The 207,012-nt window shown below is 35.4% G+C and overlaps 3 protein-coding genes across 4 annotated transcripts; 2 read left to right on the top strand and 1 right to left on the bottom strand.

Moving 5' to 3' along the window:
• The first annotated feature begins 40,481 nt into the window (after positions 1-40,481).
• LOC136036186 (protein dachsous-like) lies at positions 40,482-131,156 on the top strand. Its single transcript, XM_065718262.1, has 20 exons — positions 40,482-40,605; positions 45,700-47,653; positions 69,550-69,730; positions 72,060-72,524; positions 77,401-77,573; positions 80,011-80,839; positions 84,388-84,666; positions 85,767-85,987; positions 91,365-92,382; positions 96,105-96,449; positions 98,817-99,018; positions 101,712-101,879; positions 103,424-103,672; positions 113,629-113,911; positions 116,120-116,437; positions 118,630-118,915; positions 119,682-119,981; positions 120,710-121,010; positions 124,764-124,904; positions 128,504-131,156. The coding sequence occupies exons 2-20, from the start codon at positions 45,776-45,778 to the stop codon at positions 130,890-130,892; spliced, it is 10,026 nt and encodes a 3,341-aa protein (XP_065574334.1). The 5' UTR covers positions 40,482-40,605; positions 45,700-45,775; the 3' UTR covers positions 130,893-131,156.
• Positions 131,157-139,141: 7,985 nt separating this feature from the next.
• LOC136036190 (UPAR/Ly6 domain-containing protein crok-like) lies at positions 139,142-158,175 on the top strand. The gene is made up of 3 exons (XM_065718266.1): positions 139,142-139,250; positions 150,949-151,110; positions 156,634-158,175. The coding sequence occupies exons 1-3, from the start codon at positions 139,190-139,192 to the stop codon at positions 156,861-156,863; spliced, it is 453 nt and encodes a 150-aa protein (XP_065574338.1). The 5' UTR covers positions 139,142-139,189; the 3' UTR covers positions 156,864-158,175.
• A 1,959-nt stretch (positions 158,176-160,134) lies between these two features.
• On the bottom strand, positions 160,135-193,186 carry LOC136036189 (sialate:O-sulfotransferase 2-like). Of its 2 annotated transcripts, none has more exons than XM_065718265.1 (6): positions 190,821-193,186; positions 187,402-187,497; positions 180,119-180,261; positions 173,660-173,731; positions 165,597-165,784; positions 160,135-160,762 (listed from the first exon to the last, which is right to left on the bottom strand). In XM_065718265.1, exons 1-6 carry the CDS (start codon positions 191,051-191,053, stop codon positions 160,280-160,282), a joined length of 1,215 nt encoding a protein of 404 aa, XP_065574337.1. In that variant the 5' UTR covers positions 191,054-193,186; the 3' UTR covers positions 160,135-160,279. The 2 variants fall into 2 exon arrangements, with proteins under 2 accessions (XP_065574337.1, XP_065574336.1); XM_065718264.1 differs by having other exon boundaries at positions 173,516-173,731; positions 190,821-192,693.
• Between the last annotated feature and the right edge of the window lie 13,826 nt (positions 193,187-207,012).

Below are 207,012 nucleotides of genomic sequence, written 5' to 3'. Positions count from 1 at the left end.
TGGGGGAACTTTCCATCGATAATTTGTCATGGGGGAAGAAAATCTCCATGAAGGGAGCACAGGATTTACTAGCATTATTTAAAAACACAATGAAAAAATAAATATGAAAAAGTTCTTTCATCTGGAAGTAAGGAACAGCATTAAAACTTAAAACAAACAGAAATTATTACCCATTTGAGGGGCTCACCTCCTCCTAATACCTCGCTCTTTTACGTTAAAGTATTTTTAGTAATTTCAACTATTTATTCTACGGCTTTTGTGATTCTGGGGTCATTCTTAATGAATTGGGACAAAATTTAAGCTTTGGTGTAAAGAGCGAGGATCTGACAAGGGGGTGAACCCCCTCATATATGTAATAAAAATATGAGAATACAAAAGTTCTTTACGTAAGCTAATTTATAAGTTACGTAAATCTTTTACTAATAAAAATATTCGTAAAAAATTAAAAGTTCTAGTTGCCTTTTTAATTAACCAAAAAATCGGAGGGCAACTAGGCTTCCTCCCCCGCTCTTTTTTTTCTCAAAATCATTCGATCAAAATTATGAGAAAGCCATTTAGCCAAAAAAAAATGCCAATTTCGTTTTAATTATTCCTCTGCTGAGAGCCAAAATCCAAACATGCATTGATTCAAAAACGTTCAGAAATTAAATAAAAAAAAAACAAGTTTTTTTAACTGAAAGTAAGGAGTGACATTAAAACTTAAAACGAACAGAAATTACTTCGTATATGAAGAGGCTGCTTCCTCATCAACGCCCCGCTCTTTACGCTAAAGTTTTTTACTGTTTTAAAAAGAAGAATTGAGCGACAGAGTCAAACTTTAGCGTAAAGAGCGGGGCGTTGATGAGGAAGCAGCCTCTTTCATATACGAAGTAATTTCTGTTCGTTTTAAGTTTTAATGTCGCTCCTTACTTTCAGTTAAAAAACTTGTTTTTTTTATTTAATTTTCGTTAAGATGGTATGACTTTTAGGGGGTGTTTTCTATTTTCCTATTTTCTAAAATGAGGTAAATTTTCTCAGGTTCGTAACTTTTGATGGGTATAACTGATCTTGATGAAACTTAAATATTTAAAATCAGCACTAAAATGCGATTCTTTTGATGCAACTATTGGTGTCAAAATTCTATTTTTTAGAGTTTCGGTTACTATTGAGCCGGGTCGCTCCTTACTACAGTTCGTTACCACGAACTGTTTGAAAAGAGGTAGTTATATAAACTTGGGAGGGAGCTTGTTCAATCGCCCTTTTTATGAGCAAAAATCTTCAAAATAATGTGTATGCAATATCTCAAAAACGGCTTGGAGATGGAGTTGAAGATACGCCTTTCAGAGGACGGCTTGGGAGGAGAAGTTTCAGGTAGTTTTTCGTGGTGAAGGCGAGATGATTTCAAATTCTGAGCTAAGGATAGGAGGGACTAAAAACGTTTTATTACTCCTCCACTTAAATACTTTTGCATAACAAGTCTATAATGCTATAAGAATTTATTCACGGTTATACAGATATAAACCAAAAGACACTGTTCGTTGTCCGGTTATCCCAATAGAGCATCTGGTACATCTCGGGAATGGCTCTGGGATGAAGTTAAAACTTTAAGAGACCGTTGGGGGAACAATGGGACCTTGAATTCTAACCTAGGGAAGGGGGGTCTATATTGTGGATGGGTGGACTGAGTGGACCTTAAATTTCGGTTTAAGGAAATAGGCGGCGATGGGGGGAGGCTAAAATATGTTGTCTACTACGTACCTATGAGCGTTGTTGCTGTAACCCCATCTGGAACTCGACTTGTTTCTGGCTATGTAACAATACAAATCTATAGGCACTCTGCCCACCTCAATTACCAAAAGAACACATTTGCAATATGTCGAGACCACTTCGAGGATCAAGTTCAAATTTTCAGCGAGCTTTGGAGAGTCTAAGGGGACCTTGATTTGGAATTGAAGTGAAAGAGTAGAGAGGGTGCAATAAAACTGTTTGTCTCAGATCCTTCTGAACGGCTTCTACTATGAACCTTTGTGGCTTTCAGCTGTGGCGTCAATTTACAAAGATTTAGTAGGAGAAGCAAGGTGTGTTTTTAAATATCTAGAGTTCAATTTTTTTCGGTTCTTCAAAAAAAAATACCAAAAAAAAGGACATTATCAGTGAAAATATCTCCGAAAAAAGTTTATTTTTTCAAAATCCAGGGAGGGCAAAACAATTAGGGACACAGTTCGGTATCCCCCCCCCTCTTTCCAATTTACGCACTGGTTTTTAGATTGTACGCACAGTAAAGTCGCAAAATAAGCCGAAATGTTCCAAATGATCTCGTTAAATTAAAATAAGGTACATACAGGATCGAGGAAACAGCTTAAAGGACTGATATAAACTTCCCGGAACCGTTGGGAATTTCTAGTTTTGTGTCTGTGGCGGGGATGAGGGGGATAGTAAAACTTGGTCTCTAATAATACCTAATCTCTGTTTGTGTTCTGAGTCCCTGTGGGAATTTTTTCAAGGTAAAGCTGTAAGGTAAATTGAAAAATATTATGTGTACCCAAACTAATAAAATACCGTATCTACTATATCTTTGGAACAGTTTGAAAGTTTCAGGAAGTCTTATTGAAGGGGAAATTAAAGTGACTTCAAATTTTATGTTTCGGGAGGGAAGGATCAAGGCCAATGTATCTCTGTCCCCAAAATATAGATTCGCATGAAAAAGAGCCGACCACTTTTTCTAAAAAAATTTAATTTATATCCGCAAGTTTCAAGTTTATTTCTATACTTGGAATAAACTTGAAAAACAATTTTGTCTTTCCCAAATATGAGACAAGGTTAAAAATTTTATTCTTGCCCAAAACATGAAACTAGATCAAAAATCTTATTTTCTGCGATTCGCTTAAACTTACAAGGCATGTAAGACTGGACGAAGAGAGGCCCCCATGGTTCAAGGAAGGAAGACAAAATAAGTATTTTCAAAAATTGATTGCATCAATTCGAGACACAACGGTGGTGGATCTAGAGCAAAATCTTTGGCGGGGGGGGGGGGGGGGGTTGTAATGTGACAAGGGCAACAATAAAAAAATTTCTGGAGGGGGAGTAATGTGAAAAGGGTGCCAATAATTTACCAAATTGACCATTTTTTAAGAGTGAAAAACAGGGGGGAACAAAGAATAAGGGTATCAGAAAAATCTTGGGGGGACTGTGCCTCCTCGGCCCCCTGGATCCGCCACTGTTTTTGTCTCAGAGGAAAAACATGATTGTTCATGAAAAACATGAGTGTTGAGACACCACTGGATCCGCCACAGGCCAAAATACTAAATTGTGGTAATTTCCTGAGGCCTCATCTATTTCGTTGCTCAAGAAGGGCATTATATACTTAAATGCCATCTCGAATGAACCATCTTCTAATAATCTATAACTACGGACTATGGATGGTCACATGCGTGACCGTACTTTTCAGGAAAAATAATAAATGATAATCATCCCTGAAGAAGTTCACGCCTTCAAATATTTATTTGAAGGGAAAGGGTCTGAAATATCAATAACTAATTATAGGTACATCATTTCTATGGTTTTTAAGCTGATTTCTTCTAAAAAAATTTAGGATTCTCCCATGATCCCTGGAAGGTGGGCCACGAAGTTTATGCCCCTGGGTAATAAGAAGATATTAAAAAATACATATAAGTAGGAAAATGAGACAAATTTCATGTAAAATTATGATAAAACAAAGCTCATGATCCCCCCCTACCTCTCTAGCATTTGTGCCGTTTAGTGTTAGAATATAATCTCTGAAGATATACGTATACTTTTTTTTAAGGAAAAAGTGTTGGCCTCCGGTGGCTTGGTACTACTGTGAGTTCTTAATAGTACCAGCGATATAAAAAGAAAGCTGTCACCCCTCATCACCTGTGTTACAAGCCAAGTCCAGAAGTATCCCTCCAAGTGAAGGAAGATTAGCAATAGATTATGACCCCCTGCCCTCCCTCCTTTCCAAAAAATTGTATGTTTATGCGAAGGCTCATTGATACTTAGAAAATTGGGGTATAAAAATAGACTCCTTGAAATTTTGTACGCAAAATCCCCCCTTGCCCCCATTCTGCACAAAGATCCCCGGCAACGCTCCTGCATAATGCTACTACTAGCACTAACAATACACTGCAACACCAAGCTGCCTGATGCCATCTACACGTCTACATATGGTCTCCTCCGTCCCAAGCTATTCAAAGCCTCTGTCTTTACACCCTCTTAAGAAGTTTCAATTTTTCTTAAATTTTTTCTTACGACCTCCTTCTAACCCATTCGGGGAAAACCTTCTTTTCGTTTAGCCCTATGTGACTGGCGGAAAAGACCGATCTTTGGGAATCTGCCATACTTTATCAGTAGAACGTGTCCTAGCCATCTTAAACTTTCTCTCATTGTAGCCCTTGAAAGCGGGATAGAACCATATCTTCCGTACAGCTTACTGTGGAAATACGGCCAGTCGGACGGATACTCACAACAATCTAGAGACAATTCCTCTGGGAAACAGGGAACAAATCCTCCTCCGTCTTCCGGAGCCCCCGGGTTTAGCTGATGTGCATTTATATGTCACTATAAACAATCTCATCAAGCGTCAAATGAATCGACTTAGTTAAACGAAGCTTTGAAATAAATTTCCATATTAACCGTTGTTTTGTACGAAATTTTGGAGTGAATATGCCACTGGGAGAGATCACTACTTCTGCAAAGCGGAAGCTCAATTTGTAACTTCTCAGCAGTTTTGAACCGTTGGTTATATTGGAATGTGCAGTCAATAGCTCTTTCTCCCTTTTTGGGGCAAAACCAATACTTTGTACCACGGAATGGCAGAAACCACCACTTTGCTGTGGCACAATCTGTTCTGCTACTTCAAAGGGTCAATATAATACTTGTAAACCTTAATTAATATTGTCCTTTTATGTGTTTTGTTGTGTTGTTGTAACCGTTTTGACAAATAATAAATACATTTTTCAAAATAAAATTGTTTTTAGTAAAGTGCAGATCGTGCTCTGGCGTTTGGAAAGGTCTGGGAGGCCAGCAACCCCACGTTTACTTGGTGTAGGCCTATAGCTTTGACTTAATGAGTCGTTTATATTTCTATTCGTTTTAGGTACGGTCTAACCATCATATATGTTATTGTTATATTTGATGGGTTGTTCACAGGGCCATATCCAGGATTTTTTTTTCTCGGCAGGTGTTTTACACAAGTATTTTTTTTTGGGGGGGGGGGGGTAGCATAAAAAAACTTGAAAAACACAGAAAAAATGTGTTTATATCCGTTTTGTTACGTTTTTACGAGTCAGACAAACATTTTGGGGGAGGGGTTTCAAACTCCCTACCCCCCTGGATATGGCTTTGGTTGTTCATTTTAATTTTAATCCGTTTTAGGTTTAATTAATTCATTCTTTTTAATTTTTGTTCGTTTTACCTTTGAATTGTAGTTTACTAGGTTGCAGCTACAACTGCAACTGCGATAATTAGCCTATATCAACGCAGTATTCAAGAGGGGGCTTATGGGGTTTGAAACCTCTGACCTAAATTTTTGTCCAACTCGTAAAAACGTAACAAAAACGGAAATAAATAAAATTTGATGCGTTTTTAAAGATTTTTATGGTACCCCCCCCCCCCCTCCGAGCAAAAAATCCAGATGCATCTATAACTTTATTTCAGCTCGTTTCAGGATTTAAAATTGCTGTTTAATTTTATTTGAAAAACTTTTTTGTCGAAAATATTTTACTATAAATCAAACAGCTCGTGATAATAAACTTTAGTAGCCTAAGGAGCGACCCGGCTCAATACTAAACAAAACTCTTAAAACCGGATGCTAATAGATACATCAAAAGAATCAGATTTTTATACTGATTTTAAATATATAAGTTTCATCAAATTTGGTCTTATTTTTAATTTGAATTAATAAATATTGATTGATTGATTGACCCATCAAAAGTTACGAGCCTGAGAAAATAATTCTTTGCCTGGATGTCGGGATTGATTAATAATAGATTTTAGTATGTATTTTGCTGTGGCGTTCTTGCGCTGGGGTGGCCTCCTCTATGATCTCCTACCTTGTATGTTTTTTTTCTCTCGTATGTTTTTTTTTGTCTTAGTTTTTTCTCTCTCCTTTTGGAATTATTAGTATCACGAGACGTTTTTTTTGTTTTTTATGCATTTGTGCTGCCCCAGCCTTACGAGCTCTGCTCTCTGTTGGGGCATAATATTGTTTTGTATATTTTTAATTTGAATTAATTTGATTGATTGATTGACCCATCAAAAGTTACGAGGCTGAGAAAATATGCCTCATTTTGGAAAATAGGGGGAAACACTCTCTAGAAGTCAAAGAATCTTTTCCCTCCTCAACGCCCCGCTCTTTACGCTAAAGTTACTTACTGTTTTAAAAAGTAGAGTTGAGAAAAAGAGTCAAACTTTAGTGTAAAGAGCGGGCGTTGAGGAGGGAACTGCCCTTTCATATACGGAGTTATTTCTGTTCGTTTTAAGTTTTAATGTCGCTCCTTACTTTCAGTTAAAAAAAAAACTATTTTTTTTTATTTGATAACAAAAGAGGGACTGAATATTGACAAAATATTTACTTCATTTTGACTTGTTGTAACATTCAAATTGCGTTGATAGACCCAAAAAAGGCTGGTTCACGAAGTCCGTTTAACTTCACAGCACGAAACGCTTCAGTAAATTGATAGATAAAAAACATTTATTCATTCTGCTCTTTAGGGAGGCACATCAAATCATTTCTGTCGATTGGAAAAGACTGTGCGAGATTCATTAGGCCCCCGCCTGGCAAGATATCATCTCGCTATTGCATATTTTACAGACTGACGAAAGATGAGGAAACTGTCATAGGTTTATGACAAATGATTGTTTTCCATTTCTCCCCCCTTAAACTTTTCCAAAGTCAAATGACACAGAGAGATAAAATTTCGTGGTGAAAACAGGTCCCAGCTGAAATAACGATAAAAAAAACAAGTATGCTTCCGACCTCAATTTCATGACATAAGTGACAGGATAATTTCGAAGTAACGATTGTTAAAGCTCCTCAAATATTAAATTCTTCAGGACAGATGTAATGTGTCAAATTTCGTTTTCTTGTCTCTTTGTGTCTTAACCGATACTTCCATAAAGCAATTAACCTTCGTAAGATGCTTGTAATCAGAAAGGCCATGAATAAAACACAACTTCCGTTGCTAATTTTGTGTTAAAAGTAATCAAGTTCAAAATAATGAAAAAATTCAGTGCAAGTTGATTTCAGTATGACCCCCAAAATGTGGCTTCAAGGGTTCTTTTTTTGCACCTTGAAAAAGTAGCAATAATCAATAAGGTTGCAATTTTGTAACAACAAAATTTTGAAACTAATAGAATTGTACTAAAAATAAAAATAAATACGACCGAGGGTGCAATCAGGATTTGTATTCAGGGGGAGAGGGATTACAATAAAAAAAATGTCAAAAATACATGAAAAGAATTTTCATATGCATTTTTGCTTCGTTTTACAAGTCAGACAAAAATTTTGGGAGGGGGTTCACACAACACCCCCCCCCCACCGGATACAGCGTTAAATACGACCTAGTAAATTATTCTTGAAAAAAAAAACTAAATTCCGAATACTTGATTTAAAGTAACGTCATTGATTCACTACCTATATTTCACCACTAACGTGGGCTTATATTTGAATGGGAGGGGGGGATTCTATAGTTCAAACTATCTGAGGATGGTAATGGATTGTATCATCGACCACGGATTGTATATATATATATATATATATATATATATATATATATATATATATATATATATATATATATATATATATATATATATATATATATATATATATATATATATATATATACAATCCGTGGTCGATGAGCCTAAACTAGAACCTAGTCCAAAATAGAGGCTCAAGGTGCCAGCTAAATGGAGTGGAAAATTATCTGTTCAGCTATACTTGGTGGGAACAGCACGAAGCCTGTGATTGACCTTTGAAGAGGTAGGGTGACGTGTTGCGACACTGTAAGGTATATACATTTTCACAATCAAGACAAGCCACCTAAGAAAATCGAGGGTGCAAACTAATGAGCAAACTAATTTTTCATATGCGAGTTTCCACTATTCGAGACTGGATGTTTAATTTCTGGAGGCTGCAAATCTGCAACAAGTGCAGAAATCTCAAGCTATGACTAACATGAAATTAATTGAGTTTTCACTCACAGGCCACAACAGTCAATTGAAAGTAGACTCAAATACTGAAATCTTGGCAATAGTATTTGACCTTGAAGAGGTATGATAATTTGTCGAAACAACTCGCATTAAATAAGTTCAATTATTGAAGCGTTATTTATTTTCAACAACTGTTGGCTAGAATCCCCCCCCCCTTGTGAGAAAAGTGAAGACTCATTTTATGGGGAACGAAGGCCCAAGCTCTTAACCGATCTAAGCGGAGTGCGAGATGCAGTTCCTTGTCCGAACAACCAAACACTCAACAAAAAAAAAGAAAATGGTGAGTGCCAAAAACAATTTGAAAAGTCTGATTTTGTGTTTGAGCTTAGAATAAAATAAATTCTTTAGCAATCACAAGCATCATAGTTGTAGTAATAGCTGCAACCTAGTAAAGATGGATTCCCGGCCCATAGTCCCTGAAAGTTAAAAAAAAAGAGTTTTAAAAAAATGGTCTAGTGGGAGCAATTCTTCGTTTAAAGACGAACAAGAAATAATAAATAACGTATGGGTTTTTTATTAATATTAGACGTTTTAAAGACTTTAAAATTATCATAATGCAGCGACTTTACATTGGCGATGGAAATCTATCGATCGCCTTTTTAAATTTAATGGAAAATGCCTATTGAATTTGGATTTCTTGTCAATTCGTATCCAGAGGGAGAGATTGAACCCCTCCCCCCAAAAAATATTTGCCTGACTCGTAAAAAACTTAAAAAATGAATATAATAAATTTTTGATGCGTTTTTTAAAGTTTTTTGTAAGACCTCTCCCCAGAGAAATTTTTTTTTCTCGGGGGAGAAAATATTGTGTTCTGGTCTTAAGAAGGCATGGGAGTTATCAGCCCTACTCATGTTAATATTTGCTCGTTTTGAGTTTGACTAGGCTATTTATTGTAATTTCTGTTCATTCTGAGTTTCATTCATTTATTGATAGTGATTTGTGGCAGTTTTACGCTTGGAAGATTATTTGACTTTAATTTTGCTCATTCTTGGCTTAATGGGGCTCTTCACTTTTCTTTGAAAAACTTGTTTTGTGGAAAAAGTTTTTTAAACTCGTTTCTGTTCGTTTTTTTACTGACATAGTCTTTTTAATGGAAATGATAATATTTTATATCTTTTAAGCTTTTTTCATAAGCAGGGCAATAGCGCTGCCTATGTAAAGAACGATATGGGCACAATGTAATTTTTTTTTTTTTTTTTTTTTTTTTTTTTTTTTTTTTTTTTTTACTTTTACTTTTAGGCCAGGGCACTTTGAATCAAAGGAATTATCGTAGAAACTTCGAGAAGCGTAATAAGAAGTGCCCTTTCTTAGACTCAGAGTGATCGGAAGGTGTATACCACCCCACCACATCTTGTAATTTATCGAAATGCACCTTATAGAAATTTTGAGATGGCCATTTGTTGTCGTAGAAACTTCGAAAACAGCTCATTTGATTAGAAACTTAAAGGGCCAGTGCCGTTTTTAATAGTCGAAAGTGAACGGAGGGTAACTAACCTTCCTCCCTCACCTACCATTTCCGCAACATCCAATCAAAATTTTGAGATATCTATTTTGTTCAACGTAATTCAAAGGACCTGTAATTGTGTTTTTAGGTATGACACACCCGCCACAGGTCTCAGGGCAAGGTAAGTTATTCCCTGAGGGTATATAAGTTATATATAGAAAAGATGATCGCACAAAATTTGGAGGGAGCTCGTTGGATTGGTAATCAGAAGTTCTAGTACCCTTTTTAAGATTAAGAGTGATTGAATTGTGGATAACCCTACCCCTCATAACCTCGTATTTTTTCGTAATGGATCTGATCAAAATTTTGAGACGGCCATTTGTTTTCGTAGAAACTTCGGAGATGGTTCATTCGCTTGGAAATTGAAAGGGCTAGTGCCCTTTTTATTGATTTACGCATTTAAGTTTAAGTTTCACGCTTGGAAGTTTAGTTGACTTTATTTTTGGCTTAATGAGCTCTTTGCTCTTCTTTGAAAAAGTTGTTTTGTGGAAAAAGTTTTTTAAAGTAATTGTTACGAAAACCCCATTTTTAAGAGGTTCGGTTACTACTACTCCTTTTCGCTCCTTACTCGTAGTTCATTACCATGAACTGTTTAAAAACTTATGCTAACTATCTGAGTGTTTCATTGAGTTTAACCTTGGGCAGTGGGTGTACGGGACAAATTTAGAATGAAATATACAAACGCAAAGCTTCGTAGGTGTGAAATAAATGGACTTAAATGTGAATGCGCTTTATATCCGCCCTCTTCTGATTTTCTTAGCATTTTTAGTAATGAGGCTTTCACATTTATTTTTAAAATTACTAGTTAAAATGAGTATGCACTTTAGTCAAAGGCATAAAAGGAAAGGCATGAAAAAGGCTGATTCGAGCCAAATAGTACCTATAGCGTCGGTACCTTTGACAAGAAGAATGAATCTTTTTTTCAATAGTGAGTATAGTTTAAATGAAGTAACCTTGCTTCTCCATAAAAGGGACGTAAGGTAATCTAAGTTGATATCAACATCTGTCTATAATTCTTTAGGTCTGCACATATGGTGTGAAAAGTAGTTAATTTGACATTTTTTTTTCTAGTGAATGGACGACGCAAGTAATTACGGCGGCAATATCAGGACATTCTAAAGGTGAGATATTGAATTTTGTCACGTTTAATGTAAATTGTTTCGCTGGGCTCAAGTGACGTTGATTCTGATAAATGCATTAGTGACGGTTTATTTTGAAAGATAGGAAAACAATGGAGCCCATCGGTCAAACATATTCAGAGATTACCGGGTTTGATTCAATCCCCTGAAAAAAATACCGACTACCTTTGCGGCTTTTTATGTATTGATTTCGATATGAGGATGCAGGGACCCTGGTGAGCGAAGTCACTAAAGCGAAAATGAAAAATCTAATCTGGATTTTGGCGTAAAGATGCACGAAATTACTGTGTTTAACTGTGTATATGAGCATGGTAAATGAAATTCTTCTGAATGACAAAAAATGAGATTTTTAGCAGAGTAAAGGCTAAAATAGTTTTTGAGCTGGTATATTATTCACTGTATATTATCTTTGTCCAGTTTGAAATGAGCCTCAATTTTATCTCATATTGTGTTGAATTGTGATTCAACACTCTCTAAAAGACATCCCTCGAGATCCAGCTTTGCTCGCCATGACTGGAACGTGTATTGAACGTTAGTCATGTTTGAAGATATGTTGAGTCATGTCCGACTCAACACTCCCATTCATTCGTATTTCAGTTGTTAAAATGCCGAGTTTCAGAAAAAATTTATGTTAGGTTTTCTAAGACGTGATAAAACAATTTCGGAGCCCAAAACTTCATTCTCAAAGTATTTCTACAATTAAGAATGTTAGACGACCAATTTCGGAAAATTTAAAAGATATCGAAATATCTTGAGAACTAAATGAACGTTAGTCATGTTTGAAGGTATGTTGAGTCATGTTCGACTCAACACTCCCATTCCTTCGTATTTCAGTTGTTAAAATGCCGATTTTCAGAAAAAAGTTCTATGTTAAGGTTTCTAAGACGTATTTCAGTTGTTAAATTCCGAGTTTCAGAAAAAGTTCCATATTCGGATTTCTAAGACGTGGTAAAACAATTTTGGAGCCCAAAACTTCATTCTCAATTCATTTCTACAATTAAGAATGTTAGACGATCAATTTCGGAAAATTTAAAAGATCTCGAAATATCTTGAGAACTAAATGAAAGAATCGAAAGAACATAAAGGACAGAACAAGAAAATAAAGAAACTTAACATAAGAACAAGAACCTAATGTAAAGAACATAAGATAGGGTGGTTACATCTGCCGACTTTCTAATAATGTGTCATTACACTCCTTAAATTGTTGCCGGAAACATCAAGCTGTAGAGGTTCAAAAATTTGTTCTTTTTTGTGTTTGCCTATTAGGTATCCTGGAAAAACTGTTGACATAACCCCAACCCATCCTTATATAGTGATTTTGGGCACTTAGGCACGGTTATACATAGCAGCAAAAACTGATTTACAATATGAGTCAGCTGCTCAATAAACCACGTTTAGGTTTATCACCACTCCAAATTTCATGATGCTATTTTTTATTCTTAAGCTAAGCCACCGAATTAAATTTATTAAGAATCAGAAGGTAAATTGAAAAATAATATATAACGGCTTTTAAATCATATAACAGTTGCAAAACTAAATAAAAAAAAAAAATTGTTACTCAGGAGTCCCACACCCTCCAGAAATCTTAATATATTTGGATTTTTGGGCCCTTCGTAGTACTTAAATCATCAAATACTTTTATTTCCTTTAAATATAAAATTTTCAGGATTGCATTCTTTTTGCTGCTTTTTTTTATACGAATTTCACTCAATTAAAGCAAGTCCAGTAGCAGACGGTACTTTTCATAGCTCTGATTATTCAAATATGTCCCTTTTTGTTGAAACTTCATCCGAAGCAAAATAGAAATAAAATTATTGCTTAATCTGATCATTGGTCGAAGAAATAAAAAAGAAATCATATCATACTGCTTCCCATATCAAATTTGGCATGTAATAAAATGAGGATTCAATTCTCGCACAAGTTGAATTGGCTAATTTCCTTTATATTATAGTTCCTCACAAAGACGCCCGTGCTGGATACTCTGGAAGAGAGCGGGATAGAAATGGCTTAAGACGCATTGAGTGTCTAAAGCCAAATAACCAAACCATTCATTTAACTTCCCTTTATTTAACTTATTATTTTTCCAGCATTTTCATCATTAAACATATGACTCTATAAATAAAATGGTGCCTTTTAACTAAACTATTTTAAACTATCCTGTATCATTGGGCCTTGTCCAAGAATAGCCTTAAAATAAAACTGTAGATCATCAGTAAATTTTGAAAATTAAAAAAAAATAAATTAAAAAGGGTTATTGAAAAACAAATAATATTAAATAATAACCTATCATAAATAGATCCATTTTTTAATGCAAATTTTGACCTTCTAGGGGCGGGGGTAGCCTTAACAACCACCTCATTGATCCACCCTTGACTAGTCCACAATAAAATTAGAAATTAAAAACTGCATAGGAACTGAAACAGAAAAAAACCTCGAAAAGGTTTAAATTAAGATAGGACTTGTTCATTAATACACATACAATATAATGATACATCAATGTAAAGCCTCCGTAGCCTGTAAGGACAGATCAAACATTGAATTAAACTTGGCCTCTAAACACTGAAGATTCAATAAGAATTATTCATAATGAAAAGCATATACGATAATACACTACACTAATCTCCTCAAGGGCTCCTCGACCTATACAGGCGTAATAAACGTTGAATTAAACCCAGTCATTAAACAACGAACATTTAGGTACAATTTTTTTATATAATAATATACATATACACTATTCTATATCTTCCCCCCCCCCGTCACTTCGTAGGCTCCTTGGCCAGTAAGAACAGATTGAACAGAACTTGTCCGTTAAATTTTGGAATGAATACCTTGTGACAGCGCAGTGGTTCGATCCTGCCTATTGCAGGAAACAAAATAAATTGTTTTTTTGTCTTGTATTTCTATAAACAGAATTTCTTTGAAGCCTATATGTTTAGATCATGGTTGTGAAAGAGCCACTGTTGAACTCTCAGAACTCTGAAAAAAATATCGCTTTCAGTTAATCAATTAAAATTCCTCGGTAAATTGTATTTATCTCAAATTCCTCTCTATATCTAATATTTATTTCTAATAATATTTCTAACAATATTTCTAATATTTATCTAAATATCTTCTCAAATTCTTAAGTTGTTACCGCTGTGTTGTTTCTTTGGATTTTTAAGGTTCTTTTGTGTGACTACCTCAAAGCTAAAGATTTAGACTGCTCTCGAGCATGGAAGTTTGCAGATTTATCTGTTTCAAGACTAAAATCTCTGCAAAACAAATTCAAAGAAACATTGGCTGCAGCTAAAACATTTGTCATGATATTAATAGAAAAAAATTAAAGGGTCATCTTAAAAATACACAATTAAGGAAATAACCAGTAGAATGGATTTTAGGAAAAAACAAGTAAAGGCAGTAAAAAGATGGCAGGCAAAGATTGTGATGCAAATTCGATTATCTGCTGATGTATTTAGAGTCAATGTATTTGACTGCATTGTAGATACAATTACACAAACGACCAAAACACGATTCATTAAACAGAAATGCTAGTACTTTGGTGGCATTGTCTGATCTAAAAATTTTTACCAAACTCAAAGATAGATTTCCAGAAAATACATTATACAAAACTACTACTGATAAAGGCGGACGTATAGAAGAATTGATGATCATTATGTTTGTTTGGCCCAGTGTAAGCAGGAAATCTACAGTGCAAGACTGTGCCTCTACCGCGTTTAAGGGTTTTGTATATTACCAGTACATGGAGGGCAATAAAATTGAACACAATGAAGCTGACGAATTTGATCGTAAAACGGAAATAGACGAACGGAATAGAAAAAATGCAATTCATGCATAAAATCTGCATTCTTAGCGATTCTTAACTATAATATGTACAATTTTCAGTGTACGAAAAAATCCAAAAATTGTTCCTTGTCGACCAACCTTCTAGGCCAAACTAAAAGCAGGTTTTCTCCGAACGGGGTGGGAAGATGTCGCAGTGGCAAACAGTGGCATCGTTTCGGCTTCGCCAACGTGTGGCTTCATTTATTCCTGAATTGTAAAAATGGTTTTCTTCATTATACATCTGTCGCTTTTTAAATAATTCCTTCAAAATGACTCAGCTTCTTTCAGAAAACCAAAAAACAAAATAGTTGACGGCAGGATCAGTGCTCCATCACAGAGTACAAAGTTTAATATTTGTGCATAATAATACCAAAGCATGGAAATGGTTTAGTAAGATGTTCGTTATTTTCGTGGTCAGACAACTATGGCCTCCCCTCGTGTTCGATGCCTTGTTAAAACCATTCGCTACGCAATTTTCAATGGTGATTCCGACCTCTTCAAAAATATCTCTTAACGAAGCTAGAAGTACTTTAAACCAATAATCATGTGACACGTTTTAAAGATAGCAATCTTTCAACTACTTACGGCCCATGCATAAACCAGACCAATATTACACACATTTTTAATGATATCGCTCCTTCCATCAAATTTTGAATAATTGACGGTTTTTCCGTCACTTTTAGCTTCTTGTTCTTTTGTAACTGGTTACATTGAAGCAAATTGTAAGTTGATTTTTTCTCCTTTTTGTGTTTAACGGCCATAAATAAAGTGACAGACTCTAAAAGTGAGTTGGAGGCTTCAGTGACTCTGATTCTTCGATGCACATATTTCAAATCGTCCCATCTAGTGAAAAAAACTTGACTTAACTATTTGAACTTGTAAAGAATTTTTTTTCCAAAAATGTTTTTTTTTAAACGAAGGGTGCAATTAGCTTACATAAGAAGGGGTGCACCGGAACTATGCCCGGTGTCCCGCCAGGCCAGCACGGGCCTGATCACAAGTGTAGGAAAGACATGATTGTCTAAGTGGGTCTATAATACGAAAAGAATAAATTTTCGGAGCAATCACACCAGACCTCTAAGAAATAAGTTCCAATCCATTTAGTATTCCTATCTGCAATTATATTTTCGCAATCGAGACATCAATGAAAAATGAAGTTTTTCATTCATCATTAATCATTCGCAAATTATGTATGAAACGCCATCTAAGCAAAATCAAATGTAGGTGCTCTTGTACATTAATGAAATATAATGTCTTATATACACTTCTTCATCGAATTCAGCCCTACTTTCTCTTATCTTCTTTGTTTACAGATTTATCTTGTTCGGGGTATTTTCGTTCGAAATTTAGTCCCGTATTTTAAGATGGGGAAACTATAAGATTAATATCCTGCGTTATAATCGCCTTTTATTCCAAAACTAGTTTATATAAAACTTTTCTTTGGCACAATTCTGTTAAATTCTTCTGTAGATATTCCTTGGGTTTTTTTCTTCTGGGAGGTAGGGGTTGATATTGGAAGGAGATTACAATTAAATTTCTATCTAAAAATATAGCTGCAATGCTTGTTTCCCTCAATTCAGCATGACGTTAATATGGGGATCAAGTGTTAAATTTTGGTTTGCTTCATATTCTTATAAATGTTATAACTATTTTTTTTTTTTTCGTTTTACGTAAGTTCCAAAATCAAATTATAAACAAAGTGTTCAAAACGAGTAACATTGAAAGTTCAAAACAGGTATAATTTTACACAAGAAAAGGCTGCTATTTCCTTAAATTCCCTTTTTTACGATGAATTTTCATTATTGCTCTCCTGAAATTTTTTGAGAGAGCGCCAAATATAACCAATTGATAATTGCATTTTTTTTTTTTTTTTTTTTTTTTTTTTTACCAATCGAATTTCAAAATCCGTGAACTCAAGATTTTATTGTTTAAAGCCAAAATAATATAATATGAACAATCTCAGTCGCCCACTTGCCTATGGACATGGTCGGTCATAAAACTTTGAATTAGGTTCCAATTACCTTCAAATGGCTCAAAGAACTGATAGACTATTTGAAATGTTCTTGCTATATTCCTATTTGCCTTAGTTCTGCCCAAAGATGAATGATGGACTACCATCAAGAAGTAAAAATAATCATGTTTTATAAAGCTCTGAAAAAGTTATGCCAGCTTTGCCTCTCACTGAGAGTATTTTCCTTGGCTTTCATTTAATTATCCATGGCTCTTAAGTCTTTCATCACTTTCACCAAGTTGATAAATCAAACTTTGTTCTCCAAGTGATAAAATCTTGAAATTTTCTTAACATCACTTTCGTTTTAGAGCATTCATTCTTAAAGTATAATTTTTGCTTTAAAGGGGGCCGAATTTCAGCTTAAAGAGTCTGCGGCTGAAGAGGTGGCAGCCCCCTCGTACATGAGATAATTTACGTTAATTTTATATATCAATGTCAATCTTTACTTTCACAAGAAAAATAAGTTATTTCTATTGGACGTAAGTTCTTTTCATGATCTTTTTCAGAGCTGTCTTGTATGTCTCGGTAGTAATGTTCCTTTTTCATAGAAAACAGGGGTTTCCTAAACATGAAAGATGCTTTCACTCCCCAGAAAAGTTTGTGTTCTAAAGTTAAACTTTTTTTTTGAAAAATGCTTCAATATCCAAAACTACAGTCTTCCATTACAAACTACCACTTCGAGAATAAGATGACCCTCTCTTTATTGACCTGAAGGCTATTGAAAGGAAATTTTGAATCACCAATTTTTTTTCAAAAATATTTGTTTAAACTTTTTAAAATTTTAGCCTGAAAGTCCACTTTGTGAGTTTAAAGACACCTACACAAAATAAATCTGTTGACCCCCCCCCCCCAACAGTTGGTACAGAGCCATACAATACCTAATAATTGATATCATTTACTATCTAGATTTTTTAATAGCAATTTATTTTGTGTGGACCGGATATTAAAAGCTTACATGCGGCATGAGATGTTGCACGGCGGCATGCCACATTGCATGGCGGTATGACATATGAACCTAGAGTTAGGAGGGGGGATAACAAATAAGCACGCATCTCTTCTTCTCGGAAAAATATGATATTTGATTTTCTTAGATAGGGGCTGAAAACCTTAGCTTCAAGATTCTCAGGCATGTTCAACGTTGTGGTTTAATTTTCATCGATACTGTAAATCTTTTGGGGGGGGGGGCTCTTGTGTATAAAATTAAGCAAGATCTCTTGTGTTAAAAGCTTTTTTAGTAAACTTAAAATTTGAAATCACATTTGAAATAAAGATAAAAAGAAGATTTTTTTTTTTATATATGTTAGTATCGGAGCCTCATTATACAGTTACGGTTTTCAATTGAGAAGGGAACTTTCTGTATTTATCTCAGATTACCGTGAATAGTTAAAAAGAAAAATATTACTTGGATGTTATTTCTAAGTCATGGGTAAGTTTTAGCTTGCACTTCTCATCTGAAACATTTTAAAGTAAAGAAAAAAAGCAACTTACGAACTGAGAAATTTTAAACAGAAAAAATATTCTTGAATAAAATATTGGTAAGAGAATTTCAAAAATTTAAGAAATCATTATCAGATAATACATGAAGTTAGTATGCTTTTATGCTTCTTTTCGGTAATTTTTGAATGAAATAGAAAAACATATTTATATTCATTTAGTTTAGGATTAAGACTGTAATATTTTTAACATTAACTTAATGTTAAGATTGTGATATAAATATTATGGTCAGCAAGATAGAGCTTTCAGGACCATATCGGACTGATTCTGGGCCGTCAGAAAAGTATATTCATTTTTATCAGACAAAAAAACTTGAGACAAAGCAAACTTCATATATTGTTGTTTGAGTATGCAACAACCTTTGTTTATGTATTTCTGATGGTACATTTTTTTTTTCTAAATATTGTTACCAATAACCCTGCAAGCATCTCTATAATTTTACAGCCAACACCAAGCAGAAGAGTTGTTTATTGACACTCTCCTAAGAGTCGGGAAAATTTACTTGTGGGTTCTTATGAGTTAATGAGAACACATCCTCGCGTCAAAGGGTCGTGTGATTTTGACTGAGGCTGAAGTGTTATCTTAACTGACTTTTAAATAGATAGCACTAGTTTACTAACAATTTATTTACCTTTTGTCTGAATTTCGACCTCCTGCTGTGGCCCACCATTTCAACGGCTGAACGTCAAAACAAACAATGTAAAAATAGAAATACTTCATGTATTGGGTTCAATGCTAAATACTAATGATAAAACTGTTTTTATTGGCTATAAATTTTAAACACACTTTGCTACAGCTTTCAAGTTCAGTGTAGCACCTTCTGAATCAAGCTGGATTCTCCAAGTTTTAGCTTAATACTCTCTAGTATTAGATTACTACAGGGTTGATCCCGACACTTTCCCTAGAAATTTGTTGCCAATACTGATGATTACAGTGGCTATTATTTTAAAAAATAACAATAGCAAATTGGTTGTGTCTTAGTTTCTAATTTGAAGATCCAGTTTAATTCTACCATTGTCATTTTAAAATTATAGATTCAATCACAACTACTATAGTATTGTAATGGTTATCGAAGCATCATTCTGATGCAGTTTAATCTATCCTGTACTATCAAGCTAGGAAGTTATAAGGCGTGATAATCCCAGTTGACTGCCCATGATGACAATAGTAACTCATCCCTTTCCATGGAGAACTGTTCGACCAGTCGCGAATAAAGAGAGCTATATTTATTTAGAACAGTCCACGCACCAATAGATGTGTGTCACCGCAGTGTCACATCACTTCATCATTCTATATATTTTCAAGTGATTCATCAAGCTCCATTATCTCTTTGTACAAGTCATGCATCTTCCTCTTTAACTTCCATCGTGCACAAACAACCAATTTTTTGTGAATAATTTTCATGTTTTTCTCATTGTTTCGAAGTTTGAAATGTGGCTTTCAGGTGAGGTTTATCCCCTCGCCATATTCTTATCTATTAATTTTCGCTGAATGCATGTTTTCCCCTTGTATTTTTTTCTTCTTATTACTACTTCACCTTTATACTTTTCATGGATGTGTGGGTTACAAATAAATAAATAAATAAAAATTAGGCTTATTGCCAACCACTTAATGCATAGGCTGGGGGCAGGCCATGGCGGAGGCACGTCCACCGAAGGATTTGATATTCCGAGAAGAAGGAAAATACTTAATAAATTACAGTCTATAATCTAAGTCTGATTCATTATGTAGATTAATGAGCCTTAACTGCCACATCAAACAAAACTACTTAATGCAGAAGCTCGGGGGAAGGGGGAGGCAGAACCAAGGCCATGGCAGAGGCAAGTTCACCGAAGGATTTGATGTTTCGAGAAGAAGGAAAATACTTAATAAATTACAGTCTATAATCTAAGCATGATTCATTATGTAGATTAATGAGCCTTAACTGCCACATCAAACAAAACCACTTAATGTAGAAGTTCGGGGGAAGGGAGAGGCAGAAGCTATGCCATGGCAGAGGCATGTTCACTGAAGGATTTGATGTTCCGGGAAGAAGGAAAATGTTTAATAAATTACAGTCTATAATCTAAGCCTGATTCATTGTGTAGATTAATGAGCCTTAACTGCTAAATCAAACAAAATAAAAGCTTTTCCAAGTGAAGACTGGTGTGCATAAGGAAAAAGAGGTAACTCTTGGCCGTAATTTTCACGAACGGTCTTTAGGACAATCTCTAGAGAATCCAACTCTTGTTTGTCGGCATGTAAATAAATGAATGCTCAACTTTGAAACATAGCAAAATATTAATGAATTTGAAGGCCACTAGGAAATTTCGGCTTAGGGTCTACAGGTAGGTAAATCAGCCAATATAACCAGTAAAATTCTGCCTTATGTTCAAAGGTATTTAAATTCTAGAGTGTTGACTAAGCAAAGAACGATGCGTTTCGCAAGTTTTTTCCAGTCATCTCGTGGAAAAGAGGCAGTTATATAAACTTGGGAGGGAGCTTGTTCAATCGCCCTTTTTAAGAGCAAAAGAATTTCAAAACAATGTTCGTGTAATATCTCTAAAACAGCTTGGGGGATGGAGTTGAAAGATGTGGCTCTGGGAGGACAGCATGGGGTAAAAGTTTCAGGTAGTTTTTTTGGGGGGTAAAGGCAAGAAGATTGTACAATTTGGTTTGGGGAAAGGAGGAATTAAATGTGTCTTGTTACTGCTCCACCTAAATATTTTCCATTATGAATCTATATTGAACTTTGTGTTCCCTGGTTATCAAAATAGATTATCCAGTACATCTCAGGAAGGGTTCTGGGATCAAGTTGAAACTTTAATCGAGTGTTGGGGGGTGTGTGGAATGAGAACTGGAATTTCAACCTAGTGGAGAAAGAGAGGGGTTTGTATTTGAGAGGGGGGCTCTGAGTGGAACCTTAATTTTTGATTTGAGGGAATATGCAGTGGGGAGGGGGTTAAACAAGTGTTTTGTAATCTGCCTAAAAGCGTTGGTACCATAGGCCCTTCTGGAACTCGATTTATTTCCTGTTGCGTAGCGATATTAGTCGGTAGACACTCTGCCCAAGAGAATTTTAGTATTTAAAGAAATCATTATCAGATAATACAGGAACTTCGTATTTATTTTTTTATTTATTTACAGATTTATTGTCCATTATAAATGTAAAAACACATCACTGATGGAGTTATAAAGAAAGAAAAGGAAAAGAAACACATAACTTCTGGTAAAGGCAAACACAACCAAAACAAAGAAGAAATGATAAGAAAAATACAAATAAGGGCAGTAATACATAGGAACAAACGCATGATCAATGAAGGACAATTTCAAAGGTGCTTTCACCAATAATCTGCCTCCGATATCTCTCATTTCTTTTCTGCACCGCGGACACTGGACTAGCAACTCCGTACCACGAGGTAAGGGAGCTGTTCTTAATACAGAGAGGCAGCCATAGCAAGAACTTCACATACTTGTAGAAACACTTCTATATAACCTTATAGTCGAAGCAGTAAGAAGAGACAAAAATGGTGCAAGGGCGAGCAGATGCAGTACAACAAATGTATTATAAACTCTAGCTAAGATACGGCGGTTAAATCTAAACTTTAATGCAACTAGTAAGCCATACGCTTTCCTAGATTTCCTGGAAAACAATTCTTTCTGAAGTTGACGCGTGGCGCGAAAATTTGACCCAATCCGTACAGTAAGATACGTCACTGTATCTTGTGCTTTAATAACACGTTCACCCTACTGAACATTTTCGGCAATCTGAGTGGTGATTGAATACCAGGAATTCAGTCTTACTCTCATGAAATCGAAGACTAATATATTTATACTCTCTATCGAGAACTCAAAAATTTTCCTCAATTCCAAGGCTGTTCTACAAATATCGAGGATGTCATCCGCAAAGTTAGCTAGCAAAACATCAATGCATTTAAATGTACATCTGGCTAGAACTTTCTGTTGCGGTAAAATGACAGTATTATTCAACAGGGGGCGGAGAATTAACAGCACACTGTCTAACACCTTTTTACTGGAATTAAAGCTCTAAGTTCCATCGTACCAAATGATATGGTGACCTTTACTCTGGCACTTAGCTTTTTATACATATCACGTACCGCTTTGATGGCAGAAGTATTTACTCGACGCTTAATGAACTCGACAACAATACTTCGGCAGAAGTATTAACTTGACACTGAGGGCGAAAGTAATATAATACACGAATGTACCTTCAAGGTGAACGCTATGTCCATATACGTCTAACCCAGCAAAACATAGTACCTCTTTATTTTCATGAGCATGCAGAAGTAAATTAGCGATCAAATGGTGAGCATGGTGACGGTTTACTCCTTTCTTGAAGCCGAATCGGCTATCCGATGTATAGCACTTGCCAGATATCTTGTCAATAATAAGTGACTCAAAAATTCTGGACAAAACTGCTGACATCGTAATTGTCCTAAAAGAAGAATATTGATCCAGGGGCTTTCCCTTTTTTAATATTGGCGTTATTACTCTAGTACTGAGCAAAGCAGGAATTATACCACAATAGAATATCATCTGAAAGAGTAAGGTCAGACGTTCAATTAGGAAAGGGGAAATATTTTGCACAGAGGCCATCAACACCACGAGAAGTTCCTTTTGTAGCTTAGAAATGCACTCGGTAACCCCTGATTGAGAAATAATAAACCAATCTCATCATTTGATTAGCCCAAGCAACCCTCAAGCTCCCTTTCACATTGATTTGACAGTGATGGATCAGGCTCGAAAAAATCACTTTTAAAGTAAACATACCACTGGTCAGTGGTAATTTTGACAGAATTACAGGCTTTTGAATTATCTTTTTTGAGCACTTTCCATACGAAATTAAGATCACTTGTGGCTTTACTTGATAATTCAGCAACTGATCTAGCCTGGTGTTGCCTAAGCACTTTCGCGAAATGCCACTTTGTTTTCAGACTAGTTTCATTTACCAAACCTTGACGTGGCATACTACAATCCTTCCAGACATGAAACCAGGATTTCGATTTAGCACAAACATCAACGAGGTCAGGATTACTTGAAGAGCCATACTTCTCAGTTGTGAGACATACTCTTCGGGTGGGAACACTAGCACACTCAGCAGCGCGCAGAGCGTTAATGATCTCAGCGTAGTATATATTCAGCAAGATTTACTTTTCTACAAAGGTTAATTGTTTTTTTTTTTGGAAAGTAGATGAAACGGCACTTTGACCTTTCTCAAAGTAGAATCACAAATAGCCTGGAATGCAAAAATATCAAAACAAGCCCAATCAGTGCTTTCATGTCATTTACTATCATTGTCTTGATTTGGATGACTTGGAGAATAAAATGAACAAGAATATATTACTGATAGGTATGGGGTTTCAGGTTTGGAAAGTAAAGATAACTAAGGATCCAGAGTCTGGTTCAGAGTTGTTCGAATTGTCTTTCTGATGCAGCATTGCGGTAATCGTTGAGTAAATTTAATGAGACCACCAAAGAATTCTGAATTTGAGTGAAACAGTGCAACTTTGAGTGAAACTGTTCGAGCATGAGGACACTTGTAGCAAGAATAGCAGTGCCTCCACTCGTCCAACCAGCCCCGGACTATCTAGCGTACGATTTATTACGACAGTAGAAGCAATCGTGCTCAATGAACTTAGACTGTCAGTCGTGAGAAAGTGCTCTTGTAGGCAGAAAACGTCATTTGTGTCACATAGTGTTAGGGTTACGGGTAATTTCACTGATACGACTCCATTAATATTCTATGATTTAACTCGCAGACCAGTGTTCATTTTGGGGGATTCGTAAGTTCCTGTGCGACAGGGCATTTAGAGAAGTTCAACAACGGAGACCATACAAGCTGATGGCTTTACATTGCTATATGTTAGACAGCTGTGGGAAGTGCCAATACCCAAAAAGCCTTTCCCCAGCAGTTTATGGATCAACATCCGGCCGTTACCGATACGGCTCTTGTCTTTGGTCCCGCCCTCTTCAGCACAGGCTGTCACTGAATTAGTGACAGTTTGGATGAAATTTGCCTAATAAATAATTTTCTAAATTCCAAACTAGAAAATCTTCGGAGACAAAAAAATATCGTACCTGTTGATGCTATTGTTTGAGTGTGGGCCTGATGCAGAACCTTGCCCCAAAACCAACAATGTCCTTTGCCTGAAATGTGCACTCGTCGCAGACTAAATGAAGAATTATACATCAATTATACAGTTTTCAATTTTGTAGAATGGAAAACTTTGGTCTATGTTTAGTCTATCTGTACGATTATTTTTCTTAATAGCCGTCTATCTTTTCTGTATTGTCGAGTTTAATATAAGTTCATATTTATATTTACGGAATATACATTCGTATTTATATTACATTCATGGATACTATGCATTTATATTATATATAAATACACTTTGTATATTCCTGGAATATAAATACATATTTTTATTTACTTTGTTTAGGAATAAGCCTGTAATATTTTTAACCTCGACTCAATCTTAATATTGTAATATAAATATTATGGTAAGCAAGATGCAGCTTTCAGGACTATGTAGGGATGATTTTGGGCCAAGGGAAAATTTATTCGTTTTCATCAGACAAATAAACTTGAGACAAAATAAACTTCATTCATTGTTATTAATTTGAGTGTGCAACAACTTTCATTTTATGTATTTCCAATAGTACCCTCATTTTTTTTTTTTTGTACTAACTTTTTACTATTTGCAACCGTTGCTACCAATAACTCTCCGAGCATTTCTGTGATGTTCGAACCAACACCAAGTAGAAGAGTTATTTATTGACACTCTCCTGAAAGTTGGAAAATTTACTGTTGGCTTGCTCTGAGTTAACGGGAACACGTACTTACGTCGAAGGGTCGTGTGATAATTGTAGTGCTACCTATAGAGTTACATTCTTTGATATAAATAGATGGCGTAAAATGTACGACAATTTATTTACCCTTTGTCAGGATTTTGACCTCCTGCTGTAAACCCGCCATTCATTATATGGCTGAACGTCAAAATGGACAATTTAAAAATAAAATACTTGAATTATTAGGTTCAATGCTCAATAAGCTATTCATAAAACAATTTTCATTGGCTATAAGTTTCAATTACACTTTGCTACAGCTTTCGAGTTAAAGTTTGTGGTTATCTGCGATTGATTAATCTATTTTAGATCTTAAGTATTTTTTTTTGAAAAAATATTCTCATCTACTATCATTGAGTCCGTCAATGGCACCCCCCCCCCTCTAACATAATATCTCCAAGGGTTCAACGTGAGGAACTTTTACATAGTTCTGTTGTAGAAACAGTTCACGTGATCTTCAAGTTTCTTCCATCGATGGAGCACCTTTTGAATCAATCTTGTTTCTCCAAGTCTTAGCCTAATATTCTCTAATATGAGATTACTACTAGGCTTGATCCGTGATACTTTCCCTGGAAAGATGTTGAAAAAGATGACGAATACAGTGGCTACTATTTTGAAAGTAACCTTAGTCAATTTCTTGTGTCTCAGTTTCCAACTTGAAGACCCGATTTAATTTAGCTATTGTCATTTCCAAATTATGCATTTAATCACAAGTATTATAGCAGTGTAATGGCTACCCAAATGTCATTCTGATACGTTTTATTCTACATTATACTATCAAGCTAGCAAGTTACAAGGTGTGATATTCCCAGTTGACTGCTCATGATGACGACAACAGCTCATCCCTTTCCATGTTTAGAACGGCGCATACACCAAAAGCTGTGTGCCACTTCAGTGTTGTGTCACTTCATCATTCTCGATATGTTTTCAAATGATTTATCCAGCTCGATTATCTCTTTATGCAAGTCATGCATGTTCTTTTTTGTCTTTCACTATGTACGAAAAAACAGTTTCTTGTGAATAATTTTTATGTTTCTTATATTGTATCGAAGTTGGTAATGCAGCTTTCGAGTATTGGTCATAATGGAGTCATCAGTCTTCAGAATAGTACTAACTCCCTGTTGTATGAGCCGTCATTGTCAGAGGTGTAGTAGTGGTAGTAGTGGTTAGTGGTGGAGCTTAATTTTAGTATAGGAAGTAGTTGCAGTAGTAAGATTACTAATTATAGAGGTGGAGTAGCAGCGGCAGTAGTAGCATTATCAGCATCAGTGGTGACAGTGCGAGTAGTTTCAGTAGGGTTAGCCATAATCATTCGATGGGAGACATAGAACCAAATAGTTTTCACCATCAACCAAATATGACAAAAAATGACGTTTTTGTTTCGAGGCCAGGCCATGCGGCTTAGCTGAAATATGCTGCAATTTTATATAATAAATAGTTTAATAAATAAAACAGGGCTGAGAGCGCCCTAATTGTGACCAAGTAAACAAGAAACAAGAATTTTAATGACAATATTTGCACCGAAAGAATCGGATTCTATGATGATTATAAATATGCAAAATTCATTAAATTTAAAGATGCTCTCCGAAAGTTGAAAGCTTGAGAAAGTTTGCCTTGTTTTCTTTAAAGGGGGAACACTCTCAAAAATGCGAGTGATCTTGATGAAAAAATTAAACCATAATACAGAATTTCAAAGAACCTCAATGCAGCGTTTTCAAGTCCCTATCTACAAAAATGCAAAATTTGGTGAATATACTGGAAAAATGCTTTTTCCAGTAAATATTATCACACATTCGTGTCTGCTTGTCTGTTAGCTCGTTTTTTGTTTCAACCCAAGGCTTGATCGTATCAAAGTATCGTTCCTAGTATATAGAATTTGGGCATAACCGAACAGAAAGTAAAAGTTGGAGTGCCCTTCTAATACAGCAAAAGAGATTGCGACACAGCAATCTCTTGGGCTCTGCCAATTTGCGTTATAAAACAACAGTTTCGACCCGAGGAAAGCCAAATCACCAGAATTTCTGAAAAAAAAAACTGTTTCAGAGGTCGTACCACAAGGTGGAGCACTTGTTTCTAAAGATAAATGTAGTCCACACAAAACATACGGTTGACATACACAATTATTTTATAGTTATGAGTTGCTTTATTTGATGCTTCATAAAACTACGAAATGTGGTTTATAATTCCACGTCAGCTATAACGGAGGACGGGTAGTCGATCTTTCTTCGTGTGTGTAGGAGTTTTTGTCTGAAACCTCCAAAAGGGTGTTTTTTTTACCCAAAAGTTGACATTTAGTAGGATATCGTGTCTCAGAGCTCTCATTTTGAATCATAACCGGATCCGGTAGTATTGGGGGAGTTGGAGGGGGAAACCTAAAATCTTGGAAAACACTTCCGACAGGGGTCGGTATGAAACTTGGTGGAAAAATAAGCACAAGTTCTAGATACGTAATTGACATAACCGGAACGGATCTGCTCCCTTTGGAGGAGTTGGGGGAGGGTAGATTCTGAAAAATTAGAGAAAATGAGGTATTTCTAACTTACGAAGAAGTGACCGGATCTTAACGAAATTTCATATTTAGAAGGACCTCGTAGCTCAGATCTCTTATTATAAATCCTGGCCGGATCCAGTCTCATTGGGGGTAGTGGGGGGGGGGGACTTGAAATCTTGGAAATCGCTCAGAGTGGAGAGATCAGGATGAAACTTGGTGGGAAGAATAAGCACAAGTCCAAGATACGTGACTGACACAACCGGACTGAATCCACTCTCTTTGGGGGAGTTTGGGGAAGGGGGTAATTCGGAAAAATAAAAAAATGAGGTATTTGTAACTTACGAACGAATGATCTGATCTTAACGAAATTTGATATTTAGAAGGATCTTGTGCTTCAGAGCTTTTATTTAAAATTCCGACCAGAGCCAGTGACATCGGAGGGAGTTGCAGAGGGAAACCAGAAATCTTGGAAAACGTGAAAATTGAGGTATCTTTATCTTACGAAGGGGTGATCGGATCTTAATCAAACTTGATTTATAGAAAGATCTTCTGTCTCAGATGCTCCATTTTCAATTCGAATCGGATCCGGGAAAATAGGGGGTTGGAGGGGTGAAACAGAATTCTTGAAACCGGAAATCTTCGAAAACGCTTGGAGTGGAGAGATCGGGATGAAACTTAATGGGAAGAATAAGCACAAGTTCTAGATACGTTACTGACATAATTGGAATGGATCTGCTCTCTTTGGAGGAGTCGGGGGAGTTCCAGTTCTTTGGCGAATTTGGTGCTTCTGGATGTGCTAGGACGATAAAAATTGTTAGGCGTGTCAGGAACCTGCACAAATAGGAACTTGCAAAAATTGACTGGATAAGTCGTTTTCCCCGATTCGACCATCTGGGGGGCTGGAGGGAGAGGAAAAAGTGAAAAAAAGAGGTATTTTTAACTTACGAATGAGTGATCGGATCTTAATGAAATTTAATATTTAGAAGGACCTCGTGTCTCAGAGCTCTTATGTTAAATCCCGACCGTATTCGGTGCTATTGGGGGAGTTGGAGGGGGGAAACGGGAAATCTTACAAAACTCTTAGAGTGGAGATATCAGGATGAAACTTGGTGGGAAGAATGAGCAAAAGTCCTAGATACGTGATTGACATAATCAGACTAAATCTGCTCTCTTTTGGGGAGTTAGGGGGGGGGGAGCGTTAATTCGGAAAAATTAGAAAAATCGAGGTATTTTTAACTTAAGAAGGGGTGACCAGATCTTAATTAAATTTTATATTTAGAAGGGACTCATGTCTCGAAGCTCTTATTTTAAATCCCGACAAGATCTGGTGACATGGGGGAGAGTTGAAGGGGGAAATTGGAAATCTTGGAAAATGCTTACAGTGAAGAAATCGGGATGAAACTTGGTGGGTAGAATAAGTAAATGTCGTAGATACGTAATCGATGTCACCGGTTTGGGTCCGCTCCCTTTGGAGAGTTAGGGGGGTCCAGTGTTTTGGCGAGTTCGGTCCTTCTGGACGTGCTAGGACGATGAAAATTGGTAGGCGTGTCAGGGATCTGCACAAATTGACTTGATAAAGTCGTCTTCCCGATTCGACCATCTGGGGGGGGATGAAGGGAGAGGAAAAACTAGAAAAAAATGAGGTATTTTTAACTTACAAGTGGTGGTCGCATCTTATTGATTTTGATATTTAGAATGACCTCGTGTCTCAGAGCTCTTATTTTAGATCCCGACCGGCGTTAAGCCTCTGATTTTCCTTTTAAATAAATCTATTGATTCTTAGAATTTTGCTAGAGCTCGTCCCGCATGAGCTCTTGGCTCTTCCGACATAGTCACAAGTGCCATATGAGCCCTTAGCTTTTTTTTTTTTAACGGGACTCCAATGGGTTTAAATTCCCTGTCCCAAAATAGGTCTTTTTAATCAAAAATTCTAATAAATTTAATGCATACAAGATTTAGAAATTCTGACAACAAAGAGAAAACTACTTCCACATGACTTGCTCCAATAGTAACCGGACTCTAAAGACTGACATTTTGACGACAATAATTATATAAAAATTTCCTTGTTACGCTAATTTCAAACTAATTCAAAATAATTAATAATAAATTAAATCAAATATTAATTTTGACCCGACCTTCACAGAGAATTAGGAAATAGCTAATTGGTTTGGGACTTCTGAAAAACTCTATGAATATCGTCCTAATTTTAGAATTGACATTTTTCACTATATTTTTCGCTATAGTAACGTAATTCACTATTGCACGCAAATATTGGGAAATTTGGGAAGGTCAGTGGATCTCCTCTCTTTGGGGAAGGGGTTACAGAAACTCTCAAAGGTGTAATTTTAGGGCCAAATTTTCGTGAGCGCCTCTTCCTATCGATATGGAGAGAAGATTTAATGGAGAGATCTCTTCAGTTGGAGGAATATATTTGGAGTATGCGTGTGATTAGGTTGTAAAATGAAATTTTACTTCCCTATTATTGTGAAGTATTTTTATAGTCAAGTAAACGACTATATTTATATTATACTATTAGGTAGTTTTTATGCAAATCTGTTTATTTTGATAAGATCCTATGTAATTATTATTTTTTAATTTTATGTTTTGCCCTAGCCCAGAGGGTTCCAGTATTACACATTATGGAGGATTCGCTAGGAATAATATTTTACCAATGAATAATCCTCTAAAAATATAGACGTAACAGTCTGAGGCTAAATAGAAGACTGTAATCTCAGATGGAGTTGGTGGATCAGCTACCCCAATCAGTTTGTGAATGTGACTTTTGAGTTCTCTTAAAAGAGCATCAACTCTAAATTTTCTCATGGTTCATGATCATACATCAAAGAAAAGGAAGCTGATTGATCAGATGATGTCAGGGCAGTGAAAATGTAGAACAGTGCGTAAATGAAAGAGGCATTTAAGACCCTCTTTTAAGAATATTGAGAGGAAAGTTTTTTCATGGGCTTTTTTAAGTTTCGAAGCATTATAAGTGCAAAAGTTAAACTTGGGCGTAAAAGCTAAGGGTGTATTAAATGAATAAGATAGTGAAAATGAATGGAAAAGAAATGAAAAAAACTGTGGAAAAGTATGGAACAACATTGGAAATAAAATAATTACTAATAAATCTACATAAAAAGGGAGTTGATTCTTCCCAACATCTCACTCTATACGCTACAGTGACTATTGTTTCTAATTGCTTTAAAACTCCGGGTCTTAATTTTAAGTATTCTACGTAGCATGTAGCATGGTTTTTAAATCCGTTACCAATTTTGAATTCTGAAGCTTAATTTCAAACAACTTAATCTCATTCATTTTGTTAAGCCCCGAAATAGGTATTTTGTTTTAAGAAACATTTTTGGTTTACAAAGACTCAACAACTTTAGCCCAATCTTTCTTTCTTGTAATTTCTGCTTATTCATAGCTTATTTTATTTTTGGGGGCTTAGGTGTTTTTCATTTTTTAATATCTGCTTATTTAAATTTTTTGTTGCTTAGATTTTTTCACTTTTTGTAGTGTCTGATTTATTATTTGATTATTTATTTTAGTTTCTGTAAGTTTTAAATTAAATGTATTGACTAAAAGCCAAGCTTATGTATTAATTTTAAGACAATTGACTCCTAGATTGTCTTTATGTATATCAAATTTTTAAATAAAAAAAAACAAGTTTTTTTAACTGAAAGTAAGGAGCGACATTAAAACTTAAAACGAACAGAAATTACTTCGTATATGAAAGGGGCTGCTTCTTCACCAACACCCCGCTCTTTACGCTAAAGTTTGACTCTTTCTCTCAACTCTTCTTTTTAAAACACTAAAAAACTATAGCGTAAAGAGCGGGGCGTTGGTGAGGAGGCAGCCCCTTTCATATACGAAGTAATTTCTGTTCGTTTTAAGTTTTAATGTCGCTCCTTACTTTCAGTCAAAAAAACTTGTTTTTTTTTTTATTTAATTTCTGAACGTTTTTGAATCAATGCATGTTTTGATTTTGGCTCTCCGCAGAGGAATAATTAAACGAAATTTGCATATTTATTTTTTTTCTTTGGCTAAATGGCTTTCTCATAATTTTGATCGAATGATTTTGAGAAAAAAGAGCGGGGGGAGGAAGCCTAGTTGCCCTCTGATTTTTTGGTTAATTGAAAAGGCAACTAGAACTTTAAATTTTTTACGAATCTTTTTATTAGTAAAAGACATACGTAAGTTATAAATTAGCTTACGTAAAGAAGTTTTGTATTCTCATGTTTTTATTACATATATGAGGGCGTTCGCCCCCTCTTCAGTACCTCGCTCTTTAAACTAAAGCTTAGATTTTGTCCCAATTCATTAAGAATGACCCCTGAATCACAAAAGCCGTAGAATAAATAGTTGAAATCACCAAAAATACTTTAGCGTAAAGAGCGGGGTATTAGGAGGAGGTGAGCTCCTCATATGGGTAATAATTTCTGTTCGTTTTAAGTTTTAATGCTACTCATTACTTCCAGCTGAAAAAAAAAAATTTCATATTTTTTTTTCATTATTTTTTTTAAATAATGCTAGTAAATCCTGCGCTCCCTTCATGGAAATTTTCTTCTACCATGACAAATTCCTCAATGAAAAGTTCCCCCGGCCTATCCCCCTCTTCTCAAACCCTCCTCCCAACCAAAAAAATCCTCCTGAAAACGCCTGTACACTTCCCAATAACCATTACTATATGTAAGCACTGGTCAAAGTTTGTAAATTGTAGCCCCTCCCACTGGGACTGTGGGGGAGTAAGTCGTCCACAAAGACATAGTTTGATGAATAGAAAGACATAGTTGAGGTTTTTTGACTACGCTGAATAAAATGGCTATCTCAGAATTTTGATCCGTTGACTTTGAGAAAATAATTAGCGTAGGAGGGGGCCTAGGTGCCCTCCAATTTTTTGGTCACTTAAAAAGGGCACTAGAACTTTTCATTTTCGTTAGAATGAGCCCTCTCGCAGGATTCTATGACAACTGGGTCGATACGATCACCCCTGGGGAAAAAAACAAAAAACAAACAAACAAATAAACATGCATCCGTGATCTGCCTTCTGGCAAAAAATACAAAATTCCACATTTTTGTAGATAGGAGCTTGAAACTTCTACAGTAGGGTTCTCTGATACGCTGAATCTGATGGTGTGTTTCTCTCTATTTTCTAAAATAACGCCAATTTTCTCGTAACTTTTGATTGGCAAGACTAAACTTGATGAAACTTAAATATTTAAAATCAGCATTAAAATTCGATTCTTTTGATGTAGCAATTGGTATCAAAGTTCCATTTTTTAGAGTTCGGTTACTATTGAGCCGGGTCGCTCCTTACTACAGTTCGTTACCACGAACTGTTTAATAAACGAAATTGGAAGTCAGTTAATAGCATTGGTCTTAAGATTTAAAACTGAGTTTATAGATTTAGCTTCTCAATGGTACAATAAAACCATAAAGAGAGTCAAACAGCTTGTGGTAACGAACTGGAAGTAAGGACACCAATAAGAATACCAACTCGGCTCAGTAACAATCGAAACTCTAAAAAAAGGAATTTCGATAATGATTAATACAATGAAAGAATTGGCTTTTTATACTGGCTACAAATATATAAATACAATAGACTGTATATTATTCACCAAAGGCTACGAGGTTGAAACATTCTGCCTTATTTTCGAAAAAGGGGGAATAACCCCCATGCAATCTCAATAAAAATAACGCCATCAGATTCAGCATGTTAGAGAAACTTCCTTCAAAGATTTCGAGCTCCTATCTACAAAAACAGAGAGTTTTGTGTTTTTCACCAGAAGGAAGAATACGAATGTGTGTTCTTTTGGCTATTTTTTTTTTATTGTCTTTTCCCTAAGGGCGATCACATCAAACCAATGGTCTGAGAAGGTCCAGAGATGGCTCATTAGAAGAGAAATTAATAGTTTTAGTGTCCTTTTTAAATGACCAAAACTATTGTGCCACGGGAAAGCGGCGTTTTCTACCATTTTGTGGCACCAAACTACGGTTATACCCCAAAAAGAACCAAATTGCGTTTGATTGAAAATTACGAGATAGTCAATCGATTCAAAAGTATCAAAAAACAATATTTTCAGCTTCCCAACTGCAGAGGAAGAAATAGTGCCGGGTGGTGTATTCGTTCCTGAGAAGTTATGGAGTCCATAGAAGGTAAATAGTTGATATGGAAATTTATCTTAATGTTTAATTTAACTATGTTTATTCAGTCGATTTTTCATAAATTATGTTTGGTTTTCATAAAATTACGCGTAATTGGGCACAGGGCTGTTCCTAAGGTTGGTGACACCCAGGGAAACATTATTTACGGTGCCCCCACTTCCTGACAAAACATAAATAAGAAACAGAAGTCCCAGCCGCGGCACCCTCCAGCCACAGTGGCTGGGGCAGCTTGCCCTGGTACCCCCAGGCCCTAAATGGCCCCCTGAATGGCCCTAAATGGACATCAGCTATTATGAAGGAGGAGCAATGGGTCATTGTGTAGGCGGGAGGGCTCAGATTCGTTCAAATAAAACGGAATGAGTTTTGGGGATGGGGAGGGGGAATTTAATATATAATTCCTCTTGATTCCCGGGAAAACTTTGATCTACACCTTTATTATTGGTGCTAGCGGGGGTATAATAGCCCCCCTCTATTATGAAAATATTTTTGTATTTAACGTAAAATAAAACATTCATATATCTAACGACACAGATGTGGTAAAGATGATATGGGAAATCATGAGCCTCTCCGGAAAACTTCTTGAGGAGGTGGGGGCAAGCAAGTGCTACCAGGAGCTATGTTTTCAGTGATTTGAAATGGTATTATGTTTCTTCAGCCGCTTCAGCCACGTAAAAAATCCAAATTTGTGCAGAATTGGCATCCATGTAAGCAATAATGCCCCTTTCCGTCCACCCGAAGATCCGTAATAAAAGTCTTATTAAGGACTTATTCAAAAACTACTGTTCATCCAAATTTTTGACTAAAGATTTAAAACTCCGTTCAAACTATTAGTAACAATCCAACATTTTAGTCCCAAGCTGAACAACTGAAAAAACAGAACGCTATATCAATCAATTTACAATTATTTATACCTAAAATTTAACAGCAAGAAATCAGGGGTGCGGTCTATGGGGCTAGTAGCCCGCAAGTTTTTTTTTAGATGAAATTAAGAGCATTATCGAAACTTAAAACGAACAGAAATTATTCTTCATATAAAGGGGGTGGCCTATCCTGCATCCCCCTTTTTTCACTGAAGTTTCACTTTTGGTCTCAATTCTTTAAGAACGACTGCTGAAACACAAGGGCCGTTGGATTGGAATAAGAAAATGTTTAAAGAACTAAAAATTTAGCATAACGAACGAAAGGATTGAGAAGAGGGCAGCCCCCTGAATATGGAATAATTTCCATTTGTTTTAAGCGTCAATGATGCTCCTTACTTTCAGTTGAAAAAACTTTTTTTCCCTTTAATACACTCGAAGATGCACTTAGTTCGATGAGCTTTTAGCATGTGAACAGCATAAAACTAAAGATGTAACAATTACACAACTAAAATAACAAATTTCTCGCTTATTACCATAAAAAATCAAGTTTCTGCTGAAGTTTATTTTGGTGCACAAAAAGCCAATTTACGAAATTATATTTTTATTTATACGTCTTATTTTACAAAGCAGACTTTTGCATGATCTAAACCAAAAATCACTACTTAAAAACACGAAATAAGATAGCTTGCCGACGAAAATTCTGTAAAAACCAACAATTATTGTAGGGTTCTGGATGAATAACAGTTTGTAATTATAACAGTAATTTTGATAATTTTCTCTTTTTTGTACATATTCTCTGGCCTCTGGCCCTGGACACACTTATTACCTTTTTTATATTGTGAACTGGAATGTCCATCTTTAGAAGAACTATAAGAATCAGAGAGCCATATTTAATACTGGCTGGTTTGATGCAAGGTTTTACAATCAAAGACTACATTTGCTAAAGGGCCTTTGCTTCGGCCCAATTTGGTTTAAGAATTTGTTTGGGTGAACAAATTTGTGCTATAGTATTTACAGATATTGTGTCGACTGATTTTGTTTGGTGGTTAACTACTGTTGGAAATATGCATAATTATCTTTATGTTCAATGTTCGAGTGTTTTCGCATGGTTTTGCTTGTGTCCCCAGAAAAATCATCTAAAAAAATCAAGCTGGAAACGTGAAAATGTATTCTGAGTAATTTTAAAACTACGATTTGAAACCATTGCGCTATTCAAACCATGAGGATGGACATATGCTATCCAAATCCAAATAAGAAAAAGAAGAAAAAAGCTCGGAATTTGACGTCATGATAACAATTATGTTAGGTTCAACCGAGCCTGAGGACTAACCAAGCAAAACCAGGCCGAAGGCCTTGCATCATTTTATCTCCAGGAATAAATTTACCTACGCAAGGGGCAAAAACTAGCGCATCCCTCACAGATAATATTCTATAACTATCAAGCTCAGCAGCAACATGTTGTAAATGATATATCTGGTCAATACGATGTTTTTGGTTTTATTTACTGAAGGTAATAAAAAAAAAGCCTAAGTGGATACAACAAAATAAATTGTGTCCTCGGTTAATCTTAGACAGTTCGTGGTAAAAAAAAATGTTAATAAAAAACTATTCGTGTGCGGTACAAAAACAAGATTTTTATAATATTAAATACTAGAAATTTTTTATAGCAAAAAAAAGTAATAATCAGAAAATTCTCTGATATTCTGAACTCAATGGTATAATTTTCATCAAGTGTACTTCTCTTTCTGGGGGCATTACTTTTCTGTAATAAGGCAAATTTTCTCAGTTTTAAAGCTTTCGATGGGTGATTTGGAGCTTAATGATTCTTAAGTGTTTGGAGTTATAAAAAGACAATTTGGTGTAAGGTATACTTCTTCTTTTTTTTATCAAGATTCTATTTTTGTTACTGTTTACTGGTTACTGAGTTTTGGTTCCTGTTAGCACGAGATACTCCTTACTTAGATTTCGTTACCACGAACCGTTTAACTTATAAAAAAATGTTTGGCTTCAATGTGTTTTTTTTTTGCTTTTTTGTCTCCTTTTTGAGTAGCATTGATTGGAGTCTATTTAATCTATTCAATTATACTCAATTTTTTTTAATATTTTTAACTTTTTTCATCTATTGATTCAATGTTTAATTGAAACGTATGTATTCCCCCTCTTTTACATGCCTAGAAGAATTTGGGGGGATTAGAAAAATGTATTCATTGAATGAATGTTGCTCTTACTGGAGGGTGCATCCTCCATTTTGCAAAGGGCACACCTGCTTTTTAAAAGTTTAGTAACAAAATATTTTACACAAAGGAAAAATATTCAACTTCTGCTTAACTAGAAGATATTGAAGAACGAACCGTCGTTAATACTGACTGTACTGAAAAAAAAATGAAAAACAAAAACAAAAGTCTGAGTTGGCTCTAGTATTTGGTCTTTTGTTTGTGGTTTGTTTTGTGTCTCTTGGTCTTGGTTTGTCTTGGTATTGTGTCCTTCCGTGTTTTTTTTTCTGTATTTTATGCTCAAATGTTTATCTTTTTTATGGCACTTGGTATTTACCAAGTGACACATAGTGATTGCAATTTCTGTAGGTCTGTCTGTTGGTCTGTCTGTCCCGGTTTTGCTAGTTTGGGCACTTCCAGATAAGCTAGGACGATGAAATTTTGCGGGCCTATCAGGGACCAGACCAGATTAAATTAGAAATAGTCGTTTCTCTGATTTGACCATCGGGGGGATTGGGGGGATGGTTAGTTCGGAAAAATTAGAAAAAATGAGGTATTTTTAACTTCCGAACGGGTGATCGGATCTTAATGAAATTTGATAATTAGAAGAGATTCTTGTCTCAGAGCTCTTATTTTAAATCCCGACAGATCTGGTTACTCTGGGGGAGTTGGAGGGGGAAACTGGAAATCTTGGAAAACGCTTAGAGTGGAGAGATCGGGATGAAACTAGGTGGGCAGTATCAGCAAATGTCGTAGATACGTGATTGACGTAACTGGACTGGATCCACTCTCTTTGGGGGAGTTAGGGGGTTCAGTGCTTTGGCGAGTTCGGTGCTTAAAAATTGGTAGGCAGGTCAGGAACCTGCACAAATTGACTTGATACAGTCGTTTTCCCCCATTCGACAATCTGGGGGGCTAAAGGGAGAGTAAAAACTATAAAAAAATGATGTATTTTTAACGTGCGAATTGGTGATCGGATCTTAATGAATTTTGATATTTAGAAGGACCTCGTGTCTCATATTTTAAATCCTGACCGGTATTATGCCTCTGATTTTCCTTTTAAATCTGTGTATAGATTTTTAGAATTTTGCTAAATCTCATGCCATATAAGCTCTTGGCTCTTCCGACCTCGTCAAAAGTGCCATATGAGCTCGTTTTCCCCGATTCGACCATCTGGGGGGCTAAAGGGAGAGTAAAAATGGGAAAAAATGAGGTATTTTTAACGTGCGAATGGGTGATCGGATCTTAATGAAGTTTGATATTTAGAAGGACCTCGTGAGCTCTTATTTTAAATCCTGACCGGCATTTAGCCTCTGATTTTCCTTTTAAATCTATGTATTGATTTTTAGAATTTTGCTAGATCTCATGCCATATAAGCTCTTGGCTCTTCCGACCTCGTCACAAGTGCCATCTGAGCTCTTAGCTCTTGTTATTCCTGGGTTCTTTCCACTTTGCTTAGTTTTAATATGCTTTTACAGTCGCATGATGTCGAATTAATTGCTAGCTATTTTCATAGAAATGAAATAGAGGACGAAGTAAAGAACGAAGTAGGCTCTATGAAGTAGCACTTCCTGGCTGAAGGGCCAAGAAACGGAGACACACTTTTGCATTCAGGTTGTTACAAACATACATAAGCAATAACTCGGGAATTACTAAGGGTATCAGGTTGAAGCTTTCAGGGCATGTTCAGGGGGATGTTAACGTAACCAAAAGGCACTACGCGCATACTACTAATATTACAATAACAACCACTGCTACTCTTACTGCTAGTACTGCTACTACTGCTGCTACTGTTATCTCTAAGTTCTAAGTCTAAGCGTATGAAGGTAAAACTCTCAGGAAACTTGAATGGGATGTTGAACTATATCCAAACACACTATGTGCATGTAGGTTGTCAAAAAGGCAATATCTCAGGAACAACTTAGAGCATTAAGTTGAAAATTTCAGGGCATGTTGAGAAATGGTAAACTAACCAAAAGGCCTTATGTGCATATTACTACTATTACTTCTGCTACTACTGCCACTGCTACCAGTACCTCTACAACTACTACCAAGTTTCCACCACTACTATTAAGGCTACAAGCGTGAAACCTTCAGGTTATGTTGAGACAGATGTTGAACTGAATCAAAACACGATATATACACGGAAGTTGTCAAATGGGTGCATCAGCAATATGTCAGGAACGGCTTACGGTAGCAAGCTAGGACTTTCAGGACAAGCTGAGAGTGATTTTGAACTAACCAAAAGACGCAACTTGCATACTATTGCTATACTGCTACTTCTACTAGTGCTCCTACTATCACCACTACTACAACTGCTGCGGCTGCGACTACATGTGACTACGATTACTCACGACCAAGAATAATTGCGACTGTGACTGACCTGTGACTGCTTCTGACTACGATTAATCACGACTGTGAATGCTTGCTACCACGCCAAATTGCTTCTGTGATAGCTTGTGACTGGGATTGCAAATTCTTGCGACTGCAACTGCGACTATCTACGGCTAATATTATGACTACTTACGACTATGGCTGCTTGTGACAGCAACTGCCTAAAACAGTAATTACTTGCAGCTGTCACTCCTTACAACTGCGACAACTTGTGACTCCGACTGTGACCACGTGGTACTGAAACTCCTTGCGATTATGACTACTTGCGACTGCGACTATTTGTGTTTGTGACTGCAATTGGTTGCAGCTGTGACTGTAACCACTTGCTGCAATTTTGATTACTTACGATTACATCTCCTACAACTTTCCATTGTATCTGCAACTACTCGCGATTATAACTACTTGTGTCTTACAACAACTACATGTTACTACATGTGGATTACAACAAATAATATGACTACTAGCAACTGCGAGTACTTCTAACAGTAGCGACTACTTGCGATTCCAGCTATTTGTGACTGTAATACTTAAGATTACGACTACTTGCGACTGCGACTATGACTGCTTGCAATAAGGACTATTTACGACAGCAACCACTTGTGAGTGTGACTGTGAGTGCAACTACTTAGGGCTGTGACTGTGAATTTTTCGAACTACTTGTGACTGCGACTACTTACGACTGTGGCTACTACTAGTATTACTGCTATTGTGGCTTTGACTATGACTGCTACTGCTACAAGTATGGGTACTGCTTCTACTATAACTAATGCTAATGCTACCAAAAGTATTGAAATAAATCAAAAGAATTCATGTGCATTCAGGATGCGAAAATAAAACATGGATGCAAACATCTCAGTGGCAGAATAGGAGAGTGAGTTGAAATGTTCAGGAAATGATAAGGGAGATGTTAGACTAAATTAAAATTTACACTAAATTTTTGGTTTATCCTGAGTTATCCTAAATATAAGGAGGGCTACCTCCTCATCAAACCCGAATCTTTAAATGAAAGTTTAACTTTTGCAGAATAATGCTTCAAGTAAAAGGGCTCACTTACATGGTGACTTCTATGCAACTTCTGTTACCACGACTATTCTAAGAAGAATTCCATTTTGTGGCCCAACATTTGCCATGACTACTTACTCTGGCATTTATTCTAGTAATCAAACATTTAGGACTTGAAAGGCAAAAATAGATGGCATTTGGTAATTATTTTGAGTAAACTTTTAGCATGTACTTTCTGGCGCCTTAAAATCCTCTCGGGTTGCCTGCTTTGCGTGTACCAATTTAAAGCTTAGGGCGTTTTAAAATACCTTCGGGTCGGTGCAGGTAAACCATCGGGTATGATGGGTAGTGACTGATACGCTTCTGGTTAGGTTGAGTGTATAAGATAACGGATTAATTTTTATCGTTGGATGCATTAAAATGGAATTTCAATTAATAAAAATATCTAATAAGGTAAAGTTCACAGGTTTAAATGCCTAAAAAGACCAAATATTGAGTTTATTTGTGGCCATTTTTTTTTGTAAAAAAGTGTTATCAAGTTGGCCCAAGACAAGTTGTATGTGGGCTATTTGAAAATGTTTTTTTTTCTCAGCCACGTTTATATAGGTTAGCGTAGTAGGCTTAACCCTAACTCATTAATCGCTAGGCTTCATCACCCCTGTTCATTCACAGTGGTATCGATAAGCCGGGGGGAGAGGCAGGGGGACATGTGCCTCCAAGATATTTTAGTAAATTTGAAGAATACATAGTTTTTGAAAAATGTCACTTTAGTGGTATTTTCATTGAAAAAATCCATGTGGGATATTTTCATTGGACAAAAGTGGAAAAAGTCTACAGTAAAAGTCGACTTTAGCTACTTTTGGTAGGCCTATCTTGGGAAAGGGCTATGTTAGGAAAATGAAACTTTCAGGGATGGGTCGATAGGATAAAATATGTCCCGGGAAGGTATTTTGAAGGGTAAATATTTGATTATTCAAATTATTGACTTACCAATAAAGTGAACATACCATTCAATACCTTTTTTTATGCTCTTTACGAATAAAATAATCGCTCCTATTGCAAAACTCATATTTAAGCACTTTTTGAGCCCTTAAAAATGACGAATTTTCAATTAAAGTATGAGTTATCAGTCGTTCGTCAACAAAATAATACTACGTTTTCTCAGCGCCGTTTTCCACAAAATAACACTACCTTTTCTCAGTTCCAAAATTATTTATAATAAGGTTAGTTTAGGTTGGGTTAGTTTAGGTTAGATTAGGTCAAAAAGTGCGGAAATTTGAATTTGCGATAAAACTCATATTTAAGCACTTTTTGAGCCCTTAAAAATGACGAATTTTCAATTAAAGTATGAGTTATCAGTCGTTCGTCAACAAAATAATACTACGTTTTCTCAGCGCCGTTTTCCACAAAATAACACTACCTTTTCTCAGTTCCAAAATTATTTATAATAAGGTTAGTTTAGGTTGGGTTAGTTTAGGTTAGATTAGGTCAAAAAGTGCGGAAATTTGAATTTGCGATAGAAGCGATTTTTATATTCGTAAAGAGCATAAAGAACGGCATCGAGTGGTATGTTCACTTTATTGGTAAGTCAATAATATGAACAGTTATATATTTACCTTTTGAAGTACCTACCTCCACACCTTCCCCTCTAAGGGGTCCTGACCTTTGATGACCTTTGAAAACCTTTGTGTTATAAAAGTAAAATCTTGCAAAATAGATCTTACAGATCTGCAAGTTTCAAAAGTAGAATTTTACCGAAAATTAAGTTCAAGCCGGCACATAGGAATTTCAGGATATTTTGTAGACTTACTAGTCTATAAAAAACTCTTGTCTGCCCAAAAATTGAACCTAGCCTTGAAGATTTTTGGTACCAGCCATGTGGATGGCCTTTTCTGAACTATACATTATACCAAATACATTATAGTCAAAAAGTAGTAAAAGATGACTGCCGTTCAAAATTGTTTCCAAATAACCAGTAATGGTTGCTACCTTGTTAGTTGCATCCCGGCCTCCCATGGGGCAAGATATAGCCCCCTAGACTGTGTAAAAATCGTTGCTGATTATTTTTTTTCTTCAAATTGTCATAATTTTGGAATATAAACCAATTGTTGATGAGAGATAAGCGGGAGTGTAGCTCCAGAATTTATATTGGGGGGCAAAAGGCATCCACATCCAAAAAGTCAAGGGGCATGGGATATTCTTCAGGGAGGAAAGTGGCGTTGGAATAATTGTGGAAAACACTAGTCTAAATCTATTTTCAAGATGTCAAAAACTTGTTTGGGAAATATTTTCCAATGGATACTGAACACCCAATGAAAAAAGTATAAAAGTGGCATGCGCTAAATCTTAAACAGTTTTTTTTCTTCACGAGGTGATGAAGAAAAATTACTGTTTAGCAAATACATTACTAGGTTATAATTTCAAGATAATAATTCAAACTTAAAATAAACATAAATTTACTATCAACAAATCAAGGTATCCAAAACGAACTTAAATTAAAATGAATAATCGCCTCAAACATAAAGGTAACAGATACTGCTTTAAACGAATAGATGAATCTTAAAACAAACAAAAATTAAAATGAGTAATCCAGTCAAACTAAAAACGAATAAAAATTAACACAAACAGGAGTAGGGCAACCGCCCCCTAAACCTTCCAAAGGCTAGAGTCTTATTAGAGCTTCACTGAAAACAATCTGTATTCCGAGCACATATTATTTTATTTGTCACGACATCAGCAACAACACAAAAGAATAAAATTATAAGACTTAATCTTGTTTATAAATTAAAGTGGTGCTATACTAATATTTTTTCCAAATATTAAAAATCACTGCGATCACAACAATATTGTAATTTTGTCAAAGTCCTGGGGAGGGGCAAAGTTGGAGCCAATTTTCCGAATTAAATGAGAATGACAGTGATAACTGAAAACTGAGCCATATAGTACCATGAAGGTAAAGATATACTAAAGAAAACTGACCCGTTTCTGTGGATACATGACTGAGGTCAAACTGACGTCAAGGAGGGGCAATTGCCTCCCTGCACCATAGAAAAATTACACTCCTGCATCAGAATTGCATCCTAGTCCCCTCCTCTGCTCCGTAGACCTAATGGGACTAGATATATTCCTAAGCTATACGCTAAACTCTACTAATTTTGTTTTTATTTCAAAAATAGTTTTATTTTGGACTGTGAACCAGCTGCTGATCAGAAGTAATCACAGAAAACAATGCAAACCCACAAAAATCAGTAAATTTTTGTATTTAATTTACTTTAATGTTCAGGGGAGGCGAAGTTGCTGCAGCAGTAATTTTATATTTTGAAGGAGTATTGATTGAGGAATCGAATTGTTTATTTATTTTTGTATATGATTTTCGCCCTCGAGTCATGTATCGTAAATTTTACGAAAAAGGTACATAGCCGTACAGATTAGAATTGTATCAATGTGTCATTCCACCTCAATTTGCTCACGGGCCGTAGAAACTCTTCGGGGTGCATGCTATCTTTTGAACACAAAAAACTTCCAGTTCATTATCAAGCCGGAGGCGATAAAAGAAGGCAGTGACATCTGGTGCTTCTGCCAGATTTATTTCCATGGAAGGGACAAACTGTGAAGAAAACAGGAGATGGTAAAAACAGGCACTCCTTTAATATTCAGAACACATTCCAGAAGTTTGCTGAATTGACGATCTATGAAAGCAGGTTTCATAGCCATAAAGACAAAGAACGGGTGACAAAGTCTATATTTTCACCGTATTTAATTGGGATTAACCTAACTTCACTTCTCGAGTGTGTTTTGAATAATACAGGAGTACCAAAAATAAAACAAAACAAAAAAGGAGGAAAACAGCAATAGTCCTGAGACTTTAAAAGTTCAAGTTTCTCACTAATAATGTGGACTTTTTGCATAACCCTAACTAGTGATACTTGCCTTCCATTTGCAAGTTGTGTTTTATCGCAGATGCTATGATTAAGATTTGTTCAGTTAGTATTTGCAATGTATTTAAGTTTGGTCTAGCTCAGCAATTGAATCTTCTTGCAAACTGTCACCGATCTAAGGTGCGTCCCATTGTACTATCAGTATCACTCCCTATATTTAGTTTGTCTTTCTTTTCAAAATCCGAATTTCACGCTTAACGACATACGAATAAAACGCTTTGCCATTTGACAATAAGTTTCAGATTTTACCCATTGCTGCTAGTCTACGCGTCTATGGAGGGTTTGAACAATTTGACCCGTTGTAATGGTCTGTAGATGATGGATCTATGGAAGTCGGGCGCGACAGAATAGTCATTAAGATCTGGTAGAGCTGAGCCTGTTGGTAGGGACTGTCTTTGCCTTAAGCTGTATCTGGTTCGCTCACAATTAAAATATCATTAGTGTTTTGTTGCCTGTAGAAAAGAAATGGTTAAATTGAACAGAATTGGGATTCCGTCGCCGGATTGCTACTGACGGACATGGAGGAAAAAGTGAACAAAATTAGTTTTGTCACGAGATATTCTCAATTAAGAGAGGGAGGAAAGCATGATACGAATCAGTATTTTACAGAAGATATCTATGTGCGCACAATATAATAATTTTCACAACCAACTCTAAAAGTATGTGGATTCTCCCGCGGTTGATGCTTGAAAACTGATATTTTAGGCCTTTCATTAGTGCGTGGTTCTGAAAACTGCGTCGTTTTCACGAAGCTTTGCATGCAAAAAAAAAAAAAAAAAAAAAAAAATCTCCTCTATCTTGCTTAGTGGAACGAATGCTCAACTCCTACATTCAGCGATATTAATTCAACGGTTTGTATATACTAAGCATAAATGTACCCATTATTTGATTGAGTTTTGGTACCAGTATTGAAACTGAGGCTGCCAAAATTGTTCGAATGTTCTTGATAGAATAGTTATTTTAGAGGCCGTATTGGATATGTAGTGCGGCAAAGCGCAGCCTGGCTTGTAGGCTTTTGATATGGTTAACAAATATTTTAATTCCCTTTATCCCATTTTATGCAAGGGCTTGTTGCTAAATACTATTCATGAACTGCATCCTACCAATGAATATAAAAATTTTCTCGAAAACTGTGTACGAACAATATGATAATTGAAAGTATATTTTCAAATTTTTCAGCAATAACATACAAAGCTTGCAATGAAAGCTATTATTTTGTTGCGTAGTCTATACAGAATTACAGTAAAAAGAACAGAAAAGTTAGACAAAACACGAATAAGTTGTAAAAGAGGGTGCATGGATAACATCCACCCTCTAAAAATTATTAAAAAAAATATCTTCCTAGCTTACGCAAGATCCTTCAAATATCAATTTATTTGACATTATCATTGTCCTATAAAAAATGAGCTTGTTTTCTATAAAAGAAGATGCTTCCATTCTTAACCATTTCTAAATCTTTAGCTATATCTCAACTTCTTTTTTCAGCATCGAATTCCAATGCATGTTGTATCTTTTCCACAAATTTCCGAGTACTACTATCCATCATTTCAAAAAAAAAAAAAAAAAAAAAACACCTTGTTATTAGTAATGATTTATATTTTGTTTGTAGGCCCTTCAAGTTCATGCACCATAATGGATAATAAGCGTGTCGTCGAAGACCAGCTGTCAACCACGGTATCTCTAAGATGAAACAGCAGGAATTGATAATTATCTTAGAAGAACCTATTGACAAATTGACATGGCGGTCGAGTAGAGGTAATCGGCGAAAATGTGATCAATCACAGATGCAAAGTGACCTGATTACTTTCTGTAAATGGAGAAGACAAGTAAGTAGCAGGATGACATCCTTGCTACTACTAATGTCTTTGTTTGTGCCAAGTATTTGTGAATATGTTAGAGAATTTGAAATATCAGAAGGGGTACCTATTGGGACTAGTATAGGATTTATTGGAGATTCCAACCCTGGTTCTCCAAAACCACCGCCACCTCCTTATTTAATTGTGCCAGTGCCAGGAAGTGCAGTCGACTCTGACTTAAATATTGAACAGTCAAATGGTGAGATTCGAAGTCGAGTGGTCCTTGATAGAGAAGTACGTTCCTCTTACTCGCTTGTTGCTATTCCATTGGCAGGTGAAAATATTCGTGTGCTTATAAATGTTAAAGATGAGAACGATAACGCACCTTTATTTCCTCAAAGTCATCTACATATTGAATTTCCTGAAAATACTCCGCGTGACGTTAAAAGAACATTGCCGCCAGCCAGAGATTTGGATCTCGGTATTTTTAACACTCAAAGATATACTATCGCTTCTGGCAATACAAATAATGCATTTCGATTATCAAGCCACAGAGAGCGAGACGGCGTCCTCTATTTGGATTTGCAAATTAACGGCTTTTTGGATCGAGAACAAACTTCTTTTTATAGCTTAGTGATTGAGGCATTAGATGGGGGTAATCCTCCCTTAAAAGGGCAAATGACTGTCAATATCACTATCCAAGATGTAAATGACAATCAACCAATATTTAATCAAAGCCGATATTTTGCAACTGTGCCAGAAAATGCAACTATTGGAACGAGTGTTATGCAGGTTTTCGCCACAGACACTGACAGCGGAGATAATGGGCGAATAACTTACTCTATAAATCGCCGGCAAAGTGATAGAGATAGTATGTTCGTGATTGACTCACAAACTGGAGTGATTTCAGTGAATAGGTTATTGGATTTTGAAACAAAGGAAGTGCATGAGCTTGTGGTTGTGGCCAGCGATAACGGGCTTCAACCCCTCGAAACTACTGCTTTTGTTTCCATTAGAGTCAGTGACGTAAACGACAATCAACCTACTATCAATCTCATCTTTTTAAGTGATGATGCTACTCCGAAAATTTCTGAGGATGCTCAACCGGGTGAATTTGTTGCAAGAATATCAGTAAATGATCCCGACTCAAAAGAAGAATATTCAAATGTCAATGTCACTTTGGAGGGTGGTGACGGCCACTTTGGCTTAACAACAAGAGATAATATTATTTACCTAATGATTGTATCATTACCGCTTGACAGAGAAATTATGCCAAATTACACACTTTTAGTGACTGCAACAGATCAAGGTAATCCTCCTCTTCATGCTACAAAACAATTTCAATTAGTTGTAACCGATACAAACGACAATCCCCCTGAATTCGATCGAACGATATATTATGCTAATGTTCTAGAAGTTGCAGATCCTGGAACATCAGTTTTTAAAATATCAGCTCTTGATAAGGACGAAGGAAACAATTCTGTTGTTACTTATTCAATATTAGATACCCCGCAAACTCATTCTGACTGGTTTCAGATAGATCCAAAGACAGGCCTTATTACCACCCGGAAGCATATAGATTGTGAGACAGATCCCGTTCCCCAGCTTACTATCTTAGCAGTCGACAGTGGGGATCCACCATTATCAGGATCCACAATAGTCCGCGTGACGATCCGAGACGTTAACGACAATGAACCAATTTTTGACCAGAGTTTTTACAACGTATCGATTGCTGAGGATGAAGTTGCTGGTCACTGCATTCTCAAGGTAAGTTCAATAAAATCATCTAATTCGCATGATGTTAAAAAAAAGTATTTTTTAAATGAAAGTAAAGTGAAGTTAGAACTTAGAATGAACAGAAATTGTTCTATGTTTGAGGAGGCTACCACCATCAATACCCGATCTTTCTTTAACGTTTGACTATAGCTATTCTCTTAAGTATTTCAAAATGTAAAAAACATTGCCAGTTAGTTATTAAAAAAATGCCATCTCTTTTTGTCGATTTAAACCTCTATTTTTTAAAGCAAATACTTTTCATTTCAAGTAACACGGTGTATAGAAACTGAAATATTAGGTAATACTCTTCTTTTTTCAGAGGGATGGAGTTTCTCGATATTCTTGTTCTTAGGCGATGCTCCAATCTCTCCCACTTCTGTACAGACATCCATGTGAATGTAATGTTTTATTTTACGCTTAAAATATTTCTACACCATGAAAGGAAAGTGTCACCCCCCTCAGGACTCATGTTACTCATTTTGTCCAAATAAATTATATCTTTTCCGAATTAATCCACTTAGAGTGTATATACCCCTCCTTGTATATCTGACAAACCTTTCATAGAAGTTTGAATATTTGGACATACAAATACACTTTCTAGGGCTTTAATTCTCCCCCCCCCCCACAACAAAAAGGTCAACTAACATCCTCTCTAATAACTTACTCTTAACTATCTAATACTCGATAACCGTTGGCTTATTGCAAGGGAATTGGCCGAAAGATCGGAAATGATGGGATTCGTTTGAAATTCGGTAGGTAGGCTCCTCCAACCATTGAAACCTCCCTCAATTAATGATAGACCGCTGACCTTTACTGCCAAGGTATTAAAAGGCTTCAAAGTGTCATCTTTCGAGGAATCCCCGACCTATAGATATGGTACTTTGAACCCTGTTAGCGCCTAGACCGGAAAGAGCCAGCTCTGGGATTGTAAAAATATTTTAACTAGGTGCAAAAAACAGGAGTTTAAGTGTACAAGCTGCTTTTTTCTAACTCCAAATTTTCATTGTGTTCTTAAAAATACTATTATAGACGGCAAATCTTTTAAAATAAAACACCAGTAGCTTGAAATAGGTTCTGATAATATAAATGGAGAGGAAGGAGTTGGCCATATAAGGAAACCCTTGAAAAAAAGTGTTTCTATAGGTTTAATAAAAAGTCAAGTAAAACAGTGTTGCGATATTACTATATGCCTTTGAAAAGATACCGCCAAGTCTTCTGCTCACTTAGGATCAGAAAATCTTTCGGGTTGACATGGCACACTTCGACTTTTGGACGTATTAGCACCCACGCTGTGAATCCTTTTAATCATTCAAAGCATGCTGTTAGGAATAGATTTAACGATTCTGGTTCAGCATACTTACCTACTAAAATATGCAATGCCTAGGTAGTCTGCGGATGGATCAACAAGCTATTCAACTCTGGCAAAACTATCTAAATAACAGATTTCAATCACTTGACGAAGCCAATAAAAAAAAAAAACTACATTATGGCTTTTGTCATTGTTGAAGGACGAGATTTATTACAGGTGATGTTGCAGTCTTCTTTACGCATTTTTTTTCAACTGAGCGAGTATGCCTCCAGTGGATGCATTGAGTCTAAAAACTTGGAAGGACGTGGAAAAATTTCATATATTAAAAAATAAACCACAAGAGAGGAACTTCTCAAAAGCTGGGACCAAAAATACTAGATGCACAGTGGAGCATTAGACCTTCTCCTGGCATTCAAGGATTGGCAAGAAAGAAAGTGACATGGGCTTTTTGATCAATCAATGTTATATTTGAAGCCTCAACTTTTCCCCTTGGGCTGTAAATGGCGATTACTTTCCCCCTTTTTTCTAAATAGGTTTGTATCAATTTAAGCAGTACCCAAGTCAGATTAAGGGGTTTCTATCCCAGATCTGCCAATATACGTCTCTGATAAGGGACAAGAATGATGGCACATAGATAAAAACTTGCTATTATTTAAAAAAAAGTTAATAGAAATAAAAAAAAGTAAAGAGTAAAATCAATACCTAAAGGTACGAAAATTACCGTAAATGAATAATTGAATTGGCCAATAGTTTTCTATGCATTCTAAAGGCAAGAATTTAAAAGGAAGAAATCTTCTATGACAAATTGCAGCAGCTATTTAACTGATTTTGTCCAAGATACTAATATGGAAAAAAGGAATTCCTAGAAGTTTGAGTAGTTTTCAGTTTTTGAATAGTTAGAATGAAAAAAAGAAAAACTTGCTAAACGGTTTTTTAATGTGGGTAAGTAAATGCAGTTCTACATAATTCTTTAAAAGTAGTTTTGTTTTGTTATCTTCAAACAAACTATTTTCTTTTAAATAAAGTTTTTTGATGGCAATGGAGAGCGAAACTGAAGCTTAAGACCAAAAAAATTTTTGTTTTTTAGCCTGTGTAGCGTACATCTATAAATCGAGTGCAAATTAACCGACTGATGATATTTCAATTTGTCTGTAGTATTATGCAAATACGTTCTAAGACCACTCTGGCTATAGATAACGTAAGACAAACAGCAAAGAAAAAAATATAATGAAAAAATATAACCGAGAGAATTAGGGTAATATCGGCCAGGGGTTAGAAAATAAGCAATAAGGACAACAACAGATAGTTTGGCAAGGACTTCCACCTAGCCGTCTTCAGTTAAATAATAATAATAATAATAATTTATTTATCACCCACTTAACAAAACAGAGGTTAAGTGGAGTAAGATACAAAAGAAAAACAGCAAAAGTGATACGAAAGAAACAAATTTAATCACATACAGAAAAAAGACGGATAAGGCGATGAAAACATCCTAGCCTATAAAGCGCTTCAATAGCTAGCTTCGGAGATAATTTTTCGAAAGCACCACTAATATCTGTTGCACAATACTTTTTAACCAGTTTTGTAAAAAAGGGAAAGAAAAAATAACTTTTTAAAGTGAACTCCAACAGACAAGGAGAGACACCGAATCAAACAAGCAAAAAGCCATGCCTGAATGAATGTGTGCAAATTTCGTTGGATAAGAATTCTCTGCTTAGTGAATGACTTAAGTTTGACTACTGACTGAACCTTATGAATAGTGCGATCAGATAATCTTGATTTAAACTGAGGAATAATGTTATTTGAATCTCTTAATAGTAAGCTATTATAAATTGGGTCTATAGTAAAATCTCCAGTATCTCTATTAAAAGCAAGGTATCTACGTATTTTTTTAAAATTTAAATTGTGGTAAGCCATTTGCTGTGGATATTAACGTTGCCTCATAAAAATAACAAAATGATGTGGGTTTTCAAAAATGTGGAAGGCCAAGGCAGAATCAAAACCATCATTTTTATTTTCACATCTCAGTGAGTTATCTATTAGAGAGTCTTTTGTTCATGTAGTCGTTCCTTCAGCTGTTTACGGGTTTTGCCTGTAAAACTTCCCGCAAGAACGCGGGACTGTAAACACAGTACTCAATAAAGTCAGTTTTATTTTTCCCAAATTTAAAAAAACACGTTCAACATTTAGTTCATTTCTTAAAGAAGCTTCGAAGCGTTAGCCCAGAAAAAACCTAGATACATCAGTAAATACGATTGTCTCTATTTTTTCAAGGTGGGGGACAGTAAAACTAGTCAATGGGTATGTGACAGTGGTAATTTTAAGGTTGTACTTTGATTTCGATTTGACGTAACATCCTGTTTGAACGGTTTTAGAGAAAAAAAAAGTATTAAAAATACTCTTAATAATTAAGAATTGTTATTCTGTTGAATTTATTTAAGATTTACTTTTCTTGAATGGTGGCAATTGAGAATATTTACTACAGGATTTCTTTGAAAACGCGCATTAAAGATCTTGTTTATTATGGGCTGCAATTCACTCTTTACTAGGCTGCTTCCACTTCTGCAATAATGATGGGCGATGGTAAGCCTCCAGTCAAGGGTTTTTAACGATGACGATTTCGATGGTATCATTTTCATGTTTTCTTGCACTATAGAAATGGCGCAAAAAGTGCCATTTTTGGTGCCACCTGGAACTTCACTCCAGCACCATCAAGACAAACTTAAAAAAACAAAAAAAAAAACAATTATATATGAGCATTAAGTTTCGACCGAGCAATAAACCATCTCCCTACACCCGTCCAATAACCGGCTAGTGCTGGCAAAAAGAAAAGAAAAAAAAGGACGCAAAAAAGTGATTTTCCTAGTTTTTCAAAACGGGGGACTGTAAAGCTCCTGTTTAAGCTTTTTAACGATGATAATTTCGATGTCGTAATGTTCATTTCGATTTGAAGTCATGTTTGAGGGGTTTCCGGCTCTTTCGAAATTCTCAAAACATAATTTTTCACAATTACGAGTTATTGTTCGGTTGAGTCTAACTTCTAAGCCATCGTCTATTAGAAAATGTTTCTCACTGGATAGTTTGTGGAAAATATGTTTTAACTCTCAGTTACTATGGACCTTTGTTCACGCTTTACTTCATATTTTACTCAAATTTTCTTAAAAATGGTAACCTGGTTAGCTTTCACAGTTACAGGTTTAACTCAACGCAACAGGGTCAGTAAGTTTTTAACCATCTGTGGAAGAGTTTCGCTTGAGGCACCTAGGGTAGTAAAATGCCGAACCCACTGGGTGGTCTCTCCTTTATCGAGTTGTTGATAGCGAAGGTTATTTGTCTGTTGTGAATGACGGTCTTTGTGGATAAAGTACTGGCAATGGACAAATGAGGGTTGTGCTTTTGTGCGATATAACCGAGATATTGTGAGGCTTTAATTACGAGAAGTGCCTGTTGACGGCCTAATTTACATCCTCGATGATCATCTTAAAAAAAAGAATATGATTCAGATCATTTTTTTATTACAAACAATATAAACAATTTATACAAACAATATGCAAAAACAACTTTTGAAATTACTTGGCTTCACTCCAGAGGCTGATGAATTAGTCTAGTAGCCACAGTGCATAATGGAAATGCTAGACGGGCTTCTCCAGAAGAGCGAAAAAAGGTCTATTCAAAAAAATGAAACTATTCAGGCAAATATCCAAACTTGCGTATGTATAATGACAGAAAAGTAAAACTGCATGACATACACTATCTAAGTATGGGAATCTAGAGACGGTTCAAAAATAAAGACTTAACCTTTGTTAGAAACAGAATTTCAGGAGAGACAGAATCCATCTTACGGCTGTTTAATTTTTCAATGGAATAGTGCTTCTCACTCACACAAAAACAAAGAAAATTTTCCCTATGATATAGACTTTGAAAGATAGTTATTGTCAGTATAATTATGTTTTTTTTTTTTTTTATTTGTCCAATTATTTTTTTTTAACAATGTCAATCTGCAGATCCTCTTATCATGGTTGCAGCGGTAGCTTTGATCTAGTAAAGAGTGAACAACAGCCCATAGTAGCCAAAAGTTGAAAATTACGTTAGAAAAAAACTGCCTGGTAAAGAAAATTGCCACCTGACACTGATTCAGAACTATTATTTCGGTTCGTCTTAAAAGTTCATTGCGAAAAGAAATTTATAATGATTTTGAAGAAAAATCTAAAACCCCTCGAAGTCAGATCAAAATGAAAAGTGTACCATTGGAATCAGCATAGTCGAGAACCTAGTGCAGGGAAATTACAGTCCCCAACCTTGAACAACAAGGAAAATCACTATTTTGCATGGGTAGCTGTGATCTGTCTCCTGATTATTATTTTTTTTTTTTCAAGGCTAGCGGTTTACCAGAACGTCATAGAGAGATTCTCAATGGCTCAATCAATTTCTTTTTCTTATCTACGTGCTTTTTATAAATTCCACCACCTGCAAGTGCCCAATGGCACAAAAATGGCACTTTCTGTGCCGTTTCTCAAGAGGCAAGGCTAGCGGGCTACCAAAAAATCGTAGATCGATATTTAATAGCTCAAATAAAGACTATTTCTCATATTTACGTTTTACCTATAAATTCCACCAACTGCAAGTGCCAATTGGCACTAAAAATGACACTTGGTGCCATGTCTTAAGTGGAAAAGTTGGGGGCTGGTGGACTACCAGAACTTCTTAGATAAATGTTAATGGCTCATTTGAAAGCTATTGCTCATATGAACGTAATTTTTATCGGTTCTACCATCCGTAAGTGCCATAAATCACTAAAAAAGGCACTTTTGGTGCCACTTCTTAAGTCGAAAAGATTGGAAGTATAAAATGGTACCATTGTAATAATTATGGTCCAAAATTCGCTACTAGAGATTTACAAGAACCCTTCCCATATACTCCCCCTCTCAGCCTCCATAGTAAGTAGGCCTATCATTAGTTCGTTGGGGGAATTCACTATGAACTCTCTAACACGGTCAGCCGACGTTGAGGCTCGCAAAATGATTTTTAAAATATCGAATGTTCTTAAGAGGAAGAAATTCATAGAAGAACAAATAATTGAATCTCGAAATTCCAAATGCCTATTCATTGACGTACCCCCTCCTCTCCTCCTGTTCGCAAAAGTTCCGCTTCACCAAATATAGTTTAATGCTCTCACTCTTTATAATTGAAACTTTAACTATCTTATTGCTTTGTAATAGCCGATTACAAATGTATTTGCTGAATAAGCTCCAATAACTATGCTTTTGGTGATGACATAACTCTCCATAGTCTTTGGGGAAAGGGCTGTAGGCTAAGTTACACAATTATTGTCCTACAACAACAAATATACTGAAGTTGATCGTCAGCAGCCGTAGTTCAGGTACTAGGGCGTAAGCCTTGCAATCAGAATGGCAAGGGTTCAGTTCCTTAATCAGGCTTTTTTTTTCAATCGCGGTTTTGTGCCGTATATAGGATTATTGTTCAGCTAATTCACTATTTTTATTTTTTTTTGTGAATTGAGAAAAGTTCAATACACTATTTTGGAACAAATTGCGCCCCGGGCCCCAACCCCTTGCCACATAGAGGTTGGAGAAGTGTAGGCATATGGTTCTGGAACCAATCAAAGTTATATCTTCAAGAAGGATTACTTATTGTTATATTCATTTATTCATATTATTCCCATTTGTTTAGAATCTAATATACAGAATGAAACTATTTGTAATGCTATTCCACACCCGTATGTCAAAAGTTTTTCAGTGTTTATCGGGGGGGGGGAGAGATGTTTATTGAAATAAGCTAGACACACAAACATTTTACTTAGGTTCTGGAAACCTTAAAAACCTTTTTTTGTACAAATAGCTACTCTTTCCTAACTGTCGAGGCTGCCCACCCTCAAAAAATGTGTACACCATTTTCTGTAGCATAAATTTCTTGCAATTGGAATTAAATATTTTGCAATTGAAAGTAAGGAGTGACCTTAAATCTTAAAACGAACAGAAATTGTTCTGTATATGATGCCCCCCCCCCCGTCTGAAAAATAAAAACGATCATTGCAGTGTTGCTTCTGCATTAAATTTAAATTAAAAACAGGCAAAGGTTAATTTAAAAAACAAAGTTTTTGAGGGAAGTAAAGAGCGAAGTTGAAACTTAAACGAACAAAAATTATTGCTCCACAGTCTATCTAACAAATATCAATAGAACTAGTACAAATAAACCAAATAATAATATTTTCCTATGTTTGTAGGATTATAGAAAACTAGGGCTTTACTGAAAACACAAAACAATATAGGAGTTTTGGTACAGTAAAAGCAAACCGATTAAGGACACTTTTTAAAGTATAAAAATAAAGCATTTTAGGATTGTTGCTTAATTTTCCTTTTCGTTTAATTTGGTAACACTTCTGCACAATGGTTCAATCCATTGATTGGCTTTCGGTTTGGTTCTGAAAAGGATATGTCATGAGTAGTTTGTAGACAAGTTCGAAGTGAAACCATCTTGATAGTTTTAGGACTATAGACTAGCTTTAAAATTTTTGTCATAACTTGAAGTTTTTTGTTGTATAGAGAGAAAAAACCGCACTCCCGGCGTTCATATTATGGCTTATTTGATTTTCATTTTGAGTAACACTAAAGCGTATTTCTTACAATTTAGGATTATTTATTACTCACTATTGGTATTATAGCTGGTGACACCAAAATGTTATCTGATAAATCAATTCAATATTTCTGAATGCTGTTCCGTGACTTTGCGGTGATTAAAAAAGTATTTATTTTTATGCTTATGTTTGTAAGATAATTTTAATTGTATACTGAATATTACTGATATCACAGCTGGTGTAAGAACTACAAAACCCTTCATAGATTAATTTCTTGTTGTCAGGCTACATACTCACTTTAAAATAACAAATCAACATTTTTGTTTTTTATACTTGGTTTTTGTGTTTCCAGTAAAGCGCTAGTTTTCTATAATCCTACAAACATAGAGAAATATGATTATTTTGTTTATTTGTACTAGTTTTATTGATATTTGTTAAGCAATTGTGACTGTGAAGCAATTATTTTTGTTCGTTTTAAGTTTCAACTTCGCTCTTTATTTCCCTCAAAAACTTTGTTTTTTTTTAAATTAATAATTATGAAAAGGAGAGGAATATTCTTTGCTTTTAAATGACCAGTCTAACTGGTCCAGTCAAAGGAGTATGCACAAAATTTCATTTCTCTCATTTGGGGGAGTCGGAGAAATAGCTAAAAGATATTTATGCACTAAAAATACTATACACTATTATAGCATTATACACTAAAAATATACATACCATTATCTGAGTTCCTAAATTTGGAGTGCTGCAGGATATCCAGGCTCCGGCAACAACTTACTATTGAGGGTACATACCATTTTATTAGCCCATTTTCAAACTACGGCTTAAAGCAGAGCATGATAATGTAGAAAAAGCCATACAAATCGCTTTTTTCATGAAGTTTAGAACTCCCGCTACAGATGCCAATCTACTTCGTTGAAGTATAGTTGACTGGCTATCCTTGGGAAAGAAATGTTTCAGTACCTATAGCTTGAAGACTGGGTTGGCCTAAGTAGTCCCACATAGCGTAATTATATGCGATGCACCCCACCACAATGAAGCCGCATAATTCAACTGGGTACTCGTGTATTATCCAGAACCCATTCAATAAGTGAAGTTAGGTTCTTTCATGAAACAAACTACGATGCAGGTACATTTAAATAAATATTTTATACATAGAGGTGGTTAGGTTAAGTTAGGCATTTGATATAATGCACCCCCCCCCTTAATGTGCAAATATATAGCCCAAACTTTTGATAAAGCTAATGAAATAAAACAAAATATGATGAAAATATAATACTTTATTAGGAAAATGGTAAAATTACAACTTAGAATTCTAACCTGACCTAACCTAACCTTTTGTCTTTGTGGCTATGAAACCAGATCTTCTCATAAAATGTACCTGCATTGTAGTTTGTTTCACGAAAGAGCCTAACTTCACTTATTGAGTTTGTTCTGAATAATACACAAGTACCTTCAACCGTACACTGTAGTTTGAGTTTTTTCATTATCATTGTTTCAATCCTCGAACATGAAACTGTTACCATGAAAACCTTTAAATCCTCGAACATGAAACTGTTACCATGAAAACCTTTAAATCCTCGAACATGAAACTGTTACCATGAAAACCTTTAAAACCTTGACTTGGCCCTGCTTTAAAATACCGAAAATATTAGATACTTCCTTTCGTTTTGAGTACGGCGATATTTATATTCAGATTAAAAATACTATCGTGCAATATACGATACTAGATATAGTATACATTTATGTTGACAGATTCTTTTTTTACCATCCACGAATCATCTTTGATCAGCCTATGCTCTGAGATAACTTGTTTTGGTGTTAAGAATGGTAGAAGCCTTGGGGTATCTGTGTGTGCAGATACTCAGCGTTTAGCTCGGAATGTTTGGCGTACTAATTTAGAAGAGAGACCTGAGGCGGGGTTGGGTTTGAACCGGCCACATTCCTTACAACTAAAACTGACTAATGGATGAAACCCTGTTCTTTGTTCGCTCAAGAATTGTATGTTTTCTATTGAAGACTTTTTGTAAGCAAGCATCTTTATTCACTGTCTCAATTTGTCTAATTAAACAAAATGAGTAAAAGAAGAGGAAAGTATGGAAACAATAATTCTTTAAATCGTCCGCTCAAATCGAAACACATTAAATGAAAAAAAAAGCTCTCAATTACGGCAGTTCCATATTACTTGCGTTACATTGATAATGCTAGTGGCCTCCTGTCGTTTTATATTCGGACAATGAGGCATATAGGGACATCTCAGATCCTCTAAATCGATCTTTAGGGAAAGGATATCTAATTCGAACCCATGAAATTTATTCTTAATATAATCTTATTTTTGATAGATAAGATATAGACTGACAGCTTCATTTTCAAAAAGTAAAATTTTTGTTATCATGTTCGAGGCAGTGATACATTTTTGTTTACTTAAATTCTATTTGAGATTCAGGTCTATGGATTTTAAACTAGGCCTTTTTTAGGTTTTTGGGTCTTGTGATCGGTTTTATTTTATTTTTAATTTTTTTTTTGGTTTCAGCTTCTTCTTTTTGATCTTTTTTTTTATTGAAACGGCTGAATATTTTCATTACTTTTCGTTCCTTTTTGTTTGTTGTGCTTTAAAATCTCAGGAATATCTTCGCTTAAAAAATTAAACTTATTTAAACTTTTGTTACAAAACGAATAAGCCATGGAACGTAAGAAAGCAAAGGATCAGGAAAAAAGTACACGAATTTCATTTCAATATTTATTTATTTTTAAAACTAGTATTAATTGAAACTCAAGGTGTACGATTGGATGGTTTCCTTAGTTAATAACAATAGGCACAAAAAAAAAACGAAAAACAACTTGATGTGTAAAGCAGCTAAGGTGCACAAAAAAAAGGGAAGTATTTTTAGAAGATTTTCAAAAAGTAAATTTTTTTTTATCATGTTCGAGGCAGTGATACATTTTTGTTTACTTAAATTCTATTTGAGATTCAGGTCTATGGATTTTAAACTAGGCCTTTTTTAGGTTTTTGGGTCTTGTGATCGGTTTTATTTTATTTTTTTTTTTTTTTGGTTTCAGCTTCTTCTTTTTGATCTTTTTTTTATTGAAACGGCTGAATATTTTCATTACTTTTCGTTCCTTTTTGTTTGTTGTGCTTTAAAATCTCAGGAATATCTTCGCTTAAAAAATTAAACTTATTTAAACTTTTGTTACAAAACGAATAAGCCATGGAACGTAAGAAAGCAAAGGATCAGGAAAAAAGTACACGAATTTCATTTCAATATTTATTTATTTTTAAAACTAGTATTAATTGAAACTCGAGGTGTACGATTGGATGGTTTCCATAGTTAATAACAATAGGCACAAAAAAAAAAAAAAACACAACTTGATGTGTAAAGCAGCTAAGGTGCACATAAAAAGGGGAAGTATTTTTAGAAGATTTTCTTGTATGCCTCGAGGTCCTGACAAAAAAATGCTACTATTTTAGTTATTATGCATATATAGGCCTATGCATTTATTTTCATTTCTTTTAATTGCATTTTCTTAAGGCTTGAAAGCTAAAGAAAGATAAAATACTTTTGCCTATATCATAGCCTCTAATCACAGTTTAGTTTGTCCCTTCTTTTGAACTAAAAACTGTGATAACAAAATTCTCGCTTCATTGTATAAAGAGATTTTTTTTTTTTTTTTTTTTTTTTTTTAGACTTTCAAAGTTGTTTCCAGTTTAACTGCATCCCAATCTTACAGTTTTTTAAAGTATTTCTCATTGAAATTCAACAGCCCTTGTGTTTCAGAAGTCGTTCTTAAATAATTGGGGCAACAAGTCAAACTTTTACTTAAAGAGCGAGGGATAATGAAGGAGCACTCCCCCTCATGTAGGGAATAACATATGTTCGCTTTGTTGCTCCTTAATTTAAGTTGTTGCTCCTTAATTTTGTTCGCTTTGTTGCTCCTTAATTTTAATGTTGCTCCTTAATTACAGTTGAAATACTTGCCTTTTTTTATTTAATTTCCGAAAATTTTTCAAATCTTGCCAGTAGTCGCTCCATACTTACAGCTCGTTACCATGAACTGTTTGATACAAAGTCTCGTGGTGAACCTCTTGCTATAATGTAAATGCTTGGTGGTCACTTTTAGCCATCGAACCATATATTGTGCAGGTTCGGGAGTATGATATGGCCTGAAAAAATAGGTGACAAATTTCCATTTTTATAGGTTATTCGTAGCTCACTATTTAAAATTTAATATGATCCCTATACTCAAAGTATTATACTATACTCAACATTTATTTCTTGCGTGAATACCTTAATTTTTTTTAGCTGTGGCTCCTGACTTGAAAGTTAACCTAATACTGAAACCGTTCCTTGACAAAGATATCCTCAATAGTGGGAGAGAGACTCGTCTCTTATTCTACTGAACATACTTGTCTATTATCCCGACCACACTCAAGACGTGAAGTTAGGTTAATCATCATGAAATATACCAAAATCTGACGAAAATGTAATACTTTATTTACAAAATTATCCAAACTACAACAGAGAATTATTGAAAGCAGGCCGCCCAGAACGCGTTATATTAAATACCTAACCTAACCAGCTCTATATATTAAATATTCACTCTATCTAAGCCAATTATAACCGAATACAGACAGAGAAACCGGTTTTAAACAGATCAAAGTTCTTGAATGTGGTAGGGATAATAGGCAAGTAGCCATATTTTAATTGCGCAGTATTAGCCACATTCTCTTTGTCATCATTTGGTCAAAACACCGTTCCGGTGAAACTTTCTGTCTGGCATCTGCAATTTTTACCAAGTAGGGTTCAAAACATATTACACTTTTGCATGTCATGCCAATGCAAGTTACAATTGACATTGCAGTTGCCCAAGGCTTGTTCACATAACATTCTTTTCTGTAATAGGTAGGTTACCTTTGATTGCTATTCAATCGGTTTCTAAACGCAAATCATAGTGCACACAGTCAGACAGCAGCACCAAATTTCGTTCCCAGAAGTATTGTTGTTGAAAACTCACTTGAACGAGCTATTAAATTAGTATTTTGTTTCACTCTACTTTCCCAAGGTATTTATTCACATGTCGTCCTTTTCAATTGCTCGTTAACATGCGACAAACTTTCTGTGATAATTTCAATTTAGTTCTATCATTACTGGGCCATTATGATTCACTAAAACTTTATTTTTTGGTCAGTTGTGTTCACCGAGGCTTAATATGAAGGCTTAGAAGTTTTCTATGAAAATTCAAAAACGAATTTAAAACTTGATAGGAACAGAAATTGCATTATATAAGATTTCAAACTTAGAACGAGCATAAATTACTATGTATGAAGAATGAAAATAAACAACAAAGACACTAACTGCTGCAGGATGACCCAATCGACAGTGTCGATCGATTTGAACTCAAATCCTTGCAAAACACAGCAAATTCCATGCCAAGATCATAACTGAAGCTTGTTGACCAGGTTTGGTTTTGAATGGCTTGAAAAGGGAAGTAATGAAAAAAGATTTTGCCCCCTGCTACAGAAATCAGATTGTATGTAGACCATAAGAAAACCCTGCTGTACGAAGCCTAGCACTGGCTTCACACTAAGTTTCGTTTGGATCTGGCATACCCTTCTGGTAGAAACGCTTATGATAACAATTTAGGGACCCGCTCCCTTCTCCACCAGTAGCGGAAGTCGGATCAGTCCCTGACCCTGAAAAGGAATAATAAAGGAGTCTACGGGGTGTTATGCTATCCTCAAAGGCAAGCTATTAGACTTTCCAACTCTGCTGAACAAAAATGGCTTTCTCAAATTATGATCAGACGACTTTGGGGGGAGAAGGGAATTAGGGGGCTAGCTGCCCTCCAATCTTTTTGTTTACTTAAAAAGGGCACTAGTTAGAATGAGTCTTCTTTCTTTTTTACTTAAAAAGGGCACTTGGTTAGAATGAGTCTTCTTTCGATGTTCTAGGATCATTGCTTCGATACGATTATCCCTGGAAAAAAACACGCATCCATGATCTTTGTCCTGGCAAAAAAAATACAAAATTCTACATTATTGCGGATGGGAGCTTAATAACTCTAGAACAAGGTTCTTTAATATGCTGAATCTGATGGTGCAATTTTCAACAATATTCCTTGATTTTTTGGGGTGTTCCGCCCTTTTCAAAATCAGGCAAATTTTCTCAGGCTCGTAGTTTTTGACGGGTAATACTAAACTGAATGAATCTTGTAGGCTATATTTGGGATCAGCCCAAAACGCTAATTCTTTTGATATATCTATTGATATCAAAATTCCGTTTTTTTAGACTTTCTTGACTATAGAGCTGTTGCCGCGAACTGTCTGATAGCTAGTACGCTAAAAAAAAGTGCACTTAAAAAGTGCACTAGAATTTTTAAAATCCGTTCCAATGAGCTGAATGAGATATATTACGTTTCTTTATCCCTATCTACCACTTAGTCATAAGCATCGTTCCCACAACACTCTTTTGTCTGGTCATGCATGTTTCCATTTCTGCACTCCTAGCAAAAGTATGGCCTAGCCTTTTGCGGACGAGATCCCTTAGGATTTTATATTCAAATCTTCATTGTAATTTTTAATTGAAACCAAATTCTCTGTTGCTGTTAAAGCTGGTCTTGTTTTGGTTAAATGGGCGGTATTAATTGATAGAATAATGAATCTCCTTACGGTTGAAAATTACTAGGCTTGAACCAACCAAGGGCAGACAATTGCTTATTTAAATAAGCCATGCCAGAGATTCTTTTTTTATGATGTTTGATGCCTACACTATTGATTTCTAGCAACGGTGTAAAAAATCGCCAGAAGCCTATTGGCTGGGGTAATCCAAAAGACATCGTGAGACATTTGTTATTAAAAATTATATTCTGTATAATGTTATTAAATAAAATAAAAACAAGTCTTTTTCAACTGAAAATAAGGAGCAACTTTAATACTAAAAATGAGCAGAAATCATTCTGGTTAATAAGGGGTTGTCCCTTCCTCAACACTATGCTTCCTGCTAAATTTTTAGCAGTTATAAAAAAGATTCTTATTCTAATTAAACGACCCTTGTATTTCAGGAGTTGTTCTTAAAAATTGGGACAAGCAGTCAAACTTAAGCGTAAAGATCAAGGTATTGATGTGGGGTTAACCCCTTCATGTACGGAATAATTTCAGTTCGTTTGGAGTTTTAATGTTGCTCTTTTCTTTCAATTGGAAAAAACTCTTTTTTCTATTTAATTTCTGGTCGTTTTTCAAATAATCCCGGTAAATCTGGCTCATCTTCCATGAAATATTCCTTCCCCGCACGGGAAACTCCTCTCTGAAAAGTTCCTCCCATGCAAAAGAAACCCCCACCGTAAAATTTCTTCCAGGCAATACCTTCCTCGCTGAAAATCACCCCCCCCCATCCATAAAATTTCTTGCAGAAGATCCAGCCTGAAAAATTCTCCTTGACTTACTTTCATTTGAAAAAAAAAGTTTTAATTGTTTTCCCAATCACTCCAGAAACACCCCTTTCCTTGGAAATTATTTCCTGTAATCCAAACACGCAAAAAATTTCCCTCGGACAATTGCCACAATATCCCCGGACTGTTCCAAAATGATGTCTTCCAACTTTTCTTAGTTGCTTTTCGTTATTAGAATCGTTATTAGAAAACTAAGAATGATTCCATGATTAATGCCGAACCTATCTGGAGAATTTTTATTATAATTGTAATTTTTTTTTTTATAAAATCTTAAGCCTGCTTGTTGCAACTTTATTTTTTTATATTATTGTTCTTCTAGTCTTGTCAAGGCAACTATTTTTTTCTTATTTGGTCCCCCATTGAAGTTGTAACATAAAATAACGATTCATAGATAAGGATTTAATTCAAACCTGAAACTAGGCCGGTATTGGCAAGCAAGGGCTCGGTATCATAAGCATGTGCTATTGACCTTAGGCCCTGGTCCCCTGACTTTTGTGTTTTTTCTTATTTCTATATATCTTTTATATGACTTCCCTGTTTATGCTGTTTGGTGTTTTCATTCGTGACATTTGGGACACTGCTAGATGTCTTCGTTTTGATTTTTTTTTCTGAAACACAGTATTTGCGATTACTTTCTTATAAACTTTAAATTATATATTAAAATAAACTCAAAGACCTTATATTACTAGAGGTCAAGTATGGGTAAAGTTAGATTGAGAAACTGGAGATTTTTTAAGATTCTGCAGAAGCCGAATGATTTCTGGTACTGCAACTCAACTTCCCACGGGCTATATGTGTTTTATAATGTTGTGCTCTCTTCTAAGATCTTATTTGCAGGTCAGAATTTACGCAGAGGCCCACTAGGTCCGGGCCAGGGGGCGCAAAAAAGACTCACTGAGTGATATTTATTGCTTTAAAAAACTGGACTGATGTGATGCATTGTCAAAGCGCTAGATGCACTTTGCTGCTGCGCTGCCTATTCACAGAAAAGTGATTTTAAAACAACACAGGAATTCCGTAGCCGCTTATAAACTGTCAGATGCATCACAAGAATGGCAGCTGAGAGATCTGTAGCACTTCTCTCGCATTATTTTTTTACTCCTCAGTTTCCTTCTGTTCAGGGCTTCCACTATCCCCGAGTTTTTGGGGATTTCCCCGTACATCTCTGTGTCTCCCCGAAAAAAAACATTATGGCTAGGGGCACAAAAAAGTTTGGGCCTAGGGGCGCCAAAGATTTAAATCCAGCCCTGCTAATATGGAGTTTATAGTATTGTAGAGTCTTTGAATAAACCTCAAATTGTAATTAAACAGAATTCGAGCTCAACATGTTTTGATTGTGTAAAGTAAACTTAGACCCAGCATTATCCATACGGAAAGTATTTTAAGACCTTTAAACACATTCTATGATCTTTGAAATTGTTCAAACTTCTTATTTACCTTTAGTCCGCCTGATGCCTTGAAGGTTTGTCTAGTTCACAGCAATTCTAGGTTCGTCTGCCGGCTGCTCATGAAGCTCGAAAGAAACTCCCTTTGATTAGTCTGTCAATTGCCCATAATGACATAGTACAAATTACTACAATGGCACCAAACTTAGACGTATGGTATTCATATGTTCAGTATATATGCTGCTTGTAGACTTTTGACTCCACGGGTGAAAGTTTTGTGTAATTATTCAAATGCTTAACTTGAGGCTGGGAGCGTATACAGGTGCCCTCTATTGCATAGGTGCATAAATATGTACAGGCATAATAGGTTAAAATTTAAAAGAAACATCAGGCAATGGAAATCATGATAAACGGAAGTAAGCGGATTCATACATATCTAAATATTTTATAATTGGAGCCGTTTATTTCTTATTTGATATATTGATTTTAATTGCTTAATTCTTATTATCGCCCAATTAGTCTTAATTCTTAAGTATATGACGTAGTTGTTTAGAAACACTGTTTTTTTTTTTTTATTTCGTCACTATTAATTCACTAGGATAAAAAAAAGAAAAATCAAATGCACCATTTAAGGAATACAATTTCAAAAAGTCAAAGGACAGGTCTGATCTTGAAATTTTTTCACAAGAAGTATTTGCTCAAGTAATGAAACGAAGGAGGACAGAACTGAAAACCAACTAGCCACATTCATGGTGCTTAAACTCCGACGAATCTGGTTGACAAGGGATCAATCTGAAGTGTCAATCTTCTAATTATTGACGATATTACTAGAATTGTCTTAACATTTGGAAAATTTATCAATATAAAAGTTAATTCCATCGAAATGTGGTAATGTTTTACGTTGTTGTATCTGAAGAAGATTGCCAAATCTGCCTTGGGTCTTGGATATGCAGTGAACCAACGGTCACAGTGACGTAGGAATAATGGCTGTATATTGTTCATCTGGTTGGCGACTTGACTCCTTGGAGTCTGCATGCAATACTGAACTTTATTCAATAGTTTGAACAGGTTTCATTGGCCAGTTTTTCAGTAAACGAATTTTCTGTTGGTCTCTTGTCAGTGAAGAGTTAAATCGTTGCAATTTTCTATCATTATATCAATTTCTAATCAAGTTAAGGGACTACGTGCTTAGTGCTGTCGTAACACTAAAGCTTCGGAGGCATGACGAGAGGTACAGAAGCCGAACCAGACGTACCTCTGAGTGGTAGAAATCCAGTGCTGGATGAACAGGATACAGGCTGGACTATGAATATCACTGACCATGCAGCCTTTAAACTTGTGCTGAAAATACAAAAACTTGCTTAATGGAGGGAATGTGTTTAATCTTGATGGCGACTGAGGCTGGAAACCGAGCTTGTCACATATATTCTTTTAAATTACGATCTGAGTGACCGAAAATATGCTAAAATTTTTCAGGTGACCTTAACAGAAATCTGTTTATGAAACGATTTTTATTTGCTTATCAATTCCTTGTTCAGCAAGTCTAGAAGTCAGTGACAAAATAACTATATTTAAGAAATATGGCTGCAAAATAAACAAGAAAGAGTACAGATCAATGTCGCTTGACAAACCTGAGCTTGATTTAGTCCAAAACTTTCACTTCCTAGGTTCGGGCTCAGCGTGTTAAGATAACCTGCTAGAAATTGGTGGCAGCTCAGTACGAAATTTTTGTTGAGTTTGTGAATTTCGCTTTAAGAACTATGAAGTAACAAAAAATTCCAAAAGCAAACGCCATCAGAATTTTGATTCGTATTGCTAAAACGTGCTCAATTGCAAGCAGTTTATTCTGTTGTTCATTAGCAAGGCCTCTCAACTTCAAATTCATAAGCCTGCCCATTAAAATATTTTGAATTTGAGCGGGAAATTAAAGATTTTTGAGTGAAAAATTGCAACAAATGGAAAATCCCTTGCTGAAACTTTGTTAACTATCACAAAGTTTGGATATTAAATAAAATTATCTTACTTGGCAAAACGAAAATGTACTAAAACCTTACAGATTTCGTAAAACTTTATAGATTTCGTCTAATTTAGGAATACCATTCGGAGGAAAAGACATGACCAACACGTGTTACTAGTTCAGTTGTATTGTTTCTGGCAACCCTGATGGAGGCAGAGGTTCATGTAAATTTACGACAGAGTATTCAATCCCTTGGCCTGTTGCTGAAAGAGTGGTTTTCCTTCGAAAGACGTAAAATTGAGTTGAAACACTTGCAAAACAGTTTTTTTTTGTAATGTGGCTCGGTAGCTGAATTTCCGCTTGTGTTGTGCAAAAACTTCAGAATTGCAATTATTGTGATTATTCCAATTACTTGCTTTAATTAACGCTTGTTGTTAGTCTTCTTACTATGAAAATGTAATTCAAAACGAGGCAAGGATAATTTAATGTTAGATAGCTATGAATTCTTGTGCTTTTTACGTTAACGCTTTTCTAAGGAAAATTCTGAGCAAATAAAGAAAAACGTGTCGATTATCCCTTGTGCGTGGCTTTTGCTGAGAAATTTGTGTTTTGTAGATTTTTTTATTCTGTGTATTGCCTAGAAAATTCGGCAATGTTTCAAACAGAATAAATCGTCGTACCGAGCTCAAACGAAAATGAAATTACTTGACACTTGCTAAATCTCAACACTTTTCTTAATCAGTGCATATCAAGTACTAATTTTGGACTAGTATTTGTGTTGATTTGAACACAATTTAACGTTTGTTTTCAAATACCATGAAGTATACTTCACAGAAATTTGTACTTCATGTCAAACGGTTCAGCTGAGCTTGCCCGAATCTGTTCCATTTAAAAATTTCTCATCAAATTCATGAGAAAACTGCCCAAATCTGGAACAGCTGAAAGTCTAAACCAAGTTCTAGGAACAGTTCACTTGCTAAAGATTGGATCCAATAAAATTTACAGCTTTGAAGTCGAAGTTAGAAACGTGGAGTATACTAGGGAGCCAATGAACATCGGCCAACCCTGTATCCAGTCTTCTACAGTTTCAATCTTTCAGTCACCTGTCAGTAGACTATGAATTGAAAATATGGATTTATTCTTTCAGACTTTTGCATTTATTAGTGATGAATTTGCGCCTTAAAGCAATACATGCACAAGAGAATGGGGCCCAAATCGTACTTCTGTAAACTGATAATCTTGCGTCAAAGGATCACGTTGTCTTATGTAAATTATTCAGATTGTATTTAGCCAGGGATTAATAAATTGTCAAATCGATTGACGTCAAAAATAGATCGAGGGGAAAGCTGAAAAAGATGTGTTGCTGTTTTTTTTTTTTTTTCATTTAATGTACCAATCATCTGCAAGTGTAGTGTAGTCAGCTATATGTGGTGTTACATAGGTGTTAGTACAGGTGATATACTAACACCTACAGGTGATAGATATACAGGTGATATACAGGTGATAGGTGAGTACAGAATTTGTTTCAATGCATTTTAGCATTGAATTAGGTAAATGAGCTACGAAAAAGTTGACTTAGTACCAAATACTATATATAAGAAAAGTTATTCACATAGCACAAAGTTTTTTTCTTATGAAAATAGAGGAATACGAAGAACTTCTTTGTTTTAGCACAAAGTGCTGATCTGAAAGTAGGATGATGATTCTGGTATTGTCTTATGTTTTAATTCCATCCATTTTCATGAAAAAACTTTATCTGGTTTTATTCGAATAAAAATTAAAACAAAGCAAAAACAACCTACGATTGTTCTACCTAAGCCAGTCTTAAAGTATTGCTTGACTTCTTTTTTCTTTCACGAAGCAAGCTCGCTCTTCGCTTAGCCTCCTGGGGTAAGATAATCACGCTCAATCGGGGTTTATACCTAAAGCGCCCCATGACGATGGATCTCCCGCCAAAACATTTTCAGTCAGTTGAATCTTTCTGAAACCTGCTGTGAATTGAAATAGGTACTCACTTGCAATATCTGCTCCAGAGAATTTAAAGAACAAATGAAGCAAGAGCGATCTCCCAATCCCATTTAATATATTCTGCATTGTGTTAATCACAGATGGCTAAAGATTAAAAATTGCGATATAAAGCCACCGGAGCATTTGCGAAAGTATACGTATTTGTACTTCGCACGAAAAAGTGTCAATACCTCAAGGCACCAGTGCTACATTACATAATTGTATTTATTACAGGTAAAAATCCAGCATATACTTGCTAGTTTTGTTGTTTACCTCGATATTCCACCGTGGTTGCGGCAATAGTATTTGTCGGTTATTGGAAACACACAACCAAGGAGTGAGTTCAGGTTAATCATAATGAAATATATCAAAACGTAATGATAAAATAATATTTCAGAAAAAACATTATGGAAACCTAATCCAACCTTTACGTAATATAACCTACCCCCCACTCTCCCTAATGTGCAAATATTTAGCTCAAATTGTACAAGTGAAATGCATTCTGTCCAAGTTCAATGCATTGTATCATCCGTCACTTTTTCTGTAGCTACGGAACCGATTTTCTGAGATGGAACCTAAGCGTAATTCTTGAATGTGTGTGTTTCCATAACCGACAAGTACCCGTCAATAGCTGCAACTTAGTAAAAGGTAACTACGGCCCAAAATAACCGTAAAATGAAAAAAAAAATAATCCGTTTAATGCTAATAGGAAACAAATAACTATTGATGACATCCTACAGAATAATACTTTCTAATTGTGACTTTTTTTTGAGAATTTACAAAGAGCCTTCAACCGCTCAAGAATGACGTTAACTCGAAATAAAAAAAAAAGTATACTACTGCAATACCAACGTGGAACACTCTTAATAGGGGCTTCAACAAATGTGTGCATGGACAGTGCTAATGTTTCCCTTTTATTTTCTTTTTTCCCCCAGCGCTAGTAGCCACTGAAATAGTGTAGAGCTTCAAAAAAGTATTTTCATTCTCCCTTGTAAATTCTGTATCTTATCATACGCATGAGGTGGTATGAACAATGAAAAAATATCTGACTAAGACATTTGAGACTTTCGTGGATTTTCTAGAGCAATTCTTTCGTGTCCGCTGCGATTTCTGTTTTCATTGAATTTAGTTGATAAGAAGCTATTTTGAACTTGGGATCATGTATTAATCATCACCGTTCTCCTTTTTAAGGTTTCTGCAACCGACCCTGATTGCGGCGTAAATGCTTTGGTCAATTACACAGTCGGAGAAGGGTTTCTCAAAAATGGTGAATTTGAAGTGAGACCTACTACTGGTGAAATATGCATTGCATCTGAGATTGACCATGAAAGAAGATCGCTTTTTGAATTTCCAGTCATTGCCACGGACCGAGGTAAGTCTTCACTGTTTGTTTCTTCTTCTTAGATTTGAAAATATGAATTTTTGAATTCCAATCGCATAGGTTCCATGTTTGAGACAAAGGAGGTAGAGGAAAATACTCCTTTGAGGTGCAGCTTTGGCTTGCCGAGACCCTTTGAATTTAGAGTGTGAAAAGGTTCTGAAGGATTAATATGTTTTTATGTTCTGCTTCGGCTTCCCAAGAGACTGTGGATACAACCTATGAAATTGTTTTATATAATTTTTAGATTATTTCTTTCTGAAAAATACATTGATATCAAACATTTCGCGAAGTAAAAAGCGACCCTTACCGTTACTGACTGAAACTCTGAAAAACAAAACTTTTGGAAGAATATTTGCATTAAAAGAATCTCTATTTTATGCTAAATAATCTAAATAAAACTTTTTCTAAAAAAACATTAAACGAATAATCAAACAAACTTTAAAAAACGTAGAAGCTATCACTAATAGAACTAAGGCTACCACCATATCAGCCTTTCAAAGGCTAAGGCGGCATTTGGGTTTTGCTGAAAACATTTTATATTTTGAGTTATGTGCTTTATATTTGTCATGAGATTAACATATCAAATACAATAATATTAAAAGGCTAATCACGGTTTACAGGTAAGAGTGGTGCTACCTACTCCCCTTCCTCTTAAATCTTCTAAGCGGCTTGAATGTCATTTGCGTTTATTAAGAACCTTATTTATTTCGAAAAGTGTGGTTTTTACTTGTCGAAACAAAGGCAAGAAAAGAAAAAAAAATATTATGATAAAGACAGAACAACGTTTTGAATATGATTTATGTATAATAATTCGCTAATGGCGGCTAGTCTTTAGAAAGTTTAGGGGGTGGTAGTCTAACTCCTTGTTTAAGATTCATTTATACATCTATATTTATCAGTATATCCTTTATCTTTATATTTGGTTCTATTATTCATTTTAATTCTGTTTTTTTTTGGTTTCATTTGTTCCTTGATAATAATTTGTGTTCGTTTTAAGTTTGAATTATTTATATGACCTTATTTATAAAATAATTTCTGAGACCACATTGGCTAAGCATGAAAAAACGAAAAAAAAAAAAAAACAGTAAAGAAGAGAAAATGAAGATATTAACAGTCAGTGAAAAATAGAAGAGGATTATGCAAATATTTCGGTCGAGGCCTCCGTTTAAGCGTCTTCAGTGCGGAATAAAATAATAAAAAATACAGATAAAAGTCCACAGGGTAATATAAAAAAGACAAACCTTAAAACAAACACTAAAATTAAAAGAAAACCTAGAAGAAATAAGTCAGGACAACGTCAGGACAACGGCTGCAAGCCTTCACTAGCATCCAATAGTTCGCCAACGATCGAGCTCTATGTTTGGCGGTCTATGGTCAGTTCCTTAGTGATTTCGAGCCAGTTTTTGTCCCATCATCGGCCAAAGTGGCGAAAACCCCCCTTGGGCTCGAGGTTCGCTTGGAGGCAGGACAGAATTATTAGCAGGACAGAACTAATGAAAATAAACTGAATATTAAAATATAATTATGTTAATTCCTGGAAATCTTGGCAATTGAAGATTTGAATTCGCTGTGTTTTACTTTTCAATGTAATAAATGTTTTTTCAATGTAAAAAACATTTGTAACATATTTAGAACATTTATGATTGTGGATGGAAGACAGGGGCAGTAGCCAAACTTCTCTTTGTTGTTAACGTACCTTAAATCCCTCCAAATCCATAATTTCTGAAAAAAAAAACATGAAACTACATCTAGCTATTGCTGAAGCTACTTTTTATTTTGAAAAACTGAGGGTATATATTTTGAGTGCCCCTAACAAAGGATACTCAGTGAGTTCTTTGTGTTGTGCAGTTGAAAGTGCAGCTCGCTTGTAAGCGAATCATAGTATTGGATAATTTCCTGGTATCTAATCGAAGCAAAATGTACGTTTTCAACCAATCGTTGCATAGCACGTTGCTGAGGAAAAGACTAAAGCTTTGATATCGGTTCATTAATCGATGCCGAATCTCCGAGAAATCATGGGAGACTTTGATTTAGGAAGAAGTTTAGAAAAGGATATCTCTTTGTGAGTCTTGTGGAGTCTTATATAGGAATACTAGCACTGCTTTCCAATTAATAAATGCTTTATATTAGGTCTTCCAGGAAAACATTTATTGCAGCGGTTCATCTTCAATAATTATTTTTTTTTGTTCCTCTTAATTATTTGTGTAAAAATTTATTTAATTACGCTCTTGATCCTTCTGAAAATAAACAAATATCTTTTACGACACGTGGGGTTTCTTTTTCTGTCCTATTTATTTAAACTTTCTAATTTGTCTTTTAGGAGGCTTAAGTACAACGGCAATGGTAAAAATACAAATAAGTGACATAAACGATAATCGACCCATATTTTACCCTCGGGAATACAATGTTAGCCTACGAGAGAAGGAAAACTTCCCAACCCCGATTGTGGTTGTAGTGGCTTCTGACAAGGACTCTGGAAAATATGGATCTGTTCATTATGCTATTACAGCAGGAAATGATAATAAGTTCTTTCGAATTGAGCAGTTAACCGGTGAAATATATGTCCAACGTCAGTTAAGTAAATCAAAACCGATGCATAGGTTAAACATCTCTGCAACCGATGGAGGGGGCTTGCGATCAGAAGTGGACGCTGAAGTCTTGATTAGTGTTATTGATTCTAGCCATCAACCGCCTACATTTGAAAGAGCCCGATATACTTTTTCTGTCTGGGAAGATGTTGAAAGAAATACTGTTGTAGGAACTGTCACGGCTTCAAGTGTTACGGGTAAGTACTAGGCGTTTTTTCTTAAAATATATATTAAGCTGGATCTTGGCCAAGTTAAATTTCTCAAAATTGATTTTTTCATTTCTTTCCCTGAATTTGTATGTTATAGATCACGATCAGTTCTCCGAATCGAACGGAGAGGTCTGACACGTATGGTAGAACTTATATATATACTAGCTGTTGGGGTGGCGCTTCGCGCCACCCCAACACCTAGTTGGTGGGGCACTTCGCGCCCCCAAGCCCCCCCCCCCCCCGCACGCGTAAGTTGTTACGCGCCATATTAGTTACGCACCATTGCAGTTGTGTCCCTGTGTCCCACCTGTGAATAGAGATAGATATATATATATATATATGTTTTTAACTACGTAAAACATGCGAATATACAACATTCTTCGCTGTCCCATTGTCTGTGCATATAAATAGATTGTCAGGTTTACTGACTCTTGAACATGCAATATATAATTGTCCATGGGAAAACAATCCGTATTCAGATCTATGCCTCATTATTCTAATGATGTGTCCCTGTGTCCCGGTCGTCATTTATATTCCCTGTGTCCCGGTCGTCATTTGTGTCCCGGTGTCCCAGTTTGTAATTTCTCTTTGAGTGTCCCGGTCGTCATTTATATTCCCTGTGTCCCGGTGTCCCGGTCGTCATTTGTGTCCCGGTCTATAATTTCTATTCGAACAATCCGTGTGTCCCGGTCGTCATTTATATATCCCTCCTGTGCCCCCGGCGTCCCCGTTGTAGTTGTGTCCCTGTGTCCCGGTCGTCATTTATATTCCCTGTGTCCCGGTCGTGATTTGTGTCCGGGTGTCCCAGTCTGTAATTACTCTTTGAGGTTCCCGGTCGTCATTTATATTCCCTGTGTCCCGGTCGTCATTTGTGTCCCGGTATGTAATTTCATCAGTGACAAACATGACGTCAGTCGACAAACAACTTCATGACGCATACAGCTCAATCCTTATAATGACGTCAGTCGACAAACATGACGTCAGTCGACACACAAACATGACGTCACTCGACACACACACACACAGACAACTTATTTATATCTATATATATTAAAAAAAAAGACAAGTTCTTTTTAAGCTAAAAGTAAGGAGCGACACTAAAACTTACGACGAACAGAAATTATTCCGTATATGAAAGGGGCTGTCCCCTCCTCAACGCATCGCTCTTTACGCTAATGTTTTTTATTGTTTTGAAAGGTAGTGTTGTTAGAAAGAGTCAAACTTTAGTTTAAAGAGCGGGGCGCTGAGGAGGGAACAGCCCCTTTCATATGCAGAATAATTTCTGTTTTCATTTTCATTTCATAATTCATTTTCAGTTTTAATGTCGCTCCTCACTTTCAGTTAAAAAACTTTTTTATTTAAAACGTTTTTGAATTAATGCAGCTTTTCACTTTGCCTCACCGTACATAAATAATTAAAACGAAATTTGCATGTTAATTTTACTTTTTTGGGCTAAATGGCTTTCTCAAAATTTTGATCGGACGATTTCGAGAAAACAGGGGCTGGGGAGGGGGGCTAGTTGCCCTCCAATTTTTTCGGTTACAGAAAAAGCGCACTAGATCTTTGAATTTTATTTACGAACGTCTTTATTAGTAATGAATATGCGTAACTTACGAATTAACTCCCGTTACGAACTTCTATATTCTTATATTCTTATTACTTATATGCGGGCCCCCCTCGTCAATGCCTCGCTCTTTGCGCTAAAGATCGAATTTTGTTCTAATTCTTTAAGAATGACCCGTGAACCGCCAAGGGTTTAGTTAGAATAAGTAGCTCTTATGAAAGTACTAAAAAAAAACTTAGCGTAAAGAGCGAGCTGTCCCCTTCTCAATTCCCCACTCTTTACGCTAAAGTTCTTTATTGTTTAAAAAAGAAGAGGTGTGAAAAAGAGTCAAACTTTAGCGTAAAGAGCGGGGCGTTGAGGAGGGAATTTCATATACGGAATAATTTCTGTTCCTTTTAAGTTTTAATGTCGCTCCTTACTTTTAGTTGAAAAAAAATTGTTTTCATGTTTAATTTCTGAGCATTTTTGAACTAATGTAGATTTTAAAATTGGCTCCCCGTATACGAATAATTAAAACGAAATTTGCATATTAATTTTACTTTATTTAACTATAAATAACCTTATAATAACCAAAGTTTGATTTTTGTTCTAGTTATTTGAGAATGACTCTGAATCACAGAGGCTGTTTAATTAGAATAATAACCTCTTTTAAAACTTAGAAAAAAACTTTAGCGTTAAAGCGAGCTATTGAGGAGAGGCGATCTCCCTCAAACACATAATATTTTCTGTTCGTATTAAGTTTATTACCGCGTATTGAGCTACCTGATATAAAATTAAATGCTAAAATTGGCCGAAAAATAACACAAATAAATTATTGTTTATATCGGACATTATTTAACAAAATTTGAACTTAAGCGTAAAGAACAAAGTATTGACGAGGGGGTTAACTCCCTCATATACGGAAAATGAGGGGGTTCATCCCCTCTTCAATTCCTCGCTCTTTACGCTAAAGTTCGAATTTTGTTCCAATTCTTTAAGAATGACCCCTGAATCACAAAGGCCGTTTAATTAGAATAAATAGCTCTTTTGAAATTACTAAAAATACTTTAGCGTAAAAAGCAAGGTATTGAGGAGGGGATGAACCCCCTCATATACGTAATAATTTCTGTTCGTTTTAAGTTTTAATCTTACTCCTTAATTTCAATCGAAAAACTTGTTTTTTTTATTGAATTTCTGATCGTTTTTTAAATAATACCGGGATATCCAGTGCCCCTTCATAGAAATTATCTTCCCCCATAAAAAATTATTCCATGGAAAGATCATCCAACGTAGCCCACCCCCCGACCCCCCACACCAGTAAAAAAAACCTTGAAAACGTCTTAAACGTCTTTGTACTTCCCAATAACCAGTACTATATGTAAACAATGGGTAAATTTCAGAACTTACAGCCCTTCCCTCGGGGAGTTTGGGGGATTAAGTCGTCCTAAACGACATGGTTATTATAAATGGCTATCAACAAATTTTTATCCGGTGACTTCGGGAAAAAATGAGCGTGTGGGCGGCCCTAGTTGCCCCCCCCCATTTTTGGGTCACTAATTAAGGGCACTAGAACTTTTAATTTCCGTTCGAATGAGCCCTGTCACGACATTCTAGGACCACTGGGTCGATACGATCACCCTTGGGAAAAAGAAAAAACAAACAACTGAACACGCATCCGTGGTCTTTCTTCTGGTAAAAAATACAAAAGTCTACATTTTTGCAGATAGGAGCTTGAATTAGAAGGGTTGTCTGATACGCTGAATCTGATGGAGTTATTTTCATTAAGATTCTATGACTTTTAGGGGGGTTTTCCTCTTTTTTTCGAAATTAAGCCAAATATTCACAGGTTCGTAACTTTTGATGGGCAAGACTAAACTTGATGAATTCCAAATGCGCAAGATTCATTTAATTTTAAGTTACCATTCAAATTGTAAGCACAAGGAAATTTTTAAAATCTTTGTAAAAGGTGGAAACACTCCTAATGGAATTGATATTGAAGAATGTTAAACAATCCAGTTTACGATGCACGAGAGCCACATAGCAGAGGTTTTCTGGCCTCAAAGTAAAAAAAGAACGAACTTTTATATTTATTTCGAAAAGGATGGTTACGGATGTGTGTTTTTTCACCTGGATTTTGTCATCAAGGATGACTGTATCAAATCAGTGGTCCAAGATATCTTAAAGGCTTCATTTGAACTGAAGTTCGAAGCTGTAGCGCCGCTCTTCATTAATTAAAGGGATTGTGTTACAGCAACCAACCCAATTCTAGTATTTGTACCACAAAACATTTTTCTAGCTCAAACAAGGCCAAAATACAATCGTACTAAACTTTTGTTTTTTTTAAGGTTTTTGATTGTTGTAATCCCTTGTCAAAATATCGAATCATTATTTGTAAGAATTGCAAATTTTCGGTTTTTGGGCCTTTCTACTGACATTATATAACTGGTTTCGTTCAAACCTGTAAACTTAATCACGTAGCGAATGGATTTATCTAAAAAAAAAACTAATTTAAAAATGTTTAGGCATTTTTCTAGTTTGAATTTAAACACTAAAATTATTGCCCTGGCACCCCAAATATTTTTGCAGTTTACGTAATAACTTTAGTGATTTTGAAGTGAACTTAAGAAAATTTTCAACTTTTTGCATATCTTAAAAAGACATTGCTTATACTTATAAGAAAAGAAATTCGGTAATGATGTTTTTTTAACAACGATTTCTACTAAGCTTCAAACTTTCGATTTTCTTTCTTGAAGCTTTTGAACAGTTATAATCCCTTGTTAAAATATATACACAATATTTTTGCAATTACCAGTTTCGTGCTCTTTACGCAATTTAGTATCTTTTTATACTAGGGCTATTCAAATATATTTGGTTATTACCGCAATTCCGATTTCTATCAGCGATTTCTACTAAGCTTCAAACTTTTTTTTAGGGTTTTTGAATTGTTGTAATCCCTTATCAAAATAAATTCAAATATTTTTGCAATTACCAAATTTTGGATCTTTAAGCAATTTAATATAAACTTCTCCATACATGAAAAATTCCTCCATACATCAAGTGTGACAACGTCATTGCAATGCTGATGTATATGCTGGTGATGCAGTTAGCGTTAAAAAGATGTAAAAAACAGAAAAATTAAATCAAAAAAAAGGAAAAAACTGATATCTCGGGGATAGGTGAGCATGGACTCGAAATTTCCCTCGCCCCCTATAGCCATCATGCTTGGAGTATGCATAGTTGTTGAAATGAATTGCTGATTATAGTAATAGCACGAATATTTGTCATACCTGCTTAAAGTGATATTTTTTGCTTTTTTTTAAGACGATAATATACGGTATTCTATATATTCCGGAGATCCCGACAGTTACTTTACGATCAATGCAGAAACAGGTACTATCAGAACCAACGCTCCATTGGACCATGAAATTCACCGCTATGTTCTCTTGAATGTTGCTGCCACTTCTGGAGAACCTCCTTCTTTCGGGCACACTCAGGTAAGTCCATTTCCTGGTTAAGAAGATTTAAGGGGTTTGACGGCCCTAAAAGAGAAGCATTCCTTACTTTAGCACTTTATAACATTTATTGATTTTCTATGACTTTAACGTTTCCTCTTCCTGCGTCCAAAACGTTTAACCCATTTCCTTACTATTGTGTTGAATTGTTTTAGATGCATATTAAGACGATTGTGTTTTCTAAAAGAGAGTAAACGCTTACCATAATTCACTTCTGTAGATTAGAAACGTTTTTTTTGTTTTGAATCTATGTTATAACTGCTAATTTTCAGTTAATATGTCCCTAAATTCACGTTCTTAAATCCGCGTTCTTTTTTCCTAAATCTGCGTTCTTTGTTCCTAAATCTGCGTTCTTTGTTCCTAAATCCGTGTTCTTTGTTCCTAAATTTGCAGCGCTAGGTATGATTAAATTTCTTTTTTTTTCGGTAGTGTTTTATCGAGGTTTCTAGATGATTGTTGAATCTTCTTTTGAAAGAGTCAATAGAGACACTTTTTGTGGTAACTTCCTCAGGAAGATCATCCTTGACCGAGGTGCAACTTCGGATGAAGCTGCTCTTCAAGTACTTTGTTCTCGGCTTACCAGCCTCAAGATAATTGGACCGAGCTGTGTGCTTTTGTTTCTGTCTTGTTGGTTGGACAATTAGGGGCACAAGACGAGAAAGCCCTAGAGAAGGAGGTGAATTTAGGTAATTGTAGAAAACAGTCATCGACGCTACATCAAACCTCTCACTTACAGACTGGAGAGGCTCATGGGGATAATTGGACCGAGCTGTGTGCTTTCGTGTCTGTCTTGTTGGTTGGACAGTTAGGGGCACAATACGAGAAAGATCTAGAGAAGGAGGTGAATTTAGGTGATTGTAGAAAACAGTCATCGACGCTACATCAAACCTCTCACTAACAGACTGGAGAGGCTCATGGGGATAATTGGACCGAGCTGTGTGCTTTCGTGTCTGTCTTGTTGGTTGGACAGTTAGGGGCACAAGACGAGAAAGATCTAGAGAAGGAGGTGAATTTAGGTGATTGTAGAAAACATTCATCGACGCCACATCAAACCTCTCACTAACAGACTGGAGAGACTCATGGGGAACAACTAAACCTGCCCTATTAGCCCTATTTTGGGTCTTTTGGAGTGGTGTCAACAACGTTTTCGGAGCACCGGCATACAGTAGCCATCTTTCCAAGCTTCTGGAATTTACCCCCAGCTAATAAGTTCAAGTAGATAAAGAATTGTCACAAAGCCATCTGTCTAAAAGATGATTAACTTTAAATCACTTTTTATGAATATACACTCCCCAACCCTTTTTAATTATTTTTTTTTGTTCAGAGCTTTTTTTTGTCATAACCATTATTTGTGCAAAAATTTGGTTAAAGGGTTTTCAAGCAAACGCTAGTAATAACTATAGAATGTCAATTATATAGAGATATGTCAATTATATAAACTTTGGTAGAAACCTGACCACACATAGTCAAGGAATGGCTCCCAAGCAATTGCAAAAACAAATTCTTCTGTGAATTTATTTTATCATCCATTGATAAATTTTAAACTTACGAAGTAAGGCCAAAAAACTGAAAACAACAGAGGAAATTATTTAGACAAATACTCTGATAATTACTTTTCGATGTCAGTCGTTACAAACAATACAGCATTACGAATTTGAATACCATTGGCCTCAATACACAAACCCAGGGGAGTGTCTTGCCTTCTGAAAAATCTCGGTGTAGAATAATTAACAAGTCAAACTAAGAAATTATTTTTCTGATTAATGTTTCAACAAATGTTGAATTGCGGATGGAAGTGAGAAGAAAAATTACAAGACTTTTTTTGTGCTTTTTTGCTCCAGGTTGGCAATTTGTAAATGTCTGGATCCTAAAACTTGGCACAAAAAGTTTACTTTTGAACCTCATCTGAAATGCGGCGGCACTGTATTCTCACTGTCTCATAATGTGGGGTCCTTTTTTCCTCCGCATATTTTAACTGTTTTTATTATTATTTTTTTTTAATGCCTAATTCATCGGTTCACGAGCTAAAATAACCTACTATATTTCTTGGTTACTCTTCATTTTGTCTCTTTTCCAGTTTGTCAAAATTCTTCTCGGCTTTTTTGTTGTTTTCGAATTTTTTTCTCACATTATGTGAATTTAAATTGATTTTATATTGGCCATCCTTTAAAACTTATAAAAACAAAACAGCAATCAGTTTTTTTTTGTTCAGCTATTCTGTTATTATTACTCATAAAATCCGAAATAAAGGGAGAGTGTAAGAGAAAGGGACACAATAACACCTTCTACATCAGTTTTTTTTTATTCACCCCCCTCGAGATTCGTCAGTATACACTGATCCCATTTTAAACCCGTGTTTTGTACTTTTTACCTATTATACTGAACTATCTTTATAAGTTTCTAACTATTATTATTCCAGGTCAATATAACTATTGGCGATATTAATGATAATGCTCCTGAGTTCGATTCCCCAGTTGTGAAAATTTCAGTGCCTGAGAACTCAGAACTAGGTTCTGCGATATACGCTGCGCACGCTGACGACTTAGACAGTGGAGACAATGGAGTTGTTAAGTTTGAACTTTATACAAATCCAGAGCAGTCATTCCGCATAGATCCTAAATTTGGCTACCTTTCTCTTGCTAAAAAGCTTGACTATGAAAGAACACAAAAATACTCATTGATTATTGTTGCTGTGGATGGAGGAGATCCTCCACTACGGTCTAATGTGACTTTAAATATAGAAGTTCAAGATGTGAACGATAATGTTCCCGTATTTGAAAAGAAAGAGTATGATGTGAGTGTTCTTGAATCCTTGCCTTCTAATACTCAATTTTTGCAAGTAAAAGCAACAGATCAAGATACAGGCAATAATGCCCGTTTAACGTACAAAATCAAGGATGAAGAAACAGAAAGTGTTTTCGGTATATTTCCTAACAGTGGTAGTTTATATTTGAAGAAAGTCCTAGACCGTGAAACCCGGGATAAATTTGTGTTTACAGTAATTGCAATGGATAATGGCTCCCCGCCTGGTAGTGCATCTGCTAGTGTCATTGTTCAAGTCTTAGACGTGAACGACAATGAACCAATATTTTCTAAGCCCCATTATGAGTTTACTGTAGAAGAAAATACAGACAGGGGGACCCTTGTGGGACAAGTAATTGCAGCTGATTATGATATGGATATGAATGCTGATATCAGATATAGCCTAGAAAATGCAAATGGAACATTTCAGATTAATCCAACAACAGGTAAGTTTTAGTGTTTTAACTCATTTCCTTTACTTAATGTGGTTGCTCCTTTTTCTTACAAACACAATAGTAGAACCGTGTATCGAAAAACTAAGCTGTAATCAAAGTTTCAAGAGAACTGACTTCCACTTTTTTGTGTATTTTTGGTTATCCTCACTTGACGAAATAATAATATTTAGGTTTGATTTTGAATCATGCTATTTTGTTAAGACTAGAAAACAAGTTTGCTTTTAATACTTTTACTAAAGGTCTAGGCTAGGGGCTATTGAGAAGGAGACATTTTAAGAAAACAATTATTGCTTAATAATATGCAGAATAATTGTATTTAACGGGCTTTGACTGCAGCTCCACTGTAACTTACACCCTATCCCCCCCCCTAATGTTCAAAAATATATAGTTCAAATTATATGTTTCCCATGCATTCTGCCAATGCGTCTCTTTTGTTTCAGCTCGTGCAACCGTACATTGAATCAACTGTGACGAAACAAGAACCGGAAAAATAAGAGTGATGGATGACCTAAAAAGTGAAGTTAGATAAGTCCTAATGAAAAATAACGAAACAAGATGATAAAATAATACTTTAGAAACAAAATCATGGAAACCAAACCTACCCTCTCCGTAATTTGCAAATATATAGCCCAAATTATACAAAGGACTGAGAAGGTCCTTTGTATAATTTTCATCAAAATGATTGTCCGTCTCGGGTCTTCTTAATTCATTCTGTCTAACCCCAGTACATTGCATCACCAATCGCTTCTTCTTGGAGCAACGAAAACGGTCTTCTGAGATGTACCGTAAGCGTAATTCCTGAATGTTTCTAATAACCGACACGTAGTCTACCCTTTTTTATATTTTTGTTGAAAATGCCTTTTTTTTGAGTTTTCATAAAAAAATACCTCCCTCTAGACTTTGAGAAATAAATTTTACCCCCCCCTACATTTTTGGGAATTAACGCCACGGCGAGTTGTGTATTTGAATCAGGTATATTTTGTTCTTGTATTTGGGTGCTTGTCATATTTCTCTGTACTAATGACTTGCTGATTCATCTCATTGCTCTATCAGCTATAATCGGCATTTATTATCTGTCTATAAGCCGTATTTAAAGTGCCACATTCCTCTGAACATTACATAACTCTACTTGTCTTGTCATAGTAAAATGTACGTTGTTCAAATGAAAGGAAACGTAAATTCTTTCACTGAAGTCTTTCAAATGGTTTTGTCAAACCTGCTTCAGATCTGGTGCTTGCTTTTATTAGGATCAAGCTGCTGACTAGAAAAAAAAAGATTCGATTAAACAAATAAATATTAATGATCAAAGTGTTTATTCGTGTCCACAACCTTTAAATCCACAATAATGTTGGTGTCACTTTAATTGCATGAATGGGAGAGGGAGTGGGGGGCAATGGTAACCTTTCTTTGGCCTAGGACATTTTATCCCCGTTTTGCGTTTTAATCTCAATTTTACTTATTTAATTTCAGAATTGTTAATATGATATTTTTTTTTCGTTTCTCACATTAATAAGAGGACTATCCTTCGATAAATAAGTCATTTTTGCTTTATTGGAAACTCAAAACCGTACAAGGAGCGACTTCAAAACTTAAAACGAACAGAAATTATTCCGTATATGAAAGGGGCTGTCCCCTCCTCAACGTACCGCTCTTTACGCTGAATTTTTTTTTTTTATCGTTTTAAAATGTAGAGTTGTGAGAAATAGTCAAACTTTAGCGTAGAGTGGTGAGTTGAGGAGGAGACAGCCTATTTCATATACGGAATAATTTCTGTTTGTTTTAAGTCTAAATGTCGCTGAATACTTTCAGTTAAAAAAAAACTTTTTTTTAACTTCTGAACGTTTTTGAATTAATGTAGATTTTGATTTTGGCTCACCGTAAATGAATAATTCAAACGAAATTTGCATATTAATTTACTTTTTGGCTAAATGGCTTTCTCAAAGTTTCAATTGGACGATTTTGAGAAAAAAGGGACGGGAGAAGAGGCATGGTTGCCCTCCAATGTTTTGTTACTTAAAAAGGCCACTAGAACTTTTGATTTTATTTACGAACGTTTTTATTAGCAATAAATATACATAACTTACAAATTAACAATTCTTTAAGAATGACCCCTGAATCACAAACGCGGTTTTATTGGAATAAATAGCTCTTTTGAAATTAGAGAATTATTGAAATTATTGAGGAGGGAACGAACCCCCTCATATACGTAATAATTTCTGTTCGCTTTAAGTTTTAATGTTGCTCCTTACTTTCAGTTGAAAAACGTGTTTTTTTAATTTAATTTCTAAACATTTTTGAATTAATGCAGGTTTTGATTTTGGCTCACCGTACATGGATAATTAAAACGAAATTTGCATTCTCAAAGGTTTTCTCAAAGTTTTAATCGGGCGATTTTGAGAAAAAGGGACGGGAGAGGGGGCCTAGATTCTCTCTTATTTTTTGTTACTTAAAAGGGCAACTAGAACTTTCAATTTTATTTACAACGTTTTTATTAATAATAAATATAAGTAATTTACAAATTAACTTACGTAACGATTATATTTTTATACATACATTACGTAACGACTCGCATATTTTTTATTACATACATGAGGGGGTTCACCCCTTCGTCAATACCTCGAACGCTAAAGTTCAAATTTTGTTCCGATTCTTTAAGAATGGCCATATGAATCGCAAAGTCCGTTTAGTTAGAATAAACATCTCTTCTGAAATTACTAAAAATACTTTAGCGTAAAGAGGGAGGTATTGAGGAGGGACGAACCCCTTCATATATGCAATAATTTCTGTTCAGTTTAAGTTTTAATGGTGCTCCTTACTTTCAGTTGAAAAAAACTTGTTCATTTTATTTAATTTCTCATTGGTTTGTTTCTCCATGGAAAGATCCTCTTACGTGAATTCCCCCCCCCCCCGACCCCCTACCACCAGAAACAATCCCCCTGAGAAGGTCAGAATACTTCCCAATAACCAGTGCTATATGTAAAAAATGGGCCAAGTTCATAACTTGCTGCCCTTCCCTCGGTGACTGTGGGGGATTAAGTCGTCCTCAATGACATAGTTATTAACTTTTTCGACTATGCAGAACAAAATGGCCGTCTCAAAATTTTCATCTGGTGACTTTGGGGAAAAATGAGACTGGGAGGGGGCCCAGTTAAGTAAAAGAACAAACATAGCCTCCAAACAATTTAAACCCTCAAGGCCGAATCTAGGGGGATCAGGGGGTTTGAACCCCCTCGAAATGTTGGGCCGATTCGTAAAAACACAACAAAAATGAGTATAAATAAATGTTGATGCATTTTAAAGCTTTTTGTAAACCCCGAACCCCCCCCCCCCCCACACGAAAAACCCCGGATACGTTCCTGCGTACCCGTCCTCTTCCGTTTTGCTTTGCAGGTCAACATTAAACTAACTAGTCTATTTAACTACCAACTGATTTGAAACAATACATACTTATTTGAAGTGTAGATTTAAATTTTAAAGATTTTCTCTTTGAAAGCCAAAAAATACTTAGACATTTATCTAAAATCCTTGTTTATTTTTAGGTGAGATTGCTATCCGGCAACCAATTGATAGAGAATTAAGCAGTTTTTACGATCTTATTGCTGAGGCTCGAGATCTTGGCAATCCCCCAAGGTCTTCGAAAGCTAAAGTTCGGATCGTCATAACTGACACAAATGACAACAGTCCGAATATAGTGGAGCCGGAAGATTCTGTTGTGACGATTAGAGAGGAAATGCCTCCAGGGACCGAAGTTACAAGAATACGTGCTGTTGATGTAGATGAGGGAGAAAATGCGACTATTTCATACAGGATTGTCAAACGTAAGCATATAAATCTTCACAGCTACTGTTTTCACTTTCTATGTACAAGATTGCTCATATCAAAAACCACTTGTCGCCGCCTGAGGGCAGCCACCACCCTTAAAACCCTCTTTAAGCTAAAGCTTGACCCTCGCTTCCTTATCCCCTCCCTCCGATGCTACAATAACAAATGCTCTTTTTGTGTGCTTTTTTATACATATGTTACAGTGAAAGACCGAATTCTGGTAAATGTCGACTTTCACCGGTGAATGTCCGATTTTTTTTTTCTCTTCTTGGATCCAATCAGCTTTGTCAGCCTTACGCAAAGTTTGATAGTAAAGGTTAAAATTCGATTAGGTTAGGTTAAATTTGGTTATAAATCTCAGAAATGGGTTAAAAATCTAACCTAAACTATCACCATCAAACCTTACATAAAACTGAAAAAGCTGACTGGCAAAGTTGACTAAATCCAAGGAAAAAAAAAGTAATTTCGGACATTCTCCGTTGATGGTCAATATTCTCTCCCATTTCAATATTTCACAGTAACATATATATATAATGCCTTGAAAATGAAAGGGCTTATTCATCCGCATCGGCTTCAACCAAGATAATTTTCTGTTCACGAATATTTTCGTGAACAGATAATTTTCTGTTCAAGATAATTTTCTGTTTGACGGGCAATCGGTAGATGAAACCCTTGCATTCACCAACTGGCTGTGTTTGTGGCATTCTAAATTATTTTCAGTTAAGCGCTAGTTAAAGCTTTTGCTTTAAGAGCGTGGGCCACAGTCCCCATCATATAAAGGATAATTTCTGTTCAGTTTTATTTTAATTTAGCTCTTTACTTTTATTCGAAATAATTTTTTTTTTATTTTGTCTGCATAAATATTGACTAAATAGCTATATTAATTATCGTAACAATAAAATGGATTAGGCCTATTTGGCTTTTGCTGAGTCTTCCCCTTGAACACGGTGAATCCATTCAATGGTCTGCCTACTATCAAGTTACCGACAAACATGTTTTATTTTCTTATAAATAAAATAAATTCAGTATTTCTTCTATTTTTGAAGGTTCAATACTAAATTGATTTTCTCAGAAAAAGGACACATTTTCATTTTAGAAGACGGAGATTCTTCTGGAACATTCACTATAGATGAAACTACTGGTGTTATAAGATCTCGCGTCACACTTGATCACGAGGAAAGGCCACTTTATCGCTTAACCGTGGCTGCACGGGATGGGGGAAAACCACCAAAGGAATCGCAAAGGGCCTTGCAGATAGAAGTTCTGGATTTGAATGATAACAGACCCACATTTTCTACTACAAAGGTAGTATTTAAGGTAAGTCGGCCTTTCGTGAACATACTATAATTGTTAAACTACCCTTAGTAATAGAGTAAGCGTCCAATCGTTAGGGTAGAGCTTCCAAGATTTTGCTTAACTAGAAACGTAACTGCAAACAGCGCTGCAAATGGTTACAGAGGACTTTGGGAGTGGCGCTTAAAATTATGCTTTAAAACGAAATGTAGATATTAAATGAATACGGAGTAATTTCTGCTCGTTTTAAGTTTTAATGTTGTTCCTTACTTTCAGTTGCAAAAACTTGTTTTTGTTATTTAATTTCTGAAAGTTTTTGAATTAATGCATGTTTTGGTTATGGCTCTCTGCACATGAATTATTTAAAAAAAAAAACAATGAAAAAATAAATATGAAAAAGTTTTTTCAATTGAAATTAATAATTAAAACGAAATTTGCATATCAATTTTTTTGTGACTAAATGGCTTTCTCATAGCTTTGATCGGATGATTTTGAGAAAAAAGGAGTGGGGTAGGAGGCCAGATAGATAGGCCTATAAATAGGCCAGAAAAATATAAATTGTTGTTATGATCCTATCGAGATTACCTAGGCTCCTGAATTCTTGTTTTAATGGCTAAAAACCTGAATATCTAGATTTAAAATTTATCGGATTTTCCTGTAGAGAACAAACTAAAAATCAATAGTTATTTTAATATATGACATTCCACGGGGCAACTAGTTCGATTTCGATATACAAACAATTCATATTATTTTTACTTTTAAATTAGGTTTCATTTTGTTTTTTAATCAATTGTTCAAGCCTTTGATATAGGAAAAAACCCACTGCGGTACACTTTTGAAACCCAGCGATTATTAAGAAAGTATTTTTTAAAGATATTAACGGGTTTGTTAAGTTGTACTTTTGTGGTTCATTCATCAATCTTTCATGAAAGATTGATTTAAAGTACAGGAAACATCAAAACGATTATTTTTAAAGAATTAGCTTCTTCTATATAATTCAGCCAACTCAAGACGTGGGCCGCCAGTGTAACTTAATAGTTCCTCGAAGTGTTTCTTCGTATCTGAGCAGTCATTTTCAGACTGCTAAGCACTGAACAGACTGCTGTCTGCTTAGGCAGCAGAAATAGAGAAAGAAAGCAGTTTGCTTAGGCAACGGGAAGAGAGATAGAGAGAGGCTGCAAGAACTTGGAGAAAAGTTGAAACCACTTATAAATTTAAAATGTACGATATTCGTTTTAAGTAGATTTTGAGATTCAGGCTTTATTTGGGACTGTTCAAGTTTCAGAACCACCTTTTGTGTTTTGTTTTTATTTGTGGCAATATTTAGTGGAGGTGCTACAGCTTGGTGCCATGGGTACTCAAAATAATTTTTTTTTTTGGGGGGGGGGGGGCAAGCCTGTACCCTGTAAGAATTTTAAATAAGTTTGAAAAAGAGTATTTGCCAGAAAAGTGTCACATTCATTCGATTTCCTACGAAACTTTGTCATTGCTGTATATTTTGGTGCTTTAGGGCTGGAAGGAAAGGGTGGGGGCAAATGCCTTGTCTATTCCCCTTTATGAGTACCCAAACAAGTTTTTACGTTAAATTGTGACTTTAATTCAATTAATTTGAAAAATCATTCAATATTCAAATATTGGCTTATATAGTCAAAGGAAAGATCACATATAAATGTTTGGGCTATTCTCCAACCTTTGTGTGATTTTGCTCTGATTTGAGTCATTTCGTGAGATTTCGTGTTTAATATAATGCGTTCTGTACCCCTCCCCCCTTCCCGCCTTAATTCTTTGTTGTAGTTTTCATAATTTTACTACTAAATTATTGTATTTCCATCATATTTTGGTATATTTCATTACGATTTACCAAACTTCATTTCTCGAGTGTGTACCGAATAATGCACAAGTGCCGTAGTAATAATAGTAGTAGTGTTCATCTTATTTTTTGTATGTCTTAGGTTTCATTCGTTCATCCATAATAATTTCTGTTCGTCTTAAATTTGACTTAGTATGTAACTTTTTCGAACTATTTTAGCTCTTTATATTGCTTTCTACTTTCCTAGGAAAACTTCTTGTTGGGGAAATTTTTCCTAAAGTATTAATCAAACACAAAGAGGAGATTGGAAATTTCCTGCGCTATAACGCTAAAATAAAGATTTGTGAGGGAGCCTAATTTTCTGTGAGTGAGCACTTCTAATGCTAATGCTAATAAAGACTTGTAAATGTGAAAAAAGAAGTCACTTCTTCTCTAGAAGCTATTGTGTGTTAATATCTGATTGTGATGCACACTCGCTCACTGTTACTTACTTTGTTGCAACTCGATATTAATAGTACTTCTTATTGTTACTTTACGTTCATTTCAAATATTATATGATTCTCCAGTTTAAGAAAATAGAATTCATTGTAGTTCCTAGTCTTGTTATTTGTTTATACAGCGAAGGAAACATTATTTTATGTTTTTTTTTTTAGAAAGTCATAAACGCCTTCTAAGCCAAAATTTTCACAATTGAGTCAGACAAGCTCTTAAGATATCTTTTGATTAAATTCCACCGACTACAGCTACTTTTTCTACTTTTATATCTAGTGGTATTTATTGCATTAAAGAACCTTAGGAAACTTCTGTTAACCCGAAGGCGTAATCAACGTGCGGTTGTAAAATGTTTAAGATTCAAGAGCCTACCTGCATAGCTCACTGTAGTAATTAAACCAGCAGCGTGTCCCCTGGCAATTCCAAGGGGGTACAGACTCTTTGACGTAAGCGCGTAGGATATTTTTTGCTCCAATTCTTTGGCGTCAGATGAAGCTCATTGTCCTATATCGAACATGATATATTCTAATTGGGAATTTGAATTTCTTAAATATCTAAATTGCCAAAGGTATGAAGTGACTTCGAAACCAGGTACTTTTATTTTTAGTAAGATTTGTTGTTCAAATAAAAATTCTGGTGCTACCAAATAATGGAGTTTGGCAACAGTGGTTCAGTGGTGCCTCTAACCATTTCTATGTGCCTACTCCGGTATATTTTTTGACGCCTTTGGGAGGGGACTTTGGGTAGAACTTAACAAGGCATTGCTGATTTTCAAATAATGGTTGCAGCGACCGCTGCAGGCTAGTAAAGGACTAAGTTAGGCGCATAGTAAGCGAAGATTTAAAATGCTTTTTGAAAAAACAAGGGAGAAAAAATTCTCATTCGAAGCTGATTCGGGAATGGTAAGTGTGACTTCCAATGATCTTAATGGATAAAAAACAAACAAGTTTTTCAACTGACAGTAAGAAGCAACATTAAAACTTGAAACGAACAGATATTATTACGTATATGAGTGGGATTCCTTTCTCCTCAACACCTCGCTCTTCACGAAGTTTTTCCATACTTTTAAAAAAGTTGCTTGTTGTTCTAATAAAACGAATCTTGTGTTTCAGGAGTCGTTTTTAAAGAATTGAGACAAAATTTAGATTATAGCGCAAAAAGCGAGGTGTTGAGGAGGGGAAACCCCCTCATGCATTTGATAATTTCTGTTCGTTTTAAGGTTTAATGTTGCTTCTTACTTTCAGTTGAAAAAACTTATTTTTTTATTTAGTTTCTGAGCGTTTTTTAAATAACGCCATCAAATCTGGCTCCACCCCCCCCCCCCAATGGAAATATCTTTTGGACAATTCAATCCTGGTGAAAATTTATCCCGGAAAATTGCCCTTAACACGTCCACGTGTAAAATTGAGCCGTTAAAGAGAAAGCAATACATATAAAGAAATTTCATATAGGACTTCTGGTAAATTCCCTCAGTCTACTAAAGTTCACTTCTGGATATTTCCTTCTTCCTCGAAAATTCTCCCCGTGCAAAACCCTTCAAGCAGAAATTTCGTCCTCCCCTCCACACTCCAAAAATGTATGCGTACTTCCCAATAACAAATACTATCCGTAAACAATAGGCAAATTTTATAAATTAAAGAACTTTCCCTAAGGGCTGTTGGGGGTCATGTTATCTCCAAAGACGTAGATATTGGGCTTCCAAAGATAGCCTTAAAAACCCTCAAAAACGGTGTCGGATTGAAATGTAAACTGTATTATTGGAATCACTATTGTCCAAAACCCCTGACTGGAAAGTTACAGCCCCCACGTTGAATAACAAGGAACATTACTTTTTTTGCGTCAGTAGCACTGATTTGTCCCCTTTTTCTTTCTTTTTTCTCTGCTAGTGGGGTACTGGTAGCTCCCGAGAGCTAAGTTTTCACCTATATTAAAAATTCTAAGGGACTGTTAAATTTAGTTGCCGACTGCACGTAACCGGTCGGGCTGCAGGTTATGCAACACTGTATCACACTTAAGATGGATTGTTTTTGCGGTCAAGTGTAGCCCTTATTTTGACTAGAAGCATTCGAAAGAAAGGAGCTTGAAAATGATCGATTGTCCTGACACAAATGAGTGATTAAGAAATAAAGCAACTCCTGTTGATGTAATCACCAGCCTTTGATGATATGTCATGCACAACCAAATTCTTTTTCGTTATAGTTGATAAAAATAGGACTAACTTAGTAGTTTAGATTGGCTTTGAATCTATCTTGGATTTTAAAACTTTTATTTGTTTTATATTAATTCCTTTTACATTATTATTTGTTTCTTTTCATGCAACTCAGCTAAGTTAGATAGTACTACCTTTTTTCACTTGCTTCATATTTACATATTTAATACAAAATATTGCGTCATATTTTATCTCACAATAAGAGATAGGATTATAAAACTTTTTAGAGGAAAAAAAAACAACTTCCAAACAGACTGTCTCGGAAACCAAATAAGGTAGGGGCAGACAGAAGGGGATTAATCGAAGATTGTTCTGACATTCAGGGGATAGAGACTATTTGAATTCAAGGACGAACATTGGATTATATGACATATTTCTATTATTTCCCCATCCCTTTCAGTCACAAAAATCAAAATAGGCATACATATATGCTAGCAAGTTTGGATCTCTGTGGGCCAGTTATTTCACCATCCTCATAATTTTGGCCCCATTGTGTTTTGGGCATGCACACACAGAGGATTTTTACTGAAGGGGGGGGGGATAAAAAACACTTTTTTTGTTATTATTTGAATAAGAATGCCCAAGAATCCGGTAAAAATTAGAATAGATGTGGGGCTGACCATGAGCCCCACCCCCGCAAACATACCTGGGGTTGGTGTAAATTATCAAGTTGTGATCCTTCATATAATATAGTTAGGAGTTGAAAAAATAGAAAAAAATAAGTGTCTTGAAAGGTCATTAACATAGTATTTATTCCTTTTTTTTTTGTTTATTGGCTTAGAATAATGGTTTTGTTACAAAGGAACTTGAATCCGACAGCATATTGTTTTAAACTCATAAGAACATCACCAGAAGCGAAAATTTTGTCCAAACTGATTTCTCCTTTTTAGGTTCCAGAAGACATTACTGTGGGGACAGAAATTGGGACTGTTCTTGCCGAAGATGGTGACCTTGGTGAAAATGGCCGAATCTCTTATATCCTTATTAGTGGTAATACTTATGGGTGCTTTGACATTAACAAATCAACTGGTAATTTGTACACAATTCGTGAGCTGGACAGAGAGTTGTCAGCTCAGTTTAATCTCCAAATAAGAGCCATTGATTCAAGTGCGACTAATCCTCAAAGTAATGTGATAAATGTCAAAATTGAAGTGGAAGATGTGAATGACAACGCTCCTCTATTTAAAGAGGATCCCATCATATTTTCTGTTTCAGAAAGCCTTCCTGTGGGCTCTCCTGTTTGGAATTTTTCAGTGACTGATCCTGATGAGGGTCAAAATAGTATTGTTCAGTTCTCTATTACACAGCAATGGCCTTTTAGTGCATTTAAAGTTAATTCAAATACGGGAATATTGTCAATTATTGCTCCGTTAGACTATGAACAGCATCCTGATTTTACTTTAGTAATTGCCGCCACTGATCAAGCGCCAAGAGTAGAAGACCGGCAAACAACTACAGTGACTGTTCGTATTTTTGTAGAAGACTACAACGATAACCCCCCAGTGTTTGTTTCTCGGTCTCATGTAGACATCATGGAAGACGAGCCTGTAGGTTTTCCTATTATACATGTCATCGCTATAGACCGCGATTCTCGCGACAATGGAAGGGTTAGTTATAGTCTATTGAATGGTAACGATGGTAATTTTTTCGTGATCGATTCCAATACTGGAATGCTTTCTCTAACAAGGCCGCTGGATAGAAATGCAAAAGCTATATACAAGCTGAATATATCTGCAACTGATCACGGAAAACCTGCCTTGTCTTCGTATACATTGATAACAGTAAGCATCGAAGGCATGAACGATAATCCTCCACGTTTCTCTCAGACTGTTTACCAAGCAAATGTCCAGGAAAACGCTTCACCAAACACTCTGGTCATTAAAGTCAAGGTTGCTGAGAAAGAAGCTGGTGAGTTTTCCTCTACTATTTAATTCATTATGTAGGTTTTAGTGTGCCTAAAAAGGATACATGAACATTAAAGGCCTTTCTTTTGAAAATTGTGGAAAGCATATTAAATTGCACAATAATTCAGATTATCTAGTCTTTATTTTATTTTTGTTTTTTTGTAGCATTAGGTTATCCTGAAAAATGTAAAATCTTACTCCTTAAAGATTTCGACTACAGTATGCATGCCTATTTTAACAAAATTACCTGGTTCTGATATTTACTAGGGATTTTATTTTGAGGGTTTGGATTTTGTGTGCAAGCTCTTTGAAAGGCCTTAAAAGGTATACTTCTGTTTTTAAAGACTCATTTTTCGTAATAAAAAGGTTTTCGTTAATTTCACGTCTGTAATTTTAAAAAGCTTGAAATCTTCTATAATATAAGCTCTTTCACAGACTCAATATTAAAAGCGCTGCTTTTTTAACAAAAGATACGTTTAGAAAATCGAGCATAAGTCTTTTCGAGTCCAAATGGGCGCAAAAATCTGACCTTTGGGGAGCGAAACAAGAGAAACAAGTGGTCAAAACAAGAGAAAAACTCCTTTTTTGGCAAAAGTTTGGATTGTTTCCAATAGGGAGGAGTCCTCTACCCCATATCTTCCTTTTTGTTGGTATATTTAGGTCCATCCCCCCTCGCCACTGTGCATGCCAGATTATGAGTCATGCTACATTTTTTCTGTAGATTAGTAACTGCAGAATCTTCCTAAGAGTCATTTAAACTGAAATAGTGCTGTATGTAAACGAGCTAAAAAAAAAACATGTCTGCTAGTCTATGTTCTTGAATTTTATGATCTATTTCGCCACAGACATTGTTTGAAGGCTAGCTCATTCTGTACTTGAGCTGAAGACATTTATTCCCATAAAATGTCTAAATCTGTGGGGTATTTAATGCCGCTTTAATCTTTCTAAAGGAGATATGCTAAATATTTTTATTTTAAACAAAGACTTTTAAACCTCGCTATTTTATAGTGAAAAATGACTTTTATGGTTAATGATAAACTTTTTTTTAGACCACGCTGTCTTTTCATACTATAAAATGTAAGACAAAAAAAATTTATTATAAGAGCTTAAGTATGCAAATATTTATGCTGTGTATAACAATCAATACCTAGTATAAAGTAAATATATAAGACTGTATATAAAGTAAATATTCTTGTCTGTGTCTTGGAACCGTCATGGTTTAATAAAGAGATAACGATCATTGAAGGGAAAGGAAATGTCCGTCCGAGTTTACAAACCGATAATCTTCAAATAAAAATCTTTAGTTTTTTTCTGTATAAATGAGGGTTCTTACCCTCGAAACCTGTCTTTACAATGCTACGATTTAGGTTCAAATGATTTTAATTTTTATCGAATGTTTTTACTCAAAGAATATTTTGGTGAGCACAGCCCCCAGCTTTTTCTTAGGGAAAGTGTATGAATCCCCCTCAAGTTTTGTTCTTTTGTACTTGCAATATATTAGATGAAATATTAACAGATTTAGATTAGGTTCAATCGGATTTACTAATATAAAAAGAAGCAAATAAATATAAATTTTGCTTCTCTATGCAAAAGCGAAATATAATGCAATTTATTAGAGCTCGATTAATGCACAAAACCAACGAATAATATTCACCGGTGTTAAAAAACATTTTTGAAGGCCTAGAAAACCCTGCAGTGTCAGATACGTCCAAAAAAGACAAACAGTGAACTCCTTTTAGATTTGAAACACATTACTATCACTCGCGACTGCTATTAATTTAGTTTTAGCCACTTATGAGAAGTCCCCTATTCCCTTATTTACTTTACTACCCTTACTAATAGTGGCGGACACAGTTTCCATAAGAAGAGAAGGGTTAAGACGGATATTTATTTTAGCCGAAATGGGTTCCAGTTTGCATGGATGCAGACAGGAAAACAACAGCATCATGTGGATGTGGATAATTTCTCCCCCTAAAAAAGAAAACAAAGATCCACTTGGGTTATATTTAGAAACATGTTTTATCACAACGCTTTTGATTTCTCACTTTTTAAGCGAAAAATGCTCATCAATAACTACTCAGTTATACAGTTTTTTGTGATGACTTTTAACTCAGTCCAAGGGGAGGGGCATAAGGTTGCTTCTTGGGGGGTAGTAATCCATTTCTCCTCTCCCATTCTGCTGCTGCCTACTCTAGATTGAAAGAAACTCAAAAAGTGATGCGGTTTGACGTGACTACAATTGTAAGCGCTACGAGTTGCAGAAATTCCTTTCCGCTCGATTCTCCTGAATAAGACAAGATCAGGCTCACTAGAAATGATGGGAAAGGTCCCAGACCCAGTACAAATCTTTGTCAATATTAAAGTGTCTCCAACCTCACGAATTTCAGGATTTACCCAGTAATTATCTGCAGTTGTTTTACAACTCACATGTTTTTTTTGCTCTTTTGACGAATCTTCACCTCTCTCAAGGATCAAAAGAGTTTATGTGCACATACTTTGACTAAGTTGCTGTTTTTTTTAACGATTTGAAAACAACTTTTTTGCCCTGTATACTATGTAAACGACAAAAAGGGAGTGTCGTTCTATTACCAATACAAGTATTACGGGCTTGCGCGTCCGCGTTTTCTAATTTAAGCGCCAATTATCTGTTCGTCTATCTAAAAATACAAGCAGGTAGTAGTAATTGATGCGAACCACAAGAGTTGGCCACAGTGTACAAAACGGCACAACGTGATGCGGACACAACCTTTTGTTCATTGTATCAGCCTTTAATCAAAATAATTACTGCACAGCGGTTGAATGTTGGCCTCTGTGATTCTCCATAATTGCTAGTGAATTTCGCAGGATTTTTGTTCTCAAATTAACAGGCGCTAGCTGGGTTTTATTGCTAATTATAAAACATACAGCTAAGACTTTCGTATAATTATTGTTGAAAAATGTCACTCTTCAGTGTTGGATGCAACTTATAATTTAAGATCTTCCTTCACTTCCTAACCTACTTTACACAAACAAGAAGGCATAATAGGTTTGGATATGTAATTTGTGTATTCACAATTCTTGTAATTTACAAGCAAATATAATTATCGTTATCGTTTATGTCTTTTTATCACGGCTGTGAAAACATTATCAATTGACGTTTTAACGAATTGCTGTACCTATGATATTAATACCGATACTTTTTTCTCAGCAGCGTATGCTGCAAGCAGCTTAAATTTTCAGTGGAATAAAAAATTGACCTCTTAAAAAAATACATTTATTATATAAACAGATCTTCTAGGGAGTGCAGAGTATAATATGTTGTTATTCTCAAAATAGGGTAAACGAGGGGGCATGGCGAAAAAGCAAAAAAAGATAAACTGTATGAAAAAGACAGAAAACTGTAGGTAAGTTGGCACAATCTGAGCATCAGGGGTTCTATGAGCCCCATGACTCCCCTTTGTGTGTTTCAGCAAATCCCCTCCTATATGTTTCATGACTGAAATTTGGTTGCTAGTTTGAAATGGATGAAGCCTCTTAAGATTGGGTATGGCTCGTTTCAAAGGGGTCAACTGTCTTAATGTAAAGGGGAAAATCATCGCTGGTTCACGCTTAAAATTTAGCCTATCTAAATCTCTATGACGTTTCTAGTTTTTGTTTTCTGTAACTGACAATGCTATAAGATATGTTTTGAAGTGTTGGTCTTTATATTGAATTCTGACACCCTATTCGTGTTTTTCATTCGAACAGACTTGCCAACAAACGTCACCTATAGTCTACCAAATGGGATCGCGGAAGGGAAATTCAACATCGATCCTTCTAGTGGAAGCATTACAACTACAGGAACTCTGGACAGAGAGACAACTGCGTCATATGTCCTTACTGTATATGTTCATGACACTTCAATACCAATACAGTATGATACAGCTACTGTTACTATCGAGGTGTTAGATATTAATGATCATACCCCTGATTTTGGTGATTCCTGTTATATGCTCTCAATACCAGAAAATAACGGATTTTCTGTTATTCATACGGTTGTTGCAACTGATGCTGATAGTGCAGTCAATGGAGAAGTTACCTATAGCATTGTTGGTAAGTTTCATGTTTGTTTTACTTTCCTGTAGACATTATCTATTACAGAAGGGTCACATTTCAACGACGAGAAATTCACATTGCATTTTGTCAGGTACAAACAAGTCAAATACCAATTTTATATTCCACACAATGAAACTCATACTCCTTGCAGCTTCGGTTGAAGAGTAGGTAGTGGTGTTAGTTCACGCAAATTTAGGGGAGGAGGGAAATATGTTTTTTGAATTCTTGGCTGGAGGGGGGGGATTTGTATACAAACAAGTCAACTGTCCGTTTTATTTTACAAACATTGATTTAATGAAGACCATACTCCTTGCACCTCTTGTTGGAGAATATGCAGTGGCATCAGTTCACAAAAAATTGGGGGGTGATGTATTTTTCAGAATCTGGAGGGGGTATTTTTGCCTTTTTTTCAACTTCTAATTTTTCAAATCTAGGGGGGTGCATTGTAAAATCCTCCGCGTCGAAAAAAAAAGGTGTACATTTTCTATATTTTACATCTGCTATACTGCTTATGCTACTAGTGTTGTATGTATTTTTATCTTATGCTACTACTTATGCTACCAGTGTTGTAGGTGTTTTTATATTCTTTTTGAAATTCAGTTGGGGACCAATGTACTATCTGTAGCACCAGCGGTCTTTAATTGTTGTCTAACTCATTTTATTAAAAGGCCAAAGGGCACTTGTATGTTATATCCTCGACCTAATATTCTTCATTTAAGTGGAACATGTTTCTCCGACGCTGAATCCTAATGAAATACACCTAAGTATGATTAAAATATAATACTTAAAAACAAATTTGGGCTATATATCTGCACATTAGGGGACAGGGGGTAAAATATAGCGGGTCTGCATGCCTAAAGTGTTATGTACAATTATTCTTCATATTTTGTAATAAGCATTGTTTTCTAACTTCGAACCGTCCAAATACTTTACCCCCCTCCCCCTAATGTGCAAATATGCAGCCCAAATTATATATTTTTCATATATTCTTTCGCTTCTCTTTGTATACGGTAAGCTGAAAGAAGCCAACGAAAAAAACCGGTTCTACAATACGTCAATGAATAAACAACTTTAGTGGTCAGGGGTATATCATACAAGTACCGACCGAAATTTCGGTTTTTCTCAATCTCCTATTTTATTGTCTATTTTCAGGTTCTAATTTTAGTCAGTCTGATATATTTTTGAAGATATAGTTATTGACTCCCTTCTCATAAAGAAGAGTTTCTCTTTAAAACTTAAGCAAACAATTTTTAAGACAATTAATGCATTTCCTTCGGTGTGCTAACTTATGTTTATTTTAAGCGGAAGTTGTGCGAAGTAAAACATTTTTTATTGGAAGTTCAAACCGCTGCATAAAGCTTTTATTATTTTTCAGTTCAATTGAAGTTTTCCTATATATTATGTTTAAACCATTAACACATAACACTTCATATTTGGTCCCTGAACTTATAATAATTTCAAATAACCTTAAATCATGCAAACAGTATAAAATTTCTTAGAAAGAAGTTGTACAGTATTCACCAATCAAGTTCTATACAGTCCTCCATACATTAGTTTTGCCCAACTATGGACCTTCAGCTATTTGTGTCTCGGATGATAAAAATAGCACCCCCTCTCTTCTTAACCTCAATAGTTAGACGAATTTTATAATATTTAAAGTCTCTTTTTTTTTTTCTCTTTGTTTCTCCCCTATTTTTTTCCCTTTCCAGAACCTTATGAGGGAGAATATCTTGAAGTGTTTGTTGTTGTTGCTGTGCTTACGCTTTATTGCTGTTTGTTATATTATTTTCTTTTTTTAAAATTAAGATTTAAAAAAAATCTTATTATTAAATCTTTATTAGATTAAAGAATCTTATCTTATCTATTGTAACCCGTTTTTATGAGCAGAGCTTTAGCTACAACATGATTGTGAACTACACACTGGGAACAATTCTTAAGATCCGTTTTTTTTTTAATGCAAAAGTATTATTTTGGGGGAGGGGTTGTTTCAAAGACGCTAAAACGCGTCGGGGCCTATTCTGATAGTAAGAGTTAATGTTTAGTTTTGTAAGTATTATATGGAGATGTCAATGTTGCGTACCCAATTGTTAATAAAAACAAAAAATAAATTTGAAAGAAAATCCTTATATACGAAAGAAAAGGGTAAATATTGGTCGATTGAACCCCTCACCCTACTTTAAACAAGAAGCCGGTTGAATTTGGTATCTCTCTACTGCCTGAGATCTGCCGTATTATTGGTTTCATGGCCTTACCACATTGGGTTTAATTCTCTCGCGTTATATTTTAGATCGCTTTATTCTGTAGTAATTTACATTCTCCTAACTCATTTAGTGCCACCCTTATACATTATTGTTACTATTCAAGGTGGCAACTTTGGAAATAAATTTAGCATTGATCTCCATTCTGGTCAACTTTCAAGTCGTCCTTTAGATAGAGAAACTAGAGATCGGTACAACCTTGTAATCGCAGCTCAAGACAGAGGAAATCCTCCTCGTCAGGGTCTTTGTAATGTTACTGTGCTGGTGGAAGATGAAAACGATAACGACCCTAAATTTACACAAAGCAGGTAAGAAAAACAACAGCAAAAAAGTCCGAACTTTATTTTCCAAGAGAATAGCTGCTTATTGTTTATACGTGTGAGAATTGTTTGGGAAGTATCGGAAGTCTTGTCGTGTCTCCTATTATAATAATACAAGGATTTTGTCATAATCATTGCTATTATCAAAAATTCAGTTTCCCGAAATTTCATCTTTCTTGTTGCCTAAGTTGAAGTTCTTATAAAAAGGTTTATGTGATATTAATCCTTTATTATTTGAAATATAGAAATGCTGAAAATTCCAGATACGTAAAAGGTACCTTATAAATATTTTTACCTTTGGACGGCTATAAATTCAGAAGCAAACTTATTCCACTCTAAACTCACCGTAGTGGGGAGAAAGACCTTTTCGTGTTCTTTGGTTCTTCTCTTTGCGATGTACCTTGCACCCCCAGAGCATTGGAATGGCCACTTGTGAGGTTTGAAAGCCTGAGCTGCTGATCGGACGGGATTGCGAGGAAAATACAAGACATTATTGCAAAAAAAATCGTCCATGTTGGGGGGAGGGGTGTATCCCCAAAGCACCTTTGCTTTCAAATGTGCCCGGGAGTTTCAACTAGCCGAAGTGAATTGAGGGTTGATGATAAGCGTCCCTCCCACCAGAAGCAAGAGCCGTTTGTAAGTATTGAAGGCCCATGTCGCCTTGGGAAGCGGGGCATTAAAAAAAAAAAAAATAGAAAGCGGTAAAGCACCGGGACGATTTTAGGCAATCGAAAAAAGCACACGCCTCGTAATCCCCAGCCCAATAGGTTTGCACTAATTAATGCCCCCGGTATAAAACATACACTTAGCGCATCTTTCTTTGTATACACATACAATTAGCTATCTCTCAGCGTTGCTATTTTTTTTTTCATGTTATTCTTCTTTGTGGTAGAAAAAACTATAGGCAGGAAGAGACGGGTGTGTGTTTAATTTTTCATAATTAAGACTTTGCTTGTGAAGTGACAACAAAGTCTAAGTCATACAGGTTAATTGCATTTGGATTTGACGTTTTTAGTTTTTTTTTTCTTAAGCTTCTATTCTCTTCGTTGGCGGTAGATTACTATGTTCTCGCTTTGAGTTCGATAACCGGTCATAGATATTGCTATGCTCAGCTAGAGACATCGCTAGGTGTATTGAAGCCAAAACAAAACGTGATTTCAAATATTCTCCAGATTTGGAAGTGGGGTTTTTGTTTTGTGAGCGATTGTTTTAGATTATACTATAAAATCCGTCAAAAGTAATTACTTTTTCAAAAGATTTTATGATAAGGAATACTTTAGGAGAAACCTAAGAACTGTGTGGCATGCCGTCATCTTTTATTATGCTTCTTTTATCAATAAATAAGAAAAAAACAAACAATACTGCTTGATTCTTTTCGTATAATTTGGCTGATACAAAGTAACATGGAATTAAAGTTTTTGCTTTTTATTATTTCGTTGAATATTATATTACTAAGTCGATACTCTCCCTTCAGTCAACTTTTACAAAAAAAAAAAAAAAATGATTTGCAAATTGGGGAAAATTCCTTATTTCTTGCGGCTTTTCCCCTTCAGATTCTACTTTCCAATGTGTATTTACTTCACAGGAAGTTAGAGTCTACCTTCAATATTTAAAAAAATAAAATTGTTTCAATGCATGATTCTAAAAGATTACCTGACATAATTCTATGTATAACAGGTTTTAATTTAAATTTTTGAAAAAAAAGATATTCCAGCAAAATGCTGAAAAGCTTCAATTTTGCTCTGTTCTCGAAAAAGCAAACTAAACATCTTCATCAAGAAGGGCAGAGGAACGAAATTTCGAATTCCACCTTCTTCTTTTGTGACAAAGTAAGCAAATTTTACTTATATAATTTCTTAAACCAAATTGGCCTGCCATAATGTAAAGAAAGAAAACGATCAAAAAGGGTTTTTTTTTAACGCCAAACGAAAACACTGAAGAAAACACAGAAAGCGAATATTTCGAGAGAACAACAGCCTATCTTCTTCAGTGCGAATAAAATAATATAATCAAGGAAAAAACAAAAACTAAAAAACAAGCGCGGAAAGTACAAAAAACCAATGAAAAAAACACGAAAATATTATTTTGGCGGTTATAATAGCCAAATATAATTATTTTGTTCGCGCTGAAGAAGAGAGTTGATTGTGCTCGAAATATTCGCTTTCTGTGTTTTCTTCAGTATTTTCACTTGGCCTTTAAAAACCCCATTTTTGATCGTTTTCTTTCTTTATGTAAATTTTACTTAGTTAAAACGTGGTTATAGAGGATAAGGCTAGTCCGGGGCAAGCAGCTTTTACTGCTAATAAACTTGCTTCATTTACAAAGTTTCTCATTAGTAGCGTCTTGTCACTGAAAGTCTGCTTGAAACCCATTTCTTCAACTCTATTTTCCCACAGATCATCTGAGCATTTAGATTATAATCAAATATAATTCTTCCTTGTAATCAAACTTTTAGTCGGCTGCTAATATCTTTCTCCTATCTTCACCTGTATGCAGATACATGAAACCTGAAGAATGCCGATATAATCTGCTCAAGTTTTCCTTTCAAATTTTACATGACTGCTATCCTTCTTTCTATGAAAGGGGTTTCATTTTACAGAATGTTTTAAAGAAAACATTATTTATAAATATGGAAAAGATCAGAATAGATATTATAACGGGAATTATTTTTTCCCTTTCAGATACTCAGCGACTATATTAGAAGATGCTGCAGTTGGTACTCCAGTATTGACTGTTCAAGCTCTTGACCCAGACGCAGGTTCTAATGCAAAAGTAACTTATGCTCTAAGCAACGAAACCCATTGGCTCTTCAAAATTGACAATATCACAGGAGTAATTTCAACAGCGGGGTAAGACACTTTAGCAGTGCTTTATAATAGGCTATTTTGCTGAGATTATAACCATTGGCTAATTCACTTCATTCTTATAGTAGTTTTGTGTGGAGTTTGATTAACTCCACTGTAGGATAAATAATAAAATTTCTATGAGCCATTAGCTTTGAGTTCTTTGATTGGGTATTCCGAGTAAAGCTTGGATTGACCACGGAGACCATCACAGCAAATTAAAAAAGCCATGCTGTTTGACCTGCTTTCAGGTTTTTCTTCTTTTTTCTTTTCTCATTTTTCTATATAATTTGTTGTGCTTATACAATTGCAATAAACTAAACAAAGAAGAATATGTTAAACATTAAGTCGTCTCAGAAAACAACATATAGTTTAAAATTTGGTTTGCTTTACTTTTTCTAGTCTTGAGTGAATGATTTGAAAAAAAATGGCCTCGTTATTACACAGGTAAATACCGAAGAAATGGCCCTCCATACACTTTTCACGATTTCTCCTATATTTATTTGCTAATCACCTCTATTCCACCGGCAAAGGTGAAAGCACAGTCTCTAAATCTCACTAAACCTCATTTGGGGCTCCAATAAAAGGTATATTGTGTTTAATATTGCAAAAAGATTTATGAAACTCAGTGTAAAGCAGGGAATTGCAAGGGACCCCAAATGAACTCACCTTAAACAGTTCATACTGATTAAGACGTCCCAGGAAGCGTAAAGCTGAGCTAGTCAGGAAATGGAGATATTCAGTCCAGCAACTCCAAGATTCTTTGCACGACAGCAGAGTAAGTCCCTCTGTATATATATATTATAGACTTACATGAGAGTGCTGATAGCTGTCACAACGAACTTCTTGCTCCCGAATGAATGATGAGATTTTATAGGTAAAATACATACAGATAAAATACGTTCTGATAATGGCTGAAAAGGATCTTTGAAGACCATCTGATCAGTCTGAAGGTTTATTTTGAGTGGACATTCAGTGTCTCAGATCTAAGTCTACGTGATTTTTTCGTTGGTGGTGCCTAAAGGAGTGTAGGGACTCTGAAGACCAATGGTAGACTCAAGGAAGCAATCAGATGTAATCCTCAGTTGTTTTATAAGAAACTCATGGACAGGTCTGAGCTGTTCCTCAAGAAGTGCACGGAACTGGATTGATGCCATCCCGAATTTCTGCTCTAGAAAGAAAAAGAGAAAAAAGCTCTAAGATTCTCAAGTTTTAACTAATTTATGAAAGTTTACAACAGTTTAGGTAACTATTTCTCCTAAGCCAAGCACTGAAGACTACTCGAAGCTGATGCCCACTTCTTTTGTCATTCTTTATAAAACCATTGTAAATTCAGTACGACAACTCCTAATCTTGGTCCAACATTTTTCCAGACGTGAATGTATTTATATACGAGCTTGAAAGTTTGAAAATAATTACCCCTCCCCTCTTGTCATACAGATAAACTAGAATAGAGAAAAGAAACATATAAGGAATGTATGAATGTTTGAATTCTGCTATCATGTATGGATACTATATATTATTTTTGACAAATCATAAATTTCTTTTAGTGTATTTGACCGGGAGCAGAAGGGATCATACACATTCGAAGTCAGAGCAACGGATGGTGGACGTTATGATGCCCGTTCTGAGCATGCTCAAGTCCATGTTACCATTGGTGACGTTAATGATAACAAACCTGTGTTCACTGAGTATCCATTTACGGTTGATATTCCAACATATCTCCAGCCTGATCAGCAAATTGCTCGTGTCTTGGCAGAAGACAAAGACGAAGGAGTGAACGGAGAAGTTATTTACAGGTATTATTAACCACTTCAGAAAACGCCTATGAATAGAAAATCATAATGGGAATGGTGTAACCTTTAGCTTTAGATAAATCAGGCCATTGTGATCCTTAAGGCTGTGATTAAGTGAACTTGAAAACTTCGAGCTTCAAAATTGAAGTTAGGGTAGCCTTCTGTCTCTCAATTCTCTAGAGACCATCGATTGTCAAAAACCTTCAAATAGCACTTATTCATGGGCGGAAATAGCAGGATAATTATACCAGCTTGTCAATTTGGTCTCTAGGGGGATCTGAAACGACTCTTTCTGGCAAAAAAACTTGTAAAAATTTCAGGTAGCTGAAAACATTCTATGGGACTGTTCAAAAACAGAAAAATATATCGAAAAATGGTTGCAATCATCTTACAGGTTATTGTCTTCTGCTCATGATAGCACCGATTTTGTTCTAAAAGCAATATCCTTCATAGAGGACACTTGTGAAAAAGAGCTAGACATTTTCTAAGATTTCTAAGCAATTAGAGGAAATAGAGCAAAATCCTAGCAAACATTTTGTAGCATCTTCAAGAAGCTACGGCCTGATATTAAAAGCGGTATCTTCCTCCAATGAATACATGAGTACTTTTTAAATATAATTTTTCAATTTTAACATGGGATTTTCGAGCTCCATCAGTTCACTTAATCAAGGCCTTAAGCAATAGTCTCAACCAGTCATATGCTGGCTGTCATCAAGCTTTTTTGAATTGGAAATTTTTGCTTTATGGTCAACATTTGTATACTTTCCAAAGTTGAAAATGACCTTAACACTATCCAAATAATAGATAATAATCGCGCCACCCTTAGAATTTAGAGTAAGAAATTACCAGCCCTTATGACTTGCAATATCCCTTGTATAATTAAAAATTAATTTATACAGTACTTTAACTTTAGAATGTCAGGGCCCGGAGTTTATATATATATATATATATATATATATATATATATATATATATATATATATATATATATATATATATATATATATATATATATATATATCTATATATATATATCTATATATATAAAAATAAGTTGTCTGTGTGTGGATCTGTGGATGGATCAGGTGACGTCATGTTTGTCCGCATATGACGTCTGAATTATTTCACACTAATACAAAAGAAGAAAAAAACTAAAAAAGCTAAAAAACTAAAAAAAAAACTAAAAAAAGGTAAAAATCTAATAACTAAAAAAAAACTGAAAAAAATAAAAAAAGGCAAAAACTACAAAAAAAATAAAAACTAATAAAAAAACTAAAAAAGCTAAAAAACTAAAAAAACTAAAAAAAACTAAAAAAAGGTGAAAAACTAAAAAAAACTAAAAACTAAAATAGAAAAAAACTAAAAAAAAGGAAAAAACTGAAAAATAAAAGAGAAAAAGAAAACTAAAAAAATATGAATAAATATATATAAAAATAAGTTGTTTGTGGGTTATGTCTGTCTGTCTGTCTGTCGAGTGACGTCGTGTTTGTCCGCATATGACGTCTGAATTATTTCACACTAATACAAAAGAAGAAAAAAAACTAAAAAAGGTAAAACTACAAAAAAAAACTAAAAAGAAAAAAAACTAAAAAAGCTAAAAAACTAAAAAAACTAAAAAAAGGTAAAAAACTAAAAACTAAAAAAAACTGAAAAAACTAAAAAAAGGCAAAAACTAAAAAAAAACTAAAAACTAATAAAAAAACTAAAAAAGCTAAAAAACTAAAAAAACTAAAAAAACTAAAAAAAGGTAAAAAACAAAAAAAAACTAAAAACTAAAAAAGAAAAAACTAAAAAAAAGGAAAAAACTGAAAAATAAGAGAAAAAGAAAACTAAAAAAATATTAATAAATATAAAAAATATAAATATAAATATAATATAAATTAGCAATCAACAAAGCACCGAGACACAAATGACGACCGGGACACAGGGAGTATAAATGACGACCAGGACATAAGTAAAAAAAAAACTAAAAAAACTAAAAAAATGGTAAAAACTACAAAAAAACTAAAAACTAATAAAAAAACTAAAAAATCTAAAAATCTAAATAAACTAAAAAAGAAAAAAAGAAAAAAGGAAAAAAATAAAGGAGAAAAACAAAACTAAAAAACGAATGTATATACAGACCGGGACACCGGGATACAAATGACGACCGGGACACAGGGAATATAAATGACGACCGGGACACAGGGACACAACTACAATGGGGACGCCGGGGGGCACAGGGGGATATAAATGACGACCGGGACACCGGGACACAAGGAATATAAATGACGCCCGGGACACAGGGAATATAAATGACGACCGGGACACAGGGACATAACTACAAAGGGGACGCCGGGGTGCACAGGGGGATATATAAATGACGATGGCGACTCAGGGAATGGTCGATTAGCAATCACCATCAACAAAGCTCAAGGGCAATCATTAGAATCATGAGGTATAGATCTGAATACGGATTGTTTTCCCATGGACCATTATATGTTGCATGTTCAAGAGTCGGTAAACCTGACAATCTATTTATATGCACAGACAATGGGACAGCAAAGAATGTTGTATATTCGCAAGTTTTACGTAGTTAAAAACATATATATATATATATATATATATATATATATATATATATATATATATATATATATATATATATATATATATATATATATATATATCTATATTCACAGGTGGGACATAGGGACACAACTACAATGGCGCGTAACTAATATGGCGCGTAACGACTTACGCGCGCGGGGGGGCTTGGGGGGGGCGCGAAGCGCCCCCACCAACTAGGTGTTGGGGTGGCGCGAAGCGCCACCCCAACAGCTAGTATATATATATATATATATATATATATATATATATATATATATAGAGAGAGAGAGAGAGAGAGAGAGAGAGAGAGAGAGAGAGAGAGAGAGAGAGAGAGAGAGAGAGAACAGTTTTTTTTTTCAGATTAATACCGTCTTGCTCTTTTTGTTTTAATTTTCCATGGAGACAAAGAAAATGACTGTCATCTTTCTCCCCATTCCCATCGAGGTCGTCCATGTATTTACTCTATATATTTTTTTTTTTACTCCAATAGCTATTCTTAAAAATCCAAGGCTAAGGAATTAATCAGAAGTCATTCGAAAAAAAAAAGTGGGTAAAAAAGTCAGTGTTAGAAAAGAGTGATTTTAGTCGATGATGATTTTGCTGGCCAAAAATCACCCTCGTTTGATTTGTTTTTTTATTATTATTATTTTTTTTCTTCTTCTTCTTTTATAGAACATCATGTTTTTGCCAGTGTGGTCTTGGAACGTATTTATATAATATTTTTATCTCGAAGAATATTCAAGCTATTAGAGGAGGGGACTATAGGCATTGAATGGTCGAGAAAAATAACTCATCTGGGGGGTGGGCTTCAAAATAAGGATTCAGACTTTGTGTAGCTACTATAAATTAGAAAAAATATATATTAATATGTAACGTTCTATAAACCCGTGGAGAGAGATAGGGACACTCCTTCATCCCTACTTTTTATACTATTCACGAAGACCCTTAATTCATTATATCATGTTATAATTTTTTATTTAGTTTAAGAATATTTGTTTGTCTGTATAACAGGGCATCAACCTTTCTTATCATATCAGTATATTTCGTTGATAAAATCTCTTACTATTGATTTTACGTAATTTTCCAGTGTTTGCATGACATGCCACTTTTTAATGCAAGTGTTACACATGTATAATTATAAAAATGCATTCAGGGCACTAATCAGGAGACATTTGTAGATGCCCTCTGGTAAAACTACAACTTGGCACTCCAACAAGCGTAGGGGAGCTGTGACTGGTATCAAAGTAAAACACAAACTATATTTTTTGGGAACTCGTAAGAATTCCAGGAATTTGCATTTTAGGTAGAAGTGAAGTCATATATGTCTGACCTGAATTTAAATTCCACTTCTGTCTAATTGTTCATTTATCCACCTCTACTTTTGTCTAATCTTACTGAGCTGCGCAGGCTATAAATCAATAATTTATTGGACAGCATCACTTTAGATAGTCCTGTGTAAATTAGTGTTTTTTATGGAAAAATTAAATTAGATTTAATTAAAAGAAAAACTTGTGTAAGCAATTACAGTTTTGTTTCACATGAAACTAAGTAACCACTACCATATGGATTGATGAAGTTCGGGAAACGTTTTGGTGTATTTTAGGTTACGAGTCAACATAGTTTGAAATTTTATTAAATGGGATCTCTTTTAACATTCTTTAACTTGTTCCCAGTGCCTTAAGCTTGGGAGTGGGAATTTGTCCCCCAATACTTTTTCGCCCGCTTCTAAATTATAAAAAAAATATCTTTTTTGTGGTATTTTCATTAAAAATGCCTTTGTTTGGTACTCTCACCAGAAAATTGAAACACAGAAATTTCTTCCCATCCAGCTCTAGATTTGAATGATGTGCCCCTCGTACATTTTGTGAACCGACGCTACTGCGTGACTCCTAAATTACATTTAAAATTTTACTGACTCAAATAATCACCAAATAATGCAAGTTCCAGCTTTGCTGTAGTAATTCAAAAAACGTTGCGTAACATTTACTGTAAAACTCAGGTTTTTATCCCATTCCACTAAAATTGAGCATGCTGAATCGGCTGGTTCATTTATAAATCTTATATTTTGTTCTCAAGTTTTCTCCCCTCAAAATACACAATTTCTCCTTTTCTCACTTTGAGAAATAGTTGAAAAATCGATTATTTTTTTTATCTTTTTTATTTATCATCATTTTTACTGCCTCAAAGACCTGAGAAAACCATTTGTGTATACTTTCCTTATTACGCCTAACAATTGATAACCCAAAAGCAACGTGTCGGTTTTTATTCACCCTCTTTTAAAGATCATGTCTTGCATCATATGAATTGCCGCAGTCGAAATGGCAATATTAATATTCCCAAAGAGAATGTATTCCGTGTGCATAATGCTATGAGTTTGAATTCATACCCTTTGAAACAAAACACCCAAAAACCACTATGTTAATTACTTGGATCAGAAAAATAGGGTTGCCGAAAGCCCAATTGAGAACGCTAGGTAATAACCTAGCTTTAGGCTGTTATCCGCCCTCTGAAGAATTAATTGCTTTGTGGTTCCTGTTTTCGCCCTCAGATTAAAAGCTGGGCCTACGATTGATAGCCTATCCGGGTTTTATTGACACTTGAATCGGCTGTTTTAACACAAACCTTCGAAAAATAGCAGACGGGCTTCGGTAACGTCTTATCATGTGAAGCCTAGCTGACAAAACTGTTAATAAATATAAAATTTTTACGCCATTCAAACATTAAACTGCTTTTTGTTTTAAAGCTAAAGTGGTACATCTTTTGTATGCAAAGACAAAAACCATGTGGATATTATATGCATTTGTTAATGCTATCATAGCCACAAAGTGAATAACTGTTATACGCGATAATACTAGTTACGACAATAAAGTTTGTGGACCAATGCTCTGAAATTATTAAACTAATTTACAATCTTCAAAAAACTGCCCTTGAGCCATAATGTACTTATTTCCATTTGCATTTTCAGCCTCCTATGAAATTGTTCCTTATTTATCCTTAACATTGATTATAGTGCCGTGAAATGTCTTTGTGATATTTCATGAATCAAACTGCCCTGGTATCTGGCCTATTCCCCTCTCCTCTTTGCACGATATCGTCATTTTATTGACCGCAGCACCTTACCTGATGACTTAGCTGCTCAGTTTTTAGGTGCATGTTTTGTCTGTAAAAAAAGAAGAAGAAAGAAATGGCCCGTCTCTTGTTATTCACCGTGATGCTTGGACCAATGCAGTTTATTACAATTGACAAAATAGATTTGAGAACTGTGCAAATGACTGGACAAGAGTGACTCAGGCTACTAATAGCTTGGATATTACAACATATTATTTGATAACAATATGCACATCAAAAGAATCTTCTTTTTAAAATGAATCCAAATATTCAAAATTCATCAGTTCAAAACTCATCCAAAAAACATTATAAACCTGAGAAAATTTTCAAATAAAAAAAGAAAAAAATGAAAAGACGCCCCCAGAAAAGGGAGTGGTCTTGGTGAAAATCAGGTCACTAAATTTAGCAAATCAGGGGACGAAATAATAGAGGTTTTAAAGACCTATATACGAAAACTAAGATTTTGTAGTTTCGCTGAGACGAATGTTTACGGGTCCCAGGGGTGATCGTGTCGGATTAGTGATCCTAGAATATCGGTAAAGGGCTTATTTAAACGGAAAATCTCGAAATGCGTTAAGAAATGAGGGCCGAGGCGTGCAAGCCTGCTTGCAACTTCTCGTAAACCAGCTACTTTTTCTGTCTCCCCTAGCTATTCTAAATTATGATCTAAATGTGTATTTACTTGTGCCTTCTTGGTGAAGCCAGGATCCGATCATAAGTTGAAAGGTCCAGAATAGCCTTGAAACATGAAAATGATAGGTAAGCGTTGACTTTTTGATTGTATAATTTTGACCAATATTTTTGATTCGGGCCTTAATCGAAAAAAGCAAACAATTTTTTTCAACTGAAAGTAAAGAGCTACATTAATACTTGAAACGAACAAAAATTATTACGTGTATGAGAAGGTTCGACTTCTCTTCAATACCTCGCTCTTTACGGTATTTTTCTAATGTTGTTTCAATTCTTTAAGAATGATCCCTGAATCACAAAGACCGTGTAGTTAGAATAAATTTCTCTTTTGAAAGTACTATTGACTTTAGCGTTAAGAGCGAGGTATTGACGAGGGGACAAATCCCCTTATACACGTAATAATTTCTGTTCATTTTAAATTTTAATGTTTCTCTTTATTTTCAGTTGAAAAATCTTGTTTTTTATTTAATTTCTAATCGTTTTTTTATTAATACTGGGAAATCCGGCGCCCTCTTCATGGAAAATTCCCTCCCCCCATGAAAAACGCCTCAATGGAAAGATCCTCCCACGTAACTCCCTCTCCTCGACCCCCCCCCCCCCATTAGAAAAAATCTCTTCTGAAAACGTCTGTATACTTACCAATAACCAATACTTAGCTGCTCAGTTTTTAGGTGCATGTTTTTTCTGTAAAAAAAAAGAAGAAGAAAGAAATGGCCCGTCTCTTGTTATTCACCATGATGCTTGGACCAATGCAGTTTATTACAATTGACAAAATAGATTTGAGAACTGTGCAAATGACTGGACAAGAGTGATCTATATGTAAACAATGGACAAAGTTCATAACTTGCAGCCCTTCTCCCAGGTACTATAGGGGGATCAAGTCATTCTTGGAGACATAATTATTAACTTTTTCGACTATGCTGAGCAAAATGGTTATCTCAAAATTTTGATCGGGGACTTTGGGAAAAAAGGATTGTGGGTGTAGTTGCCATCCAATTTTTGGGTCGCTTGAAAAGGCACTAAAACTATTATTTTCCGTTCAAATGAGCCCTCTCGCGATATTCTAGGACAAATGGGTTAATACGATCACCTCTGGGAAAAAGAAAATGAAAAAAAAAACAAATAAACACACGTCCGTGATCTTTTTTCTGGCAAAAAATACAGGATTCCACACTTTTTGCTGATAGGAGCTTGAAACTTGGACAGTAGGGTTTCCTGATACGCTGAATCTGACGGTGTGATTTTCATTAAGATTCTATGACTTTTTAGGGGTTGTTCTCCTTTTTTTCTAAATAAGGCAATAATTCTCAGGTTCGTAACTTTTTATGGACAAAACTTAATGAAACTTAAATATCTGATCAGCATAAAAAATAAATTCTTTTGATGTAAGTTCATTTTTAATGAAACTTAAATATCTGAAATCAGCATAAAAATCCGATTCTTTTGATGTATCTATTGTTATCAAACGTTCGTTTTTAGATTTTCGGTTACTATTGAGCCGTGTCGCTCCTTACGTACAGTTTGTTACCTCGAACTGTTTGGTATAGGCTGGACATCATCTTGCTTAAATGAGCTTTGGAAAACCACAATAAAATTCGGGCTACACCAAGTATAATTACCGTCCTCGCTCTCAATCTCTGCCTCTCCCTCCCTCCTTCTCTGTCTCCCTTTTCTCTCTTTTCCTCTTTCTCTAAAATGTATAAGCAAGAAGCTGAAATTTTTCTTTTGTAAAAAAGCAAGATCACAAGAATCGTTATCAGAGAAAATGCTTCAAATTTATTTATCAATCATAATTTTTATGAAACCTTAAAATTACTTGACTATACATGGACTATAACAATTACATAAAATAAATTTTGGAAATGACCAATGAATGATTCAGATTTTAAGTCAATTTGTCATTGCTTTTGATTGGTTCTGGTGGCATTCTAAGGTTAGTTCTTTTGAGACACTGATGACCTTTACTCTGAGGCAATTAAAAGCTACAAAATAAAGGAAAAAAAGAATTAAACATCTAAACAGTACAGATCGCATTAAGCCAGATTTTACATTGTCAATTTTAATTTTATTTATATTATCTACTTTACAATTCTAGGCAGTATTTGTTTTTCATTTTGTCAGTTCCAAACTAAATGCTGCTTTTTATATAGAAAAGAAATAAAGTCGATATTAAACAGGGTTGTCAGTTGCTTAGCCAGTTGTCAGTTTTTTGTCTAAAAACTTTGCATTAATTCTAGAAACCGAAGAAAAAAAACGACTAAGTAGTGGCAAAAAAGCTAAAAGTTACTCGCAATCATTATATAAAAAAACATCAGAGAGAAAATAAATTACCAATACATCACTAAAAGAGGCAACCGTATTAGTTGAAACGGAAACTCCTAAACAACTACAAAAATGGGAAAAGCTTGGCAGGACATGATTCGGAAATTAGCCCTGTCAATCTTTAGTTGTCCATAGTTCTATGAGGATATCTTGTGCTTGAACCACATTGTAATCAGGCGTTCTCAATAATTATTGTAGACCGATCTTCCTGACTAAGAAGTAACTAGAATAAGCTCTCCTCATTCGTGTAACTAATCCATAATACATAGAATACAGTATTAAAAACCCATTTAAGCTTTAAATTTGGCTCAAAATGTGAATTTCCAACGCTGCGAATCTGTTTTGCATCTTACACTAAGAAATCATACACAAAACCAGTTTTTAGTTTATCTTGACCCCACTTGGATCTTTCAAAACTTCAAGCTAGCTAAAATCAATAATGAATATTCAAAGAAAATTCAGTACAAAGAAATCTCTAAAATAAACGGTTTATTAGTTTTGATGCCAGTATTCAATTGTGTCCCAGCATCTAAAGTAAAAAGCATTGGCATAGTCAATGGCTCACTACCATGTTGATAAATGCAGCGCTTCAAATTTCTGCACGAAAGTGGAACAGCAGGAAATAACTGAAGCAAGTTTCAAATAGTATTTTGTAATATAGCTTAAATACATTCAATAAAGATTTTTCTTTTTGCCTTCAGGTGCATAATGTTCGTTCTTGAAGTCTATGACACTCTCCCAGACTTTTCCTGATCATCCTAAGATTGTAAGATTTTTAACCTATAATTTTTTTCTGAGGCTTTGTGTGGTGTGCACCTACCTACATGGAAAAGAAATCAAAAACTCACTCTTCAACTTAAAATTAGAACCAAAAATTTTCTTTATCAGTGAACCTGCGGACAAAATTATTTACTTGTTTAAAATTCTGTTTGGCAGTTATGGTAATTTGTATTGTTAAGCCATAAAATATGATAAGACAATCGCAAAAGTTTACATTGAACTAAGAAAACAAATCATCTCTGACTTCTTATGTGTTTCCAAAACAAAGGACACGTACAGGTAAAGTCTTTGACATTTATAGTTTTTCACCTTTATAAATTTTGATAGTTTTGAAATAAAGTATAAATGTTGAAAGGAATTTAAAAATGAATTAAACAATTTAAGTATTTTCGGAATTCTGTGACAATCAAAGTGAAAAGCAACTGTCCTTTAATTTATACCATACTGAATATACTATATTTTTTTTACAGTTTTTTAAATGATAAAGGCTCACGCTTTCGAATCCATCCAACTAGTGGAATAATAACCACTCCCTCTGCTCTCACTATGGAGGCTGGTCGTTTGCTTCATCTAGAAGTCATTGCTCGAGACCGTGGATCTCCTTCATTGAGCTCCACAGGACTAGTTCAAATTCGAGTTGGAGATGGGTCTGGAAGTGAACTTCTCTCCGGATCTCCTACTTTACGCTTTCAGAATAGCTCCTATACAGTTAGGCTCCAAGAAAATGCCCCAGTTGGAAGAGATGTTGTGCAGGTTAGTAACTGTGATACATATTGTCCTTTTGAGAAGAGAACATTTCTATTTGACTTCATTTTTTCCTTAAGACATTAGTACCAGGGGACCAAGCTTTATCAGGTGGAAAGAAATACATTAAAAAAAAAAAATCTCTTTCGCAAAACAACTTTAATTTTAATTTATTCTATTTACTGTAGAAAGTAAAACCATTATGATACTGGACGTCCGGGTGTTTGTGACGTCATTCATATAAAAAAATCTTTTGCCAAAATTAATTAAGGCCATCTACGAATTTACCCATGGTCGTGACCTATCTAGACCGTTTTTCACAGAGGAAAATGAACGCTCCTTACTACAGTTCGTTACCACGAACTGTTTGAAAACAATAGTTACCGGACGAAGTTCTAGATCGTTTTTTTCACATCAGAAATTGGTAGTATGCCAATTTTCAGACAAAATTACAGTGCTATTTTCAAGAAACAATTTAAATAGATTACATAGATTAATTTACCAAATACATCAAACAGTTTGTGGTAACGAACTGTAAGTAAGGAGCGACCCGGATCAATAGTAACCAGACCTCTAAGAAACGGAATTTTGATACCAATAGATATATCAAAAGAATCGAAGTTTTATGCTGGTTTCAAATAAAGTTTCAAATTAAGTTTCAATAAGTTTAATCCTGCCCATCAAAGGTTACGAGCCTGATAAAATTTGCTTGATTTTTGAAAAAGGGGGCAAACATCCCCTAAAAGTCATAGAATCTTAATGAAAATCAAACCATCAGATTCAGCGTATCAGATAACCCTACTGTAGAAGTTTCAAGCGCCTATCTGAAGAAAATGTGAAATTTTGAATTTTCTGCCAGAAGAAAGATCACGGATGTGTGTTTAATTGTTTTATTTTTTGTTTGTTTTCCTCAGGGGTGATCGTATCGACCTAATGGTCCTAAAATATCGTGAGAGGGCTCATTCGAACGGAAAATAAAAGCTCTAGTGCCCTTTTTAAGTGACCGAAAAATTGGAGGGCAACTAGGTCCCTTCCCACGCCCCATTTTCTCAAAATCTTGAGATAACCATTTTGTTCAGCATAGTTGAAAGGCCGAATAACTGTGCCTTTAAGGATGTCATAACCCTCCCACAGCCCCTGGGGATAGGTCTTTAAGTTACAAAATTTGCCTATTGTTTACGTATAGTATTTTTCATTGGGATATGCATACATTTTTAAGGGGAGAATTTCCTCGGGGATAATTTTCCATAAGGAGGGAATTTTCCTGGGAGGGGGGGGAATTTTTCACGAGAGATTTTAAACTTAGAATCACTAAACGAAATTCTTCTTATGTCTTGCTTTCTCTTTTCCGTCTCAATTTTACAAGTGGAGATGTTAAGGGTAATTGTCCGGGGTAAATTTTCACTAGGATTGAATTGTCTAGAGAATAAATCCTTGGGGAGGAGGAATTTTCCCGTGGAGGAGTAGCCATATATTCTGGCATTATTTAAAAAACGATAAAAACTAATAAGGAAAACAATTTTTTCAACTGAAAGTAAGGAGCAACATTAAAACTTAAAACGAACGGAAATTATTACGTATATGAGGGGGCTACTCCTCCACAACACATCGCTCTTTAGGCTAAAGTTTTAATTCTGTCCCAATCTTTTAAGAACGACTCCTGAAACACTATGTTCGTTTAATTAGTACAATAAGAAGCTTTTTTTAAAAAGTACTAAAAACCTTTAGCGTAAAGAGCGTGGTGTTTTGGAGGAGTGATCCCCTCATATACGTAAGAATTTCTGTTCATTTTAAGCCTCCTTACTTTCAGCTGAACAAACTTTTTTTTTTTAATAAATGAAATAAAATAATCCTCGTTAATAAATGTGGCTTACTTGCTTTATATGGGAATGAGACGCTGCTCCGCTTGGTGCGGCGTCCATAATTTCTCCAATAGAAGTGTTCCATTAGGCACGGCTACGTACAACGCCTTCGACATGATACAGCCAATCAAGCCAACCGAAGAGCCCGAAGCCTCGAAGCGCCTCCAGGTTGACGCTTCCAATTATCAATAATTTCGAAACCTCTTGCTTGGACATCATAAGCTGCATATAACGTTAAAAGCTAAAATTTTGATTCTGTAACAGTGTAAGAAGCGAGAAGAAAACTGTTGATAGCGTAGACTGAAGAGTAATAAACATGGGGAATAGTAATAAAGATGTATTTAATATGTTTTAGGTCCTAGCAGTTCGTTCAGACGGAAGAAGACAGCGTATTAACTACAGCTTTGGCAGTGGTAACGAAGACCTAACTTTTGAAATAAATTCAAATAATGGTCTTATTCGAGTAAGGGATCCCAAAAATTTGGATTTTGAAATGAATCAAAGTTTTAAATTGATAGTGGTTGCCCAAGCAGAAGGGCAAACACCGCTTTATGGATATGCAGCTGTATGGATAGAGCTGATAGACCAGAATGACAATTCTCCTAGATTTACTCAAGATCATTACATGGCCTCAGTATGGGAGGGCAACAATAAAGGAACTTTCGTGATGCAGGTAAGTATCGAAAATATTTTCGTTTGGAAAATATTTCAATTTTCAAAATTTGAATTTTCAAAAATTGGAAATTTCTGGCTGAAGCGACGGTTATGGTTTGAAAAAAAAATAAGCCAGAATGAAATAAATAAGTATGGGTTACCTATTTGGCTCGAAAAATAGAGTTAATTTCTGATTTTTTGGGGAGGTGTGCCAAATCCAAAGCCCCTTCATCTGCCTGTGTATCGGTATACGTTGTCGTTTTGTAAACTAAACTGGCTCAAATCTTAGATCTGATCGACAAGTACTTGGTTGGTAATTATCTTCTTAATCTTTATTTTATTGATTGATAACAGTCCAACCTTCATGGACTAACCTAGTTTCTGTATTTTCGACTTGGACGACTGCTCGGCTCTCCTGATCCAAAAACTATATAAAAAAGTATCTATTTTCATCGACAAGATGTAAAAGAGAATGGTTAGCCTTTCCCAACTGTTCAGACCAGTTACCTGATTTATATGATATGGCATTCAAATTCTCTCATCTTTTTCCGCCGTTTTATACTGTGACGCTAAAATGTTTTTGGAGGAGGTCTATATCAACAGTAAAGTTGTAAAAATAGTTTTTCCCGTATAAGATCTTACTATCTGAAATAACTAGATTATTTTTCACTTATAAATAAACTTATCTGTAAGTGAACTAGCTGTACATTTTTATAAACGAGGTTTTTAGTTCTTTAAATGGGTGTTTCAGGCCGCTATATATATAAATACTTCCTACTTGCTACTTATCTCTTTCATGGATACCGAGGAATATACCTATAGGCGGATAAAATTCGTTCTCCAATCTGAAGTATGCTTTTTTATAGTTTTATTTTAGGAGTGGCTACTTTAGAAGTAATTCTTACCAAACATATAATTACTGGTTGCCATTAAAATCCTTCAATTTGTAACCCGAGACGGGATCTCAATTTTATTTTCAGAATTGCCCATTTTTGTGGTATGACTGTCATAAAGTCGACCTTAAGAATATATTTTAAGTACTTTGAGTCTATGACACATAAATTATATACCTCTGCTGTTAACCATCCACGCATACTTGAAAAATCAAATAGAAACATTTATAAGTTTTTATCGTCAACCATTATTTGACTGATCAATTTTACGGCAAATTTATGATTAATAAGAACTGAATATTTTGATTGAGTTCCTTTATGAACTCAGAAATAAAAAGTGAATTTCTTTAATTTCTGTGACATTAATCTTTTTGTATTTTATTGCTTATAGTTCATTGCAAACAGCAGCACATTTGTTCAGATCTCACTTTTTACTCGGAGAAGTTTCATAAAGACTTGAAGTTATTGAAGTTTGAAGCTAAAAGTTATTAGTATGTAGCAGGTCCCTAGCAAAAAAAAATTCGAGGGGGGAGCTAAAAAAAACGTTAAAAAAAGCATCAAAATCTGATTTTTTGTATTTCTGTTAGGTTTTTAGAGAGTCGGACAACTGTTTCGGGAGGGGAGGGAGGTTCGAAACCCCCTACCCTCCATTGAATACGCCCCTGGTATGTAGCGTAATTACTGTAATATGAGCCTAACAACTAGTATACTTTTTCTTAACCTGCTATGTTGAATTTTATCACTTTGTTTCAGTCGTGTCTGTTAGTACATCCAGTATATATTTTTTTCAAAATAATTTCGTTTCTTTGCTGCAATACCCCGGTAGAAAACGTTCTTAATATATCCTTGATCACTTCTCAAAGTCTTTACTTATGGCTCACTTATCACTACAATCAGGGATTTTCCCAGAATTTTGATTCAAAGGATCGACCTAACTATGGAGTAGCTCATTTTCATCCATTACTTAATTGATAAGTGTTGATTCAATGATATTTTGTATGGTTCCTGGGGAAGGAGTGCCTTCTCCCTAGATATGGCTTTGTTTAAAAGCAGTGTTTTGTAATTCGAAAAGTTCATTTCCACTGTTAAAATTTTCTTTTCTCGTATTGGTTATTTCTTTCTCTACGTATACATAGGTTGTATTGTGGTTCTTGTGAATTTAACAAGCCAGTGAATACAATTGTATGTTCAGCTAATTTAGGGGGGCTTAGGGGTCAAATACTCTTATATTCATTGAGTTTCAGACTTTCAAAATCGTTTTGTATAGTTTTATTTTGACTCTTATTTCATTCCATAAAAAATGTAAACCCTATTTCAGGTGTCGGCTGCTGATAGTGACAGTAACATTAACGCAAAAGTTGCTTATCATATTGTTGACGGAAATTATGATAATGCTTTCGTCATTGATCCGCCGTTTTCTGGAATAATAAAGACCAACATAGTTCTGGACAGAGAAATCAGAGACTCCTATCGCCTCACAATAATAGCAACAGATGATGGGACACCGCAACTTACTGGCACATGCTCACTAAGGATTAACATCGTGGACGTCAATGACAACCAGCCAACGTTTCCTCCCTATAGTGTTGTCAGTGTTAGTGAAGGTAGGGCTTTGAATTATTGTTATTACGCATTATTATTTAAGAAAAAAAGAAAAAACCGTCAACTAATGCCAATGCTACGGAAATCTTAAGGAATGTTAGGAATTTGGCTTAGTGATAATTATGAAGACATGAACATATTAATTGTAAAATAGATAAAATTTGCAAAAGATAAAGAAGGACCTGATACCTCCAGCAATAACAAGAGAGAAAGAGGGAGAGAAAGAGAGAGAGAGAGAGAGAGAGAAAGAGAGAGAGAGAGAGAGAGAGAGAGAGAGAGAGAGAGAGAGAGAGAGAGAGAGAGAGAGAGAGAGAGAGAGAGAGAGAGAGAGAAAGAGAAAGAGAAGAGAGAGAGAGAACAGGGGAGAGAAAAGTAGAGAAAGGGCAGAGTATAGGGAGTTAAGCCCGGCGGGGAGGGATCGACAAGTTTTAAAGAAATTAAAATCATAAGTGTTTTTGTATAAAAAAATCTAAAGCATAGTGACGTGGCTGATACTTGGCTAAAAATATTGTATATTTTAAGTTATGATCGCAAATTCGAAGTTCGACCAAATTGAGGGGTAAAATAATTATTTAGGAAACTTAAGAGTTTTATATTTCCAACGGAACTATTATATATATATATTCTCGTCTTTAATTGTGTCACGATTGTTTCACCTGTTAAAATCTATGTAATTTTGAGAAGACCAGCAATCTTTGTAGTCACTGAAAGAAAATAAACAGTATAGATGTTTTACATATTTCGACTTGTAATTAAAATCTTTTGTAGGGTCTGTTGTTGGAACTGTTATCACAACAATAACAGCTAATGATGTGGACACAAATCCAACCCTTGTCTATGATTTTGCTGAAGGTGGAAATCCCGACAGGAGATTTGCAATTGACAGATTTTCGGGTCGTATTACTCTTGCTGCTCCTTTAGACCATGAAAAACAGTCACGGTACACCCTTCGTATTCAAGCATCAGATTCAGCCCACGTTACTGAGACATCTTTGATGGTTACAGTTTTAGACGAAAATGATAATGCTCCTATGTTCAGCCAATATTCTTATGACGTTTTGGTCCCTGGTAAGTTCAAGATAGCTGTTAATTTATTTCTTTTTTGATTTCTTAAAAAAGGCCGATTGTACGGGTCCATTTTATGAAACATCAAACCCTTATATCCTTAGAAAATAAAAGTAACTTTTATTTTTATCCCTATCTGCCTGTATAATGTTTACAATCCATAGTTACTTGTAGACAAAATTTAAGTTTTGTGAGTGTCTACAGTTTGACCTTGCGAAATAAGAAAAGTGCATTTTCAACTATAGTGAAAAACAATCTTGTATCAGCAAAACTAGTCTCGACATTTTTTATCGTATCTCTTTAATACGAGGTTCAAGTATACTTTCCATTAGGGAAATGTTTTTCATTTTTTATTCCTAAGAGTTGCATTTGGTAGATTGGTATATTGTACCAAAAGCAGTTTTTATGAACATCAACTAGAAATAAATTGCAAAAACTATGACTTTAAACAAAATCAGCTTCTTTGATGCAAACAAAATATTTTTGATTTTTTAATCAAATAATCTATATAACAGAGATGATTCGACCTTTGGTGAACCTGATTAGTAGATTGAAGGAAACGAATTTTTTGAGATTATCTATGGAATATTAAACAAAAACAACAAACGCAAAATTTTTTGGATCTTCAGTCTCATTTCTACCTTCAAAATGTTTACATATGGTTTTTATAACAGAAAAGGATGTCATAAATATAAAAAGAGTCTTATTAAACTTTGAAATTCTTTTTCCAGAGCTAACAAATACTGGACGTGCCATTTTGACTGTCAATGCAACTGACCGTGACTCGGGAATGAACGCAAAGATTCGTTATAGCATTGTTAGTGGACTTTGGGAAGGATTCTACATTGGAGAGGATACTGGAGTGATATTTGCTAATCGATCAATTCCTTACGATCCTAGACGCTCGGTTATGTATCTTTTAATCAAAGCAGAAGATTCTGGGAGACCTCCAAAATCGGTTCTTGCACCAGTTCGGATCGTTATAGCAGACGTCAATAACCATGCACCAAAATTTACCCAGGATGTTTACAGGTAGATCTTAACGTATACATGTATATTCAAATCACGATAATAATAGCATCAAAACTATATATATATATATATATATATATATATATATATATATAATATATATATATATATATATATATATCTATATATATAAAAATAAGTTGTCTGTGTGTGGATCTGTGGATCTGTGGATCAGGTGACGTCATGTTTGACCGCATATGACGTCTGAATTATTTCACACTAATACAAAAGAAGAAAAAAACTAAAAAAGGTAAAAACTACAAAAAAAAAACTAAAAAGAAAAAAAAACTAAAAAAGCTAAAAAACTAAAAAAAACTAAAAAAAGGTAAAAATCTAATAACTAAAAAAAAACTGAAAAAAATAAAAAAAGGCAAAAACTACAAAAAAAAAATAAAAACTAATAAAAAAAACTAAAAAAGCTAAAAAACTAAAAAAACTAAAAAAAAACTAAAAAAAGGTAAAAAACTAAAAAAAACTAAAAACTAAAAAAGAAAAAAACTAAAAAAAGGAAAAAACTGAAAAATAAAAGAGAAAAAGAAAACTAAAAAAATATGAATAAATATATATAAAAATAAGTTGTTTGTGGGTTATGTCTGTCTGTCTGTCTGTCGAGTGACGTCGTGTTTGTCCGCATATGACGTCTGAATTATTTCACACTAATACAAAAGAAGAAAAAAAACTAAAAAAGGTAAAAACTACAAAAAAAAACTAAAAAGAAAAAAAACCAAAAAAGCTAAAAAACTAAAAAAAACTAAAAAAAGGTAAAAAACTAAAAACTAAAAAAAACTGAAAAACTAAAAAAAGGCAAAAACTAAAAAAAAAACTAAAAACTAATAAAAAAACTAAAAAAGCTAAAAAACTAAAAAAACTAAAAAAAGGTAAAAAACAAAAAAAAACTAAAAACTAAAAAAGAAAAAACTAAAAAAAAGGAAAAAACTGAAAAATAAGAGAAAAAGAAAACTAAAAAAATATTAATAAATATAAAAAATATAAATATAAATATAATATAAATTAGCAATCAACAAAGCACCGAGACACAAATGACGACCGGGACACAGGGAGTATAAATGACGACCAGGACATAAGTAAAAAAAAAAAACTAAAAAAACTAAAAAAATGGTAAAAACTACAAAAAAACTAAAAACTAATAAAAAAAACTAAAAAATCTAAAAATCTAAATAAACTAAAAAAGAAAAAAAAGAAAAAAGGAAAAAAATAAAGGAGAAAAACAAAACTAAAAAACGAATGTATATACAGACCGGGACACCGGGATACAAATGACGACCGGGACACAGGGAATATAAATGACGACCGGGACACAGGGACACAACTACAATGGGGACGCCGGGGGGCACAGGGGGATATAAATGACGACCGGGACACCGGGACACAAGGAATATAAATGACGCCCGGGACACTCAAAGAGAAATCACAGACTGGAACACCGGGACACAAATGACGACCGGGACACAGGGAATATAAATGACGACCGGGACACAGGGACATAACTACAAAGGGGACGCCGGGGTGCACAGGGGGATATATAAATGACGATGGCGACTCAGGGAATGGTCGATTAGCAATCACCATCAACAAAGCTCAAGGGCAATCATTAGAATCATGAGGTATAGATCTGAATACGGATTGTTTTCCCATGGACCATTATATGTTGCATGTTCAAGAGTCGGTAAACCTGAAAATCTATTTATATGCACAGACAATGGGACAGCAAAGAATGTTGTATATTCGCAAGTTTTACGTAGTTAAAAACATATATATATATATATATATATATATATATATATATATATATATATATATATATATCTATCTATATTCACAGGTGGGACATAGGGACACAACTACAATGGCGCGTAACTAATATGGCGCGTAACGACTTACGCGCGCGGGGGGGCTTGGGGGGGGGCGCGAAGCGCCCCCACCAACTAGGTGTTGGGGTGGCGCGAAGCGCCACCCCAACAGCTAGTATATATATATATATATGTATATGTATATATACATGTATGTATATTTATGCATATATTAAAAAAATAATGTTCTTTTATCCTCCACCATCCAACTCCCCCAAAACAACTTCGTGGAAGTTTCAATTTGATCTTCCCTCGTGCAGCAAAGCAGGGTATACTTACTAAACTACGTATACGATTCGTCACCTTTAAATGAAAACTACTGATTGGATATAATCTTTTTAACTGTATGCTATATTCGCTTGCCTTCAGACTTCAAGTATAAAATAATGGAAAAAAATATAAATTCTCTGATTGTTGGAAACCAGCTGTCTGTGAACATTGTAAAAGCTCTCTTGATAATAGACTTGCATTTGTGCCGCAGCTACTCTTTCCATTCCGCTTCGTCAGTTTACTTACATATGTTTATTAATTATACATATAGTAGGATTAAAAATCAGTCTTAAGTAAATAACAGTACTTGCGCTATAAGCTTCACTACTATAAAATCTTTTTCCTGTTATCAAATAAGTTTTTTTGACTACATACAAATCTTAGTTTATAGGAACCGCTTTTAATCGACGACTTAGTTAGATTTTCTATTCTTAACTAAATTCTTGAAGAAAAGAAAAACAAATTCTAGATGGAAATTTGAGAAGTAGTACATTCTGTTTGTTGTCTACTGTGACAAAGAATATTATTAATATTATTGTATACGGATTAACAAAAAAAAAAATTAGTACCTTGAACCCCTGGGTTATTCGTGGCTTGCTTATATTTCCCCCCCTTTTTTAAGAGTCTTCCTTGGTAGCGCTAAGGGTTCACTATTGTTTTATCCATTCTAAGTCCCTCACCCGCCAGCTTCAGACCGGCTTGGGTAGGTAGCACTTATCCCTTAGATGAGAAGGGAGAGCCACCCTCTACTCACCATCGGCAGCAATCAGCACTTTATTCTCTGACCCAATACTAGTACGAAAACTTCTTTTCCCCTTTTCAGATTGATCGTCAAGGGGTCTTTTCTTGTGCTACGGTCAAGGATTTGGCAGTGCAGTTTCTAACGTGATCTAATAGCTCCTCCCTTTTTGTGGAACTGTAAATTTACTCATGATTTTGATGAATACATTTAGACTTAATATTTTTCGGATGATTAGAGTTAATTCAAAATGAGGATTGTATTTAATATTTGCTTTCAAATATATGGTTTTATAGTTTTGGTTGCTCTTGATGAGGGTTGCTCTTTTCTTATAGTTATTTACCACAAAAAGTTTGATGAATCACGTTTCCTACATACATCTGTTATATGTTTTTGTTTAGTATTTAAACAAAAGTCTCCATACATTTATACATTTAAGATAAAGAATACCACTACCCTTGGGTTTGATGTTTACATAAATGTAAGATATCACCGTGGATAGTAAATAATGAAATTCATTTACATACGCATATCTGTACAAAGAGCAAGAAAGGGGGATTTTTCTCTCATAAATTTCTGACATTCCCTGGTTCTTGTTGATAATGCTGCCAGTTCTCCTTTCTCAAAAATATCGGGCCTATAAATACCTCACCTGCATTTATCTTAAAATGGCCATCATTATTGAATTCTTAGTAGAACAGAAAAGAATAGAGACAAGCTCAGGTGAAAAGACTTATCTATGTATCTTGTAAAAGGTAATAAAGATTACCTTGTTCGTAAGACTAATACATTGCTTTCATCAATAAGATTGTATATGTGCACCAATCCTGTAAGTAATAATGTTCATGGAAGTATCATAATCGTTTATTTCAGTGTTCTATTGCCTGAAGATTCGCCTCGAGGAACAACTGTTGTCCAAGTAACAGCAAACGACCGAGACGAAACGAGGGACAACAGGAATATTGACTATTTTATAGAAGATGGCAATTTAAATGGAACTTTTCAAATAACAAGGTAGGGTTCTATCTTAGTTAGGCCTTTTTTATTAACAATATTAGTTCACCGATATCTTTTTTTTACCAATCACACAAAAAATAGGAAAAGTCTAATATTCTAGCCGAATTAAAAGGGTTTGTTGATTTTTGAAAATGAAATTTGGTAAAATTCTAGTTAAGCTACTTTTTTCTATCTTGGAAAGGGTTTAGGTTAGGAAAATGAAACTTTCAGTAATTAATCCAAGTTAAAAACATACTCTGGGACGGTATTGCCAAGCTTCTATGTTAATCTTCTTCTGATTTTTAAGAGTTAGAAATTTGCCTACTTGACAGGTAACCTATTGAAATTTTGACATAGCGATATATAGTTGGTCATCAACTATTAGGCCAAAACTAAACTTAAGTATACAGAGTTGTGATTAAGAGAGGTGGTGAACAGAAACTAAAGCACAGAACAGAAATCTTTTCAACAGAAACTAAAACATTAAAAAGTGAATTTAGATTACTATATATCAAATAGTTTGTGGTAACAAACTAAAAGTAAGAAGTGACTCGTGCTAACAAATTGAATTGTTACAACAAAAAGGACTGGTCAAAGTGTGACAACGCTCTATTTTCGCTAATTGTGATTACTTTATTGTATCTTATTGAAGTGCCATTCTAGCAGTTGGTGTGAGCCACTCGACATCAAAGCATGATATTAATTTGTATTACGAGCAAGTTCTACATTCTCTACGTAGAGCCAAAGCCTCTACAGTTCCACTCAAAACGGTCCGAGTTGGTTCAAAGAAACCAGGTTGCTCTCTCTCCCCGAATCTTGTGAAGGTTAGGCAGCATGCCAAGTTTTGGCTACGCTTATGAATTGCCTGCGGAAGACCACATAGGAGACTTTTGACCTAAAGTGCAGGGCAAAGCGTAATTACAAAAAAGAACTCCGTAAGTTTCGCCTGAAAGGAATTTTGCAGTTCTCTGGTTCGCGGAACTAATGACGCCAAGTTCATAAAGCTGACGAGAGTTCGTACGGCCAACCATCTTCCAATCTCTCACTTAGTGTTTGGGAAGAATATTATAAGGACACTTACCGTGATAAGAATCCTTCAGTCAGTGTAAAATTTTCTGCTTGTATTTATTCACTATTTCCCGCTCGATTCACTCAATCATATACCCCAGCTGTTACAATTACAAGCATTCAACAACCTTTACTGAGGTTGAAATCCTCGTCCTCACCCGACAGTGAAGGTCTCTGCCCCGAACACCTTTTTAGAGCACCGAATGAACTTCGTTCTCATCTCCATTTGATTTTTCAAATAACTTTATGCAATCGAATCATGCCAAAGGGTTTTCTAGTCGGCCATATTACGTCTATGGTAAAGAGAGGTAAATCAGCAGACTATTGTGAATCATATAGGCCAATCACAGTTGCTAGTAATGCGAACAAAGTGATTGAGTATGTAATATTGCCCATTACTAGTGTTAAAGATTGTGGTGCAAATCAAATCGGTTTCTCGAAGGGTCTTGGTTGTCAACATGCTTATCGAATTCTATATAAGATTCTTGTCGACACGCAATCCAAGAATGATTCACTATTCCTTTGTACAGTTGATATTTCGAAGGCTTTCGATTCTGTGAGTCGTCATCAAGCAATTGCTTCTTTGATTAAAGCGGGAATTAATAAAAGTGTATATGCGACGGTACTTTGTTGGTTTTGTAATTATATTGTTTTTGCCAAATGTGATTCGAGGCCGAGTGCTCCTATTCAAATAGAAAATGGGGTCCGCCAAAAGAACGTGCTATCGCCCAGCATATTTAAGTCAGCTATTGCTGATGTTCTGGATGGCCTTTTGCCCACTTCGTTTCTTAATATTGTGGAGATAACGTATCTTGCGTACGCTGGCAATGTATTGCTGATTAGTAGAACGCTCAAGATCTTCAATCGAATCTTGATAGACTCTTGCGTGATTTTTCCAGTGTTGGTCTACGTTTTAATAGTTCGAAGTGTGAATTTTGAGTGTTTTACTGTAGTTGTTCAGTTTCTGTTTCCATCGGTACTTCTGCTATTTCTTGCGTTGATTCATTTATGTATCTGGGAGCACGGTTCGCTTGTACGTTACGTCAGACAAGAGAGGCAATATGTTGTTCAATAGTGGAAATTTTACGATCCAGCTATGGTTCGATTGTACCAAATCGTGGTAGCTTTTGCCGGAAAGATCTTGGAAAGATTTTCGCGTCTTGTGTTGCGCCCCACGTTTTGTGCTTGTCTGGAGTACTCCTCCTCCTGAAAGGAAGAGATGTGTCGCGTCTTAGAACAAATTACTCTAAATTTTGTAAATATTTCCTATATCTTCCTTCCAGGCACAGTAATTCAAAAATAATTCGGAATTTCCATGTCCGCGATCCTTTTCATCATTTGGATAGTATTGAGCTCCGTGCTAAGCGTAAATCAACATCAGCAAAGTCGCGTCTCGTGCCTCTTTTTTGTGAATAGTGCTTTAAGTGATTTCTAATATTTCTCATATACTCCACTTCTTCCTTTGCGTTTTTATAGTGGCTTTGTAAAAAAAAAAAAAAAAAAAAAAAAAAAAAAAAAAAAAAAAAAAAAAAAAAAAAAAAAAAAAAAAAAACTTATTCTTTAAACTTATAGATAGAGCCTGAGAAGATTTTCCTGATTTTCGAAAAGGGGGAAAGTATTCCCAAACCAGAGAGTAATCTTGACAAAAATTACACCATCTAAGTGAGCATATATAATCCTATTGCAGAGGTTTCAAGTCCCTATCTACAAAAGTGTGAAATTTTGTATCTATTACGAGAAAAATAATCAAAAACGATTTTGTTTTTTTCTCAGGGGAGACCGTATCGAAAAGATTGTCTTTTTTTAAGTACAAAAGTTCAATCGTCAAAGATTAGCAGCATTAAAAATTTGGGTAATTTTTGAAAAGGAAAAAGACGGTTCCCAAGAAACGGTTGTCATCTTAATGAAATATACACAATAAAATTCAGCTTATGTTGTACCAACAAAAATGGGAAACTTTTGTTGATTTAACGACCTGCTTGTTTTTTTTTCTGTCGTTTTGGTTTTTTAAATCAGGGATGATCGTGTTGAATCAGTGGTCGTATATTACTGGAAGAGCTCGTTTCAATATAAATTCAAGTTCTAGGGTTGTTTTTAAGCACCGCAACAAGCCTCAGAGGCCATACTTCTTTCCAGTGGTACATCTGTCCTGAAAAATATGTGTACCTCATAATTTTTTTTTTTAATTTTTACAACACTGCTTCATTCATAAATACATATAAACTGTGTAAAGGGTTGTTGAATTTTTTTTTTTTTTGCTAAACATTACTAACCTACTGTATTTTACGGAAGTTTCTGTTTTATTTATTGTTATCTATAGTTTTGTCTTAAAATGGTACGTTTGAATTTTACAGTCTTTCTAACTTTTATTTTTGAATTGTTAGTGTTTTAATTAGCAGCAGGCTTACTTTGCGCATGAAAATCCAGTGTATTTCAAGGGAAAATTCTGTTTTATTTATTAGCATTTCTTGTTTCTTGTTCGTCATGGAAATTGATTAATGGATTTCATATTCTATTCTGCAAATTATTAATTTTCTTTTTATTTCCAGCGATTCTGGAGAAATAATACTGTTGCGGCCTGCAGATCGTGAACAAGTTTTAAACTTCCAATTGAAAATTTTGGCAATGGACCGTGGATCACCCTCGCGAAACGCCACAGCAGACGTCACAATAGTTGTCGAAGACGCTAACGATAATCCACCAGTATTCAACCAATCATTATTTGAAGTTAATATAAATGAAGGCAAGTTAGTTGGCTCACCTGTTATTCAGCTATATGCAACCGATTGTGACGAAGGTGACAATGGTCGAATACGTTATGACATTACATCTGGCAATGAGTTAAAAATGTTCGAAATTGATCCAGTGACAGGAATAGTTGTAATCAAGAAGCCTCTTGATTACGACAAAAGGCTTGAATATAAACTTGTGATAAGAGCTAGTGATGGGCATAAGAAACACCCTCTCTCGGCGATAACAGCGCTGTCTGTGAAACTTCTTGATGAAAACGATAATATGCCTGTTTTCCCTATCAACCAATATCACGAATATGTTCCTGAAAATATGCCATTGGGAACAAGTGTCTTTACCGCGAAAGCAAATGATCTCGACAAAGGCATATTCGGGAAATTGAACTATACAATATCAGAATCGGATGGGAATAATTTTGCCGTAGATAAACATAGCGGAGTTGTTACAACAAGTGCCATTTTCGACTACGAGATGAAAAGCAAGTACTATTTTGTAATTACAGCAACAGATCTTGGTAACATGACTGCATCAGCACAAGTTCTAGTTGAAATAGAAAGCCGAGATGAATTTACTCCGGAATTTGACGAACGATCATACAATTTTGTGATGAGAAGTGATGCAAATGTAGGATATGCTGTTGGGCGTGTACATGCTACTGATAAAGATAAAGGAGTTGACGGCCGTGTTGTTTATCATCTTAGAAATAGTCATCAGAATTTCAAAATTAACAAGACAAATGGGATTATTACAGTTAAGAAACGTCTGGATGATCAAGCAGGAGGTCGTAGAAAACGGGAGCTACAACAGAGCCCTAGTGTTAGTCTTGTAGTTGTGGCTAGCTCAGGTCGCTATGGATCATTAACAAATATGACCGTTGTAGAAATCACTATAGATGGAGAAGGTGTACTATCAACAAGTGAAAGTAGTGTTAGTGTTGGAATGGCGGACTGGGCACTTGGTTTGCTTATATCACTTGTCTTTCTTGTTATTGGATTTATTGCAACCTTAGTGTTTCTTCATATGCGCCATAGGCGACAAAGCAAGAAAGCTGATAATACTCATGGAAAAGAAGGTATGGCATCAATGTCTGAACATCACTATGACCAAAGTACATTTGATACTTTGTCTTATCCCCCAGAATATGATAATATGCCCGGCTATGATCCTACCGAAAGGAGACATAGGCATGTTAATACGACGTCAGAAATTTCAGATCAGAGTCATTCAGCTTCCAGTGGACGAGGGTCAGCAGAAGAAGGTGAAAATGACGTTGATGAAGAAATAAGAATGATCAATGAAGGACCATTGAGGCAGCAGCAACAAGCCGCAAAACTCCAACGCTTAGGCTTAAATGTGCTTATTCCTGATTCTGGCATCCATGCTGGGGATGACGATAATTTATCCGATGTCAGTGTTCAAAATACTCAAGAATATTTAGCTCGTTTAGGAATAGATACTTCACGCTCTGACTTACCAGATCATTCTGCTTTAGCTCTGCCACCTCATTTGACGCACCCAGCCATTCATAGTCATTCTTTGGCTTCTATGCATATTTACGATGAGAGTGGTGGCGCTGACACAGAAAATATGGATTTTTCTCATTTAATTTATGCCAAGTTGAATGATGGCTCAACTGGAAGTGTAATAGAAGGACAAAGGCCTTATAGCTATGTAGTTGATGATAGTCAGCCTTCTATGACCGGCTCTTTAAGTTCAATTGTACACAGTGAAGAGGAGTTGACTGGGAGTTATAATTGGGATTATTTATTGGATTGGGGACCGCAATATCAGCCTTTAGCTCACGTATTTGGGGAAATAGCCCGACTTAAAGATGACACAATGCGAGATGATTATAGTACTAGTTCAAGTGCTAGTAAAAAATCAGTAATAACCCCAATTAAAACTATACCACCACCCTTAATTACCAGTGTGGCACCAAGAACTATAGTACCTGTTGTTACAAATAGAGTCAGTTATCCAAGTGTACCTATGTTACCGAGATCGCCAATTAGTCATGAATCGTCTTTTGCCGGTCCAGCCCTTTCTCCTAGCTTCTCACCTAGTTTGTCACCATTAGCCACACGGTCACCGTCAATTTCACCTATGGTGACAAGTGGTTTAGTCCGGTCATCTCGTTCTGCAGTTAGTGCTCCATCCACCTCGTCTGAAGCTGAACTAAGGCTGTAATTTCGAAAAGACGTGTCTATTCGACAAATGTTTGTGATACTTAAACAATTAGTTAATTTTATTACTGTTCTTCTTTGTGTTGAAAAATCAAAATGTACATTTTTGCCACTTGTGTGCCATGTTTTTCTAAAACGCCAAGTCTGTTTTTAATGTTATCATTATTTTTTTGTAAATTTTTGTACATTAAGTTGTAAATGTAATTGTCTTTTTTCAAACGAAAAGTTTTCTTACTGTCGTTAGAATTTAATAAAATCTTATATGGTATTTTATTTTTAAATTTTTATATACAATCAGTCACAATGGTAGATTCAGAGTTGGGGGGGGGGGGCACTTACCTAGCTTGGATGCACCAGACGAATCTTTTGAGAAAAAAAAGTAATAAAAATTCTAGCTCGAATCTATGAATCTAACAAGAAAAAAAAATTAATTGAAATTTAACTCCCCCCCCGCCCCCTCTCTAAATCTTCTCCCAAACCTTGAATCTACGTCTAAATTAGTTAGCTTTTTAGTCTTTGGGGTTGGATTAAGAGCAATCTAGAGGTTAACTTGATTTGAGATCAATCAATTTATATTGTGTGTTAGTCACACATTTGATTGCTGATATGTACAGTATGCATACTTTAAATACATATATTGCTGTGTGGTTTCATTTTTTCTTTCAAATAAAAGCAAAGAGCGATATTAAAAACTGAAAGAGAATAGACTATCCAATGTAAGAGCTGCTAAATTCTCAACCCCAATTTTTTATGTTAAAGTTTGACTAGAACTTTGCGGAAACAATTTGGAGATCAATATTTGACTTATTGTTTGTTAAATATTGTTAAGTATTTGACTTAACTTATTGTTAAGTATTTGACTTATTGTTTGCATTTCATCAAATAAGTCCAGGGAAGCCAGAACTCATAGATGTGACAGCTTTAAAACAAATGTTTACAGGTAATCTGAAAAGTTTTCATAATCATATCGAGCCCTTGATTACTAATATACTCGGGAGTAGGCTCCTTTAAGTGGTCCTAGGCAAAAGTCGAATATTTGGCAGATAAAAAAATGTATTTAACTCTATTGAAGATACAATTACACGAAGGATGGAAAATTGATTTATTAGGTAAAATGCTTGTACTTTGACATGACGTTTTTCGAACCTGGAAATTTTACTGAATTCAAAGACAGATTTCCAACAAATACGTAATGCAAAATTTGAACATTGATTGCTACTGCTGATAAAGTTAAATTTATAGAAGAATTGATACCCGTTGTTTGTTTGACCCAGGGTAAGCAGGAAATATATACACCAAGACGATGCCACTCACGTGTTTGAGGATTTGTATCTTGTGAGTACAGGGAAGACAAGGAAATTGAACGAAATGAAGATGAAAAGTCTGATTGTAAAACGGAAACAGACAAATGGAAGAGAAAATGCACTACATGCGTAAAATGTGCATTTCAAGTGATTCTCGACTAAAACATGTACAGTCCGTAGTGCACAGAACATTACAAAATTTCTAAATATTTTTTCTTGTCAGCCAGCCTTTTAGGGCCAAACAAAAGTAGGTTTTCCCCGAATGAGGTTAGAGGATGTTGAAAGGGAAAATTAAAGGGAAATGGGAACTACTTGTGAAAATGTAAATAGGGAAGCCTTAAATAGACTGTGATGGAGGAGGAACGTGTGCTGCTGTGTTTGCCTCAGGATACTAAGTACTACAGTGAGTTGTTAGTAGTACTAGTTAGTAGTAATATCATTAACGCAAGTCACTTGTGAAAGAGTTCTTTTTTCAAAACTACAATTAATAAGACTTGGTCAATCTGCCTGAGACTCTAGGTGGACTTGCCTCTCCAAAAACTACTTGCGAAAATGTAAATAGGGAGGCCTTAAATAGACTGTGATGGAGGAGGAGCGTGTGTAGCTGTGTTTGCCTCAGGATACTAAGTACTACAGTGAGTTGTTAGTAGTACTAGTTAGTAGTAATATCATTAATGCAAGTCACTTGTGAAAGAGTTTTTTTTTTCAAAACTACAATTAATAAGACTTGGTCAACCTGCCTGAGACTCTAGGTGGACTTGCCTCTCCAAAAGCTAAATCACAAGTATTTATCCAATAAGAGAGTCATAGCTACTCCCACCGTTTACCCGTGTCACTTACCAAAACACTTGGTAAACTATAGGTCTCCTCGTTTGCCTGCGAGTTCAGGAGACTTTTTCGTCATGTGTCAATCCTAAAACACAGTAGTACGCCAGAAACTAAGTCATGAGACATGCTTCATCATTTTATACAATCCTGGAAAAGGCTTAGGCCAGCTTTGCCTCTCAGTCAGGCTATCTGTCATTGCTTTTTCTCTAATTATCCATGGCTTAATGGCAACGTGGTTTTAATTCAAAAATCAAAGGACTCGGTCTCTTTTGAATTCAAATCAAGTTGCCATCAAGCCATGACTAATTGGAGAAAAAGCCATAACGGATGGTCTGAGTGAGAGGCAAAGCTAGCATAATTCTTTGTCAGCATTGTACAAAAATGATGTCATTTTCACTTGTCGATAGATAGTCTATCATACATCCAACCATCCAAGGGCAGAACTAAGGTAGATAGCCATGGAACTAAGGGATGATCGAGATTCCAGGGGGAACTCATGACAAATAATGTCGACTGGAATTGTATGTAAAAGGGGGATTGAATTTGCTTGGACTCGCAGGGGAACAAGTTACTTAAGCATAATAGGCTTGCCTACTTAGAGTCTAAGGCAGACTACCGTGTTTTAGGATTGACGCATGACCGGCAAGTCCCCTGGACTCACAGTTGAACGAGAAGACCTGTAGTTTTCCAAGTGTTTGAGTCTTGGGGTATGATTTGTCTCCAGATCTTTAAGATTACATTCCCTTTTGTGTGACAACCTTAAAGCTAAAAATGCAGACTATTCTCAGGTCATGTTCCAAGACTGAAATCTCTGCGAAATGAATTAAAAGAAACACTTGTCTTGATAGTAATAGAAAAAATTGAAGCCTCTTCTGAGAAATACGTAACTAAGGATATGCCCAGTAAAATGGATTTTAGGAAAAAACAAGTAAGGACAGTAAAAAGAAGGCAGGCGAAATAAGTGATACAAATTCAATTATCTCCTGAAGATGTGTTTAGAATAAATGTATTTAACTACATTGTAGATACAATTAAAAAAAACCGTGGATAATTGATCTGTAAAAAAAAAAAAATGCTTGTACTTTGAACACTACTGCTTCTAAGCCAAACAAAAAGCAGGCCACCCACAAAAGGGGTGGGAGAATGTCGCAAGGAAAGATTTAAAGGATAGGAGAGCTTTTTGCGAAACCTTCAAGGGATGATGGGATGTATATTGAGTGAGGAGATGTGAAGTGGAGGCCATGGATAAAATTGATGAGGATCTGGAAGATGCGGCTAGACGGCATAGTAGTAAAATGTTATGCTGGTATGTTAATGAATTGAAAGGGAGTAGTGAATCCAGACTAGTCCCAGTTAAAGATAGAAATGGGGCCACAATTAGTGATAAGGAAAAAGTTAAAGAAACATGGGTGGAACATTTTGAGAATGCGCTAAGCCGAGATACAGCTGCAGGAAAAGATATAGATGAAAATGAAAAAGTTTGTGATACCTTGGATATGAAGGAAGATTTGTTTAGTGAGGAAGAATTAGCGACAGTACTAAAAGGGTAAAAAAATAAGGCTCCCGGTGACAAAATTTTTGAGGGGGCTATACAAAAAAAACTAAAAAAATGCATAAAAAATTGGTTTACATTCATTTTCGTTACGTTTTTAAGAGTCGCACCAACATTTTGGGGGGAGTTCGGTGAAACCCCTATCCCCACACTCCTGGATACAGCCTTGAGAGGGAAAGTTGATTTATGTTTGTCTACATTCAAAGTTGTAATATGACGGGGATTATCGGCCCATCGGCCCTAGAGGACCCAAAAGAGTATTTAGATTTTCAACCCATATATTCGAATAATATCAAAGTACCCATCAATCCAAAGCACTATAGTACAACTATTATTAAAAATTGTTGCAAAATTTGGTCCAACATACAAATAGCAAGCCAAAATTTTGATTTTTATAGAGAAAACCAAAAGATTTAAAAATTTTAAAAAGCTTTTTCTACAAAAGAAGTTTTTCGAAGAAAAGTGTGAGCAGAGATTAAGTCTAATAATTTTTTCAAGCGTCAAACTACTATAAGCCATTATCTTTAACGAAAGTAAAACAGTTCAAAATAGGGATGATACCTTTTTATTGACAGTGAAATATAAAATTATTTAACTGGATATTTCGAACACATATACAGTGTTCATCATCAGCAGTAAAACTAAAAGACATGAATAAAAATAAACAGAATTTATACCTAATAAACTAATTACATATAGTTTATTGCTCTTATTTTTTTCAATGCAACAGCCGAGGCAAATCTCCTTGACCTTTTCGGTTCCGGTTCATTAGATTTAACTGACGTATTACGTGGACAGATGTCATAGCTCTTAGGTGAAGTGATATTTACTTTATTTGACCTCAGTAAATTATCATAAATTGAGTTCAATCAGAATTCACCTGTATCTCTGTTTATGGAATTATTCTTGAATAGAATTTTTTTTATTTCGATTGTTTCCCTGAAAGTTTGCTTTAAACCTTGGTCCCTAGAAATCAAAGAAACATTTTCAAACAAAATAAAATGATTTGGAAAATTAAAGATATGCTCCGCGAGGGCCGACGTGAAATCTTCAGGTTTGGTATTTTGCTTTAAAGACGATGAAATGGAATTATGATGTTGTAGCAATCTCGTTCTTAAATTCAGGTTAGTACGTCCCACATAAGAGCTTCCACAAGTACATGGAATTTTATAAACCCCACTTTGTTGCTGAACGGAAGTCCGATCCTTTCCAGAATTTAAAAAACTTGCCAAAGTATTACTACCTCTTAAAGCTACCTTTAAACCATTATTTTGTAAATTTCTTTTAAGTTTTTCACTCAAACCTGGAACATATGGTAGAGAACAAAAGATATCTTTCTTTTCTGTTGTTTCCAGAATATCGTCAGAACATTCTAGAAATTTTTTCCTTCTTTTCGAAAAAGTCTGGTCAACTAACCAACCCGGATAATGGTTACTTATTAAAATGTCTTTTAGCAATAATAATTCCTCCTCAATGAATTTTGGAGAACAAATTCTAAAAATGCGGTCAGTTAAAGATATGATTAAACCAATTTTTACTTGGCGGGCATGACCGGAGAAAAATGACAAAAATCTGTTATTGTTAGTAGGTTTTCTGTAAATCTTAAAATCCAGACTATTTTCATTTTTTAAAAGAAGGACATCCAGAAAAGGAAGTTTATTATCCTCTTCTAATTCTATTGTAAATTTTAAATCCCCTCCCCAAAAATTAAGATGTTCTAAAAAACTTTTTAATTCCTCCACCCCATAATTCCATACTGAAATTATGTCATCCATATATCTCCCCCAAAATTTATGTTTTAAAAAATATGAATCTAACGCTATTGTTTCAATATTTTCTACAAAACAATTTGCTAATAAAGGACTTAAAGGGGCCCCCATAGGTAAACCATTTACTTGTTCGAAAAAACCCCCTCTGAATTGAAAAAAATAAGAGAAAATATTGCACAACCTAACTAAACTCATAATTACACCGACCTCCAAAACTGTTTCATCACCAATTAAGTCCAAATTTCTTAGTATCTTTCTCTCAAGAAGAATTTCCGCTGCTTTTACATCAATACTCGTATACATTGACACTATGTCGAAACTTGAAATTATAGAATTTGAAGAAATCTCAACTTCTTTTAGTTTTTTTACAAGTTCTGACGAATTCTTAATGTAAGAAATTTGTGTAGACATGAGTAGACATGTAGACATGAGTAGACATCATTGTGTAAATCACTCATGTCTACACAAATTTCTTACATTAAGAATTCGTCAGAACTTGTAAAAAAAACTAAAAGAAGTTGAGATATCTTCAAATTCTATAATTTCAAGTTTCGACATAGTGTCAATGTATACGAGTATTGATGTAAAAGCAGCGGAAATTCTTCTTGAGAGAAAGATACTAAGAAATTTGGACTTAATTGGTGGTGAAACAGTTTTGGAGGTCGGTGTAATTATGAGTTTAGTTAGGTTGTGCAATATGTTCTCTTATTTTTTTCAATTCAGAGGGGGTTTTTTCGGACAAGTAAATGGTTTACCTATGGGGGCCCCTTTAAGTCCTTTATTAGCAAATTGTTTTGTAGAAAATATTGAAACAATAGCGTTAGATTCATATTTTTTAAAACATAAATTTTTGGGGAGATATATGGATGACATAATTTCAGTATGGAATTATGGGGTGGAGGAATTAAAAAGTTTTTTAGAACATCTTAATTTTTGGGGAGGGGATTTAAAATTTACAATAGAATTAGAAGAGGATAATAAACTTCCTTTTCTGGATGTCCTTCTTTTAAAAAATGAAAATAGTCTGGATTTTAAGATTTACAGAAAACCTACTAACAATAACAGATTTTTCTCCGGTCATGCCCGCCAAGTAAAAATTGGTTTAATCATATCTTTAACTGACCGCATTTTTAGAATTTGTTCTCCAAAATTCATTGAGGAGGAATTATTATTCCTAAAAGACATTTTAATAAGTAACCATTATCCGGGTTGGTTAGTTGACCAGACTTTTTCGAAAAGAAGGAAAAAATTTCTAGAATGTTCTGTCGATATTCTGGAAACAACAGAAAAGAAAGATATCTTTTGTTCTCTACCATATGTTCCAGGTTTGAGTGAAAAACTTAAAAGAATTTTACAAAATAATGGTTTAAAGGTAGCTTTAAGAGGTAGTAATACTTTGGCAAGTTTTTTAAATTCTGGAAAGGATCGGACTTCCGTAGAGCAACAAAGTGGGGTTTATAAAATTCCATGTACTTGTGGAAGCTCTTATGTGGGACGTACTAACCAGAATTTAAGAACGAGATTGCTACAACATCATAATTCCATTTCATCGTCTTTAAAGCAAAATACCAAACCTGAAGATTTCACGTCGGCCCTCGCGGAGCATATCTTTAATTTTGTCATTTTGACAACCTTGATGCGCTTAAAGTATTTTGATTTAATTCAGCATCCTCTCACCATTTTCTGAAAGTTTTAATTTAATGCCCTTAGCTGTTGATGAGACATAACATATACGACCTTTTAACATCCAGGGGTCACATTGTGTCTTTTGTTGTATTTCAACACCTCCCTCAATATTCTCTGAAAGTTTCAATTTACTACCCTTAGCTGTTCCTAAGATACTGGAGATATGCCTTTAAACAGCCTTGGTGCGCATAGTGTCCCTTGATTTAGCTCAGCATGTCCTGAAAGCTTTAACTCAATGCCCTTAGCTGTTCCTGATATATTGCAGAACTGCCCTTTTGACAACCTGAATACGCTTAATATCTTTTGATTTAGTTCAACACTCCCTCTTAAAACTCCCCGGAAGTTTATACTTAATACCCTTAAGTTGTTTCAAATATATCGCGGTTGCTCCCTCTTGACAACCTGGATACGCAGGATATCTTTTTGTTTAGTTCGATATCACCCTAAATATTCCCTGAAAGATTCAATTTTATATCTTTAGCCGTTCCTGGGATACCCAAGATACGCCCTTTTAAGTTGATTTGTTTAATCTAGTTACTGTATTTTTTCTCTTTCCTTTACCTTCGTTTATAAATAAGATACTGGATATAAAGCCGAAATATTCAGAATTCTTTTATTACTTTTATAATTTTTTTTATCTTTCCAAAGTGCACTGTATTGTTAGAAATTTCTGCGCATTTGAATATTTATTTCATTTTAACAATATGTTTCAAGCCGATCAGGAAAAACATGGCCATTTTTGGGGGCTTGACAAACTAGAATTACCAACATACATTATACCCTACTTTTCCCAAGAAATTACGATTTAAAATGACGGGAATTTTTTTTTACGGACCGACTGAAAACATTTTGGGGACGTACCCTAGTGCCTGACACCCCTGCCCACATCTTCACTAAAAATTTGTTGGTGGTGTTTAATAAGCTAAAAATGTCGAGCCGCTTAGACTCGCAATACCTTTGCATTTGCAATCTAATGAAAAACAATACTCTGTAGACCAAACTTATCCTAAATGTTGGCTATGTGTCCTAACCACAAACTAAACGTGTATGATGTACGCCGCGTTATATCGCCATCTAAAATTCCGCAAAATCTGGTCTCTATTTTCCGTGTTGTATTTATCACCATAATCATTGAATATCCAACAAATTTAAACATCCAAAAATGTTGAAAGTTGAAACTATTATCTTTATAGTATGTCTTTATTTCAGCGCTGTCGATCATGGTATGTGATCTGTGTTTGCTGAAAATATGGGCTATGAAATTCTAGCATATTGGTCTTTAGAGAGGTCTAGGCTAGAATAGCCGAGGCCCACAGTTACATCATCAGTTACCCCCTGATAAACCATAGGTTAGACTAGGGCCCGTAGGTGTGTTGGATATCCTTTACATAGGCCACTCATAAGACAGAAACTAAATATAAAAAGATGTATCTTTTGATTCTCTATGTAAAAAATCCATTCTATAGAAATATGAGAATAGGCTAATGTCCAATTATGCTCTAGCCTAGGGGTTAGGTTAGGAAAATGAAACTTTCGGGAATGGTCTATAGGCTAAAGTATATCCTGGGAAGTTATTTTAAAGTACCTACCTCCACTCCTTCCCCTTCTAGAGGGCCCTGAAATTTGCCTACATGACAATTCTATAGCTAGGCTATTGAAATTTTGACAAACAGCAGTTTACCTTATTTTTCAGTTACCAGTTGCTTTTTCTCTGCCCTTAGGTCTGAAAATGCAATTCCTGTTATTTGAGTAGGCTAGAATTCTGAGCCATATCAATGTTTTTTTTCTTTCAAAATTTAGGAAATGTATTTCCATATCTTTAAAGCCTAATAGGCTAAATTGGGATTGAGCAAAGTTGTGAAGCTGAAAACAATTTTGTTGTACTTCATTCTAATTTACCAAAATAATAATAATAACATTTACCAAAATAATAAGGTAAATGTTTAGTTTCATCACAAGCTGTCTAAAGTGTGTATTACTGCATATAGCAAGATTCTGATGATTGCTTATTGTTTCTTTGTCATTATTAGAGAAGCACATCCATTTTGTAGCTTTCTAAAATCCCCCTCCAATGAGACTAAAAATGCTTAAAGTAATCTGCTTACAGGTAACATTACCTATAGAGCAAAACATATTAGTCCATGAGCACTTCAGGCAGCAGGGTGAGGTCTGTATTCTATATTTATTCAACAGAGAGTGATAAAATTAAAAAAAGAATGATAGAACAAAAAAAACCTCAAACAAGGTATATTAAATAAATATAGAATACAGGCCTCACTCTGCTGCCTGCAGGGCTCATGGACTAATATGCTTTGCTCTATAGGTAATGTTACCTGTAAGCAAGCCCACTTTATGCATTTTTAATGTGCCCCATGGAGAAGGAGGGTCAACTAGACATAAATGTGCTTCTAGAATTAGCATTTCTTAAGTGCTCTAAACTGAATAGAAACTTTTGGCTGTCTTGGGAATGGGTTAGGTTAGACCATGAAATTTTCAGTAGGCTAATGAATCCAAGTCTTAATTTTCAGTTTCTTTTTCTCTAGTTTTAGTTTTGAAAATGCAATTCCTGCTAATTGAGTAGAATGTTAAGCCATATCAATAGTTTTTTCTAAATAAAAGAAATGTAGGCTATTTGGAGATTTTTGAAACCTCATGAATTAGAATTGAACTGCTGTGAGATTTAAAAATACTTTTCTTTGTGCATTATTACATACTTAAATAGATCTATTTTCAAGGTTTCATTTTTATAATTCAAGGATTTATAAAGGGCCCTCTAGAGAGAGAAGAAGGAGAGATAGATGCTTCAAAAAACCTTCCCAGGACAAACTTTAGTTTTTAAATTTATTCCTGAAAAAGTGTCCCAACATGCCTATAGGCATGCTGGATATCCTTTACACAGGTTAATCATAAGACAGAAACTAAATAGAAAAAAAACATCTACATTTTGATTCTCTATCTATAAAATCTATTTTATAGAAATATGAAAATAATGTCTGATTTAGCTTTAGCCACAAATTATCTAACTGATTCTCCATCAGAAATAATGATTCCAAGGAAAGCAGGAATTGGCAAACTAGAGAGATAAATAAAACCCTAAAAAATAAAAAATATCTTCATATCTAGTTATCCTAAAATAAATCCTAACACACATCTTAGCCTCTCCAACTAGGCATGTAGTGTATAAGCTAAGAATGAAATTGGTAATATTCTTGACAAGTGGCTTTTGGCTATCTTAGGAAGGGGTTAGGTTAAACCAATGAAACTTTTAGTAGGCTAATGAATCCTAGGCCAAAATATACACCATGAAGGTATTTTCAAGCTACTGTGTTGATCCTCTTCTGATCTCTAAGCCTTAGAAATTTGTCTATTTGACAAATCTGTATACCTATTTTAATTTTGACAAAACCTTAATTTTAAGTTTCTTTTCCCTAGTTTTAGTTTTGAAAAATGCAGTTCCTGTTATTTGAGGAGAATTTTAAGCCATATCAATAGTTTTTTCTAAATATAAGAAATGTAGGCTATTTGCAGATCTTTGAAACCTCATAAATTAGAATCAAGCTATTGTGAGATTTGAAAATATTTTTTTTGTTCTTCATTACTTAAGTAGAAGATCTATTTTGTATGGTTTAACTTTTATCACTCAAAGATTTTTAAAGGTCAGTGCCCTCTAGAGGGAGAAGAAGTAGAGATGGATACTTCAAAACTCTTTCCAGGACATACTTTAGTATGCAGATCCATTCCTGAAAAATTTATTTTTCTAACCCAACCCTTTTCCAAGATATCAAAAAGTAGCTTGTCTTGAATTCTACTGTAAATTTATACTTTTTCCCGTAATATAAATGCTTAATCACAAGTAATAATTATTAAATCAAGCAATAATAAATATAAAACATTTACACTCAAAACAGTCTGGTCTATTAAAAATATGATAATTAACTAGATGTCCAGTTAAGAGTTATGTATTGAAAGACATCCCAACTTCATTTTACTATTGCTTTTTATATTTTACTTCCAATTAGTAAATTCTTTGCTCAGATGTCTCTGTTTTAAATCATAATATTTCCTATGTTCTAACTCTAAAAGATTTATTTTATGGATTTCAAGCAATTTTTTTTTTATACTACTTCTTAACTTTTTTTTTTTTTCATACACTCCTTTAACACTCCTAACCATAGTTTTCTTAGTCTTAAGTATGCTCATACATCAAGCCAAATTAGTCAAGAGGATTTATTTATTATTTCAAATCATTCTTTTTTTTACTGCTCATTAAACTTGTTTTTTATATTTTTGTACACTTCTTTAACATTACTACATATAATGCTAAACATCACTATTGGACTCTCCTCTGACAAAGCAGGATTGAATTTCAGGTCGATATCTTATAAAGAACAAACTGTAACCCATAGTAGGCAAAGAGTTAAAGTAAAAAATTATATGCATGCTGATGCAACACACACTTAACTTCTGTCAAGATAATGTAACACAATATCTTTTGAAAGGTTGCTTCCTTTGGTATATGGTGCCATATTTGACTAACGTTGCTTCTTGATTCCCTGTGATTTGGTTTTTACTATTCCAATTAAGAAAAGGCCAAAGGCTTTTCCTGTTTATAATCATCTTTGTGAAAACCTAGTTTTGTCACTCATGGCTGCAGCAATGCTATATAAAAAATGAGTTATATCAATTACATTAAAAACAGGCAAAGAATGCTTGAAAATGTGAAAAACAGATTTAGAATAGATAATAAAGCTGCTGAAAGCAACAAGGCTAGAGCTCACATAAAACGGTTTCTAAGCTGTCTTGTATTCAAGAATTTTATAATAAAAATTATATACCTGGGTTTGGTTCTCATCAACAAAGGTCTAGTGTAACAATACCTTAACATTGTGGTTGCAATGGTAGCTCCACAGCCCATAATAACCCGAAATAGCCTTAAGACCCAAAGAGAAGCATTGGATCAAAACAAAAGTATACCATTGAAATTGCCTTGGCCAAAAACCCTATTGATGGTTCTTACAGCCCCTTGGCTTGAACAACAAGTGAAGTTCATTGGCTTGAAAAAGAAAGAAAGTTGCTGTAACCTTGTAATTGTGCAAGAGAAGCATCTTTTATTCCATTTTTCTTTCTCATCAGCTAGTTGATGACTGGAATACCATAGAGAGCTGCTTAATGGCTCATTTTAAAGGAAACTGCTGCATCTACATGCTTTTGTAGATAACAAAAAGTATTATTTAAAATAATTAAATCAGGAGTTAAGCAGTGTTGGAACTTATCTCTATTTGTATGGAATATTTTGATCCACTTCGTCCTATGAAGTATAGCAAAGGCAATGGGAGGACACAGAAATAATTGGTGACATAAAATTGTCCTAGGTTTAAATTTTACTGATGATTTAAGCATCCAAGACAAATATGTTAGCAAAATAAATGAATTTTTTGAGAGTTCACATTGCTAGAATAGGTTTGAAAATTAATGCTAAGAAGACTAAGTTGCTAAGACTAGGAATAAGTAAAGATGAATAAGTGATGTTGGACAGCAATAAGATTGGTCAAGTAGACAGCTTTTCTTACCTAGGTACAGTGTTGTGCCAAGTACTCCTTTTTTTTTACTTAATTACAAGTACCAAGTACTCAGAGAAATTTTTACTGAAGTACAAGTATTAAGTACTTCTCTAAAAATATACTTAAGTAATAAGTACTTTTGAAAAAGTACTTCAGTACTTAAATAGTCAAGTATTTCAATTTTGCTTCAGTATTTAAGTACTAATTTTTTACCTACAGTAAATAACATGCACAACACTTCTTTAATATTCGTTTCCTTTCCAAGTCGACAAGATAAGCAAGATTCTGACAAAAAATCGACCACTTTTCAGAAAAACTGACAGTTTTCATGAAAAAAATCAACTGATTTCACAAAAAATCAAATTTTACTGCAGTTAAGATATAAAAAAAAGATTTTTGCAAAAAACATTAATTACGGCTTCATCATAACTTAGCGTAATCTCTTAATTGTTCCTTAACAGAAGAAGCTTTTCAAACATAGCATCTCCAAGCATGTTTCTTTTTCAAGTAAGAATTCCACCACCTAACAAAAAAGTCGTTCTGCTGGTGCAGGTGAAGGAATAATACAGTTGTACTTCCTGAAAACTTTCATTATCCTTGGGTATACTTGAGCACATACATTTCCTGTCGCCTCTCATTCATATATGACAAAACCTCCACCTTCACAGAACTGATTTCACGGTTGCTAGAATTATCACAAGTAGTTTCTTCACCACTAAGATCAAAGTACTCTTCTCCAGACAAAAGGCTACCTTTATAAGCCTTGTAAGTAATTCTGAAATCTTTGACGTTTTTCACTTTGTCAAACAAGAGTTGAACTGGTACATCCTTCTGGTTATCAGGAAACCACTTCAATTTGAAGAAAGGATGACTTGCCATGGCAATAACATAGTCTCTTGCATCTAGAACTCTCTCGTCCAGGATCGTGGGGAATCTTTTTTCAAGACCCACAAGTAAAGCATGTACCAAAGGCTGGTTGACTTTCGCTAAATCTTTCAGCTTTTTGAGCTTACTTTCAAGCATTATGATTGTAGGATAAATAGAACCGAAGTAGCATTTTTCCTCCCCCTGAAGAATGTCCAATACCACTGCTACTGGCTCCATAATTTTCATGTATTCTTCAAGAATTTCCACATCACGAGAAGATGCAAAGCATCACATACGCCAGCAAACTTTCCAATTTTGTGACAATCCATCAAATGTTACCATTTGGCTACCATAGGTCTTATAAGCTGTTTGTTGTCATATACCTCTTTCACAGCCTCAGCAGCTTTTGAAATCTTATTCGCGGCATCCCAGAGAGCAATACACTTTGAAAAAGCGGTATGGTACTGCCTCTTATATGCAACATCAATATCACAGAGGACTTGATCAGCATCAGTGAATGCAAGCTGGTTAAGTGTGTGGCTGACACCTGAAGTGTGGGGGAAGCTAGAAATACTCAGGGTTATCATGAGAATCGAATATCTTTCCAACGTTTGTAAAAGAGAATGAGCCATTCTGGCCTGCTTCATCTTCATTTTCTTCATCACTGACTTGAACATCTTCATCGGAAATCATCGTGTATTCTCTGAATACCTTACTAAGGTTAGAGGCATTATTGGTCCAAATTCCTCATACCTTTTTATCGGCTGCTATTTTGCACCTGGCAAATACACCATTCATTTTTTAATTAAGTGTGTGAGCCCTTGAACCAGGAACAAGCAAGGGCACAAGATTTCCATTTCAAATCCTCATTGAGAAAGTGTGCAGTCATTCCCAAGTAGCTTTTGTTGTTGGTAGACCAAATGTCTGTTGTCAACAAAATGTAGTTTTTGAGTTCAAAATCATGAACCGTATCTTTCTGTACTTCAACAAACTTAGCTTCAATTTGCTCAGCTAAAGCTTTTCTTCCTGAAACTTTTGCATAAGGTGCAAGACCTGTTATCAAATTTTTGAGCGACGGCTTCTCAACAGTGTACAGGGGTCACATATCATATGGGGTCACAATATAGTCCAGTACCAAAGAACTCACTTTTAACTGTGTCAGTTTCAACAGTCTTGCAGCAAAGAAATCTCCATTAACTTTTTAGAAGGCGAGCTGTAATCAGGGCCAGTATTATCTTCATTATCTTCAGCTTCAGATGACCCCAAAAGTAAGCCTAAAAGTTCGCTAGCCTCTTTGCTACTTGATTTCCTTTTGTTCTTACTGTTCTTGTTGAGCTCAGTAAACTCCTGGTAAACAGAAGGATGGACAAACTCACCTTGAGATGTTTGTGAAAATTTGTTGTTGTATCCATGTGACTCTTCAGAATTTTGTTTTGGCAGTTTTTTGCATGTGGCAGATACTGCATCGTCCTTCCCCATAATGGGAAGGATGGGGCGAAAATTCCCATAAATGGTGATTTTTCCATTTATCACAAAAAACTTTCTGTTTAATATATATGGTACTTCTGCCATGATAGCATCCTTTTTTTGAAATTTTGGGGCCGCTTTTCCCAAAGACTAAAATCCATTCATCCACTAATATATAGGCAGTTCATTTTGTCACATTGCCCTGCATCATGCCGGTATAATTTTTCTGTGTCATGAAGACAGTACTTGAGTACTTAAGTACCCTTGAGTACTTCAATTTTGTACTTAAGTATAAGTATTAAGTACTTTAGAAATTTTTTACTTAAGTAGAGTACAAGTACTCAAATTTTTTACTTAAGTAATTACTTAAGTACTTTTACTTAAGTATTTCCCAACACTGCCTAGGTAGTATTTTTGGTAAAGATAGTGGGTGTGGTGAAGATGTTAAAAGTAGAATAGAGAAGGCCCAGTGTGTTCCCATGGTCAAAAACGTTTAGAATGATAGGGAGATAAGTCTCCAAACCAAGATCAGAATATTGAAAACTATAGTGATGGCAGTGGTCAAGTATGGTCCTGGAGAGTGTGTGCTCCAAAAGACAGAGGAGGATTTGCTAGATGTTTTCCAGAGAAATTGTGTGCAGATTGTGTTGGGTACCCAAGAGAGAAAAGTTGAGATAGCTGGGGCAGATTGCCAAAGATAGTCATTGTTGGCCAACATGTATATATATATATATATATATATATATATATATATATATATATATATATATATATATATATATATATATATATATCTATATATATATATATATATATTTATGTATCTTGGAGAAATTTAAGATAAAAGTACTGTATGAAATATACAGAGACTTTGGAAACTGGAAAACTGACGAACATTAAGCGGATTTTAGATGTATATATAATAATCTTTTGAGTTTTGTACTTTTGAGTTTCACCAAGAATAGTATGAACACATTGGTTTGAGCTTTAATACTGATAAAACAGTTGTTCAACCATTCAACTATGAAGGAAATAGAAATTTGATGAGTATATCTTGCTCTGAGGTTCCTTTTGCTAGCAGCCTTACTTACCTGGGTATGCCTATTGGAGCAAACTTGAAAGAAACTGTAAACCTGACAATTAAAAATTATGCTAGTAGGATTCAGGGGGTGTATGCCTCCCTGGTTTCAAACGTTCCTTATCTGACTAGAGTTCACTTTCCTCAGTTATATAATAGCCTAACAGTTCCTCACTTACTTGCACCTGCTCCTGTTTGGTCTTTTCTTAGTTGTGGTAAGAGAAAGCAAATTCATCACCTTTATTTTAAACTTGCATAGTATTTAATGGAGCTTCCAACTTGGACAAGCAACTCTTTTCTGCAAAGAAAGTATCAATTGGTAAACCCAGCTGGGGCTATTGAGGAACATATCTGTGATTTCTTTACTGAATGCCAGAAGTCTTCCCATCTTTGGTCATTTTTCTACCCAGTTTCTTGTGATGGGTCATAAATATAATGATATATATATATATATATATATATATATATATATACTATATATATATATATTATTTCAGATTTCAAAGAGATCACACCTGTCTAAAAATGGACATTTTACAAACTTCATTGAATTATTAAGTTTTACAATCTAATGCCAGTGAAGAAACAGGTTTCAAAGGATTATAGTTCCTGACTGGACCTAATTATTACTGTTGAACCCTTTTTGTCAATTTTACTAAAAACCAAGCAGAAGAGGGGATTTTTTTGTCACAAGGGCTGTCATACCTGCCAGGAATGGTACCTTTAAACTGTACCTCCTTAGTACCTCCCTGCTGGGATCAGGTATCAGGAAACTATGCTTCCCTTGCTTATTGGTATCTGGTTCTTATGATATTGAGTTGGGATTGGAAATGGATGTTCCCTCAGTTTGATTGGGTGCTGAATTATACTGGGTAAAATCTGACTCGCTAATCAAATCATGTGTTATGCTCTTTGAAAAAGATGTGATTTTGGAAACAAAAAAGTGTTGTATGATGAATCCGAATATGATGAAATATGTGTTCATCATGAAAAAGAGGAGGATAATTATTGACATAGGAAAAATGTTGACAAGATGTGCAAAGGACCAAAAAGCCTTGCCGACATCTGTGATTTATGATCCTCAAGAGGTTCCAGCTCCCTCAGAATTAACCAGAATGTATGTAGTATCAAAAATTCAAGAAATGCGCAAGAAAGTTGATAAGACCCTGGATAAGTTTAACCAAGTGCCTGTACTTGGCATTCATGAGGAGTCTAGCAAAGAACCCAGTGGCAAGCCTCCTCTTCTTGACTCAGGAGTGGTAAAAAAAAATCTGACTCAGTCATTATCTACAGCAGAAGCAAGTAAAAACAGGATTGACTCCGTATATGGTGCAACTCAGGATAAGAAAACAATCAAGGTCAGACAAAATAGATCCGATTTTAAGGTACTCATAAACAACAAGCCCTTAGCTGAAAAGATAGCGAGATCAGTCCAGGTATCCAATCAAGAAGCAGCTGTGAGTATTAATTCAAAACAATGTATTGGGAGTATCAAGCACATCCCACCTGAATTTCATAATGATCAGTGCTCTTTCAAGTGTAGCAAGGCAGAAAAATCTGGTGACTCATAGACTTTCAAGGTATTCTTCCATGATCAAGCAGACCTGGATTATGCAATTACAAACCCATAAAAAATAGGATACAAAGTGCACAGAATTGAGCCTTTTCTGTTCCTTCCCAGGAGATGTTTCAGGTGTCACAAAGCTGATGGCCACCTGGCCAAAAACCATATGAACGCAATGAATTGTTCTCTCTGTGCTTAGTTAGGGCAAATGAGCTCATGTGATTCTCTGTGCAAAATGGACCTTAGCTGTGTCTCTTGTAAGTCGAATAGGCATAACTGCTATTCGCTTTGCTGCCCTGAAAATAGGAAATTGTTGTCTGAGAAAACCCATAACAGTGTAGCTGCCTCTGCAAGAAATGAACATTAATCGTAGCAGTTCAATTGTATCCTGGAACATAAATGGCAGGGTTTGTGAGAAGCTTCCTCTTCTAGAGTTGCTGATGTGTTATCAAAGGGGATTTTAGTTGTGATCTAACCCGTTCTGAATGCCTGTATTCTGAAATTTTTTTAAGTTGCTCATTCTCATTAATTAGAAAGAACAAGGATTTTACATAGGTATCACATATCGTATCGAAAGATCGACCATTGATCATATCGAACCAATGGTCCTTGAAAATTGGGAGAGAGCTCATTCGAATGAAAGCTTAAAGTTAGTAGGGTCCTTTTAAGGTGACAAAAAAGATCGTCCTGCAGAAAAGTGGCAGTTTGTAGCACCAATCATTTTTGCTCCAAAGAGAACAAAGTGCTATCGATTGAAAATTCTCAGATTGCCATTCTATTAAAAGTATATATTGAGCTTTCCAGTTTCAGAGGAGGTAATGTGGCGCATTTCTTACTGAAGAGTCATATTGTCTATGCAAGACAAATATCCAATATGGATGTTTCTCTCAATCCTTGAATTAACTAAGTAGATTCACCTCTATTTCCCCAAAATTATTTATAGTGATTTTCATTATAGCCCATCAGCTGTAACGAAGGAAGGGTAGTGGGTCATCTTGCAGAGGGGCAGTTGTCCAAAAGAGCCGTATTTCAAAGCCCAGATTGTCTAATTCTCTATATGCCTTTGGTTAAATATAGAAAGGGGTAGGAATTAATCGTTTATCTCCCTTCAGTTAGAATAAGCCTAAATAATTGTGCTTTGGGGTGATGGCTCCCTTGTTATTGCAGAAAAATCTTTCTGATATATATATATATATATATATATATATATATATATATATATATATATATATATATATATATATATATATATATATATATATATATATATATATATATATATATATATGATATTGATTTGCTTCATGTATCATAAAATTATACACTAGAAGGTGTTAGTGCACATCAGCTATGATGAAGGAGGGCCTGTTGTATTTATGTATATGGGGGGGGGATGCTTCAAAGAGTGCATTTTCATGCCCAACTATCCTTGAAAATTTTGACTAAATAGTTCATTTTCGTCCACAATTTGTATTACAAACCAACATTATAATTCTAAAGCAGAAACACTTTAATGCTTTTAATCAATATAAAATTATTGATAAATACAATTTAACAGCAATAAACCAGGGGTTTATGGGACCAGTACCCTACATCATATCTTGGTGAGGCCTGTGGATGATTTGAAAAGCTACCAGACGTTAAATTAAAAAAAAATTTCCACCGAATGAAGATTTTCCACCGAATGAAAGGAGCAACATTAAAACATAGAAGCTATTTCGGATATGTGGCGAGCTGTCCCCTCCTAAATCGTCCCCATTCAGTCTTTATTTTTAATTTGGGGGTTGGAGCAGTAGTAGAGCCTTTATTTGGAGTGATTTATGACTGTTATACAAATGGGTTTATTGTTTGTTTTGGGCTTAGTTTCTTCATTCATAGTAATTTTTGATCGTTTTAGAATACACATATCAGATACACTAATATCTGACTTTTAAATTTTAGATTCATTTCTGCTTTTCATTGAAAATCCTTTTGTTTTGAAGTTAGCAACACTAAAGAGTTAAAACCTTGTGAATTCTATTTTGCCAAATTTTCTTATGAGGTATTTTGGCTTTTGTGCACAATTGAACTCTGTAAGAGACTATTTATATCTTTCACCACATAGGATATATACAAGAATAGCTCACTTGCACACACGGGAGGGGGAGGTCATCCCATATACTGACCTAGATACTCTAGATTGACCTAGAAAGTTAAAAGAATAGTGGTTTAAATAATCTCTTCGTTTACCTTGCCAAAAAAGCCCTCTACTCCTCCCGAAGGATTGTATCTGTATGCAATTATGAACAATAGAAATTATTATGCTTTTTGGGAAATAGTTCCCAGTTTCATAATTTGTACAAATGCTTGTGAGTTTTGTTAAGTTTTATGAAATTTTTTTTAAGGCTTGAGCTTGAAATGTTGGAAGTGTCGATCATTAGAAGATCCGAAATGTGCTGATCCATTTGACAACACATCAATTCCGTTTTTTGATTGTAGTCAAGAACCAATTGATCCTAATCTTCCAGGGCTGGAAGCCACACTTTGTAGGAAAATAAGACAGAAAGGTAAGATATTAAACGATAATGGTAGGCTTGAAGGAATCACTAAGGGATAATGATGGGATAAATAACAAGAATCCATGTAAGGAATCAAGACATGGAGGATTTGCAGGATCAGGATGGTTTTTATGGAGTCTGGCTTACCCCCCCGGGCTTTATAAGGCAATCATGAAGTGCCACGTAGCACCCAAAAAACGCTTTGGGTTGATTTTTCATAAAGAAAATAATAGAAAAGGGTGTTGTTCAGTGAAAAAACTTTGCAGCCAAATTTACCCCCGCCCTTGTGAAATTCTCATCTATTGAGAATCCCCCCTGGAGATTTTTCTACATTTAAAATACCAACAGTACTTTTAATTTAAAGTATTCCAAAAAATGAGTTATCAACTTTATTGTTAAGCATTGTTTGATAAAGAATATCCAGAAAATCTGGGCAAATCTTGGCAGCACTGTGGTAGAAACCTTACATTAGTTGAAATTTGCCAATCGTATGGGAAAAATTGAAACCTAGAGTTTGAAAATTACGTTCCCATTAGTATCTTTGTTAAAAAAGAAAATCTAGAAAAATTACACATAATTTTTTTGTGCAAATTAGGATATGGGAGGTATACATTTTCAAAAGAGAGGGGGGCACTGAATATTTTTTATATGTCTAAATTCCCTTCACCAAGCAAAGCTTGATCTTCTAGTGCTGCATATTAAAACTGATAACAATATGTAAAGAGCATGGGTTGGTACTGCTTGTATGTGAGCAGAAAATTTCTGAATTGTGAGAAAAATATACATATATTGTTTGGATTCACTTTTATCCTATTTGCAGCAGATTTTTCATACAGCATGCTGATGCAGAGATAAATGTCACAAAAGTAGCGCTGGTGTTATGTGAAATGCGACTAATAACAGTAATAATCCTCAGTACATTTATTTTAATTTTTTTTTTTTTTGAGCTGGTTAAAAGAAATATTTAGAAAAGGAAAAGATCAGCATGGTATTGTATATAGAGGTAGTCTTGAATTTGTGGGTTAGTATCTGAATCCAAAATGCAAGGAATTTGACCTTCTTAGCGCCCATTAGGCGTTTCAAGTACATATTGTGCGATGCTTTTACTGAATATAAGTTAGCATTATCCACTTTACAAATTCCCTCTCTTCAAGAGCGTCGTCTCAGTTTGATCCTTGAATTTGGCCAATGTCTTCTCAGAAGTGATAAACACAGATCGATACTACCACCAGTTTTAGTGAAACATCGAAATACTAGGTCAAAGAACATTGACAGATTAGCAGCACCTCCTTCACGCACAAATCGTTTTTCCAATTCATTCATCCCTTTCTTTGTATCAAAGTATAACAATTGTTGATTTAATCTTTTTTTGTAAGTACAAGCGCCATTTAGTTTTATGACTACGAGAGATTGTGCAAATAAAACCGATTCTATTTGATTCAAATAAGAGAATTTTGAGCTATATTGGAGTTTCGATTTATATATTTGAAGTACAAAATTAAAACAATTAAGAAATTCCTATAACTATTCCTAGCATGCTGATGCAGAGATACACGTTACAAAAGTAGCGCTGGTGTTATGTGAAATGCGACTAATAACAGTAACAATCCTCAGTACAATTATGTCAATTCTTTTTTTTTGGAGCTGGTTAAAAGAAATATTTAGAAAAGTGAAAATAGTTTGAAGTCATCATGGTATTGTGCATAGAGGCAGTTCACCATTCATGGGTTAGTATGAGAATCCAAAATGCAAGGAATGGGACATTTTAGCGCTAATTGGGCGTTTCAGTTACAAATAAGAGAATTTTGAGCTATATTGAAGTTTTGATTTAAATATTGGATAACAACTTAATAATTCCTGGAGCTATTCCTAGCATTTTGATGCAGAGATAATGTCACACAAGTAGCGCTGGCGTTATGTGAAATGTGACTAATAACAGTAATAATCCTCAATATATTTATGTCAATTCTTTTTTTTTGGTTCTGGTAAAAAGAAATATTTAGAAAAGTGAATATAGTTTGAAGTCAGCATGGTATTGCACATAGAGGCAGTTCTACATTTATTGGTTAGTATGTGAATCCAAAATGCAGGAAGAGAACATTAATAGCGCTCATTGGGCGTTCCAATTACAAATAAGAGAATTTTGAGCTAAATTGGAGTGGAAGTACAAAATTAAAAAATAAATGATTTCTGGAGCTGATGCCTCACCCCTACTAACTTCTACGACTAAACTACAACTAATTTGACGTATCTAGGTACAGTACGGATATTGTAATAAAAAAAAAAAAAAACACTTAGACTTATTTTCTTTTCATGTTTTTCAATGAAAATTTATTTTTGTTTTCAATGATTTTTGTTTTTCACCAATTCCATTTCTGTCCTAATTGCACATATAGAGGGTGTATTCAATGAATAATTAATAATATTTATATCTATTTGAATACTATTCATATTCATTTTTGAACATTTTGAAACAAGAAAATTTCATCTGTAACGGATAGATTTCAGGAAGTAAAAGATCATTACCTATCAGGGGAAACGGTTTGACCTGGGCAAACGTGGCGAAACCGGAAGCACATTACATTTTTGCAATTTCGCCATTAACTAGGCTCACCTATTTACTTGATGATAAGGTTTTGAAGGTAGTATATTTGTATAAATGTTATTGCGGAACATATTAGGAAGTGTAATGGATCCCTATGAAGTCGAAACTTATAAAGAGCTACAATTTCAAAGTTACTTAATAATTTTTCTCCAAATTGTTTGGGGGGGGGGTGGCAACTTCACCACGTCACTGGCCTCTGACCGTTACAGTCTACGATTAGTAGGTATCAAAAGTTAATAGTTTAGGGAATCACATACTCTGAAACTTTAAAATCTCCTGGCACCTGGACTGTAAAAGTCGACAGTTTAAAATTACTTGAAGGATTTCCAAGCGTTCAGATTTCAAGCGGAAGATAGTTGAGGCTCTGAAGTGGTGTACATATCTGAATATCCGCCTCTTAATTTTTGTTCCAAAAGCTGGAGATGGTATATGCGTTATGGAAATCAGTGTTATCATATCCTATTGGTTTAAGGTTCTTGTACCATAAGTTGACAAGTGGACTGATGAAGAAAAATTTCCTATTATTCGGGTGAAGAGATGATGATGGTGAGCAAGGCGACATCCAGTGGGAGTTATAAGGTTCGACTATACCTGTAAAAAACTGTAGTCCTACCTGTAAAAAATTAACAAAAAATGCATATAATCAAATATTTGGTGTGCTTCGTAATTTTTTTATCCTCTCCCGAAAAAATACCCCACCTGGTACAATTTTTGTACCTGAATAGGCTTAAACTCTGCTTAAAATAAGTTGTAACACGCGTACTTTTCCTCTAAAGAGTTGGCAGTGAAAAAGAGGAGGGCTGTTGGAAGGATCCATGCGCTTTTAATCATACAGATTGAATATCTTTGCACGTGTGCGATTTAAACAAGGTACTTCCTTACTTTCCTTTTTGCTAAGATGTTTCAAGTTGGGTGCCGGATTTGTTCGAAGCTTGGACTTAGCTTGCTACTGTGTTAAACAGGAATTAGTTTGTTTTGTGTTGCTGAATTTCCGTATCTTGGACTTAGCTTGCTTTTGCACCTTGCTGTCCGGGAGTCAAGCTGCAAGTTTGAAAGCAATTGCATGATGGCTGTCCAAATAATGTGCAGCATGCATACCTTTCTCGAAAAAATTGGCGATGGAGGGGGATTTAAAGTTGCTAAGGGCTTAATTTATGCATCCAAATGTTCAGCTCATGATTCTGATTTTAATAAGCTTCGAATATGACATTTATAGCGTTAGGAGGGCCCTGCCAGTGGGGTTGTACGGAGTATACCCCTTCTGTGGGCTAATTTTTCGGAACTTCTGATTTTTTGGGTGAAATAGCTGTCTCGAAACTTTGGTCTGATGTAATTGAAGGCCATAAATTGTCCTAGGCAGTGGATGGGCAAAAAAGGGTATGGGTAGAGAGCGGTTTTAGACCTGAAAAGGGCTCTGAAACTTTCAACGTTATCCCCCTTCCCAAGTTTCTACGATCATCCCTCCTATTTGCTGAGGGCGGGGCGAAAGAACATATGAGAGGCGGATCGCTGTTTACAAAGTCAACGCTGCTGTGTTGACTTACTTGTCATCTAATTCAGAATCAATGCACTAGCGTCGACTAAGTAAAGGGCAATGTGTATCCCGTGCTTTATTTTGTTTTTGCTGGCTATTTCTTAGGGAAGAGGGGGTCGTAGTATTTTGGGAGAGGGCTCATTTAATTGGAAGTTGAAAATTCTAGTGGTCTTTTAAGTGCCCAAAGCGATAGGAGGACGAACAACCTCTTGCCATGCCTTTTTCTGCACCTGGACACCCATGGCGTTGCATCAAAATTTATTTATAGTTTTTTGGTCAAATTAGTCTAAAGGTTCAAGGAAAATTTCAGATTGTGACATGACCCCAAAGGCTGATATGTTTGATTCATTTGAAACTTTCAATCGACTGTCCACTCGGCTTTAAACTTCCAAGGATCGGCCCCTAGTCTAAGGGACTTCTTATTTTATTGGAAGGAGGGAACAACTTTATGTCTCTGATCGGTTGATAATCAGCACTTGCCGGGCTTGAGACTCGACAATTTAAGTAGCCAAGTATTAGCCGTCTAATTTCGTCCATTTCCGACCAATTGTATTTTCATGGAACTTTTTACTACAATACGCCATTGTCTCATTTTTTGTGCATTAAAGGGCACTAGATTTGCTTAGCTTTCGAATAATAATTACTCGAGTATATGAAAACTTAAGATAACTGTGTTAGAAAAAAACTCATATGGTAAAAAAAAAATAATAAATGAAGACAAAAAATAGACGTTCAGGTGCTACTCGTACGTACAGTACTTACAGTACCCGAGAGTTTTTGGTCGGGATCTGAAAACCTGCCCGATATTGTTTCCAATACGATGAGTTTAATCGTAAATTTTCTATTTGAATTAGATCCTTTTTTGCGTGATCATTGCCATAACAACCAGGATACGAATATGTAAATGCAACCAGTGGGAAAATGCCTACCAGGGGAATATTTTTCGGTTTCTAATGAATTGTTTTACACATTACAATGATAATATTAAAAGTTAGAAAACAAAATCCACTGAGGAACATAGGTCCTCATGAGGAATATCTATTTTATAGGAGATAAGATAAATATATACCAACGGGACGTTTCAAAGACTTTAACCTAATGAACGTAGTATATGCTGTAAATGCAACCAGTGGGAAAATGCCTACCAGGGGAATATTTTTCGGTTTCTTACTCTTTCTGTCCAAAAGTTGATTGAACTGTTTTACACATTACAGTGAGAATATTAAAAGTTAGAAAACAAAATCCATTGAGGAACATGGGTCGGCGGCGGGCTGTTATGGCGTTAAAAGGTACACAGGTTGAAATCTTTTCTTGGGGGAGGGGGTTATACTACTACGGTATAATAAAAAAAAACAGTTAAAAACTAGATCTCAGTTTGAATTTTCTATTCCAGTTGACGGCTATTGGAGATATATTCGAGATTGTGCAAGGCTAGGAGAGCCAGGAATAGGAGGAGATGAGAGATACTGTATTCAACGAACTGGAACGTACAACATTTACACAGAAACTTGTACCTGTAACAGTAAAGATGGTTGTAATAGTGGTACGAGTTTCGCCCCATTCTTCCCTTTAGTTTTTTTGGGGGTTGTATACGTTTTACGGGGAACGCGTTTTAGAAGATAAGATGCTCTGCTGACAATGCCATTTCTATTTGTTATACATAAAAATTTATGTTCAGTTTGAATTTTATGTGATTGATTGATGTGGTGTTTTATTTTAACTAATCGTGTTTTAAAATCTCAGTCTATTTGAATTCCGTCCATTTAACTGTCCGAATGTTGTACTGCTTTGTATTGTGAATAATAATAGGCCTACCTTTTTCAGTTTGTTTATGTATTTTGTAAGGGGCATTGTGAACTGAAGTATTGCAAAAGCGATGTTCCCTATCTGTATAGTAGTGTTTTTGTTGTGCGTTTTTAAGTGAAAATCATTTTCGATTTTTCCACTTAAATATCATAGCACTTTTGGGGTAGTAAAATCCTTACATTATTTCTTCTATTTTTCTTACAGAGAGAGAGCATGGAGGTATGTAGTATTAGAAAAATATTGCAAAAATGCATGAAATATGTTTAATTTTGAAAAAAAAATGATCTTTGATGATGCATGTGAAATTCAATTTATCATTACAAAAGTGGTATTCGTCCATCAAGCAATTTCCTGAGTAAAGAAGTTCCACCATTTTAAATAACAAAGCTTACTTGGGATTGCTGCCAAAGATGTTGAATTCCACTACGGCTTCTACTTGAATAACTGTTTATATTTGTTAAATGGAAAAACTTCTGCCATGTCATTGTGTAAAATTTGTATTTTGGGCCAAAAAGTATTCTTCTATCCTGCGTTACTGTGTAGAGGGTTTGATACTTTCTTAATATTATTGTTGGAATTCATGATAAATCTGTATTTTTTTTTATTTATTTTTTTGTAGTCAGGGCCAAATTTGAAGCTTTGATGCTTCTAGGCCCTAGTATTGCCGTTCCGTTTTTGTGAGATTTTCGGGGAAATCCCCGGAAATTCACCCAGTTTTTTTTTGTTGAAAAGAATCACTCAGTGATTATTTCTTGCGCTCCTAGGCCCGGGCCTATTGGTAAATCTGGGTCTGTATATAGATGTCATTAGATGCAATCATCCCTCAATGGTGTTCATTAATTAGAATCAACGGTTCTCAGAATTTGACTTATGCCCCACAAAACACCATAAGAGGGCATGTGAATATTAGGATAATCAGGTAGCTAATTAGAGGACTTTTTTAATTCTGTTTATTGCTACTCCCTCATGTCTACTCTAGATGACCCTATGGGTTTTGCCTGGAAGAACAGTAAAATGCAATGTTTTGCAGTTCGTTCATATATGTTTTTAGTCAGTTGTAATGTATGTGCCTTTTATGTATTTTATCTTGCTCACTTGTTAATAAATTCTAGACCCTTCAGGTATATAATACTTTTTTAATCTAGATAAAATTTTCTATGTATAGTGTCGACTTTGAACGCTATAGCAATAAGAGGGGAAACTAGAAGAAGCCTGAACATTATCAACAGGGATGTAATGAATTTGAAAAATGCTAGTAGTCCCAATGAGTGTTCTGTCGTGCTGAAAAACTAGACATATGTTAATCCAAGTTAGTTTTCGGCCAATGAGTATTTAAGGCAGTGGTGGGGCACAGGCCTACCAATCGGGCATAGCAGTATTTTCGTGGGTCATGTGCAGGACGCTGCACCCTTCGGCTTACCGTGCTCTTGAGCCTTAATTAAACAAAAAATCATTGTAATAACGTCAAATTCATATGCATTTAAAGAATAAAAAAAATACTTAATAGTATTGCAATGAGGTCATGCATTGTATAAAAGGTTTTGTATAGAGACAAAAATTGAATATAACTAGTGTATTATATTAAATAAAATATGACTAGAGGACGACTCGATAAAAAGATTCCGAGTTAATTGCGATTCAGACTTCCTTTGGGTGAATACGGGTAAAATTTTGAGTAACAAAATTTAAAAGTCACAAGGGGAACAATAGGATTTTAAAATGCCTAAGTGGAGCATGGCCCAAAGCCGTTTGGGAACCACTGATTTAAGTGAAGTGTTGTTCTAAGCTGAACTTGTATCTAAGGACTGAACAAACTGTCGTTTTCAGTACGGGGTTTGTGGCATTAATTACTATGGAGATTTAGTCTCACTTAATACAGTACCTGGCTTAGCCAACCGAAGAGCATTCATTTATTAAAATTTAAAAATTTTCCCAAGGAAAAGTTGTCTTCTGTGAAAAAGCCAGCTTGTTTTTCGTATATTATTGTCTCTACCGCTTTAGAACGCTGAAAGGAAACATTACGTCTATCCTGTCGTTTACATATTGTTAGCTTTGCTTAGCGAGGCGTGCCTTTTGGTTAAGTGAAAACTGCTAATGACTTCTCATCTGTGCATCTCATCCTGAAAAGCGTATTTCAAGAAATCTCAGCTTCTGACCTAATGAGCGTTTTAATAAAGCCAGTTCATCCACTTATGAGATGAGTGTTATTTTGTTAGTAATGTCGGATCGTTTATAAGAGAGCCACAATTTTCTATCCAGTAACAAGGCTGATTAACCCCTTGACATTTACAAGATGTTATAAACACCAAGTTTGACGTACAGTTTTACGCTTAGTTTGACAGCAATCCTGAATTAAAATTGTTGAAAAAAGAGCGGAAGAAAATCATTTCTAATCCAACACACCCAATTGAAACGTCTGTAATAATTGGAGCATAGAGAAGAAATTCTGGAAGCTCCATTCAATTACACCGACAACAAAAACGTGCTTATAGAGTGCGTTGTTCGTAAATAATTATGAAGATGGCGACAAAAAAAGAAAAATCCATAATAGGAGCGGTAACGATTCCATGATGGGGTAAAATAACAAGGTCTCCACTAGTGTCACAAGTAGTATAGCACTCCTCGGTCATATTCAAAGAATACACTGACACCATTACAATAAAGTTCAGTTGCTGGATGGTATTTAGGTGGACGTTATAGTCTTAGTTTCTTGTAAGTCTTATAGTTCTACAGGTAAACTGCCATTAATAGCCACCATTGATTTCCAACAGAACTTGAAAAATAAAAATAAAGAACATCTTGAAAATTACCACCAATCTTTATACAATTTGTAGATGTAAAGCTTACAGAAGGTACAACCATAAGAAATATACTGAAAATGGGCAGGTTATCTCGTTCCTAACCCCAACATAGGTATCAGTTTGCTACTAAGTTTGTCAAGCAGATGCAAACGCAGATATTGGTTTTTGGGCCACATCAGCCTTTTCCATTGTAAGAAAATTTGTGCCTTCTTAAGGTGTTTGGCGCCATATCTTAAGGTGTTATTGCCAGAGCTGGGATATCGTCAGCTATAAGCTATGAGATAAACTAAATAAACAAACAATTTAATATCAGTCTTTGACGCAACAAGGAACATATAAGTTAGACTAATATAGATAATGAGGAAAAATATTCTGCTGTGCTACTTATTCATTACTCTAAATTTTAAAGCGAATAAAATAGAATACAGCAGCTTAATCTCTTTTCTGCCCAAATTTCACTGCTGGATTTTTAAAGAAATCGTCTGGAATTTTAGACAATAATGTTTTATTTACTACTTCGTACGATTTCAAGAGATCCGTGTGACCTGGGAAGTTCGGATCAACTGTCACACCGAAATCTTTCAATACATCTGGATTTCTAATTATTATATCTAAGTGATCGATGCCGATTATCTGACCTATTTTAGGCATTAAATTGTAAAAAGCAGACACCCAAAATTCGTTTTCATCCGAGTATTTGTCTTTGCTTTTCAAGCGAAAGTTTCTCTTTACTATCCCATTATTGTTATAATGTGAGTAATCTTCAAGAGGCAGTGATGGGAGGCAGCTTTTCTTTAGTAGGTAGTCAGCATATTGAATACTTTTATCAATAATGTTTTTGATACTTTCTGGGAATGGAAAGTCCTCCATTTCATCCGATTTCTTATTCCTCATGAATTTTCCAGTTGGATAGGCCTGGAAGAAAAATAATAAATTCTGCAAGCATGTAAGGTACAATAAAATTTAATAAAATAAAGATACTTTCCGTGCAATGTCTGATACTCAGTTCGACTTATCTTAAATGACCATCGGCTCTACCTTAAGTAAGTCTTCAAGGGGGGGAGGGGTTATTGTGCAATTAATTCATTGCAAGTGTATATTGTCAACTAGTAGTCTACGCCAATTTCAGAAACATTCCTTTGAGTTAAGCAAAAATGAAAGATTGTAACTGGTTAAAATAATGCTATCAAAATTAGCATCTCTAGAGCATTATAACGGAGGTATCAGTCTTCTATTTTAAGTTATGAGAAAAATCTCCTTTTCTTTGGAGAGGATTGTAATAGCAGCTTTTTCCATGGGTGATCAGATTGATTTAATGTTTTTTTTTGTTTTTTTTTTTAATATTCAGCGGGGCTCGTTCGAACGGAAATTTTAAGTCCTTTTCTAAACATTTTAAGCGCCATTTCCCACTAATTATTATAAAACTAAGTGACCGTTTTGGCCAAAAATATGTGAATGTTACTTGCACTTACTGAAAATAACATGAGTTTTGAAGTGTGCTTTTTTTATGTCAAAACAAAAAAATACTATAGTTTACAAGAAAGAAAAAAATAATTTCGTAGAATAAATATATTCGTGCTTTTAATTGAGTTGTATTATGTTAAAATGGCTTCTTTTTGCATTGCTTTGATTTCCAATGTTTTCAGAAGTATAAAACATTTATAGCTAAATAAAACCTTTTAAAACGAGAGCCAGATTATAGTAGAGTAGACAAACGCCTGTACAAACAAATTTCCAATTGATTCGCAGGGGATTCATCATCTTAGATTAGTTACTTCTGCGGTAGCTTGTCGGGAGAATGATTGTCATGCCCTGTTGGTCCAAGGTGGTGTCCAAGTTGTCTATAAGTGTGAAGCTGATTGGAGAGGAAATAAAATCTGTCTACCTTTCTCCTAAAAAGTTTACGATGGCGATGATTTCGGAGGGTTATGGACCTATTTTATGCCTTCAATCATACAGGTCGAAAATCTTTCTGTGATTTTGCGTTCAGACAAAATGCGCCTACCTTTTTGATGAAGAGTTGGTGGTAGTAGACGGCGATGAGGAAGGGGCCATGGACCCACCTAGGTCCTGTTATCCAAAAGATCGAATTCCTTGGTCGATACTTGTTCATAACCATGCAATACGTCTACCTTTCCGCTATAAAGTTCGGTTCTTTGCCCTTCTATGTACTTCGGTACTAAAATCGTACAAACTGAATAGCCTTTGTGTGATTCTAGACCAAAAAAGTTAAAAATGCCCACTTTGCTGCTGAAAACTGATAAATGGGAGAGGGGGGAAAGAGCCATAAGATAGCTTTGTGCCTCAAATCACACAGATTTAAAAATACTTTATGTTTTAGATTTAAACAAGTTCCTACTTATTCACCTTTCTATTAGTAAAGTTGGAAATGGAGGAAGACTCTCCCCAGCTTAGACTTAGATCGTCTTCACAACAAGCCAGAATTTACGTCCTTTTGTACTGAGTTGCTGAAATTCTGCAGCTCGGACTTAGCTCCTTTTTGCTCCCAATCAGGATTTGGCCTGTTTTTAACTGAATAAGGGTTTAACTTGTTTTTGCAATAAATCAGGACTTGGCTCATTTGTGCGCCAAATTTAAGGCTTAGCTCGTTTTCGCACCGAGTCAATATTTAGTTTATTTTCATATTGATTCAGACCGAAGCTTCGGACTAGTTTTTGCAGTGAATCTGTTCTTAACTCTTTCCCAAGCAGCGTCTCCAACATTTCAAATATTGCACTTAGATCGTGTTTACACCGAGTAAGGACTTTTTTTTGCACCAAGTAGGGACTTAGTCTTGAGTCAGAGCTTTGCTCGTTTTGGCACTAACATTGATAATTCGTACATAATTCTCGATTAAAAATTTACAACGTGCCTTTGTATATCCGGCCCCATTGATTTGAATTCTTTCAATATTCCAGTTTTAAGAGGTGTAACCTTCCATAGCCACCTTTCTGCACACATATATCTGTGAAGAGTAAGATAATTTAGAATTTAAGACCCTTGCTCTTGGGGCTCAGTGATTTATACACTCCCAGGAGACACATCGCTTGGACCTCCTCATTATTTTGAGCTAAATGGGGATCTCGAAATAATATGTGGAGACAAAACACCCTTTAACTCCAATGTTAAAAATCTCTTAGTATTCACCCAGCTGGAAAGTACAAAATATCAAGGGATAACAATAAATATAAGTGATATACAATAAATAGCCCACCGTCAATAAGGGAAAGTGGGTTGACACCAAGTGCCGGTTACTTACAAACCATTCCGGAATGTCTATCTTCACGGTGAGGGCCCAGTTAAATGGACTTCCAAATTCAAATGAAAATTAATGAATTAAGAGTCATTTAGTCACCCTTGTATTCTGAGACAATTGTAGCGCAATTACAAAGTTTCCTTGTACTCTCAAATTTATACTTGAGAGTGGCAAAGAATGGGGCTCTGGTACATGGGACGGCACCAAGCATCAGGATAAGTTGGCTTGACTAGCCTCTCAATTTTCATCGATGGAAACAACTCCACATCTGGATCAAACTGAACTTGCCCCGTGGTATAGTTGAAAATTATACATGGGAGCTAGGGCAAAAGGTTGCGGGAATGATTGGGGGAAGTCTGATGTGGGCGCAGGGTCTCAAACAAAGGGATTAAAAAAATAGGGAGCAATCGTCGATACCACCTGGAGTTGAGAGTTGCGTAAACGACGAAGGGGTAAAAATTCGTGGAAATACTTATTAGCTCGACACAGGGGAGAGCGTCCCTTAAGGATCGCAGCTTACAAAAGAGACCTTGGGAAGGTAATCAGATTAGGCCATGATAGATTACAGTACATTGTTTGGACTCAGTCTCGCCATCTTCCAAGGTCCAACTCCTCGGTTAGTAGAAAGGACAGACCTCCGACCCATTCCCAGGTTCATCCTACCCGACCACGTCTTTAATGACACCTGATATCTCCTGCACCCGGTGTGACCCTTCCAATTTCACGTCCTGATTATCTCAACTTTCTGTTAAGAGGTTGGAGACCTTCTCCTCACCTTTAAGCTTGCAACTGTGACCCAAAAAAAATGGATCCAGAAAAATAGTACAGTCTGCCAATGCAGACTGAATTTTCAAATTATATCTCTTTTCGCATGTTTTTTTCTTTCTTTCTTGCCTTTCCTTACTACAGTAGGAGGGAGAAATAAGTCTTCTTCAAAGGAACCCAGCAAAAGTGTCTGTCTTTTCGGACTGAATTTTCAAGTTATAGTCACGTTTTGCAACTTTTTCGCCTTGTCTAGATTTTCGAGCAAGAGTAAATAAATTATCTTTAAATGGGGACTGAACTTTAGTGTCTACTATCACAGACTGAATTTTCAAGCTATACTCTTTTTTGCAACTCTTTTCTCTTTTTTCTTTCTCTTAAGTTTGCTCTTTTGATAAACAAATTCACTTTAAATGGGAACTGAACAACAGTGTCTGGTATGATGGCAGAATGAATTTTCAAATTACACTGTCCTTTAGCAATTCCCTTTTCTTTTATATATTTCTATTTTTTCTCAATAAAAATAAATAAATAGTCTTCAAATGGGAACTGAAATCTCACATTAGATTCTTCAAACTGAATTTTGATCCCTTGGAGTTCTCTAGGGAACTTATATGCAACGTGGACTGATCCACTCGCTGACTCATTTCTAAAGTCAGAGGGTTGGTTCTTCTCAATCTCTAGATCCTAATCTCTGTACCGTAATATTACTGCGCTCGTCTTAGTAACATACGATTGGAAGCCTATAATTTTCCAAAATAACATGATGTGGAAAATAACGACTTGTAAAATCCCAAAATAACATGATGTGGAAAATAACGACTTGTAAAATCATTTGTAGCAGTCCTGAAGGCCCATATGCTGCGTAGAAACATGTATAGCTGAAAAAGATTTTTTTTTTTTTTTACGTTGGAATCAAAATTATACCAGGAGTAATTGAGTTATTAGCACTGAAACATCTAAGGGTAAAACATGGCGGTCCTCCCTTAGCATACGTGAGCCAAACATTTTGGAAAACCCAAGCCTGTAAACATTGTTTTATAGGACGAGGGAAATGACAGAGGTATGATAAGAGGTTTTTTTTGACAAATAATAAAATGCTGCTTGGTCATAAGACTTCAGATTTCCAAGCCCGAGGAGAAGGTTTTTTCGGTCCCTCCCTTTTTGTAAACCCAAGTACAAGGGATGTAAATTTTATTGAACTGGTATTCTAAGTGTTCCATTAATAAGAGCAGAGTGTCTCTATCTCTCAACTTTCTATGTCGTGGGAGGGAAAGAGCCAACAATTAAATCTTTTTCAGGCGGGATTTGTACACTAGCTGCCTCATTTTATAATTAAATTGCCAGTATCTCTCACTTTCTCGAAGCTTTTGAGGGGAATCACGGATTCTAAAATCAGCGGGATGATTTGTCTCATTATTTTGTGTTTCATAATGAACGAGAGCGTTAAAGGGAGATAAATTATTGATTATTTCATCATTTGTAGAATTTGGGACAGGTGCTTCACAATCTCTCAAAATATATTACTAGGGAAATTATATTGACGATGTAAGGGTCTATACCTTCTAATATCTAGAGCTTGCATTCGGGTAAGAGCATTAACTGTCTCTGGCATAGAAGTTGCCTTTAATGAAATGTTACTCTCAGAAGTTTCTCAACTATCCTAAATAAAGATTTTGTTATTTTTAGGTGCAGAAAAACACAATTTTAAAGTTCCCTTAAGGAACTTACCTGAATGCATTTGAAGCGATCTTCTTCAATTGTTAGGCCAAGAAATTTTGTCAGATTTCGTAAAATTGGAACCGGTTCTTTCCTTAATAATTCATAATGAATGACGAATAATTCATCTGAAAATTCCACCCAGTTCATTATTGTGCTTAGCCAATTCTTCGCTTGAAAAAATAAGAACAGTTTCCATTCTGCGAAAAGAAAAGGAAGGTTTCAATTTTAAAAAATCGACAAGTTTTTAAGTGAAAAAAGGTTTTCTTTTTCTTATTATACTACTACTAATAACTCACTGCAGCACCAAGCCGCCTGAGGCCAACACAGCTACGCACGCTCCTCCTCCAACCTAATCTATTTAAAGCCTCCCTCTTTACACCCTCCCAGGAAGTTCCCATTTCCTTTAAATCCTTATTTATGACATCCTCCCAACCCAGACAAGGACGACCTGCTTTCCGTGTAGCCCCAGACGGTTGGCCAAAAAGGACAATCTTCGGTAATCTGTCATCCTTCATCCGTAGAACGTGGCCTAGCCATCTCAACCTTTCTTTCATTATAGCCCCAGAAAGCGGGATTGAACCACACTTTTCGTACAACCTACTGTTTGAAATACGGTCAGTCAGCCGGGTACCCAGAACAATCCGTAGGCAATTTCTCTGGAAAACATCTAGTAAATTTTCATCTGCTTTTCGGAGTGTCCATGCTTCAGAGCCATATTTGACCACTGTCATCACTGTAGCTTCCAATATTCTAATCTTGGTTTGTAGGCTTATCTTTCTATTCTTCCAAACTTTTTTTAACTGTGAAAAAACACCCTGAGCTTTAGCTATTCTACTTTTAACATCTTCACTGCTCCCACCATCTTTACTAATAATACTACCAAGGTAACTGAAGCTCCCAACCTGATCAATCTTTTCGTTACCTAAGGTCACCTGTTCATCTTCACTTATTCCTAACCTTAGTGACTTAGTCTTCTTAACATTAATTTTCAAGCCTATTTTAGCACCCTGAACTCGTAAAACCTCTAAAAATTCATTCATTTTGCTCACACTTTCATCTAATATGCTTAAATCATCAGCATAATCTAAGTCCAGGAGCGTTCTTCCTCCCCATTTGATTCCATGGTCTCCAATTGCCTTTCCTGTGCTCCTTAAGACGAAGTCCATCAAAATGATCCATATAAAGGGGGATAGAACACAACCCTGCTTAACTCCTGATTTAATACAAAACCAGTTGCTAACCTCATTTCCTACCTTAACCGCAGCAGTATTATTCTCGTACATAGCGCAAATCACTTTAATGTATTTTTCTGGTATACCATATAACGATAAGACCTTTGTTAACGCTGTTCTATCAACAGAATCGAAAGCTTGCTCATAATCGATAAAACTAAGGACCAAAGGTGTTTGACAACGAAGGGACTTCTCAATTATTAACCTAAGAGTGAAAACATGGTCGACACATCCTCTACCTTTTCTAAAACCGCATTGTTCTTCCCTTAAAACTTTGTCTACAGCATGTCTCAGTCTAAAAAGTATCATATTACTCAGTAATTTGCTACCTACAGAGACCAGACTAATGCCTCGATAATTCCGACATTCACTCTTGTCACCTTTCTTATACAGTGGTTTAATTAAGGTTTTCCTAAAATCATTGGGTACTTCCCCTTTTTCAAAAATCATGTTCATAATCTTCAGTAGCTTATTCCTAACCTCAGAGCCACCATATTTAAGGAACTCATTAATCATACTATCAGCACCTGGGGCCTTATTATTTTTTAATCCTTCTAGTACTGTCGCTAATTCTTCCTCACTAAACAAATCTTCCTTCACATCCAAGGTATCACAAACTTTTTCATTTTCATCTATATATTTTCCTGCAACTGTATCTCGGTTTAGCACATTCTCAAAATGTTCCAACCATCTTTCTTTAACTTTTTCCTTATCACTAATTGTGACCCCATTTCTATCTTTAACTGGGACTAGTCCGGATCGGCTACTCCCTTTCAATTTATTAACATGCCAGTATAATATTTTACTATTATGCCGTCTAGCCGCATCTTCCAGATCCTCAGCAATTTTATCCATCGCCTCCATTTCACATCTCCTTAGTTCATATTTTAATGCTTTCTCCACTTTCTTTACATTCCTTTTGTTTTCATACGACCTATCGCTCAGATAATTCTTATACAAACCCCTTCTACTCTCTATTAAACCTAAAGCTTTTTCACTAATATTCCTAGTTGCTGTCTTAGCACTCTTCCCTAGGACACCATCAGCAACTTCACAAATTGTTTTTCTGAAATTATTCCATCCATCTTCCACATTGTCAAATTTTAAACCCTCAAGTTTAGTACTCAACTGTTCCTGGAATTTTTTTCTCAAATTTTCATCCTGAAGTCTACCAACATCATAACTTCCCGGGAGGGAGTTACTCTTCTGAAATTTCAGCTTTAAATTAACCTTAGACACTACTAGATGGTGATCTTTACTTTTAACATCAATAACGGCACTCCTATACACCCTAGTATCTTGTATTGATCCTGCCAGTCTTCTGTTTACAATAACATAATCAATAAGGTTTGCTGTCTTACCATCACGTGAATACCATGTCAACTTATGGGCCATTTTGTGACCAAACACCGTATTGGTTATAACTAGGTTGTTATACCTACAAAATTGCAAAAGCCTATAGCCATTACTGTTTTCTTTTCCTACACCAAAATTACCTAGGCTAGGATACCATCTATCCCTATTTCTACCAACCTGGGCATTAAAATCTCCTAGCAAAAACACCATATTTCTACCTGGTACCCTGTCTATTTGCTCCTGTAACTGTAAGTAAAATTCATCTGAGTCACTAGTATCTCCATCAGTTGGTTCAATGGGGGCATATACTACTATAACTGATACCCTAAACTTTTTAGTCATAAAATGAGCAATTAGTATTCTATTATTAATACCTTCCCAGCCTAAACAAGACTTAGCAGCTTCCTTATTCATCATGAGCCCTACTCCCTGTCTATGTACCCCATCCTTCCTTCCTGAGTATACAAATTCTATGTCACCTAATTTCATGCTTCCTACCCCTGGGATATGAGTTTCTGAAACTCCTAATAAATCCAGTTCAAACCGTCTGAATTCGTCAGTCAAAATGTCGATGCGATAGTCATTTTTTAACGTCGTAACATTCCAAGTTCCAATTTTCATGTTCTTTAAATCTTTGAAATTATTTTGGCCTCAAGAAAAGCAGTGATCCCGGATACCAGTGCAGGATGGGGACCAACATATCTTCTCAAGTCTACACCGAAGCGCTTAAGCCGGCTTAGAACCGGACAGCAAGAAGTCCCTGGGACCTCCAGTAAGTTGGAGGCTTTGTGCAATCCTGGGCCCATCTTGGTCATAACATGGTTTTCAGCACTTGGCGATGCTCTTCTATCAACAAGAGTCGAAATCCTGCACAGACAGTCCCAAGCCTATTACCTCCGACTCATTATATATTCATGCCTACAAATATTATGCTACTACGGGGAGGCAGCCCATAGTAGATAAATTAGCTAGGAAGAGGTTTTTCAGCCCGAAAACGCCCATCAAAACAAACCAAGCCCAGAAAATTATCCAATAATCAGAATCCCGTACGAATGCTGTGTTGTTTACTAGGCTATAATTTCCTCGAGGGGCGCCACTCCTCAAGTGGGAAAAATTGACCGCAAGTTTCCCAGTCTTGCAGGTACCCCGAAAGGGTCGAGGCAGCCCTTTACAGAGGCCGTTGTCCATAAATCTGGATCTTACGCCCTGCCGCAGTTGTCCTCCTATAGAGGATCCTCCCACGATGGTGTTCTGCTTCACCATGCAATTTAACCCATTACTGGGAGAAGGTTTGTAACTCATCTGACGCGTGAACACGGCAGTTGGCCCTGCTGAGTGTACATTTGAGGGGCCTTCTTCCTCCTCCACCTGAAATTATGACCCCCAGTGGAGGGTTTCCCAGTTTCTATTATGGGCCCCACTGGGACAAGGTCCTACTTGGCCTAAGCCTCCTATGGAGCTACTCTACCTATCTATAGGGCTTACATATATACATATATATATATATATATACACATACATATACATACATATACATACACACATACATATACACATACACACATATACACATACATACACATATACTCACTAACGTGCAAATATATACCCTGAATTGGTATAGGCTAGGTCTGTATATGGTGAATATTAATTTCCTTTCTGATGCAAATGCACAATAACTTTGGATTCAGGATGCAATTCTGACTATAGAGATAAGTATTTTTCTTACTTGAAGTGTATGTGCAGAATTAGAAATTCTGCTGGTACTACAAAAGTAGACCTAAGTAGCCAATTTAGCCTGTCTGAAACATCTCACAAGCCAACACCTTATAAAAAACACCTTTGATAATTTAAATGAATAAGAAAACTTATTAGAAATTCTGCTGATACTGCAAAAGTAGACCTAAGTAGCCAATTTAGCCTGTTTGAAACATCTCACAAGCCAACACCCTATAGAAAACACCTTTGAGAATTTAAATGAAGAAGAAAACTTATTAGAGACTCTGCTAATACTGCAAAAGTAGACCTAAGTATCCAATTTAGCCTGTTTGAAACATCTCACAAGCCAACACCCTATAGAAAACACCTTTGACAATTTAAATGAATAAGAAAACTAGTTAAAAACTCTGCTAATACTGCAAAAGTAGACCTAAGTAGCCAATTTAGCCTGTTTGAAGCATCTCACAAGCCGACACCCTATAGAAAAACACCTTTGACAATTTAAATGAATAAGAAAAACTAGTTAAAAACTCTGCTAATACTGCAAAAGTAGACCTAAGTATCCAATTTAGCCTGTTTGAAACATCTCACAAGCCAACATCCTATAGAAAACACCTTAGACAATTTAAATGAATAAGAAAACTAGTTAAAAACTCTGCTAATACTGCAAAAGTAGACCTAAGTATCCAATTTAGCCTGTTTGAAACATCTCACAAGCCAACACCCTATAGAAAACACCTTTGACAATTTAAATGAATAAGAAAACTAGTTAAAAACTCTGCTAATACTGCAAAAGTAGACCTAAGTAGCCAATTTAGCCTGTTTGAAGCATCTCACAAGCCGACACCCTATAGAAAAACACCTTTGACAATTTAAATGAATAAGAAAACTAGTTAAAAACTCTGCTAATACTGCAAAAGTAGACCTAAGTATCCAATTTAGCCTGTTTGAAACATCTCACAAGCCAACACCCTATAGAAAAACACCTTTGACAATTTAAATGAATAAGAAAACTAGTTAAAAACTCTGCTAATACTGCAAAAGTAGACCTAAGTAGCCAATTTAGCCTGTTTGAAACATCTCACAAGCCAACACCCTATAGAAAACACCTTTGACAATTTAAATGAATAAGAAAACTAGTTAAAAACTCTGCTAATACTGCAAAAGTAGACCTAAGTATCCAATTTAGCCTGTTTGAAACATCTCACAAGCCAACACCCTATAGAAAACACCTTTGCCAATTTAAATGAATAAGAAAACTAGTTAAAACTCTGCTAATACTGCAAAAGTAGACCTAAGTATCCAATTTAGCCTGTTTGAAACATCTCACAAGCCAACACCCTATAGAAAACACCTTTGACAATTTAAATGAATAAGAAAACTAGTTAAAAACACTGCTAATACTGCAAAAGTAGACCTAAGTAGCCAATTTAGCCTGTTTGAAGCATCTCACAAGCCGACACCCTATAGAAAAACACCTTTGACAATTTAAATGAATAAGAAAACTAGTTAAAAACTCTGCTAATACTGCAAAAGTAGACCTAAGTATCCAATTTAGCCTGTTTGAAACATCTCACAAGCCAACACCCTATAGAAAACACCTTTGACAATTTAAATGAATAAGAAAACTAGTTAAAAACTCTGCTAATACTGCAAAAGTAGACCTAAGTAGCCAATTTAGCCTGTTTGAAACATCTCACAAGCCAACACCCTATAGAAAACACCTTTGACAATTTAAATGAATAAGAAAACTAGTTAAAAACTCTGCTAATACTGCAAAAGTAGACCTAAGTATCCAATTTAGCCTGTTTGAAACATCTCACAAGCCAACACCCTATAGAAAACACCTTTGACAATTTAAATGAATAAGAAAACTTTTTTCAATCAGAATTAAAATCTTTCGCTCAAACAGTAACGCATTTATGAGACTAGCCAAATATCTTGTAGAGGAGAATCCTGGGAAACTATAAAATCATGGACATGTTTAGTTACCTAAAGCCTTAACATTCCAATCCAAAATCCCTTACATGTCAAAGGAACAACACTACGCGGCATAGTGTTTCTCTGTTCACATGTAAGGGATGAAGCGTCGTCTACATCTTATGCAGTCAGAGCAATTACTAAAATTCCAGCTAAATCTAGGAAATAATTAACAATTACATAAGTGGCTAAAAGTTCGAATTTAATGTAAAATATATTTTTAACCATTTATCGCCTAAAGGTACGATCAGACGCATAGGATTTTGACAAGATTCTGAAAGAAAAATCGATTCCTATACGGTCTTCCTGAAAGGATGAGAGGAATTTTGAGGGATATTTTCTCAATTCGATCCCATGAGTTTGATAGGATTTTTCGATCTTGCGAAAGGAAAACCTAACATCCTTCGATAAGAATTAGCTGATAAAAAAAAATATTAAAGAATCCGTGGGATCAAATTACTAGATGTGAATGAACCAAGCTAGCCAACCAGAACATTTGTAGAAGGTGAAACACATATGAACTTAAATCAGGTAAGGTAATTTTTTAATTAGGACGGCACACCCAGTACCAATTACTCAGAGGTAATCAATCAAGCAGGCCATGGGCTTCCTTGCCAAGTCTAGATCGTCATGCCTAGCCTACTGTATATAGACACAGCTTTGTAATTCGTTAAATGACTATGGATCCTTACCATCAGGTAAAGCCGCACTATTTCGGGTGACCAGAATAATAAGCGTTAACCGGCAATGGTCGTAACAGGAACAGAATCTTGGAGTGAATAGAGAACATAAGACATTCTTCTTACGTTCGAACTAGTTAACCTTCATCCTTTAAGCATTTCATGAAAATCCTATACGTCTGATCCTACCTCAATTGTACAATTTAAACGATTTTTACCCTCCAAAGCTGTTAATTTGTCAAGTTCATGGCGATAGTTAATTTTTCAACAATTTTTTGTACAATAGTTTCATTTTGTTAAAAAATAGCTTTTATTCTCCAGTTTCAAGAAACAAAAAGTATTAAAAACCCTTAGTCGCGTCTTTTACGATATTCACGAATTTTCCCCATAGTTTCTGATGTTTTTCGTAAATTCACTTACTTTTCGATTTAATCATTTTCACACTCTCGCCCCTCCCTCCAGAAGCAAATATTTGCATTTATTCCTGTTATTTCGTCCAAATCCACTTTTTTTTAGAGAGAATAAACTGCCATGGGGGTGCTAGGATTTTGGAACCTAACCAAATAGTTTAAAAAATGAGTTCTTAGTCAATATTGTTTTTATTTTCGAAGTTCAAATTTAAAACTAGTATTTACGTAAGACTTTAATATAAGGGTTTTTTATGACCTTTTCTTTCAGTTCGTCAGATTTGACAAATATCATTGAAAACTAGACAAAAGTAAGACAAAATCAGGTATAAAGGGGAAGGGGATAACCACCCTTGAAGGGCTATTAACGGAAGCATTAACGACAATTTATAAGGTAGGCTTTAAATTGACGAAGTTTCATATCCAACATTTTTTTTTCTTTTTCTTTTTTTTTATAACGATTAACACAAAAAATAATTTTTTATAACGGTTTAAACAAAGAGTGACTTCCTAATGAAAACCTGACACATAGTTTATAAGACTGATTTAAATACCTTGTCTTTTAAAGTCTTTTTTCGGTGCAAAACCATTATGGCCTCCGTAGATATAATTGTGATAAGAGATGATGGCATCATAAGGATTACGAATGACAAGTACTGCTTTGATTTTGTTGTTTGAGACAAATTTCTTAATATTACCTTCTCCGAAATCATGAGTCTTTTGTACTATGGTTTCTCCACTGCTCCAGTCTGCTAGTTCACCAAGAAAGCCTGCAATATTTAAGTCATTGTACTCATCCGCATGTGACTTGGATAAAGGAGATTGGATATAACCAATCCAGATCATAATTTAACCTATGCATAGAAAATTCCAACAGATTTGGTCTTTGTTCAGTTTCAAAACGTAATTCTTACGGTAGAACCATCATAGTTGCAGTATTCTCTGTAACGTAATAAGGAACGATGTTTAGCCCACGGTAACCAAATAAGAATCAGGACTGGTCCACAGGTCCGATTATAGTTTGCTAGAGCATTAATAAAATTATTGCAAGAGGTAATTATCTGGGTTCAGTTGTAGAAGGGTAATCTAATGTCTGCTTTTATTCTTGAGTCATATTTACCCAGTATGGTCTTAGAACTTGTTTACTGTCATTGTTTGAAGATGATGCACACAGTTTGGATGAACAAGATTATAGCCCTTGTCTAAATATTTATTTACTGAATAGTCTAATTGGTTAAAAACCATTAAAACTAATGTTGCTTTTACATGAACAAGATTATAGCCCTTGTCTAAATATTTATTTACTGAATAGTCTAATTGGTTAAAAACCAGCAAAACTAATGTTGCTTTTTTGGTACCCTGGTCAGGGCTCGAAAAATCCGAAATCAGGGCAACAGTTTGTTAATTTTGATACCCCAGAAATTTAGAGATGTCTAAAAGCGGTGTCTGCCGATTGCTATTTCTGGTGCTTAGAGGAACCAGTTAAACAAAGTAAAACAGTTCAAAATAGGGATGAAACCTTTTTATTGACAGTGAACAGATATAAAATTTAACTGGATATTTCGAACACATATACAGTGTTCATCATCAGCAGTAAACAGCTGATAAACAAAGTAGATAACATGATAGCAATCAAAATACACTAAGCATTAATGGGTATTAGTGAGTACACAAAGAGGAAGGGGTTTCAATATAAGCTGGGGGAATTTGTAGCAGAGCAGTATTTTGTTCAATTTCGTAATTTTTGTACCCGCCTGGAAGAGAAGGGCACACTGCAAAACGGTTGGGTAAAGGCTAGGAATGGGTAACTTGTTGCAGAATATCCCAATATTAATTCTATTTAGTTTTCAATTGCTCAAATTTAAGGATTAATCTATATTTTAATGTTATTAAATGTGTTTTTTAGTGTAGGCGGTATATAAATGCAGTTATCAGTTTTATAAACTAAAGACGCTAGTTCCACTGAGAGGAGAAAACGTGGGACTAAATTAAAGAGACGAACAACTAATGAAAGTGCAAGTCAGTATATCTTTCGGTAGAAAAGGTATCCCATGTGAAAGAGTACAACCTATACTTTTGTTTGGAATAGTATGAAAAACCTTCACATAGTGTTGCTGAGAGCAGCAGGCAATCTTAATACTTATCCTTTATAGTCCTATTACTGTTAATTCCAATCGCCACCAAGTCAGTGATTATCAAGCCAAATGTTTCACCATGAGGCAGTTATTTTGCACGATAAGCTGCCATAGATTGAGTAAATTGCAGTACATGAAGTGACAGAGGGGATTCGTAACTCTGTGGTGAGACTGAGGGAAAGGGTAATATGGATAAGACTTCGCTGTGTTCGTGCTCAGGGCACAAAACAGTAGACAAGAGAAACCTATCATTGGCTGCATAATCTTGCATGTCATCAATAAGCGCAAGCAGCCAAAGGTGTCTTACGCGAAGTTCCAGCAAAATTGACACATAGAATATATTGCGTTGACCCTCTGGATGCTATAGAGTGGACTTTTAGCAGTAAAATATTTATGGAAAACGAAAATACGCAAATCGAGGACTGATGTTTATTAAATCACGAACCTTCCATCCCCAGAAAGCATGACCCCAGATTCCTGAGTACCCTCGAGGTTGGGGCTGTAGAGAAAAACAGCAAACATTAATGAGTGTCAAAATGATGGGGGCGGGAGGAAATCCCATTAGATGTGAGAACCACCGACCACGGTGCAAGAATAAATTCCTTGAGAAGCAATGCAAGTACCGGTTAGGAGATTCAAGTGCAGGTTGCTGCAGATGACTGGCCTTTGGTGAGTCACCATGTTCCATATTTTCAGGTAAAACTGCTACCTCTATAAGCTGGCTGGCCGGCAGCTGGTGGGTGGGGTTCAACAAAATATGGAGGGACATATTGGTGGACACCTTGACGATGCTGAAAAAGGCTCGTCTGCAAAGGGATAAAAAGGAGAGAGGTCAGTCCTAACTCAAAATACTATTGTCGAGGAGCATAAACAGTTAAGTGGACTAGGTATGACGATCCGTGGAATGTCGCTAAAAAGAGAACTAGGGAATAAATGAAAAATAATGTTGCGTGACCAAGAAGCAAGCTTTGCAGAGGCTTCTAAACTCATCTCGATCAGGTTGACGAGCAGTCTTGGAGATAGCTTGAAAGAAAACAACATGAATAACATCCTGTATGTCCTGGATAATAAGATAGTAAGCGGAACAGACTTGTATCCAGAAAAATTCTTCATAGAACTGGAGGGGGACTCAATCAGGGTCTGGTGATGTAAGGAGAAAACCACCTCTTGGTTAAAGGTGGTGAAGAATGGTGCTGAGTTCGGATAACTGGCTCTTGGATCAGGAGATACATCTCCAAAGAAAAAAAAATACCTGTGGAAAGCCTCTTTAGAGAGCCTAATAGTGGCCTGTGACGGGTTCCTTTGACTAGAGAAAATCAATGCAACCAGGTCTCTTGTCAATGAAGAAGTTAAGCAAATAGCTTTTGACGCGGACAGACTGGGGGAAATTAAGGAGTATTGGGATAAGAGGATATTTAATTTCTCAAACCGTTGTATAAGAAAAGTAACAGAGTCGTCTTGTGTCAACGAGGGCATGAGATCACTCCCTATTGAAGAGGGAGGAGTCGGGTCGCTATGACAAATGTAAGATTGTTTAATGGCAGCATATGTATCACAAAGACTAAAATGCTGGCAGGTCTACCCAGTGTTTGTGGACATTGGAATTAAGATAAAAAAAAACTGAACAGAAAACCACTAGTAATTGCCATTTGAACAAATGATCCAAAAGACTGGGATGAATAATTGGAAGGATTGAAGCTCCTTAGGAAAAGAGACAAAAAGCAAAAGGAATCCCATGGAGAACTTTCTTTGAAAATATAAAATCAGATGAGTCTAGCCTTAATCTGTTGAATACACTAAAAAATTGCGCCATGTCCTCTTGGGGAGCGTCCCAAAGGTAGATGAGACGCTCAAAATGGACCCAGATGAAACAATAAGCCGTGTTTATATGTAAATGACACTGACAATACTAAACTCTAAGCATGTTTAGAACATTAATACTAATTTAGGGGATAGGTTGGTAACTATGATTAAAAGGGAGGACAAGGTCAAAAAGGTTTTGAATGTATCTTGACCTCGAACTCCCTAGTGCTGATAGGGTATATCCCATCATGCTCTTAAAAAGATGTGAAAATGTACAAACCCATCATATTGGGATCACTGTGATGAGCCTCACCTTACACTATATTCCCATGATATGGCTAAAACCAAGAGGTGTTTTTATGCCAAAGCCCCAAAAAATATTATTAGAGTCCCAAATCTTTCAAAATAACTATATAAACATCCTTTCAAGTAAAAGTGAGGGGGAGATTAATTAATAGTAATTAAGTAAGTATGACGACATTAGACCCTTAAGGTCCAAACCGGCGGTGCTGATCTCTGTTTCGTGGCCCTTCAGCCAAGAAATGCAATGGGGGGGCTGGGGGCAGCCACCCTTTCTGCTTACCTTCCCCAGATTTCTCCAGGTGAACATTTAAAGCTGGGTTGACTCTGGCTGAGCTTACAGAGTCACGCCACTGACCCCCGTCCCAAACCAAAATAGCTGGCTATGCCAGGGATCGGACCCATGCCTCTTGGACAAAGAATTCTCAAACCAGCGCGCCAACCACTTAGCCAGGACGGCTTAACTAATTGCTATGTACCTGATAAGTAATCAAGGGACCCAAAGCTTGATTAAAAAAAAATAAATAAATAGGTTTCAAAACGGTACACTCCGCAGAAACAGCCGTGCGTCAACTGATATGGCAAATAGAAATCTTGAAACTAAAGAGTATGATTTATGCAAATTTCTAGACATAAAAGAAGTGTTTAACAACGTTAATTTTGAATCCATAGAGATATTCATGGAAGAAGGGAGAATAGATCAGCATGAATAGATCTGTGTTCCCATGTGCTTGGAGGATTGGCAAGCATTCGTGGAGTTCAACCTGATTATCTACCTATATAAGACGGTAGCTTCCCCCGTTCTGTCACATGGTGCAGTCGTCTAGGTCAACCGGACCCGAGGAGCCGGTTGATCACAGTCACAAAGACTAGCCTGATACAGTTGATACAAAGACTCGCCTTCCCAATGATTATGTCAGTATAAAATGAAACTGTTATAGATTCCATAGAGCTGTTTGCAGAAATTCAGCCAATAAAAAAATTCTTTAGGAGAAAGCAATAAAAATTTCTTTCAGGCTGCAGATTGCTGATTAATGTACTCAGAAACAGCAGGTACAAATTAGAAAAACAAGAAGCCATGCGGTTAAATGCGACTCATTATTGCTTAGATGCAGGGAGCTACACTTACCAGATCTTCAGCAACTTCATACATGACCTCCACTTCATACGCCCTTAATTCATATTTTAATGCTTTCTCCACTTCCTTTAGATTCCCCAGGTGCTGAGAATGTAGTAAATGAATTTTTTAAATACAATGGGTATGAAGTTAGAGGCAAATCACTACCTTCTAAAGATATAGAGATATACCTAGAGATATCCCAGAATACCCTGATTTGAATGAAAAGATAACAAGGTATCAACATATTCGAAATACAAAAAGCAAAGGTTGTATTTCGAAATACAAAAAGCAAAGGTTGCATATTCGAAATACTAGAAAGCAAAGGTTGAAGTACTCGCAACGTAACTGGTAGTGAAGCATACATTAAGACTCTTGATTATCAAGAGCAGGCAAGCAAGTGAGATTTTTCCAACAGAATTCGAACTACACGGATTTGGGTCCCAGGAAACTCTGGAATTGAAGGTAATGAATTTGCAGATGAAGGAGCTAAGGCTGGGCCATCATTGACATGCTATGTATCAGATCCTTTCATTTCCGTCTCTCAAAGCTGCTGGAAAGCAGCAATAAGGAGACGGAGCTATGAGAGACGAGACGATACAGATCGGTAGCCAGCGCCACTTCGCCAAGCTGACATTACGGAGCTATGAGAGGGCAGAGAAAAATTAGCATACAAAGCTGGTACCCAAAGAAACAAAGAGAGTGATTCTGAAATTTAAAGTTTCATCTTAATACCATCAGCCGTTCCTGAAACATTTCTGATGCGTCCCCTTGACCTGTGTGGGCACTAAAAATCTTTTATGGCTTAAAAGGTATAAAAACATGAATAGTTACTGAAGCCATTGTAGGACTGGAAGTTTCCGAACCATCTCAACTATTAGGAAAGGCAGTTTCCCCAATTTAAAAAAATGCAAGACAGCCATGGAAACAAGAGGAATCTAATTGATGAATTTCCAGCAGGGATTAGATCTCCATAGGATATCTTTCCCAAACCGGATATTAGTTGTATTACATAGAGATTATTGCATATAGGCCGGAGCTACGGCTCAGTTTCGTGAGTCCGTCCATAATAACAATAATAATCAAACACTTCTTCGTCCAACCATCTCTTAAATATATTGGTAGACGCACCTTTTGTTTTTGACTACAATATTTCAGTCAATGATAAACCTTTAACAAAAAAGACTTACGCTTGTTATAAAGAGGTTTTATGCAGCACCTTATCAAGTATCTGGGCAGTAGCGAGTAGCAAAAAGTCTACAGGAACGATAGAATTTTCAGTGGCTTTCACTAGCGGCTTTCATTGACATTTTCGGCTTTCAATACTAGATTTCAGTAATCGTTTCATAGTTTTCAATGACTTTCTGTGTAGGAAACTCTGCTTTATGGCGCATATTCTTATTCAGGTCGTGTCCAATAGAGCACACCATTTCAGTTATTATTTTGGAAGAGACAAGAGCCGAAAATGCATGAAAATAATCATTTTTTTCCGCGGATTCTCCTGAATTTTAAGCAAAATTTCTCTTTCTGCATATTTTATACGAATCTTCTACCTTACACGGTAACCTGATTCTCCCTCAAATGACGTTCCACTGTGAAAATGCATCCCCGCATCATAGAGTGAAAATATTTGCAGGCCAGTTATACTTTAAAGATCAACTCCCACTTTCCTACACAGAATAGTCATCGTATTTATCAGAGGCCGAGAAGATGAATGCTTGGCTATATTTTCTTAGCTATATTTCTATATATTTCTTAGCTTATTTTCTATATTTTCCTATGTTGATTTTTAAATAACTAACCAGAAAAGTAAAGATGCCGATCTTCGTAAACACTGCCTGTGAACACTCCGGTTGACGCTTCTATTAAGTATCTAATCCATGTATTTCCACTCCCAGGATAGCTGGCTAGTGCAACTGCAGGTAGCTGACCTTTTTTTGCTCTTCTAAAAAAAAAAAAAAAAAAAAAAAAAAAAAAATCCATGTCAGAGTCAGGTTAAAAATCATCTTTATATAAATTCAACATATCTCTAGGGCTTCGGGGCAAAATCAATTCTTCTCCATCCTTTGGAGGTCCCGTTAGACAGTGGCACAGCCAGAATTCCATTTTGGTTAGGTTCAAACATTTCAAACTTCATTTATACCAAAACTACAAATTTGAGGCAATTTACCAGTTGGTAGGCCGTCAATATACACTGGTTAACTTATATCTGCACTTCCTGAGTGTATATTTAGTTGAGTGGCTAGATTTCCAAATCATTTCAACCCATAAAAAAAGAGAAAAGATTGTTTCTGATGTAAGGCTGACAAAAACATTCGACATTTTCAAGTATTTATCTCTAATTTCGAACAGGGAGATGGGGAATGTGTATTACTTTTTAACATGGAGTAAACCAAAGTAGTTTTTAAGACTCTTTCCTCTCAACGGGTAGCTTGAATTTCATCTTGGGGCAACCACCAACCATTAGAGGTGGAACTAATTGATCTGGTTTTTCAACGGCTCAATTATCGACTATTTTCTGATTTTGTATTTACAATTCCCTTTATTCTAAAGTTGGTTTGAAGACATGCATTCTATTTCTTATTAATTTACCTTCCAGCCACGTAATTCCTATACATCACTAAAATGCATCTTTTGACAAATAATGTTGCTACGACAAAAATAATATTCTGATTTGTGGTTGTCCTTTCTTTTATTATCTTTTTTCTTTTAGTTTTAAGAAAAGCTTTCAGGCGAAATGCTTGAAATGGCAGTAAAAAAAAAAAAAAAAAAAAAAAAAAAAAAAAAAAAAAAAAAAAAAAAAAAAAAAAAAAAAAAAAAAAAAAAAAAAAAAAAATATATATATATATATATATATATATATATATTTATATATATGTATATATATATTTCATTTTAGAAATCTTCCAACTAGTATATCTCCCCCTTCTTTTAAAATCACATTTAGGAGTATTTTTAACTCTTTTTTTGTATATTCCTTGCCCTTGATCGTTGCCCTTGCTACGGTTTCTGGTGTTGAGCGGGTTTTATCTGATTTCTCCTTCTTTTTTTCTTTTTTCTTATTTGTGTGCTTTGCTGAATTGCAGTGCATATTCTGTTTTTCTTTGTATATTCGGCACATTTTTTTTTCCAGCGTATTGTATATGGTATGTGTTGTATATTGTCATTTTATTTTTAGGCCCCTAACAATTTAAGATTTTGAAGCCAAAAACCATTAGCAGTACTTATTCAAAAGATTTCTATTGTGAATAAATAAAATGATCGATGATTGAGTAAATACTGGTTCTTTAAAGAGTAGGGCATTAATAATAAAAAAAGACGACAAGTATTTCCTTAAATCACGAAGTGAACTGGCTGAAGTCCAGTCCGTGTGAGTTTTTAGACGCTCTAAACCTAATAGTCGAATGTTTGGTTCTCTACCGCTATTTATCTGGGAGATAATACTTTTTTCCACTGTTTTACCGCTATCTGGCAAACTCACTTACTTTTCAGCAAAATTTTAGAGAAATGGACATTTCGTTCCAAATGAGAACTTACTCAAGACTATCAATGTTAATCACAACAATAATAAAAACAAAAAAATCAAATGAAATGGCGCACTAGTATACACTCAGAGTTGGAAAAAGGGGCTCTAATTCCCCAAGTTAAAGGATCAAGGACCTAATAATCAACACATAATAGTTTTGGACATACAAAACGTAATTAAACATTCGATTCTTTACCTCTATCCATTTCTGAACTAATAATTTCACGCCATAGTGACAAATGCCACTTACCACAATCAAAATTTTGTCATAAAAGTTTGTAGAATCATCCACGAACCTCTTCAACAACGCGTATCATTCAATGTTCACTGGGAAGAAAAGAAAACAGACACATTTAATTTTACACCTGGTAAAATACATTATTTCACCAGTTCTTGCTCAACGGTTTGAGAACCTGCACATGCAGGTTCTCAAATACAAAACATTTGATGGTAAAAGTTTTATTCTGGTCCGGCTCCTGCTTGCGGGTGTTTCCACGCCTTTACGCAATTATACAATTGTTGCTTTGTTTTAAAACTTAAGCAAAAAGAAAAACTAACGACAATAACATTTTTAATTAAACTTTTTCTTAACTCTTAATTTTGTTTTAATTTGTCTTCTTATAGACTTACAATGTTGCAATTTTTTTCTAATATTCACATTAATAGATTCTGATTCAATAGTATTTCCTGTGGTGGCGCCATGGGTTTGATCTCAGCTTGGTAATACGAGACCCAGAGATGAGGCGTTGATCAAACTTCCTACCTTTTTTATCCATTCCGATCAAATATAATGAAAATCCAGTAGCTAAAAGGAACTTCAATTTAAGGAATCTATTTAAGTTCCGTAAGGCGCAAATGCCACTCTAGACTTTGGGGTGTTTGACAAAAGCGACAACACCACACTTCTGTTTGCTATAATTTACATCTGTTTAGGATAGGTTTCTGTGTTTATTCAAATTAATCTTAATTTTGAGTTTCATTTATTCTTTCATTGTAGTTTCCATTCGTTTAAAGTTTAACATTTTATTTAAGCTAACACGTGCTCGTTTTAACTTTTGAATTCTCTCTTTACTTTTCGTCAAAAATTATGCTTTATTGTTAAATTCTGGGATAGGATCGACCTTCCCCATTAATTTGTAATGCATATTATGTGTTTATGTTTATTTTTGAAAAATCCATGAATCTTTTTCACTAAACACAACAATATTGCTATTTACCAGTATCAGGGATGTATACCTCAGGGAAGTGAGGCTTAGGGAGTTAAGACACTTTTGAAAGACTCTTGAATCGCAAAAATTGTCCTTCATAATTAACGCAATGACTTACTAGAACAGGAAATTTTTTAATGTTCAAGTTATATTTTTAATAAAGCGCAATTTATGTACCAGTCTTTTTGCAGTTTTTTACTAATAATATGTTATGGTCACTTTAAATTTAACATTTTATGTAAGCTAATCATTATTCCTGTCAAGTTTTAAAATCGCTCTTTAATTTCCATAAAAATATTTTGTTTAATCCATGATTATAAATTGATACATTTTTCGTGTATATTAATAGAAATTAATGTCAGGAAAGATTTTAGTAACACCCTAATAGCCCATTAACAGTTATTATGAGTTCATTAACAGCTCATTAATAGTAGGAACATAATATTAGTAGTTGTGGAGGGGAATAGTCATAGTAGGATTATCAGCCCCTGGAGTAGCCTTTGTAACAGTAGTCATGGTAGGAATAGTATTAGTTTAGGTGGTTGTGGTAGGAGCTGTCGGGGGAGGATCCAGGTGAGAGTGGTTGCAGTAGCCGTCGATTTAATAGAACTGGAAGTCGTGACATAAGCAGTGATGCTGATTTCCACGTTGAAAATAGCTTTCCTTTGGAGGTGTAGTTGTCTTTAGGAATCAACAAATAGTGAGTATTTGGTTTTTACAGACGAAAAGTGTTGTCAAATCTAAAGAATAAATTTTGCTTATTTATTTTCACAGTTCAACGCGTTAACACTGACAAAAACGTTGCATTATCCTAAAAACTTAATAATTTTGAAACAGCACGAGGAAAAATCTTAAAAAATTGATATTTTCACGTATGAATAAACCTAAAATGGGTCCAGGGGGGTAATAAATGTCTTTTTTGTATTGATATTCTTGAAACCTTAGTTTAACACTTTTTTTTTTCGCGATATTAGTATTAAATTTACAATCTACAATTTCAGAAATTTTTCTCTACAAACAGCGGAATAAATAGGGTTTATTTCTAAAAAAAAACGGACCCGTCTTTTGAGCTTTTTCTAAATATATTCTTGATAACCCCATTATATAGTGGCATATCGCACCAAAGGAGGGACTTTCGTGGCACTTCTGGAGAGGATAGGCTTGAAAGCATAAACAATGGACAGTTGAAATCTCCATGATCAAAAGCCCTTCACCAGATGCCTACAATCCCCTTCTTGAATGCCCCCCCCCTTTTCAATTCCCTTAGTGAGTTACAATTAAAAAAGCAGTTTAAAAAAAATCTGTTTAGCGAAAAACTTCTTTCATTCATGTTTTATTAAGTTTTCACAGTACTTTATCATGGTTTTACAGTAGAAAAATAGGTACTTGTCTGTTACAAGAAACACACTCAAGAATTATGCTTTGAATACGTTCTGAGACCATACCGGCTATAGATGACGTATGAAACAAAGAAAGGAAACAATAAATGAAAAGAAAAAAATCAAATAGGTAAAAAAACGATATTTTTGTCAGCTAGTAGCAAAATATGAAGACAAAAATCAAGCAAAAATTTCGACAAGGACCTCCGCCAAGTCGTCCTCAGTGCTAAAAAAAAAAGAGAAAAAAAAACAACAAAACAACAACAAAATCTAACCTTCTGAAGTGGACTCTGCAAGAGGAGAAAAGACACTCAAAAAGACACTTGGGTGTCTTTTCACCTCTTGCAGAGTTCACTCCAGAAGGTTAGATTTTGTTGTTGTTTTTTTTTTGTATTTCTTTTTTTTTTTTTTTAGCACTGAGGACGACTTAGCGGAGGTTCTTGTCGAAATATTTGCTTGGTTTTCGTCTTCATATTTTGCTACTGGCTGACAAAATCCTCGTTTTTTCACCTATTTGATTTTTTCCTTTTCATTTATTATTTCCTTTCTTGGTTTCATACATTATGCCGTGTAAGATCTGACAGAAACCCTTTTCCTCTCAGGGATCGCTTATGATTTGCTTATTTTGAGTGAGAAAAACTACGATGTATGTTTTAATGAAATATTTAATATACAGGGGTGGTTAGGGGTTAGTTATTTAATATAATACGTTCTGCCCGGCCTGCTTTCCATAAATCTTAGTCGCAGTTTCATGATTTTGTTTCTACAATATTATATTGTCATCATGTTTTGGCATATTTCATTAGGATTAACCTAACTTAATTCTTAGGTGTGTTTCGTTTAACAGACAAGTATCGAAAAAATATATTATTTTCGGTATATAATGTTGTTATATAAATTTCGCTTCATTTAGTACGACTTGCTGATTATCATTTTGTAGACGAATCTCAAGCAAAGGTGTCTGGGTAGCATTAGTATTACAGACATACCTCTCCCCCCTCAAAATCCCCCGCTCGTTAAACTAAAGTATAACTTTCTAGCTGGAATTAAATTTTACCAAATATACGAGAAACGCTATCGCCTCAATAAAAAAAAAAACCTTTTTTAAAATTTACCTTCAACTTTTACTGGAATGATTCAATGCTTAATAGCTAATGTTTCCCGTTAAAAACCAACGTTTCTGGAATAGGTGGGGAGCTGTCACCCTTTCAACAGCTATATTGAACTATATTGTTAGTCTAAACATAAATTCAATGGAAAGAAGGTCAGGAGTCAAATCATCGTATTTATCTCGAAGCACTTCTCATGGGAAGTGTGGAAAGTTGGGTCTAAAGTGCAGTTTTTGAGGATTCAGGTACCCCACCCCCAAATATCTACTAACCTCTCTTCAAATAGCTGACACGCTATTATGCAGCAGCTGATATGATATTTCAGAATTTTAACTCCATAATAGAATACATACAAATGGAAAATATTCCCTCAATAAGGGGGGATGTCACCCCATAGCACTGATATGGTATGGTTAGTCCAAATATCTTTCCCAGAAAGAAGGAAGTTAGGGATTAATCCCCCCTACCCCCACGTCAATAGAAATCTGAAATAGTTCTGACTGAAATTTTGACTATTTGTGGCTAAGAATACACTTTTTGAGTCTCCAGGCTTTGAATTTACTTTTTAGAGTTTCAGTTATTGCCGTCATTTATCACTCTTCACTCACAGTTTCTTGCCTCGACTGTTCGGAAAATACATTTGTAGTGGGTTATTTGCAAAACCGAACCCTTTCCCCTGGAGCTACACGCATGACTGCCCCTGAGGCACATTGTTTGGACTTTTCGACAGTTTTGATTAAAATGGCCATGTGAAGTTTTGATTTAACGCCGTACGGGGCTGTGGAAGGGCTTAAAATAAAAAGAAAATTTAAAAGGCACTTAGCTGCCCTTCAATCAGTTTCAACCCTTAAAAGAGCCTCTATAGCTTTTGATCTGCGGTCAAAGGAGCTCCCTCTCAAAGTTCCAAGATCATCAGCTCATTCGACCAGGCCGGGACTAATAAGTTAAAGATACCGCCATCTTTTAAATCAACGCTTTTATCAATAATAATGTATTTTTACCTCTTTTAATACATAATGATGATACACTAGATGATTCAAAGGAAACACAAAACAAACGCAAAAGGAAGTTACTATAAATCGTCTACGGCACAATAAAATAACATTAATAATATACAAAAGAAAATACAGAATCCAAAGCACGGTCTGTTACAAAGGCCGATCTATCTATTTTACTGTGAATTGTAGGTAGTTAAGTGGAGTCTGAAATTTTCTTACTCTGGCCAAAAGAGCGGATACTTTCTTTTATTTTCTCAGAAATGTCAAAAACATGTTTTTTTTCTTGTTTTTTATTTTTTATTACTAATGTATGAGTTACAAAACAAGAGAGGAATGCCAATTGGAAATTGTCCATACCGGGTAAAGTTAAACCCTAACTTCTTTCTGTTACTGTGTATAATATGATCGGAAAGAGTCCATACTTCGCTTATAAAGACCATACCTTCATGTGAGCCCATATCTCATATAGAGTCTAATATTGTCTGATTGGTTCAACTTATTTGTTGTCGTTGTGGTTTCTGAATTTACTTCTCAACCCTCCTTAAGAAGATCCATAAAAAACCCTTTTTGAATGTGTGGCGGTGATTGATAGTTTCATTAAAATGTTCCTTGCCAAGATCTATAATTTTCTGAGTTTCCCTTTTCCAGCTTAAGATGCAGTCGACAGGCCGAACTTTTAAATTACAAAATACAAACGAAGCGTATTGGATTCTAAAGCCATTAAAATTGTGTTGATAGGCTAATCAATTTATGTTCGTTCGTTGAACATGACAGAGTGCATACGGAAATGGATACGGGATGAACAGCTCACAGGAATAGATAGTTGAATGCACGAACTCAAAATTATATAAAATATATGACTTACTTAACCTCGAACTTCGAACATATTTCGTCATTTCGCCACAACTGCCTTCTTAATTTTTTGATAGCGTAAAACGTTGGGTAAAAATGTGTTGGCCTCCTAGAAGAAAAAAAAAACACATGATGGTATATAGAGCGACATCACCGATCGATAGCGAAATCTCGTTCCTGTTCATTGTGGAAATTTTCACGGATCTCAGGTACCTGAATACATTGGCTCCAGAAAAAATCATGTCTTCAACTTACGTTGAGTTACATCATTTTTTTTCGTTCTTTAATTTTTGACGAAATACAGATGGGATTTTTTTCATTGCCATCCGGTGTTATAGTGAAAAATACATGTACGATGGTCAAATATCAAATGGTCTAGATAAATTGGCCATTACCCGCTGTTAGAGACGAAATGATAATTTTTACATTGCTAATTTGTTATTGAAAAAATAAACAAGGAAAATTGTTATTACTTTAACCCGAAAAAAAATTACAAGCCAAGCTTCTATTTTCAGAACTACTCATACACTGAAGACATTCATTTTTTCAAGCAAAAAAAAAACTGTCGTAATTCAAATACTGTGTTTCAAAAATTTACTGTCGTAATTCAAACACAAACAAGGTCAATTTTTCGGTCATTAATTTCAATTTTTCCAGGCGCCTTTTCTAACCTTTGTTAAGTTTTTCCTATGGTACAATATGGTGATTACACAAAGGAGGGCAAGCGAGGGGTCCAAGTTGGATATGTTAATTTAAAAAGCAGTATTTTAGTTGTTCTTTATAGCAGATATTCACAGCTCATCCTCTCAATTCGTTACATTTTTTTCCCTGCAGCGGTTGGGAAATGGAACTTGATAGATTGTATAAAAATTTTCACTTGTTGACAGATGTTGTTTTCTAGTATTACCTTCCCCCTATGATTTTTTTATTATCCCCCCAAGGAAGGGGCAACATTAAAACTTAAAAAGAAAAGATATTATTTTGTATCTGAGGGGGGGGGGGGGTCAGCCTCTCCTCAATACCTCACTCTTTACGCTAAAGTTTGACTTTTTGTTCCAATTATTTAAGAAGGACTCCCAAAACACAAGGGCCGTATATTAAGCTTTTTTAAAATTATAAAAAAAACTCTAGCTTTAGAAGCAAAGTTTTGGGTAGGGGGCGACCCCCATAATATACCTAATAATTTTTTTTTAAAGTTTTAATGTAGTTACTTACTTTCAGTTGAAAAAAACTTGTTTTTTAATTTAATTTCTAATCGTTTTTTAAAAGATGTCGGGAAATCCGGCTCCCCTCCATGAAAAATTCCTTTCCCAAAGAAAATCCTTCCATGGAAAGATACTCTTATGTATCCCCCCCCCTGTCAGAAAAATACCTCCAAAAAATGTCTGCATTGTTCCGAATAACCAATACTAATATGTTAACAATGGGCAAAGTTCATAGCTTGCAGCATTTCCCCCGAGGACTGTGGCGGGGGGGGGGAGTCAAGTCATCTTCAAAGACATAGTTATTAGATTTTTCGACTAAGCTGAACAGAACAGGCTACAGGATTTTTGTCTTCCAATCCAGACAAAAATAACATTTTCGCACTTTCAGCTCCAATAGGACTTTTAATTCATGCCCGTTAAAGTAGTCAGAAAAATCAAAAGAGACTGTGTACTCTCAGGTTGTCGAAATGGCGTATCTGTAATATGTTAGGAACGGCTTTTGTTGCGAGTGGTAAGGGGTAATAGGGCCCAAAAACTTTTCATCAGGTGCGCTACGTGCACCTGCTTTTTTTTTATTTTACAGTACCTTGAGAATGGGCTAATGAGTCAGTTGAAACTTTGTGGAAGTATTGGAGGGTAGGAGGATCAAGAGTATTTACTACTTTGGCTGGGGGAGGAGACAGAGGTAGATCGAAAGACACTGTGTGTGTTCGGCCCGTCAAAAAAACATATTTGACATATCTCGGGAATGGCTAAGAGTATTAAGTTGAAACTTTCAGGGAATACTCAGAGGACAGGGTAAACGAAAGCTGAATTATCCCTTGGGGAAAAATAGTTTAAACCAGAAACATTATGCGGTTGGATATTATCAAGATACTTTACCCTGTATTTGGTACCATCTCAAAATACCGTATCAGGGAAAGGTGGGCTAGTTTGATCCTGGTTGTCCGATATTCAAAAGATCACGCGTTTTGTTGAAAGGAGACGGAAAAGGTCTTATGGGGCCTGAAAATGGGCCCGAAAACTTTTCGTTCCTAATTAATTATATTTCGAGCAAGCTCTTGCATAATATCCCCTACGCCAAGATTCCAAGTATTTCACGAAAGTAAACTCCGGAATCGACAATTGTACCAGAGTAAATCAAATGACTACGTCTACCTGAATTTTCAAGTCATTTACAATTCCTTGGGATTGGCTTAGATAAGATAAGATTTATTCATCACGAAACACAAAACGAGTCACTTACTCAGAGAAGAACAAAAAAAAAAAAAAAAAATCACTTACTCACAGAGAGAAGACCAAAAAGGAGAAGAAAAGAAAATACAAATAAAATAAAAACTATCGAAAACAAAACTAAATAGACTAATAGATTGAATAGACTAAATTAATTATGTAGTTCAGTAGATAAAATAGACTCCAGTGAAACAATAAGGAAATATATATACATATACATACATACACGCATATACATATATAAAAATAGATAAAATAATTTCCAAGAAGCCAAAGAATTTTTAATATTTTTTTAAACAAACCGAATGAGTGGCACCTTCGAGCTGATTCGGGCAACTTATTCCATACAATATGACGCGCAATTAAAGATTAAAGTCTGACCTTACACAAGGAGTAAAAGGAACTTGAATATTATTTTTGGTATTGCGAAGATTATAATTATTCTGATCAGAGGTGAAAGATGGCGGGAGAAATAGTGAAAAATACTGAGGGAGGGGGCAAGTTGACCCTGTATTGCGGCTTGGAGAAAATGCTAGAATTAAATCAAAAGACGTTATTTGCATCCATGTTGCCAAAACACCACATCTACAATATCTCAGGCACGAAAGCTAAAAGCTCTAGAGACGCACCTGAAACGTTGAATTGGTATTAGACAGGGGGGGGGGGGGGGGGGGGTAAAAGCAGATTTTAAATTTTAACTTTGGGAGGAGCCAAGGAGAGCTTATCAAAGAAAATAAATTTTGGAAGCAAATATGACTGTATTGATTCTTAGTGCAAAAAAAAAAATCTTAAAATGGTTTTCGCACTATAACGGCTGCAATGAACCGTTCGATTGTAAACATTTTTGCGATTTTCCTGCATCTGCTATCCGTGAGTCGTTTTATGTCTTAAAAAATCGTATCAATTTGAAGCAAGGCTTAGGTTTCTTTCCCCAACCTCAATTTTCTTAGGAAAATAGCACAATAAAATAGTAAAAAAAAAAATCCGGTCTTACCAGGTTTTACACTGAACTTGTTCGCGTGATGGTTGTGCATGCCTTTCTTCTACTCCCAACTTGCTAAGTTTATAAAATATCTCTTTGTCAAAAAGCTTTTTTGTTGTATCAAGGGTTAACTTGGAATTCGTGGCAGAAACTTCTACAGAATCTGTGTTGTCAAAATTGTCAATATAAAATAATAATGTTACCAGAATCAAAGTAAAATATATGTAGAAATTTCGGCGATTCATATTAATTTGAAGTCCAAACTCTCGATTTAGAAAAAAAAACACTGAAGCTAGCAGGAACAGCACATTTAACCTAGTTATTCAGCATTAATAAAATATTCATGTAATACCTAAGTTACCGAATAGTAAGGCTTGAGTTACACATTATGACAGCTCAAACTGCTGATTACTTCGTATCGACACGACTTTTAATATAGTTTTACCTTATTGTTTTCCTGCAAGTTCTAGCTACTAAAGGGTCAGTTTTGAGGGTTCTTCATTGAAATAGATTTACTCCATAAAAAGCAATTTCAAGATATAGGCTAGAGATCTTAGCCCCTATGTTGAATGACTAGGCTTGAATCCCTTACTTTCGAATGGAGTTATGTAAGGCCAGTATATTAATATAAGTCTGGTTCCAGTCAAACTTGACAACAGTAAGAAATCCAGGCGGATAGCTTCGATTGTTTTTATGAAAGAAAACCAAATATTATTGCTCCAGTCAACTGCTGAATATTTCAGCCGATACACGAATAAAGTTTATTTCACGCATACACTGAAGAATACTGAGTTTCAGGTATTTGGAGGTAATTATCAAAAATTATCAATAATTATCGTTAAAAATATCAAAAGATGAATTTGATTCGCTTTAATATTGAAGGAATCAATTATTGGATAAGTAGAAATACTTGTCTTCGTCGTTTCTAAGCCAACAAGATCGAATCTGATCAATAACAGGCAACGTAATATTCCTTGCAATGTAAGGAAAGAGTAAATAATCTCACTTTCTTGGGGACACTTTTTTTCACTTTTACTTACAATCCAAACATCCACGAGCTGAATAGCTAAGTTTGATGTAAGAAAACACGCTCAGGAAAGATGAGTTGTCAAAATTAAGACACCAGACATTAAATGAATATCAAAACAACTTGAGAATGACACATATTGCCTCAAAGTTTAACATAATCAAGACGAAAGGCGTTCACTGACTAGGCAATAAAAGATCTATGAAATGCAAAACACAGAACGTCAATATAATGACGCAGCAAATTTAAACGGGAATTCAAATTAGCATAGGTAAAAAAAAGACAAACATCTTTACAAATTCATCATAACACTGACTATCAAGAAGCGTAACCGAACCGTTAGTTTCTTTCAGAAGATTTCATTACTAAGCAGAACGAGTGGTCAAGTAGGTATGGAGTTATCAACCTGCTTTTCCCTACCCGCTTAGTTGATTATTAGTCGTATCTCCGTCTCATTAAATTTGGATTTAAGGGGCTTAAGCAAGCAAATTTGTAACTAAGCCACGAAAAATATTCACACATTTACAAATTCTTGGTTTTATTAACGGTCTTTCTGAGAATAATTTGAGATACAAAGCAAACCAAAAGTCCCCGATAAGCCACTAGTCGTTTCGCAAGTTTAATCACTAGCTTCAATATATCTGCTGGGGTGTAGCCACCCCCCTGTAAAAATTCCCCTGAATAATTTCGGATGTTCTTTAGAGGGGAAACTGAAGGTTCTACTCACTTGTTTGAGGCATAGCAATAGCGTTGCCTATAGTAAAGAGCCATAAGGGTTCAATGCAGTTTTTGGGACAAGTACTTGTATTTACTACTTAATTATATGTACCAAATACTTAAAGAAAATTTTTACTCAAATAAAAGTATTAAGCATCCCTCCAAAATTCTGTAATGAATAATTTTTTTAAGTACTGAAGTACTCAAGTATTTCCGCATTAATTCAGGAGGCTACTTAAGTATTGAAGTACTGCGGTTTTACTTAAAGAGCATGGGAAACTATAAGAGTGGAAACTTTAGCAATTTAACATGGAAAGATAGGAGTTGAAAACTACTAGCGCCAGACGCAGCGTAGTGGCTAGTGAAATCATTAAAATGTCTTTAAATAAGTAGAAAAAATTCAAGTCGAACTGGATAATTGGTAAAGGCCTAACCAAATAGTATAGAAAACTCATAGTTTCCCATGCTCTTTGGGCCTGATCCGTATATTTATGTCACTTAAAGGTGAAGTCTCTGTGCAAGTCTTAAAAATTAAGTAATTGGCTGTTTAGGGTAGGCTATCCTACTGTCTAAAAGACATATATAAGGCCTAGCCTATTTGTCTATGATGGCAAAGGGTAATGCCTAATTGCCTTGTTAACATAATTAGGCGTAGTACATATTACTACGCCTAGGTTTGATGAGGGCAAATCATGGCTAATTAATTGGGCTTAAAATGCCAGATTTCGCCAGACGCTAGATTTTTTTTACACTAGCGCCAGTTTCCACTCTTATGAGGTACCAATACTCTTTGGTTTTACTTTTAATCCAAAGTCACCACAGTAGTATCTACTTGATTTCAGGGTAGGTACCACAGCCTATTTAGACACCAGTTGCGCGGAGTCGTATCTTGCCCTCAGAAGGATTTTAACACAAATCTTTAGACTAGACGTTAACCTCCGGTCCACAGCCAATCAGCGCGGAAAGATCTTGGCAATTTAGCAAATTAAAAGATTAGCAAAGATGAAATTTATGTTGTAAGGTCAAATACACTGTATAGGCTGTGGTTTCCAACTGCGAGAGTGTCTGGTTATGACGCAGGGCCAATTAATGTCGCGACGATAGCTATGTGTTACTTTCAAAAAATGTTTGCGCAACTGGTGTCTATACAGGCTGTGGTACGTGCTGATGACCAAACAAGCCAAGTAAACAGTAAGGAATACCACTTGCAGAAAACTTCCCTGTCGATATTTGTTAGAAGAGCTCCAATGGAAATGGTACCATATAGACTCTGATCATGCTATGTGCAAGTTTTCAGAAGTACAATGTTTGCCCTAGGATATCGGATTCTGAACCATATTCAAAAGATACATAGCAAAGACAATATAGACTATTTCTTTTTTGATTGCCAGATGCACAAACTTTTAGATGAAGGAATTACCCAGTGGAATCTTCTGAAGACTATCATTACTCTTGTATATTTTTTTTTAGCATAGCTAGTTCTTTTTGCTTATCAGCCACATATGAAAGAACATCCACCTTCACAATATTTTCGTCGTATCCATGATTCTCTGAACTGATTGTGGTAGTTTCGTCGTCAGCGTCACTATTGTAAAAGTATTCATTACCGGCAAAGTAGCTAGCTCTCTCATTTATGTCAACCTTAACAGCTTTGGGATCTTCAGCCTTTCTTTCTTCTTCTACCAAGAATTTAATAGCTACATCCTTACTCTCGAAAGAGAGCCACTTAAGTTTGAAACGAGAATGATTTGAAGCGGCACTAACATAATCTTTGGCTTGAAAAAGTCTCTTGTCAAGGATAGTAGAAAATTTTTCCTCCAGACCCACAAGAAGAGCATCAGCGGCTGGCAAAACTTCACTAAATCTTTCAACTTTTTAGGCTTTTTTTTCTAAGAATAGAATCGTAGGGTAAATTGTATAAAAGTAGTAGTAGTAGAATCCCTTGCTAGACAATTCAAAAGCGTTGCAGTAAGGGTCTTCCCAATAAAGTTGCTATTAAAATTAAAAATTGAACAATGGTCTGCAAGTATTTGAGTACCCTCAAGTACTTATAGTTTTTACTTAGGTCCAAATATTAAGTGTTTTTTGAATCTTTTACTTAAGTAGAGTAAAGTACTAAGGTTATTTACTTAAGTATTTACTTAAGTACTTTTTACTTAAGTAATTCCAAACACTGGTTCAGCGTATTATTATTTATTTTTCCTAGAGGCACTTCATATGGAAGGGGCGGTCATATAAATTTCGGAGGGGGCTCATTTGATTGCAATTTAAAAGTTCTAGTGCCCTTTTTTAAGAGTCAAAAGTGATTGGAGGGTAACAAGTCACCACCCACACTCTTTTTATCCCAAACACATCCGATCCAAATTTTGAGAGAGCCATTTTGTTCAAAATAGTCAAAATGGTCACGTACCATGCCTCCAGGTATGACAACCCTCATTCCAGTCCCTGGGGTGAGGGTTGTAAGCTATGCAAATTGCCTATTGTTGAGATATAAGGTTTTTATGAGAAGGGTGGTCGAATAAACTTTGGAGGGGGCTCATTCAATTAGAAATCGAAAGTTTCAGTGCCCTTTTAAAGATTCAAAAGTGATTCAAGGTCAACCATTCCCCCACACTCTTTCACTGTTCTTAGGGAGGGTGCGGATACCTCAAAGGGTGCATTTTAATGCCAAAACATATTAACTTTCATTGAGCCTTTAGATAAATACAAAATTAATTCTAAGAAAGGGAATGGATGTAGAAATCGATATTTATTCCCACTTGATTTCTGAGAATATTTCTTATCTACGCCGTTATTATAAAAAATTATTAGAAGCATTAAACCTCAAAATTAGCATAATTCATTCCTTAAAGGAGAATGACTGTCGATTCCTCATCCTCCCCCTCCTGATGGTAAAAACTTCGGAGGATGTCCATTCGATCGGAAATTAAGAGCTCGAACCCTAGTCCAGGAATGCTGGCTCCCATCTGCTGAAAGAATCGACAAGTAACATTGATAAAAATTCACTTAGAGGGAAGATTCTAGATGGACGGGCAGCACGAAAAAACAACTGTTAAGTGATCTTTCCTCTTTCTTCCCTTCTCAAGAAGTGACCTTTCCTCTTTCTTCTTCTCTCAGCTGATTACAGCGAGCTGAACGCTGGAGTTTTTTTCTGGCCGCCTTGATAAGCGGAAGCGCTTCTCAGAAGCACCTTTCTGAATTCTCCTCGAAACAAGGCAAGTGGCAGTATGTGTAAAAGATAGTCAGTCAATGACATCAAAACAAACCTCGCCCTTCAGTTAGTTTTTGGGCAAGATACAGCCAATAGCACTGCCTATTTGAAGAGAGAAGTGGGATCATGTGTTATTTATTTATGTTTTCTGTTCACCAAGACACTTCGTATGGAAGGAGTTGTCACACGAACTTCGGAGGGGCTCATTCGCTTAGAAATTAGAAGTTCTAGGGCCCTTTCCAATACTCAAAGTGATTGGAGGGAAAGCAGCCCCACCCCAAGAATCTTATTCCACCAAAGACATCCAACAGAAATTTTGAGGTGGCCATTTTATCCAGCATAGCCGACCCAAAAACTATACCTTAGCAGATAGCTCCCCCTCGCAAAGCCCCTGGGGCAAGGGCTATAAGTTATGCTTTTCGCTCATTGTCTACACATAATAGTTTTTATTGAGAAAGGGGGGCATGTTTGATCCTTGGTGTCCAAAAAGGCGGAGGGTATTAAGGTGGAGCTTTCTACTATTACTACTACCACTACTATTACACTAATTGCTACAACTATGAATAGTACTAAAACTCAAAGACATGATTAAGCTGAAACTTTCAGTGCATATTGAGTGGGATGTTGAACCAATCAGAAGGTACTATATACATACTACTATTACCAATTCTACTGCCAACACTACTACTACTAAGGCTGAGTGTATTAAGTTGAAATGTGCAGGATTTGTCAAAAAGGATGTAGAATTAGAATAGAATACACTATTCGCATGCAGACTGTCAAAAGAGCGTGCCAGCAATATCTCAGGAACGGCTTATAGCATTAAATTGAAGCTTCAAGGCCATGTTTAACAAATAACAAGGGACTATGTGCATTATATCACTACTATTACCAGCAGTAATACCACTGCTACTAGTAACACTATTGCTATGGCTCATGGTACTAAGATACAACTTTGAAAAACACACGATGTGACTAAATCAACACCATGTGCATGCAGGTTATCAAAAGTGTGTTTCAGCACTATCTCAGAAACGTCTTAGAGCAATAGGTTCAAACTATCAGGGCATGATGCGGGGATGTTGAACTAACCAAATAGGCACTAGGTGGATACTACTACTTCTGTGCTGAACTCTCTAATACTCTGTGCTGAACTAAATTAAAACACACTTTATGTATGCAGGCTGTCAAAACGGCACGTCAGCAATATCTCAGGAACAGCTTAGAGGATTAAGTTGAAGCTTTCAAGGCATTTTGAGGGGAGTGTTGATCTAAATCAAAACAAACTAGGTACATGCGGGATATCAAAGGGGTTGTATCAGCAATATCCCAGCAAAGAAAGTGCATCCGAGTTTTCAAAATGGTATAGATACAATATCTCAGGAATAGAATATTAAATTTTATTTTTAGCGAAAGTTGAGGAGGGCGTAAAACTAAATCAAAAGGTACTATGTGAATCCAAAATGTCAAAAGTGAGGGTGTGCGATATCCGAGGAATAGCTGGGAGTGTTACATTGGAACTTTCAGGGCATGTTATTGGGGATACTGATCTTCATCAGAACTTCAAGGTATGTTTTTGGGATATTAAGCTAAATCAAAAGACAGGCATGAGTGGGAAATAGATCTAAATAAAAATGAACTATGTACATTCAAGGTCGTCAACAGAATATATCGGCGATATCTCAGGAAAAGTTAAAGGAATTAAGTTGAAACTTTCAGGGTATGTGGAGGGAGAGGGTTGATTAATATTGGTATGTACATAAGATTGTAACATGACAGAGGTTAGGATTCCTCCAGCCCTATAAAATCGCCCAAATTATGCATATTTTCAACCCATATATTTGAATATTTTTCTCCGTACCCATCAGTCCGAAGCATTTGGCACAACTACTCTTAACAATTGTTGCAAAATTTTGTCCAACATATAAATAGTAAGCTAAAATTGGATTCTTATAGAAAAAAAAAAACATTTTGAAATTTAGTTTCTTAGCCAATGAAAAACACTATATTTTTTCCACAAAAATAGCTTTTCTGGAAAAAATTAAATAATTAAATTAAATCAAAGATGAGCAGAAATAAAGTCACATATTTCTCAAGTGTAAAACTAAAACTACCTTCAATCACTGTCAATAAGCAAATAAAACCTAAAATGAATAAAAAGTACAATAAATAAACGGGTCAAACTCAAAACGAGCAGAAAATACCACAAAGAGCACTATATCTAACGCCCCCTGCGACTTCAAAAGTCCAGAACATAATTTACGCTTTACTGAAAACAAAATACATTTGGAACATTACATCTTTTTTTTTACAAAAACAGACAGCTGAGAAATAAAAGCAAAGTTCACAAAAATTTTATTTTCAGTAAACTGCAAATTATATTCTGGTCTTTAGAGGGTACAGGGGCGTCAACCTTACTCCTCTTTGTGACTGCTCATTTTGATTTTCAGTTATTTAATATAATTTCTGCTCATTTTGGGTTTCATTTATTTATTGAAAGTTATTTATGAGTAGTGATTCCTCTACAAATTTGATGACATGATACTCTTTTCATCCTTCGATGACTTAAGATGACGAAGAAGTTTAACAGTGATCCCCTTAGGGCAAGCTACAGGTTCAAGTTACATAATAGGGAATGCTTTTTAAGAGATGCAGGTGTTAATTACGTAATATGGAGGTTTTTTAAACGATGCATGAGTTTAATTAAAAAACCTGCGAGGGCCAGGCAAAAACCTTCAGGGTCCCTGCCAAGTCATGTTTACTTTTGGTTTCTACGTAATAGGGTTTGTTTACTTCAGGATTTCTTTGACTGTTACGGAATAGGGTAGGTTTTCTAAGCAATGCATGCGCTAATTACGTAATAGGTTTTATTTACTTTGGTATTACGCAGTAGAGTTTCTTTATTTAGGTTTTATTTGGTTGTTCTTAATTGGGTTTGACGCAATCTCGCGTGAAATGCTAGACTTCAAGGGGCCATGGGGAATCTGCCTTTTAGCTGAGGAGGGCACACATGTGGCATGTTACGTTATGACGATGTACACGTGGGTGTTACGTAATACTTTAAGAGATTTTTTCCCTTTAAAGGCGTTTTTCTTCGAGATTTCATTTTCTTTCAATGTATTTTCTTTTTTTTTCTCAGAGAACCTTTATATACCAAAGATTTTTGTCCCCATTAGGACTCGAAAGAGATTTCACCTCAATGGAATGGAGTGCCTGCTTGTTAAGTAATACTTTTGAGAAATTATCAGATAAAGTTGGGGATTGTTCTTAGTGTATTTTTAATAATAGAGTATTTTACTCTATTGGAACTTCAATGTTCCAACGCGTTTTCCAACATTTTAGGCCCCCCCCCACTCCCCCCAATGTCACCCGATCCAATCGGGATTTAAACCAAAAGCTCTGAAACACGATATCCTTCCAAACATCAAATTTCATTAAGATCTGATCACTCCTTCGTAAGTTAAAAATACCTCATTTTTCTATTTTTTTAGAATTAACCTGCCCCCCAAATCCCCCAAAAAGAGCGGATCCGTTCAGGTTATGTCAATCACGTATCTAGGACGTATGATTATTTTTCCCACCAAGTTTCATCCCGATCCCTCTACTCTAAGCGTTTTCCAAGATTTTAGGTTTCCCCTCCCAACTCCCCACAATGTCACCGGATCCGGTCAGGATTTAAAATAAGAGCTATGAGACACGATATCCTTCCAAACATCAAATTTTATTAAGACCCGATAACCCGTTCGTTAAAAATACCTCATTTTAATACCTCAGTTAAAAATACCTCACTTTTTCTAATTTTTCCGATTTAACCGTCCCCCACTCTCCCCTCAGATGGTCGAATAGGGGAAACGACAATTTCTAATTTAATCTGGTCTGGTTCGTGATACGCCTGACAAATTTCATCATCCTAGCTTACCTGGAAGTGCCTAAAGTAGCAAAGCCGGGACAGACAGACCGACAGAATTTGCGATCGATATATGTCACTTGGTAGATACCAAGCGCCATAAATTATAAAAAATCATGAAATCACAGAAAAAAGCAATTAAACTTAACAAACGGAAAACACAAAACGTGAAAAAGGCTGAGATAGTATAAAATATAAGCGGAAAAACAACCGTAAATTAAAGAAAGGCAGGAGTCCTAACAACCACTTAAGTTCCAGGAAGGAGGGTTATTATTAGATGTAAATTTAAGGCATATTGAGTTATTTCTGAGAGATTTTAATGAGAATGCCCCGTTCCTTTGAGCCGAGACTGTGCATTCAAGATTGACAAGAGAACATTTGAACAATACTCCTTTTCGTATTTTTCATAGTCTCATTAGAGGTAAATTTTACACACATTGAGAGATATTTTTGAGAGTTTTTAATGAAAATGCTCCGTTTCTTTGACTGAGTGTTAGATTTCAGTCCTCCTCCACCAAAAAATTTTGACACCTCCCACCTTAACTTTCAGTTGTAGAACATGTTAGTGTAAGACAGTTCACGCCACCGTGGAAAAGTATGGATGAAAGACAACACCCCCTGGCTAGCATTAATACATATATGGCATTTTCCTACAAGAATATCCGTTTACACTAGAATCGATCGTTTAAACTTAATGAAAAATCCCCAATAGCGTTTCTTCTGATGACTCCTGGCTATTTTGGACAACGTGCCACAGTCTACCAGCTCGATGACACCCTCTGATGCGCATTATCACATCTAAGGGTTTACCCCGCAAAAGACTAAAAAGGACCATTATTTTTATTTGAACAGTGGAAATTTGACATTTCGTTATATTGCGATGTTCCACGGCAATTCCAGCCTATGACACTCAACGGATGACACACGGCACCTTCTGGCAACCATTATCACACATGGAATTTTTCTCCAAAATAATCCATTTACACTACAATCAATCATTTAAAATTGATGAAAAATCTCCAATAACGTTTCTTATGATGACTCCTACCATCCCCATGAGTCTGCCAGCCCCATGGCACCTTCTGGCACACATTATCACTCCTAAGAGTTATTCAACCCATTTTCTGACAAAATCCTATGATAAACTAAAATCACATTGTTTTTATTTGAACAGCTGAAATCTGTTATTTCACTGCTAGATTAAGATGTTCTACGGCGATTCCCAGCCCATGACACTCAATCGCTGAAACACAGCGCCCTATGGCAACAATTACCACACATATGGCATTTTTCTCCAAAAATACCCGTTTACACTAGATTCGACCGTTTAAACTTAATGAAAATTCCCCAGCAACGTTTCATATGACTCCTGGCAATTGAGGCCAGTGTGACACGATCTAACATCCTGATAACACCCTCTTGTGCACATTATCACACCTAAGGGCTTTTTCTTGCAAAAATAAATAAAAATGACCATTATTTTTATTTGAACAGCGAAAACTTGACAATTCATTGTTAAATTGCATTGTTGGGCCGACACACGGCACCCTCTGGCAAGTATTATTACGCATATGACATAACTTAATGAAAAACGTTTAAATTTAATGAGAAATCCTCATTAGCGTTTCGTCTGATGACTCCTGGCAATTCCCAGCCTGTGACACTCAATGGCTGACACAAGGCACTCACTACACGTTGTATATGACCCAAAAATGGAATATATGACACCTAAAGAGAAAACATAAAAGTATTTTATGATATGAATTCAAAACATTTATAGGAAGTTTTTCCTATAACTATTTTCTTGTTTTGAACAAGTTTAAATCATTCTCTGAGAAAACATCTCTAAAATTGTCTAATATGGACTTTTTTTAATGTTTGGAACAGGTTTATATCATTCTCTAAGAAAACATCTTTAAATATTCTCTAAAAAGGACTATTTTCCAATGTCTTGAATTAGTTTATATCCTTCTCTAAGAAAACATCTGTAAAATTTCTAAGAAGGACTATTGTTTGAACATACCCTATGTTTTGAACAACTTTATATCATTCTCTAAGAAAACATCTCTAAAAATTCTCTAAAAAGGACTATTTTTCTAGTTTTTAACAAGTTTAAAGCATTCTCAAAGAAAACACGTCTATAAATTCTCCCAAAATTCCGCTCATATCTCTCTGATTTTGGAAAAGACACCTGCTAACTCATCTAAGATTCTAGTAAACCCCTTATGAGCTCGTTAGTAGTACATATATCTCTGAAATTTCCTTTTCTTGCCTCTCTGACTTTTGAATAAATATTCTAAACGTTGGAGTTGTTAGCAGACCCTGCAAATAATGGAAACATAAGAAAGTAATGCAATACAATATTTTTATTAGAATAATCGCATGTGGAATATCATCATAAAAATGTATACTTTAAATCCATCTCATAAAATTCTTCATTACGTTTTCTCTTGAGATGTTACATATTCCATTTTGGGGTCATACACAACGTGTGATAATGCTTTCCAGAGGGTGCCGTGTGTCAGCCATTGAATGTAATAGACTCAGAGGACCAGGAGCCATCAGAAGAAACGCTAATGGGGATTTTTCATTGAGTTTAGATGATTGATTCTAGTGTAACAGATGTTTTTGGAGTAAAATGCCCGAAAAATGCCATGTGTAATAATGCTTGCCAAAGGGTTCCGTGTGTCAAATATTGAGTGTCACAGGCCGGGAATTGTCACGGCAAATCAAAATCTAACAATGAATTGGCAAGTTTACGCGATTCAAGTAGAAGCAATGGCCGTTTTTGGTTTATACAGTTATTTTTGCGGGAAAAAGCCCTTGGGTGTGATAATGTGCACCAGAGGGTGTCATCGGGCTGGTGGATTGTGCCACCCTGGCCTAAATTGCCAGGAGTTATCAGAAGAGATGTTATAGGGGATTTTTTGTTAAGTTTAAAAGATCGATTAATGGGTATTTTTGGAGGAAAATGTCCGAAAAATACCATATGTGTGATAATGGTTACCAGAGAGCACCCGTGTATCAGCCATTTAGATTCAAGGGCTGGGAATCACCATGAAACATCGCAATCTACCAATGAAATGGCAAGTTTCCCCTGTTCAAATAAAACAATGGTCAATTTTAGTTTATCAAGCTATTTTGTGAAGGAGAAGGTTCGAAAACCCTTAGGTGTGACAATGTTTGCCAGAGGGTATTATCTGGTTGGTAGTGCCACGCCGGCCTTAATTGCTAAGAATCATCAGAAGAAACGTTACAGGAGATTAGAGACTTTTCATTAATTTTAAATGATTGACCCTAGGGTAAATGGATATTTTTGGAGAAAACTGCCCGAAAAACGCCATATGTGTGATAATGGTTTCCAGAGAGTGGCTTGTCTCAGCCATTGAGTGTCGTAGGCTGGAAATTGCCATGGGACATCGCAATCTAACAATGAAATGGCAAGTTCCCGCTATTCAAATAAAAACAATGGCATTTTTTAGCTTAGAAAATTATTTTTGCGGGGAAAATCACTGGGTGTAATAGTGTGCCCCAGAAGGTGTCGTCGGGCTAGTAGATTAGGCCACGCTGGCCTCATTTGCCAGGGGTCATCAGAAGAAACATAATTCAGGATTTTCATTAAGTTTAGATTCTAGAGGAAACGGATATATTTGGAGGAAAATGTTCGAAAACATGCCATAATTATGGTAGTGGTACGTCCCATGTGTTAGCCATTGAGTGTCATGGGCTGGAAACCACCACGGAACATCGAAATCTAGAAATGAAATGGCAAGTTTCCGCTGTTGAAATAAAAAACAATGGTCACTTTTAGTTTATATAACTAATATAATAAGTTATAAACTAAACTTATAAACTAATAAGTTATATAAATATATAGTTTATATATTTTGTGGGGGAAAGGTTGAAAAACTCCTTAGGTGTGATAACGTGCGCCAGAGGGTGTCATGGGGCTGGTAGATTGTGCCACGCTGACCACAATTGCCAGGAGTCATCAGAAGAAACGTTATTGAGGATTTTTCATTAAGCTTAAATGATTAAGTCTATTGTAATCGGATATTTTTAGAGAAAACTGTCCGAAAAACGCCATGTGTGATAATGGTTGCCAGAGGGTGTCGTGTGTCAGCCATTGAGTGTCATACGCTGGGAATTGCCATGAAACATCGGAATCTATCAATGAAATGGCAAGTTTCCGCTGTTCAAACACAATGGTCATTATTAGTTTATAAAGTTATTTTTGCAGGAAAAAGCCCCTAGGTGTGATAATGTGCACTAGAGGGTGTTATCGGGCTGGTAGATAGTGCCACGCTGGCCTCAATCGTCAGATGTCATCAGAAGAAACATTATTGGAGATTTCTCATTAAATTTAACCGATCAGGCAAATGGCTGAAAAACACTATATGTTTAATAATGCTTGCCAGAGACTACTGTGTGTCATCCATAGATTGGCGCGGTGGCGTAAATTGCCTTGGACTAGCATGTTCTACAGCTTAAAGTTAAGGTGGGAGGTCCTAAAAGAATTTTTTTGGCGGAGAGGGACTGAAATCTATATCTCAGTCAAAGAAACGGGGCATTTTCGTTAAAAGAGTCAAAAATGTCTCTTAATGTGGGTTAGATTTACCTCTATTGAGATTATGGGAAATACGAAGAAGAATATTATTCAAATGTGTCCTTGTCAATCATGAATAAATAGTCTTTGCTCAAAGAAACGAGGCAGTTTCGTTAAAACCTCTCAGAAATAACTCTTAATACAGCTTAAATTTGCGTCTAATAACAACCCCCCTGGAACTGGTTGCTAGGACCCCGCCTTTCTTTAATTCACGCTTGTTTTTTGCTGATATTTTATCCTATATCAGCTTTTTCCACGAATTATTTTTTCTGTTTGTTAAGTTTTAATTGCTTTTTTCTGTGATTTCATGATCTTTATAATGTTTTTTTAAATAAAAAGCTGTAGGCAAAATAAAAAGCCTTCGTTCTTTAGATTTATTCTTCCATGATAAAACTTCAATACGTAATCATTTATTAGGTATGCTCGTTCAAGGTTGCCTCTTATATAAGTGTAAAATTCTGTGTAGAGAAGAGGAAAGATAGACATTTGATCGTATATGAATGGGTATTATATTCTATCCATAATGATGCCCTCGCTTTTATTTTATCTCTGATAGCACATTCAAGTTCCAATAAAGTAAAAGACTCTATTACTAAAATAAGCGCTAAAATAATCCCCAATATTATCTGATAATACATTTTAAAGCATTACTTAACAAGGAGGTGCACATCAGATGAAATCAATTTCTAGTAATTGATTTTCTCTCCTACACGTCAATTATTGCAGACGTAGGGAGCATGTAATTCATGGCTTAATCGTAACGTTTCCGTTAGAAACTATTCCCCAAATAATAACATTAAAAGAGTTTTTTTGGTCCAGACGTCTAGCGCTACATTCCATTCAGATGAAATCTCTTTCGAATCCAAACGGGGTCAAAAATTTTGGGAATATAAAGGTTCCAAGAGAAATAAGGCATTGAAACAAAATGAAATCTCGATGGAAAAAACGCCTTGAGAAAAAATCTTTTAAAGTATTACGTAACACGCACATGTACATCGCCGTTACGTAACATCCCAGTTGTGTGTGTGCCCTCCTCAGTTACAAGCGGGGATTCCCCACAGGCCCCCAAAGTCTAGCATGTCACGCGAGATTACCTTATCCTTAATATAAGTTAACATTCCCCTATTACATAGCAACCAAAGAAATCCTGAAAAATGTCTCCAAGAAATATTTCTTAAAAAACACCTTCAAATGTCTTCAAAAACGTCTTGAAGAAACAATTGTCTTATAAAACGTCTTGAAGAACAATGTCCTAAAAAACGTCTTGGAACGTCTTGAAGAAAAATGTGTTGAAACGTCTTAAAGAAAAATGTCTTAGAAAACATCTTGAAATGTCATGAAAAACATCTCGAAGAAAAACTTCTTGGAATGTCTTGAAAAAACGTCTTGAACAAAATGTCTTTAAGAAAAATGTCTTCAATAACTTCCCCGCTTGACTAGTGGACTCTAAGGCGTCCTATTATGTGGCAACCAAAAGTAAACAATCCCTGATATTATTCAAAAACCAAAAATAAAAAAATACTATTACGAAGAACCAAAGAAAACCTCAAGTAAACAAACCCTATTACGTAACAACCAAAAGTAAACGAACCCTATTACGTAATTAACATATGTATCGCTTAGAATCAAAGAAATCCTTAAGTAAACAAAACCTATTACGTAGCAACCAAAAGTAAAGGTGATTTGGCAGAGACCCTAAAGGCTTTTCCCAGGCCCTCGCAGGTTTTTTAAGAAATTAACAAATACATCGTTTACAAAAACCCTCTCTATTGCGCAATCAACAGCTGCATCTATCAGAAAACATTTCCTATTACGTAACAAGCACCAGCACCTTGCCCTGAGGGGAATTGCCGTTAAACTTCTTCGTCATTTTAACTCATTAAAGGAAGAAAAGAGTAGCGGCTATGGCTGTCAACAAATTCGAGCGAGTAGCGAGTAAAGTAGCGAGGCATCGCTACTTTTATGGTAATTGTACGCGTGAAAAATTATTTGACTGTATTTCCGCTCGTCTTTGGCTTAATGCAGTTCTAAATGTTCCTTTGAAAAACATCTTTTGTGGAATTTTCCTTTCTAATTAATAACAAGAAATGGGAATAAGTCTGTGCAAACATAATATCATGGTTTTTTAATGTTGAATGGCCAAAATATCTCTATATATTTAAACGGAAGACAACTTCTCGTTTACCCTCCTAAAAATTGGGCGATTGATTTAGCGCAATGACTAAGTTACTTGGTTCAAGCATAAGTCCGTTAAAACAGAATTAGCTGTAGTATCAATTGCACTACGTTGCAACTGTTATAAACAGCCTAGGAAGCACCCTACCAAAATTCATTTTGTCGGAGTAAGGGGATTTCATCGTACAAATATATTTGTGAAGTTTCTCTTCTATCTATTTTCAAATTTCTGAAGCAACCCAAAAACAGGAAGTGAACCAAAATATTGCTTTTGTCACATGAAAAGGTGCTTGAGAAATGACTAAACTGATAAAAAGTACAACGTTATAATACACGATACACGAACCAATTTCCAGCGCGTTGCGCTTTTAATATCCTTGATTCACTTTCATGACACCATTAGGGGGAAGTTTTTGATTGCTTTATGTATGACATGAAGCTAAATTTCGCTGGAAAATAGTGATGCACTCAGGATGGTATTTAGACCTTGTTCAATCACTGAATCCTTCACTCTCCTTGAACTATGACACAGCGCGAAATACCACTGTAAGACTGGTTTCT

The sequence above is a fragment of the Artemia franciscana genome, chromosome 15, assembly GCF_032884065.1.
Source record: "Artemia franciscana chromosome 15, ASM3288406v1, whole genome shotgun sequence".
In the NCBI taxonomy this organism is placed as follows: domain Eukaryota; kingdom Metazoa; phylum Arthropoda; class Branchiopoda; order Anostraca; family Artemiidae; genus Artemia; species Artemia franciscana.
This window is presented reverse-complemented; position numbering and strand designations above follow the sequence as displayed.

Coding starts and splice junctions, on each gene's coding strand:
- LOC136036186 (XM_065718262.1), top strand. CDS start 45,776: ATGAAACAGCAGGAATTGATAATTATCTTAGAAGAACCTATTGACAAA. Junction 72,525..77,400: donor CACGGCTTCAAGTGTTACGG/GTAAGTACTAGG, acceptor CTTTTTTTTAAG/ACGATAATATACGGTATTCT. Junction 85,988..91,364: donor CTACAAAGGTAGTATTTAAG/GTAAGTCGGCCT, acceptor TCTCCTTTTTAG/GTTCCAGAAGACATTACTGT.
- LOC136036189 (XM_065718264.1), bottom strand. CDS start 191,053: ATGAATCGCCGAAATTTCTACATATATTTTACTTTGATTCTGGTAACA. Junction 180,262..187,401: donor TGTTCGAAGTTCGAGGTTAA/GTAAGTCATATA, acceptor TTTTTTTTTTAG/AAGAGCAAAAAAAGGTCAGC. Junction 165,785..173,515: donor AAAAGACTTTAAAAGACAAG/GTATTTAAATCA, acceptor TTCTTTTCGCAG/AATGGAAACTGTTCTTATTT.
- LOC136036190 (XM_065718266.1), top strand. CDS start 139,190: ATGTTGAAAGTTGAAACTATTATCTTTATAGTATGTCTTTATTTCAGC. Junction 139,251..150,948: donor TTTCAGCGCTGTCGATCATG/GTATGTGATCTG, acceptor ATTTTTTTTAAG/GCTTGAGCTTGAAATGTTGG. Junction 151,111..156,633: donor TAGGAAAATAAGACAGAAAG/GTAAGATATTAA, acceptor TTTCTATTCCAG/TTGACGGCTATTGGAGATAT.